At 41.1% G+C, this 269,244-nt stretch overlaps 11 protein-coding genes across 30 annotated transcripts; 5 read left to right on the top strand and 6 right to left on the bottom strand.

Annotated features, from left to right (window-relative positions):
* Window positions 1-37,609: 37,609 nt before the first annotated feature.
* LOC112557201 (DNA ligase 3-like) lies at window positions 37,610-57,581 on the bottom strand. Of its 4 annotated transcripts, XR_003097917.1 has the most exons (23): window positions 56,759-57,221; window positions 55,418-56,075; window positions 54,955-55,038; window positions 53,897-54,073; window positions 53,091-53,197; window positions 52,549-52,593; window positions 51,947-52,033; window positions 51,525-51,604; window positions 50,189-50,266; window positions 49,657-49,828; window positions 49,234-49,389; window positions 48,687-48,818; window positions 48,513-48,592; window positions 47,887-47,974; window positions 45,485-45,562; window positions 44,989-45,112; window positions 44,573-44,757; window positions 43,880-44,059; window positions 43,429-43,659; window positions 41,900-42,064; window positions 41,274-41,432; window positions 40,911-41,074; window positions 37,610-39,479 (listed from the first exon to the last, which is right to left on the bottom strand). XR_003097917.1 is itself a non-coding variant. In XM_025226913.1 (22 exons), the coding sequence occupies exons 2-22, from the start codon at window positions 56,007-56,009 to the stop codon at window positions 40,970-40,972; spliced, it is 3,105 nt and encodes a 1,034-aa protein (XP_025082698.1). In that variant the 5' UTR covers window positions 56,010-56,075; window positions 57,565-57,581; the 3' UTR covers window positions 37,610-40,969. The 4 variants fall into 4 exon arrangements, 3 of the variants coding, with proteins under 3 accessions (XP_025082698.1, XP_025082695.1, XP_025082694.1); XM_025226913.1 differs by lacking the exon at window positions 56,759-57,221 and adding an exon at window positions 57,565-57,581 and having other exon boundaries at window positions 37,610-41,074; XM_025226910.1 differs by having other exon boundaries at window positions 37,610-41,074; window positions 55,418-56,141.
* Window positions 57,582-63,074: 5,493 nt separating this feature from the next.
* On the bottom strand, window positions 63,075-97,811 carry LOC112556540 (5'-3' exoribonuclease 1-like). Of its 2 annotated transcripts, none has more exons than XM_025225637.1 (39): window positions 97,590-97,811; window positions 97,167-97,298; window positions 96,192-96,390; window positions 95,465-95,574; window positions 94,984-95,094; window positions 94,726-94,814; window positions 94,501-94,588; window positions 93,971-94,139; window positions 93,081-93,148; window positions 92,339-92,476; window positions 91,574-91,673; window positions 90,970-91,090; window positions 87,786-87,875; window positions 86,826-86,982; window positions 85,882-86,001; window positions 85,440-85,609; window positions 84,358-84,484; window positions 83,698-83,787; window positions 82,850-82,953; window positions 82,438-82,557; window positions 80,739-80,813; window positions 80,299-80,386; window positions 79,818-79,931; window positions 77,802-77,894; window positions 77,196-77,446; window positions 76,721-76,807; window positions 76,438-76,573; window positions 75,831-75,887; window positions 74,835-75,037; window positions 73,614-73,839; window positions 72,152-72,280; window positions 71,268-71,864; window positions 70,741-70,879; window positions 67,296-67,458; window positions 66,451-66,535; window positions 66,198-66,311; window positions 65,862-65,991; window positions 65,272-65,666; window positions 63,075-64,750 (listed from the first exon to the last, which is right to left on the bottom strand). In XM_025225637.1, exons 1-39 carry the CDS (start codon window positions 97,662-97,664, stop codon window positions 64,430-64,432), a joined length of 5,781 nt encoding a protein of 1,926 aa, XP_025081422.1. In that variant the 5' UTR covers window positions 97,665-97,811; the 3' UTR covers window positions 63,075-64,429. The 2 variants fall into 2 exon arrangements, with proteins under 2 accessions (XP_025081422.1, XP_025081423.1); XM_025225638.1 differs by having other exon boundaries at window positions 71,268-71,861.
* A 6-nt stretch (window positions 97,812-97,817) lies between these two features.
* LOC112556542 (signal peptidase complex subunit 1-like) lies at window positions 97,818-101,059 on the top strand. Its single transcript, XM_025225640.1, has 4 exons — window positions 97,818-97,976; window positions 99,327-99,386; window positions 99,806-99,892; window positions 100,669-101,059. Exons 1-4 carry the CDS (start codon window positions 97,920-97,922, stop codon window positions 100,807-100,809), a joined length of 345 nt encoding a protein of 114 aa, XP_025081425.1. The 5' UTR covers window positions 97,818-97,919; the 3' UTR covers window positions 100,810-101,059.
* A 931-nt stretch (window positions 101,060-101,990) lies between these two features.
* LOC112556541 (leucine-rich repeat-containing protein 23-like) lies at window positions 101,991-108,549 on the bottom strand. The gene is made up of 8 exons (XM_025225639.1): window positions 108,372-108,549; window positions 107,615-107,727; window positions 106,374-106,627; window positions 105,486-105,616; window positions 104,629-104,765; window positions 103,961-104,037; window positions 102,865-103,160; window positions 101,991-102,119 (listed from the first exon to the last, which is right to left on the bottom strand). Exons 1-8 carry the CDS (start codon window positions 108,474-108,476, stop codon window positions 102,069-102,071), a joined length of 1,164 nt encoding a protein of 387 aa, XP_025081424.1. The 5' UTR covers window positions 108,477-108,549; the 3' UTR covers window positions 101,991-102,068.
* A 683-nt stretch (window positions 108,550-109,232) lies between these two features.
* LOC112557197 (zinc finger protein castor homolog 1-like) lies at window positions 109,233-148,674 on the top strand. Of its 4 annotated transcripts, none has more exons than XM_025226901.1 (11): window positions 109,233-109,431; window positions 119,022-120,133; window positions 133,085-133,238; window positions 134,065-134,152; window positions 135,088-135,252; window positions 136,124-136,340; window positions 136,714-136,851; window positions 137,008-137,857; window positions 138,918-139,040; window positions 139,266-139,383; window positions 140,049-148,674. In XM_025226901.1, exons 1-11 carry the CDS (start codon window positions 109,394-109,396, stop codon window positions 142,434-142,436), a joined length of 5,391 nt encoding a protein of 1,796 aa, XP_025082686.1. In that variant the 5' UTR covers window positions 109,233-109,393; the 3' UTR covers window positions 142,437-148,674. The 4 variants fall into 4 exon arrangements, with proteins under 4 accessions (XP_025082686.1, XP_025082688.1, XP_025082687.1 ...); XM_025226903.1 differs by having other exon boundaries at window positions 109,412-109,436; XM_025226902.1 differs by lacking the exon at window positions 109,233-109,431 and adding an exon at window positions 112,208-112,314.
* Window positions 142,938-155,180, bottom strand: LOC112557198 (MKRN2 opposite strand protein-like). 3 transcript variants are annotated; one of them, XM_025226907.1, is made up of 5 exons: window positions 155,153-155,180; window positions 154,250-154,560; window positions 152,693-152,742; window positions 151,568-151,736; window positions 142,938-150,785 (listed from the first exon to the last, which is right to left on the bottom strand). In XM_025226907.1, exons 2-5 carry the CDS (start codon window positions 154,459-154,461, stop codon window positions 150,560-150,562), a joined length of 657 nt encoding a protein of 218 aa, XP_025082692.1. In that variant the 5' UTR covers window positions 154,462-154,560; window positions 155,153-155,180; the 3' UTR covers window positions 142,938-150,559. The 3 variants fall into 3 exon arrangements, with proteins under 3 accessions (XP_025082692.1, XP_025082691.1, XP_025082690.1); XM_025226906.1 differs by having other exon boundaries at window positions 155,144-155,179; XM_025226905.1 differs by having other exon boundaries at window positions 155,010-155,168.
* A 13-nt stretch (window positions 155,181-155,193) lies between these two features.
* LOC112557196 (proteasome subunit beta type-6-like) lies at window positions 155,194-159,643 on the top strand. The gene is made up of 5 exons (XM_025226900.1): window positions 155,194-155,311; window positions 155,792-155,991; window positions 157,742-157,871; window positions 158,145-158,289; window positions 159,130-159,643. The coding sequence occupies exons 1-5, from the start codon at window positions 155,225-155,227 to the stop codon at window positions 159,258-159,260; spliced, it is 693 nt and encodes a 230-aa protein (XP_025082685.1). The 5' UTR covers window positions 155,194-155,224; the 3' UTR covers window positions 159,261-159,643.
* A 1,853-nt stretch (window positions 159,644-161,496) lies between these two features.
* LOC112557195 (NAD kinase-like) lies at window positions 161,497-192,533 on the top strand. 4 transcript variants are annotated; one of them, XM_025226895.1, is made up of 12 exons: window positions 161,497-162,359; window positions 162,595-162,681; window positions 178,758-178,887; window positions 179,424-179,532; window positions 180,221-180,306; window positions 180,923-181,025; window positions 181,718-181,854; window positions 182,304-182,427; window positions 182,928-183,085; window positions 183,407-183,489; window positions 184,062-184,230; window positions 187,674-192,533. In XM_025226895.1, exons 1-12 carry the CDS (start codon window positions 162,136-162,138, stop codon window positions 187,707-187,709), a joined length of 1,446 nt encoding a protein of 481 aa, XP_025082680.1. In that variant the 5' UTR covers window positions 161,497-162,135; the 3' UTR covers window positions 187,710-192,533. The 4 variants fall into 4 exon arrangements, with proteins under 4 accessions (XP_025082680.1, XP_025082681.1, XP_025082682.1 ...); XM_025226896.1 differs by having other exon boundaries at window positions 161,505-162,359; window positions 182,328-182,427; XM_025226897.1 differs by lacking the exons at window positions 161,497-162,359; window positions 162,595-162,681 and adding an exon at window positions 166,914-166,998.
* A 621-nt stretch (window positions 192,534-193,154) lies between these two features.
* LOC112557194 (mediator of RNA polymerase II transcription subunit 15-like) lies at window positions 193,155-210,704 on the bottom strand. Of its 3 annotated transcripts, none has more exons than XM_025226892.1 (8): window positions 210,620-210,704; window positions 198,483-198,746; window positions 197,961-198,175; window positions 196,999-197,032; window positions 196,241-196,458; window positions 195,380-195,658; window positions 194,496-194,942; window positions 193,155-193,948 (listed from the first exon to the last, which is right to left on the bottom strand). In XM_025226892.1, exons 1-8 carry the CDS (start codon window positions 210,687-210,689, stop codon window positions 193,361-193,363), a joined length of 2,115 nt encoding a protein of 704 aa, XP_025082677.1. In that variant the 5' UTR covers window positions 210,690-210,704; the 3' UTR covers window positions 193,155-193,360. The 3 variants fall into 3 exon arrangements, with proteins under 3 accessions (XP_025082677.1, XP_025082678.1, XP_025082679.1); XM_025226893.1 differs by lacking the exon at window positions 210,620-210,704 and adding an exon at window positions 199,082-201,933; XM_025226894.1 differs by lacking the exons at window positions 196,241-196,458; window positions 196,999-197,032.
* A 13,353-nt stretch (window positions 210,705-224,057) lies between these two features.
* Window positions 224,058-254,466, bottom strand: LOC112556631 (chromodomain-helicase-DNA-binding protein 5-like). 5 transcript variants are annotated; one of them, XM_025225803.1, is made up of 37 exons: window positions 254,237-254,466; window positions 245,630-245,748; window positions 244,647-245,037; window positions 244,257-244,405; window positions 243,834-244,043; window positions 243,470-243,613; window positions 242,858-243,034; window positions 242,425-242,535; window positions 242,076-242,153; window positions 241,602-241,795; window positions 240,620-240,751; window positions 240,140-240,284; window positions 239,717-239,908; window positions 239,112-239,450; window positions 238,640-238,761; window positions 238,325-238,498; window positions 238,048-238,186; window positions 237,751-237,882; window positions 237,494-237,611; window positions 237,251-237,375; window positions 236,843-237,074; window positions 236,262-236,419; window positions 235,039-235,270; window positions 234,692-234,748; window positions 234,365-234,441; window positions 233,350-233,441; window positions 232,870-233,056; window positions 232,144-232,269; window positions 231,883-232,089; window positions 229,851-229,989; window positions 229,197-229,575; window positions 228,239-228,371; window positions 227,962-228,062; window positions 227,374-227,468; window positions 226,003-226,239; window positions 225,503-225,592; window positions 224,058-225,080 (listed from the first exon to the last, which is right to left on the bottom strand). In XM_025225803.1, exons 1-37 carry the CDS (start codon window positions 254,298-254,300, stop codon window positions 225,022-225,024), a joined length of 5,856 nt encoding a protein of 1,951 aa, XP_025081588.1. In that variant the 5' UTR covers window positions 254,301-254,466; the 3' UTR covers window positions 224,058-225,021. The 5 variants fall into 5 exon arrangements, with proteins under 5 accessions (XP_025081588.1, XP_025081584.1, XP_025081586.1 ...); XM_025225799.1 differs by having other exon boundaries at window positions 231,883-232,269; XM_025225801.1 differs by having other exon boundaries at window positions 229,197-229,572; window positions 231,883-232,269.
* Window positions 254,467-256,099: 1,633 nt separating this feature from the next.
* Window positions 256,100-265,133, top strand: LOC112557738. 2 transcript variants are annotated; one of them, XM_025227746.1, is made up of 9 exons: window positions 256,100-256,244; window positions 256,666-256,816; window positions 257,050-257,988; window positions 258,402-258,610; window positions 259,941-260,002; window positions 260,329-260,458; window positions 263,515-263,611; window positions 263,834-263,938; window positions 264,248-265,133. In XM_025227746.1, exons 2-9 carry the CDS (start codon window positions 256,802-256,804, stop codon window positions 264,539-264,541), a joined length of 1,851 nt encoding a protein of 616 aa, XP_025083531.1. In that variant the 5' UTR covers window positions 256,100-256,244; window positions 256,666-256,801; the 3' UTR covers window positions 264,542-265,133. The 2 variants fall into 2 exon arrangements, with proteins under 2 accessions (XP_025083531.1, XP_025083532.1); XM_025227747.1 differs by having other exon boundaries at window positions 256,101-256,144.
* The last annotated feature ends 4,111 nt before the right edge of the window (window positions 265,134-269,244 follow it).

Raw genomic sequence — 269,244 nt, 5'->3', positions numbered from 1 at the left:
TTGGTGATTTTTCTGGAGATTTGTTTTCCGGTGGAGACGTTTGTGAAGGCCTTTGATGACTTTGTTGACCAGTCGCCAAGACCCCAGCATCTACCCGTGTGGCTGCTACCCGCTCACATCTGTAGGCGCTCGTCACGCGCCTCTTAGCAACACGTCCGTGTCATCGTCATTGTCCTCACAGTCGGGTGGCTGTCTCAAGATGGTTCGTCCTGCAGTCTGTGTACACCTCATCCGCCGTTGTTGTCAAGCAGGGAGTGATGTCCTTATAGACATGACTGTAACTATCACTCAGGGGAGGTTACCGCATTGAGCATTAGAGGGCGCCACCGCCGATATTACTGTGATGAGCATTCAAGACTGGAATGACTGAGTACTTGGCGACATCACAGCGGAATGACTATCATGACCAGTGAAGAGTCCTAGTGGAGGCTGCACAACATTCAGGGTGGAGGGGTCACAACATTATTGTAATCTTAGGGTCACAACACTATTGTAATCTCAGGAGTGTGACTGTCACAAGCAAGTTTTACTGAAGTCCAGCCTTTCAACCAAGCGCTATAGCTCTATACTACAGTTGTCATCACTGTAATGATCATCCGGGCATGGTTTAGATGGATTATTTCAATGACTGTCAACTCAGAATTAATGTATACAGCTACTCCCTCCCCCCCCAAGCTTTTTTCTCTAAACCCCCCCCCCCCCAACGGACTCCCTCGTGTTCAAAGCCCCTAGGCTAGAGTCACGTGACAGCCATCGTTTTCCTTTCGTAAATACATTGTTTATTGAGACTTCAGTCTCTGTGGGTAAGCAATCAAATTAACAACTTGCCAGGCACACCCACTGGCCTCACCTCCAAAGCAACTAATGACTCTTGTCTCCTTCCTCCCAGGTTAATGGTACCCCGGGGACCCACCCGAGGTGGCTTCCAGAGCTTGAAGCGAGAGCAGCTCAAGAAGGTTTGGTCAACACGGGTTTGTCGTCAGCCATGCGTACACTTCACTTGAGTTGAAAGTCTTCCAGCACATCCATCACAACATGGATACCCGAGATGTCGTGTCTGGCTCTGCACTCCTGGGAGACCCGCCATCTTTACTGACACCCGAAACTGTGCGGAGTCGAACTGCAACACGAGGAGACAGTGAAATATTGTTAGTGACCTACGCCATTAGTGAGTTCAGGACACGCACGCACACAGCCACGCACTCACGCACGTTGTGATATGCAAGATTTCTTTGCCGCACGCGCGCGCGTTGGTCTGTCGTGCGATGCGTTCAGTGCCTGCCAGTCTCACACGCGTCTCCTCCACCTTCTGTAGACTTCTATGGGTCAATGACCCTCGTGTCTAGACTACGACATTCATGAATGGACGACTGCTTCTAATCAGACCGCCATAGTAGTCACGTGATTAGTGAGTCACGTGTTGGTGTGTATGCGCGCGCGCGTGTGTTCGTGTGTGTGATAGCGAGTTCGTTTAATATACATCGAGCTGCGCAATTATTTCTGTACACAAAATCCTGGAGCAGAATTTGATAAAATAATGTGAGCTGTAAGTCAAGGAGTGTATTCACAGCTACAGCTCCATCAGAAGATGAGACATGGCGCACACACAACCATTCACAGACATCACAGCTGCCGCTGGCTGGATCACGTGACGTCAGCTGCCAGTCTCTGTCGGTGGTGAGGATGACCCCCATGCCCCTGTGACCCACTGTAGCAGATACCAAGTGTGTGGTTCATCACTAGTCAACCAGACGGCTGCAGCTGCTGTGTCCAGCTGCAGGAAATATTTATTAATGATTCGCAGCTGACGAGGGTAGATACCCGTGATTTACAACTGACGGTGTGTTGGGAATCAACCTCCCAAACCTCATTTAGCCTCCCAACCTATCGATGCTGGATGCTCCTGCAGCCCCAACAATCAGCGCCTCTGGCGGCGCTTAATCTGTTTGACCTTCGACACCCGCGGCGACGGGTTGGTGTGAGGCCGACATAAATATCCTTCCGCCGCAACCACCCAAAGTCCGTTATTGCCTCCATTGTGAGGACTTGATGAGTCCTACTCCTCCTCACAGGTGACAGCCGTTCTGCATGACTTGTTTCTCACTTTGCTGTCACAATTAACATTAAAGCTAAATGACTGATGGAGCTAATTGCTATGACAGTCAGCATCACAGTGACCCTACTCGGGGTCACAGACCACGTGATGCTGTCATCGCCCGGCTATTGAACCTCAGGAGAACTGTGAGAAGACTTCTCTCTCCTGTCTACTTCCATCGCCAATCCAATTTTTCTTTGTAGTTGCTTCGCCCTTCCCAGCGCCCGGCGAACACCCGCGTGAGCTCAACGGGAAAGCGCGAGGTGTGACTTCACTTCCGTCACACGGCTGTTGTGATCGTCTGACCTCATTACCTCTGACCTCATTACCACTAACCCAGTGCTACAGCCTGTGTGTTTTTGTGTGTGTGTGAGCGCGTGAGAAGAGGAATCCTATTTCCTGTCTCCCTGTCCTTTGCCCTTTGTCCTTTGTCCTACACGTTGCACAGTTCAGACACCAACACCCGCCATGTCTTGTCATCAGGGCTTCCACGAATGACACTGGATTAACGGTTGTATCAACCTTAAATACGATGCTCCATGAAGTAGATGTACAATCTGTAGCCGCGGACAAGACGTCACGTGACTCCTGCAGACAGCTGCTGCCTCCACAGGATGTCACTTTGCACAGGAAAGTCTCGCTGACATTATCCAGGTCCATCATCTCTGATGACAGGATCAGATTTGCCAAAGAAAAAAAAAATCAACGATTGATTACAGGGGTCGGGCATTCCGGGGACGTAACTAGGACTGTGGGGCGGGGAAGGGGGACCTGGGTATGAACGCTTGTTATCTCCCCGTGAAAAGATGATGTGACGAGGATTTTACAAGTTTTTAGTTATGAAACCAACACAGACAATTCGGACAATGAGAATGGCTCGCCTCCAGTGCCTGTCCCCACTCGGTTAAAGACTTCAGTGAAAAGTCGTTTTCCTCCGTTGCCACAAACCGTTGACTACAAACAAACATCAAATATTTGAAACACGGACAACGTATACTAACATAAAGTTGTTACTATTTATAGTAACGCCATTTCCACTTTTTGGTGCTTTTAATAAAGAGAGAATCGTGCTGGTGTCATGAAATTCCTGGTACATGCCCTTGGACACGTGTACTAACAAGGACAGGTATACTAACAAAGACACGTGTACTAACAAGGACAGGTATACTAACAAGGACACGTGTACTAACAAGGACAGGTGTACTAACAAGGACACGTGTACTAACAAGATCATTTGTAGAGACTCCTGAGCACGTGTACACGCTGACATGCACGGGACAGTGCCGCGAACACACTGGCAGCTGAGAGAGAGAGGCGACAAAAAGGAAACGAGCCAATGAGTTGCATAATACAAGATAACAATGTGGAGGGAAAAAAGAGAGAATTCTCACTCACTGATTTGTTGGAGAGAAAGTGATTAAAGCATAAGGCAGTCGTCGCTCAGAAATCAGAAACTAAAAAGTCAGCTTTGTTCAGACATTACACATAATGGTATTCCTCGTCCACCTCCCAAAAAGGTCATGACCTAATCCCGTAGGTTTTTGTGGCCGTTGCATTAGCATTCAGTAGAATGGAAAATTACGAAGATTATTAAAAAAAAATTCCTCCGCCCCGAAATGTTGAACTCCGAAATTTTAAAAATGTAGTTATCTATAATTTAAGTTTGTGCTAATGGTCTTGCAGGACGATCGCAAAATCACTCCCAAACCGACAATTTCAAGAAAAGATAAGCGAGGAATCCGCCAGAAGCTGAGACAGGAAGTGGCAGGAAGGGAGGCAACGCGTACACAGTTTTCATAGACATGTAGTCTGCCGTGCACACGAGGCACTGGGGTGACGTGCTGGTGGCGTCACTGTGATGCACGGCAAAGACTGTTGGTCGAAAGGCATTGTTGGTAACGTAGGACAAAGTGATCGTTGTTGTGTACAAGAATGTTTACCCACGGTTTACAACAAACAATGCATGTCTGTGACGTCCGGCACAGAGCACCACACGTGACGTAGACAAATATGGTGTCCACGTGACGAACAATACTACGTGACACAACAAAGAACAGCTTGTGACCTTTGACAGAGTATTGCGACCAATGTTATTGCCCGTGACGCACCACAAACACTGTTTGCATGTGACGCACGACACATAATGTTAGTGTGTGACGTTCTATCAACATCGCCTTGCAATCTACTTTGAAGCGAGAGGACGAGCTCGGGGAAGTCTCGGTTCATATCAGCTGTAAATTATGGATTTTCTGGTGAGAGGACCTCTGGCATATCTCAGTGGACGTGTGTGGAGGTGGTGACATCTTGGACCAGGGCGGGGGGACAAATTGAGTGCATTAATATCTGGACATCGTCACCCAAGGATGATTGACATCTTCATCTTTACAAGCCACGCATGCTTAACACAGTTTATTGGCGCTCCATTCCAAAAATTGCCATCTCCTCCTACCGGAAACGGATCACAACCAATGTTTCCGTGTCATGTGACCCAAGATGAAGATGGGTGGCTGGCAGAATATCGCGATTACCTGCCCCTGGACGCGCGGAGCTGAGCTGAGTTGTGCGCCCTGGCCGCTAGAGGCCGCTACAGGCTCCACGTCCTCGCTGAGTTGCGCTCATTTCTGTCTGACGTCCCGACAATGAGGAGGAGAAGGGGGAGCCCGGCAGTGCCAGATGGCCCGTAATGCATCAGGACAGGAACCCTGTCAGCCCCTGTCGCATATTTCACTTTTTTACGTTTAGAAAATCTTTCCGTCTGAGAACTCCATCCGGGCTCCTACACGGTGGTAGTGATATCAATCTGTTTTTGTAACATGGTTATGTCTCAATGTTTCTTTTTCTTTTAATGGCACGTGACCTATGGCCACAAACAAATTGGAAAAGTTGACATGGCTGACAGGAAGTGGATGGAGAGCTTCAGCTGCATTTCAACAAAATCTCATTTTCCGCTTTGTGTGTTACAGACAGCGACTACCGCCAGTCGCAACTCGTAATTATCATGTTAAAGTTAGAAGATGTGTATTTATGAACCTGTCTGGGCGGGTGCTTTGATGAGCAGAGCTGTTTGTTTGTGTGTTCCACCTTGTGAGTGTGTGTATACGTGTCTGTCTGTGCGGGCATTCACACACAGAGTAGGGCACGAGGCTGACTTCCGGTCTGTCCCACCAATCAGACGAGCCTCCTTCTCGTCCTTTAGCCCTGTCATTATAAATTATCTGCCCCTTTACCTGGCACAATGTTTGAAGCCTTCAAGTCCAGAATAAAACCTCAGGTGTGTCCGACATACCTCGTGTGTCAACAAACTCTTCTGTTCCTTGCGATGTGCAGCTTCGTCCTTCCACTGCAGTGACGAGCCTGAGTGCTGTTGTGTTTGTGTTCTTTCTTGGATATTAATTTGTTTGTTTGTTTGTTTGTTTGTTTGTTTGTTTGTTTGTTTGTTTGTTTGTAAGTTCAGTGCACTCACTAATTGCAGACATTGAAGTTTTATAAACTCTGTTGCTGTTATTAACAACACCATGGCTTAGCAACCAAGAAGGATGCACGTCATCTGAGCCCGCCACCCACAGTCCTCCGCGCGGTGACTCCAGCGACGTGAGAACACGGAGAAACCACGGCAGGTGGCGCTGGGCCAGATGACAGTCAAGTCTACAAAGGAACATGACAGTGATGTCGGCAAGGGACTGATGACAGTGATGACAGTGATGTCGACAAGGGACTGATGACAGTGATGACAGAAATGTCGGCAAGCGACTGATGACAGTGGTGACAGTGATGTCTGCACGCTGTACCAAGTGTGGTCACAAGGTCCGCCACCTGGTGGCTGTGGTTGTCACAGTTCATCGCCAGAGCCAGACTCCCAAGGAACGTTTTTCTTGCCATTATCTCCCATCTTTTATTATTATTCTCTCCCCTGTACAGGCCACGTCAGCAGACGTCAGTTCATCCTCCCAGTCGCCGGTTAGAAAATATCGTCGCAAACCACAAACACAACTTTGTTCTCTTTGTGTTAATCTCTCTCGCAAGCACACACACACACAATTACAATTTATCAAACTTACTAGTGGACCTAGAAAGTTCCTGTACACGTGTCTACATCACCATCTGTAACGTGTCGGAGGAGTGCCAGGAAACATCCCCCAGCCCTGTAATACCAATAACAAAAGCCACTGGTAGCGTGCAGCCACAGCACCGCCGCTTCTTTATCTGCCGCCGCCATTTTGTATTTATTCTTTTTAGTCAAGAATTTCTCAGGGTTGTGGAAACATTGATTGGCAATTTAGGGTGGCCCTGGCAGGGGGAGAGAATCTGCCATCACACGCTGCCTTCCGGTGGCCTCGCTGTCTCCTCCGCACTTTGCATACGTCAGCCATTGGGCGGGGGGGACCGCTACATCCTCCCACAGTAACCGGCGTGTAGTGTCGTCCTCGTCGTCATGCAAATGACCGTTCACAGATAATAGGACAGAGGTGTAGGCAAGCAGTCATCACGGTCTGTTGATGGATAATGTAATGGGGTAATGTGATGGTGTAATGTCATGATGTAATGTAATGGTGTGATGTGATGGTGTCTGTTGGTAATGGTGTCAGCAGCTTTTCTTAAACCTTGAAACCGTTAAAAAAAATCTTAGTGGATATCGTCATGTCTCTCGTTACCTGGTTGATTGTTTGATCGGTGTTTGTGTGATACTGTGTTTGTGTGTCATGTATGTGGAATGATCCTGTGTGCTGTGTATTTGTAGGATTCTGTCATCACAGTCTCACAGACATCACAGTCTCACAGACACATTCCCTGTGTGTAGAGGGCGCTACAAGTCTTGTGCACTTGGACACTGGTCACGTGCTCGTCGTTATGAGCCACTTTGTGCGGACAAAGAAGTGAGGGAGAGGCAATATGTGAATGTTCACATGCAGACCTGACACAGGGTGGGATGTCATTACGGGTGCACTTCACCAGTTCATGATAGCGAGCAGGGACGAGGATGGCAAAGTGCAAATGACGAAAGGACAAACAAGAAAAGAGAGGAAAGAGGAAAGAGAAAGGAGAGAAGGGAGGACAAGAAGTGCTGTCCACACCAGTCCTGCATCCTGCAAACACCAGGCTGAGCCACACCGAGGCTGATGACAGGAAGCAAAGACCGAGTTATGGTCACGTGACAATGTAGGGACCGTCACACGAATATTGCGAGGATAAAGGTTCTTCTGAGCTCCTACAAACCATGTCGTCCATAGAAGAACTCATTGATGTTGGTGAAGTTTGTTGACGGTTTGCTGTCTCCTCCAGTAGTCTCCCCTATTCCCACCGAATTTCTGTTTTTAAAAACTAAAGGCCTGAGTATGAACTAAATGTGTGGAATTGTTTTATTTTTGTGATTGATTTGTCTTGATGGAAGTGGAAGGGGTCAGGTCTCGCAACTCAATAGCCCTGTCCTGGCAGAAGGGGTCACAGGGTAAACTACAGGCTGAGTGGCGTCCCTTGACATGATCACTTGGCAACTGAAGGAGAAAATGAACACAGACTTGCCTGCCCTTGTCCACCAGTCTGCTTAATAAGGTCTTTAGTGCAGTTACTCTGATCTCTGGCTGTGATAGTATTGTGTGTATTCACTGTGCACACAGACTACACGAGTTGTGTAACATGAACACGAAACTAATTATACAATATTGAAACAATAGCGCTACCTTGTGGCTTCACGGGGCTCTTATTTCTCCTTTTCTTTACATGTCCTTCTTCCAAGCCCAAACCCATCGTACTACTTCTGGAAGCTAGTGAGATGATATTTTATTTATTTATTTATTTTTTTTTTTTTTTCAAGCAGGTGATGAAAACGGAAGAATATGATTCTTGAAGATTTGACTCTCGCAACAAAAATCTGATACTTAGGTTGATTTGAGAAATGCTTGAGCATGGTCTTGCCCCCCTGTTGTGTATAAACACCAACTGTCCGCCTGGCTTTGAACTCGACTCCAAACTTGGAGAAGTCCAAGAACCGAGACAGAAACTTTTCCCGCAACTGGAGGATCAATAGTTTGTCTCAGAACCTGTCAAACCTCTATTTTCAGCCCTGGCTCTTCAACTTCAGGCAGGTTTCATGATGACAGATCTCCTGGGCACCGTTAGAGGTGACAACGTCTGTCAGCCATCAAAGTGATGACGTCAACAGGTAGGAGTGGACAGTCCTTTGAGTCGAGAGACATGCCGCTCAGGTGTTATGAGTCGACAGACAGGAAAGTGTCCCCAGCAATTTCAAGACAGATTATCCGAGAGATGTTTCACGATCACGAACTTTGTGTAGGATAAGGCAAATGTTCAGCAGCGCGATGGTCAGGATTAGTTAGCAAATATTTTATATTCACCACGCGGCTACCTGAGCGCAAACATCTATATTAATCCCCTTGCTGACGTCACGCACGTGCGGGGGTGTTCAGGGAGACGGGAGGGTGGCGGTCGATGTAGTAGTGTACACAGACAACTCAAGCCTGGCACTCGGCACACCCCCTGCCCTACCCCCTCTCCTCCTGTGACCCCCCTCATACCAACACCCAGTGGACAAAGTTTTATTGAATTAGCAAACACGACACGCACACACACACACACAGAGACATGCACATAGCCGCATGCCTCACACACATACACACACACAAACACACACACAGACATCCACGCACGCGCTCTCACACATATACACACGTGCACGCATGCGCTCTCACCCACTCACAGAGAAGCCCAGGCAGTGACGCCAGCGTTCGTATCCCGCCTCAGCTATTTTCGGACGTTTTACAACTTTCTGACACTCGGTAAAGCAGCAGCTCTGGAACTGTACACATGCAACTCGCGATTTTAATTAACAGCAAATGCTATTGGTTGTTTTCTGATCAAACAGCAAATATTATTGGTGGGTTGTGTTTTGATCTGCCGGCTCTCTTGCTCTTCTTTTTTTATTTCTCCTGTGTCCTCATCTTCTCCTTGGTTCTGTGGAGCTTGAGATCCTGGAGCTGTCTGGCTCTCTGTCACTGAACTGTTATATTCTGGTGTAATGAACTTGTGGGCGTGAAGGTTGTGTCCTGTTGTCATGGAGATTAGTTCACTGATGATGCATGAAGATGGCTGCAGGTGCGGTGTTGTCATCAAGATTATTTCTCGTGTTCTCCAGACTCAAAGCCGTTTGTAGACATATTGAAATAACGAAGACTGATATAACGAAGACTAAAATAACAAAGACTGATGTAACAAAGATTGATATAACGAAGACTGATATAACAAAGACTGATATAACAAAGACTGATATAACGAAGACTAGTGTCGCCATCTGACGACGACTACCTCGTGTAGTCTGTCCACGCCAACTCATACATGCTGTTTGATATATCTGCGCACATGAAGACTATTTTATTTAATCCATACAAATGTATCCTGAAGGTATCCTTACTGAATCCTGCAGGGGGCGCTGTCAAGTCCTCACATCACAGGAAGTTCAAAGACAGGTACCTTGCGTGGACAGGTGATGTTCTGACTGAGTGAGAACAACCGTCCATTGCAAGCTGCCAACACCACTCTCCACAGGAGGACAAGCACGGAGCTCAGCACTGTTTCTACCTTCCCCTGTAGGAGAAGTCCTCACAGCCTCCTGCACTTCCTGTGCGCGATGATGGCCGCCAGCAAAACGAATTTCCAGCAATCAAGCAAACCAATTGCATTTGTCCCAAGCGGCGCAGCGGCGTCTCCACGAGGACTGCACGTGTTGCACACGCTTTAAAGGGTCACGTGACAGGGGCCAATGAAATTAGACCTTCAAAAAAGAGAAAGAAAATAAAGTGTGAGATAAAGTTCAGATGGGGACAAAAATAAGGGCGTAACCTCAGGAAACAGTCGCAGACTGCCAGCTGATGAGAGTCAGACCAGAGACAAGGAGGGATTTTAAGGGACATGGACAGAAACGCGGACAAATCTCAGGATTATGAAAAATAAAAATAAAAGGTTGATGAAAGGGGACATTTATTAAGTCCCTTGACGTGAATGGTGTAGGAGGGACGTGGCTGCCTGCTGCCCTCTGTTGTCAGCTGGTGGACTGCACTAGGATACCCAGATAATCTACCCTTTGATGTTTTCGCGCCGGTTTTTGTGCTGCCAGCCCCTCTTCCTGCCCTCCTCTAGCATCCCGTGGAGGATGACACGTGGCCCAACCACGACAGCTTCTTCCTTTGATTGTGACAAGGAGGGGATCCTTGGGGGATTGTCGGGTGTCTGCACTGCTGCTGCCGTGAGCTGGAGCCCGGGTGGAGGGTGGGCTGTCTCCAGAAAGCTTCCGTCTCCTTGAGGTCAGCTGTAGGGGGAGAGGGGTCCAGGTCTCAGTGCCAGACAGAAGAAGGGTAGAGACAGGAAGAGGACGCTGCTGCTACTCCATGTCACGTGACCCTGGTTGTTGTTGTTGACATCTGGTGTTTACTACTGTTGTTGATATGACATCCTTTGTGCTGGTTGATTGATACCGTTTACAAATCGTAGCTTCCATAGCTTGTGTTTCTATTGATGATGATGTGTTACTCAGCTGTGAGTTATATAGCTCAGACTCAAGCTCAGGAAGGAGCATACTCTCAGGTAGGAGACATGGACAGACACTACGGACGGAAGCAGAAACAACTATGCAGACAAGACAGGATTCGATGACGGTAGATGGGTAGATGGTTAGGTGGGTAGATGGGTAGATGGGTATTTATCTACAAAACCTCAAGGATGAAGCTTGGAGATGACAGGACCTGCTTCTGAGCTCACAGACAAACAAGTCTTGCCACAGGGCGGTGACAGCCGTGGGTAACGGTCTGCCTACCTGGTGCACGTCGATCGGCAAGAAAAGCTCACCTGTGGTCCAGGTGCAGGCGACATCAATAAACTCCGTTGGAAGATCAGTGAAGCTGTCAACGTCATCAGCTCCAGAAAAGTGACAAAGTTTTGCTTTGTGGAAATGAAGTGAGTGGATGTACAGCTGGAATTCAATGATGTTCACAGGAACAATTGGCTGAGCGTGCACTGCCCGGGTGTGGTGACCTTTCTCCCTCCCTCACTGCAAAGGTTGGCGGCGCTGTGCAATACCTACCTCCGCGAGAAGACAGATTACTTTTGATTATTGATGCCATCAAGGACCTGGCGAAGGAAAAAATAGGGCAACATTTCCTGAAACCCTTAGTGATATTTGCAAAAAGGTCTTTTATTTTCTTATTTTTGTATTTCCTTTGTGGAAAATACTTTCAACTCTTGTACTTTAACGACCTCGTTCCTAGTTCCGTTTCCTCACCTCGTGTCGCTAGTTGTTAGGTGGTGGGGAGATGGGGAAGGGAGCTGGCGACTTGTTTTTCTTCTTAATTTTTTTTAAACCTTCTTGAGCCTTTCCGATGATTTGGTCTTCGTGGATTTCTGTCCTTTGTATTCTGTTTTTCTCTGTACTGCTCTTTCAATTTTCTGTGTACCATGGCGCACGAACGTAGGCCTTGCTTCTAGCACGAGTAGGTGTTTGTTCTTAACCTGACATCAGTGAGTACAACTGTCAGACTCCTGACATCAGTGAGTACAACTGTCAAACTCCTGACATCAGTGAGTACAACATCGTGTATTCATTACAAAACACAGAACACAGCGGAAATCTCTGATGGCGAGCGGAGGAAGACAGCACCAGACGAGTCCTAGTCATTGCCATGACGACGATGCTCCTTGATGACAGCTCCAGTGGCCAGTGACCGTCTGCGGCCTCTCACCGGAAACGATGGCCCTTCACTTTCGTGTACTTATCCTCTGAAAACCCTTGTTATCTTGAAAATACATGTTTTATAGACCATGCGGAGTGTGGAAAGAATTATTTCAAATTTTCTGCATCATCGTGAAACTCCCGGCATAGTAAGTCGGACTTCAGTCCTAGCGAATTCGTCGACAGGACTTGTAGATGTTGGGGCAGACCACAATGCCACCGACCAGAATGTAGCGGATTTGAAAGACAAAACAAGAAACAAAGACATCAGAAAAAGTTTGACAGAACTGATAAAAACTAACAAAAACCAAATCTCATTACACCAGGGTCAGGGCAGGGCTGATAACATATGAGAGGAGAACTACGATATCGTATCTCTGGCCGCCATTTCTGTGAGCAGTAAACAATGTTTGCCAGGCTGTTTCTGTGAGTTGCTATCAGAGTTTTTATTTTCTTCAGGTCACCATAACCATTCCTGTCCACAGAAAGTGCATTGTCTACAAGATTCAGACCTATTCCTTCTTCTGTGAATACCGATGGATCCTGGACGCTTAGCCACAATAAAAGACAGAACTACAAGGCAAAGACTTTGAGGCTAGACTGCCCCACAAAGGTCAACCTGGGGTCAATCCATTTCTTTATTGTTTTCTAGGGCACGCACACAGAAGTCAACACTGGTAAAGTGTTTCACACTTACACAATCGCTGTTATTCACTTTTAATTACATCAGTGCAAGAATTAGTTCATGACATCATAAAGACTTATTTGATATAGATGTGAAACCACTCATATGACCTATGACCTAGCACCTAAGAAATGCCCGGCCAATGGAATGAGAAGCGAAGGTTCACAGTCACGTCAGTGAGGGTCAGCGAAACGTGCGCGTGCAATCGAGGTGGTGACCGCGACAGTCCGTGACCAGGACGGGCCACCATGGCGGGAGGAGCTTGGATCCATGGCTGCTGTACACCCGTTCCCCTAGCTCCCCTAGCTCCCCCTGGCACCTCGCCATCATCTGGAGAAGCGAGACGGCTGATGAAAGTCACTCCGCGCGTGCCGATGACCGGAAATGAGATTGGAGCGACGAGGCTGTCCGGCCGAGTGTAGTCGCCAGTCAGCCGTGGCGCCGCAGACGACTGGAGGAGGGAGCAGCTCTGACCCCGCATCAGGGTGTCACGCGAGGCGAGGATGTCTTCTGGAGTTTATTCCCGCATCCACACCTTCAGTCTTGCAGGACAAACACAAAACATCCGCTCAGTCTCAACACCGGAAGTAGCGGACAAGCCACCTTGCGATGTGATGGACACACGGCGAACACCTGGAAACACAGTTTGGTCCTTGTGAGAACATTCCATAAACAAACACCTGTAGAGGAAAGTACCGGACCATTCAGAAACATTTTGCTAAGCATCCTTGATGAATGAAGATGGTTGGATGCCACGCCCAGCTTGGGGGTCAAAGGTTCGAGGACGTCGAGAGGCGATGGACATCCACCCCGTGAGGTGAGGTAGGTCTGCGATATTTGAGATATATACAGACTGGAAAACATGACCAACCGCCATGTCTGAGGGTCCATTGTCTCTGTCTGATGGACCATCAAGAACTCCAACCGGAAACAGTAAAATAGCGCAGTTGGTCATGTGAGCCACTCACCACTGACTGTCATTCAGCACTTCCTGGAGAGAAGCCGACACCGAGATGGAAAGAGAAAGACCTGACAGGCGAACATACAGGGATGGACTGACCTTTGCTTTCTGTCGCTCAGTGACCTGTATGTCAGCACCTGCACTCGTCCAGTTCCCCGACAGCCACCAGTACAAGACACTGAACTGAACATAAATATACAACTACATATATATATGTTGTCACGGTAAAAAGTAACGGTACAGGTGATCCCCTAACATGTTTGATGTTTCGAGAGGGAGGTGTGAGGCCTCACTAACCTCCTCCCCTCGCTGCCCTACCCCCAGCTCTGCAATGAGACAGGGACTCAGCCCCGACAGCGGCGTCACCCGGGCATCGAACCCACTCCTTCGGGTTTGAACTCTAATCTCTCTGCGGGGACAGTTCATCCAATCTGTTCACGACCAAACAGTGGCCGATGGTCTTTTCAGAATAAGTGAAAGGCAGACTACTCGCACCCAGTGGACGACTATCCAAGACCGTTGGTAAGAGACGAGGGAGGGGGTGTGGCAGCCAGAATGCATCTCACTTCTGGTTTTGGCGATGACCAGGATGGCGGCAGATAACCTGTAAACATAAACACCCACATTCAGCTGTCAGCATTTTCTTCCTCAGAAAAAGTTCGGACCTTCAGCGACAGGTGAAGTTGTTGCCCTGAACCTTCAGCACCGTGCATTACACAATCTTCTGCGTAGTTCTCTTCGTTGTAATGCACTTTTACGACATCCTGAAATGGCCATTGTTGGCAACATCCGGGCAGTTTTAGTACGTAAGCGTACTCGGGAACCCCGGCTTCAGTTTCCCTCCTCCTTCCTGGCCGAGGCCGAAGATGAAATAAATAATTCACAAGGGAGACAAATTGTTCGGCAGCGGTAGGCCGAGGGTGACGGCACGTGGGGAGGGTCTGAGTGATGGAACCATTGGAGGGTCCTTTACGTCTTCTTGTGAATTCACACATTGTAAATATGGTACAGGGGCCCGAAACTAGCCTCATATTCATGAGCACGTGCAGAATAAGCTGAAGTCGGTATTTTATTCTTTCTTTCTCCACACGCCATTGTTTTCCCTGTCTTTCTGTTTTCTTTTTGTAAGTTTGTGTGTCTGTCTTTCCTCTCCCTCCCACTACATCCATTTCCTCTCACTCTGCTAGGTTTCGTGCAGCTTGTTCTTTCTCCACTATAATTAATAGTCTCAATACCTTTTAGTTTAAAAAAATCACTTTATACTGGAATACTGTTACTACACTATGAACACTGAACGTCACCCACATATACACACACCAACACACACACACCAACACACACACCAACACACCAACACACACACACACCAACACACACACCAACACACACAGCAACACACACACACACCAACACACACACACCAACACACCAACACACACACCAACACACACACCAACACACACACCAACACACACACCAACACACACACCAACACACACACCAACACACACACCAACACACACACCAATGCTTGTCCTCTTTAGTCGCAAGTCTTTGTCCGCATTTCTCTTCGTGCGTCTTTTCTACTTTATTTCTCTTTCTTAGTGTCTTTTGTTTATTTATTCTTTTCTTCCGTTATTTTTAGTCTTTTCCTCTCCAAAACAGTTTCTGCTTTTTGTTGGGCTTTTTTGTTTTTTTTTTTTGTTTTTACTCTTACCTGACGTTCTTCCGGCCTAAGAGTTCAGTTCCGGAGAGTGTCTCACCTTGTGTTGCTGGCCGGCCTCCTACTGACTTGATTGCAGGGACCCGAGGGTGACCTCCCCTGGCAGCCTGCTGACCACCAGACGGTCAGTGAGGACAGGGGGGTGTCCCTCCCAACATAAACAAGTGGTGAGGGGGGGGGATGGATGCTGCTGACCGTCGGTGGGCGGTGTTGTGGTGTACATGGCACTTCACACGGTGCACTGGTGTCCACAGGGAGGTCAATGACACGCCAGACGGTGACCACGCTGGTCTTGATTTTCTGAACCCCACCCCACCTCACCCCACCCCACCCCATCCCTCCCTCTCCCTCACCCACACACCTCCCTGCCCCATGTTCACGGGCTGTCGGCTTGTCTGTGCTGTGTGAGTGATCAACAGCCATTAATATAATTAGTTGTGTGCTTTGCTGCACAAAGATGAAATGACCGGAGGGCGGTGGCGACAGAAGATGGCGGCTTTGTACACCACCGACTGCCGCCAGGGCGGAACTCAACTGAGTATTTTATATCTCCGTCGATATTTTCTGTGGACATTTGTGAAAAGACGATAGTTTAAAGTTTTGATAAGAGATAAAAGTCGAGGAATACTTGGAAAGGAAGACCGAAGATCAGGCGCAAGGACGAGCCTCTCCACAGCAACACGAGGAGAGTGTAGAGATGTAGAGGTGTAGAGAGTAGAGGTGTATAGGTGTAGAGTGTAGAGAGTAGAGGTGTAGAGTGTAGAGATGTAGAGTGTAGAGATGTAGAGTGTGGAGATGTAGAGTGTAGAGATGTAGAGTGTAGAGTGTAGAGTGTAGAGATGTAGAGTGTAGAGTGTAGAGATGTAGAGTGTGGAGATGTAGAGTGTAGAGTGTGGAGTGTAGAATGTGGAGATGTAGAGTGTAGAGATGTAGAGAGTAGAGATGTAGAGGTGTAGAGTGTAGAGGTGTAGAGATGTAGAGAGTAGAGGTGTAGAGAGTAGATGTGTAGAGTGTAGAGATGTAGAGTGTAGAGTGTAGATGTGTAGAGTGTAGAGATGTAGAGTGTAGAGTGTAGAGATGTTTCTCTGCCAACAAAAAGCACGTGATCGCTCTGGTCTGATTCGAGAGGTCAAGTCACTCTCTGTCGCAGCAATTTCTTGAGTTATTCCAATATTCTGTTTTATAAATTTTGAGATTACACTTGAGGTATGTGAATGTAGTTCTTGTTGATGATGATGATGATGATCACCGTGAATGATGGTGGGGAAGATTTGTAGTAAGACACCCGGTGCATCGTGTGAAGGAGGCTCATAGTCGGTGTGCATTATCTCCCCTGCAAGACCCTTGACCCTCCCCCATACAAAATATTGACTGGAGACCGGCTGTGGTGGAGCCCATCGAGGACGTGGATCAGCTCTCAAAGCCTCACACGTGACACTGAAGTCTCCCTCCTGTGCCAGTTCCAGTTGCCTGTAGGTGTGATGGCAGAGTATGTGTGAAGATGTGAAACGGTCACGTGGTCTGTAATGTAAAAATATGTAATGGTGTGTAACGTAAAGCTGTGAAGTGGTCTGTAAGGTGAGGATGTCTCATGAAAAGACGAATGGTCATGGCAACATGGTAACGACAACCTGCCAGGGTCACACCCTGTGGGTCAGGTGACCAAACACCATCACCGACCAACTCACTCGATGGCTTCGTCTCACTGACTTTTGTCAAGGAAACTTTAACTAAAAAGATTGCTCGGCTTTCGTCTCTATCCCAAAATATAATGTGTTCACAAGTTTATTTACTGAGATTGAGAGAGAGAGACTGAAGGAAATAAATCGTCGGACGTGTCAGGAGATGTCTCATCATTGCTTCCCTCATTCTGTGTGCAGAAGTCATGTTGGTAACTTGACCGCCAACAGGTTCACCAGTGGACTAGAGTTTCGCCGAGCATCATTGACTCGCCTCGGTGAAAAAAGTGAAACCAGAGAATTCCACAGGAAATCCGTCGTCTTTGAAATGCGAGACTCCATCCTGCAAAAACTGTGGAAGCACGACGAAGGACAAGCAGTCTGATGACGACGACAGCGAGGTGAGTGAGATGAAAGGTCAGAAGAAACACCACGAGGGAGGGTGTGGGTGTGGATGGTGTGTCGATGCCAAGACGAGGCCTGGCGAGGGAGTTGAAAGGATGTAGGAGGTGGGCTGTGTCACGCCTGACGGCCTGTTGTAGGAGTTGCCCGGGGGTCTGTGGGGTCTGAAAGACCTGCACGCAACGCCGTGGTCCTTGATTGGCCCATTGAGCCACTCACCAGACGCTGCGTCAGACGGTGGCGCGACCCCGCGCGCCCTGCCTCCCTTCATAGAAGTAAGCGTGACTCCGCCATGCACAGATGCTTGCAGTCCTCAAAAGATTAATTATCGCAGCAGCGGGTCTCTGTTCTTGTCTCTTCTGAAGGACGGGAAGTGGCTGAGGTTCTGCCTGCTGGTGGGACACCTTCCAGACACATGACACAAACACACGGAGTGAGCACAAACACACTGACTTCACTCCGTGTTGGTGTTGAGTAGGGTTCACTGTGCCAACTGTGAAATGAGCCGACACCAAGTGTGTGTGAACTTACAAGAAAATGTAACTACATTTTAATATATGCAAATCTGTATTTAAAAACTCAGTATAACATGACTGATTCCTTTTTAATGCATTGATAGATGTGAACTCAGTTGCTGTCTGATGACAGGACCGCACTAGACGCCTAGTCACAACACTAGTAATGATGTCTGACTCATGTGAGACCATTGGCAGACTACTTCAGCTTCTACCTTCTATCTTCTACCTTCTACCTTCTGGACATGTCAGGCCTGCTACTGGTTTATCGCCAGTGAAATCGATGTCCAGGCAAAGCGTGAAATGTTTTATCAGTAAATAGGATTGTAAGTAATAAAAACCATATAAAGTAGACATATAATTCGCTGTTGTGGTTTTGCACTGCCAGAAACTAATGCTGTGAAGTCAGTCAGGGCATCTACACGACTCCCACATCCAGAAACATGAGATATGAACCCACGACCCCGATATTCCCTCTTGGAAATAAGTGTTTGTCCGCTCTCACTCTCTGCTCTTATCTACAACATACAACCCTCCTACAGCCACCTACTACAGCAGTTAGGTCTACAGGGTGTGATGTATTGACAGTGTATTGACAATGTATTGACAAAGTATTGACAATGTATTGACAAAGTATTGACAATGTATTGACAGTGTATTGACAATGTATTGACAGTGTATTGACAGTGTATTGACAAAGTATTGACAATGTATTGACAGTGTATTGACAATGTATTGACAGTGTATTGACAATGTATTGACAGTGTATTGACAATGTATTGACAAAGTATTGACAATGTATTGACAGTGTATTGACAATGTATTGACAGTGTATTGACAATGTATTGACTGTATTGACTCGGTCACACCATCATAAACTATGGAGCAGCAGCAGGACTCACACAACGGTAGTCAACAGACCTTAAGCAGCTCGCGGGAAATATTTGGATGTGACAGGACCGCTGGCCTTGATTCTGTCTCACTTTAGACAGGACAGAAGAGTCATCAGCTTTAGGAAGAAAAGTAGGAGCTAGATAGGGTCACTCTCTGGTTCAAAGTTCGTCACACTTGACATCCTCCACCGCCCCAACCCGTGACAGTCGCATGAGTTCTCTATCATCCCTGATGGTGTCCATGATGCATGACAACACCTTGCCAGACACAGACACAAGATGCTTGTCACAGTAAATGGCGAGGGCTAATAAATCACAAGTTTAGTCAGTGTACAGGTTTCATTGACATTTTATTCCCTTCACAGGTTTCCCTCAAATCTCATTTACTTAGAGAACCCAAGCGATTCCTTCCCTCCCCCCATTTCTTTCTCTCTCCCCTTCTCTTTTCTTTCCACCTTTCCCGCTATCTCTCGTGCAGTCTCGAAGAAGACGATATTTACGCCCGTTTGTCAAGGATGGCAGACAAGGTGTCGGCGGCAATGACTTGCTCGATATCACTGCCAGAGTTATTATCTCCCCGCACAACACGATGACAGTCTTTATCGCCCAATCTTTGTTTCGATTATGCCCCTTGTCAAACAAACGACGAGCCAGCAACAGATGAATCATCATCCACTCGTCTCAGCTGGCATCGCACGATAAATACTCAACGACGAGAATCACAACAACACCTTCACCGATATTGTACCAACGTCCGTCGTCTTGTCGAGGGCATTCAAACTCACCCACACACGCACGCACGCACGTCAACAAACCCACACACGGAAACGCATCTTATGCGCACGCGCACTGACGTGTCCGCGCCGGAAGGTGGCGCCACTAATGCGCCGCACGTGTCAGCGCCGTTTAATTTGCGCGGCTCTGTCGTCGGGCCGCCTTCGATTTTGAAAGTAAGCGGCTTTGGCTGCGACTGACCACAAAGACGGCCTTTAATGGCGCCCCGGCTAAAGTGTTCTAAATTCACTTCACGAAATCGCTGGAAACTTCATTTCGAGATCTCTTCTTCAATCGTTTGGCAAACACGCGGGAGGAGGCGACGGTGTGGGGAGGGGGATGGGACTGTCAACACCCGGAGATCGCCATTCGTCAAGCCGAGGGGAGGCCGCTAATGCATATGCAAATGAAGTGACGTCAGAAGAAAAAGATCGGAGGAGGGAGAAGTAAACAAGGCATCGATTGATCTGTTGACCTGATCGATCCCCGAAGCAGGTAATTGAGCAGCCAATGAAAGGTTAAGTGGTCCAGCTGTCTGGCTCGTATGGGACGGACCGGCTGTGCTTGATGTCCGCTCACCCTTCGCTCATTTCATCCCATGCAATCTCCACCGCCCTTCGGGACCAAGCTTTCAGCCTCGCTTTGAAATTTCCATCTGTCCTGCTTGCCGTGAGTGGCGCTCACCGTCTCGGCCACCGGCTGGTCCCAAGCAGTCCATCCTCTCGCACCGCCGCCATTTGCATCTGACTTGAAGTCTGGACCGGAAGTGGAGACAGTGGAGTTGGTGTTTGTCCAGTTCTGACATCGCTAGGCTGTCGTACGACAGGAGGAGCAGGCGACACCATCGCTTGGTTTTAACGAGTCTGGAATGGGAGCGAGAGGGTTAACCATGAAGACCTAATTAATAAACATGGAGGTGTTACCCCTGGTCAACCAAAGTAACGAACATGGTCTGTCTTTCATCACATCCCTCATCTCTTCAACAACAAAAACCCTGCACACTAACATTTATATCTAGAGAGAGAGATAGAGAGAAGGTGAAAGAAAATGAAGAGCTCGACTATAAAAAGTTGTTGATCACAGAAGCCTTTAACCCTAATGCTCTACATGCAGTTTCAAAGCTTCTTCCCTCTCTGCAGACGTGGGGTTAGAATGCAGGTCACAGCTACTAAAGGACGATGAAGCCCTGAAGTCCCTACCACCGACCCCTCGACCCCTTGCTCGCAAAGTCTTTGTTCCGACTGTCAGCAGCTGTACTTTGTCTGTCTTCCGTGTCACAACAGACTTGAGGCGGGGGGACTTGGTGACACACCCTGGGTGCGCCTCACATCAATCAGCTGGTGGGCATGGACATGGACGAACATCTTTCTGTAAGGCAGCTGCTGATTGGCCAGCGTTGCGAGCTTTGTGCGCAGGACGTGTGGGCATGCGCACCTCACCAGGGAGTGTCTGAAGTATGCTAATGGCGCGTTATCAGCTCCCCCACTGCCGCTCACCCGCCTCATCGCCTTAGTTTTTCCTCCATTCCATCAAGCTCGCAAACAGACACGTGCCTCCGTATTTATCTGTGTGTCTGTGTGCGTGCGCGCGTGCTTGCAACACATTTCTGTCCACACAGTGGAGACATAATGAAAGTAATAACATATGTAAATCACATTCCTGTGAGCGGCTACGAGGCCAAAGCGCGGCACATGGAAGACTACAAAGGAACGGACTGCCGACCACACAAACAAAGTCTAACACGACCTCGTGACCTGTGACTATTATGGTCTGGGGAGGGGAGCTGACTGTGTGATAGAAAGTCTGCAAGCCTCCCCACCCTCGCAGACTCAGTGAAACCGTTGAAAAATTGTTTCAGTGGAAAGACAAAACACGGGTGTAGGGTGGTGGGGGTGGTGAGGGATGGATGCTCGACAATGTGATGAAGTTGCCTCCCTTACGTTCATCAAAAAAGCGAGCGGCATGTTAATTGGCTGAAAAAATGAGTGACGACTTAATTGGTTGAAAAACGGAATGACAGCTAAGTTGGATGACATAAGCTTGTGGTGATGACACTGGTCTCTCGGTGGTGCGGGGACTTGTGTGGGGCAACAAGCAATTAGTCCTTGGAAGGAAATATGCCTGCGTGTGTGTGAGTGTGTTACATCGTTATGCATGTATGCATGTAAGTCTGCTGTTTGTTTGTGTGACCGACTGCATGTATACAAAGTTAGTCAAAAATAATGTGAAGACTTCAATGGTCGAAAACATTTCTTGACGAACCATACATCACATGTGTGCAAAATAAATGACATGACTATGTAAACCTGTTCGCCAGCGTGTTCAACACACACACACACAAACACACACAAACCAGTATCATGCAATCTGGGACACATCTCGCGGGCAACAGACGAGACCACAGTTGGTATTCATGTCAACATCATCCTCACAAACCTGTGTACGTGCGCGCGCTCGCGTGCTGCTCTATGCCAGGGTGGAGATGCTGCCTCAACACAAACTTTATCGTCGGCGCAGGTTTCATTGCCTCCATCTTCTAAATCAACTTGTTTTCGCTCAGCTTGTCCTGTACCCTTTCATCCCCTGGCTATTATTCAGAACTTAGCAACTCTTGCAAAAAGCGAGATCTGAGTTAATCCACTTCCGCTCTTTTGCATGCATGAAGCAGAGGACAATTTGGCTGCAGATGGACAGCTCTGCCTCCTCGGTTACCTCAACGACACCATCAACAGGCTGGCGGACCTGCAGTCCATAAACCCTTACAACAACTCTGGCCCCGAGGACTCCTTGCCTGGTGTCAGAGGCCGCCCGGTCTTCATGGCCACCTCCTGAATAATTTGGCGATCTAAAAACATTTAGCGTTTGGTGGGCGATGTGGGCCTCCCTGTAACTGCCAGGCCGAGCTCTGCCCCTCTGCCTCCCGAACAATGGTAATCCGCTTTCTGTTGGTAAGCTGGCGGTGCTGGCAGGCAAGCGAAAATAAACAGACATTTGTTGCTAAGCCCAACATCCAGACGGACAGAAGGAGAAGCTAAACAACTGAGATTTGCATTAGTCCGCTAAATGGACGACATCCAGATAGTCATCCACGACTTCTTGCCCAACTCCAGGCACCGGCTTTTCCCTTTTTTATGATTTCTCTGCGCATTCGGTCGTTTGTAATCGTCTTTCACTCCAGTTGCGAGAAATAAATCTTTTCGAGGGACTAGGAGAGGGATTTCACCGACTTTTTTACTGCGTGTAGTCGGCGATTGCTGCCATCAGCAATGTGAGAACATTTCATGGCAAACATCCTACAGGTGTGGTCCTCGTGATTCAATCGAGTGTTTCTTGTTCTAATGTGATGGAGGCAGTCTTTGGTGGGAGGAGGCGGGAAAGGGGCATGTGGTACTAGTACTTTAAACACTCGCTCGTCACCACTGAGGTGACAGGCTGTGGGTTCGACTGGCTTCTCTTGTAATTCTTTCTGGGAACTTTCTGGACATCAGTCAGCTAACTGCTCCTCAAGCTGAAGTTCTCTGACCATACAGCTAGCACCCAGCCACCCGTCCACCCATTATTACACATCCAGATTCCTGCAGGGTACACACACCCAATGGCTTCCCCTTTCCTTTGCTTCCCAATAATGAACATTTTCTTGTTGACGACTGCGATCTTTAGCAGAATTTGAAACCTTTCAAACTCTAATCAAGACCACCTGCCCACGGGGGAGAACTAAAGCAAAAAGTAAAAGATAAAATATCAAAGGTGAAAGGTTGCTTTAAGGACGCGCGTCACATAACTAGACAACTGTGACAAACACACTCACACACACGCTGGCATGTATTCATACTAAATAAGTTCAAACACACTGACAGAACACAACTGCTCTCGTGTCTGTTGTGAGAAAGAACGACTGACCTGAGAGTGACGAGGGAATTGTGAAGATTGACCTTTACAAACCAGCAATTTCAAACAGTTGCTCATCCTTCCATTTCAATGATCGACGAATAGCATGAACTTCAGGGGCGAATGTATGCTTTCATTTCACACTTCCTTTTCTCAAACTGACATTAATCGTCGGCCGATGAAATGTGTTCCATATCACAGCTGTGCAGGTGACTTTTACAGCGGCCAGTGAGGACTTCCATGGAAATAACTTCTGCCATCTTTTCTCCTTCCGTCATTCCCTCATTCTTGGCCCTGCCGCACTCGTTACATCATTTTTATTTGTCCTTCAGCATTCCGACTGTCTTCTGTCTTGCCTCCCTTCAAACCTCCTGTCGGGGTGAAGCACGCGGCTCGAGTCCTGCCAAGTCACTTTTTGTGAAAGACGACTGAAGTCAGCAGTCCTCAAGTCTCGGTAGACACTAACCTTCCTTGTGTAGACAATAGACAGTTGACTAGGTCTTGTGTCACCACATCACATCACATCACATCACATACAAATACCAGTTCTTGATATTGCTAGAGTTTTATCGATGGATAAACAAACAAACATGGGCAAATTAGAAAATGAAAGTCTGTTCACACAACGTTGTCAAGGTAACTGAATGTGTTTAATGAAAATTGCGGCTGTTGTTGTTTACTTACCCAGTTCAAAGGTCAGTCGCAATAGTCTACTTATCAATAGAAAGTAATTAGCTTACAAATGGAGCTCGGCAGCTGGCATCATGTTTTAATAGAATATTTCTCGGTGTGTTCACACCATTGCTCACTTGTCTGTGGGAGGGTGAGCCGCACGTGAGGGGAGCAGTGAAGAATGTTGCAGTGAGTGATGAGACTTCTTTATCTGGATTAATACACGTGGGTACAATACACCAGACATCTGTCTCCCGTGAATAACAAAAAGCTGGAAGGTGTGAGAGCAAAACGAGCAAAGGAGGAATGAGATTACAGACGATCGGCTCGACACACGTGAAGAAAAACATGGAAGCGATGGGCGAGTGGACAATGAGCCGCCAGGGGCTTTGTGCTGCACCAGGGGGGACCTGGGGACAGGAGGAGGGGCCACATCCTGCACTGACCACCACAACAGCACCATCTTCTCACCGAGCTTCTCCAAATTAATTGACAGCAAAAAGACAATCACTGGGTGTCACTAGAGGAGCTCAGGGACAAGACTGTGGCCAGAAGCTGCCTGGCACTAACTCTTGGGTATTGTATCCTTTGTTAGTACTAAGTCTCTGATATTATATCTTGTCTAGCTACTAACTCTCTGGTATTGTATCTTGTGGTGGCACTAACTCTCTGATATTATATGCACTTTATTTTATTTTATTAGCCAAAGACAAGAGAGAGAGAAAGGTAGAGGTATGTGACAGGAGAGTCGGTGAGATAAGTAAGAGATCAAAACATGTAAACATATCATGCATAACATAAGAAATAACAAAACAGATCATTTATTCGACAAAAAATCACAAAAATCAAAGAAAACTTCACAAGTAGAAGAGGTTCTGGCAAAAAGCTGTGTAAATAAAGCAAACCACAGCTAGTGATTGTCATCCTGAGTGAGTGAGCGAAAAAAAAAGGACAAAACATTGCTGTTGCTCACCAGTCTAGTAAACACACGCACACACAACAGTTCAAACACTGTGAGTTCTATTCCCGTTCTGTCAGACAATTTATTTTGTTTCTTGTGGGAACGAGGTGCACACCACGTCACGTGACCTAACCCCAGATTACGTCTGTAGCAACAAGAACAAGAGAAAATATCGGCAGTTGATTACAGCCACTCGCCCATCACATCAAAGCCAGACTCCAGCCTCACACTCATCTCAAGTTTTGCAGCAAGAAAAAGAAAAAAGTTTTAACTGGGAGTGAACTCAGTGCAGCGACATTTCACAGACAGAACCCAGCGCTGCACCTACATCCGGGTAACTCCTTGTAACACTTGTAACACTTGTAACTCCTTGTAACACTTGACACAAACTGAGCAGACAGCGTGCAGTCCACTGACTTTGCTGTAACTGTATGTAACACTTCACACAATGAATCATTTAAACATTCATCAAGACATCTGACTCCTGACAGTCCACCATGCCAGTCCATCTTCAACCATCCTCCTCGTCTTCACTGTAGGATCACGATGGCCTCACTTCTTGTAACCCAGTTCCTCTTAGTTTTCTGTATTTGTCTTTTATTAGTCATCTTTTATCTGTCATAAGTATTGTTGTTCATCCTTCCTTCTGTCCTTTGTAGTCCATGTCTAGTTCTTGTTCTACGCTCCTTACGGATACGAGTACGTGCTACCTAAGTCACGCGTTGATTATTAATTATTATTAATTGAGCGGACAGCATTCAGATGACGATTGTGTAACTGAATGTGTGTAATGAGAGAGCAAAACAGCAGAAAAGTGAAAGCCAGTGCTTGTATTTCAAGACAGGGTCAGTCTGTGGTTTCTGAAACCACCTTCTCCTCTTCTCCCTTCTCTCTCTCCATTTCTCTTTTTCTCATATCCCTCTCGTTCTTTCTTTAACTCTCTCTTCTGTCTTTGTCTCTACCTCTCTTCTCCCCTTCTCTCTCTCTCTCCGCCCACCATTTAAATTGCTTTAATTCAGGAAATGGAATCATGTCCACAACTTTATAATTTATTTATAAAAGATAAGGAACAGGAAGCTAAATAAGGAAGATTTACTGTTCACACCTTCCTCAATACAAAGACGACCACCGACGAAGACTTTGACTTTACAGTGATTATATGTAAATGACTTATTAAAGGACTTATTACTATTCTCTGCCATCACATATTTGAATTAAGACCGGCGGCCCCTTCTCTCCAGTCCTGAGTCTTGGCCCTCAACGGATGAACTGCTGCGTTCTGTCTGCGTCTGATACAGAGGTCAACACTGTACTTTGTGTGGCGGGGGAAACTTTGCTTCCACCACCAGCCATCTCAACATGTTTAGCATCATTGTGTGCAAAATCATCTAGTAAAAGTTAGTTTGGTCAAGTTTGGTTCAGTGTGATAGCATTTTCACACTTTTCAACGAGTGCAATCACTGCCTGCCTGCCATTCCTGTCCTGAGTCTCCACAGTCTGCCTTCTGGCGATTAGTTGCGTGTACAAAGTCTCCACACACACAGACACACAGACACACAGACAAGCTTGCACGTGCACAAATAAACTCATAAATCCAAACAAATTTTACAACCCAAGCTTTGATTATTTTCTCATCGTATGGAGACACACGAAAGAATGTTGACACGTGTCACCTGAATCTCGACCATCAAGTGGGACTTTGGTTTGTTGACAAACGCTGTACTCATCAACAGCCGACATCAAACCGGAAGTGGTCTGCCTTGGGGTGAAGGTCACACACAGACCGCGTGCAGCCGACGAGCAACATCCGTGTCTGTCCAGTCACGTGATCGTGTGTGTCCTGTCTGTCCCACGATGGCCGTTCCTTGCTTGTCCCTGGAATTTACATTTATGTTGCAATGAAAAAAGCTCCGACATCTGAAATCTGCGGCTGGCCGGACCCTCCCCTCTCCTGTTGTCACACTACCTGTGGACACCGGACAGCTGTCACAGAATAAAGCGAGCACAACACAAAGCTTCCACCAGTTCGTTACAACAGGGAGAGGTCATGAGACACCACTACACTGCCACAAAGGACTGGCAGACACCAACAGTGTTGTGCCCCTGGCTACACGGACAACATTAAAAAGCTTTTACACAACTTCCCTTCATGCTCAACCCTGAGAACACCACGTCAACAGGTGTGAGGTCCACTACAAAGATGTGCAACTGTGACATACTTACATCACACGTGGCTGTTGTGGCGCGTGAATGTGTTGTTGTGTCGCATTCGGTTCTTGAGTAATCTATAAAATTATTCTCCTAATTACATTGGTGTCTTACTTGATGCTGGTCTGCTTGTAACATGTTGACAGGTAATGGAGCCATGACCTCTGACATGTTGACAGGTAATGGAGTCATGACCTCTGACATGTTGACAGGTAATGGAGCCATGACCTCTGACATGTTGACAGGTAATGGAGCCATTACCTCTGTCCCTGACATGTTGACAGGTAATGGAGCCATTACCTCTGTCCCTGACATATGGACAGGTAATGGAGCCATTACCTCTGTCCCTGACACGTTGACAGGTAATGGAGCCATTACCTCTGACCCTGACATATTGACAGGTCTGGTGCCTGGCGCCACACCAACACAGACTTCGCTGTAATGACAGGCATCGTTCAAATAGGATGAAATTAAAAACTTCAGGCTCATACATTTCACGAATATCTGGCGATTTCGCTTTTTAAAAGTTCTTTTTAATGTGCGAGTGCTTTTAAAGCTGAATCTCCTCATGCTCTCCTATAAATTATTTACGAAAGTAAACGGCTTTTGCAAAAGCGAAATAATTCTCTGTTCTCCATTTATTTCAACTGTTCTCGCACAAGGGCCACAACACTAGTCTGTGGATGCTGACTGCAGTGGGTACCCAGCCCCTGACCACGCTTGTCACACTTTGAACTTTGGGCTTCTGCCTTGTGTACCCGCTCCCTACCCTGTCAGTCTTAGTTCTCTACTTCTCTCTTTCTTTTCCTATTATACAAAATAGGCAGAAGGTCGTGAAAACCCATCTTAGATGTGACTGGGGTCAGTGATTTCTCTTACTTTTCTTTATTTATTGCCCTGAAGACCTTAAACAGCGGGAGATAACCAGCCCCTTCTCTTGTTGCTGTTAATAAATGAAGATGCTGCCGACATTGTGACAAGCACAGTCTTCAGTTGTTTGGAGCTTTAGTACAGATGTTCAGTGTGTGCTAGTGATACTGGTCCTTTGTCAGAGAGGGAGGATGCATTTGCCTGCTGGGTGATCCCTCCTCGGCAAGTCTTGTGTTGGTGAACCTCACTGACGGCCAGCCAGCGGTCCGTCCCTAAGACAAGGCCATGAATCAAGCAGTCACGGAGGTCAGCTGATGTCAGGAGGTCAGCTGACGTAACTAATTGCCTCCTAGACCGGCATGCATCATTCACATCCCTCCCACACCCCGTGCGAGCGGTCCGGTGGCGCAACGGTTAGCGCTGTTAGCGCCTGTCACCAATACAGTGAAGGTTGGCTGCCCTGAGTTCATTTCTCGTCTCGGGCACGTTGTTCTTTCTCTGCACGTGGCATCTGTTTACAGGGCTGGCTGCTTGCCGTGATATAGCCTTAGCTGCTGACACGGCGTAAAACACCAATTCCCCCCCCCCCACACCCCGTGCAGGCCACGAGGATAACAGATTGCTCGTAGACTTCTCTCCCCTTAGTCTCACCAGGTGCCGCCACCAGCGCATCCTACATTTTGTTTTTTGTTATCATGACACAGTCGATATTAGTCCTCTGACTAATCCTCAGTATGTGGGGGGAGTGAGGGGCTAGGGGGTGGAGGCAATGATGTCACTGTTTGTTGACAAGTGCAGGTCAGGGTTCAACTCAGTTTCTGTCATTTACTACAGTCTTCACACTTTCCTCCTAACATTGCGACAGCCGTGAACTTTATATTCGTGGAAACCAATCAACCTGGTGTTTTGAAAAATAACGAAGTAAAAGGGAGCAGAAGAAAGAAGGTTGCTACTAACTCAGTGCATGTTATTACTGTTAGCGTGACGGGGGGAGAGCAGATTGGCCGGTTTCACCAGCAAAGCCAATTCTCCTCCGTGGAATTATGGTTAGTTAGAGACTCCACACGCGGCGGCCGTTTTACGAGAAAGAGATTTAGCCGCCAATGAAGTTCAAGAAGAAGGAAATAGCATCATCCAGTGCCACGTCCTGCCCACCCGACTACGTAATGGCGAGAGCAGATAATGCCGAGAAGTCCTTATTTGCACACAGAGAGGAAATGTGGAGGTAAGCTGGGGTGTCCACGTGACTGACACCACCTACGTGGCTGTATGGAGGGCCGATGGTGTTACTGGCACCTGTATACACTTGCTATCAGGGGCCGCAAATGCACTCACGCTCCACTGATGATGGGGGCCGCAGGGCAGCAAGGGGCTGAGTGAACACAAGGGGTCACATCTGTGGAACTGGCCGAGAGTTCGGTGAGACATCTTCACTTCCATTCATCCTACTCCGCTCTCTGTCTCCCATTTGGCAGGCGCCTCAGGTTGTCTGCCCCTGCCCTCCAGACACAGTTGAGGAGAATGGGGATGACGTGATTTGACGATAACGCCTGTCACCAGACGACCCACGTCGATGTGCCGGTCGATCTCCATCTCCAGTCAACTTGCTTCCACACCTACCCCACCCCCGGCCAAGCACCGAGCTGAGAAACTCGCTACGTCACTTCCGTCGCCAGTTGCAACGTGTCGACAACGTCTGTCACAAAGGCAAAGGTAGAACGTGACACTACAGACATTAATTTTTACATACTGTGTACATACACTCTTTGTGTGTTGACTGTACAGGTTATCCGGAACATTCTACACGTTACACGACACAATGTTGTCCTGTACATGTTACACGTCACGTGGAAGGTTATACTGTATATTTTACACGTTAATGGTAATGTTATCCTGTACATTTTACACGTCATACAAGACAGCTTATACTGTACAGTTTGCACGTCACATGAAGCAATATCCTGTACAATTTACACGTCACAGGAAGCAGTGTTGTAATGTACAATTGGTACATCATACGAGGCAGTGTTATACTGCACAGTTGACACGTCACACCAGGCAGTGTTATAATGTGAAGTTGACACGTCACACAAGGTGTTATGACCTTTTCGCGCTACTGTTGAAGTCACGTGACACGTCTCTAGCCACTCAATATGCATCTTGATTTCCCTGGACGTCCATCTTTTTTTAATTTTACCCGACGACGTTGACAAGCGGGTAGCACCACGAGCCAAGGTGACACTCGATGGAGGGAGTGTAAAGACAAGAATTTCAGAAAGGGAGAGAATCGAGCCTCAAGCCAACTGGAAACGGCCGTGGAAAGGGGTGGAGGGGAAGCGGAGGGGTGTATGTGTAGCCCCGCTGTGTTTCAAAGGCGGTTATTATGTTATGCAGCAGGAGGGTGTGCAGGAGGGGTCCCCCACAAGGTCTTGCCGGCCATCTCAGACGTTTTATGGTATGCAGTAGGGGGGGGGGACGACAGGAGGGGTCCATCCGGGTCTTGCCGGCCCTCAGACGGTCGTGCGGGATCTCGTGCAGCGCCGCACACTCCGTGATGTCACGTGATGTCACGAAGGCGCCGTAAAGTAGAGAGCGCGTCAGCCTCACTGACGTCCTATCATTACTCTGTCAATAACTGACGTCCCCCAAAACCTACGCCATGCCTCCGCTTCATTTATTGTCAGGCGGTGAAAGGTCACTGCGTGTGACTTGCAGCGACTCCAGCGGCGCTTGGCTGCGCCTCCATCGGAATCTGTGATCCTGATATCTCACGCCCACGTCAGCAGCCGCAACACGACGTGCTGCAACCTCGCCTCTCTCCTCCCTCCATCGGCCCCTCTGCCTCCTCCTCCATTTCTCCTCTCTCTTTCCTTTCATTTCTCCCTCCTGTCTTCCCACACTCTCTCTCTCCTTCACGTGGACTGCCGACAATGGCTGTTAATTGCCTATCAGGGTTTGGAGTGTGGGGCAACTCACCAGGGTGAGCACCGGTCACTCACATGTGGACTGCTAGAAGAAGACAGGATAGAAACAGTCCACGTGATCTCTTCGTGAAAGTCTCCGCGTGTTTCGTGCTCTCAGACAAAAACAAAGAAGAATTCGCCCAGCAACATTTGGTTGCTGCTTGTGCATGTTGCGCCCTCCCCTTTCCTCCCTCCCCTCCATGTTACACACCTGCAGAGTGGAGTTACATTCATTTGTTGTCCAGTCACGCGAGGAGGTGACCCCAGCGAGACACCAGGGGGCAGCACGCGCACATAAACACCCGCCAGTGTGTCAACAGGCGAATGCAGGCGCCCGAGCCTCACCACGCACTTTCACTTGCCGAAAGGTGAAGAAGACATTAATTTTTCTCGTCCACCAAGGTTTCTTCAACTCTCCTTCCGTCTTTCTCGCTCTCTCTTGTTTTCTGTCACTCCGGCTCTCACTCTCTCACGTCAGCATTGGAACCGAGGTGTGTGACCGCACGTGACATGTGTGGAGGAATCGTCTACTTCTAGGAAGTGTATACTGGTTGTGTTCGTGTCCAGTAGCGACATCTAGATGTACAGATCGTGTACACTGCAGGCCATGTATCAGCTGTTTATGTATGTACTCTACCTGTGTATAGTGTATACCTGTGTATATGTATGTACTCTACCTGTGTATAGTGTATACCTGTGTATATGTATGTACTCTACCTGTGTATAGTGTATACCTGTGTATATGTATGTACTCTACCTGTGTATATGTATGTACTCTACCTGTGTATATGTATGTACTCTACCCGTGTATAGTGTATACCTGTGTATATGTATGTACTCTACCTGTGTATATGTATGTACTCTACCCGTGTATAGTGTATACCTGTGTATATGTATGTACTCTACCTGTGTATATGTATGTACTCTACCTGTGTATATGTATGTACTCTACCCGTGTATAGTGTATACCTGTGTATATGTATGTACTCTACCCGTGTATAGTGTATACCTGTGTTTATATATAACTCTACCTGTGTATATGTATACCTGTGTGTATGTATGTACTCTACCTGTGTATAGTCTATACCTGTGTATATGTATGTACTCTACCTGTGTATAGTGTATACCTGTGTATATCTGTGTATACATATATGTATGTACTCTACCTGTGTATAGTGTATACTTGTGTGTATGTATGTACTCTACCTGTGTATAGTGTATACTTGTGTGTATGTATGTACTCTACCTGTGTATAGTGTATACTTGTGTGTATGTATGTACTATACCTGTGTATATGTATGTACTCTACTCTACCTATCTACACACCGGTGTTTAACCGATGCAAGGTCGACATTAATGTAAACATTATGATAAACATGATGACCGATGCAGGGCCGGCACGTGATCTGTAGATTAGCTATGAGCCATCCACACAACCAGTGAAATTATCGTTGCATGAGAAGCAGACGACTTCCTAATCCTGTGCAGTTTACATAACTTGGTGTAAAGAGCGCATGCGCGTGTGATTAAAAAGCCCCGAACATCCGGTGTCTTCAAGTTTCTTTGCTCCATTGAGCCGATGATGTAAGTCACGCGACAATGCAGACAGAAAAACTGCGCGTGCTGACACAAGTAAAATAAACAATAATTGTGGTTATGAACGACTGAAAGTATCAGAGAGTGAACAGATCACAAAGTCTTTTCTACATTGACAAGAGAAATGGATTAATGGCAGAAATCAGAACTAAAAATACTCTTATCACGTGGTGACGCAGCAGGGGGAGCTGTCACCACAGGGGCAAGCACTCGCTCAGGTCTGGGATGTGACGACAGCTTGAAGCTTGTGAGTGACGTACGCCTAATGTAACATGCGCCAACACATCTCCCGGATGTGACGACAGGCGGCACGTCACAGTAACGTACAGGCGAGGTCAGGACCGAGGGAGTGACGTCAGCAGGTCCATGTAATGACAATGTGCACGCTGTGACGTCAGAAGGTCACGGTGACATGACGATAAGCCGCGCGTTGGGAGGAAGGGAACGTCACGCGCAAGTCGATTGGATTCCATTTGCAAGGGGAGGGAATGCTTGTGACCAACGTAATCAGTCCGTCGGGAGTCCCTCGTGAAGATGTGAGCCCACGATTATCCCCCTTTGCTGTTCGTGTCTTTTGCCAGGTCCGAGATCTCGCGGGAAATGACGGGAGGTTGTGTAAATTTAGCTCACGTGTGTTCGTCTACAGAGGAAAATGTTTCAGTCGAAATCACCTCTGTGCCTTGGAGGAGCGAGCGGAAAGGCTCGTGAGCTGCCTCCACCCTGAGCGCAGACTTACAGCCACCGCTCGCGGCTAGTGATCGACCTGTCTGCTGATCGAACATCCGATCGGTCGTCACTTACCGATCAGTCTGCTACTCCGAGTGTTTTCGATCGGCCCCGACTAACCAGAAGGCTACGTATGTCAAGAGAATGTCCGTAGAACTGTGCGCACTGCCCGCCCCTCTTTACCCTCCCACTTCCCCAAAATGAAAAAAACAGCCCCAACCACCATTTAACAGTGACGTTGTCTGGGATCAGACAAAAGATTGCAGTAAAAAAAAAGGAAAGAAGGAAAGAACAAAAGAAGAGCGAAAAAAAAATTCTGTGGCGAATTTCTCGCTTAGATAAACACTTTAGGCGCAGTTTCTCCGGACTGTCACTTGTGTTAGCTGTCCGCCGGGTGCAGCCACAGACCACAGGCACTTTCTTGCGTTTCTACAGTCAATTCCAAACGGGACCAATACGAACCCCGTACTCCAGACTTTTTTTTCTGAAAACCGAAGAAATTGCCGAATCAATCTCTCCAGACGCACGTGGACAGAAGAGTGAATTGATCTCAGCGGCTTTGTGGAGACCCTGAGAGCGCTCGGTGCCGGCCATGCCAGGGACCTGTGGTCCTTGCTCGGGCCCTCTGCTCAAAGAAACAAGCAACAAATATTGGTAAGCAGCCATTTTGAAGGCCCAGCTGGAGGGCAGCTGAGACACGTATGACGACGACGACCACCCCGACCCTCAGCAGCGGCAGCATCGACGGCCCTCCCCACCCCGCGGTCGTCCCAACAAAGCCGTGTGTACCCAGCATCCCCACCTTGTGCGGTGCACCCCTCGGGCAGGGAAACATCAGGTCACATGATGGGAAGTGAAATGCACATTACAGGATGTGAAGTAGGGAGATGTGAGTTACTGAACGGGTAGATGTGAGTTACTGTCATGTGGGACATTGTGTAATTAAGAAGAGAGGTCACAATGTGTGGCAAAAAGATGATACAAGATGTCGATAACGATAAAAGATTTCAAAACGAGAAGTAACAGGATGTGAAAATGTTTGGTAAATGACAAAGAAGTTACTGTATATCAGTTTAAAGATGTAATTAGGGGATGTCAAGTAATAAAGTTGAAAGGTCACCATGTGAAGATGTGATGTTGGAATGTGTTCAGTAAACAACGTGAGAGGATGTCAACATGTCAAAGTACAGAATGTCAGGCAGTACGATGAGATTAAGTTACAGAATGTGAAGAAAGAAAGAACTTAACCCACACAACCGGGTAGTGTGAAATTTCAGAATGTAAAAGACGATGATCGGGTGGCTGGTGGTTACTTGCAATACTACTTCCACCCAGGACTAATCTGGTGGCCGAGTTGCTCGAGAGTCCACCAGCCTCAATTTGCCATTCACGCCTTTCGTAGACTTTGTCAAAGCTTTGAACACATTTGTTTTCTACAACTGTGCCGCAAACGGCCAGCACCCGAGGTGATTGTCTTCTCCTGCTGACAGGAAAATGGCCGCCTCCACACCCGGCACATCTGGGTACCAATGGAAGGGTGGTTGTGGCCATGTGACTTACATCTCCCCTGTCGTTCTTGCATCCACATCACACATCACATCAATGCTCTGTCGTCTTCGCGACAATAATAATAATAGAAGGGATGGTCTACAGACGCCTTGCAGCCAACATGAGCCTACATACCAGATGAGGTCAAGCCCGGTCAGCAAGTACCCGGACTTTAATTACACTGCTTGTGCTTAGTAACTGATAAATAAGGACAAAGGTTTAACCAAACTTGGCAAAGTTGTTACGGTTATATAAAAACTTTGCCAAACTTGGCCAAACATTCGTCCTTATGTGTCCCGTTAAGAAAAAGATTGAAAGCTTGGGAAGACCAAGTCCCGTTACTATGGCAATAAAAATGAACGGAAAGACCGACTGGACCGTAGGTGCTAAGTAATGCTCTGTGAATGGTATTCCGTTAGTATCCAGGCGTGTGTCTCGGTTTATTGTGCTCGCAGAGGTTTACAGCTGTTGCACCCCCCACCACACACACCCTCAAAAATAAAAGTTGGAGGCTGACCTTTGGCACGCAGACACTACGCTAAAATGTCGGCGCTTTACGTGTTGACGAGGCCACAAGCGGAAAAAGATCCGCTGCCGCCCGGAAGGAGATGTTGGCGGCCTACAGAGAACTACTTCTCGGCGGGCCAGGGCGTGTTGGGGTGATTAAGTTTTCTCCACCTCAAGTACGCCATTCGTCTACACGCCAGCGGAGTGGAAGGAGCAGCCAAGTGAAAATATCAGTCCACCCTCGTCTGTGCGCCACTTTCGCCAACTTTCTCCTGGACTTTGGGTTTGTCTGCCATGTTAGAGCTGGGGTGGCCCAACCTGTGACCAAACTTCCCCCAGCTCTGTATCTGACCTCACGACACTGACCCTGGATGTGGTATTCAACGAGAGAAGTCGAGATGAGGCGAGAGGGACTGCCCAGCAGCTCTTGGCGCAGTTCTCACCGTAGCATTCCTACTTTGACAGACAGCAGTAACGAGAGTTCGAACAAATCACACTTCTAGCTTTATGCAAAGTCTCATATTCTAAAAGTCTTGGACTTCGCCCGTGACTTTCCGATAAAAGAATGTAGACTTTCAAGTAGTTCCTGTGACAATAAACAACCAAAAATATAACTCAGTTGAAAAGCTCATCCTTTTAAACCAAAATTAATAATGAAATTCTCTGGCCACTGCAATGTCAGAAATTATTATCTTCAATAGAAAATACTTTTCTAAATATCATAAAAGGTTCTACGAACTCTGCCGCTTGTATTACAGGAAGTCGATGGGTAGGTTAGCAGACTTATGTATTTATTTGTGATGCAGATATAGTGAAGTGAAGGTCATGTGAAACACGTGAACTCTGTCCGACAAACGGTGTGTGCCCAGCTTGCCTCGTGCTTTCCCGTTGAGCCACTCACTGCTTTGCCCTCGACTGTTGGAGCTGAGCTGCCCTCAGTCAGCAACTCTCCTCACCCCCTGATTCAAGTTAAATGTTGTTTCTTTTCATGTTGACCTCACAATCTGTATTATTTGCGGCACGCGGCGTGTGAAATGTACTTTGTCCTCTGTAAAAATCTGTCCGCCTCTTGTAAGTTGTTGTGTGAAGGTGAGTCTTACCTGTCTATACCGTCTGTGGTGTGGTAAAGCAGCAGTCTGTCAGTCATCTGTCATCGTGTAGCCCATTATAGTTTTTAATATTTATGTCTCACTGAATTCTCCTTAATCGTCTATTCTTACTGTCTAGCTGCAAAGAAAACTATTTTGACAATGTTTGAATGCTTTGTAATAATCATAAAAATTCGCGAGAAGATGAAACCTTGGATTGGGTTTAGCGAGACGAGTACTTGGCAAACAGCAGCCTGCTGCTGATGTAGTCGCCATCCGAGACCTCATCAACCTCCGCCACTCACACGGCCAGCTCTCGTCAAGTGTATCTGAGGAAACGGGGGAGCAGGGGGGTAAGTAATGTGTCATTTCCTAAACACGTGCTACGTGGACCTAATGCAAACAGGTATGGTGGTCTCTGGTGGGAGAAATGATCAAAGACACTCCATGTATATCTTTTATAAAGTTCTAAACTTTCACACCGTGTAAAGACTTGTGCTGCGTGTAGCCCCTCCTCCTGGACTGTCAGCCCCCTTTACGACTGACCCTGGGGTGGGTGTCGGGTATAAAGGTGGCACCACGCGGGCTTATTGCTGAGAAACTCCTGTTGACAAATGGAAGCACTTCTTCCTTCAAAGCCGCACTTTCCACACCCTGCATGTCACACAGTTTCAGTGTTGTAATGGCCATGGAAACACATTTCACAAGATGGATGTCTTGAGACCAACAGCCGCGGGCATAGGTCAACAGAGACCATGTTAGTGGTCTTCCTTCTTTTTTCTTCTTCTGCTCATCAGTTTCCTCCTTTATACACAATCACGCGGAAAGCGGAAACTCCGCCATCTAGGTGGCGGGAGGGAACTGAGCAGTACTTACACAGATTTGTACAGAAAAAAGAGAAATAGCATTTTTTTTGTTTTGTTTTGTTTGAGAAAGTATGGTAACATCAGCCCCAGGCACTAAAAATGTAGGTGTCCTTTGACTCCGAGATTTTTTTTTTTTTGGTGGTCAGCATCACACCATGAACAGTGAACTTGCTCTCGTGCGCACTCACGCACACACACTCGTATTTGTTCGGCTATTTCACATTCAGAAGAAATTCAACTCACAAAGTCAAGATTAGACTCGTTTAAAAAAAGAGAGAAGAAAACATGATGAATGTGGGTTGGGGCAGCTCGCTGGCCTAAAATATGAAGCTCATTTTCAAGACTTTTCTTGGCGCCAGCTGATAACAATTTCATGGTCCGCAGGTTATTAGAAGGAAGATCGATATGGTTTATTCTCTCTCTGTTTACTTGCATATAAAGTTTTAATTCATTTCATCAGGAGGGTTGATCACGCCCCACCACTGGCCCTCCTTACATTTTTGTCTTTTCATGTTCCCACGCTCACGCAGTCTCATATTTTAAAAAATTCAAACTTGGATTTAAATGAGAACAGAAGGAAGGGTGGGTGGATGAGAGACAGAAAAAATGAGAAAGAAGTGCATGCAAAGCACTGAGTGAAGATTGATGCATGAAAAATGGAGTGAAGACTAACATGAAAAACAAAGATAATAAGTAAATCATTCAGTAAAGATTTATGTATCAACTACTGAGTGAAGACTGGTGTAAAACATGGAGAGGACTGGTATATAAAACAGTGACGATGAGTAATTACAACAGCGAAGAGCAAACTATCAAACATGGAGAACTGATCAGTATGTTCATGGAGGTCAATATACATAAACAGGAGAAGTTCATATGCAAAACTACTCACGAGGTGTAACACTAGCAACGATGATAGCCAACAGCTATTACTGACGACACAATGGTGATATATGATAGTTATTACTGACGATACAACGATGATAACCAACAGCTATTACTGACGATACAATGATAATAACCGAGAGTTATTACTGCTAACAATATAATAACTGACAGCTATTACTGACGATGCAATGATACATGACAGTTCTTACTAGCGGTAGAATGACGATAACCGACAACTATTACTGACTATACAATGACGATACATGATAATTATTACTGACGATACAATGATACATGATAGTTCTTACTAAGAGTACAAAGACGATAACCGACAGCAACTGCTGACTATACAATGATGATATTATTACTGATGATACAAGGGTGATACATGGAAGTATCAAACGATACAATGATATCTGAAAGTTATTACTACCGATACGATGATCACACCTGACGGTTATTACTGACTGATGATACCTGACAGCTACCGCTAAAGACACTAAACATTGATATTACAATTACCGGCAGTTATTACTGACAGCACCGACAATAGGAAAACCGACATGGGAAATAATATACATTATATATACATATGTGTGTTATGCATCTTATGGTCTACGGTCCATTCTAGAAGGATGATGTGAGTTTCCACAAGAGACGAAGAGTTGCAGTGACGGGTACGATCACCGTAAAGAGCGCTGTTCTGACCACGTGTCTACACGCTACCATCTCCGAGACGCCACGTCGCCGATAAACCTCGAGACTCCGCGAGACGACACTCGACCCTACCCGTAAGGTCATCGTTTATGCTGATAGAGTTCCTACCGCAAAAGATGGTCGTTTGCCACGCAAAGGCAAAGTGGTCCGGAATTCCATGTTATTTTTCTCCGGAGCTGATCTACGCTCATCGATATCTACTGCAATACTACTTTGGGAGCTGCTGACCGCATCTGATCAGGTTCCGGAAACAATGCAAATGCTGCCTGCCGGCTTGAGGAGAAAGGTTACCATGGTGATCGCGGATACTTGGAGGTTCGTCTGGGCTTCGTTAAGGCAGACGGGCTAACTTGTGGCTTGCACGACACGAGAACACACAGCCAAAGCAGTGTCTGCACTCCCTAGTTCCTTGAAGGTGATGGAAGTGGGGCTGTACATAGATGGCTGGCTCTTCCTGATGGCGGTGCTGGGCGCCAGTAACAGCTACAACTGACGCGTGCGCATGTGCAGTGGCGAATCTGTCTTAACGAAATGTTGACAGAATTTTAAAAGTAGAAGACACACTTCCTTATCAATGGAATATTTATGTAAAACAATTTCTGTCAAAAGAATGTGTGTATTTACACCTCGAACCTTTACTAACCTTTAGCAGATCATCGTGCACGCGCAAAAGGCTTGTTAAGATCGTGCTATTATTACTGGATGACATGAGTCGAGTTAGTCACAGCCGGTGAAGATCCCATCTCTTCTCCAGAAGTTAATCTTCAACACCTTTCCTCGGCGACTGGCTGGAGAAAGTCAAGTCGGGGCTGACGTCATCGGCCTCGTGACTCCTACATAACTGACTCGGCGATGAATCGGCCTCCAGTTGCACGCACCGTGCGACTAACATCTTTTACTATCTGTGGTTCCAACAGTGCCTCCAACTCTCTGACGTGGCAAATTCACAATGCGACATAGTTGTTGCATTAGCAGTTCCAGAATTTTTCCAACAGCCTCGAACATGGGCAATTCTAAACGTGTCCCCTAGAACACCAACCAATCAACTCGCAGACAGCAACGTGGAGGACCCACTTCCAAAGAAAACATCCCCTCACGAAAATTTCTCCGTTTTCCTCTCTTCGCCGCTGCTTTTTAACTCTTTAGGAAGAAGTGGGGCTGTGTGAACTATAACTCCACTCTAAAGACTAAATCTTAGTGAGTGACGAGAGATGTAATCACGCTAATGTATCTATGTAGCTGACTAGTGAGAGACAGAACCTCATCTAGCTAATGCATCCTCGCTAGTGAGTGACAGGAGAATGTCGTTATCACTAATGTATTCGTCTGTACCTGATAGTCATCCATGCCCGGACGTCTCCTCCCCATCTCTCGCTCGCACCAACGCTCATAACACTAACCTCGCTCAACACCCCACGCAGGGGTGTGCACAGCCTCCCCACTACACTCTGCCAGTAATTAAAGTTGACTTTAGCAGATATTCACCCTTTGCGGTTCCCCTAAAAAGATCAGATTAATAATAACTACAGGCAGAGGTTAAAAATGTAACAAGGACCTTGCGTCACTCTCACACAGAGAAGTTGAAAACAAACTTAAAATCCAAGGCTGGTAAGATTTCTGTTCTATTAGCTGACATCGACAGCATCTTCGGTATGCATGCATGAATACAAATAGATTTGTCTACTCATGGTTAAAGCTACCACATAAAACAAGTTTTATACTATTTCATGACATGCTACAAAGACTGAGCCACTTTGAATTTAATCAAAACAAATGAGTATGATGCAATACTTCTTGTAATGAAAACATTTCCTCTACAATAAATCAAATTACTGACCAATGCAGGCAAATGTATCATCCTTGTTCTCTCTCATGCATACACACATGCACACACGTGCAAACACACACACACACACACGTATATCAAATGCAATCAATTTCCTTGAAACCTTTCTCCATCTCGTCCCTTTTGGTTTTCCAGCTCACTTGTAAAAACATTTTCTGATCCTCACGAAGGTTTATATCTGGTTGTGGGCACAAGTTTCCCTTTTCTGATGCATCTCCACAACCAGGCTGGTGTCACAAGTTCTGTGTTCTCTCCCTTGTCGGGCACCTGTGAAAAGGAGCATCCAGGTCAGATAGAAATTGAGTAGAAAACATCTTTAGATCATGAATAATATCAGACAGCCTTCTGTACATCCAACACATCACTAAAAGAGAGATCAGCAGGTCACTGTCACAGTTACTGGTCACTGCTCTGACCAAAACCAACAAACTTTGTCCACATGAGTTGTTGCAGGAGGGGGACCTACTTGTGAACTGTCAGTAGCGACGATATGTGTGGCAACGTGGACATCATATTCTGGAAGCAGATCACCGTCATATGCCAGGATGTAGCGCCTGAGATACCTGAAGTCTGCAGTGCTCTTAGGCAGGATTATCTTGCAACCACGAAATGCTATAGGCAGAGTCTGGAGCATGTAAAGTATAATAGTTCATTACCAAAAATATTTTTTACAAAAGTACATAATGGTCTTCCACAATAAAGAGATAACTTAGTCTTTGTCAATGTTTAGTAAGTAAAATACTACGGTTTCCAACCTTCAGTTCATCCAAAACCGATGCATGAAAAACAAAAAGAAAATGTAAATGTAGTCATGTGACCTTACAGTCATTTGGGAGAGAGGGGTAGGGGAGGTGCCCATCTCCTCTATCTCTATTCCTTACCTCCCTCCTACAACCCCTCACCTACTCAACAGCTGCAGGACGTTGCTTCACCTGGATGCTAAACTGACCAGTTTGGCGCCTTCCAGTTTGGATGATGTACCTCTACCCACTGTACCGTCTGCGTCAAAACAACACAAAAACTCCCACAAAGTAATTACAGGAACCCATGTCTGCAAAAATAAACACCTTGCAACTTTCTTCAAAGCCTCACCTTTACCCCGCCTTTTGCAGGTGAAGATGAAGGGGAGTCTGATGTTTTGGTGAAATAGGTTGTAATCTTGTTGGCTGATTGCTCTGGTGATTGATGGTTAAATAATCTGCGGTGGAATGGATTCAAGCTGTAGCAGTTAGCTCCATACTTACACGTAGGCCTGTTCTGAAAATGTAATGAAAAACTTTCTCACATTGATTCTTCCTGTATTCTTCCATGTCAATAACAATCTTGCAGGTCTTAAGATAGCACTTTAAAGTCTTCTGCTCTGTACAACAGGAAATACATTTGTCTCTGCAAAGGCTCTATCAGTGCAACTTTCAAAAACTTTCGAAGTGGCGTCTGCTTTGGGTGGCCGTGAAGGATATAACAAATCCCTAAAAAACATGCAGTCAAAAAGAGTGAACAGATGACATCACTGTAAACCTTAAAGACCCACAAAAATGACTTTCTAGGCCACTACAGACACAAGCCTTATAATGCATACTCCAAATTTCACCGAAGATGTTTTTGTGCTGTTTACTATCTGGACTACCTATGCACTATCTGCAAGTATGATATTTGGATAATAGCGAGAGTGCCTATTAAAACAGCTGTGATGCCGACAGTACTGTGTCCCTTCATCTCTCACCCCTTCCACCCCTATACCTGTGTTGGTCACGCCAGACAGATGACCACGGAGCGGGCGATGTAGTGCCCGAAACTGAATGTAAATAGCAAATAAAAATCAGTGCTTGACCCTGATTTGCCGTGAGGGGGCAGGTCATGAAAGACAGCAGTACGAATCTGGGTTGGTGCAAGGTAACTGACTACAGATCGTCCAGGTGCTGCAAAGTGCTGGATCTTCGTTTTTAAATTTATGGGAGGATTAGGAGCAAAGGATTAGAATAGAGTTAATACGTGCGATTAAATAACGTAGATAAATTCCTTTCAAATTGTAAATTCATGTGAAATTTACATACCTGTGTGAATGTCAGTCCACATAAATACTTGCTTGTTGCACGTCTGTCTTCGTCGTATGAAAACAACTTATCATTTATCCACTGAGTGAATGAGACCTGTGTCATTTCGTGCACGCAAAGACTTAGAATTCAAGCAGTCGTGCGGAACACAGAGCATACATGAGACTAAAGAAGCCACTGCTAAACGACGAACCGAAGAGAGCACACTTTTTGAAAAAGTAGGATCTTTTGCGAATCCCAAGGTCAGCTAAATGTAGGTGTGTAATAGACTGGGAACAAAAGGACACAACTCAAGGTTTTAGGTTAGACAGCACATCCCACAAGTAAAAGCTAGAATTGCAGTGAGGAATTCTCCTTGGGAGCTTCCATCCTCTTCCCTGAACTACAATGAGGAATGGATTGATTGGCGCCGGGGCTTAAGGAACCGCGACTAACCTATGGTTTGGCAACGGCTAGCCATATAAAAAAGCGAATCGCTTCAGAAACAAAAAAAATATACAATGCAGTTCTGAAATATACAACAGAAAAAGCAAATACAAAACAAAAACATCTGCTGAAAATACCGACCCTTTTTTCTGGTGATTTTTCTGGCGAGTCACTGCTAGAGGCTTTTCTTTTCGCTGCCTTTTTACGGGCTGATGCTTTAGATAATGTCCTCTTCCATTCACCACTGTCTTCATCATTATCCTCATTATTGCCATCGTCACTGCCTTCATTATCACTTCCTTCATCAGACCGCTTGCGAGGCTTAATATGAAACTGCAAGTCTGATTTATTCTTTGATTCTGTATACAGCAGCTGAAATCAGGAATAAAAAAAATATATTTCAATTCCTAGAGCATGTTTCTAAAGCAACTTTTAATAAACTGATTGTTACTGTTTATTACTTTTGACAAACAACTTATCTAGAACTACTTTAAACTATGTTTGCAGAAAGTCCGACTAGTTTTGACCAATAATTCTTGAGGCCAGAATAAAACTCAACATAAGAAAATCAGCTTTGCTCATAACATCCTACCTTCAGGCGGGGCAAGTCAGTTGCCTCTTTCCAAGTTTTGTCATCACGGAACTTCTGAATTCGAGGAAAGCGAATTGAGATTCCATCAGCTGTGTGGACCTCCGCCTTGCTGAATTCTGCCCCAATGATTTCCCAGACCGGAGACGTTTTTGGATTGTTCACCACAAAGTCTGGCAGCACCTACATGGCAAGACTGTACTGTTGTAACTGGAATTACTTAGACCACTTGTACATCATTCAATTAATGATGAATACTTTTTAAAAATAAATTTTTAATAATTCTTTGGACGAAAAGAACAGCAGAGAGCGAGGCAAAGGACGTCGGAACCACATGAGCCAAACTGAGTGGGGGCTGCACAAAACCAGGTCCGCTGGCGAGATGTTGTTACGGCCGTATGCTCCTCAAGGAGCAACAAGGAATAAATTCTTTGGAGAAAAAAGTCAAATTTGTGCTTTGGCCAACAACAGCTATCAGAGGCTTTTCTTCTTGTTATTCCTAGTCGCCCCCTGTGGAGCATAGGGCCGCAACTACACCCCGACATCGGACGCGGTTCTGAGCGTCCCTTCCAGTTGGGACCATGGCTATCAGAGGCTGGTAAATAGTAAATATAAGAGGCTGGTATGTTTATGTCTGCACTGGTTTTCATTTTTCTATTGCTAGCTTTCTTTCTTCTTCCTTCTCTCAGAACTGACCTGCTTTTTGATCTTGAGCCAGGGGGGCACTTTGCTGGGGTCCTTGCTTATCTTGACCATGTCCAGCTGCGTTTGCAACTCGTCCAGTGTCTTGTCATCAAGGCCACTTCCACACTTGGAGACAGTGCAGAAAGTGTCTGTATCTGGGTCATAGCAGCCCATCAGGAAGATGGACATCATGCCTCCTGCAGGCGAGGCCAGGGGTCATCAGCTTACTACAAGATCTCTAAGCAGTGAGTACTAATGTACTAATGACCAGTGTACTTTCCCTAGCCACATCAACTTTGTACAAAATCTCTAAGCAGTTGATATTAGCACCAATGTACTTTCCCTAAGCCAGCAACTAAAACTGACCTCTGCACATCAGTCCCCAGTTCATGGTATATATATATACACACACACTCTTCCTTCCCTACCTTTATTTCCAGTTCCATAATATGCTCCCAGGACAATGAGATCAGCTGAGTCAGCCATTTTGCCCTCATGCAAATAATCCTTCTTCATTTTCAGCCAGTGACGCTTGCCAGGTTCATATAAGCTCTACACATGTACAAAACACACATACAAACAAAATCAATTATCATCCATCTGCTTCAGGTGTTGTGTGGTTGGTATCTGTGCAGAAAACTCTCATGTCTCTATCTTGCACTGTGCTTTTGCCTTTGTTTTCTTTCAGCATTGACTTTAAAGGCTAAAAACAATGCATGTCTGTACAGCTGTATGATTACACATACAGATCAAACAAGGATGTACACATGCATATACATATTTTACACCTGCACCATCTACCATCTCTTGCCCACTCCCTCTACACACAGATGACAAAATACAAATAGTGTCTATAAAAAGTCTGTATGTTAAAAACTTTATGTGTAACTTTGACAGCAAGGCAATTCAAGCGGAATCACTCACATTTGCATCTTTGAGCACAAGCCCTTCCAGACCTTCACTGAAGACTTTCGTCATCAGGTCCTGCAGTTCTTCAGGTTGCTGACAAGAACATTGAAAATGCCAATGAATGCAATCCACTACTCAGTGAAAGCTGACAAGTCTACAATCATGTACAATCATGGTACGGTTAACATGCACGCTGCCACAAAATAACAGCGCAACAACATGTATAAGGGTGCACCAAGACATTTGATGCGGAGACTGAACATAAAGAGAATAACAATAGCGTTAAAGAAGACCAACTACATGATTTGACTTTATATATTTCTTGTAAGGGCCTCATGTGATGTGGAGAAGTGGGCGGACTATCGGCGAGAGAGCTGGCTTTGTTTGTTTGTGTTTAATGCCGTGCCAGCAACTAGGGCTATATCACGGCAACAGAGAGCTGGCATCAAAATCCGGAGGACCACTGGTTTGACACTGTGGTGCAGTGAATTTACCCAGTTGACCCAGCTGTAAGGAATGGGTGCCTGGCTCCATACAATGTTGGTGAAGGTGAAGGAGTGAGGGGCAGACGAGGCACTACCTCAATTATCCCAAGAACATTGAGATTTTTAGCGCCACCCCCTCCGAAAAAACTAAAAGAAATTAGGAGACACCCTCTACTTTACTCACATGAAGTAAAAATATCATTTTTGATGGTTAAATTTCTTTGAGTACTTATCCAGATGACATGACTATGAGGAGATCATCCTCTAGCTACTTAAAATCCAGCTGTCCTAACCTGTCTTAAAGGAGGTGAAGCTGATATAAGGACGTCTTAGTCCAAGATGGTTGGACTTCTCCCTGTTGTACCTGAGAGACTGCAAGCCCAGTCCTGTCGGGGAGTCAGGAAATAGGAACGGGCCCGAACACGAGGCGCTGCCTGGAGACAGGCTCAACTAGTGCATAGTTACCAGGCCGCAATGCGGCGACTATGGGGGAAAGCATCGCTCTGCCTCTGTAGGGAAAATGCCCCTTCTCAGAAATCCGTACAAGGCATCGTCTTGAACGAATGAGGCTGTAGATCCTCTGCCCACACTTTGACTTCTGTCCCGGTTATTATAGGCTCAAATTCTAATTCAAATTCGAGTCCAAACTTTACTGCTAAACGTGAACGTGGAATCCGAATTCAAATTCATAAGTATGCTTAGCTGAACAATGGCAAACATCTTCAAGAGTAGCCCCGTTAAGGGCAGTAACGTTTGTCGCCAGCATTCACTGACTTATAGCCATCAACTAGAAAGAATTAAGGGGAGCGGGCCACAAATGGGCTTTATTCGTACAGCTTAAAACTACATAAACACGCATCCACACGCCGAAGTGTAATCGGAGGTTACACAAGTACAGCAACCTCCACCCCTCTGCTGCCCGCGTGGTCACAAAGCTCCGCGTCGCACATGGGGGTGGAGGTGGGTGAAGGTGCTAGCCGCGGCGATCGACAGCGCAGCCATGAACAATCTTGCACAGAATGAAACAACATATTGTGGAGCAACATACTGTGACCACTTCATATACAGACACCTTCCAAATACTTCATCTAAAACAAAAGTGCATAGACACCACTTGTACCCGTATGGTCGCCGACACAAGAAACACATTCTTGCACAGCTATCCGGTCCTTCTCCTAAAAGAATAGGCATCGGCGTCGTGTAGCCGCTTTGTCCCTCAATGTCTCGAGAGGAGACATAGTAGATATCCAGCCTTACCTTATACCCCTTTAAAGATAAGAGCATTTGACAGACCGATGCGTATACTTTCCCGCCGCGGTTTGTCTCTGACCACTGCACGCAACCTTGTCCCCGGTGGTGGAGTGCCAAACTTCACAAGGAAAAGATGAGCAGGACAAACATAATAGTCAGTCGGGACTGCGAATATGTTAAATAGCAGGTAGCCTTCACCGAACTTCACAGGCCGCACTGCCATATCCAAGAGACCCCAGAAACAAGAGGACACACCTCTTACCAGCGTGCACCCGGGCGAAAAACCAAATTAAGTGTTCACTGGCGTAACAGGTGGGGATGAGAGGGGGCTGAACTGAATCCATGCCTACCGTTCTATTGTTCGACCACAACAGATTTGGACAGCTGGATTTGAGGTAGCTAAGGGTGATCTCTCCACATAGTCATGTCATCTAGTACAGTAGGAAGAAGAAAAAATGTTTCACACTGAATAAATATTTTACGCAGGTCCAAACAAACATTAGTAGCAATTATAACCACCCAATAAACAGCAATGTTAAACATCCAGTATTTGTAGGGGGAATACTTAATGAACAATATTTGAAATGTAAAACTAAAATGGCAGGACTGACTAAACATTCCTAAATGTTGATGGTTATTGTTTCACAAAAGTTTTAAGCTCTTCAAATATGACAAACACACCTGGATACTGTGAACTTCAGACAGCATGACTCGGTGTGGGATCTCTGTCATGTTGTGTTCCAGAATCTCTCTCCTCTTTCTCATGGGTCTGATAGAGACAGACATGAAACAGTAATGACAGATCTGAGTAAGGTCAGGTAGGGAGAATTGAAACATAATGAGACAATTAGGCCAAGTCAGACAGGATGACATGAAACATAAAATTATGTCGAGTCCTGCAGGGAGACAAAAAACAATAATGAAAGACATTTCAGGTCTGCATGCCTGGGTTACTCTCTAAAATAACTGGTGTGGAAACGCTGTACTGTTGTCTTTTTTTAAATTTAACAATGAGTAAGCGATCATCATTTTAATCATAAGGTAACATGGTAGATGGGTTGAGAAGTTCATCAAGTATCTTGAGCACCATGTAAACAAATTAAAAGCGCCATAAGGAGATTATTGTGTAGGTGTTATGTACATCGCAATAAATGCTTTCCACTTCCCATAATTATGCTTGTAGAACAAAATATGCTTAATATATTTAGTAGGTGGTGTAAATGTTCTTATGCCTACTTGACTTGCGCTTTTTTTTGTCTTGCTACAAGCATGAGAAAGAATGTGAAACAACTGCAGTAAATACTTGCTTTTCCATGAGATTGTCATCGTTGATGAGGAGACAGTCAAAGACAAACAGGCACACTTTAGCGTTAGCAAATGCTGCTTTCTGTTGGGAGGAAAAAATACAGGCAAAGGTAATTAAAGTCTGTGTTAATGGAGTCAGTTGGATAGAGGGAATGCATAAAGAAAACTCTACACACCTTGTGCACACCTAGTGTACCAAAAGGCAATGGCTTGCCTGTTGTTGTGTCAATAAGAAGAACCTCAGCATCCAGGATGAGATCGGTGCCATTGGGAAAAGCCTTTGGGATAAACTCTTTGAAATGCGCTACCTACAGAAACAATAAACCTCGGAATATAACAGCTGGGCACCTGCCAAAAATGCTTGAGAGAGCAACAACACTTTACATCAAAATTTGTACATCTAGTTTGGCTAAGACATCTGCAAAAGTTTTTGCATTATGCATTTGTAGTTCAGGAGCAGAACTTCATAAGTCAAGAATGTGTTCAGCATCACTTCAAAACTCAAAATTGTTTATCCTCTCATTCTGAATCCTGATTAATCTTCTTTTTATTTTTACAACACTAACATAGCTTCATGATGAGCAATACCTATTCAAGCTATATATATTTCAGTTGTTAACATGCAGCAAATGCAGAGATAATAAAACAATACATTGCATGCACAGCACATAAGAATATATTACCTTTCATATATACATGCAGGTTCACATGTGTGTAGCTTACCTTGTGAGGAAGGACAGGTTTGAGACTGCGGCTGAAATACCTGAAATCATTTCCTCTCTTGTGCACCTGCACTCGTTCACCATCATATTTGATCTCCGCCATTATCCCATTGGTACATTTCTTGAAAGCATAATCCACAGACTTGCATGCCTCAGCCTATACAACATGTACAAGGGTTTTGTTTTTTTTTTAATTTCTAGGTGCTTGTTAACTTGGATTATGAAGCAGAGAAAAAAAACTACTCTGCCAATATACTGGGATTGAAAACAAAATTAGCCACTTTTTGACCAATTACTATAACAACTGTTATAACATCCTAACAAATTATAACATAGTTCAAAACAGCAAGTTGATTTACTTTGTTTCTGTAATTCTCTCATGCACAAACAGGTGTCATAACACTAACAATATCTAAATCCTCACCAACATTGGCAGCACTGGTGTCATCAGAGATGCTCTCACCGACAGTTTCCTGGATGGCCCCGGCTTTCCCTCATCATCCGACTTCTTGTTGTGCATGACACGCTCCACGACGTCACGAAGATTGCGAGAAGCCTGGAAAGCTGCATATGCATCAGGATTAAGACCATCCAGACTGTAGACAGACACAAGACTTAATCATCTGCTTGCAGAGCCCTCAAGCCTGTGGAAACAGTTGAAATGCTTTACTCCTGAAAGTGTGAAGTTATCTTTGAATCAGTGGCTTAGAGCCTTAGACTGTTTATGTGCTGTTGTATGTCACACACGTGGCTACTTGTCAGGCTGCATCTGACTGCTGCCTTGCTTACTTGATCTTTGATCAGATGCATACCTCACAAAGGTAACTGCTTGTGACTCATCCATTAATAAATATATGTTCCTATACCTACGTATACTTACACATACTCATAGGTGCATATAAATGCTCAAGTGTCTACAATGCTACATATGCTCACAGGTACCAAAGTAAACTCACATGTGCTTTGCACCTGCATTGATCCTCAAGTCATGCTTGATGAGACGGATGAACATCTTCAGATCATTGGCTGTGCACCTGAAGACCAAAGGGAAGAAGCTTGTGTTTGACTCAGCAAAGTTCTCAAAGTGGGTGTCATTTTGCAATATGTGTACAGAAAGTTTTTATAACAGATGGCGCAAAACGCAGTCTCACTAAGTCTTCATAATGCCAGGCTTTGAGTTTCTGGATGATATGGTCCTATCTGATGGAACTCTGGTGATTCTGGTCAAGATCCTCATCAATTTATCACAGGTGGTAACTTTGACTGTGATCTTGATCACATATCTTAAAAATCATCCAATGTAACTAGCATAAAACCACTTGATACTGTAGGTTGCATCAAAATCACTTCACATCAGCCTTTTTGACAAACCTCAAAAATCTTCTGACAATAATCTTAATCACTAGCCTCCAAATGGCCAAGAGTGTTAAAAGAGTGTTCGCTAGAAATCTCTGTCCCCACAGTGACAAACAGGCAATCAGATTGCCCACTTGCTCACACTGCTGAACAGTTAAATTTGTATCTCTGACAATTATTCTCTCTATATACATGTATATAAAACAAACACTATTAAATCTTTCTATATGCTTCATTCCCGCAGAAGCGAATATCTTCACAGCTACAGTATAATGCGAACTGTGTAATAGTTAACCGGCAACTATCTTATTCATAGCTTTAAACCAAACTGACTCATTGCCTACTTTCATGTATATATATAAAAAATATCTGATGTTATTTTTTAGCTACTGAAGGGAAGCAATTCATAGTAAAATGATTGTTAAAGAAGCCTGCAGTTTCTTCCCTTATATATTCATTTATTTATGCACAATGTGATAAAATTAAGTTCACATAATAAAGCTATGAATAAGATGGTTGCCGGTTACTCAATTTGACATGGATGTGTACTCCAACACCTGAAAATGAAAAATAGTAGGTAATATTTGAAGTCTAATGTATATTCAACTAAAACATTTTGGCACCTTTTGTTTGTATATATTGTGTAAATAATTTTGTTTAAATGTCTGCCTCAAAACCTACTTGCATGATAGGAGTTCTCTGCTTCATACAGTCACCATCTTTCATTTCAATTTAGTGCAAGAAAACAAAATCTATCTATCTCACAAATCACATCACATGACTAAAAAATGCTGTTTAAAATGATATGTCCATGATGGTTGTCTTTATTATAGATTAGTAGGTGTAAATATTAAAACACATTGTAGATTGTGCCTCCACTGCTATTCAAAATGTTTAATCACATCCCTTTTCATCCATGAAGGAGTTAATACACACCTGACAGCAATTTTTGTCAGCATCCTCTGTTGGTCCTCTTCTCTTGTGAACTGAGCCAGGGTGGCCAACATAGAGTCCACCTGCAAAGGGTCACATGAACACAATCTGAAGACGGGCTCTTGGCTGCTTTTACTCTGTTGTACCAGTGCTGGACACCCAATCTGTGTGTTACCAATGCTTTACATAGATACAGTGGCAAGGTACAGGTAAATATATGTGAACATGTGTATTAATACATGGTCCACCCTCCCCTACCTATTTAGAGAGGTGCACGCAGACCTACACAGCTCCATCACCTGTTTTGAAAGAACAGCTATTAGCTGCCCTAAAAAGCTATGCCATTGTAAAGCAGTAAAGATGCATAAGCATCACAAAAGTTGAGGTTTCAATGAAATCTATCTTGAGATAATGTGTACTGGTACCTCTTGTAAGCTAAGGGTGCTTTTCTTCTGTGGCATCAATAGCTGACTATGGTCAAAAGCCAATCGTATGGTCTCTGCAACATCTCCCTGCAATATTGAAGGTAAGTTAGGGACATTTCAGTTCTGAAACTTATTTCTGAAATGTAATAATCTTTTACACATTTTCAAACAAATGTCAGAAAAAAAAAATCATGAATATATAAAATTTCTCAAGTAAATTTCCCTTTCTGTGATATGACTATAGACAAATCTACTGTTATCCTTATTTTACACTACAGAACAAAGTAAAAAGGTAAAAAGAGTCCCATAGCAAACAGGAGAAAGCATATGCCATAGCAGCAATGAACATAAGTGATTATCCATGTCTAGGACACAGCATGTGGCCATAAGGATAATAAACATAGTTCATTCATCATGTCTAGGACACAATATGTGAAAAGCAAACCATGGAGCAGAAAGAAGGCATGCACAACCTACTGTCTGGTGAAGAGCGGATGCTACATGTGTAGTTGTGACATACTGGGCAGACTAATGTCTAATCACCACAGATAAGTGCTTTTATACCCGCATTGTCTTCACTGAAACAAGGCAGCCATAATTACCTGTTCCAAGTGCTCAATCATCTCTTGCAGATTAGCCCCAAAAATCTGGAGGAGAAAATTCAGTGGACTTTATGAAAAAGTGAATGCATGGTATGCACAACCTTTAAGATTCTACAGAACAAAAATGTATGCTCCAATCACTATGTAACATGATTCATGGTAAATCTACGTATCTAGGGTGACGACTTATACTTTTTTTTTTCCTGATCCTGCTGAAACTATGTTGCAAATTCTCTATCTCTAAGCATTTTTTCATCCTTCTGCTGCATTCATTTCTGGTGGCACCTTTCTTCTAGTGAAGTGTCCTTTCATCTTACTACTGCATTCAGTTCTGGTGGTACCTTTAAAAATAATTCCCAGTGCCCTGTTCCTTCAGCCTTCATGCACTTTTCACGCTCCCTCCAAGCTGCAAACTTTTCACTCAGTGCTTACTAAACTGGCAAAAATGTTTAACCAGTTGCTTGCTGTTAACTGATTTAGCTGAGGAGTTCGACTATAGTTGATTATTTTTATAGACTGTTACAGAGTTCTGCTTTACTGACCTGATGGAAGAGTTTAACCAGCTGCTTGTTGTTAAGATTATAGACTGTCTTCTCCACCCCAGGAAGCAGTAGTTTCAGCAGAAGGTAAAGATCACCTTGGAAACCAGCTGTACAGAAATTCGCAAAATATGCTGCAACCGTGCTTCAGTTTCATTCACTTACTTTCATTTCAAGCTATTAAGATATTTAGCATTTGAGCATAGGTGTAGCAGGAGACAGCAAACAATGCACTGATCTAGCAAAATCCAACTACCTGGATTACATAACAATTGTATCACACTATTGCAACATTATTAAAGCAATATTGTAACACCTTCACCACTATAACATATAGGTCATTCTGTAATGTCTAATCCACTAATATACTACACAAATCACTCAGTCTGTGAAGGAAAGTGTTTGCTACTGACTGAAACAAACGGCTATGAGCACTTGTCTTCACAAGAGCATGCAGGAAAATAGAACCACTGGTCAGCTTGGATATTTCAACACCCTTAGCTTACCATATCTATTAAAAACTCTTCTCTTATTTCAAGGACTGCCTTATACAACAAGACATCATTAAATACATGTTTTTATTTTAGTCCCATTAGTAGTATTTTAAAAGTATATAGCACTGTTATGGCATTATTAGTAGTGCTAGAACATACTAATGATCTATCTAGGCTGTGCTCAACATAAAACCTGAACAAGCCGATATACTATACTATTCTGTAAAAATGAAGCTAGGGTTTTCAGACAAAAAAGAGTTGCTGACAGAGAAATATGTGTACTACTGAGATCTGTTAAGGAGAAAGAGGTCTTACTGCCACTGTGACCCCAGGCTATGTAGTTGTGGACCAGCTGTGTCTTCCTAGTGTAACTACTCTCCTCTGCAATGTCTGCACACAGCCGACGGAACTCGCGGAAAGAGTTATCCTTCTCTACATTAGGATCCAGGTTACTGGTGCTACCACCAGATGTTGTTCCACTAGTGCTGGGCTCTGGAACATGTATTCTCACAATGCAAACTTTTATAGTAAGATTTTTCATGCAACAGATTTCTCCTTGCATGTTTATTTAAAGATGAGAATTGTACATCTATTCTTCCTGACCAAATCCTTGTTATCATAGCTCTCGAAAAAATTAATTTACATTTTAATATGAATACTGATAGTGGTTAAAAGAAGGTAGAATTAGATTTCTGTAACGGTAAGCTGGCATGTGCTTTGGCCTGATTGAAGCTGAGTTGTATGGATACTCCTAAAGTAACAATTTTATTATAGAGACAGTCTGAATGTGTAATTCATAGAGTAAAAAGGAATTTTACTTTGTGGTAGTGCTGTATTAGTAGTTCTGTACCACTTTTGATCTGCTCAGCTGCATCATGCTTCTATTATTGTCAAGACTGCTACCATATGAACTGTCTTTCTTCACTTCTGGATGCTTCATAATGTGTCAATAGTTCAGGCTAAAAACACTTCCAAACTAAATGTCTTTTGCACAACGCATATTCTACGCCCCTCCCCCATCCCCCAATCCTGCATAGTTTGTACACATGCACTGTTACTGTCACTGCTGCTAATTCAAATAACCCTACTGCACTATTCTTTTCATGTTCTCATGATCTTTATAGTTACACTGTCTTTAAAACTTATATATAATGTCCTAGAAAGAGGTGATTCAAGTCAATTATTACATTTTGGGATTTGTTGGTGATAGTAGGACATCTGTCTATGGGAATAAGAGAGCCAAACCCGCTGACATATAAATCATCAGCCAAATGATTCAAATTTAAATTGCAGAATACCCTTAAGATTCATAAAATCAAAACTGATATTTGGACAAAAATGTTTAAAATTATGCATTTTAATTAAATACAAACCATCATCATTAACCTCTGACTTGTTATCTTGCTGTTTAGAAGGTGAAATTGGCAGTTTCTTTTTGGGAGATGACTGGGCAAAGTCTGAAGCAAATGAATTTTTGACAATAACTTGATAAAACATTATATAGCTGAACAAAGCATAATTTTGCATGTAAAGTATTCCTTTTAGTAAAATATTAACACAGAGATACTCTTAAGTTAGCATCCATACAATCTAATACAATTTACCAATAATCAGTTATTAAGCAAATGCAATAATAAATATTCAAATTAACAGTTGCAAATGTCTGCCTGAAATTTTTTTAAGTATAATCTGAAATGATCTCCTCTTGAATAAATTATTATGTCAAAATCTGAGCTCATATTCTGTTTAAACATTCATGTTCAATCTAAAAGTGACACAAGAAAATATATTCTTTGTTATTAAATCATCATGAGATCACCAAGCCATCACTTTTACCGTTAATTAATTTGATGAGACTGTTTTTGTCTTCCTGTCTGAGGTCCGAAAATCCCTCCATGTCATCAGGCTCCTCTATTTTTTTAGTTGTTGGACGTGCTCGTTGAAATGTATCAAAGATACAATTGGGATGGTGCCACTGTTTCATATCACCACCATCACTGCCAAATGGATTACGAACAAGTTTTCCAATCCTGAGTGCACCTTTGGCTATCTTCTGCTTACATTTTTTGCAGCCTGAGGTTCCCAGTTTAGCATAACCCACAACATATTTGTTGTCTGCCATGTCAGTGCAGTAGTGTTGGATGAAGGAAGTATTTTTACAGGAATCTTTGAAGGAGCCCAAAGACACTGGATTACACTGTGAACTACTGGTAACACATCTGAAGAAAATCTTGTTGGAAGTGTCTGGAATGTATGTCACAGAAAACTTCTTATAGCTGAATTCTACATTCCATCTAGTGAATTTCTGTGATGATGCCAATACTTGGGTAGAAGCCCACAACCCTCTACATACAATTGGAAGTCTGATAATAAAAGAGTTATATAAAGTCACCAATGTCACCAGCTTCAATCTGAGGCTCTGTGACATTCACCTTAGAATGAAAAAGTACAAAGCAGCTCTGTCTGGTTACTGTAGCCAGATTGGTTGTGGCTCCTAAAACAAGACATGAAAAGAAACATGTAGTACAACCTCGTCCTTCTGGCTTTGTGCTTCTTAATCCTGTAAAAACAAATTTATTTATCATGATATGATTACAACGACAGGGACTTATTTTGCTTCACAAATAAACGTGTCTGTTGTCATGTCTTTTATGTCTTTTAGATGCAAATTTTATAAGATCAAGAATCTGATTTTGAAGATGATTTACTGTGACTTCTATTTTAAGTTTTCAGTTTCCCAAATCAGAAACACGTCTCTAGTAGTTGCATAAATGAAATAGCTGCTGATTGTAGTATCGTAGTGAGCAGACGTCATTGTTCGTTCCACATTCATTTACATATCTTAATTAGAATGTCCCTTGCGAGAGTCGTAACTAAAGACGCAGACACCGGATTTTAAAGTCTCTCTTCTTGTGAACTTCGGGTCTGTGTTTCTTTAGTGCTTGGTGCATGTGTAAAAGAATGAGAGAATTGTGCACTAATCATCCGATATTTCTCCATTGCTAGAAGGTAAACAAACAGCAAAATGACTGTAACTGATATAAAAGATGCGCAAAATGCACATGCAGAGTTTTCTATATTATTTTAGATGCTAGTTATATCCTTTACAGTCTTGTCACCGAGTTATTTTATAAAATGCAAATAGCTACACCGATACGTTATTAAACAAAGTATTACCTCTTATCAGCTGACAGATTCGAAAACATAACAACCACGGGAAAAGGAGGATAACCAGCTAATAAGCACAAAACTGTGCATGGAGTAGGCGACCTTGGCACAACTGCATTATGGGTCTTCTGGTGCGTGAATGATTTGTGTCAATATTGTGTAAGATACTTCGTTGTATGTTATCATGCATGTTTGATGCTCTTCTGCAAATTAATGACATTTACAGTCTTTCCTGAATATTTTGTGGCATGGCTTTTTTTTAGGTAGTCGATGACTGTTACGAGTAGGCGGAGCTATTGAGATACATTTTAGCCGACACACACACAAAATAAATATCGCCATCCCCAGGTTCATTAAAGGCAGTTCATTAACGGCACTTAACGCGCGCGAAACCGATGCAAAAGAAAACTAAAGATATACTTATCATCCGGTTTATAAACGGTACACAACTCCACACCATACTCTACACCCCTCCTGTAAATAATGGATCGTACCTTCGCCTCGCTCGACTGTTTAAAAAAAAAAGGATCGATCGTCCTATGACGTACTTCCGTTACTCTCTTTTAAAAAAAGTTCTGCCTTTTGAAGAATTTTTTTTTAACAAAAAAGCTTGATCGCGTCAGGCATTTACAAGCGTGCGCCCACCCCGAACTTACTTTAGAACCGATCAAATTAAGACATAAGATAAAAATCAAGAGCGTTAAACAGATCTCAAGAGTGCAGTAAATATAAGCATATCTTGTTCGTAACAAAATCAAAACAAATAAAACAAACCGGAGCACGCAATAATTTGCATCGTCTGCTTGATCACCTACTAGTGTTGAAGAAATAAACTCCCCAGTTTCGTAAAGACGGAACTTCTGGGTGGTTTTTAAGATGGTTCGCCCGGGGGAAGGAAGATCACGTACCTCACCAACCACGTTTCGCAAAAAACTGAAAGCCCATCTTTCTTTCAAACCAGTCTTAAACTACCGAGAAACACTTCTGTCTATATTTTTTACTTTTCCTGGTGTTTTATATATTTGTTCACTTTATTTTTTCTTCTTTTGTCTTTTTCTGCGCAATGAGCATTCTTCTGAATGGATACCTGCATGCGCATCACAAATCGCCATCATCATCAACTGTGGACTTCTACACGTGGTGCCGATCACGACTATCCTAGCAATCAAACGTCTTTCTCACCTGACAAGTACTTGTAGTTGGGTTTGAGGAAGCTGAGGTGAAACAGTTTGCAACTGAACATATATGTTTGCAACTGAACATACTGTCAGGATATTTCGTCAATTATTCATCACATGTGCAGTACGCGCTAGTTGGTGGTTAAAGCGGAAGTTGCGGTAAAGCAGCTACGTTACCGAGACACGTGAGTGTACAGAGAAAGGTGACAAGGATCACTGCTGTGCTATAAACTGTCACAACAGTGCATTTTACAAAGGCAGGAAAAAAAAAATAATGTTAATTGCTTTCCAGACGGTAAATGTCTACAGACTCGAGAGACGACAATCGTGATGTTGTACGCGATGTGAAGAGAGGACGTCGTGTTGACAGCCAACTCAGCAGTTTATAGGGGGTCGACATTTCGTACTGGGATTTTCACACAAGTCAAGTGACATGTGTGTTTAACTAACTACATCCAACATTACACTCTGGGTATAACAGTGAGACACACAAGTGTCACCGCGACGACCACGACAACTGCCTACAGCACGTGTCAGCTCCAGCGTCTGTGCCAAGCAAAAGCGGATCCACAGTCATTTTTCGCTTTTCTTACTCAATAATTATTCCGGGTGGAAGTCATCCGTGCTTGCAAGGACGCGTATAGTTCGTGGTGCTTGCATCTTCCTGAGTTGACAAGAGGTTGTGGGTCAACTGAGAACAAAACTGGACGGGGAGGATCGAAGCTTGTACGATCAAAAGGTTTAGGACCCTTTTAGCACCCGTGGTTTTGTTTGTGGGTTCTCCATTGTAAAAAAACAAAAAAAAAACACGAGAGAACAAGAAAGGAGACAATTAAAGATGAACAGCCCAATGACACAAACAAAACGGCAATTGAATTTTTAAGCTTTACTTTATTTACTTTATTTCTCTTCTTTATCTTTTTTTTTTCATTTACTCCCACTGGTGATCGACATACGGGACTTCATCTGGGTTTGGGTACAGTGATCTTACCTTCAGTTCACACCTGTGACACAGTACCCATTCGCCATCTGCAAAAGCGGTTTTTCGCTCCAGGTATCTACTATCTCTCCAAAGTTCAACAAAGTCTGACATTTTCCAGTATCGCGTGTATATGCTATTTTGTGTAGTTCGATTTGGGGAACAATTAAGCTGCCTGTCCATTCCCGATGAACTCGAGGTCGCGGCCTCCTGTTGCTATGAGGGTTGCCTGGGTGCGCAGTGTGGACACTCAATTGCCTTGAGCATGAAGAAAACACATTAAATGAAACAGTAATTCTGATGAAAATTTAGAAATGAATAATGTAATTTAAATAACAAAATCACACCATCATTTATAAATGAGGAAATAATTTACCTTCAATGTTCGCATTTTCAAATTAAGTCGACATTGTTCTATCCGACGGTACAGCTCCACAATGACAAATGTATTGTTTCTATAGCTATGGAGATGTCTAGATATGTTCATTCCAGTCTGAAACTGCAAGACCCACTCGTATGCTATAACACATTTTTATTTTATTCACTATTTATGTTTGTTACCTTTTGGCCAAATACCATCACCAACGAAGAACTCCACCGAAGAACCACGCAGGTTCAACGAAGGTGTTGTCGATGGATTGGACATGTGCTCCGCCAGCAGACAGCAGACCTCTCCAGAGTCGCCCCATGATGGACTCCAGACGGCCGAAGAAAACGAGGCCGCCCAAAGGAAACTTGGAGAAGAACAGTGGAAAGGGAGATGAAGGGAAAGGGCTGGACATGGGGTCACCTAGAGACATGGGGTCACCTGGAGCGGGTTTCAGCCGATCGACATCGGTGGCGGACTCTGGTCGAGGCCTTATGTGCAACCTGATGCACGAAGAGGAATAGAGAGATATGCTTGTTATCCTGTGATATCAATTATAGGATCAGTAGCAGTGTTAATTTTTGTGTTTCCATTCTTATATTGGTGATTTTGCTTTGTTATATATCAACCTATATGACAAAGCCTCCAGTCACTGATTTTGATTGCATACCTGTACTTCACCTATGCCAGTAAAACACATTACATTTCTTGTAATTTTACGTAAATCATAAGATGGAGAGGGGAGAACTTTGAAAAATTTTGTTGTTGTTGATGTTTCTGCTCTTTTTGCCCTCTCTTACTCGTTTTCGTACGATTGTCAAAAAGGAAACAAACCACACCGGAGCCAATCTAACAGCGGTGTATAGACAAGCTCTGTCCTCTTGCTTCCAGCCTCAGATTTTACTGTGCATTTACAGATGACTTCCTGTGCATGATGAGTAGTTGCCAAGGAAGTGACAGAGTGTGGTAAGAAAATGGTCTACATGTAGTAGAAAGGACATCGAATTCATTAGATGGACACAGATTGTTAGTCACCCAGATTCAGGGTGTAAGAACCAAAAGTTTACATAACAACTGGATAAAAAAATAATAACACCATAGTGTAGACACTAGCGTACACCGACGTACGTGTGAAACTTGGGTCAGCTATTCGAATACACACATAAATATAAACCTAAGTACGACAAACAAAACCACAGGTGAATTCTGAAGTCCTAACCTGTGTGACCGTAGATGTCATCACGGACTACAAGCCGTTTCTCCAGAACCTTTTTGTGCTCAGTTGACGGTCACCAGGGGAATGAACTGAAAATGTTGAATATTGTTTACCCACTTAAAAGGAAAGAAAGATAAAGATATACAGAAAGATAAAGAAACAAAAGCAACACAAACATAAAGACAACTGAATTTTTATCGATGCCAAAACAAAGATCGAGTACTATATATGTATGTCAGTCACCAGTGGGGATGAACTGAACATGTTGAATATTGACATCCCCGCTTATGAGTAGAGAAAGATAAAGAGATAGAAAGATAATGAGATATAGAGAAAGATAAAGGAAAAAAAGCAATAAAATTTACTTTGTCCCTATGTTTGTCATTTGCGCTGTTCATCCTTCTCTCTTTTATATATATATATGGAGAATACACCCAGTCCTAACCCTGACAGTATGTTTAGATAGACAAAATAAGCGGCCTTTCCGTTCATTAAAATGCTCATGGTGCGAGTGAGACATACATATTCTACTGTTGTTCCTACTACATGACAGTAACAGACAGCTGATGTCCATCACCAATATTCTAACCCAGCAACAAACCAAGGTCTTGCAGGCATCGAGTCTGTATTCTTTGAGTTAGTGTGAATGCTTTACTGTGCTTATCGTTACCTACAAGCAGATAACAGTTATATTGTGACATTATTCTGACTTTCAATAAGTTCCTGAGTCTGGACCATGTATTTTTCGCTGAAATGTCTTGTGAAAACGGTTTTTACTGCTCAAAAGTACGATGCTGTCTCACTGTCAGCACTTGGCCGCTCAGTCTTGCACGTGTTTCTGTACCCCAGGTAGTGGGGAGTCACTCTCACTCACATCAAACCTTTCGTCTTCATAGAGCTACTGGCTTTTTTAAAAATTGTAACATAATTGTAAATTGAGTAAATCCGCAAGTAAAAAAATAGCTTAATTTTAGGCCACGTCTGTTTAAATTTGCTTGTCGTCAATGTAACATTATACACGTGCAAGGTAACAGTCTGGAGATTATGTGAATAGTTACAAAGGTGCAGTTGAGGTCCTCTCAACTGTCGTGCTTGATGCTTCAATTAAGTGAACGTATAGTACTCAAATTCTGGGTACAAATGTATACTACAGGTAAGTGTTGAAATTGGAGGCAGAGAGATGGAGATATGGAGCTAAGGTGCTTGAACAAAGCTGGAGATTGTGATCCCACTGAACAGATGAGTGGAGTGGGGCACGAAGTTGTGCTGTTAATGAACTGCCTTAATAATGCAAGCAAAGCACCACCTCCATTTTCCCCTTTACACACTCCGATTACAAAATGGTTTTCGTAAACCTAAATATAAATAGGTACTATAGCAAGCAATGCAGGGCAAAAAGACCGCTGGTTGGAACACTTTGAAGAAATCCTGAACCAGCCTCATCCACCATCTTCTCCTGACATACCACCAGCAAGTTAACACCAGGCTTCTCATCAAAGGCCATCAAGGACACGTAAAACGTCAAAGCAACAGGGATGGCATGCTCCCAGAGGCACTAAGGCAGACCAAGTAACAACGATATTACAGTCCCTCATGCATCTGGGAACGAGCTAGTCCCAACAGGCTAAAAATTAGGCTACCTCGTCAAGTTACCAAAGAAAGGAAACGTCTCCCAGTGCAACAATTGGCGGGGTATCATGTTGCTGTCCATTCCCAGCAAAGTCCTGACAAGGGTAATACTAAAGAGACTGAAGGAGGCAATAGATAAGACACAGACCAGAACAAGCTGGGTTTCACCAGGATAGGTGAAACCTGAAGTGACAACACTATCTCCAGGCCTTGTCAATGCCTACGCCGTATCCTGGGCATGAAAAGATCTCTAACATCCACTTGTGAGAAAAAAAAAACAACCTGTCCCACTAGCCAAGACACCAAAAAACACAAGTAGGGCTGGCACACCCATCATTGCCAGACAGGCACTTGACTGGAAGAGCAGAGCTAGGAAGCCAAAGCAGACAGAAAAAAGCGGTTGAGAGTGAGGCGAAGGATGTTGGAACAACATGGGCCCAACTGAAGGTGGGGATGGGCCTGCCCAAAACTGAGTCCACTGGAGGTGTTGCTGTGGCCCTATGCTCCTCAACGAGTAGCAAGGAACTACTTAAATATAGATAGGTACAATGAATGACCAGTAAATGTTCCTATGAAGAGGAAGAATTTAATCTGTGATATAGGAGTAAATTTCTTTAAGAGGACCAGTAAACATATTTCAAAAACACAATAAGGATCTAAGCAAAGGTAGATCACAAGGCAAAATGTATTTTTAAAAACGCGTTGCTATCAGTCAATAAATACTGTACATAATATTTGTTTTAAAAATATTTTTCTTTTTGCTAGGCATACCATACCTTAAGCTAAATGACAAGTTTTTCCACCATCACATCAAACCCAAGTAACTGTCATGAAAGCCCACCTTTTTGACAGTTGGTGAGACATAAGATGTTACACAATCCTGGTCAAGGGAACTTGAAGGGTAGGGGGACGTCTTTTTTTTTTTTTTGCACACGTACATCATACAAGGCCAGGAGTAAAGCATGCTATGTCACTGTTTTATCAGTGACAGTTATTTATTGGGTTTATGCCATCTTTATATCTTTTTACACAAAAGCAAGATGAAAAAGTGATCTTAATAATAAAACAGATTAGCCTCTGATAAGGGTGTTAAGCCTTCAACAACAGGAATCCAATAGCTGCATGCAAAAAACTCTGCATGTCATACTTTAAAGCCATTGATGACAATTTTAAAAACAAGTACATACAACAACACATTTGGACAGAAGGAAAACTACATACACTGCTTCAGTAGTTGTTTCATAACTTGACCCTGATGTGAAAACAATGTAATCCAGCTAAAAATTAATCTTACTCAACTAAATGTATCATGGTTACCACCAGCTGCTGCAGGCAGAACTGTGTAATAATCTTTTAAATAAAAGAATGTTGAAATGTTTACTAACTTAGAAGTCGTATCACTGACTGATTTCCTCTTTCACGTTTGCGATAAGGAGACAGGGAAATAGAGTTTTTATAAAAGGCCCAGTCATTTACCTTATTATTTAGCCTTTAAACCAACTACTTAATATTGTAAGATGTGTAACAACCTATCACAAACAGCATCATTTGCTGGTTATTTATGTCCAGCAAATGATTCATCAAAACTATCCACACAGGGCCTTTAAGAATCTGAACAGTCTGTCATAAAGTCCCCTTTGCATAATTTTTTCTGTCACAGAATAACCCTTTTAACATGTTTTTGTCACATTTTGCAAGATATAAATTTCAAATTTTGTGAAACAACTGATATAGTGTACATCCTCCTGACATGTTAAACTCTGTTAAAAGACATACATTAAATGTAAGAACTAAATTTAAACTTGTTTAAGAGACATACACGACACATTGTAAAAACTAAATTTAAAGAGACATACATGACATATTTACATTTTCCATTAATCTTCCATTCATTTAATCTTCAGTTTTGAGACAAAATGCAGTAAAATAGTTAATTCCTCTCTCCTGACTTTCTCCGAGCTTGTTGAAGGCTGATGTATGAATGTGTCCCTCCCATAAGAGGACATCCCAGGCATGAGCACTTCATGCTTAGTGCCCATTATAAAAATATTTGAAAGGTATTTATACACTTTACACTGTTGTCAGTGAGAGGCTATCAGAAGATCTTATTTATTTCTTAATCAGCCAGCTACCCAATGATCAAAAGTCAGGATCTTAATTTAGATTTAAGACCCTCGACATGTGCTTATCACTAGGTTTCCATGTTTACACATCAAATTTGCAGCTAGTAATTCATTCTACTTTGCCCACCGTTTATGTTTAAGAGTAGAATATCAAAACAGCATGTTTGGTCTGCTGTGCTGCTACATGATCAGTTGGAAGAATTGAAATTGGCTGCAATACGAGAACGGCGTTTATTTCCTGACCCAGAGAGTGTCCTGTCTTTAGCCATGGCTGCTTTCCCCCCACTTCCACCTGCACTGTTTTTCTTGTGTCTGCCTGGAGTATTTGGAACTCCTGGTGTTTCACTGCCTAGGCCAGAATCTTGTACTAAGCCATCTGCTTTTTGAGAACGAGAAGCCCCTTCCCTTGGTATGTAGGAAGGGGACAGACCAGTAGCATCTGTTTCACAGTTGTTACTGGAATCTGTTCTCTCCGCTGCATCATCTTTCCGTCTTTGTTTCTTGGTAACCTGAAAAGACAACAACTAAACATGTTCAAAATCTTTTGAATATAATTATGTTCAGGTCTGCCATTTTAGAAAAAGAAGACATTAAATGATGGGGCAAAGTTAACTATGTGACCAGAATAGGAACTTCCATTCTCTTCTATGTATTAGCACCTAAATCATTATTTCTTCCTATTTTTTTAAGCAAAACAATGAGCTCTTAGAAGGAAAAACAGCCCAAACACAGAGCTGAATGTGAAACAAATTTCGCACTATTATTACTTAAGACTTCTGGAATTACAACCCCTCGATTCGCATGCAATCCTCATTTCACCAACTAAATGTTACTACCACCTGACCACCTATCACTTACAACTAGTTCTGCAACATCATAACCTTGTCATCTCTACAAAATTGTGATCTTGCCATTCTCCCATAATTCCCTGGCCTGCCCCCACCCCACACTATTCCCACCAACACACAAATCCTTACATTGCAACCTGGTCCTTTTTCACACACTCCACATTTTTTGTGATGTCACTGACCTGTAGTGGTATGAATGCTTCTGTGGAAGATGTTTTTGATGAGGAGGCTTTCCTGGTTGTAGGTTCTTGACCCTGTTGTTCACATGTCCCCACCTCCTGGCCAGCAGTTTTTCTGTCTGTTTCAACCTGTGCTGTGGATTGTGGCTCTGAAGGAAGACAATGATTTGCTCCTACTGCAGAGTGGGATTGCCCACTAGCCAAGGTGACCTGCAGTTGCTGGCACTGACCTGTTGGCCACTGGGTCCCCTGGTTAAACGGAGACACAGAGTTGGGTTGCTGTGGGTTCATGAATGGCCTTTGAGCTCTGTTGATAGAATGTGGGGGTGGCGGTAGTTGAGACAGGAATGTGCCCCTTGGAAATCCTGGGGGAGGAACCTTGGGAAACATGCCAGGACCTGAGGCACAAGCACATCACTGAATGTATAATAGTTGAAATATAACAGAGATATACAGCAAATCATCATGCTAAGAAAAAGCACATCTGAAGAGCTCCATGTCATCATCATTATCATTGCTCTTGTCATCATTACAAACACACAGTAGTCTTTTCTCACACTCCAATCAAAATAACTGCAACAGATGACACTAACCAAGGTGCATCATGGGAGGCACAGGACTGAACGCAGACTTTGGGGAGAAGAAACGAGGAGCAGCAGATGGGCGCATAATGCGCTGTGGGCTGATCCACTGTTGTCCAAGATGACTGAGCAGGTTGTTTCTCTGCAGATAAACAATACCTTGTGATCTCTATCCTGAATTATTGCAGCTCTTTCATATACAACAAAAAAACTTTGATCATATGCCTCATCATAAGCAATAAATCACCCTGAATGGGACTCAGTTCCTCACAAATTTAACTGAATGCTGACAGGACATTATGAAAGCTAACAGAGACAGCATGTGAAGGTAAGATGAAGATGGCTCACCAAATGCAACATGGCCATGCTGGCGGCACTCTCTGCTGCCTCCTCTTTGCTAGGACAGAGGGACCCTTCAAAACATGCACCACCAAGGAAGCGCACATAGCCAATGTAGCCTTTCTGTTACAAAGAAAACAACATGTACAGTCTCTACTGACATAACTTGAGGAATGATGTTACCTTCAGATAATTATCCCTCATTGCGTTCAAAACTAATTAAAAAAAAAAATAACCTAAAAATTCTTCAGCTGCAGCTTACCTGTTTGGCAATGTAGTTAAAGTTATATGTAGGTGGCACCTGACCAGCAGTAGTCATCAAGGATGCCAGCTCTGTGACATGGGTCCTGGCAGAAGAATAATTTTAATGTAGTCACTTCTTACCAACTTCAATAGAAATTATGTTATTCCAAAGAAATCTGTATCATTGAGGCCTGTTCAACCAATGTGAAGGCAGACTTTTAAGCCTGTGGGAAGTTACAGGCAGATGTGAACTACATGCTAAGCTGCTGCAGACAAAATGGCAAAAGAAACTCTGATATATGGACACCTGAGGTTACCAGGCCATTCAATCAATTTTTTCCTCAGAAAAACTGGGTTGGGCTTCAGATTAAGTATGGTGACGTCACAAAGCCCATGCCTCCTTTTAACTGATGCAAAAAGCTAAAATAGCCATGTCACACTGTTCATCAAAGGCAGTTCATTACCAGAACTACTTCACACCTCATTCCCCTCTTTTCAATTTGATCAGCTTGACTCCCCTAAGTTCAACAGGATTATAATGTGTGTTCCCTGGTCATTGGTCAATGCTTGTCCAATCAGGAGCACACAGCTGGAATTTAGGTGGCTAAAAATCATATAATCTGATGCAGTAGGAAAAAGAAATAAATGAGAAAGGGGTTACACTATCAACTAAGCATGACACCTTATAATTTACATAACTCCCCCATCTTCCCTATTTGTTCAAGCCTGATAAAGGCTCTCTGCTGCTGGCCTGGGTAAGGCAAATTTGTTCCAATTCTTTAAATGAGCGGTGCATTAAATTACAGATTCCCTGCAGTACAGATCAATCTACATTGTGCTTAATCATGCAAGAAGGCAAATCACCTTGGTCTGTTCTGGCTTGAAGGAGTAGCAAGAAGTGGTGGAGTTGCTAATAATGGCTGCAGAGATGGGGCATGCTGTTGATGTGGATGTTGAGGAATCTCCTGGTGGAGAGGTTTTGCAGGTAGAGCTGCTTCTGATGATTGTGTTGAGGCTTGCTTTGCACCTTAAACAATGGCACAAGGCAACACACAGTTATAATCACTGGTGTGGTGGCATACAAAACACACACACACAGTCACTCACATGGTCTTTCCATGTAGCACAAAACAAAGGATGTCCAGATGTATATTGTTGCTATGCCTTAGACATATAACAAACACTACACTTGTACAGCACAAAGCACTCTGGTTCATGGCTGCCTCCAAAGCACAAAACACTGGCAGTTGAACACATTGGCTGTCATACATACAAAAGGTACAATAATTTATGAAAATAATTACACACACAGAATGCCACATCTATGATGAGATCCCTTTGATGGACTCACTTAAATGTCTGAATCAACATAAAGTTCTTGGGAAAGAATTCAGTGGGTCAGGGCTAGGCCTAATAGTCCATACATCAATTGCATTTTTGATGTTCAGGACTGAACCTCAGCATTTTTCATAAAAAACCCCAATCACTAATATACTCACAAGTATCCACTAAGCTCATTTGACATTCAGGTCAGGGCAGAAGAGAGTGAAATCTGCTCACCACAGTGGTTTGACTGAAGACAGGAACTACAGTCACCTCAGCTGTGATAATGAGAGAGTGAGAGCACCACACAGAAGACCGATGGTTGGCAGGAACCACACAGACACCTCAGCTGTGACAATGAGAGTGAGAGCTCCACACAGTCACCTCAGCTGTGATAGAGAGAGAGAGCCGCACACAGCAGATCAGGAAAAGGAGAGAACCACAGAGGTGCCTCAACTTTGGTGATGAAGACAGAAAGAACTCCACACAGCCATTTGACTAAAGGTAAGAGCCACACAGATGCCTTAATTATGATGAAGGGGAAAGTGAAACTGCACACATCAGCTTGGTTGAAGGGTAAAACCACAGGTGCCTCAACTTTTTTTTTTCTTACTTTATCTGTTCTTGCAAAATCTCTCTTTTTCATTTTTACCTTCTTATTCTGTTTTTTAAATGCCTCTCTCCTTACTTAAAATATGCTTTACATCATTTGTGATGACACTCACACAACTCACTACTATCAGTCTTGCAATCGTAGTTTCATTCCCACATTACATCCCTTGTCTGACAAAGGTGCTCTTTCATAGTTTGATCTTAAGACTATAAATTAAGATCAATTGCTACAGTTGTTCAGATTAGGAAGAACTCACGGAAACTGTGACTGCCTACATCCACTTCTGTATTGTAGAATAAAAACAATGAACAAGCTGTTTGCCAACAATAAACCATGGATTAGCAAAGACCTTCAAACTTGTCACTGCCATTTATCTGGGATGATAGCTTGCCTTGCCGCCAAGTAGCATGCGCTAATTTGAGGTGACATGGGACAGGTAACACATCCGAACAAAGAACTTCAACAGAAAACCTAGCTGGTGAATATTAAATATAAAAAGATGGAGATGAACTTAAAGGGAGTGAATGCATGTAAGGCATAGGTGGAACTAAATGTGATGGATAATGTGACAAGAGATAGGGTGTGCTGGTGGGATCTTTGCTATAGACTTAGATTATTGACAGGAGGCCAGACTAGTATGTCCAGGTCATTCAGCATCTGTTAAAACCAGGCTACCAACTCTTGTCTTATCTAATAATTTTTACAACAAAACAATGTAGGATGAAATCCTATCATTGGCTAGGTAAATCTCATTCAAAAAGAGTAATATCCCTTAACATAGGACTAGAGAGATGTTAGTTTGAAGATTTGAATTTTCCAGATGCACCTTTCTTTTAAAAAATGATGGTTATATGAGTGCATATGCAAAATCAGCTCGTAATTTTTCATCATTTTCATCAAGACTAAAGTTGTTCTTTGTCATCATAAGTAATGTTTATTCATTTCTACATAGTGTGTGACCATTAAAATTCACTGAATATTGGCTAAATATCAAAGTAACAATCGATTGTGCATAAGCCTCTATCAAAATTTTCTTTTTGGAAATATGACCTTATATAATTAATTTCCTTTGGATTAACAAGCAAGTGGAATTTTACAATGGAATAGGGTAGGAACAATTTCAACTTTAAACTTTAATTATTATATTTTTAATTTATATGATTTAAAAAAAATTCAAATTCAGGTGTATCTGGGTATCAGAATCAAAGGTCAAGACCCAGACTCAATGTGCAAAACAAGGTTTATGCCAGATTCGATGTACAGAGAAACCTAGGTTTTCATTGACTTCATTGATTTCGGTTGTAAATTTTTTTTTCTGTGCAAAGTTTGTCTCAGTTTTCATCTGTTGCCTTGGATTTTGTCAGCATGCCCATGTGACCTTGCTGATAATTTTGTGAAAACAAAGGACCACCCGCACCTTCTCCTGCTCTGTGTGGTGTTGTTTCTTTGTGTATCACACTGTGCATCTAGCCAAACAATTCCATCACTTTCCAGTGTTTTTGTGCTTTTTTTTAATGATTGCGGATGTTAATACTATAATTACATGTAAGTGATTACTGCATATACAGTATTTGGCGTAAAATGTACGCAACGCATGTAAGATAAAATCACGTGCAAAAATTTCATCATCCCTGTTAAGTGTTTCCCTTGCTAATAAGTTAATCCTTTCCAATTAGCTTCATCAGGAAACCAAAGAAAATTTCAGCAGCTCTTTACATTTTATTATATTCAATTTTATATTAATTTCTTATTGTTTTTAGTGTCAAACACTATATTTATTCTCTGTAAAGTGTGTTATTGGTATGTATTTTGGAGTTTCTAGAACAAATTAATTGGATTTACATTGATTCAAATGGAAATAATTGCCTCAGTTTTCGTTGGTTTTGGATTTTGCCGATTGTCTTGGAACAGATTATCGACAAAAACCAAGGTTAGTACACGACTGTTCTAGGAAATGTGAATTGCTTTGTTCCTCCCTGTCACCCTATGACATTTTGGTAAACAAAAATGATGCTAGGGAGACAATTTTTGATGGTTAAAGAACAATTATAACCCTTTATCTCCCATGGTCATGTAATTTGGAATAGTCAAAGAAGAAATAAAAACATGATAAATTATGCAGTATTTAAAACTCAACACTATAAAGAAGGAAAAACAATATAAATTTCTTATTTGTTGTATAAGCAGGATGCAAATGGAAATATTAAATAATATACATGGTTTTATGTTTTTGTTATGTCATATAATCAAACCTGCCAGGGAACCTTAAAATAAAAAAAAAGGACTCCAAATATTTTAAATGTTAAAAGAGTAAACAAAAAAAATCCTTAAGAGATAAAAATGTCAAGAAAATGATACAACAACAATTTATACCATCAAAAAGTTCCTGAACTGAGAGCTGTTTTCCATAGGACTTTTTGTTGTTGTCTTCTGCGTGTGAGGACATAGGCACTTCTGTTGTTGTCTCCTTTATGCCAATCTTCAACATTTGTTTCAGTGCAGCACTCTGATCCTATTTAGAAATGCAACACAGAACACACCCATTCACTTAATAAGGCCATTTTTTTTCAAAGACAACATCTGAAGGCATTACCTTTCTGTAAATATACACTATAAACACTCTCCATTGCTTTAAAACATGGGGCTGGAGGGAGAGGGTACCCTAGTTTGGAGAACATAAATACAGTTTGAGGCTTTGTTTAGCACTGAAAAGCTTCCCTGCCCACCCAGCAGATGTCTGCCTGATTTATTAGGAAATCCCAAGATTGTAAAAGGAGGGTTTAGTTTGGTCCTTTGCATGCCACACTCTATGCACAATGAACCACAGTTTACTGAACCTACAGCCATGGGATACAAGGATCAATGTGCTATTACAAGCCGCATTAAATTGACTCTCTCACCACAGCAGCAGGCAGTTCCTGCACTTGGTGTGGCGCAAATTCCCATGGCAATGGTGGTAATGCTGATGATGACTTCTGCACTTGTTGAAATAAAGCTGCCACAGAAGGAGTCTGTCCCTGCATCACATTGACACCACCACTACCAACTGCAGACACAAGGCCTTTCAGCTCAATACAATGGGAATCTGCAGGAACAATGCTGCAGGCACTAGTCTGATCAACCACAGTACAAACTTGTGATTTACTTTCTGTGCCATCAGACAGATCCACCAGGAGGTCTGTTGTGGGATCTGCTGTGGTATTCTTAACAGCGCTAGTTTCTGCCTCTTCCAGCGAGTCTAAAGTTGGCAAAGGGATCTTTCCCAAAGCTTGAGCTGCTGACTGGAGCGACACATTTGAAAGTCCTGTGTTTGGCATTTCCGATTTTGCATTATCTGTCTCTGAATGAGGCTTTGACGACCTTGGGCTTGTGTTTGACATCACTGATTCAGACGAAGAAAACTTGCCTCCAACAGTCTGGGTTTCTCCAGAAGTTCTTGCATTTTGGAGAACCTTCCACATGTTGGCAAACTCATTGTCTTCAACACTGCTCTGCTGCTGAAAAGCAGTGAGAATTTGAAATCTCTGAAAACTTCTGAACAGGTCAAAGTTACCTCAGCACTAATAAGTTTATCAGTTACCTCAAAAACCTGTTAAGTACCACAAGTTTTCTGACAATGAGCAACTTTATTTGTCCCAGTGGGCAATTCGAAAATGGGAAAGTGCTCTAGTCACAAAAGTAAAAGCTGGAAATAAAAATGAGACACAAAAAGGACGCAAACTACACTACCCTTTTTTTAAATAATAACTTCTTAGTTCCTAGTTCCCTAAACTATTCATCCTACCTTGACCACAGGAGGTTTTCCTGTGAGTATCTGAGGAGACTTTACCAGAAGACCTGGTTTCTGTCCACTGACTTTGGGCATGACAAACTGTGGCTGGTTCTGGGATGGGTATCCATTGAATGCTGATCTCTAATAGATGAATTAAGCATTGAGGTCTTTAGCATTCATTCTCCATTGCTACATTTTTCTGGTAAAATATACTTGTTGATGCCATAAATATTAAGTAAATAGCAATTGATCAATACACTTACACCCTGGTAGACAAAAATACTCTTATATTTTTTAAACCAAATTTCTGCAAAAAGTTGCAACAGAGAACAAACAAGAATCTTCTTATGATAAGCATGTGACTTCTGCAAAAGGTCATTAATGAAACAATTGACTGATGTCCCTAGGTAAACTAAGAGACAAGAAGCCCCAGTATTGACTTCCCACCTGACTGACCCCATAATGACCATAATTATTGTCCCAACACCAAAAGTCGGTGTTGCTTGATGTTAACTATCGGCACATATCTCCAAGGAATAAATGAGAAAAAAAAAGGCTTTAAATAATTGATGTAAGAGAAAAAGTTATTTGTGTGTCATTGTGAGATTTTGTTCTCTGAATGCCAAGAAGATTTTGTTTAGTAAGATGGTGGCTGAAAATGTTTGAACAACACATAGCTTAGTTAGTAATATCTGAAGTACACAGCTACTGTCATAGGTAATCAATTTATCTTTTGAGCATGGATTGATTTGATTTTCAGTACTGAGACGATATATACTTACATGGGACAAGACAATCATGGTGAGGTCGATTTGACTTTCAGTGCTGGGACAATGTATACTAACATGGGACAATACAGTCATGATGAGGTCAAGGGGGTGGTAGATACCGTTAGAGCAACATGGTGTCGGACTGAAATTACTAACGACCCAATGAACAAGCAGTTTCTTTCAAAATATACATATTTTACATTATTTCTGCAGAAAGTATAATAAGGGTAAACAGTGGTCCAGAAGCAATCTATTTAAGGTATTTAATACTTTTTCAACATGTAACTTTCGGACTGGGAAAGTAGTCATAATATAGATAGCGTTTATATAATGAAATGCATCTGTGAAAAAAAATTGTGGATCATATCTTGGAGGGGCTTGCAATACAGAAAGTTTTAATAAGAAGGCTTTATTGTACTACACAAGATCTCAAGATTAACATATCATGTCTTACAGAAGACATTAAAAACATATTTTTCAGTAACAAACATTAATACGTGAAATTTAAATAGGTGAAGACTTTAGTTTTGAAAAGCCAATAGCCAAGACAGGATTCCTGGCCAACCACACCTGCATGGACACACCCACACACCTGTATGGGCATACACAGGAGCATTACTGACCCAATCAAAAGGCAGAGATATGAAAGTTAAAGACCACAACTAAACTAAGGACACAAAACCATGCTGTTAACTTCTGTTTACCTGAAGTGAGCTTGCTCTTGCCTGACTCTGTAGCTGCTGCAACCCAGAATAACTTCCTATCTGCTGCTGCTGCTTGTTACCATGGCTACTGAAGAATGCAGGTTTCTGCTGCCAAGCCTGTTGTGCAGGATTCTGTTGGCTGGAGTGTTTATACTTACGATGCTCTCCATAGGTAAGATTTAGCATTGCAATACCTGGGACACGGTAGCCACGATTTTTGGAACATCTGTTAACAAATGCCATAATACATATTTCAATACAAGACCGTGTTAACAGCAATGTTGAAATCAGTATAAAGCAGGCATGTCAGACATGCGGACCAAATACGGCCCTTTGCAAGCACACCTGCGAACTGCACAAAGGACACTGTAGTGATTTGCAAAATCCGTTATATAGGACTTTTCATACCTTCCTGAAAAGTTAAAAAAAATTCAGGAAGTTTGCCACAAGGATTATGGCAATGTTAGGTTCTTTATTAAGTGTGAACAGTTCATGAAATCAACAAACACTTCTCAGAGAACAAGACTGATCAACACCTCTTATCTCTGATGCAAGTCAGAACTGCTAAGACATTTCAGCCAGACATTGTAAAAATTGTCATTAAAACGAGGTGTCAAGCCTCAGGACAAAACACTAAAAATAGTTGTAAATAGTATTCAGTTTGAAATGTGGTAACTTTTGTACAATATATTTGTTGCTATTACATACAAGTCTATGTCGCCGTTTAAACTATTTTGTTACTCTGCATTCATGAATGTGGCTAGCTGCTAAACTATTTGTGTGCACATTGTATGCTTTTTAAGTAATAAGAATATTCTACAATAAATTTTATTAAATGACTTCAATTAGTTGTTGGGTGCAGCCTCATGACAATACAAATGTGACCCACATGACCCTTGGCAGACCTTAAGTTTGACATGCCTGGTATAAAGTATTAGTATAAGGTCCTGAAGGCGATGCTGCACCTATGTTTAGATCTGTGCATGTGCACAACGTAACCTGCACTCCCAATGAGAAGCTTATTTATTCTGTTTGTATTTAATCATATTCTCACTTCCAGAAACAAAGACCTTGTACCCCTAGCAGATAGTGTTATCTTTTTGTAAAATGCTTTGAGCCAGCATTGATGCTGAAGAAAGGTCCTATACAAATCAACAATATTATTATTTTTATTTGCTAAGTACATTAGTGTCTTCCAAGTTTATGCGGATGTCTACAGACCTCAAGGGAAATCCTCCAGCAAACTCCTCATCAAAGACAACGTCACAGCTGATGTCAGACTGTTTGTCTCCCTGATGAATGCCAATGACGGTTCCCCGCAATCCAAATGGCACAGAATATCCCACCTTCACTACCACCACTCGGTCATACAGCTGGTAATTTGTGCCAGGGTCTGGCTCCAAGGAGCCTTGGTTGGGCAAGGGCTGTAGAGAAAAAAATTCTCTTAATAAGCATCAACCGTGCAGATGGATCAAGAAAAATCCTTGTTTTATTTGGAAAATAAATTCTCTCTTATCTTATGAATGTGTCTAGGGACTAAACCAGAAACTGTACATACTCTTGAAGACTTTTGACTTAGGAAAGCATGCATAAATAATAATAATACACTCCTCATTTTGTGAGCTTCTTGTTTTGTACTACTAGGAATTATGACCAGTTCTATGACAAGCGTTTACTGTACAGGAACCTAGGTGCTTTACATACACACAGGTGCATGACCACACAATTTGTTTAGAGTAGGCATCAAATGTACCTTCATACACAAACATGCATGTACACAACACACACATACAGGGGAGGATAGTCAGCCCTATCACATCTAGAGAGAGGGATTTCGGAGTTGACATACAAACCAATAGCAGCTGATTCTCACTGTCATTGTGAGCTGACGTACAATCACCCCTAATGTCAAGAGCTTTAACTACTGTGTCACCAAATGCCCCTAATAACTAAAGCTTTGAAGGGTAGGAAAAGCATTCATCAATGTCGTGCTTTGTTTAATGGAAGGAAAAACAGGCAAAATGATATCAAGAGCCAAAAGATGGGAAGATATGTTAAAAACGTTTAACAAAAATTGTATGTTCTTTTTGTGTGCTGGAAGGAGTATGGTGTTTGTTAGAAGAAGAAAGTGGGGAATGAAGACCAGGTGTGTGGCATGGCATGGATTGGGGCATGGTGCGGTGTAGAGGCACGGTGTGGGGGCCCAATTTTACTCACTCGAAACAATAGGTGTGGCTTCACCAGCATCTTCACTTTCTTCTGCTTTTGCTTCTGCTGTAAATTAAGAAAGTTTAAATAAAAACATACATCAGTTTGAATTCACTCTGGTACTCTGATATACCTGATATATCTCTATATCTTTATATTTGATTGTGTGTGGTGAGCAGAGAGTGAAACAGCTCACATAGCACAGACTTGAACTGGTTTTATACAAAGTCTAAGTACTCTGTCAAATGATATCAGAAAAAGAAACATTACCCATTTCAAAACTGAAGAGAAAATATTAATAATCAGATACAGACTTAATATTTAAGCTTCTTAAAATGGATTTTTTTTTTCATTTTCCAATTTTTGTTGGAAGACTGCACAATCAACAGTTTACACCCACATGTCTCTTGTTTCCTTTTGGGATCATGCTATCAGCAGTTCCATCAGCCCCAAGTGGCAATCAGTCAATGGCCCTCAGATATGGATTTTAGCAGCAGAATAAACCAAACTTGCATGGACAGATAAAGGGAGTATAGTAATCCCTAAATAGGGCTTCAGAGTGTACCATCTGGTGGTGCTCATCCCCCAGAAATGGCTGCATTCTCACTTCCCCTACCTTCAAGCTATCCACAGTTTTCTCAATGATCTGTACTGTTGCTTCCTCCAGAATCTGGGCTCCTGACTTTATCGGCTGCACAGATCGGCAGGGCAATTGCTCAAGGTATTTCAGAACATCCTTCAGACTCTTCTTGCTGCAAGAAAGTACCAAAACATTATCATTATCACCTTGGTATTTCTTAAAAAAAAAAAAAAAAAAAAAGGTAATAGGCAACTTTTTTCATTCCCAGAGAGTGGTGACAATTATTGGAAAAAAGTAGTTGCAAACTTGTATAGCTTACCTTCCTTCTGGGAAGAGCTCTACTTCAGTATACAAATCACTGCTGCCTGTCTGGGATTGGGCAATGTAGTCCCATAACTCAGAAAACCTGATGAAATGAAAGTACCAGATGAAATAAAAGTAAATAAATAGGAGTGCATAAAAAAAAAAAAAAAATCGTTAAATACTGCAGGTCCCACTCTCCAACACACAGAAGTCCCCTATCTACCTATTGTCAATGCATCATACTCAGCCAGGCAACTTTTCAGGCCCGTATCTCATGACATACTGACGGCCATGAGTTGGACTGGTCTTTCTGTGTATGCCACATCTCTACAAAGGATCTTACTGGTGCCAGACAATGTAAGGACTGTTTTAAGACAATGCCCCCTTCTGTCAAAATGTGCATGTATGGTATTTTGAGATGATGTGTCAAGAGCAACAGCTGTTCTCTGTAGTTTTTTTTTTTAAATTGAAGAACTAGTCTGCAAACTTACTCTTCCAAGTATGCACCAACTGTCTCCACAGCCTTCTCAGAATACATCCATCTATCTTCTGTTTTCTTTGTGTACCCTGGAAGTTCTTCACCTCGCTTTGAGAATTTCAGATTGAGACCAATGTTAGCACGTGAGTCCGGGTTGCCACCATCCCCACGTACAGTAAGGATCGTTCCCGTAATGCGAGACAGAAGGTGTGTATTCAGGCCAGATCGCTGGGCTGCAATGTAAGCTGGCATGTACTGTCCTTCCTGGTGGCCAAAAAGAGAGGTGGAAAGACGATGTCAAAGGCAGCATGACAAAGCCTACAAGTGTTTTATGATGCACAATGAACTGCTAAAGAACACAGTGCTGTACAACACCACCAGACCAAGTCTAAAATACTGCAGTGGATGAAAAATGTTTCTATTCTGTTAGAAAATCTAATTTCTTGTAATCAATCAAGGCACTAAGATATACAACAGGCATGTTCACAACAGTAAAAAAATGAAAATGTCACATTTGCACAGAGGTAATACTATGGCCAGGAAACAAACATCCACATCATTTATACTTCCTGATGCTGGTTTTCTGAAATTTCAGATAAGAAAAGATAGCAGTTTGCACCTGGCTTGAATATGCCACTTCACTCATGTCAGGCTCCAGAAACAGTGTGAACAGTACTCGCACTCGACCCTCCTTCATGTCTGTTTCCTGGACCTGAACATTACACCACCAAAAAAAAAAAGATGATCATCACAAAAGAACCTTTATAACTCTGACAGAAAACAGCTGTCTCACCACCAGACATGAAGTAACTGACATGTAATATTAATTCTTTACCTGGTTTCAACTACATATCTGTTCAACACATGCAAACCAATGAAATCATTTCAAAAATATGCTACTAACTGTGCATTTTCATGTTATTTCACATTTTATTTTATCATCATTAAGCACACATGCCAAACTTTTTCTGGCAAACTCAGTAGGAGGGATGATGCTGAGTGCTTTTATTCAGGGGTCTTATAATTCACACATTCACAAAGTTCAAAAGCTATAAATTGTATTGAAACTGATTAAAAAAAATCTTAAAGGACAACATAAGAGCAACATATTTGTCTTTATGATTGGGTTAAGTTCATTTCCAAATAATACTTCCCAAAAAAATGAGTTCATAATTATGTTTAATTTTCAAGATATAAGCCTTCAAACATTGGCATTCTCGCCCGTCACTAAGACAGCAAAAGAAAATTATTTTCCTATACGAGAGCTCGGTTGTAAGTAAGCAGTATTTCTAACAGTGAGCATGGCTCAGTTCAGCAAATCTATGTATGTCTCAATGATTTTTTGCCCCAGAAAATGAAATGGCTGATTTTGGAATACAGCCCTACAGATTTGAACTTTATTTCAAAGCTTTGACTGTAGTTAAAAAAATATAAAGGTCCAAACTAAATTTACTCAGCTAATAAGTTAATCTCCAGATCAAAATCAACAATCATGGTCATTGCAGTCTACGCTGCATTACACTGGTCAACACTGAAATTATTATTGATTTGAAAAGGTCCTAATCTGTAGTATCTCAGTATGCTGAACACGAATATGACCATGAAAAATTTTATTGGCTCTTGCTTAGAAGATATTTGATTTAGGAAGGTAAGCTGGTATTCTGATTTATATATACAGGTCTCTGAACAATGTTAATCCACTGATGTTTGTAGCTATTATCTTTAGGAATTAAAATGAATACCAACTCCACGTGAGTGCCTAAGAGAACATTCAGCAACAGCACATCTTGTTCTGATTTGTTTTCTTTTCTCAGAATGCAATTTTTCCTATTCAAATTCAGCTCATGCAGACGATGCCTTCCTGTTTTCTTGACAAATCCAGGTGTGATTAAAAGAAAAACATTAACATTTCTCATGCCTCTTCATCATAAACTACCACCAAAATATGTTTTTGTGATACTTCATGCTCTATACGCTGGAGCCCCGTGTTTCTAAATACAGCATATTAGCATCACCTAGGTTCCCAAGTATCAGGGTGATGCCAAAAAAGGATCTTTTACATAAACGTAATACAAACTGATTCAAAATTTGCACTGTTACAAATAAATGCCTGAATATGAAACATTGCTGATTGTGAAAAAATATCTTTGATAGTATTTAGTTGACATAAAGACTGCAAGGCACATACAAGGACTTGTAAAACCTGAAAACCCCCAATAAATTTTGCCCATTTTTAGTTCTTCTATATTGTATTGTTTTATTTGGTTTTCATTTGTTTATTTGAAAGATCAGTTTTCATATTACTTTTTAAGATTATCAATAAACAATGGAAAAGAACATTTGCATGTGTTTCAAATGCTTACAATGACTTCCCACTTAAATTGATAGGGCCTTATTGCATGGTGATTTTCAATTTGATACGACAGGACCATAGTAATTTAAAGAAGAATAAAAAGATGATGCACGCAACACTGCAGTTTGTTATGCCCAAAAACACATCCATCAAATGACAAAGTTATTTGCTAAATCCTTGTTCTCAAGATCAACTTTAAATATAGACTACAAAAAAGATCTGTGTTGCCCTCAAAAGCTAACACTTCCATTTTTTTTTGGGGGGGGGGGGAACAGCACTTACCTCTCCCTGAGAACCATAGTTAGGATTACCAAGCATAAAGACTTGTGCACCGGCTGGGAAAAGCTCATCAAGGGTACGGAAATGCATGTCGTCTGGAGCATGGACCAGCACATCCTTAACACATTTTTAAGTGCCATATGTTAGATCTTATAAGTATATAAAATTCTGTAGCAGGCATTGTGCCAAGAAATGACAAAACTAGTTAAATGACAAACTTTATCACCAATTAGTGCTGTTGAGAACATTTCCTATTAAACACTGATGGTTTGTCAAATTTCCCAACCGTTCTTATGATAAGGACAGCTTAGTTCCAACCATTAGTCTATGATTCACAATTAATCAGGCACATTCTCGCCAGTTCTACTCATTTGGAAAAATAATAAATGATAAAAATGATAAATATCCCTCTGACAACAGTACTCCTATGCTGCTCTTAAAATAAAACTGAAAATGCTCTAAGCAGCATTTCCTCTTGACTGACCTTGCAGGTTGCTTGTAGAGCATAAGGCTGTTGATGTGTGCTGAACTGTTTTTCTGCTGTGATTTGTCCATGTGAGGTGTGCACATACCTGACATCAAGAGCAGTTTTATATAGACTGTGCAGAAGGTAATATACTTGGGTCTGATATAGACTGGGCAGGAGGTAACTCTATCCTTGAGACTGATACATCAAGCATCAGGTCATCAGCAGACCAAGAAAGCCTGAGTTACAGGGTCAGGGTTATTCTTCCTGGGGCTGGTAGTGTCCTTGGCTACCGTTACAATCAAACTATGCTGACAGGACCAAGCAGGATAAAAGACAGCATACATTTATAACCTTACAAAAACTAATTTTACATTAGACAAAATTTCCTTTGTAAGAAAATCACCAGGGTAAAGTATGTTACACAAGAATGACAGTAACGCTCATCAACTTCATACCTTCTTCCTGTCATAGTGGATGCAAAGACAAGAACTGTTGTGTTGCCAATCACCACACCAAATCGATCTCGATATCTGTAGACAACAAACAGAGAAAAGACCTTCATTTTACTCTGTGCTCACTTTAACCAGCTTTTGTTAACAAATTACTCCATACTCAAGCTCATAAAGAAAAATTCAAAAGGATGAGGTGACAACAAAATCTTTTCAACAAAATTTAAAAAATAGTCGACCTGCAAAGCCAAAAAAAAATATCAGGAAAGGAGCAACATATTTTTCAGGTTATTTCACCACTTCTTCCAGTCCTCGCTCATATGTCTCAAGCTTCACGTGACTAGTTTTCCATGACCTGGCTATACAAACTCATCATTGTCTTCATCATACGTACATACAGGGTTCCCAGGCAAGGACATTGCAAGGACCTTTTACACAATTGTAAAGATATAGGCGATAGTATCAATGCCTAACTGGTCAACACAAGACCTCGGTCATCAAAGACAGCAATGGCCACCTTCTTACAAAAAGCACTGTTGTACTCAACTGATAGACTGGATATTGCAAAGTCCTGTAGAATTTTCAGATGAAGATGGATGCAAACATGCTCCAAAACAGCCAGGCTAAAACCAGTGACTCTGCAGACCTACTAGTCCTATGGGAAGAGGTCAAAAGAGTAGTAGGGAGTCTGAGCCGAGGAAAGTTGCCTGGCACTGACTACATACCAGTTAAGCTGCTCAACTGTAATGAGGAAGAAGCTATAAAAGCCCCCACTTCCCTCAATGAGTCTAGGAACCCAAAGAGTGGCCCAAATAATTGACACAGTCACTAGTCTAGTCATAACCTTCCCCCCAAAAATAAAAAACAGTAAAAAGCGCAAGATTGACAGTTCAAATGCATATGAAATGGAGACCAGTGCTGAAAAGAGTAAAGTCATGGCCACTGGCGACAGTAAAGAAGATATCTACTTGAACAGTTTGAAGAAGTAAGCAGCTTCAAGTACTTTGGAGCTACACTCTCCAAAGACATCTACATCAAGATTGCAACTGCAACAAAGACGATGATTAGGTTGGATATGGTCTAACGTAGCCATATTATAAGGTTGACTACAAAGTACAATCTGTACAAATCCCTTGTAGTACTGATCCTGCTTTACAAATGTGAAGCATGGACAATGCTTGCCAATAGAGAAGAACCCGGGCATTTGAAAATAAGTATTTGAGGATGCTGCTCTGTACAGAGAACACAAAAGCAATGACTTTGTCCACAGTTGCCACACCCATAGGACACCAGGAATCTCTACTTGCAAGTCAAGCAACGTAAGCTTCTCTGCTTTGGCCATGTAACTCAGCATGATACTTTGCTGAAGACTGTACTTCACAGCACCTTGGAGTGTGGTCAATGCCACAGTGGTCAGAGAAAGACCTGGCTTATAAACATCAAAGACTGGACCTGCTCACTATCATCCTAAATGCGTGTAAGTGGCAGGTCTGGTCAGCTGCCATATCTATTCATGTACACCCCCCAATGACAGGTGCCAGTGAAGGAAAGAATGACTGATTTAATGCTTTATTGTTTCAGATGTACAGATCATAACCGGTTGGTTAGCTGATTGTTGGTACTTAATGCAGTGTCAGCTGCAAATGTCTTATCACAGCCAAAAATACTATTTTGGGCGGTAAAATTTCTTTCTTCGAATACTTGCCTGTCTTTAATGCTGCTTGCCTGCTTGTACAGAATCTCCCTCTCTGACTGGCTAACAATATGGCGCTTCCATTGAACTTCCATCGGACTTCCTTTCTTATGGTGTTCAACTATTTCTATCCTGTTGGTGAAGATATCACACAATTATTCTTATTTTTCTGGAATGGTATGTATGCTTATGTGGTATTCTTGTACAAGCATCACTAAAATTTCCATCTCTATGTCCAAATAGAGAATCACACAAACTAAAATAAATGCCACTAGTGAAACTAGTTGTACACTGAAATTCCAGTCCACTGAAATACATTACTTTTAGGAATTTTATACTAATAATACATGGCTACTAAGGAATACTTTGTTTTCATTTTTTTATCACTGCTAACTTCAAATTAAAGTGTTGACTTATTACACACTTGTATTGCTCGTCTGCCACAGCATGAACTTTAGCTTCATGAAGATGTGGCCATCCTACAAAAGTTGACTTGCCCAGCAGTTCCTCAGCTACATCTTCAAGTTTCTGTAGGAACACACAAAGATGCACACAAATTATGCCCCTTAGAAAACGTGTGTGCACACACTCTGAGATTACAGTAACAGATATAAAAAGACCTGGCTAACAAGGTTGGAAACTCACTTCACATTTTGGGAATATTCTAACTTATTCCTCTCTTCACCAACACAACCCTTGTTGCTGTGTTCTGGCCTAAAACACATCTCCACTTGGTTGGTAGAAGTTCAAAGTGATAACAGCTGATGTTATGGCAGCCTATTCTCTTTATTTTTTAGCAAAGTAAAAAAAGTTAATTTAATCTGCCATGATTAAACATTTTGCCATGGACTTCATCTCAAACTTCTTATCAAAATATAAAAGCAATGTTCTTTCCATTTTTTATTTTGTAAAACAATGATTTGTGGCAGGAGATAAGTTTTCTAAGGCAGGAATCTTCAAAACTATAGAAAATTATCAACTTTTAAACAAGGTTATGAAATAAAACTAAAGTCAGAAACGAAATAGGGTATGGGGCAAAAGAGGAAAACCCTCACAAAATTAACTTTTGTTTCAAGAAGAAAATCTGGAGTTTCAAAAATGGATAGCATTTTGTGGCCTTTTATCTATGGTTGTGCATTTATTTTTATTATTTCTTTTAATTTGAAATTTGTGTCATGGACATAAAACTAATTTAACCAACTCCATAACCACCTTACAGTCTCCAAGACTGAGAATCATGAGGGTGAGACTATGAGCAGTGAACCAACTTACCCTCTCAGGTATGTCTTTGATCTGCAGCATCATGCTGAAGCCGCGACTGTTATGCTGAAAGACCTTTACTGAAGCCTTCTCCAGATATGCCTACACATTTGCACACCATCATAAGAATCACCATAATACAAAGTTTTATGTACAAAAATATCTTTATCTATATGTTTATCCTTTTTCACAACCAGAAGTATCATGTCTGCAAGGACTGCACTTGCCAATCCACAAGGCATGCAACACACATCCTGCATCCTCTCACTCATCCAACACTAACTTCACAAACAGAAGTCAGATGAAAGAAAAATGACATCATAAGTATGAAAATGAAAAGTTCAAAATTTAGCTTTCAACTAATTGATCAATAACTACCCCTCTTTTCTCAACTTCTTTCTGGTGTACTTTTTTGCAGGCAAAACTGTTTCCGATGACCACCAATTTCTCTGAAACATCCTGATCTAATCAAGTTTTCATTTCCACCCCTCAGTTCTCTAAACCTCTCTACATCTCTTAACAAATTAACCTTTTTCTGTTTGCACAACATTTTTATTTGTCAAATCCAACTTGGCAATGATTCAGTCATAAATCTTTTCATCTTCAGCATAAGCAATATGTAATATTCTCTTACTAATTTCAAAGTAAGTATGCACATAAATAAGAACTTACTTCATGGGGTATATTTTTCAGGGTGGGAAAGCCTGGAAAATAGACATCCATCAGAACATTAGGCAGGAGACCTTTCTTGATCTTATTTGGCTCCAGACAGAAGTGAAACTTGGAAAAGTGACACACCCTGAAAGACAAATATACGGAACCTTTTTAGTCTTCACAAACAATCCGATACACTGAACATAACAATATCTGAAAAAACAAAAGAAGATCAACGTTTAGTTATATTTACAGATAATGACAGGACAAATAATAAAATATAGACTTTTTGTGATCTCACCAGGTGATATGATAATATGCTATATTGATCTTACCAGAAAACAGGACAATATGCTATACTTGATCGTACAAGGTGACCTGATAATAGGCTATATTTTATCTTACAAATGAAATAATAATAGGCTGTATTTGATCTATACCCATCAAAAGTTAGCTCCTTGACAGAGAGTTAGCACATCCCAATACAGTGGTCAGGTGAGCAAAAGCGCTCAGACAGCCATAAAGGTGATAAGCAAAGGGCTGTGCTAAGTACGAGAAATCAACTCTGGGCAGCCAACCTTCACTGTATTGGTGACAGGCGCTAACCGTTGCTCCACCGGACTGCTCAGGTGATAAGCAAAGCCAATACAGGAAGTTTGTAGATGGTTTCAGTGGTGTTCGTCATGCTCTGCACATGATCTACAGCGGTGTCCTAGCTCTACCTGTCACTACTTAGCACAGGCTTTGCTTTGTATACGCAGAAACTTTTGTTGTATTTGCTGACTAAACAAAACTTTTACTAGAAATACCAAGTCATTGGCTGCCATCTGAAGTCAGAGAACGCAAAAGTTACATTCCCTTGCCATCTCTTCTAACATCATCTTGGAAGCCTTGATGAGAGACAATTTACAATAAAAAAAACAAAAAAAAAAAACAATTCCCTTTTTAACCCCCAACAAGACCTAACAAATCTATAACATCAGGTCATATACATTCAACACACTTCGGCCTCAAGTGTATTGGTGACTAGCAGCATATGTAACATTTGTCAACTGGCAGAACTGAATAGATAATGAAATTGAGGTGGTGATGATTCTTACTTGGCATGACTGACTGCCACATCAGGAAACGAAGATGGCATGGAAGAGGGATACAAGCCCTGTGGCTCTGAAATGTACTGGTATAGATAGCATGGTCCATGCGTGTTTCGCCGCTGCTCTTCGGATGTTAAAAGATGTTCCCTTGTACGCATGGCTGAAAGAAGTTTCTCCTACCAACATAAATGTAAGAACTTTTTTTTTTTGTTCTTTTGAGGAAAGGCTACATAGAAAGGTGAACAGAAAACGTTTAAGGTAAACTGTACATCATTTTATCGTTCATTCATAATGTATGAACACAGTGGTATACAAAACATGCCTCAACTTGAACATATGACTGCAAGCATGCATGCATACACACATGCACACAACAGCAAGAAGATGATCTGCATATCATCTATCAGTACTATCATCAAGTAGCTACTGATCACAACAGGTCACATACCTCATCAATAAATGGAATGAGGACAACAGCCTCCCAATCCTGCTGCTTGCCATTTAAGTCAGTCTTAAATTTGTCTGGATAATAGTCTACCACAGGGGAGTTCTCTGCAGTCATTAGCTCCTGACAAGACAAAGAAAACAAATTCAAACTTAAAAAAAACAGCTTTGGCCATGCACAAAGGACACACGCCTTATGATAAAGCTGTCCAAGGTATTTTATCTCCAGTTACAACTCACTTTTCTAACCAACTTTGAAAGAGAGAAATGATCATTTTCCAAAAGAGAAAAATCTGTTTAATTTGGAGTGAACAGACATGAGTAGGTCATGTATATATGGTTCTCCATATTTTTTTTGCTTTCCTTTTAAGTGGCAAAGTGTTTTTCCAGACTCTAGTGAATGAGACACTTTTAGTATTTTGACAATAATTTTTTTTAGTAAAACTGATTAATATTTTTTATGTATTTGTAGGAAATACATAAAAGGTCTGTGTGTGTGTGTGTGTGGTTTTATTCACTGTAATTGTTATGTACAAGAAAGTATTTTCATGTGGTGCAATATGAAATAAACTATATATAAATGAAAAGTGTTTTCCCACAGTCAAAGTGCAAAATACCCCCCAAAAAAAAGATGCCGACTGAGGTGTAGAGTACGACAGATTTAAAACGAAAGGTCACTGAGGACCTATTCAAACCAGGATTTATCCCCAGCCAGTGAAGCAGTGCAGTGGATAGACAAGCAATGAGCAAGTTCCTGTTCTTATCTATTATCTACACATATTGACAAAATTATTACCCACTGACTAGGCAATGAGCTGTTTATAAAGTGTTAAAAACATATGGCTTTATTTAGTCCCTAATCTTGTTGTCAACAGACTAGATGACACTGACAAGTTGCTGTTTGTTGTCATCAGACTAGATGACACTGACAAGGCACTATATACCCACTTGCAATGGTTCAGGCAAGAGATCTTTGCTAGCAGCAGGCAGGACAGCCATCAGCTGTTCAAATGGCTTGAAGGGCTCAGACATATCAAAAGAAATTTGCAAATTGCTGAAGTTATGCAAGTCACTGATGTAAGGTGCATAGTGATGGGGGTAGAACCTGCAAATCCAAGTTACATATAAAAATAAACAAGGCATACCAAATATCTTTAAACATGGATACGTATTATAGAATGTTGGCACCAGTTTGTTTCTCTGTCAAACATATTTTTCATGCAACAAATCATTGAAAGATTCTGGATGGCCAAGCCCCTGCTGATGTATTAGAAAAGGAAATTCTTCTCCCTTGATTGACACTGTTGAGGTGTTGGGTTTAGAGAGTGTCAGGAGAAACTGGAGCCACCAAAGAGACAGCCAAAGACATCTAAACCTATATATTCTCTGAAAAAAGTGATGTTTTATTATTGTGCATAATGACACAAATTTATAAGCACTATTATCATGAACATGGAATTGTAATCAGTGTAGTAGCGCTATATGACAGATTTATAATAATAAAAATGTGAATTTATTGTTTATTACCACCTCAACCCTCTGTCCCATGTAGATTTTGATAATTTTGATAATAAGACATCAGTTACATTATAAGAAGAATAGTGACTGAGTTAACTCAATCATGATGTCACATAAAAAACAGATTTCAAGATATGTAGCTGTAATGAGAATTTATTGCACTTTTGAATGCAGCAGTTCCTCCCTAAGAACAGTTGACAGTTCATTAATGGCTGTAAGCCCTGCCCTTTGTCACCACCAAATGCTTGTACCCTTTAAATTGGCAAGTCAGTATATCAGGATCAGCTAAAAGCATAAAAAGGGTATACATTTCCTAAAAATTACTCATTTTTGATGTGTATGTGTGAATTCTTTCTTCCTCCTCTAGTAGTATGAATAAACTGTACTTACCAGTTCCAGGATTGAACCCCTTCATAATAGTACAGGAGGATCCACTGGATTGCTTGCACATAACCAGCAGCTTGTTCTTTCAACACCTCCCTAACAATGTGTTGCATTAAGTTAATCTATTATTCTGGTCAATATTAGATTGGAATGAACTTTGGGCAAATCTAGCTACTTTAGTCTTGAAGATTTTTTAAGCCTTACAAGATGACATAACATTCACTCATCTTAGAGATGACTATGACAATCAGCAGTTTAAAGGCCAACATGAGTGCAACATATTTTCTTTATGATGGGGTTAAGTTCATTTTAAAACAATAATCCCCAATATATGAGCACATAGTTATGCTTAATTTCCAAGATAAAAAGCCTTCAAACATCAGCATTCTCACCTGCCACTAGGAAAGCAAAAAAATCTACTCTCCAACACTGGAGAGGTCCATTGCATGCGAGTAGTATTTGTAACAGGAAATGTAGCTCAGTTCTACATGTCTTCGAGTCAAACGAAGAAACATCGTTCAGGTTGTTGTGTTCAAGAAATGATTTTTTGTCCAGAAAATGAAACAGCTGATTTTGGAATAAAGCCCTACAGACTAGAACTTTATTTAGAAGCTTCAATTGGAGCTAAAAAATATAAAAAGGTCATATCAATCACTCGACTGACTAGTAAATAAATCTTTTCCAGATAAAAATTTAACAGGCAAACAATCACGGTCATTGCAGTCTACATTGTATTATTATTGATTCTGTTATTGAGTGGATGCATTTGAGTTAATTTGTCCATGTGTATTATTATTGTTAATAAAATTTAAACACATTTAAGCTTGATACATATTTATCAATGTAAAAACTTCATTTAGCTCATGCAAAATTTATTATTTACTTGCATATGTTCCGGTTTAAGCTCCCCAAATGCTTGTCCCCCTAAATTCTATTTTAGCTAATTTGAGCATGCACATCATTAGTGCCCTTACACTGTTAGTTGATTTTAGCAAGGATATGAATGATGTTGTATTTGTGCTGCATCTCGACATTACTATAGGTGTAGAAAGCATCGATGTTGCATATCTGGGCTTGACCTTTGTTTAAGCTTTTTACCAGCAATCGTATCTGGTTTTAACAGCTCATGCTTTTGTAGCTCTCTTCATTTTACTGAAAGTCCAAGACTGGCCTGTAGCGTATAAGTGATTGGATAACAATTGCTCTTGAAATGTTTTGAGCAAATTCTTGCACGTTTCAACAAAGCAAAGATCTGTATATACAGATATCTGAATAGTGTTAATGTTAATCTACTGGTATTGCAACCAGTATCTTTAAGAAATGACAATGAACACAGAGTTCATCTGAGTGTCAAAGAGAACATTCAGCAACAGCACATTATTCCCTGGTCTGTTATCAAGAATTGCATCTTTTCTCTTTGAATTCAGCAGCTGATGTTTTCAAAAGTACAACCCTGTTATCACTTCCTGTTTTCTTGACAAATCCAGGTGTGATTAAGAGAAAAACATTAATATAACATAATCCTCTGCCTCTTCATCATTAAATACCACTGGAATATGTTTTTTGTGATACTTCGTTCTCTTTGTGGCAATTTTCACTAAGCGCTCATGTTGACCTTTAAAGACCAATCTGAATGCTTTGCGTTTTTAGCAGATATAGGTAGATATAGGCGATATAACCTAACCTGTAAATATCAGCTTCCAAAATCCATCCGTTAATTATCAACGAGCCAAGTACATGATTAGCACCTGTGATAAATGAGTGCCGCTTAAAGTGTACTACATCACATTGATACACCATTTACAATACTGCCTGCAGTCAACAACAAACAGAGTGACAGTTTGGACTATTCAGACGTTGAACATCTGTATTTCTCATGCTAAAGTAGCAGTTTTTCAGAACCATGAGAAATACGGTTCCCAGTCACTTAATCCCCAGACACTTCATCCCCGACACTTAATCCCCTAGACTTTTAATCCCTAAGCACTTCATCCCCAGACACTTAATCCCTAAACTAAATCCTTAACTATAAAAATTATGAAGTCAGCGAAAAATTTAATTGAAGTTCAAATAATTCAAATTCAAACCATGCTATTAACTTCAATGTCATTTGAACATCTACAACATTAGTTAAAGTTCATATAAGTTAGTACATTTAATGTTCTTCAACAATATGATATGAAAATTGTTCTTGAGTGTTTGCGAGGTAATTGCTGTTAATCAATATGAAAGGTAAGCTAATGATCGGAGGTACAGAAGACGATCCATTGACTCATATCTCTCTACAATGTTGCCAATTCTCCTGGCTAACTCAGCGTATTTCCTCTTTTAAAGTTTCTCTGTGCCGGCGCATGATTGTAGAACAGACGCTTGTGTAGCTGACAATCCTTACGTAGACCATCAAGGAATGTTCACATTGTAGGGTGATGACAGGAGAAGAGAGATTGAAGGGCGTGATGCCAACCCTCCACAGAGTTGTTTGTTCGTGTTATACAGGCATTAAACAATGCTTTATAAAAGAATCAGTGATTAGAAATCACACATCACACATTGCTCTGTACAGGAATAAGTGTGTGGAGATGACGTATTCTAATTCAATGCTTTGACAGAAGCATTACATAATGTATAAAGGATTAAGTGCCTGGGGATTAAGTGTCAGGGATGAAGTGTCGGGGATGAAGTGTCTGGGGATTAAAAGTCTAGGGGATTAAGTGTCGGGGATGAAGTGTCGGGGATGAAGTGTCTGGGGATTAAGTGACCGGACACCGAGAAATACAGACTGACAGCATCTGCATATATCGAACTGTTGCCCATTCTCTCTCTCTCTGATTGGTGTTGACTGGTGGCAATGTTGTGAACAGTGCACTAGCATGACATAGTACACTGTTATGGTACTTCTTCATCCCATCCCAGGTGCGAATCGTAATTAATGGATGGGTTTTGGAGACTGAAATTTTAAGGTTAGTTTTATATCGCCTTTATCTACTGATATATGGAAACTGTTAAAGTTGGTCTTTAAAGTTTAGAACTTTCAGCCAAGAAACAGTAAAATAAAGATTGGATGGTTTAGCTTTCACTCCCTAGTTTTGGACATGATATCCTTTAAGCTTGGATGGTTACAGTCTTAGGAAATGCAAAGATGATCCTTAACATCATCTGGTAAAGTATGGAAAATGATCTTGACACTTACGGTGTAACATCTTCATACTCTAATTTTGTTATGTAGTAATCTCTTTTATGGGCACGAAACTCAGCATCGAAGGTGTCAAAATCATCATCTGAGCTGTCAATGTCAACAGCCAGAAGGTCAGCTGCCAGCAAACAATTTCAAAACATCAGCACAGATCAAGTACAACAATACAACTTATCCTCCAGATATAGAAGCCCAATCGGACTTTCAGAGCTTTCTGCCTAGATTAATGTTGTGACCTATGTCTTCATTCCAAAGACTTCATTAAACTTACAACAGCTCTAAGAATGAATTAACAGAAAAGATGGTATAAACAACCATATTAAAGTTGTATGAACAGACTCAGAACTTAAAACATTTCTAGTCATATGTGGATGAAGGTCCGACCTATGGTGATTACCAGAAATTTATTGACTCCTTGACAATGTTCTACAGGACACAAAGGTAAGTACTATGCTTCAAATAAAATATTGGTTTATTCTGTATATTCTACTTGGACTAATAGCACCTGACCAATGTACTTATTGGTTTCAAAGCCCCATTAACATGACTTACAAAATTAAAATAAACAAGCAAAGCTGAAGCACAGAGGATTATCATTCACCTGACAACTGTTCAGTGGCACTGTCAGTATCACAGCTCCCATCAGCTTCCAACTGATCCTCCAACAATGACAAAGCCTCTGCACCTTCACCAGATTTTTTCTGAAAACACAAACACAAATGTGCACAAAGCATAAAAAAGTGCAGATCACCCAATAAAATATCATCTGCTCTCAACAACTCACAAAAAGCAAAAATGGTCAAACCGTGAAAATCATTAAAGACATCCCTGCGACTAGCTTGGATTTGATTCCTATATTCACACTGCATGTGCTCACAGAATTGGGTCATGTAAACAAAATTATCACTTCTTATTATATGTGTGAAACAACCTTTTAAAGAAGTGTTTGTTAAATCATACACAATTTTCAATGCACTGCAAGTTTAAGAACTGAAGGTTATATCAACAGTATATATATATATTTATCTGAGATAAAAGCTAAAGTTTGGAAAGTAAGAGATTAACTGGGGTGATGTCAGATAATCATTACATTTTCAGCTTCTTCCTTTTGAACTTTGATGCAGCTGATGCAGAAATTTCAAAATAATATTTATTATCGCTAAATTCAATCAGGTCATTGCATAAATCCATGAACCCCTTTCCTATAAAATCAGCCTCAAGGTTACACTTGGTTTATGGACAAAAAGCCCCTGTTTACTGGGTATAACCTATTGAACACATTTGTAAAAACTGAATGACTTGATGACATGCAGTTGCAGAATTTTTCATAAAAAAGCTAATAAGAATGGGGAGGAGATTTGTGTACCTTGCATGTGATGCTACTCTGCTTTATCTTCTTGCTACTGTGTGCATCACCTTCTGCTGCCGCACCACCACCACTACCTCTTTTTCCCTCCAGGTATTTCATGTCTACAAACTGCTCACTGAAGTGTTCCCTGTCAAACTGTTCATGAACACGTGCATGTGTACGCACACACACACACAAAGCATAATTATAAATATTGTAAGACACTAAATAATATAAAGAAGCAAAAACAAGCAGGGGAATATTTAACAATACTTATTCCTGAACAACAAAGAAAGGGCATAAATGCAACAAATGAAAAAAAACATTGAAAACATTCAGATTATGATCAAGTCACTGAGGTTTCAATAACATCAGGAATTGGGTCAAGGTCTGTTCCTTAAGAAAAGCCTGGTTTGAAATTTTAAATGACAAACAAAAACAGAATCATATTCTTTGGACGTTTGGATGTCAGTAAGAAGTCTTTCTTTCCTTCCTCTATAATAAACATTCTCAAACTTAAGTGTTCAGTGCAGTTTTAAACAATACTTTAAAAAAGTAAATGCTTGAATGTGTATATGTACTAAGGGAGAGATTTCCAAGCTATAAATGATTTATAAAGTCCTTTTACCATCTTACCACAGATGAGATGTGTGAATAGAAAATTTTGAGAAAATGATTTGTGAAAAAAACATATCTTACAAAGTTAAAACTCATACTGATAAAGCAAAAGGTAGACTAGAAACAGTCCATAAATGCTTACTTTTGCAAGAGCTGTTACGTATACTTGGAAGCGCTTCAAATTTAGGTGGCCACCCTCATTCAAGTAGCCTGAACACAGATGTTTGTAACACTTTGATATGAATTGTGCAATGGCAAATGTAAAATACATTATTAAATAATAATAAAATAATCATTGCTGTTCTACATTCAGCTGGACTGCAGTTGTTACTATTGCAAGATATCTGTGGTATAAGAGTTTCTTAAACTTTTTTGGAAACACTATTCAAATAAAGAAATCAGTGAATTTTACAGTTTATGGCCATTGCATGAAAACGATAGCTCACTAAATTGTTTAGTGTGAATCTTCTCAGATAGTGTAATCTAGATATTAAGAAAGCCCTAATCTATTATTTACCTAGCTCTGTAAATGTTTTCAGTGAGTCAAAATTATACTCAGCTGGAAGTTGTATTAGAGATCACTATAGTTTTGACATACTGAACATACATACAGAGTAAATAAACAAACTTTACTATCATAAGTTTACAGTTTTTAACTACAGGTTTGCAAGACTTGATTGTCTGAATAAGTACTCCGTTACAGCAACAAAGCTGACATAATATTATACTGTTCCATCATCAATATCCATAACAGAAACTCATCTTTATTTCTAAAGAATACTGAAACTATAAAATGATTTTTTTAGCATAAAGATGAAAAGTGAGTAGATCTGTTTTTGTGGTTATGAAATTTTGTGAACAGGATCATAAGATATGAATTTTATAAAATGCTATGTAAACCAACATGCAAAATACTTCAATGTTATAGGTATTAAACAAACATTTTAACTTATTTGCATGCTTTTTTCATTGTTTTGAAATGTCTATATCACAAGTAAAAAAAAGTCAGCACTTTTACCAAATTTAACATACCGTCTAGGGTAATCAGAACGTCTTTATATTTGTCCCAGAGCATGGGTAAAGCATCATGGTGAATATGTAAGTGTGGCAAGTGAGGAATAAAATCATTGCCCACCAAAAACCCCATCATGATCCAATCATCAATGATGTTCTCAACGTTGTATTCAAATGGCAGTTTGGTCTGATAAAGTGTTAGAACACAGTATTAATATAAAGATAACAGAACTATATCCATCGGTACAGTGATAGACCATTCCTTCAATACATACATATAATGCACACATAAAATGGTTTTAAAATGCTGTAATTACATAAACTAAACAAAAGCTCTTTTAATCTTTTCCAAAATCTACTTTTTTGTTTAATCCCTTTAAATTTACTTACTTTCTGCAAACAAAACCTAACAAAAAAAATCAGAAAACACATCTCATAATTTGAAGATTGACTCATACTATGGACCTTCAGAGCGTCTTCAAAAGAAAGACTAAATAGTCTTAAGACAAAAATAATTGCATAAAAATTAACATAGACAAGACATTTACCCGAAGGGAGGAAAATTCATAGTCAATGTACTCTCTCAACAAAGACAAATGCAGCAGATGAAATGTTGTTTCCTCAGGAGTGACCGGTCTTTGAAAAAGAAAAATAATTTTAAGAAGCAAATTTTTGACAGATCAAAGCCAAGGTTTCTTCCTACTTCAAAGGAATTATAGGTCAATGAAAAAACATTTACACTAATGATTAAAATAAAAGAAATAATCAAGTACCTTTTGTTTTTGTCTTTTCTTCCCCCAAATTTCACTTCCTCTCGCAAAAGTGCAAAGTGTGGCTCATGTGATGTCAAACCCAGCATGATCTGTTTGCAGCAAAGTAAAATTTATAAGATGTCAAACCCAGCATGGTGTGCTGGCAGCCTCTAACCCATCTCAGAACAATACAAAACACACAAAGTCAAGCTACGTGACACACACACAAAGAATATATAAAAGACACAAATACACACAAAGACTGGTGCATGCACTCACCAAGTCTGCATCCAAGCCATAAAGACAGTGTCGTGTGTTGGGGTCATAGCCCGGTTGAGATCGTGAATAACGAATAAAGTCCATAACCTTATGCTCCCCTTCCCCTGGAGTCTGTAAGAACATATGGACCACAATCATGATTTAAGCCAATAATATTACTTGCTGATCAGACTGCAACCAAGTAATCACCCATCTAAAGGTGCCTTGTTCTGTTATTTTGTATGATGGATACCGTGAAAGAGAGTAGATAACACAGGTGTACAGTAACTGCTAGAGTTTCAGCACTATAAATTTATATGCTGTGTGTAATGTCTTTAAAACTTTTAAAGAAACATCTCCAATCATGTTCAGTGTTTTCATATTGTTTTCCATTCATGCAACAGAATGTTTCTAAATTTTATTTTGGAATAATAATACCTAAGCTGATACAAAACTTTTTAAAACATGAATTTTACAGTTGCTTCCAGTCACAACCACTGACCTCATGGCCTGAAAGATAGACTTGTGGACCTTGCCAAAGTGGATCATTTGAGATTTTGTCAATCACAAAGTACTTCAGGTGTTCTTGCAAGCGCACCATGAAAGGAGTACCTGGTAAAGACAATGTGCATGATTTAGAGACATTTTCTAAGTAGTTCTACATATAAATATTACTTTATGCATGAGTATCTTAGCCATATATTTAGCCACGCATTTTCTCTCCTCTCTCTCTCTCTTTCTCTCTCTCACGTGCACGCAGTGTGTGTGCATGTGAAGTTGATTTCCTTTGACTGTAAATTCTAGACAAAAATGGATATAAAAACACCATAAAATTTTAGCAGTTGAAAACTACTATAGGCCCACGGAAAAATTCCCTATCAAAATCCTGTCACTTAGTGTGTTTAAATTTTAGTATTCACTCTGCTGGCAATTTGGAAAAGAACAGCAAGGCAAAGGAAATCAGAACTACATGGGCCCAACTGAAGGGGCTGCCCAAAACTGGGTCCGCTGGCAAGGTGTTGTTGTGGATCTATGCTAAACTAAACTCTGTTGGCAATCAAGAGCAAGCATTTGTGGCACCTTTATTTTTTATCTGATTCACTTCATGTTCTCGTTAAGCAAATGCTTCTCTAGTTTATGAGAACATGAACACAAAATACGCACTTTTGATCAATCAACACTGAGTTAACAACATAGTCAACGCTTAACAGTAAGAGGCATTTCTGTACCTGGTGTGATGCAGTTGGAATCAAATCTTTTCTCTGCTGGCAAAGTTTCTCCCCTTTCTTGTGCCTTCTTGATCAACTCCTCAGCTTCACGAGCTGACCTGAAGCGTCGGCCTCTTTGTTGGTTCATCTTGGCCCTTGGAGCCACTCCATCAACAGCCATAAAAAAGACTTTTCTAGGCTTGATCATGCGAAAGAGGAACTGCCACAAACAATATCCTGAACTTATCAACTAGCTGTAGCATCTGACAGAACTTTTAAAAAAGAAAATGTAAATGGGTTAAAGGCCAGCCTCTGTTTGCACATACCAGTCCCTGATTTTCTTCCAATAAGTAGTAGTAGTAGGGACTAGTAATAACTTACAAGTACTATACAAGTGTGGTAAATCATTTATAAACAAAGTAAACAATACAGGTCCCAAAATACTTCCCTAAGGAATTCCACTCGAAACTTTGGCTTTATCTGATTTTAAGATCCTACCCTAACATGTTGTGTTCTACCTAGTAAAAGCTCCTAATCCATCTTAGCCAATTACTACAAATTCCATATGCAGCTAACTTGACTAGTAATCTCTCATGTGGGACAGATTAAAAACTCCTTTAAAATCAAAACAGAATATACCTACAGCATGCCTCTCATCTAATTGCTTCCATGACTTCAAGCAATAGACTCACACATGATCTATTTCTCCTAAAACTATGTTGACATTCTATATACATTCTATTATCAACAAAATAGAGCACCATTGCAAAGTAACTAGACCTCCATTACAAATCTAGTGCATTTGATAAATAGAACAATATAAGGACAACAAACAAAGAAATGTTTATTTCCCTGATCTTCTTGATACCAAGCTCACATTTACAAAACTATGGCCATAACAAACCTAAATGTCTAGGAAGCTTATGAAAAATTTCCTTATCAAAATTGTTTTATCATTTTTTTAACAGCTGAAATAAAATGTAACATTTTATTTACCTCAATGTAATGACAGATATCCTTGAAAATTTGTTCTTCTGTGATTCTGAAATGTGGGTTATCATCTTCTGGGTGAGAACACGTATGGATGATGCCATTCATGTCCAAATACAGGTTGTCAAATTCTGGAAGCTAAAAAAAACGATGAAAAAAACGAAGCAAACAGTTAAATCTTTCATTGCTCACAGCTGATTACTAATAAGGATGTGTGTGTGTCATCGTCAATGTTTAATTCGCAAAGTTACAATCATAATACGAAATATCCTAAATGGCGTAGCAACTTATAATTACCAAGACAGTTTTAATTTGATTATTAAGATTGCAACAATAACATAACAAATTACTGACAATGGCGTAACGTATTGTGCACAGCATCTTATCATCATAACAATGTTATCAACCTCAGTACTAGGCGACACTCACTTCAAATTCTTTCACAACTTCACTGAGACAGGGATACCGTTCACTGATCCACCTGTAAAATTTAGGTACTCCCATTTTTCTGAACAATTACTTGAAGCGTTACACCGTATATATAAATTTTGAGTCTTCAGACTTTCCTGTTAATTCCACTTTGTTGCGCACAGTTACAGCATACTGTTCGAGTGTTTCTATTCTCCTGCGCTTACTACTACCATTGACCTCTGGGAAGTGACACCATCTGTATTTCCGTTCTAGAGATCGTCGCACGTCCGGTGTCTGCTTGCAGCAAATTTTCTCTTCTGTTTTGTGTGCGCGCTTCATAATCCAAGGATGGACTACATTTGGCCTTATATTCCAGAGAGCATAAAAGCGCTTCCAGTTCACATGGTAATAGTGTTTTCAGCACGAAAAGTAACTTCTTCCCATTACTACTTAGTATAAATTTCCTTGATAAGTGCGTCAAAAGCTAACAGCTGCGAACTGACACGTCTTCATCCAGCTTTCTTCAAGTTACCATTATCCATGTTTACTCTCTTGAAAAGTTGTTTCCTGTACCATACAAGATAGCAAAAATAATGCTTTAAAAAGCAACATCTTGTTCTGTATGGCCTTCTTTGGTGAAGGATGTGTCAGTTGACTGTTGGAACGGGAAGGGGTAACGATCACATTCCATTTTTAGTTACATTTCTGATGCCTAGATGCGGTAACTGAATGAAAGAGATGTATTAGTGAAAACTTTAACTTGCCTCTATGAATTTAATTGATCTACACAGTGCAATAGATGTTATTAACAAATGAGCATTTTAAATTTTTATTCATCATTAAATTAATGATTAATACCATGCTTAGGGCCTCTTGTAGACAGCTAATTCCCAACTAACAGTATTACAGTGTAGGGTCATTAAGCCGCTGTCCAGTAATCGGCGCAAAATGCTTGGATCCCTATTTTTTGACACTATGGATCGTACAAACCTGGACATGGCCCCTTAAACACTCAACAGGTGCTGACAGCTGTCATTTTGGCATTTGATTGACATGCTATGCATTATTGCGGATGAAATATTTAAAAACTGGCTTATAACTTCAAAGAGGGATTTATAAAGGATTAGTCTTTAATTTATCAATAAATAATAAAATAACTTACGATGAAATTCAAATATTAATTTTTTTTCCACTCTCAGTGTCAGCGTTATGGAGGCCACCATTGTAACTGATTCACACCTTATAATGCTACAAAGTTAAGAGAAAGGATTGTGATAAAAAAACTTTTTTTATTATTTATTGTAATTTATGCATTGTCAGAAAATATTTAAGATGTGGACCACCTAAACCGCAGTTAAGCAGTTTGGACCCCAATCACTGCGGCTTAAGGGCCCTACACTGTATAATGCTGAGCGAATGATGTTTCTGTTATAAACTTTAATGTTATTGTTACCATTATGAGCTTCTCCACCCTCTAAACTATTGATGAGCAGGTCACATTTGTGTATATTATGCAACCATACTTGCCAGTTTGGGATATCTCTACTTAATACTTCATTTTAGGATAGGTAATTTCCCCAAGCCTTTTATTAAATAGAGAGCCAAAAGAAAGTTTAATTTAGATTATACTCACACTGTTTGCTAAAACCTTTTAAGCTTCACGTATCATTGCTCCATTATTTGCAATTGTTGTTTTATCAGAAGCTTCTTTCATAATGAATAATAATGATAATCATTATTATCTTTCTTTTTCAGGACTTTGTTGGCCAGAAGAAAGCAGAAAAAACATTCCAGACCATTATTTTGCTATTTGGAGTAAGATTTACAGTGGTGGTCTTTTTCTGAAAATTTTTATTATTCACATGGGATATTGCACTCTAAAAATTCTAACATTATTACTTTTAAATGATGCTTATTTTTATTACTATTTTGTTACAATATTTTGATAAGATTAATTCATAACTACATTTTTACTTAATACAAGTGCTTGTAAGAGTACTGAATAGTGTATAAAGTTTGCACTTGTTAGGTTTCACTATGATGAAAATAATACTCATGGCTTCAAATAAATTGCTATTCAAAGGAATCATAAGATATATTCAGATACAGTGAATGAGAAATAAATTGATTCTGTCAACTGTGTTCTGTAAAGATACTTCAGGTAGAGTCAAATATAGGGTCAAAATTTACTTTTTACGTAGCAAAGATATAAAATAAATTGTATATTTTTCCAGGTTGTGGGTTTTGTTTGGGGCTATGTATGCCAGCAGTTCTCACAAACAATGTACATTTTGCTGTCTGGATTTGCTCTCTCTTGTATTGTAAGTATCATTCAGTTCTTATATCCCACATTCTTAGTGAACTTTTTAATCCAATAATTTCTGTTAACAGTTCTGTTGCATGTAGAGGAAATGGTTAAAAGACTAATGAATACTTGAGTGCAGTCGACTCTGTAATTTGTTGGTGTTTTATTGCAACATGCTTATGATGCATGGAGAGCAAGACATGCTGTAAAGGGAGATAATTCAATGTGAACAGTTCATTGAACCCAATTTAAGGATTCCTTCCCATTCCTTTGGAGGAAGGGGGGGGGGGGCAAGGTTTGCAGAAGCGGTCACCAAGAGGCACGTGAAAATATAGAATGTTCTGGAAATTTAAACACGCTTTATTGTATTTTAAAAATACACTTGTTATTAGAAAACATAAATCTGCACAGTAAATGATTTTGAACTTATTAAAAGATATCCTGACAGATGCTTGATAAGTCCTTTTTCTGTTTAATGATGATTCAGGCCCAAAATATGCATCAGAACATTTATAAACAAAGGAAACTGTGCTGTTCGTTATGTGGTGCACAGTCCTGGTTCAGCAGCTCCAAGACAGGGTGTAATGAACTGTTCAGAAAATTCCTTTTTTAATATATGCTGATTATTTCAAATGTATATGCACATATATGCTCAACTCAACTTTGCACACTCATACTAGCATAAATCCGACTCCATGCTTATTTCATTTTTATTTAGTCTTTGATTGTTCATGTTTCTTTTGATAAAAGGGTAAATGGTTTACAACATTGTTTCATGGTATTTATTTCTAGCTGACGCTTCCACCATGGGCCATGTACAGACGGAATCCACTACCTTGGCTTAAGCCAAGATCTGAAGCTGGTGGCGATCGAGCTGTAGCATCTTCTCCTCCAGCATCTTCAAATCCACAAAAATCAAAGAAAAAGAAGTAGTTGTGAACAGTTGTTCCTTGACTATTTCAATATTTTGTGTTATGTGACTTCATATTTTAATTGATGACTGTTTCATCAACTTTAGTATAATAAGTAAGAAACAGTATAAATTACTTTATGAAAGTGTTTTAAAGCAGTTTGCTTTAAAGGTGTTAAGTGTTCAGAAAGATGTTTCATACACAGCCAACCTCACTGTATTGTAAGAAAACCAAAATTTATCATTTTGTTCCATAATAAAGTTTGAAATTAGTATTTTTGCATATCTTATTTTTTCTGAGGTTGATGCTAGAAAGTAATCTCTAGTTAACTGATTTAGATTAACAATTTTATCCATTTTACAAAATAGTTAAGAAACAGGATTATACCCTCTTAGTCTAACACATGCTTGGTATTTTTATCCTACATTTAGTACATTCACCCACCCTCCACCCATTTCAAGCATCTGAATACTCATGGCTTCAACAAGCATACTAATTTTATCTTTTTTTTAAAACTATTTTCATTCCATGATGGAATATTTATTTATTAAGTGACTACAGGTGCAAAATATAATACTAGCAGCTCCTCACTAGCACAGACCCATTTTCAGTTACCTGAGAGAAGGTAGAAAAAGATGAACTAGTTGTCATTATTTTGTTAAATCACGTACAACAAACCCACAACATTTACATCTGATCCGAGAGACATTCAAATGCTGAAACAACATTCCAGGGAATAAATGTGTGATTATTTATTTACATCTACAGAGTGGAATACAAACAGATTTTATGTATATATATTTACAAATACTGACAGAATTTTTACACATATATAATTACATCTTATTTACTCAAAGTGATTATTACTTGAAATAGTAATCACTTTCATGTAAACAGTAATTTTATGAGATGCTTGGTTTGCACGCTCAGATGTTAAAAAGCAGAAATATTTTTCATAATGTTTTATTAATCACAGGATCCACCTTGTGTCATTTCTGTCGTGAAAATCTAGAGAATCTTGTACTGCTCTGTTATCCTCTCTCATGCATAAGCGTTCTAACTTTAGCAAGGCATCCTGTAAGCTGTCCCAAGCATCTTGTGGATTGTACAGAAGACCTGCTTGTGCCTTCCTTTTGATGATCACCAGACAATTATAGCCTAAACTTTTTCCAGGATTTTTTTTCTTATTTTTTTTTTTTTTTTTATCCCAGATTCACCAAGTAATCAGCTAGTTGATCTCAATTACCCATCAACAATGTCTGCTTAATTGAGATAAATGCCTCAGTTGTCTTCGTCTACTGGAGGTTCTTCTGCAGGGATGACTTGTGGCTGCTACACAAAAGTCAAAAAAGAGAGTCATCCCTTTCTTCTCTGCTTGATATATAACAGTAAATATGAGCAAGTAGGCATTAAGGCAACTAGTATGTCAGATTAAAGGAAATAAAAAAAAAATCTGCTGCCACAAGAAATATAAATAATCCATGGGTTTTTTTTGTTTTTTTTGATAAAAAAAAATCATTTAAGCATGTCTGCCTTTTTAAAATAAATGTGCACACAAATTAATAAGAAACTATTTTTATATAATAGAGCTGTCACTGAAGATTATGCATCCTTTAATTATAATTAATAACACATAAGAAAGCACCTGACAAGTATTGATAATTATCTCATAAAAATAGATTGGTCTGTAAAGTGTTTTTTTTTCTTAAAAGATAACACACTTCTGTAACATTTTCCCACATCAAGACAACCCCCCACCCCATACAAAAAAAAATGTATGATAATAATTGGGGCACAAAGTTGTCGGTTCTGGAACTAAAGCAGTTTAAGTTATAACTGTAATTTTAAATGAATGAAGACATATCTATCTATATATTAGAAAGGTAAAGAAAGAGATTTTTTAAATGTCTGCAATGAAATTTTGTTACTATTCAAAGGGAATTTGTACAGAGCTCTTTATCAGTGCTGGCAGAGTAAAGGCACCCGATATTTATGTTTGACTTTTCTGTGTATTTTTCTTTTCTTTTTTTTTTTTGCACCTCAAAATTTAAAAGCTAGAAGTATATGGTACACCAACCTCCTCTGTTTCAGTTCTTGCTCTCTCTGCTTCTGCTTCAGCCTCTTCTGCGGCAATTCTTGCTGCCTCTGCCTCTTCTGCAGCAATTCTTGCTGCCTCTTCTGCGGCAATTCTTGCTGCCTCTGCCTCTTCTGCTGCAATTTTTGCTGCCTCTTCCTCTTGTCTCCGCTGTTCATAGATACTTTCTGCTTCACTCCTCTCTTCCTCTGTATACTCGTCCTTGTCGAGTCGCTCCAGAGTCCGCAAGGCAATTAAAACTTCTAATCTGTAGTCATCCTCTTCTGCTGCTGGGTTTTCTGAAAAATAATGCCATTTTCAAGAGCAAGAGCCTAAAGTCAAATGGCAACTTGCCAATAATGTATGTCACTCTTGATCTTTTTTCTCTCACTATCACCCTCATCAGACCATAAAAAAAGGATACATCAGTTATACTGTCTGCTTCTTGTGGCTATTTAGGGCTTTTCCACCATAATTTAATTTGTGTCATGTGTCAATGGTGTGTATGATGTATGAGATTGTCATTTTCCATCAGGACCTCTATTTGTTATATGATCATGTCTACAGATACTTCTATTTTTGTGAACTCTTTGTGGCTTAGTATATTTGAGTAGCTGGTGTAGGAAAAGATGTACAAAAGCAGAAAGCTAAGTTAAAAAATACAATGAAGATTGTACATACTAATTCTCATAAAGCTGTTGCACTTATTTATACTGTGAGTTTTTTGTGATGTCTTCAAAGCTCCATTAATATTTCACCAAATCAACCTACCTCTAGGGTACAATCTACAAGTCTGTAAATATTTTGACATTATGCCTCCTTAGAAAAGGCTTTAAAGAGACTGTTTGAAAGCCAACAAAAACTACCATTGACATCATCTTTGCACTGAAAACAAGTATCCATCATATGACACGCTTAAAGCCACCTTATACTGCCAATTGTTTTCCAGTGCATGTGAAAATATCATGCCTGTTGATTATCTGTTAAACTTATGCACTAATATTTGGCTTGTGCAAAAGAGTTTGCTTACTAGCAGTTTTCCACAAAATGTGGCTATTTAAAACCTTGAAAGTTTTCATTGAACACTTTTTTGTAGTACCTGCAAGAGCCAGAGCTCTGAGAAGAGGAAGACACTTGAATTTGGCCACCTCCTTCACAGATGCTATCATATTGCCCCTGTCAAAATCCATTACACAAATATAGCAGAGTAAACTATGCATAAGTTCATCTATGTACACATTGATGCAAGAGCCCATAAAAACATTTTTAATTTCCTATAATTTTAATTAAGCATTTTTATATTCATAGCAATTCTTGTGATGATAAAAATCATTGAAAAGATCAAGAACATCAAAAATACATATATTAAATTTAAAACATTTGCTTTAACAGTTTGTAAACACCAACTTTGACTAACATTTGCTTAGCATATCTCATGAGTTTATGTTTAACATTTACAGAGCCCTTTTTGCAATGTTAGCAATGTCATCATTGACCTGTGACTGAAGATGTTGATAAAAAGGATCATATTATTCAAGCACTCGACTTTCATCGTATTGGAGCTTAAGTGGTTTATATTTTTCCATTCAAATGTTTACACTGAATCTGTTCATAACTGTTATGCCTCCTCACAGGGGTGAAGCTGCTGTTATCTGACGATCAAAATGATGTAAAAATGCACCGCACCATACTTACTACATCAAATGAATGATGCTCTGACTAGAAGCATTAAACATTGACTGTACCAGTCAAAGCTTCATTTTATACCTAAGATTAATATACTGAAGCTCCTTCTGTTCTTCTGAAAAGCCATCAAGGTTTTCCAGCTGGTTGTCACGCAGATGTAATGTGGTGAGTCCTGGACAACGACTCATGCCTTCAATGTGCTTTATAACATTTGCAGCCTGAAAATAGTCATGTATGTCTTTTCAAACTGACGCATTTTTAAAAGATGATTTCTGTTTCACAGAATTTTGTAAATCCTTTTAAAAGTATAATTTTCAGCAATTTCTCTGTGGAATTTATTCCCTAAAAAGTGGTCTAAGTGGAAAATGATTGCCTAGTGGTTAGAGCAATTATGTCCAAAGATGGAGGTGGGTACACTAGTCAGTTCCATACCTGCATGATAAAGCATACTTCCCCCATTTGACCCAGGAGTGGAACAGGCATTTGACTCCTTGGAGGATCAGGGAAGATAAGGCAGAGTGGGAAAGGTGGGCACTCCTCACATAAATGTTGACTAAAATACTGTAAAGTCATGGGACTACCATTACTTGAGCTAAGAATTCATGATGCTGGTGACCTGTTGAGGGATGGCATGATTAACTACCAGATGTGAATGATAGATCTTTTGGTTGTTTTTCATTTTTCTTTGCATAAATTTGCACTTACTGCCATTTCAGCAGCATGCATGAGCAGTATAAATATTGAAAACATCCCTCGACTATAACTAAAGCCTGTGTTGATAATTGCCATTATATTCATCATAGGCCTCAACATAAAGTCACTATAATGTATATACCCAGTAAAGATCTCATCTAGCAAGAGGATTACTTATTATTTTAAGGCTTATGACAGTAGAAGCAAAAGCAGAGCAGCAGCAAAGTGATAGTGATATGACACACCAAAAACAAGTTTTTGAGACTAGGCAAGTAAATTCCATCGGTAGTCTGAAGCTTGTTCCCCCGAAGTTCTAGGGTATGTAGCCTTGAAAGTTTTGTTGCATCTAGCCCAGTCACCTGAGTTATGTTGTTGTCTGCAATGAAAGTCAGTAGGAGACATTTTTGTAATCATCTCATTCAACTTTGCAATAATAATTCTTATCAATACAAACTTTCTAGTTAAACTAAAAATCTGCCACTTGCAGACATGATGGGATAAAATCATTAAATGTGGGTAGTTTTTCCTCCTTAATGCATGAGGCTAAATTGTTTGTAGCTCCTTTTCACCTGGAAGAGATTGCTTAATATGTGTGTTTTGAACACCAGCGTGACTGAGCATTAATTGTTGATGGCTTTATCTCAGTTGTTCCTTCATTTATTTTGATTACCATAAGTTTTCTCCTTAATAATCACACCCTCTGTGGCTGGATAACCAGCTAAATCTTTTTACCTTATTCAATACCTTCTTTGGTGAAATTGTTTTTTCTATTCCACATCATACAGTTCTTACAATTTTTTTTTATAAAATCATCAACTGGGGAGCTTTCAAAGCTTGAAACTCCACTGTGCTATACTTAAGAACAAGTCATGGTCTGAGGTTCATTTAGGACTGTAACTAGAATACTTCCCTAATATGGACTGTTTTTTTAAAAATTTATTATTATCCCTCATGCATCAAATAGCTTTATACTTTTAGTAGTGTTTATAAAGACTGACATACATATGCATACACTTATACATGTGTCATGAGCTTGACAAATTTTGTCAGCATCATCAGACTCCAATGCGAATGTTTCTTTCAGTGGCATATAGTCAAAAATATAAATTTTTTTAAAGGTGGGGTGTGCTTACGATTGAGATTCAGATGTTCCAGCATTGGGTGGTTTATACCCTCTGTTGTGGATATCTTGTTGTGGCTAAAGCTGGCAATCTGCAAGAAAGGCATTTCCTCTAAGTAAGCAGTTGTCAGCAGATTTTCATCTGCCTTCAGCGTCAGCATATGTGTCAGTGAACTGAGAGGAGAAATGTCCTTCACAAAATTCTTACTGATGTCTATATAGCGTAGATGGATGAATGATTTCAGCATGCTGATGTCTGTAATTTCTCTGCAAAATACACAGATTTCAAGCAATTTTAAACAGCTGATTTCACTTCTTGATACAGCAGTTCCCTCACTTGAACAATCATTCGTCCTGATTTTTTTATTGTCAATAAATGTGTTGTATGGTTATGATAACTTACAGTAACTGACATACAGAAGCTTCAACACATAAATCATCCAATTAAATAATAGGGACTGGTCATTTCACCCCAAGACCATATTGCCTGAGTCAAATCGTCCTAGCCATGACCATATGGTCCCAATTCTGAAAGCCAAATTGTCCCAGTCCCAAAAAGATTGAACTGGGCCAAGTGACAAATATCCTCTGACAACTTAAAGCTAGTTATCAATTTCATAAAGACTTTAAATGACAGTCTCCATTTATTTTTTAGCTGGAAGTTTTTATTAAATAAGCAGAGATGTCCCTGTTTGGGTATTCTTGATCTCGTCTACTCACACTGACGCACACACACAGAAACATACACAGAAGAGAAATCTGTATGCAGGTCAATTCACTATGTTCTGGATACTAAACATCAAGATACCTTAGAAGTGGGGTTCACACTCAATGACTGATGTCAGTGCACTGTTGTAGTAAGATGTGCAACAAGCAAAATGAATACCTGAACCACCAAACTAAATAATATATGACAAAAAACTTCATTTTTGGAAAAGAAATTAAAGATATCTCTGGATGTGTCAAGAGCGCATTTTTGTTTAGTAAAATAGTATCTGAACTTGTTCACATGGCTCTGTTTAAAATATATTACTGAGTTCGCATACATTTAGTCTTCTAACAATGTATGGCTCTAGTGGTAATATTTGACATTAATAGCTACTTAAATTGTGTCATCAGTGATCGATTCATCTTTTGGACCTGGGACAATTTGGTTTTCGGTGCTGTCGAGATGATGTGGTCCTACTTGGTCCTAGCTTATGAAAACCACAAACATTACAAAAAGTTTAATGAAATTGATATATTATTTTTCACCTTTCATGAATGTCAAGTCTGACATATGCATGTGCTAATCCATCACCAGTTTTGCAAAGTAGGGATAAACATTCAGCTATGATGTCCTCAGTAATTGGCTTAGATGGAATTTGCTGTAACAACACATACAGAAATGTTATGTAACTTTTCTTTTAGATTTGTTTTCTCAGTGAATCGTACAAACAAATCTGAAATTTAAAAATAACTGAACAAAATGGTAAACTTAGAAATAAAAGATGAAATAATGATGGGCAAAATGGATTCAAGAGAGAAAATAAATAAACATAAAACTATTCTACAACTACAGATTATAAACAAATGCTGACACAAAACGATACATTTAGATGCATTAATGTAAAAATACAATTGAAGTTTATCAAAGGTAAAACCAAAGTAAGATGATCAATAGCAAGGATATATTGAAAAAATGGTGATGGAAGAGGGTACCTGTCATAATTAAAAGAGCTAACTAGACTCAGAATGTGTACTTGTGATTTATCATGTTTGTATGGATTGATGACATATAGCTGTGAATTGGATGTTTTTTGTTTTTGTTTTTGCTTTGGTTTTTTTTTTTAACTTCTTCTAAATGCCATTTGGATACTTAGCTCACAATGTGTGCAAGGATTAATGATCTGAATTTTGTTAGTGTTTTTAACTGTGATCCAACTCAACTCTATTATACATCATTCACTGCATGTTGATTGATGTTATTATAACGTACAAAATAAACTTTAATTCACAAAATAAAACACACCTCTTCTTGTTCAGCATGTTCTTCTTCTACATTTTCGAACTCTTTGTCGCTCTCTTGTTCTGATTCTTGTTTAGCAAACTGCGTTTCTTCGTCGCTTTCTTCCATTCTTCTTACTAAAACGTCTTCTTCAACTGTAAACACGCTGACGCTCGCACCTGTTTAAAGACAAAATGGCGTCCTGTTGCTGGGGCAACCGATTAAAGAACACCTCTCATTTTTCATAAGCGTTAAAAATAGGTGATAACAATATAAGCTGGACCTCTCATCTATATTGTTGTTTCATAATATTATCTACACTTAATTATATATAACGTTATATATTTTCTCGTGTATTCTCAAACAAGTGCGAGACTAGGAAAGAAGCAGAAGACATCCATCGATCGACAAACGAGGTAAAGTAAAATGTTGAAACTTTGAATTGGACAAAAAGTTGCTTAATCACCTTGAATTAACCTCAAAGTTTCAAAAACTGAATTAATGGTTTATTAAAAATGTCTTTATATGAGATTTACACTTGATTTTTTAAATAATAACTTTGTTTGAAAGACAAAAGCATAGGCACGTTTTGGGACATTTTTGCGCTTTTCACCCCAAAATGGAATCACAAGCGCGAGCGATGCGGCTCTGAGATTGTCGAGGGTGTAGATATATTGTATGAATTATTTCACATAATGAAGTTTTCAGAATCTCAATAAATAGATGGATTATTAACGTGGGCGCACCTTATTGAAATCAACTAATCTACCGTATATGAATAATAAGTAAGAAAAGGGCGTTTTTTTATTTTTGGTTGTGGCCTACTCGTACGAGTCTCAAGTTCATGTTCCTATAAACGTGCCAGGCCTTTGAGCCGACATAACTCCCTGATGAAATTTGATTGATGAGGCAAATTTTCGCGTCACTTTATGTCGCAAGCTCATTTGAGAACATTTTTAATGGAATCTAAATGTAATTTTATCAGATTACATAGGTTTGGGGAAAGCACTTATGTGTTGACGATCGACAGGTTGACATGATTGTCTATGCCTCTATGGGTGTCACACTCACGACGTAATATCAGGTCAGGTAGGAAATAAACTTTTTTAGTGGTTGTTTATTTACTTGAAGCGTATATCTGTTATTCCTGCAGCTATTATCGGATTTTACTCGACTTCGCTGTTTGCTGATTGGTTGAGAACTTTCTGAGAAAGAACAGCGAACGATCTTTTACCATTTACCGTTGAGCTGCATATTTCGTGTGCGGTGTAGAAAGCAGTCCCATGGCAAGTTAAGGCACGAAAAATATGTCAGAAAGTGGCAACATTACAAAGCCACCTTATACTGGCAGCTTGAAAGCAAATGATAATGAAAGTTTTATTCAACTTTTATTGATTTAGAGGGCATAACAGGCCAGTTATTTCTGTTGTCATAGTAACATGGCATGCAGCCCCTGAATACTTGTCCTGGACAAGTTGAAGCAGCCTTTGTTTGCCTGGCAACTAAAGAGAGTTTCTTTCACTGGAATTCAGGCTTGATCATTGTTTTGCAGCCAGCCCATATATATTGTCATGGAAACTGTTCATTGTTTTGTTACTTGTTTTGGGGAAGCATTAACTTGGCTTACTCTCTGAGAAGTGTTGAAAAGGGAGTAATGGAAAGGCAGTTTGTTTCTGTGTTTGCTGGAAGGCTTATTCAGAAGAGTTTTTGTATTTATTTTTGGTTTCATGTAATTAAGAACACATTCATTTTTTACAAAGTAAAAATTGATTTGAGCAACTAGCATGAGATAGTGGTGAATTTACTCAAGCATTTTGTGATAAGCATTTCTTATAAACTCTGTTAGCTTAGCCTTGATTAAATTATAAAAAAATATTATCATACTGTCTGTTAATTACTGTCATCAACTGTTTTTACGATAAAGGCTATAGACTGAACCTACTAAACACTGAAGGAAATCTTACGAAGTTCAGTAATTAGTAACATGCAAGATCAATTTTTAAAGATGGAGTGTCATTTTTATACAGTGCTTACAGCCCAGTAAATAAATGTTTGCTAGTCAAAATACTAGTAGCGCCTCAATAGCCACTAACACTAGTTGTGCTGGGTACTATCTCAAATCGCTTTCTTCCATCTTTGTGTTTGTCCTCTTCCTAATTTTGTTCTCATTATTAACGTCCTTAGTTTTTCCAGTCTCTAATTGCAAAGTTTGAGGGCATCAATCATGATTTTGAACATTAAGTTTTTCCAAATATCTGCTGCCTCCATGACAAAGGTCAGACCTATCACTTGATGAACGTGGTCATCCAATCTCCACTTAACTGGCTAACAGCATTATGTAAAATATCAGAACCAGCAAGCAGGAGGCACCACTAATCGCAGAATAGTATTTTTACAAAACTTTAAGAAAAATTATGTGAAAGGATTTTTTTTTTTTTTACAAAATTATGGAATGATGCATAAATGTTCATGTAGTAAAATATTATCAGGGCAAATTATTACCAGTTACAAAGTGTTAACATAACTGATGTGCAGTAAATGTAAGAAGATAAATTTTTGTGTAGGAAAATATTTGAGATTTGTATCCTTCTAACAGTCAAAGTAAACTTTGTAGACAAACTAAGCAAAATAAGTAGACAAAACTTCTTATCAGACTACCAGTGGTAGTAAACAAAGTGGGACAAATCTAAGTACTAAACCTCATAAGCAATAAACAAACACAATAATCTGAAAGTAATATTCCAATCTTAGTAGAGGATAGTAATCAGAAATGGATTTTCCATATGTTACTTGGAGAAAAGCTTATGCTTGACACTTCTATTACTGACAAATAGAACAGCCAAGTAAATAAAGATGAATATTGAAAAAAGTTATAAAAATTTGTACATTGGACAATATTTGACTAAATTTCTCTCGGATGGACTAGGTGTATTTTTAAGAAGTGAAAACAGACTAACCAAAACAAATTTTATATCTGTCTAGTTGTTGAATTTTTTTTTCAATCATGGGCTATTAATGCTGTTACTTGAATGATTCAATGGGCATATCCAATTACATCACTGATATTGACCTTTGAGCATTTTCAAAGATTTTGAATTGCTGTACTTAGCAGGTGGTTTGTCTGATAAAGGGTTAAATGATGCTGGGAATGATTGTGATTTAGCAAATTTTTATCTTTTGTGGTATGTCAGGGTCATAAATACTCAGATGTCAGTGAGGCCAGAATACAACTTAAGTGGGGTCAGTTACTGTCTATGAAAGCTAATGGTGGAAATTAGGAAGGAGTTACTCAGTACTGGTCTCAGTTTTTAGTGGGGGAAATTACTAAGACATAATTTTTCATTTTTGGACAGTTATTAAGAGTTAGTCTCATGTTATAAATAGGTCATTAAAGCATTTTTATTTTCCTAGTTTGTGAGGTAGTGAAACATGGGCATGAACTTTTCCCAAATCTTCGTCAAAATTGTCATGTTTTGTTTAAATTTTTAATTGGTTTCTGAGTTAGATGTTAAATACTCTCATTTCTAGTTTGCATGTAAGTGGGATACAAGTACATAAGAGTATGTGAATGTATGTGAGAGAAAAAGAAAGAACAATCCTTCCCACCGCCATTTTTTCCTCAGGTCCATATAAAGAGCGTCCCAGTCAATCTTGCAGCAACACACAATCAGAAAAGAAGAGAAAAAGAAGAAAACTGAAGTTCGATTTGCTACTATCTCTACATTTTATTTACATATCCCAAACAGCCGACTGGGGCTGGAAACGAGTTCTGTTACCGCCCTCCTCTATGGTAACTAAGTATTATTTATGCATGGCCTGCCTGCCACATTGTCGCTGTTGCTATGGCAACCAACGAATTTCCAGGTTGGGTCAGGTGGGCTTGAGCAGGAGTTAGAGACAGGCCGGTGAAGGGGGAGAGGGCTGAAGGACAGATACCGGTGGCGAGGGCCGCAAGCAGCGTGCACAGGTGAGCCTTTCCGTCTTTTTTCTCTAATCTTCAAACAGCACCCAGCCTGGACGGTGTACGCGTCCTTTTACAAGCAGCTACTCTTTGTCGCAGTTGCCTGCATTTACTTTTTAAAAAAAAAAATCTTTTCCTTTGGTTATGATTATCGAGCTTTAGAAAGCGCCTGAGCCACCTAGTGGCCTCCCCCTTCTGTCAGGGCCTGTTCCAGTGCCGGTTCCCGCGCAGCGTCTTGGGGCGGGCAGCACGCCCGGGTCGGGACCAGCGCAGTTTGGCAGCAACGCCCGCTCAATAATCACCCCTTCCGATCAGCGCACAATGTCACGCATTGGTCTGGCCGCTGGTGTCTGGATCGCCGTGTTCTGGTGAAACTGGAGCCTCTTGACAAGTTGAACTGTGCACGGGCTCTTTGATACAGCCGGTCTGATCGACACAGATAGCGCATTTGGTCCTACACAAAATAAGGCACAAATCCCCAAGCATCATTTTATTTCCAAAAGTGTATTTTATCAGCTCTTTAACAGTTTAACAGCTCGGGTGATGAGCGTTCGCAGCATCGCACAAGGTATCTACAAAAAAATGGCCGAGTCATATGAAATGTTAACGGATCTGTATTTAATAAGACGAGACGGACCGGGGGGGGGGGGGGGGGGAAGTTGACGAAATTGATGCGATACAGTACTTGACACTTTGTCAGAATACTTGTCAATGATTATTTTATGCGTTCTTCGACCTGGGACTTTGACGATCATCTCTCAATGAAAGTTAATGATCTCCGCTTGAAAACGTGTCCGACGTCAAATCCTCCGCTCAAAGCTCAGAAACGCGTACTTGCTTTAAGATTTTTGATAGCTTCAGGTGGGAAAGGACATTTGTATCTTTAAAACAGGTCATTAGAACTAATTTGTGAAAAGTTTATTGGTATTCAGGCAGATAATGATAAAGGTAAACGATAGTGTGAATTAGTAAATCGCGTTGATTACAATTTTAATGCTTGTGAACGTTTTCCCATGTGCTTGACGAGTTGCGTATCACGTTTGAGATAAAACTGACAGTTCAAAGTTTTCCCATGGGGAAAAAAGAGGTTCATTTTGGGTGCCAACAGTTCTCCAGTCACGGTCTTTAGTGTGTGCATGCCGGTGGCTCAACTTTTCATGACAAGAAATTTAGTCATATTGCTTGTGAAATTTTAGTACTTTCACTTGTAGTGGCCATTGTTTGGTAAAACTCACAGTTTTTAGGTTTGGAAAGAAACAAAACCTTCGTACTTGTGCTTTAAAAAAAAAAAAACTCTCGGCGAATGTAGCGCTGATGGTATCTTTCCATTCAGCCTCTTTGCTGCAGGAAAAGCCAGGTCAAGCAATAAAGTGGTTCGCTGTCGACTCTTGACTGGGCAAACAACATTGATTATGCATGTTGTTAGAAACTTGGATTCAGCTGAAATTTATGCTGTCCAGCGGCAGCACGAATGATTAAAATAGATTGGAGGCATTAATAGTTTTAGATGTCACACTAGCGTCTCCTAAAAAAACTACCGAGAATATATGCTGTGTCGACTTAGGATGCCAATGCAAAATAGCGTGTTTTTATGCAAATAGGGAATGCTGGCTCATGTCCTCACCGCATTATCTCAAACTAGCACATCCTACCGCTTGCATTGTCGATTATACGTAGATAACGTCTGAAGATACGTGGTATTTCCTTAGGACTGTATGCGACACGTTCTTGAAATACTATAGCTGTCTCTCATCTGTCAGGAATATTTTAAAGTTTAAACTAAAAATGGTCAACTGGCGAAAACAATATTACGCACACCAGTTTTTTTCCCCCATTCCGTTCTTCTCCTCACTTACAAAGTGTAACTCCTTAGCATCTACGATAGTTCAGACTTGTTAACACGTCTGTGGATGGAACTCTTTACACAACAGTACTTCCCAAAATCTGAGTGAATACACCAAACCCATTTTTCTTGAGATAAAGCCTTGTCACATCACGAAGTATCACAAACCCTTGAAACTTACATCACGAATATCCATGGACATGACTGATCAACATGCTGTCGATCTCAGCTCACCCATTGGCAAGCGCCCTCACTAAAATAAGAGTATCCTTGTACGTTCGTGGTGTTTTGGTCATTACTGTGCACAGTAAAACTGTCGGTTGTAGATTTTTTTAGAACGTAGGAATATGTTATTTCGTGAACAGAACGACGACGGATATTACAGTTTACTATAGGCAGGAAAGGAGAGAAAATAGAGAATGCTTGTTGAACCAAAGATTACTCGTGACTGTGAAATCTTTGCGGCAGAGATTAATTGGCACATGTATCTACATGTCCTCGCCCACTCCCCGTCATTGACACATATATCTTCATATGTTCACTCACTCCATGTCAGTGACACATCTGCATATCCTCACTCCCCATAATTGACACAGGTATCTACATGTTCTGTTCACTCCCTGTCAGTCACAAATGTACATATCCTCACTCACCCTCTACGACATATGCATCTACATGTCCTCACTCCCTGTCATTGAGAAAAGTATCTGTATATACTCACTCCCTGTCATTGACATATGTTTCTACATGTCCTCACTCATTCCATCATTGACACATTACATGCCCTCACTCACACCCTGTCATTGATATGTATCTATATGTCCTCGCTCTCTGTCATTAAGACGTGTAGCTATATATCCTCATTCTGTCATTGACATGTGTATCTACATGTCCTCACACCATGTCATTGACACGTACACGTCGATGTCTGTCATGTAGGAGAGAAACACCTATCACTCACTGATACATTAAATTATTCAGTCCTTTGTCTGGGAATTTTAACAATTATTTTCATAATCATCAAAGCAAACCCAGTATTCTTAATTGGTTATAGGTTTTGAAAATCGATCTTAATGCCGAGGGTCATGGATTGCAGAAAATATTGCAGTGTGGATGTTCAGACTTTTTATGCTCATTAGCCCTGCGCACTGTGTTGTGGGTTCTTGTCACATGACGAAAGACTAGACAAAGAGCGCCATTAACGTCGGTCGTCTTCATCGGCGATAAGCATCGACATTGGGAAAATCCCTTCTTATTACCATCGTTTTTATTTGTCAGAGAATCTCGTATATACACGATCGATCAAGTGCGAAAGGAGAGCATGTTTATATGTGGGTTTATTTTTTTTAAATATTCATTCATTCGCAGCCTCAGCATTGCGCGCACGTTAGTGTACACCTTTGTATGCGAGTCTGCGTGTATGCGCATATAAATTTTTCACCTCAAGCCTCGCCTGTTCCTTTAAAGCAATTAAAAAAAATACATTTAACACCGATCAAACAGTAAATGTCTAAGGACAGGGCAGCATGTTTGGTCTTTTACGTACGATAGAAGCGCCGCCTTCCCTCTTACATCGGCTTTCTTGCTAAAGCAGTGAGAGTGTGAGTCAACTCATCCCAAATACCACAGTTTCCATGACATTGTACCGTGCCCAGGGGCATTGAATGAACTATGCTGGCAGTTATTCTTTCGGCCTGACTGTTTGAATGGGAAGGGTTTGATAAAGAGGGGGGGGGGGGCATCAGAAAAGCGGAAGATAGGAAGGAGAGAGAGGAGGATGAGGGGAAAGGGTCTGAAATATTTCCAAATCGCTGAAATTAGTGTTTTCATATTTTGGTGCCCGGCAGAACCATTTACAGATCTTGAGAAATTTAATCAGCCCTCTCCCCATATAGATAGAAAGAGAGACTTTACAATAAGTTGTTTCAACTAAGTGTTTTCAACTAAACAGTATTTACAACACACAAATGCTCCTTCTACTGGCAGTTTATGCTGTGCACTAAATTTTGTGTGCCGACACTGGCTGTCACAGATGAAGTGGCTTGGCTTTCACTAGGGTAGTAGCCTGTTGCTATGGATAAACTGCCACTTCTGTTTGCAAAGTGTACCTCCATTTGAAACAGAGTTTGTGGCATAATTGCTTATTGCTATGGTTATGGCATTTTTCGAGGAGCCAGGCAGGCGGTTCTTTACCTTTCTCATATGTGAATTTTGGGAGTATGTCAGCTTAAATGAGCCAGCACTTTGACATTTCCATTCAGCAAAAACAACAAATATGAAGAATTCACACCAAGTGGGCGAAAGAGGATAATGCAGGGATAGGACAGATGGTTTCACCAGACGAAAATTTCCCATATAGGGTGAGAGTGCATGTTACTGTGTAAACATTAAAAAAAAACTTGCAGTTTTAGTCACGCACTGCTGCTTCTGTTGGCGGTGGGATTTGATTGAGATACGTTTCGCACAAGTATGAAGGAGCAGCCTGCAGACGTTGAAAATGTAAATGGCAGGATATCCATCTGATGGCACGACAGGTATTCGGGAAGTTGACCTCAAAAATAGAACTTTGTAATTATATGTATAATCTGTAATTTGTAGCTGCAGACACATTGGGGGATCTGGTGAGATAATGCGTTGAAAATGCTTGTACAAGTGTAATGGATTTTGAATGAGCGGAAGTCACAACTTCTAGAGAAGTGTAATTGAAACAAAACCCGTCACTTTTGTTCAACTGTGTGATGATATACAAAAGGCTGTGTATGCGGGAGAGAGAGAAAGGTTGAAGCGACTGTATTTTTGTATGTGAGAGATCGCGTGCATGATAGATTTTCTTGCAGCAGGTCATGGGAAGAAGTCGAAACGCGTGGTGCTTACGACGGCGTTTCTTATTGTTATAGATATTGAGCGATCGCAGTTGTCAGTCACAACTAGTTTTGATCTTCACACCCTGCAAGCGTGAGCGGAAGTCCGCCAAACAATGGGTTTGTCGATAGTTACTGAAGACACGACGTCGGCCTCTTGTGAAGCCTGATCTCCCCCCTACCTTTGATGTTCCCCCAACCCCAAGGTCCGTGAAATGAACTTACTTTTACTCAAATCAAACTTTATTGTCCGAGGAAGTCGCACACACATACACCACCCACCACAGCCGGGAAAGAGCAAAGTTGCCGTGAAATAATACTTTAGTGGCAAGGTGACATACAAATGTAGTTTTCTAGGAAATGCAAACGTTTGAGTTACTGAGAGAAAATAAAAAATGTATGAAGTCTGTTGTACCTGTAAACGTATAACAAGGATGTATTACTTTATTACAAACGGCATAATAAGAAGTGATGACTGCATTACAAAATGGACTGTAAACAGACGTTATTTCACAATTCACATAAGAGCCGACTGAATGCCGCAGGCTTAAGATATCAACTGCGTAACCATTCTCAGCGACGAAAGCTAGGGCGCCTGGTAGGTTTCAATTCTATCCCCCACCCCTTCTGATTGTTTATTTTGATGTTTAACAAAGCATGGAATGTTTTTATTTTTTTCCTTTTTTTTTTGATTTGTTGAAGATTTGAAATGTTGTGAGAATGCAAATTATGCTTTTGCTGCAGACGGATTATTAGAAGTTCACAAGCACGTAGGTCAGGCGTATCAGTTCGGTATATCGGATATCAGTTTTCGACCAAAATATTCACCGTTGCGTAGCATGGGCAATAAGTTGGTCACCCGTAACATTTCTGCTTCATAAAGAGCGGCCCAGTGGCGCAACGGTTAGCGCCTGTCACCAATACAGTGAAGGTTGGCTGCCCAGAGTTCATTTCTCGTCTCGGGCACGCTGTTCTTTCTCTGCACGTGACATCTGTTTACAGGGCTGGCTGCTTGCCGTAATATAGCCTTAGTTGCTGACACGGCGTAAAACACCAATGCCCCCCCCCCCTCTGCTTCATAACTTAATTGCTTAATTGTCAAAGAAAACATACAGGGTGCCCCTTTGTCATAGAATCAAATTGTATAAAGTACATTCATAGCCAGACCAGCAAATGCTTACTTATGAGGGTTGTCTAAAAATATGCCAAGCATAATGACATTCTCTATGTGTCCAGCTAAGAGACTAAGACTTAATAGACAGGGAAGGTAAGTGGTTTTGCATGGTAGTTTATGACAATGCATCATCATAGGATTAAGGGGAAATATTAGTTTTGCAAGGGCCTTTTTAACAGGACACATTTTGTAACTGTTTTTTGAAGGTTTGTACAACCACTGTGCAAAAATTAGCTAGACATAGTCACATAAGTTAACAATAAGTCTGTGTACGTTTGTTTTCTTTTGAAAGGTGTAGTTTTTGTTGATTCTTTTCTTTACAATTGTATGCCCAAATACGTATTATATGTATAGGCATATGATCCTTTTAAATAGGGAAACAGTTTACACCTGATCATTTTGTTATCAGATAATCTTTTACTGGGTTCTCCCTATCACTGTTGCTGTCACTGAAATTCAGATTTTTTTTTAAGATAAAAGATCAGGGACTTATTGAAAACCTTGACAAGCTGAACTTGTAAGCAGACCAAGAGTAAAAACAACATAGTAAAAATATACTTTCAATTTTTTTTAAACTTTCATCAAATAATATTTTGTCGTTGCGGCCCTATGCTACTCTACGAGTGACAAGGAATAAACTAAAACTAAAATATTTATATTTTACTGTGCAGATACTTTAAAATACTTATAGACCACACCATATTTTTGCTCTGGAAGTAATAGAACTATATTTTAAGTAACAGTTGAAAATTTTTTGAAGATTCATTTATGGTTGCATTTTCTAACTGTAAATACTTTGCTATCATTCATGACTGAATATTCTTCTTTTTAACAGAAGGCCACCAGTGGGATGGATGAGAATGGCACTCAAGCCTGGCAAACTGGATGCAATCTGCGCTCGCCTCAAGAAAACCAGTGCAGTTGATGTTGAAGCAACCACACAGAATGGCGTCATCAGCAAACATGGCAATGAGGCTAATGTCCAGACAGAAGCCACCATCAACAACAACAATGAGGATACAGTCACAGACCTCAATGAGAGCCCCTTATTGGGTCCCATTGCTGGGCAGGAGACAAAGACTGCAGAAACACTGGAAACAAAACCTGTTCCAGTATTACCCCTTCCTTTATTTAAACCTTGCTCCACAAGCTCTGCAGGGAGACGAAAAAGGCGCAAAAATTCTCAGCCAAGAAGTGTTCTCAAACTTGAGGAAGATTTTGACAATGACGTTGAAGAGGCCAGAGAATCGTTTGCAAAGCGGTTTAAAACTGAGAGCACTGAATCTTCATATGTTTCACCGCCAACAGAGGGGAAAAGCATTGAAACAAACAGTCTAAATGATGCACAACCAAGGTGCATGGGGCAGGGCAGGCCCATTCCCCAGAGTGGCAACCATCAGTATTTTCTTCAGCAACAAAACGAATGTGTTGGAGACATTTTATGCATCTCTGATGATCAAAATAAACTAGAAAAGAACTTTCCATTAGATTTATCCACTTGCAAGTCCTCTGTTAACTCCTTCAGTAAAAGCACTAAACAAAAATTCACAGGGTCTATTGCCAGCACCTTTTTCCAAGAAGTTGATTCCACACATAGCACCACTGTCCTCACTGCAAAAAGCCCTAGCCCTACACCTCATTCTGGTGATGGCCACCATACCCAGGCCAGGGTTCTTGCAGACTATGCAGAAAACACTATGAATGAACTACTGAGCATCTATGGTTTTGAGGGTGCTGGCATAGACAAGATTGATAAAGGTAAACCTTTTAAACAGAAACAACTCCATAGCATCTCTGCTCAAAAATCTTTACCATCAAGAGCAGAGTCCAGTTTGCCAGCATCTTCTGTGCCAAGGAAAACCCCTTCACCATCACCATCATCAGAAGACATTTCGAACCCACAAGCACTGCTGAAAGATGCTGCCAACAGCCTTTCCTCCAATGAAGGTTAATATTGTAGATTCTTTTCATGCTCACTATTTTGCTCTTGGTTGTTGGCTAAAGCTTCATTTCCAGCTAGCATAATGCTAACAGATTTAAGGACTTTTATTGTTCAGAGAGCACTATTTATAGTCAATGTTAACAGATTAGTATGATTCTGATTAATTATCAGCATTTATGTTCCTTTTAAAACTTTAAATGCTTTAAATATGTGTATTTTTCTTAAGGTGTGTCATTTTCATTAGTACTTAAAGCATGTTGCAAGGTGGAGACTTTGTAGATCATATCAATGGAGACATAAAAAGTGGTAACAAAACCAGAGAAATAGAGACAAGTCATAGACATACATAGACCTTTTGCTTGTTCGACCGTACGTTTGAAGGTCAAAGAAGGATTGCAGTATTCTGTTACTAAATCTTAACCCAAATGCGCATTCGGAAAGTTAGTCGTGCGCGTGCACGTATGTTCTGTGACCTTTTGATGATCGTGGTGAGGCCATCCTTCAAGACTGGCGGCTTGTCAAACAACACCCCCACCCCGCGTCATTTGTCCATTGTCTATCAGTCATGAAAACAATGCATAGAGCCTAGTTGGCCACTAAGCAACCACAGCCTATGTTTCCAGCCCCATGTTGCAGATTTCAGATAATCGGCAAAGATTTTTTCACCTCTTAGTTTCACCTCTGATTAACCCAGGTATACGTATTTCTTATCCCTCAGCTTTGCGCTAGAATTGGCGGCTATTCACCGACACGCACAAAGGTTCAGGCTGTTGCTATGGCAGTACAAGTGCTGGAGGTGAACGCTGTGTTAAACAGAGCGTAGATTATGAACGCCGAAAATACTGGAATTTCAGGTTCTCGGCTATAAGCCAATAACTGTTAAACGAATATAATCAGAAAAACCCAAGCTTGTTGACGCGTTTGATGTGGCCTAGAAACCTGACACGGTCCTGTTTACTCTGGAACAGAAGTGGGGCTCTTACTGACTTGGGTGAAAAATCATCGTCTTCCCTTAAATAGAAAAAACTTACAAACAATTTGTGCGATCGAGTACCTTCTCCGGGAAGACTTTATTTTCCCGCTGTTTCGTCACGACCCATTTTTTTTCTTTAAAGAATTTTTATAGGTTGTATACTTTCGCCTTTGTGTGATAAGGAACAGAACCAGTAGGTGTGTTTGTGCTTGGCTGCTTTCGAGCAAGACTATGCGTGTGTGAGAGACAGAGAGAGAGAAGGAGGGGAAAAGACCATTACAATGGTTTTGAGTCGATGAACTTTCTGTTTCTTCTATTGCAAAGCGCAGCAAGGAGTGAGTTGATGTAGATTTCAATACAGTGGAAAATTGATGTGCACATAGTAGCACACTGTGAATGCGGCCTTATACGCTGGCGTCATGGTGACCGGCTCATAATCCTATGTAGTTTCTGTGTATTACGAGCGCCTGCAGTGGGTGGGGGAGCTGTGTGCGTGTTGAGTGTAATCACGCTGGTTTTGTGGCTAGCACGAAACGCCTATCACCGATTAAACTTGAACGTCTCCCCTGTCGCAGTGAAAGCATGTCTTTGTTACCTGGGGGATGGGGGAAGCTAGAGAGGTTTCGACTTTGTCTAACGTGATTTATGACATGAATCACTGTGAACGACAAGTGCGAAGATGGTGACAGTTACCAAAAAGACAGCATGCCGTCAAACAACGCAAAATTTACAAAAAATTAAAACTCGAGAAAACAGTTTGAGAAACACCTGTGCAAAACCCAGTGGATATCGGACTGAAAAAAACGGGAAACAGAAACACTGTGTGAAACAGCATTAAATGATGGACATAAAAAGCTGATAAATGCAATTTTGTGACATGATACTATTAAAAACAAGAGTCGGTCGGATGCATTGTTTACGACGAAATGTCGACTTCTTGTCAGCGCCTTACCGCAATCCCTACATGCACATATCCTCGTCCTTAACAGCAGTTAAAAATGGTAATTATCATTTGAAGAAGGAAAACTTAAGTTGACAGGAGAGCAAAGTTTGAATCATTTGATTTATAAGATCTTCCCCTCTGGGTAACAAAAAGGAATGTGTATTGAAATGCACAAGTATGTGCATTTATTAAGCTTTACTAAAACGTCTAAGGTATATCATTTTATTACTAATAATGCGCTGAGTTTTAAACCTGTTTAGTTTGGCATTAAAATAGAAAGTTGGCTCTGAAAAGGAAGTGAAGACCTGTACTTTGCTAAAGCACGATGATTTAAAAATCTTCTTAAGGTGGTGTATTATCAGTCACTTAACTCATTTCGAGACATACCGGATGAAAAAAATGTTTGTTTGATGATCAGTATTTTTTAATGACATAAAATAAGCTGTGCTTCTTTTCATAGCACGCGGAAGTGTACATGTGCCGAGTTACTTCACGTGTGCAGAGTTATTTGAAAGAGGTTTGACGAACACGAATCTCATAACACTTGGCAAACTATCAAATACAACGGTTGTTTCTGTAGCAAGCAAGAAAGGTATATAGGTATGAAGCGGTTAACGGTATCTCTCCAGTGGTGAAATAGTGTTTCACTGACTGTCGGCGAGACAGGGTAGGGGATGTAAGGGATCAAATGACTTGTGGTATAAGTGATATGTAATACATAAACATTCGCATTAGCTTTTTTTTTTTTCTCAATTCAAGATAATATCCGGGAAAAGAAACAAATCTTAATCTTAAAGAGCAAACCCCTAAACAAATAAATCATGTATTGTCGCTATTGATTTTCGTTCAGTCTTGGTGAAGTAGCCTCAGATTACTGGCTAATGCAGCAAGGTGTGGGTGTTGCCGGGCGTACCGTACATACAAAGTTGGGCCATTTCGGCAGGCTTTCTTGAGATGCTTGCTGCACGGCACAAGGAGAAGCCAGACATTGAAGTAGGATTGCTAGCTGCTGTCAACAGCATCAGAAGCAAACATGTCATGCGTTGACAAATCGGATCACAACCCATATCACGCCTGTGGGGCCACCCTCGGTCGTTTTCTCCACTTCGACGCCAGAACGAAATAACAGAATAAGAACACTGGCCACCCTTTCAGTCTTCAAACTGTTCATAACTGCTGATGGTGCTCACTACCAACATATAGTACCTCTGATATTCAGAATCTGTGTTACGTATCATACTTCAATGCATGCACATTATTAGAGAAATCTTAAACAATTCTAACATTTGATGAACATGGAAATAAATACAATGTTATCTGTTCTCACGACAAGATAAAGCTTACTGTAACTTTTATGTTTACGGCATCGTGAAATGAAAATGGGCCTTAATACACGAGTCCATGATTATTGTAAAAGACTTGGTTTTTCATATTTAGCAGTTACCAGCAGGGTTATTGTCCGTTTGTCCTCTTAAGTTCACCGACAACATTAACTTCATATATTCTACAGACCCTGCCGACATGTTTTACAATGAAAACGCGTTAAAAAGTTTTATAAAATCACTATTTCTTTTCCTCGTCTAAAGGCTCACTTCAGGATGCTCCAGATAACCCGTGAATGCCTCGGCATTCGGGACTTTGCTTGCGGTAAGCTCATATACAATAAGTCTTCATCGTTGCCATATTCTTTTTTTTTATACAAAAACAGACACAGACATGAAAAGACGGGAAATGCGTGTGCATGGCATGAAAAGGCAGAAGAGGTTACTACAGGTTGAAATGCGTCCAGTGATGTGATCCCAGCACCGTCAGTGATTGGTGCTCGTGTTGGTAATCGTTGAAAGACAGCATCTTTACTGAACCTGTATTCCGTGCGGTTGCTAGAGAATTTTTAGAGAAGAGGCGCGCGCGCGCGCGTGTGTTTGTGTGCTGTGCATGATGTTCACAGAGTTTACAGTCTACGTATTCAAAGCACACGCAAAGCAGTCGTAACTACCCCCTCCCTCCATACAGTCACCACCATCATGCTCACTGACCATCCTCACCAAGGCAACACGGGCTGTACCCATTTCTTATCTGCTTCTTGTCATTTTCTTCCGTAGTTTTACAGATATCGAGTGCACAAATCTGTTCTCTATGGGAGGAAGAAAGGGCAAGAGAACAAGAAAGATGGAAGACTGTCTTTTATATGGAACTCAGATCATGTCAGGGAGCCGTAGACTCTGTGGAATTAAAACAAGTTCTGTGGCAACCACATCGTGTGCTCATTGTGGAATGAAAGTGTGGAACCGAGAAAGCAATAGACAAGGGTCGAATAAACGAGATTGTGAACATACCATGTTACTGTAGCACATTTGCAAAATCTGTGGCTTGGGTTCCACCCTCACTTCTCTTCCCTTTAAACAATACTCTCGAAGTTTGTATTTTTTTCATGCCTGACTTTATAGTTTATGAGTTTTATGGAGAAAATGTAAATGTACGGCGTTAGTGTCTGTTGACGTAAACGATCGCACCAGTTCCCGACATGCTCTTCGCTGTCTTTATTTCACCCGTCCTTATTTCGATTATTTACAATGAAAATGTGTTCCTCACCTCAGATTCCTTGTTTTTTTCCTCCTTCGACATTCTTCTAAAGTGTCAATTGAGTCTATTGTGTCGTTTCGCATGGATTTTGGAATGCCATGGGTACTGTTTATACAATATAGTAATTGCTTATGAACAGTCTGCGAGTGAAGAGATGAAGTTCATTTTAAAAAAGGCTTAGAAGGGATGCCGGCTGGTGAATTACATTATTAACACCGCTATTATTCTTTGCAAGATTAACTTTTCGCTGAAACACAGATTGCAGTAAATTCTCTTCGCGAAATTAGTTTTGAGAAACGCCGCCTTCTCACAAAAGGAGTTAAAATCGACTAGATGCAAAAGTGTGGTACAAATATATGTATGGACTCTTCTTTCGGACGTCCTATCGCGCTAGTCTCGAGACAGAGTAGGGAGATAAGTTAACAGGCAAAAAGAGTGCCTTTGTGCTGCTTTCAAGCATAACAGACCATGTAATTTTGTACATTTCAAATTCTCTGGTTCATTGTTATAACTATAAACGTTGGTTGTTTATTTATGGGAACGGCTTTCGAGAACCACCATGTGAAAACAATGCCCTGATTCGACATGTAAACAATGTCACGTGATGCTGGAAAGCTGCGCTATTGAACAGATGTGCACAATTGCTGCTTAGGTTTGGTAGAGACCCTGTATTGACTAAGCACAAACGACCAGTCAACATATGTGAAAGATTTTACACAGACAGCTTGTTGTCTAGTTGTGGTAGCACAAATGACCATTCAACACAAGTGCCCTGTTACTGCCACTTGCCTCCATTTCACCAGTCGTTGAGATGGTAATATTCAGCTGAAACGCGCCAAAACCGCAAAAGCCTTTACTGACGACCCTCAAGTAAAGGCCGCATCACAAAATTGTGAATGTCCCCATTTCTTTGGCTTGAGTCATTGGCATAATGCGCCGGCTGAGGATGGCAGTGGGCAGACCTCTGGCACTGCCTCTAGGCTCTAGACCAATAGTAGCTGGACGGGCCTCGCCGCACACAGTGCCTGGCTACCTTTACTTTGTGTCTTTCTGGATGGTCATTACTTTGAAATAATATTTGGAACTCATCATATTTCATAGACGTGTGTTTCACTGTAGTAAAATACTAGCACACATAGCAACTATCTGTACAATCGTGATGTCATATAGAATGAGGATATTCATATTCCTACATTGTGCCGACTTGTTAATATCGGGAGCTTTGTGACGTTGAGAGGACTTTATTATTGATTCATAGGTAGCTTGTGTGCACATGCCATGCCTGCTCCTGAATATCGGGAGCATAATGTACACCTCCACTTCAGAGGTAGCGAGCGTGCGTTCTCGCCCATTAAGAGTCCAATCAATCTGAACAAACAAGACTTGGTATGAGGACAGACCAACGCTGTAGTTATGGCAACTAAAAATCAGGATATTGTGTGCCGGGTAGTTTTGAAAAACATGCAGCTAATGTGCTCCTGCACAATGAGGGGCGGGCTGCTATCGTGATGATGCAGAATGTAAATCAAGTCGCCAATCCGTGCTTTTTCATGATATCTATGGTGCCGTTTCCGTCAGCTCTGGAAGCCAAGCTTTTTCAAAGAAAGCTTATCGTCGTTAGAGTGTGCATTCGGAGTGGCCCTTCCTCTTTGCTGCATGGCCCTGGTTTTCAGCAGAGTCCCCTGCCTTATCCTTTCTCCCATTGGACTGCGTTAGTCAGCACCCCTCTCACCTCGTTAGCGCCTCTTTCGCTGTCTGCATCCCTCTCACTGCATTAGTCAGCGCCCGCCCCCCCCCCCACCCCCATACAGTCAGCACCCATCTGCTTTTTTTTCAATTTTTTGCTTTAATAAGCAGACTTGGACTTGCATTCGTGCTTAGTGCAGACATGGACATCTTCCCCTCCCCAGCTTGCCTACCTTTACCATCCTGTGAGTAGTTTCAGAAATAAAGAAATAACCGACTCGATTTGACGAAATTGTAGAAAATGACACTGACAGCTACCCAACGATTTATTTAGCGAGAAAACATCCGCACATAACAGTGGGTAAGACATTCCTTATTCTTCGGCTGCAGCAGATCGGCGTATAGGCAGCTGGTATGAGATTCCTTATTTCTGGGCTACAGCAGGTCCGCTGCCGATGGTGAAGAAGTGACAATGGTAAGCTTCCCTTACCTTCCGGCTTTGAAAGTAAGCCAGGCAACAAGACGCGTGTAGTGTAGTAAGGTGAGGTGTAGGGGGGAACATCGCGTCTTGATGTTATTTCAACACCCACCACCACCACCACCACCACCAACACGACTTACGGTTATCGTTATCATGTACCACTCCTACTTATGTAGCACTATCACCAAGGAGCTATGGACTGGGCAGAGTCCGACTTTGTGAAGAGACTGCGAAATGTAGTGAAACAGTACAGAATCACGTTTTAATTTTCTCTTTGGCTCGGATTTCGAAATTCCAACCTTTGTCCGAGCCAAGAACTACAGTATTTGTTCCTCTTCATTCCTCATTAAATGGAGGTCCCTCTGTCACCAACGTGACCGACTTTGGAAAGAGAGCGGAAAGCGTGCTTGGGCGAAGGTATCGATGTTGAGTGAACTTGAGTGAATAACTGCCGTACGATTGAACAGTACTACATGAAGAGGATGGAGGAAGAATTGTGTGTGTATTGGGGTGAGGGCATGTGTCCTGTAAAGTGACTGTGCCGTGCTGTGCAATCATGTTGCGATCAGCTTCAAACCAGAGATACGACTGTACTGAAAGTTGCGAGAGACATGGCTCAGTTCTCCACACCATACAATAGTTTTATAACAGCTTGTGATCGGGGCTGCTCAGCAGCGCGCGGAAAGCTGAATACCGAGTGGCCTTGTCATTATTGAATTTTGGTTCGACTGTAGCGCGTGGCCGAAAAATCACACGAAAAATTGATCGTGCTGGATTTCACGATCCCGACAAAGGGGCAGTGGAGATAGTAGGAAGTACTTGTGGTTTCACATTTTTTTATATTTATTTAAAGGCAGACTTGTAGACTTCGAGGTTTTCAGTGTGTCGGGAACTTGTGGTACCAACATATTTTATGTGGGTTACCACCATCCCAGCATAGGATGAGTAGATATCTACATAGTAATTGCGGGTTCGCCATTTTCTGTATTTTTTTGAAGTTACAAGCGTAAGTGCAGTACACACAGTATTTATAAGTTGTTTATTTCATGGTATTTCCAGATGAGCGTAGTCATCTGTTTGAGGTGTGAAATGAGCATACTGAAAAGGTTACAGTGGTTGACAGGTGATGAGCTGTCAGTAAGCAGGATTGCCTGTCATCCTCCCCGCCTCCACACCACCCACCCTCCATCCAATGTTCGACTTCAGCTTGACGAGGACAGCACCTGACTTCTTAGATTATTCGCTTAAGCAGAGTGTGCGCAGACCGAACAACACGTATGCGCCTCCCGTGATGCTTTTGTTGCCTGCTAGCGGAAACGAACATTATCAAATGCAATTAATGCTACGTCTCTCGGCTGCACCGAGTAATAAATGAATACATTAATATTTCCCCTCATGGCATTTTATCTTCGCGTATATTTTTACATGGTTCCTTTATCGCAGGAGGATTGGACAGAGATTAGTCAGGATAGGAAGCTTTGCTTATTAATCACTGAGTAATTGGTATCTTGGCCTCGAGAACTGGCCCTAGAGCAATGGTGTTTGGGATTTAAAAGAATACTCTTTGATACGTCAGTCGGCAGTCACCTCCTGTTTTGCTGCTGTTTTATAGCATCGTACCTCGTACTGAGGAAGGCGTGTCCCCATGTTTCGTTGTAAACATTTACAGTTGTCAGCCTGACGCCGTTGCATTTCGTGTGCAGAAATGCCCTCCTCGTGATCATTTAATGAATCTCCCTATGCCGTACGACAACAGTCTTACCGGTCACTTGGGTCAACCTATCATTACTACCTGGACACAGCCCATAAACAGGAGGGAGTTTTAAACCTGGCTCAGTCCGGGACACAATGCCTGCTGTGTTGTGTGTTCTTAGGCTTTGTCTATAAATTATCGGTCAAAGTTGTTATTGCGAACAGTTTTTCCCATTTACAGTAATGCTCTCCCCCCCCCCTTTTTTTTTGTCTGCTACAAGATATGTACTGCTTAGCATTTGTTATGCATGTCTTAACAAAGGCTGACAAATAAAACTTACTACGCATACACCCGACATGTTAAGCGCCTTTCTGATCCCTTCAAGGTTTGCCTTACTTTTGAAATTCCTTTGAGCCTCAGAATGAAAGGAATTGCTGTTAAAAGCAATGAATAATGTTAGACTGTTTGGTATCGGGTTTAACTATGGAAAATTTCGCTACTGGTGGCCAGAGAGAAGACAGAATGTTGGATGCTTGCCAAGAGCATTTATGGTGGAGAAATGTAGTTTCTTTTTTAAACCAAGAACAAATAGAGGACAGATTCAACTGCGGGGTATACGATTGCGGAACCCAATACTGTTAGGCTTGTGAATTTATCTCAAAACAGCGTCGTATATCTCACCGCCAGAGCTACTCAACAGTGCCCCTGAATTTGTATGGTTTCCTTGGTTCCCTTAACGAGCACGGACCTGCTTCAAACACGAGAGACACGCCACTAAGATTTGCTTAAAAAAAAAAAAACAGGAAAAAAGAAAGAGAAGAAAAAAGGACGAACTAATATGGGCAGCGTCGGCACTCGTATTGTTCTCGCGGCAAGCCTCGCTCAGAGCGAATCTTGAAATAAAATCTGCCAGTCCTCGATAAGGCGCTCGAGCCAAGGTTTCTTGCTTTTATGTCTACTTCGCTTAGATCCACACATCAACTTCCTTGTATTTCGCGTGTTTATGCGAGAGGAGATAAATTATTGACCAGGGCTCTAGCGGTCTAAGAGAAGAAGCTTTATCTTCCGTTTTACTAGCACTTTTAAGGACTGGTTGATTTATTCAGACTGTCCTAGATAAATACACATTGTACTGTTTTTGTCAGGAATTTAGTAATCATAGTGCGCAGATGATTGTTAGCTGCACTGTAGTTATGTATTAGCTGTTGGAGAAGAGAATAGGTACAGAGGTGGAAACACCCGCAAATGCTCCGGTATCCACCGAGGGTCGATCGAATACGAGCCTGGCGGTCAAAAGTATTGTCTTTAATTTTAGGACATATTGGCTGCCTGGCGTGTACATTATTTCTTTGGCTGGTTCTTTCGTGAAAAATATTGGGTGGCTCTCGGCGCAGATATTTGTTTTTAAGACGTGTATTTGGTTTCCTTTATAAACTGTTATTTTTATTAGTTTTTTTCATTCTTTTTGGGCTTGCGATTTTCTCAACCCCCCTCTCTATTGCCTCTATTGTTTCCTTCCCCCCCCCTCCTTTCTTGTTTTATTTCCCCTTACTGTCTTCACATTTCCTCCATTTTTTTCTTAGGTTAGTAACGCTAAAGACGGCCTTCAGAGTATGCAAACAGGTCACATGCCCTTAAGGCCAGAGATAGAGAATTAGGGAGGAAGCTAGGAGATCAGCAACTCCAGAAACATGATGCAGCATACGTACCTTTACAAGGAGTGACAGGAACCGATAGTCGCCAGCCCCAAAGTCTAATCTTGTTTATTATTTTCAAATAATTTATTTATGTGCAATGCTTAGAGACCAGTGCAAAAACTGTAGCAGACTTTTTAGCTTCTGCTTTACTTTTACCTTCAGTGTATGTGAGCAGGACTTCTACTACTTTTTGGGGTATATGGGTTCTTTGTTAAGGGTTAAAAAAAACGTGCGCTTAAGTACAAATTTCACAAAAGATGAGTGAAAATTTTGTACACCTCTATGCCTTGGTTAGATACTGCGCAGGTGTATAACATTCCTAGTCGTCAAACACAACTCTATGAAACAAGTGTTTATCTTAATTTGTCTTAGAGATAACATCTTTCAAGTCTGAATATTTATGATAAAGGTGTATCAGTTTTGTTGTATTGTGCTATTAATATGCCATAAAAAGTTTTATTCGGGAATAGTGGTATTAACTTATGTTCAACTTAGATAATGCAGGTTCTGTGGCACTGGCTGCTCATCACAGATGTATTGCTTGGCAAGGAAGGCTTATGACGATAGCAGCGATGAGGGTGATGTTGAGCAACATGGGGCCGCTGGGTGCGTCATCTGCTCTCGCTACAGCACAGGATGAATTAAGGTGCCATCAAATCTTGATGCGTGCATGACGACAAGAATCGAGGTGTCGGGGGCTGAGCGCAGGTGTCAGGGCGTGTCCGGGGACTTTACAGTCGTGATGAGAACATTTGCCACAAAGTCTTTTAGACGCGAACTTAGTAATCGAGATCGTATATTTCAGGAAGGCGGGGAGGCGATAACAAGCGGTGGTAGAGGATGGAGCTTGTTTTAGCTCCAGCAGTTTTTACAGAATTGTCACCAAACACACGACACAGAAGCTTATGCCAGACAGACCTTCACCATGTCGTGCACGTCGTCTTGGGAACAAAAGCTTGCTCGGTATCTCTCTGCTCCCTGTATTTCCTGGAGATTAGTGAAAGTTGTATTAAGTGTTTGCAGAGAGTAATGACTGTCTATGACAATGCGCTCACCACTGCTGGGTTGTAATGATGGCTGCAGTGTGCCTGTTTAGTGAACGTCATAAAGTGGTGTGTGTTAGTCCCAGCGCGACAATCAATCGACCGTTGTTGCACAGGTTCTATGAGCGCAGGGCGCCATCTCGCCGGGCGACTCCGTTGATTTGCCCCGCCACTTGGTGAGTGCCGGCACATCATCAGCTGTACCGACACAATGGTAGTCGTGGAGATTTACACCACCACTCGGGTACCTGTACTTTACCCGTCAAGATAGGCTGCGGCGCAGTCGGGTCACCTTGTCATATTGTATGTTCTGCCCTTGGCAGGGTTGCCTTGGTAATGAAATAATATCTGCGTGAGTCGAGGCGGAACAGCTAAGGCGTTTGTTCCTGCGGGCGAATGGTTACAAAACATGATAAATTTCTAGTGTCTCATGGCCTCCTGGTCCTTCCCTTGCATCTTTCATCGATATATCACAACCAGCTTCGGCATATATCAAAACATCGTGCAATTATTCCAGTGGTATATAGTGTAGTACCTCTCCTCATCCATCTCTTTTTAATAGTCTTGCTTGGGCATGCTCGCAAGACAGCTGAAGTGGAGAGTCAAGTACCTGTAAATTCTTATCTGAACTTTCGGGTTTACTGTTTTTTTCAATTTCTTCTAGTGGGTCAGCTGAAAGCATGAAAAATGACAACCTTTTCTGATGTTACATGCAAGTGGTCTATAAAAGAGAAAGTCGGTTAGTTTCAGAATTATGGAACAGGAGTGCATGTGCTCTTGGCAGTAAACTGGGTATGGTGGTGGGCGGGCAGGGGGATTGACCACACACAGTACATTGACAGTTATTGAGCAAGTACTCTAATACTTGGACCTGCTTGGTTTATTCCATATAGCCACCCCTGTTGCCATGGTACTGAAGCCAGCAGGGGAACTTCCATGTTTGTTTCTTACTACCCTCTTTAGCTCTTTAGACTCTGGCATGAACCCAGCCTAATATGCTGATTGAGGCTTTTCACCTATTATGGTAGATGCTTGCAACATATATTCACTATTCTTCAACAAGTTTATCACAGCCACATAGACGATTTGAGGAATGGAAGATAAAAGCTTTAAAGATTTTTTTTAAGTGCACAAGCAGGCTTTGCAATCATTTTGATAGATAACACATACTTACATGGTAGAACACATTTTATGGGCATGACTTCCTTGTTGGCAGGGCCCAGTCATCATAAAACGAGGCATTAATTTTTAACAAAGACTTATTCTTTTTTTTGATTTTTGATTTTTGTCTTCAAAGCAAATCAGAACAGTATTTTTGTATTATTTCATTTATTTATTGTCAAACTTGAATTATTGTAAGTGCTTTGAGTAGTCTGAGTAAATTTGAGGGGAAAGTTCAATGTACTGTTTTTTGGTAAAGTCTGTGAGTCTCTATGAACATATCATTTTTATTTTTCTTGACTCAGCTGAGAAATGTTGTGATCTGCAAGTTCATTTATCTGAGATCTGTCCTAATTACCACATACTGTGATTATTAGTTTACATCATTTGTATTTTTTGTTTGTCTTTGTTGATCATGTTTTCATATCCTTCATAAGTTAATACTTTATAAAGACTTTTCCTTTGTAAAAAAATTATGAGTGTAATACAAAATGAGTGTGACACGATGAGTGTTTCCTTAAACTATATGAATACTTTATCATTTTTAGTTACAAATTCCCGAGGTAAAACAGTCAACAGTCTCCCTCACCTCTTTATACATTTTATATTTATATATTCGATTTTATATTATTGGCTTTTAAATTTTGTCAGATTGAACTCTCAGGAATAAGGGTTAAAGGTTGTTTATTTCTGCAGAAACACCTACTACATCTGATGATAAACCAAGCAATAAGCTTAACAAAAAAGATGGTTTGCTTAAACTCAAACTGCACAGCTTGAAGACATCTGTAAAACAGGGAGGAACTTTGCAGAAGCACCTCGCATCAGATTATGCAAAATACATCAAAAAGTGAGTTGTATCTTCATTCTCCCCTCTTGTATTCTTGTGTGTGTGTGTACACAGAAACATCTCATATGCAAAATGTATTTAAAAAAATGAGTTGTAATTTTTTCACATCCCCCCCCCCCACTCATGTGTGTATGCACATGCATACATCGAGGCATAATTTACATGTGGGTGTGCCTGTTTGTGCATGTGTTCTAAAGCCTACAGCCATGGCAACATTTCTGGGAAGTTGCCATTATTCATTCAGAGTGCTTAAAGTTTTTTTTTGAAATAATTCTTTTTGGCATAAGGACAAGATGTGGAAGACTAACTTGAGTGCATTGTTTTGTGAATCACATGAAGTGTTTCAGTGTGCATGTTTTTATGATTATGGGATAGCCTTTGACGTTTATTTTACATTTTCTCTAAAATAAGGTAAAATGTTTTGAAGCTGTGAAACCCCAGACTTACAAGATATGTGACATAAACTTGGCATCTAGCCAAGATTTACTGCTAGTGCTAGTAACTTTATGATAAAATATGAATGTGTTAGTTGTGTGGGTTTCTCAGTCTTCATTTTTGTCAGGATTACACGAGTTGTACCACATTGTTTATTGCATGCTAACACAATCCATACACATATAGAAAAGACTATTACTACATAATGACATCACTTTAACTGCATTGCACCATTACACTAGTTAAGAATATTTTTTGCAAGGTGTGAGGGACTGGGCATCAGTGCTTAATAAGGCCAGTGACAGCTAGGGATTTCAAATTATCTAGAATTGAGGTGGGACATAAAATGTTTGTATTCACATGCTATAGGTAAGAAAGGCCTTGGTTTCAGGTTTCACAATGGCAATGAGTGTGAAGGCAGCCATTGCAAGGACCTTGGATATCGTGATCACTATCATTGCCTCGACTGCAATTTCAAGGTAGATACACTCCATATCACATGTCAGGATATCTGCTAGCTTTGCATTCACTTATTTTAAAGTCGACATGCATGATGGTACATCTAGGGCCACGGGAGATTTTTGTAGCTTAGAAACTTTTCACATAGCCCAAAGCTAATATAAGAGTATATATAGTGAGAGAGAGAATGTAATTAGTTAAAATGCCTCCAATATGAGCAAGTCTTAGGTTTAGTAGTTGATGTCCATGCCAAGGGAAATAACTAGCTAACCATTTAGTCTTTGCTGTAGAACACACACATCAAAATATTAATGTTAGCTTGTCCTTCTTTAAGTATGAATGTTTATCTGCATAATTATATATCATGCAGATAACAACAGAATTATTTTGTAATTTTAAACATTTTAGCAATAGCAGTCATGCATTCTAAGACTGGGATTATAATATGTTGGTTAAAGGCATTGTATATGATATTTCCTGGTGATTTCGAAAATACTTAGTGATAAAGACCTCCAGCAGCAAAGAAGATAGAGTATTCCATGAATAGATGGCCCCAAAACATGGCAATAATTTTATGTATCATATATTCTCTATCCAAAAGTATATAAGCAGGACATTCTGATACCCAAGAGAATGGCAGAAAACCAGAATGGATAGAAAGAATTGATCCTGTTGTTGAGCTGACACCCTCCCTTTCTCTCTTCCCAGCCAGTAAAATTAAGAAAGTGATGAAGATGATTTTCCTTACATAGCAGCTTATGTACTGATATGCATCTAGTGTGCTACATTTTGTGAAGTATTATGCAGGTGCCTGGGTGAGATATAGTCCCTGTATAAGAATATTGATATATATGCACAAAGAAAATATCTTCACAGACACAGAATGTCTTGTGATGGTATTTTTCCAGAGAAAGAAGATGGTTTAGCACTTCTGATAGATATACCTATTTTTCAGGTATTTATCAAAAAGGAGGAAATGGTACGACACTATAAGTGGCATAAGAAACGTGATGAATCGTTGCAGCATGGTTTTATGCGTTATAGCCCTCTGGATGATTGCAGCACAAAGTTTGGCTCTTGCACACACAATCGACGACAAACACATTATCATTGTGTTCAGGTAATAAACTGAGGCAATTTTTTTTCCATAAGTGTGTTGTTTACCTTTAAATAGTTATTTCACTTATTGAGATTTTAAGAAATTTTGCTGCAAGAATCTTGATACATCTGTGTTATCATATCTAGATTTTAAAGGGATACTCAAGGCTTGTGATAAGGCTGTGGCACAGTCAAACGTTTCAAAACTATATTTAGTTACAATTACAGAGCACGAGAGCAACACAGGAGAAATAAAGGATTCGTTTCTCACTTAATTACCACTTATTAGCACTATGTCGGTTGCTGATGTTTATAAAAATCGAAAAAATCCAGTGAAATCGATCCTTATGTCCTTCCACCGAGTAACCACGATAGCTTCCCAAGATGGTCAAGCAGACGAGTCTCCTTGTGACGTCACACGCACAGGAAGTGTCTGTGGTCATTGCGAAGATTTGACGTCATCTTTTTATTTGTAAGACCCACTCTGTTTGTAAGGCTCTGTCTTTCAGAAACCGATGAAAAGAAAATTTTGAATCTTTTCCCATCTTTTCGTGGCAATCGGGTGCAGCACATTCTCGAGGCATGGTTCTCACTATGGAAACAATCTCTACCACAAGTCATAGGGTCACATGACGGAGAACGAGACTTCGTGGAAGCAAAAAAAGTCCCGTGTAATTTCTCTTATTAAACACAACATTCTACTAAAATCCTTCAACATTTTCCACTTGAACACACATATAAGTAGATGAGATTCAAATTGATCCTACTCTTTACATGATTATAAGCATTTTTATTTTGCCTTTAGAATCCCTTTAAGGCTCTGGTGCAGCGTTTTAGGTATTTGCCTCTAGCATCAATGCAGCAAAAGCCTTAATCCATCATTTCATATTTAGGCTGGCTGTGACAAGGTCTACATCAGTACATCAGATGTTCAGATGCATGCCAACTACCATCGAAAAGACTCTGCCATCATCCAGGAAGGATTCCAACGTTTTCGAGCCACAGAAGATTGCGGCACTACAAAATGCAATTTCTATGGACAACGCACAACACATTTTCATTGTCGTCGACCAAACTGCAATTTCACGTTTAAGAACAAAGCAGACATGGGTAAGGACAGCAGAAGAAATATAGCTGCTTTAAGAATTCTGGTATCTGAATGAAGCTTTATCAAACTCAGACAAGGAAAATTTCATAAGCATGTTTATAGTGGTTTAAACTTAATAAATGTTAATAAATATTTTTCTGGGCCGTTCAGACAGAAAAAATTGACTAGTTTTTGTATACTTGATGCATTTGCAAGTTAAAGAAAATGGAGACTAGAATTAGAAGGGACTTTGTGTGAATGAGACAAGTGCATGACCATGCTTTTGAATAATTGCCAAACAGTGAGAGAGAAGTGTGTGCTTGTGAGTGTGCATGTGTATTTGAGTGGGATAGAAAAGAACAGAGGTAACATTATTTGGCTATATGTGTGCATCAGAGAAACACAAAAGCTATCATCAAAAAGATGAAATTCTGAGTAAGGATGGCTTCAAGAAGTTCATGAAGTATGAACACTGTTCATATAATGGCTGCCGTTTCTCCAAGATCAGCAACCACATCCACTGCATCCGACCAGGTCAGTGTGTAGCTGGCAAAATTCTTACATATAGAGAATGTAGCTATGACTGCAAAGTAAAGTGAGAGTAGAGCAAAAACAAGAAAGAGTATATTCATAAGGTTACGTAGAAAAGATGGATGCTGCAATTAGCTAATTGCATTATTTTATTTTCAGGTTGCACGTATGTGCTTCATTCCACAGCACAGTTGTACTCTCACAAACGCAAGCATGAGCGCCGAGAGTTTGAGAACATTTATCGCACTTTTAAACAAGCTCAGCGTAACCCAGGCCTTCAGAACCAGCCATGTGGAACACAACTGGTCTCAACAGTGACCAGCCTACCCTTGAATATGCAGTTGGCTTCCCAGTCAGTTCTTACCTCCATCCCCATCCAGGCCATTGGAGAAGCTGTGATAGCACCGGGTTTAGTGTCTAAGCAGGTGGTACAGTCTGTGGCTCTGCCACTGAAAGTTGCTGCAACCTCTACTTCAGTTTTACCACGCCCTGTCTTGAGTTCCCAGTCTGCTGCTGTCCTTTCTACTGCACCTCCACCAGCTGCATACTCTGCAGCGGCCATCAGTACACCCATGATTGTCAAGACAGATAATGAAGTCTCAAAAAGCAAATATGATGCCTGTGGAACAAACACCTTTACGGCTGTCAATGTCAAGCTGGAACCCAAATCAGACAGTGAAAGTGATGTAGAAGATGGTGTCTCAACCATTAAATTTGAAGACTCATCTCCAGAAAGTCTTTTGGAAAGATCAGCACTAGACCTAAAGCAAACAAGACTACAAGATTCAGCGAATTTATCTATCTCTGAAAAGACCAGCAGTAGTGAACTAGACCAGGAGCAGGAAAAAGGAAACCAGATTATTGGAAAGGCATCATCAGATTCTAGCTGTGGTGTGGAAGTGAATGACACTAAGACTCCAAACTTACAGATGGTATTGCCTAAAGTGAAAAAAGTTGGTGCTCCAGAAAAACGAGACAGAGATGAAAGCTGGAAAAATTATCTCATTAGGTATGGTTCATGTCTTGCGAGTGACATTGCAGTATGAGCATTTTATCAGTAGCTTATTGGTTAATTGATTTCTTTATGTTGTAGCCAGACTGATCAGCTTTTCTTCCCAAGCCACAAGCAGATCAAGGTCGTGGCACCATAAATTCTGTATCTGGACTGATCCGTTTTTCTTTCTTCTGCAGCCACTGCAGTTCTAGCTCTTACTTGTCAGGTGTGCTGTCTAGTTTAATATACCTTGTGCTGTGTTCATTTTTCCTTTCATTTACTACACACCCACACTTAGCCAACAAAACCCTTGCTTTTCCCCCACAAAAAAAAAAAAAAAAGGTATGTTCTCTTTGGTTCTCTCTGTTCAGCTTCGGATCAGTTAGCTTCTCTGTCACTCATCAGGTGTGCTCACCACAAGTACTAACATTCTCTATTTCAACATGCATAACACAACACAACTTTTATTTACTCAAGGAATATATAGTTATGTTTTTTGTACAACGAGGAAAAAATACAAGTGCCAATTCAAGTAAACAAAAAGGTAGGTAGATTTAAAATGGATTTATTTACATTTTTTATACACAAAAACCAATTACATTCAACTGTACACATACCTAAATCTTACACCGCTAATACCCATCGCCTACTTTTTATAAGGCCTAATTCTACTTATGTTACTGATAACTAAGGGGAGGGAAAAAAAAGGATTTTGAGGTACATGAGCCACTTATCAGCAGACCAAACACCTACACAGTTCAGTGGTTCTTTCTCCTGCACTCAAAATAAGGGAAATTTTAGTGAGCTTCATAAGCTGCCCCTTGTAAAATTCATCTCTACTTTTTAGGAATACAGAAATTATATATCTGGTTCTCTTTTTGTGTGACGGACATTAAATTATTTAGATCAGAGCAGTCTTAAATAATACCTTTTCAAAGAAAGGGGGATGTCTGCGTGCATGCGTGTGTCTGTGTGTTGGTTTCTTTGGATGTGTGCATGTGCACATAAATATGTTTGTACATATACATTTATTTTAATCTATAAATATTTAAATGAATCATCTATCATAATGCAGATACACTGCTAATGACCCTTGCAACTCCAGATGTGCACTGTTATATAAGGACCACTATCACTGCAAAATAGCTGGCTGCCAAGTTCTCTTCAAATCCAAGGATGGAGTACGTGAACATGCCAAGTAAGATGTTTTTTTGTTGTTTTTAATTTATTGAATTTTACACCATAGTCTGTTTGCTAAACCTTTGTACCAATATTTTTTAAACATTATAAGGAAGCAGAATTCGTTTTGTATAGTTTTTTATTTTACAGTATTTACATCTGCAAGTATTATAATAGTAGTTAAATAGACACATGAGCCATTCATGATTTGCATCTGCATATATTTTTGTGTGTGTGTTTGTAGGTTCCATGATTTGCAGGACAGAGTAACTCCACTGATGTATGGCAAATATGATAGTCAGGAGCCTTGCCCAGAAACATGTCAGTACAATCTCAAAGAAACACATTACCACTGCAAATGGGTATGTTGCACTCTTGTCCTGTTTTCAGTAAATGGTCTTTTCTGTGGTTTCTGGGTTTTTCATAGGCCTTCTTTACATTGTCACCTAAAAGCACTATCACTGTGGGATTCCAGTTAATGTAGTAGTTAAAACACTCCCTTGTCACCACTGCGGTGAGTGACTGAGGGTTCAGATCTTGTCTCAGGACACTGTATGTGACACATGTTCGCAGGGCTGGGCATTGGAGGTTTTCTCCAGATACTCTGGTTCCCCCACCCCCACCCCACCTTCTCCTTCTCCCACTATAGTGCGGAAGCACTTTCCTACTAAATAAACCAACCAGCCTCTATCACTGTCATCATCTTCATCAGTGTTATTAAGATAATCCTTATGGGTATTCTTCATAATCAGAAAGTTTCGTGTATGAAATGTCACCCACAGCTGCCATTTCGGTACTTTATCCAAATGTTTTTCTGCAGTTCATGACCGTGCTGAAATTTGTGTACCTGGATGTTTTGAGGAGTTTTAATATTTAGGAAAACTGGGACTTTGAGATTGCAAAAAATACTTTAAATAGTAAAACTGAAAGCTTTTGATATCTGGAAATTCAGCATCTATTTTAAGGAATATGTTTTCAGATACAGACTGGGAATATATCTTTATCATCATTATTATAACTATTACAGAATGGCTGTACACATGCAATACCAGAGGCAGGACCAACATTTGGGCGCTTAGAGCATTATCGCATTCATGAATATGCCAAGGCAGCAGCAGGCAAAACCTATCGAATGCCAAGTAGCCTTAATAATAGCACCGCAGATGATATTCTTGCTCAGCGACGTCGAGGCCGACCTCCAAAGTATCCCCGTGTGGATGTCCCATTGGTTCCAAAGGTTGAACTCTCTGAGACTGAGATAAAAGAATCTTCCATTTCCACTGCTGTCAGTGAAGCAATAGATGAAAAGTCCAAAGTGATCAATGGGTTCAGGCGATTTGAAGCCAGTGAGCCTTGCCCAGACGACCAGTGCATGTACTATATGCAAGTCCATTATCATTGTGGGCGCCCCCGCTGTCACACAGCAACTGACAGGATTGATGTGCTCAATTTACATGCCAAGGACTTTCACAGTTTTGTCAGTATCCTTGAGAATTTTGAGTTCTTTGATCGCAATGTCAACTGCCGTCGTGTCCACTGCCACAATAATGGTGCCAACCGGCATTATCATTGCACACGACCTCGCTGTGATTACTCCTTTGTTCGGCACAGCACGATGTCACAGCATGACAGAAAACACACTTCAGGCTCCTCCTTTTCAGGATCTAAAACAGTTGTTCCTACACTTTCAACTCCGCGTCTCACGCCCATCCAGCTGGTTCGCCATCCAGATGGCCAAACGTACATTCCTATCGTTTCACCCTTGGATCCTCAAAACAAGAATGTAGTCAAGGCCTCGGGTACCTTCTATCCTTTGTCTACTGTGGCAGGACTTCCAGCAACAGCTGTGACTTTGACACCAGCTCCTTTAGCGGTGGCCACCTCAGGAGTCCAGCAGCTAGGAACTTCCAGCCTTACCTTTACAATTCCAGCCAGTCTGATGACAGCTACCATTCCCGTCATGGCACAGACCCATTCAACAGCCTCAGCTTCTTCAAGCATTGTCCCAGTCATATCTGCAGGCAGTGTTGTCACACAAGCTGGCAGTGTTGCTTCCATAACCAACCCACCTCTAACTGTACTTCTGCAGCAAAAGTCTGGAAAGGAAATATCTCAGCCTTCATGGTCCTCCATGAGAAATAGCATGCACTACTCTTTGCAGGCTAGCTGTGGGCGTCCTTTCTGTAAGCTCAAAAAGAAAGATCACTTCCACTGCTTGGAATGTAACCAAGCTTTTTCAGATCCAGCCAGGCTTCGTGGTCATGTTAGCAAGCATGGAGTCCGTTTCAAAAAGATCATTCAGGATCCAAGGGCTATAAGACCCCTACCAGTCGCCATGGTGAAGACAGCTCAGTTTACTAATGAGATGGGTCTAGACCTGTCTACAGGGAAAAGCAAACAAGACCTGCCTGCAGAGCCATGCACTTCAGCTCTTGTTGAAGAAGAAACTGCAATTAAAAAGAAGGAAGAAGAAGAGATTGACCAGAAGGAAGATTCAGCAAGGCCTGCACAATTGGACAAGCCTCCTTTAAGCTTGGTTTCAGCAAGAGCTACCTCCAGTCCCAATGCTACTACCTTTGATGCCAGCGAAGAAAGACCTTTGGTTATAGAGGAAGAGCTTGACGATTGTGATGATGAAACCAGCTGGTTAGATAACGAGAGTCTAGATGGCAAAGAACAGGAGACTGCATCAGAAACATTGTCCTCTGTAGATACCAGTTTTGATGGTACTGATCAGTCAGCCACCACCAGCCCATGCAGTTCACGACAATCTGTTCGCCAAAAAATGTTGACCAAGCATGAGGATTACATGGACAGTGATGATTCAGCTTTGGCTAGACAGATGAAACTAAAACTGAATGCTCCGATTCCTTCCACAGCTCCCCGTGTTAACAAGCAAATCCCAGATGGTTTTATTCGCTTCCACTGTAGCAGTGATTGTGGCCACCAGCGATGTGCATACCGCCAGACAGTGACCCATTATCACTGCCTGCGGTCTGAATGTGGCTATGGCTTCAGTGACAAGTCGCGTATCATTCAGCATCGAGTGAGACATGAGCGCATTGACCAGCTGATGGGCGAGGACTTCCAGCAGTTTCGTGCCACTGTGTCCTGCAGCCATCCTAATTGTGTGTTTGCTGAAAAGTCCTCGCACTTCCATTGCCGCAAGTGTCCTTTCATGTGTGCTGACTCCAGTAAAGTGCTAGCACACCGGAAGTACCATGCCAAGCTGGATAACATCAGTAACAATGGCTTCCAAAAGTTCACTGGTTCTGAAGACTGCCACATTCCTACCTGTACTTATTACTGTAAGCAGACGCACTACCACTGCACATACAAAGGGTGCAATCATGCTGTTCTAGGGCCATCTCAGATGGCACCTCACAAACTGAAACATGCCTGCAGAGATGTGTAAACACCCATGATCCCAGGCTAAAAGTATTCATCATCAGTGTATTTAGCATAATTTTATTTCCCACATATGAAGGGATGTTAATGTGGCACTGATTTCTTTACTGAAAATCTATAGTGTATAGCTACAATATATAACATTCTTCACCTATGCCACATCGGAAAATGTGTGTGCTTTTAGAAATTTGAAGACAGCACATTTTTTTCTTTTAATAAACAGGGCTTATTTGACTTATCTTTTTGAAATTGCATCATATATATATTATCTTTGATTTGTACATCAAACTTTTATAAATACTTTAAAATTTGAACAGTTATTTTCCATAACAGTATTGGATATCTGTGTATATGTGCAAAGATACACCTACATTCTGCACATTTGGAACACGAAAAAGTGTAATCAGTAGACTTGCACTTTTACTAATCATCTTTGTATGAGATCTTAAATAGGCATGGTTAAAAACCAGATTGTGGCTTCCATGCATTGTTATGAATTCCATGCTTGTTTTTTTTTTTTTTTTTTTTTTTTTAAAGTAATAGTTGAACTGCTTTCTTTTATGTTGACTCATCGGTACTGATTTTCTGTGTAGTACCTGTTTCTTCAATTTTCATATGAATTACAGTGGAAGTACCTCTTGTTTGGCACAAAACAGTATCTTTCTGTCTTCAGATTCTCATTTGTGTGATTTACACTTTTTTTGTTGTTGCTTTCTTTGATGACTCAGTAATCAACTTGAGTTACTGTTTCAAGTACTTGTCACCTACAACCAGTTTCACCTCATTCTGCTATATAACTTCAGTTAATTCACTTGGCTTCCAAAACATTGTTTGAATAGAATTGCAGATATAGAATTATTTTAATATTTTTAATTGACACGACCAATCTTTTATTCTGCTGTTTATTATGTGGCTGTCAGCAAGTAATATGCTTGTATAAACTTGATGGGTCAAAGATTTTGAACTATCAATAATAAAAAATGGTGGCAATTGCAGTTATTCATGATTCTTTTTAAGACATACATTTTTGTAGCACCTGTGAAAAGGATTTTTAGCAACTCAAACACTATTTTTTCACAATAAATGTTTTTGAGTACATTTTTATGAATCTGTGTCAAAGGTAACATGGCAATACTTCTATTTTTAATCACTTTAAAATGAACTAATCACTGCTGATTTTACAAACTGGTTACATTTATATGCACAGATACATTGTTTTCATGATGTCACTGCTGGTGTGTGTTTGTTAGTACATGGACAGATGTGTTCTAATTTAATGTGGCTGCTTTACAGACTGGATTTTACTGATTGAGTGAAAAGAACAGTAATTATTATTGTATTTTGTGAAAGATTTTTTTTCAAAGCAATTTGCTTCACATTTGTTGTGTTATCCCAGTGCTCATGGGATTTTTTAAAGACTTGTAAATATTTTAGAATCATTCTTATGAATGGGTGACTTTTTTATTCCAACGTACAACTTCCAGCAAACTGTCAGACTTTCAGTAAAAGAGTAATAATGTTATTATGCTGATAGGTTGTGACTTAACAGAGCATTCCAAGAACATTTGAGTAAACATTCCAAGCAAGAGAGATCTATTTAGTCCATGAAAATATATATAAAGCAGCAGTTTATGGTGTAAGCCCTGGGTATTTTCTGTCAAAAGTAGAACTTGATACTTGCACTGTATTCACAGAACAAAAAACACAGTACAATGAGATATGACACCTTGGTACCGTCTCTACTTTGCATTCAACATAACAGCGACAAGTTATAGACATGATTTGTCTGGTAGTTTTCCCAGGAGAATGCACAGAAAGTTCATTTGGTTGCACTTTATGAACTCTTGTCCAAATAATTATCTTAAGATAAATAATAATAGTGTTGATTATTTTTGAAGCAGTTGTTTTAATAAAATGTACCTCTATGGTGTCTGTTTGTATTTGTCTTTTGCAGAGACGTTTAAAATTATAAGAGTTTTTCGAACTGCTGATGTATAAACACTTGTTTAGAGATTCAATTTTAGTTGTTGTCTCTTGGAGATGAAGCAAAGAGCATGGATGTTCCATTCATTTCACATGAAACTGCTGTTTCTTGAATATTAATAATGACTGCTGAATTTCTGAAAAGAAACTGCTGACTGATATCTCCAGATATTCTTAATTTGCATTCCCTCCAGCTGTTTCAAATGAAACCGTTTTGCATGCTGACCTTGTTAAAAAGATAATAAGTTGTTGATTTAGCTGCCACTTTTATTCACAGTTTTTTCAATACTCTGTGTACTTAAGGTCCTCATTGCCGCCAGACCTTTCTTTTTAACAAGGGATAGTATATTTTGTCAGACATAGATTTACTTCTACCTATCTGCACCACTTGAACATTGATTCTTATGTAAATGAGCAGACTGTCAAGTGCTTACTTAACTGATTATGCATTTTTTAAATAATATAGTGATATATTGAGGTTAACGAAAGTAAGGCCTTTAGAGACATTTTTTTCTTGACCTCCAAAAAAAAAAAGAGTTCTGTTCCATTGAATGCAGAATGAAGAGTCTGGGAGAACATGTAACATCAAAAATATAAAATGTAAAATTTTGTGAATAAATTTTTTAATTAGATGTGAGTTTGTGTGCTGTTATTCATCGGCTTTTATAATGCACAATGGGTCACTCTATTTTAAACATGAAGTGTATAAATATATATTGTATTGTGCTTCATAGGGGATTAAAAGTAATAGTTCATATACTATATACACCAGTATACTATGTTAGGATAAACGTTTAAGTCATGTATATTCTGTGCATGTGATCATAATTTATTTGGAGGCTGTATGTAGGTTTTTTTGTTTTTTTTAAAAGTTGCTTGTTAAAGTATGAAAGCAATACACCAACATTTGTTGTAGGAAATGTGCCATTTTCGTAGAGTGTATTACAAAGGTCTTACAGATCATGTGTATAATGCATTTTCATATAAAATAATTTGCTGTTCTGAATGTGTTGACTGGTAATAGAACTTTTGTTTGTAAAATATTGGTTTTTCAAAATGTGATTGAAGACAGATGTGTTTGGCTAGCCAGCTTTGCCTCTTAAAATCTCTACATCTAAAATTATAATGTTTTGGGCAGCAAGAGGCTGTTGAGAGAGAAGGCTAGCACTGGTATTAGCATTCCTATCCATCCACCACCCAGCTAGCACTTATTATTTGTGTGATGTAGAGCAGAAATATAATTTTCTGCTAGGTATAAGCCTAATCTTTATCCACCCACTTTCCATTGCACTCTTGTTAGTGTGTATTTAAAATTTGTTGATATTTTGTGGACAAATATTTGTAAGATTTTTTTTAAAGATTTACTATTTAATATTTGCATGTAGTTTCTCATACATTGATAGGCTCATAAAATGGACTAGAATAAACAAATGAGAGACTGGGAAATCATTTTATATTAATCTTCAAAACTAATTTTAAATGGATTAAGTAGGTCATTCCTTCACCTTTTGCCACATGACCAAAACCAGAGATACTCCTATGGTCATGTTAAATAACATTTCTGCCTTGTCTAAAGGTATACTGTTGAGTGTGATTGATATCTCGTTAAATATTTTAAATGAACAACATATTATATATTTTGTTTATGTTCTTGAATAAAATGAAAGACTGAAGGACTTGAGAAATGGGTTTTCCCTTGCTTGATGGAAACATTTATTTTGAGTTGAAGATTTTTCAAAACTAGATAAAACATTATGTACTAAGTGTTTAGGAGGTATGTTGTATTGGCATTAAGATCAGGGGCTATCCTGGGCTATAGGCATATAGGAAATATGCTGCAGACGTGAAAAAATGTTATTCCAATTACCATAATTATTTAGGGCATATATTCATGGTTGATACATGACCAAGAAAAATATGGTTGTGACAGGAATAAAATGTGCAAGTATCACAGCCATGACTGGTGAAAGATGTTCTCTAGTGAAATGTTTGGGGTTGGGTAGCGATGAACCAGAGAAGTGTGTAGCAGGTTCAACTTGTAGTAAATGGGAAAATCATTGAAATAATGTAGTTGCAGTAATTAGATTGTGGTGTTGTGGCACATGCAGAAAATGGACAAGTTTGTGACTGCAATTTTAAATGTTCATTGTGTCAACTAGAAGTGTGTAGATGTCTTTGAAGGTATGTGGATACAATAGTTAATCTATGTTTTCATGACTTGAATTTACTATTTATGTGTTCAGAAATATTAATTATAAGGTAGATATGAATGAAATAGATTGCTTTTACACTTGTTGTAACATTGAAGAAGTGTTTTTAAGTATAATGTATGGAAGTCTCTGGAAATTATGCTATCTCTTAACGTGAACCGTTTATAAATTAATGCCTATGTCCTGTTAATATGTATCAAAATGTGTAATTGGTGAAGCAAACAGTTTCAGCAGTATCAAGATTGGTTTTATTTATATTTGATTGGAAAGTGCCTCCATCTCGTGGTGGAAGTTTCAAGATAGTCTTCTCGGTAATCATAACAGGCCAGGCTTGAAAGTTTAATGATGAAGGTGGGGAAATTAATGCATGGTCATGCATGCATAGCAAAATGAACAGTAGAATGATTATTTATTGACAGACAAGGCATGGAGAGTATTGTGCTAGCTGCAAGCCTCTTCCTGTTATTTTCACTAGACACATGCTCTAAGTTGAAGCATTCAAATTTATGTAAAAAAAAAAAGGATTAGCATCTGGACTTAATGTATGTGGATTTGAAGGGTGAAAGCGAAAAAATTGATCAAATAATTTTTTTTATATGCTACTTTTCTTGGACATAGTTGAAGATGTGGCTTTTCCAGTCCTCGCAGTTTTGGCTTGTTCTTTCTCAAAATTGCTAAATTAATTATAAAAAGTGTTGGTCATCCGAGGTCTTTGTTGATGTGCCTTACAAATTTAAAAAAAATAACACTATCAACATAAAGTGCAAGGAATAGAGATTATTGCTGCATATTAAAGCCCATCTTTTTAATACATCTTAATACTGTCTTTTTACAATGATAAGCCTCATTACTGAGGATAAAATTCAATAAATTTTCTAAGACTTTCTTGTTGAAGTACAATTGGATTTTGCAAGGTTCTCTGTACCACTTGCTTTTTTACCTCCACTTATACCAGGAGACAACTTTGTTGTAGAGTCATTACTTTAAACTGCATGTATTCTTTCCCCAGTCTTGCCAGTTCAGTCTTGGTCTTGACAATTTGCTTCTTGTGCATGTGAACAAGTATGGGTTTATTTACTCTATGCACATATTATGCATATAAATGTCCACATTCCTGCTGACAAAATCTTCTATTTTTACTACCAATCATATACTGATTTTGTTGACCAGATGTTGAATCACTGTCCTTGCCCTATTTTATGAAGTAATTGAAAGCCAATGCAACATAGGAGATTGTTGAAAAAATGTTTTAAAACGAAGCACTCCGTCCACAGCAAGCTATTTAACATATATTTTGGTCATACTGTTACATTTCCAAACAGCATCCATTAAGCCAGAGAAGAAGCTGCTCACAAGAACTGCATATTTGATGTACAATTTAAACCTATAAATTTGTTTTTAGGACGCGTGTTTGCCTGCTTGTTGGTTTACTTTATCCAGTTTTGATAATATGCATGTACATAGTGAGAGCTGTGCATGCTTGAAATATAAAGCCTGACTTTGCAGCATTTTATAGAGTTAGTCATTTCATAAATGTGTTTCTGCAGAACAAAAAGGTTCATAGGCAGAAGCATTTCTTGCATACTGTTTTCAGACAGCTGCAATTGCCTACTTCTACATTAAAAGTTACAAGGGTTTGTCACAGGCTTTTTTCCCAAAATCTGTTGTTTTTTTTAATGAATATTTTATCTGTGCAGGTACAGATTCAAATACTAACTGCTAATTATACTACTGCTGAATTGTAACAAGCATTTCTATATAGTGAGCTTTTCCATCCATCTTATACAGTCTTTTTTTGTGCACGGCTGCTTGTAACAAGACCTGTGCTGCTCATAATAATAATAATGCAATTGTTGAAAAGTATTAACTAAGATTCCATTCCAGAGACTGACCAGTTATTCCTCTTCTTAAGGTGTTTTCTCTTGGTTGAATATTTAAAGTAGTTTTGATACTTGTCATGAGTGTTGTATTCACAGTTGCATTCCTGTTTTGTCCAACAAAAAATGCCATAATGTATGTATGTGTGAACACAAGTAAACAGATTTGACTTCACAAGTGTTGTGTGTGTGTGTGCATGCATGCACATAAAATATTGAATGCATGTGTGTGTTCCTGTAAGTATGCATAATATGTCTAAGAAGCAGATACAAACATTTGTTTTATTTGCAGTATATAGTCTCAAAATTGTACATATATTAAGGCCATCAAGGAAGCATAGTAACGAAATTTCAACATTAGTCATGATATGCACATCACATTTATGCATTTTTAAAGCATTTTATAATGTGAATGTCTGATAAAAATGACTCAAGATTGGTGAGCTGATTGAAAAACTATTCAGTTTGCAAAGAGTGTACACCCTTTGCTGATCACATCTGGCAATATGATCACATCCCCAGGGCCACAGAGCCAGCACAGGTCGCAGGACAAATGACCTCTCTGGGCCCCTTATAATTGTAAATTATTTTCCTATTATATAATATGTTTACAATATGATTGTCAAAATCTGCATTTCATTCAGTAACGTAATACAGACTGCAAGCATTAGGACAAGTACACTGTGATCTGCATCACTACTTCAACATGTTTACATGCAAGTGGTTAGTTAATGAGGAAACACGACATTAAAAGGATCAAAGTTGTAGTGTCCCGCTCCACAGAAAAAATCCCCAGAGTGAGGAATGTTAGGTCAACCTTTCCTTAAAAGAAAAGGAAGAAAATCCGCTGATGAAGGCCAGACCCCCTTTACAGTCACAGCCCGGGGTACACCAGACTCCCCCAGTCCCTCCCTCTTACCTTACCTGCACATCCCACTTAAGCTGGCAATCAAAAACTGCCTAGTACCTAAATGAGTCAATAATCTCAGCAGGTTTATCATGCTGGGAACACCACCATCTTAAAATTTTCATGCAGTTTATACCCTTTCATATTGTCTTATTTTCATTTAATTCCACAAAATTATCATACCAAGGTACAAAATTTGATAAGACATTGCCATGATCTTGTTTATGCCCCTGTAACAGTAATGTGGTAGCGGAGAAACTAGCTATTCTCATTTAATGTAATGTACTGTTCTTTTTGGTGGTTTGTACAGCCAGTAATCAAGTATTCTATATCATCAGACTTGCATCACAATATGCCAGCACCCAGATTTACATCCCAAAATATAAATAAGGGTGTCTTTCGCCAACTCACATGAAATAAATTTTCTTCCTAGGAGTTTATAGTAGAATTACACATTATACTACATACACTATATTCATGCAAACAATAAATATAAATGAAGAGCACAGAGTGAGAAAAGGGGTAATGATTTAAGGTGAGGATGGGGAACCTTTTTCCTTCCAAGAGCCATTTTCATATTTATAACATCATTCATGGGACATACAAAATTATCTGGTTAAAAATTGGCCAGCTCTATTTGGTCACGCTGTAGTTTCGACAGTGTGTTAACACTTCTGCAACATGTATAATCCCAGCCTGCCTGGCACTACCATTATCACAATCTGCCTTTTCATAATTAGGTGCTCGTATGTGACCTGTCTATCCTGTAAAGAACGCTCACTGCTTGTCTCTCAAAATTTACATCATTAATTTGGTCCTGTTAATTATATTAATTAAATATATTGTTTATATTGCTATGAACAAATATTTTTAAAAAAATAGATTTACTGAAATCTGCAGTTGCCTACCCTATATGACCTGAAGGGACATTCCCCACCTCTTATTTAACAAAAAAAATATAGGTGATTTACCAATGCTCAATATTTTTATATGGAGCCCATTGCAGATTAAGAGGGTCCATTTTTCCTACCATGGTCCCTAGATATTTTGTCATAAAGACTGCCCTGAAATAAAAAAAAAAATTTCTAACAATCAAATGTCTTGGGTTCTTAATCTGCCTAATTCATGCACAAGTGCTTAGGAATGACAGTTGTTAAATGTTCCCAGCTGGAACCAAAACAAACCCCTCCTGCAAAATGCGTCGATATGCACTGATATACTGAGCAGCCTTGGCAGTTTGCTGAGTAAGAAAAATATCACAGAAAACTTTCTTATCTGACAACACATCGGTGCCATCTATGTTTTGAAACCTATGACACTGAAGGAAACGTAAAAATTGTAAAACAAAATCAAAACAGTTGCAGTCAGCATCATGGTATCTGCAAAAAGAATTGAAAAAAGAAATGTTACTGTGTTGCTTATGCTTTCAACAAGCATAAAAAATTTAAAGAAAACTTCTAAATAGTTTTGACCAGAGAACAATGCATGGCAACTGATGACTCAACAACTTTCACCAAGTTATAAAACTACTGCCAACCCATTGTCCCACATATAATTATCTGACTCCAACTAAAGAGAAATTTTAAAGATTAACCTGAAAGCTAAAATTTTTATGGTGCTGTGCCAGGACAACATGGAGACAAAGTTTAGTGACATTCATAGATGCATACAAGGTGCAAACAAAGGTACAAATCAACTTCTTTCATACAAAGGGATAAGACTAGCCTGTATATCTACTTTCTTTTGTAGATACTGACAGTCCTTCACTCTGTAAAATATTCAATCTTTTAGTATTACATGCGACCAACCAACCTTTTTGAATTTGTCTTTAATCTTTGTCAATCACTAGAGTTCTTGTTTCAAGTTTTACTTGTAAAAAAAATAAGCATTAAAAAAATTTTAATTTATGTTAATGGTATCTTGCAGCATCATGACTGCGAACAGTAAGTGGTTCACCATATCCTACCTTCTTAAATCACCCTTTACCTCTTACTGGAAATCTCAAGCTGACAAATTTTTTCTCTGAAATTAAACTAACTACAAAGCTATGCATCCTAAGAAAAACAACTTGATCAATCCAAAGATATATTTGTTTAGTACATTAGCAATCAACACTTAGACAAAAGTTAAAAAATAAATGCATAGATTCACAAGATTCTACCTTTGACGATGCCATTGAAGTGGACTAGCAAATATATGGAGTCTATCATCCCAGTCTGAAGATGAGATGTGGCCTGACACTGCTGGCATAGACAACAAAGGAATGGATATACATTGCTGCCAAGTTTCTCCCATGTGAAGGCCATCCTCATCAAAGTTATAACAAACACCTGCAACAGTAAAGGTATAAGTCAATTTCCAAAATCTGTGTATGTGCCATTTTTCTCTAAATTAATAGGAAACTTTCCCCCATAAATAATTTGTCTCTTGTCATGCACAGGGCAAACAGCTATGTGGGGAGCTCACATATAATAAAATAAACAACACTAAAACAAAAGTCATCTATCACATTAATGCTATACATTTTTAATAAATATTATCACTAACTGTTAAACAAAAAACATAATGCTATCGTTGTGTAAACACTAAAGCTACCAGTAAGATCAGTAAAATTTAGTACCATGGGGAACCAAGAAGCATACATTTAGAATATAACCAAAAAATCTGCTCTCGTCCTCCCATTTTCATTTACCCCTTACATACAACTGTTTTCAGGGTTGCAAACATACATTTAGAAGACAAGAGACAAGAGTACATTTCTTTTAAACAAATAGAATATATTATTTCTTTGTGGGTTTTTTTAATATAAAGAAAACAAATGCCACTTTTGATTTTACAGAGAAACATTTATACAGATGCCAAATGGTGAACATTGTCTATTGTCTGAAAAAGCAAAACTGCCCAGATGCATCAAACAATACCATTCCAATTTAGCTACTAAAGTTTCAGGTATCTGAGGGCTCTAAGAAACAAAATCTTGTTTCAAATAAATGCAAAACTTCTTATAATGTACATGTTGCTGAAAGCTGTAATCTACCCAATTTTAAATGCTCTCTACTGTCTCAACTAAGTACAGCTTTAAAAAAGAAAAATAAAGTTAAAACATTCAATACTGGGACAAAATATGGAGGATGCTACATATTTCCAATCACTCACTTTCCTTTAGCAGAGCGTATGTAAAATATGCATGGTGGAGTTTGATGCACTCTCTCACACACCCACATACGTGTAGAAAGGCACAAATACACACTCGCACATACTCTTTGTCACACATATATAGTTTTACCTCTAGTATCAGTAACTCCAATGTGCAGATTTACAGCACTTGAATAGTCTCTGGAAGACCAAAATAATGTTAGAGTGAAAGAAAGTTGGTAACCATTAATCTTAATCAACAGTACTCTTCTATCTTGATTATACTCTCATTTTATATATTTATTTTGTTATCCTGTAATGTGACAAAAATATGTTATGAGTTATAATAAACAAGAGCAAAGATGTAAGTCCTTCGCAAATAGTGGAAATTACTTTTCTCTATAAATTAATTTCTTTCTTGTCGTGCAAAGGCCAAACAGCTATCTGAGGAACTCTAATGTATAATGAAAGGAAGAGAATAAAACTCCTATGTGTCACACTAACACAATACAATTTAAATAACAGTATTAGTAATTATAATATTTGGCAGTACTAATTACTAATTATAATACTTATATTTTAGTTTAGTCCTTGTTACTCCTCAAGGAACATAGGGCTGCAACAACAACTCGCCAGCGGACCCGTTTTGGGCAGCCCCCTTCAGTATACTTATAACAACTACAATACTTTGCAGTCAAAAAATACCTGTTCCATAAAATCATGCCTCTGCTGAAGGATCTGTCTGCAAATATTTCTGAAGGTTTCATACTTTCCAGTTTGTTAGCAATTAAGATAAACATTGCTATATTAGATTATTACTTTAAGCACAGTTTACACTAATAAGAGATTAATCATTCTTTACAACCTTCTAGCACAACACATTGGGTCTTATAGGCAACTATAAGACTTTATCTCAAAGACAATTAGTAGCTCTATATGGAAGCAAGGGTTAAAACCACACACCAATACAATAACAATCAACAATGCCATAACACAGTCATACCCGCTCCATCAGACAGACCTTCATACAATTATGATGCAGATTCGTATGTGATCTACATTCATTCACACACAGCAGTGTTCAGAAGTAGCATGGCCAAAACAACAAAGGACAGCCTCAATCTGTTGGTCCTGCATGTAGGTAAGAATTGGTGGCTAAATGAAAGCAGATAGAACTCTGTTGACAAGATATGCCTACCATCATGTGGCATTGCAGAATATATTTGTTAAATGATCTTTGGTCATTGTACCTCAATGCAACAGCAGTCAGAAAGACATAGGAAACTGGCTTTGTACAGTGTTAATATTTCTCTTTAACGAAAAGTGCTTTAAACTGAAGTACAGGTATTGCAATCAGACAGCTCCTTGACTTTTCATCGATAGCATAACTTTACACTTGTCTGTATTCAGTATAACTGTGACTTTATGAACGATGATCCCGTTCTAGTTCTTATGCAGCAATCGACATACTCAAGAGAGTATATGAGTGTCATAGGGAGTATCTTAGATCAATATGAGTGTGAAATCTGTTGGATTCATTACTTCCCTTCATCCATTTAAGATGTTAACTATGAAGACAACAGAAAGTGTTACTGCCTTGTTACAATCTCAAGAACGGAAAAACGAAGGTGCTAGGAAAAATTATTTGATGACACAAATATAAATGTATATTGTTGTTGGCAGGAGTTCTCAGAATTTAGCCACTTACTTAATGAAATCTCCTACTGTCTGCTTGAGTACCAGGCTGCATGGTGCATCTGTGGAAGAAATGAAAGGTGCCGGCAGCAAGTATGGTGGCACTCTCATTTGTGTTGCTGCCGTGTTTTGCTGGCAGATGGGACAGCATACTGGCACAACCAAGCACACAATATTTGTGTTGCGATCACAGTGTTGACAACACTTCAACTGTGGCCAAGACATAATCTTCAAGATCTGATATCCTGAATGGTCACTTTAAGTATAATCTATAAATTGAGAGATGATTAACTCAGGGTCTTGGTGCTGTTGGCTGGTGTGTACCTGTGGAAGTGATATAAGAAAACTCTCAAAAACCTAGTAGCAATTAACCAAGTAGTGTATCACATCAAAGGAATTGCTGGTGGAAGTCAGAGTCTAACCATGTTCTTATGCTACCTCACCTTCCCTAATAAATCTGCTGGGTGTCAAGGGAAATTTTTCCAGCAATGTAAACTGAAAAATATCTATACTACCCATTTCCCTCTCCAAAAATTGCAGAAATTGGCCTAATTGACTAGTTAACCAAAATTAAATTATGAAAATCCTGGTAAATCATACACAAAAAAACTCATAGCCAGATATGAACCCGAATCCTCAAGGCAGTTGTCATTGCTAAGATGTGCTGGCATTGGTATTAACAACAAAAAACCGGATAATTCTAATGTCAGAACAATATATACCGACTATGCACAATAGCAACAATAAATCGACTATCGTGAAAGTATACGAACCTGAAAAGCGCTTAGTATATCAATATCAGAAACATCAAAATATTTTCAAGTTATTTATAAAATTCTATTCATGCTTATCGTAATAAGTGTTGATTTAAATCAAAACATTTATTTCACACACTAGAAGCACGAACTTTTATTACTGTAGTATGTTAGGCGTCGGCGGAGAGTACTCTCCCCTGGCTATAAAGGGACTTAACTGCACTGGTATCAAAATGGCTGCGCTTGCAACGATGACCAATGTGTTTTCTGATGAGCTTGCTGTGGCATCAGGACTGAGACCGAATGAAGTTACCACGGGTGTAAGTTAATATGTGGATGACTAGGGAGGACACCAGCATTTATTACGGATTATTTTAGCCGTTTTTATAAACGTTTCAAGCGTATCTTAACTGAACATTAAAACTGTTAACAATGGTTTGGTGTGCAAGAGGTAGTTAAGTGATTCACTAATTTTTGTCATGTAATTTTTCAATGTAATTAACATTTTTCAAATTAATTGTTAATTTTCAGAAATGTTCTCTACAGCATTCTTATTTTTCCCCTCTCATGTTTTTAAGATTTCAGAGTTGGCATAGTTGAAAAATATCTTCGTCATTGGGTACAATATTTTTAACTATCAAGCTCGTAATTGTATATATGGACGAATGTCCTTAACATCTTTTCTAAGATTTGATGGTTTTCTGGAGTTTGTACTGTTTATTGGAATTATTGTTAGATAGTTCATGTTTTTCTGTTGAATGAAACTAGTCATTTACAAGGCATGATGAATGATATTGCAGACGACCATCATGGCTGTTCAGTATGAAGATGGTGTGATCATGGGAGCAGATTCACGTACTACCACAGGAGCATATATTGCTAATCGAGTTACTGACAAGCTGACCAAAGTAACAGACTATATCTACTGCTGTCGGTCTGGCTCAGCTGCTGACACACAGGCTATTGCAGATATTGTCAAATATCATCTGGATTTCTACAAGTATGATTACCTTCTCATTTTCCTGTCTTTTGGATAAGTACTAAGATTTCACATTTAAAACATCACGTTGAAGTCGATACATTTCAGTTACTTATTACTTTTATAGTATTAAAATCTTCTATCACTTAATAATATTAATAATGTTGATTTATATAGCACTTTACTCCACTATCAAAGGCATATTCAAAGCTCTATACAAAAAAAAGAAAGCATAGCTGATCTCAAAACCAAAGAGTTGATTGTGAGCCTTGTTAATATAACATAATTTTGTTGAAAATAGGATGAAGGCCATAATTGTATATGTGATCTACAGTCTTAAGTTTTCTAACCAATAGGACAGTCACAGGTAAAGAGGCCAAAGGTGACACTTCTCTGAGGATGAAGGCATTTCTTGGAAGTTTGCTCCAGCTGTCAAAAGTCCATAGCCCTAAAGTCATAAGCAACATTATCTAAATAATCTTTGTCAATATATTTACACTTACTTTCTTCCTTTCAGCACTGGACTTTCCTGTTTAGTTGACCCTCGCGAAGTGAGGATCAGTATAAACGATGTCTTGAATTTTAAATTCAGCCCAGTAAAAAAGAAAGATTCACCAGAATACTGCATTTGAAAGTTTTAAAGCAACATTTGAGAACAGAGCACAGTCCATGCACTAAGGAAGAAATTGTGACAGCAGTCCAGAAGCACGCATGGAGCAAGATGCAGGATGACACAAAGCATTTCTCAAATCTGAGTGGACAGATTGTCCCTGCTTTGCACCTCATTCTCATCTTGAGATATAGACCCAATTAACCACCACAATTTTTGGAGAATGGACCAATCCCCTTCATGTTGACATCTTTTCTTTTAACGCTGCCCCTTGCAACAAACTTTATTCTTACTTTTATTTCTAACTTCTACTTTGTAACCCAACACCAGCTGGTGCAACTTACCTTGTAGGGGTGTGGTGGCTTGCACACCTTGTCAGTGGGAGCTTTGTAGTTCTGGCAGGTCTAACCAAACCAAACAGGTCTGTCGGGAGAGAGGCCAGACTGAAATGTTGCACCCTGGCCCTACAGGTTGTGGATTTTGCTTTGGGCCAACAAACCACTCAATGTATTAAAAAAAAAAAGAAAAAAAGTGTTGCAGAAACTGCAACTTTGCAGCCCTTTGCTCCTCAAGGGAGCAACAAGGAATAAACTAAACTTACTTTGTAACTAGAGCTCCTTCCCATGTTCAAATGGCCCACTGGGACAAATAAAGTTGATCATTGTCATTGTCAATCACCACAGCACTTACTTCAATTCTGTCTGCTCTACCAACAAGAGAAATAAATCTGACATGTTAACATCGCTATAAGGTTAATTTCTTGGGAGTGACACTTGAGCTACATCAAAAAGCAGCCTGAGGCCCTCAGAAGGCAAAAGATTAAAGGATACAACCCCTTATTGAATATGAAAGAAGAAAACCAACATATATAGAAAGAGGCACAGAGACTCTAATTTCAGAAATAAACATGTATATGTGGATACTTGTTGTTGCTTATGCTGTTGTCTGTAGCCAGAGGGAGACCTGGAAAAATAAATTCATTTTCTTGGACGGTCATAGAATTATAGGTTTGACATTTTTCTGTTCATGGTGGCGGTTGTATATCTCAAAAAGGGAGGGGTATTCACTCATGTTCATTCAGCTTAATCATTTGAAAAAAAATGTTTGCACTTTGATTGAATTTTAATGTATTAAAAATGGATATATTTTGCTTTATATCAGAATGGAAATGGGCAAAGAACCTGACGTGAAGACTGCTGCCAATGTTTTCCGAGAGTTGTGCTATAACTATCGAGACAGTCTAACTGCTGGCATCATTGTAGCCGGATGGGATAGTTCCAGTGGTGGACAGGTCTGGTCTCTTCTCTTTTTAAAACTGTTCCTTGTTGATGTTGGCAAATGTGTTGCTTTTAGCCCTACTGGTTTGCTCAGTTTCTTATCAACTAAGCATGAATTTTGTGATTGCCCGAAATGATGTTTGTCGACATGCCTTTACTGATGTGCACAAGCTCCGTCATCAGTTTTTGTTTTTAATCTGTTCCAAAAATAGGAACCTAGAGAAACTGCACCCTCTTTTTAATTTAATTATAGACATATGAAGAAGAATAAATGTCTGTTTTTACAGGTGTATTCTGTGCCTATTGGAGGCATGCTTCAACGACAGCCTTTTGCTATCAGTGGCTCTGGTAGTACCTATTTGTATGGCTATGTTGATGCTCAGTTCCGCCTTGGTTTCAGCAAAGAAGAATGTCTACAATTTGTGGCAAATGGTGAGAGTTAGTAGTAGGTTGCTATATTTGTAAATGCCTTTCTTTGGAAGTCTTTTACGAGTATCCTTCTCAATATGTTATGCACTTTTTGAAATGTTAGTCTTAACCCTTTCATAAGTGATCTGGAGACCTTCACAGCTCCTTTAGGCTGTTACAATCCCGAGACTCTTCATATCAGGCCAGGGTTCAGTTTTCTTGTGCAAGCTGTCCCCAACATAGCCAGATGGTATGACCCCCACCTGGCTTGTTTGATATATTGCAGCATAGTCCTTTCAGTTGACAGCTTTTGAAAGAGACCTTAAAGTAATGGGCGAAGAGATAGGCCTCCTGCACACACACACAATTGGCATTGAGTACATTCTCTCTCTTAATATCTCATTAATAAATAATAATAATAAATGCAAAATTTGTAAAATGCATACTCACACTTCTAAGGGGTATGCTCTTAGCACTTAAGAACAAGAGTGAAACGTGGACAGTATATGAGGGACAGTAAAATGAATTTCTTTTCCGACTGCCCTTTAAGTCACTGGACACTAGTAATATACTTCACAGTTCTGTCCATTTTTGCATTGACAAGGAGTAACCAATGATCTCATGACAGCATGAGTGGCAGACCAGGCCCATTGTATTCAAAAGAACAGATTAAACACCTTTACCTTTGTTATATTTTGTTGTCTTCAAACTCTTATATAAATAACTGAGCAAGTGAAGCAAAATTCATATTTGTTTTGAAAGAGTATTTTTCAAGGTTTCTGTTTTAATGGTTTTATAAATCTTATTTTTTTTTTAACCTGAATTACATATCATTCATAACATCCATTTCTTCTTTTGTTTCAGCTGTTTCTTTGGCGATAAATCGTGATGGTTCTAGTGGAGGAATCATCCGTCTAGCTGCTATTTCCAAAGGCGGCGTGGAACGCTTCACTTTGACAGGGGACAAAATTCCCAAATTCTATGAAGATAACTGACATTTATATCTTCTCTTCCATTTGTTCACTTTCTTTCTCTCTCTGTATCTTTCTCCCATGATGAAGATATCTTTCTATCAAGAGAAAAGCAAGTCTTGCTTTGTTTGCTTATTTTTTTTTTGAATGTACTTAAGACTGTTTATTTCAGTTTTGGAGACTGCAGTTCATTATTATAGTTCAGACAAAAATCTAAAGTCATTTGTAGTTACAGCAAAGGATCATTAATGCTTTCAAACTTTTCACCCATGAGAACAGATGAGCTCCAAGTGTTTAATGCATTTGTGAACAGTGTTGCTGGTGTTTCTATTTCAAACATCTGTCTTTTAGGAGTTGGGAAGAGATTTTTCTACTATTGTGCAACAATAAACATATGTATCATTGTTTCTGACCTTGATTTAATTTTGTTCATTATGTTAAGCACCTTTTGATGATGTCTTGACATCAAGATAATGCATTTTCATAAGATGTATTGTTAAAACACACACACACACACACAAATTTATGGTTTAGTCAGGAGCTGTTGTGCTTTGAAGTGAAAAGTGCTTTCATCTAAAGGCAATCGAACAGGGTGCAGGCACTACATTTCACCAGCTATTTCTACACAAAGACTCAGGTGCACAAACAAATAGATCCAAACTGTGCAAAATTATATAAAGGCTATACAAAAGGCATGCAAGATTTCAGGGTAGTATAGTTACTGATTATGATGTTGGAATATGACTCTGAGGGAGTAAATTTTAAACTGGGAAAGAAAAAATGCTATTGTATTCCCACTTGTTTGCTGAGTTTATTGATTAAAAGAAGTCCTTTAAACATTGTAGAGCTTTTAAAATTGTATGCCTAAACGCAAATATCTTACATTGTCATGAAAATAATCTGTTCATGTCATGATTTTAGAAACTTTATGCTAGTTAGATAGCATCTCTTGTGATGTTCTCCTGGGATGCTCTTTGACCAGTCCCTGAGGCCAGTGTAAAGGCAATTATTCTGAAAGCTAAGCCTACAACTTGACAATTGCCCACAAGCCTTCCTCTTGAGTGCTTAGATATTTTACTTCCTGCTATCACATTGTAAATGTCAGCTTGTCATCAGATATTTTCCCATCTTTGTTTAAAAATGCCCTGGGGAGGCCACTCCTTAAGAAGTCCATGCTTGACATCAATGTGTTGAATAACTACTGCCCAGTTTCTAACTGGTCTTTTCTTTTTATGATCGTAGAGAAAGTAGTTTTGATACAGCTCTGGGCCTGTTTACAAGAGCACCACCTCAACCCCCAAGCTCAGTAGCATAAAGACCTTTTCACAGTACTGAAACTATTCTAATTAAAGTGACCACAGATATATTATCTGCCTTTGACAGTGGTGTGCCTTAACTCTACTAGACCTATCTGTTCTCAACCACTCTCTGCTCCTTCATGGACTTCACACCCTCTACGGATTTCTGTACCCGCACTAGCATGGTTCAACTCCTATCTCACTGTTAGGATGCAGACTGTGTTCGTCAAGCATCTCGCCCTGCTTTACTTTCTTGTGTTGTCCCCCAAGGCTCAGCTGAAATCGTGAATCTTGTAGAAGACACCCTCAGTTAAAGAATGCTATAAGCCAAGCCATGAACGCACACCTGCCCCCCTTTTCTGGTTTGTGCATGGAACTAAGAAAACTGCTAAATTCTGAATGGACATTGCCAAAGGACACCGATGTAAACGAAAGAGCCTCATTGATGTGCTCTGTTGTACATATATAAATATTGTAATAGGGGTTGGGGCTTGTAATGGTGTTAAGCTGAAATGTAATGGTGTGTCTTTAAGGTGAATGTCAGAATACACTTACAACATTCGTTTAGGCTAAAGAGTTTCGTTTCATCTGCAGCCTGTACGAAACAGGCGGATAATAATAATAACAACAACAACAGTGTAAGAACTTAAAAAGCGCATTTTCCTGCTTGACGGTGAGTTCACTGGGCTTAAGCTAAAGCACTAAAATACAGTGACATGGCTGCAAAATGATTTTATATCCTTTTTGCTTACTGACTGACCATGCACCTACCTATATTAAATGTGACTGAAAATGCACCTTTTCAGTAGACATTACTCCTAACACCCTTTCCCACCATACTATAGTCCTTCACACCCTTCCTTTTGCAATATCATATTACTCTCAGCTCTTGTTCTTGTTATTTGGTTCCTCATTATGTTTTCTGCATTTGATTTAATTTTTCTTTGTTAGTACTGTTGTTTATTATTTTATAGCTTGCATGTCATTGTTTGTTTTCCTGTCCCTTATATGCTGTACATGTTTCGTTCTTGTTCTTAAGGGTTAAGAGCCTGCTTTTTAGGAGTATACACTTTACAAATTTTCCATTTATTATTATTATTGCCTTACACAGCTGTAAAATGCTCATATCGTGCTCATATCGCCGGTCGAATTATAGTTTGTAAGCATACTACTATACATTGGGAAAATTACCGATTACAGTTAATGATTAATGCCAAGTCCTGTGCCCCGGGGTCCGAGCTGGGTCTCGGCCCCCGGGGAGACAAGTTTTGTGTCTTGTAGCAGACGACAGATGAGTGACGTCAGACTATCTACATAGTTCCGCCTCCTGGTACGTCATTTTTGTAATTGTCGACGACCGTTAGCTTTCTGTAAATCTCTACCCGAATTTAAATTGTTTCTGTGTGGATTTGTGCTTGTTACAAAATATCTCAGCCTTTGTCACGCTGACCTTTAGACATGTTCTGCAGATTACGACAAAATCAAACCGGAAGTTGAAGAGCCTCTGAGGTCTGGAAGCAGACGGCGACAGGCATGTGGCGAGTCGTGACGCACTAAAACAGTTGTTTACGCACCTATCGTGGAGAGTCCAACTCTTGTTCATGATGTCGGTTTATCCCATAGAAGAAAGTTGTGAAACATCTCGAGATAGCAAAGGAACTCAGAATGGTACAGTTGTGATGAGGTCTGTAGGGAGGGGGCTATCAATGCCTGCCGATCACAGTGATTTAGCAAGTCAGCTGGAACATGTTATGTTTACCCCCGACTCGGCCGATGAGGTTGATACTGTGAAAAAGCAGGTGACAAGAAAAACACAGCGAAACAGGTGAACTCATTTCGATGTTGGTGCAAATCTTGCTTATTTATAATTCTTATTTATGGTCGTGATAAAGAGCTGCAAGATTTGCTTGGCACAGTTTACGTAATTAATCCAAGAAATATTTTGCTTAGTTTCAGTGCATATTTGCATTAAGATCAAGCGGAAAATAGTGATCCTTTTGAAAGATGAGAACTGGACATTTTATGTTTATTGTATCATAACCATTTTTAATATGTCTTAGGAAAGCGACCAGGTCCCTGTATGGCGTGAGCCCTAACTGCAAGTTTGGGCCCAAAGGCTATCTTCTAGATTGCACCAGCGCATTTCTGTAAGTAAACTATTAAAAACTCAAGTCATTAATAGGTGACATGTATATATATGTGTTCGTGTGAAGTTTTATGTTTTCAGATATTTGCATACCAGCTTACTGATGCAGAAAAAATTCATTTGACTTACATTATGAGAAAAAAAAAGAGGTTGGGGCTACACAGTACTTGATTGTAGAAGGAAGTAAAACATCCCTCTTAACATTTTAACATTTGAATTACAATACACTAATTCTCAAATTATAAAACAGCCTAAAATAATGACAATTTTGTACAGGATAAATTTTGCTGCTGGTATAAATTATTTATCATAATAAAGACATAAGACTCATTTAACTATGGTAGCATGCAGCTTACCCATTTCCTGCTTTGGGAGGTAGTTATGAAAAATAAAAATCAGAACTCTTTAGGCTCCATAATATGAATGAATACTTTAATGAGGATCTATTACATCAATGTCATATATTAAAGTTGTTGTGATTAAAAAGTTTGCAGCTGGCGCTCAAAGCATAGGCTACCATTTGAGTTATGTTACTCACTTGTTGAGGGCACTATGAGTACAAGGCTACCTTCTGAACATGTTAATCACACATAGCTGGACCACAGGAGACTTGTGACCACAAGGCACAAATCTTTGATAGAACCAGTATTTCGTAACCCTATGGGGTCTAGGCACGTGGGATGGGCGGAGCCTCGTAGTTAACTAGCAAACATTTCGGATGACGAACACAAATTTTGTTAACAATTTTCACCTGATAGCAAACAAAACTTCAGATAACGAACAGCCATGTCGTGACCCACCAGCATGTCAGACCAAGCATCATTCGCGCTCAAAACACAGTTACGATCAGTCGTTCATTATCTTTATCTGTGCACATTCTTCTTATGTAGTGATTTTTGTGATTAAAGAAATGTGTGCGAAATGGGGGTAATTTCAATTGTTTGTAGAAAAGTCTTTCTCTAACAGTGCGATAGGCAATAGGAGCCTAAACATGTTCAATGATAATGTGATGTCATGTTACCAAAAAGTAAGCAACAAACACTGGACAAGTTTTTTCCTTCAACCTCAAAGCAACAGAAAAGGGAAGTCAAGTCCGATTTTACAATGTCACATGGGCTCATGGAGGGGGAATCCAAGCAGTAATTCCACCTCTTCCTCCCTACACCTCCATCCACCATTGCTGTCAAAACAGCAGGTTTTCTTATGCTTAAATGCTTTCATTAATGTTTTTATGTTTATTTAACTCCATTTATATTGTATTATAACCGTTCTCATTAAAAAAAACTACCTATATAGCCTGTAACTTTCAAATATTAGCGAGTCAACAGGGGCTGGGAACCAATTAAATCTATTTCCTTTATTTCTTATGGGGAAAATTGTTTCAAATAACGAACGTAATTAAGTAGTGGATAATTAACAGATGGAGTTTGGAAACTGAAGTTTACAGGTTAGCTTTATATTGCCTGTATCTACCAATATCTGAACCAAAAAAAAAAAAAATGCAAACCATTCAGGTTGCTCTTTAAGGGATGTTTTATAGAAAAGAGAGCTGTATGTTGCACTTAGCTGTCTAGTCCAGCAGCAAAGACAAATATTATGTCTGTGACACCTGGAAACCACAAGTTAAGACACCAGTGAACACATTTATCTGAGATGCCAGAGAAATACAGATATGTGAGTTGAGGTTACTGGAACTGGAGAGAACCACAGCCCAGTTTTAGGTTTCAGGTCAGAATATGATGTAATCTGATAAATTAGGTGTTGATACAGTATTTATTAAGCACATTGCTGATGCTTTTGCACATATTTTTTCAGCTTTCAACTGCACCAGAACTGAAAATTAATAGTTTTTCTTTCTTATTGTAGACTGTAACTTAAATATTCTAAAGAAATTTTCAAATGATTATTTGGAAGAAGGTTGTGCTTTGTGAGACTGTATCCATGAAAACTGTCAAGTCAGCTTATAAATTACAGCACATAAATTAAGAACCTTGACAGGTGAGAAAAAAAAACCTCTCGAATGACAGCTTAGCAGTCTGGGATTTTTTGCCTCAGAGTAAGATTAGTTATAACAATATTCTTTCTCAGGCAGGAGGTGATGCAAAAGATAACACAAGCCACATAAAAATATGACCATTTGTAAGAATTGCAGTTTACATGATAAAAATAGGCTTTTTTATTTGTTTTCTTCATTCTTCCACCTATCTTTCCTGTTGATCAGTTGAGATATAGGGGGTCACTAATTACTTGGAGATATGTTAGTGGTAATTGTTCAGCCTGTTCTTCTGTTCATTTGTGTGCATAGTTCTGGATGTATCTGCACTTAAATGAATAATTTGATCTTATTTATAAGCATGCTTTTGGCTAATTTTTTCCCCAGGATGGGTATTAGCCTTAAGTTATTTTAGTATTAGGCTGATGGCTGATGAAATTTTCTATAAATAGCACACAAAATAGATGTAGAATTTGTAGTGTTGGTTTGTTCACTTTCATGTTTGCTTACCCTAATGGATTATGTTAGTACCCACCCAGATAAATCACTATTACTGCAAAAAAACATGACTGACTGTGTAAGGCCATTAGTTACAAATCGCTGCTGGATGACCAAGTCTTGTGCACTCCTCATACATTTTTCTTTTTTATAAACTGCACCAACATTTAAAAAACAATAGATGTTCTTTGCTACTCTAGACTGGCATGAGATGGTTAAAATTCAGGAAGGCTAGTATGATTTTATGTTCTCATTGTTGGGCTGCTGGGCTTTGCCATCTTTGGCAGACATGCATATTAGAGATAACAATTTGCCTAAACAAGATAGTCTGCATAAAGAATGCAGTCTGTTGTAGCATAAACAGTACAACAGACTGACATGTGTGTACTCAAAACTTTGAATCCTGGAAGTAGCTAAGTTTCATTATCCTTCAGTAAATGTCATAAAATCCAGCATTTTCATTTCAGTTATCTAAATCCTGATTTAAAGGTATATGTTCATATACTGAATTATCATGTACTGACTGGTTGCATGCCCCACCTGCCCCGACTCCTGATTCTACCTGCCACACCCTATACGAGCACACACTTATTATGTGTGTCTTCACACACACATATCAAGCAATGGGTCAATGCTGTGCATTAATATGTGGTATAAATGATAAGTTATGGTGCTTACTCAGCTCAATTCATGAAGCCAGCAGTCATTTTGCATGCTTCTTCTGAAGCCCCATATTGGATCTATGTTGTACAATAAAAAGTATTTATTGGGTTTGTTGAACAGCAGTTATTACTGCCCTAGTGTGGCAGTCCACAAATTACTGAGAAAAATAAGATGATAATGACGATGAGGCAAAGAGTGATGAGTCATTTATGTTAGAAGGCTTTCTTTCTTTCCACTGCTTATAGTGGAAATGGAGAGATCACTCAGGAAATATTTTTAAACACTTATTGAACAAATAAATGACAGTGCAAATTTTATTTCAAACACTTTTTAAGTGCACAAGCTCCCAGCGCCGCTCAGCGTGCAGACGGTGGTGAGCGGTGCATGAGTCACTGTGACTTGGGGGGGTGGAGATGTCCCGTGATCCTGTATCCTCCATTCCACTTGTCCTCAGGGCAGTGACAGCGCACTTTTCTCTCTGATACCGTCGGGGTACGTCGGTGAACATGTGAACATGGAAATGAGAGAAGTTTTTAGCGGGACTGTGAGGGGAGAAGAGTGCTAAGGAGACAGGGAGAGGACTCTTTAGTAAGTGTTTAATGGGATAGTGAGGGTGGAGCGGTGCTCAGGGGATGTGAGCGGAAAGGGAGGTTAATTGGATAGTGTGAAATGTTTAAAAGAACAGAATTTTTAATGGGACAGTAAGGAGACACGGGTGTTCAGGGGGACAGTGAGGGGAAAGGGGTGTTACTGTTCTGTGAGGAGAGAGGGCTATTTAACGGGACAATGAGGTGAAGGGTATTTAATGGGACAATGAAGAGTGCCTAGCGACACAGTGAGGGTGAAGTGTTTAATGGGACAGTGAGAGGAATTCACTTTCACATCCCAGCATTCCATTGTGTGCAATTCACCTTTGGTGTACATTTGGTGTACTGTTTACAAGTGCCTATAAATGCTGTAACAAATGTGGCGTGCGCACACGCCGGCTCTGTGTGTGTGTGTTGCCATACGGACACGACAGAGTGAGAATGTTGCCGATAAGGTCCGTTCTGTAAGCGTCAGACGGCAGAAGGAGAAAATGCCGTTGTAATAGGAAGCACATGATGCGAGCATGTGCACGGGGTATGTGGAGACGATTTGGGAGACAGGGTTGACAGGCGGAAGGTAGGAGTGGAACATACGCTTGTATTGCATCTTGGCTGCTAACAATTTGTCTTAACGCTGATTAGTGAGACACACTTGTTAATATCTGGCTATCACTTAAGACTTTGGTCACTTCACCGACTTCACAGTCACATGTCGCTATTGTCCCCAAAGGTCAGACAAAAACCTTGCCGGCCCTATCTGGACATTTGTTTCCTACCCAGCATACTGTGTATGTGCTCGTCAGGACACATCATCGAGCCAACCATTGGGTAACACTCTGGACTGTTCACTTCCTGAATGTAACGGCCCCACCCTTTCCCCAGAAAAACAGGGCCCTTAATACTGATTGATTCTTTTGGTTTTACAAGTCAGCATGATCTTACGGGGGTTTGTCGGTGCGTTATTAAGAATGTGCAAGTAAAAAATGAACTCGTCAGCGGTTCAGGGGAGTGACGGGAAGGGAAAGCAGGGTCGACAGGTGTAGTGGCCTCGCCAGTCTCACTCCGCAGGGTCCACTGTCGCGACCCCCAACATTCTCCTTCTCTCTCCAGTCGTTGCCCAGACGGCTTCTGACCTTCGGCAGCTGGACGGCCAGGGTGACCTCAGGCCAGGGTTCCTCTTGGAAGTCTAGGGCGCCGGCCTGGGAAGAATGCCCTCATTCATCAGGCTGGGTATCAGGTAAGACACAGGTAGAGGTGGCGGTCTGTAGCATTTGTCCTCACTCTTGAGTGTCTTTGATGGTCTTAGGTAAGTTATCGGTGTTCATGTGCTGATACCTAATGGCACCATCGTCAGGCTTCAGGTTAAAGACTAGTCTGAGTGCAAACTGGCGTCAAGTAAGTGAGTATAATTCATGAGTAGATTTTAATTCTCAAAATTTGAGGGAAAATGTGCTGTTCACAAGGGCATTCATTCATCTCTTGACTGGTACTAGTTGAAGAACCTAAGCGCGTGGACTGGTCGTTCCATGCAGAACCTGACTGCCACCGCCCAAAACATGCCTAACTGGCGAGTCTTGTCTTTTTTCCGACATTAGTTTATTTCATTTTGACCCTTGAAGGGTATGGAGAATTTAACATTTTACACACAAAAAAACAGTTCATCCCATACAGTTTCTTTACATAGAATTTGGAGTGAATATACAGAAAGTAAAAATAAGAGCGTTTTACAGCAGAGAAACATAATAATGATGCTAAAAATAAGAATAGTTTAGTCCTTGTTATTCCTCGAGGAGCATAGGGGCGCAACGACATCTCGCCAGCGGACCCGGTTTTAGGCAGCCCCCTTCAATTGGGCCCGTGTGGTTCCGATGTAAAAATAAGAATGCAATTATGTTAATATTGATACACCATTGAACCAGTGACATTTGTAAACTATCACAAATAATTTTTATAAATTGGTTAAGTTTTCTCAGTACGCACTTTTTTGTGGAGCTAAAAATACTGTTAATGGGGTTGGGTGTATTCAAACACTGTTTTTTCCACTGCAGTGATAATTAAAAGGTCGTGGGTTCAGCTTTCGTTTCGGGGCACTCTTTGTATGGCAGGCACACCAGATGTTTTCTCTGGGTACTCCGGTTTCCCCCCTTCCATCACCCCTCCCTATTAACAGTGTGAAATCATCGTTGAGTAAGCAAACCCTTAATATATTGTGGAGGTTCTCCCGTTGTCTTCGGCCATCATTGACATCAGTTTCTGTGCTTTTCTCAACAACAACAAAATTTACAGCGTATTTTTTCCTACAAAAATCCTCCTGACAGCAGCATAAGCTAATTACACGTTTGCCTGGTTTAGCCGGTAAAGAAATCAAAATATATGCACTTTAAAATGTGTCTTTGTGGTCCTCGTGTGACCCTCAGATGGTCCGTGGGGTGAGCGACTGCGTTGTGTTGGTCCTCGAGGTCAGCGACCTCAGCCCACCTGAAGATTGTGATTACGTACATTTATGGATAATAGGGGAGGTGGCGAGGATCGTACGAAGGTACCTAACACAAAGAAAGGTCAGAAATGTTGCTAAGGGGCAAATGTCAGTATACATGTTCCTGCATGTTTCTGGTGCTTCAGTTTCACAGACCACAAAAATCAGTCTCCCCCTCAGCCTGTACACCTGTACTCGTTTAGGTCGTTTCTTCTTGTTGGTGTTGTTGCTGCTGTTGCTTTTGTTAGAGACAGCGAGAGAGAGAAAGGTAAGGGAGAAATGTCGACCCTGGGTTGGTGTGGGGGTGACGATGACACGTGCTATCAAGCAGTGCTGTCTTTTTATGTGTCTGACATCAGTTTATAAATATTCTGAAATATATGCTCTGTCTAGCTCTCTCTCTCGCCGTCGTGCCCACAGGTCTCCACTACCTGTTTATCCTGCTGTGAACATCTACGTGGTGTTTGTGATGTGGTCTTGATCATTTGAAAACACCCGCGTTTCACGTCACTTTTCCCCAGAGCATAAACAAAGGCGGGTATGTTTGCATCTGGACTTCCTGGTGCTTTGATTGACAACACTAAGATATATAGATATAGGCATCACTCTGGCTAAAATCCGGTAGCAGAGAAGTGAAGTTTACACAGTGTGTGTGTGTGCATGTGTTACGAGAGAAGTTCATTTTTTATTTAACTTGACTTCGTTCATCCTGTTCGTTGATCTGCTTGTCCATCCTGTTTTCAGGTCAGAATAGCCCAATCCTTTAAATGGCGTTTTCCTTTAGCGTGTGTACTTGCTGGTCTGGCAATGCCGAGTGGCCAATTAGTTTCACTAAATACTTGTCGGTGCTGTCAAGCGGGTGAAGAAAGTAACCCAAGCAAGTCGGCCGCCGCTAGAGCAGAACCAAACAGCACCGCGATTTATCGGGTGGCTGTCAGGTGTGAAGCAAAGTGAGTGAATATTGCCGTTGATACCTGTGAATTCAGTGTTCCGCCAAACGGTGGTGGTGGTGGGGAGTTGACTGGCAGCAGACGTCCTTGTCTGTTTGGTGTGTTAGCATGTTGGGTGTGCTAATATCAACGCTTCCCCACCCTCTTCTCATTCGTTGGCTGGCTTACCTCCCTTTTGCACGCGCATGAGCATCATCCCGCCTCCCTCATGTCCTGCGCTCTTCATGATTTATCTCCCCATGGTCCTCTTTGTCTCGTTGGATGCCTCTTTATACATTTGTACGCACTTTTCGTTGTGTACCTCTCAATGTGTGCCGGTCTATCCATTCATCTCAAGGTACATCAGTTATGAACATCTCAATGTAAATTGTCAAGCGGCTAGCCTGTTTAGAGTTAAAACCGGCGGCGCTCGCTAGCTAGAGAAAGGAATGTGGTGAAATCTATTGACTTGCTAGCTGGTTGTGTGGATACGCATGTGGTGAAGCGTACTGTCTCCTACTGACCCACATGTTTAATAGCCACCTGACACCATAGAGAGGTGTGGAAAGTAGAAGGGAAAGGACATACGTACTGGCCTCACAGCAAAAGCTGACTGTGATAGAAAGGTTACGGGACCTTTTGCTTTAAAATGTGTGACCCTCTCTACGTGCTTCTTTCTTTACGTATCTCTCGGTTGTGAATATTTGTCCGTTTTCAGTTTGTGTCTTTGCAGATCTCGTCAGGAGTGGTTTGCTTCGATAACATAGGTAGTGACCTAATCAGGTAGACAGCAACCTCATCCATATCTCCTTTAACAAAAAACAAAACGAAACCAAAAAGTAACGCCTTATTTCTAGCACATACCTAACCATTCCAAAGACAAAGATACAGCTATAGAAAACGACAACTGTGAAGAAGACATTTTACAGTTTTTATTTCTTGCGTAACTGAGTACATTCTGTGGAGTTTATGACTCGCTTTAATTCACTGTTTTAATTAACTACCTTCTCGAAAAGTTGAAACATCCTCCTGGGATTGAATATATTAGTAATTGGAATTGGTAAGCACTGCTTGCAGAAGGGAACTTGGCTTGTGCAAGTGACTTACCAGACTCGTCATCTTCTGCACCATTAGGATGATTAGCGCGTGCTTCTTTGCTTACAGTTCCCTCGCATGACAGGTCTTTGAGCAGCGAAGCACTCGAGGCAGCAACAGGAGAGTTCTGCTTCCGGGGGCCGTAATTATAAAGCAGGGGTGGGGAGTAAGGGGTAAGCAAGAAAGGTCCATAACGAGACAAGACATACAAGTACATGAAGGGACAGAGACGTATTCTTCTCGTCTGCTACATGCGGTCTGTATGGCGAGTTTGGAGAATTATTGTTGCGTATGTCCATCACCCTAAGCCTAAGGTAGACCACTTCCCGTTTGATGTCGGCTGTTGGTACACATAGGGTTCTTCGTCAATGAATAATAATACAAATTGATCGTGGAAATTGCTGTGTACCATTCAGGCTTACATGTGTCCAACATTCTTTTAATGTTAACAACAGACAATTCAGGATTGAGAAAAAGATGAGCAAATGAAAAAAGCTTTGGTTGGTAAAAATTCGCTTGGATTTATAAGTTTATTTGTGCACGTGCAAGTATGTCTGTGTGTAAATACTTTGTAAACGCACTTAATTTTGAAAAAGCGGGAGAACAACAGTGCCAGGCAGGTTGGGATTGCACACGAAATTATGAGAAATTACAGCTTAACCAAGCGGCCCTATGCTCAAGGAATAAACTACTAAACTACTACAGCTTAGCCAAATAGACCAGGCTCATTTTTAAGTAGATAATTTTGTGTGTCCATCGAATGATGTTATAAATATCAAAAAAAGGTTCCCCACAGGAGAGTAAGTCGTTTTCCCAGGGCAGAATGGGGAGCTCAACGAGAATCGTCGTGTTTCTGAAGTTATAAAGCGATGACCGACCCCCACAGACACTAAATGTTTCTTTCTCTAGGACACTAGCCAGTTCTGTATCAATATAGTTCCAGGGGTAAAACAACATCTACGGGGGTCTGGACACCGCTTTATAACTTCACAAACAAGACGTGTGTTGTTGGAAACGTTGGTGGGAGTAATTCTGAGACAAAGAATTGTTACAGTAACTTGTCTGAGTAGTGTCTGGTACTCTGCTAACGTGCACACACACACACAGAGTAAGAACGCATCGAGTTTAGCAAAGTGACTTCTGTAGACTAAAAAAAGAAAAAGTTGTGTCAAAATTTGGTGGTAAACTGACATTGTCTGGGAAGAGAAGTGGACAAAAGACTGCATTTGCGGCTGATTTGCTGACGGAGTTTGAAGTCTGTGCCCGGCCAGATCTTTCTGTGCAATCAGTTCCTTTTATTTCATTTCGCTGTGAGTAGAAACAACTACTGTATAGAACATAGCTTCAGGTGATGTGAGCATTATTCCGGAGGGCTGGTTCTTCGTCTGAAGTGTCATCAAAGGCAGACGTTTGACTAGGCGACTTCACGGTGCCATTTACCAGTATATGTTTTGCCAGGTGAGAGATCCCCCGCCTGGCTATTCTTGCACGTACCGAGAATTCCAGTGGCAAGCTGCTGTGACCTTTTTTTTAATAATTTCTCTTTCGAGGTTAGTACGCATCGCCGCTTCCGAGTCATTAACTGGGGGAATCTACGGTCGGTGTCTGTGTGGGTTTGGCACTATACAGGTCCTTAGAGCTGCGATCCAAGCACATGGAGTCGTCACACTGTGCACAGAGAGCTCAACGGACGTCAGGACAAGGCTGTGTCCGGATCTTGGGGTCAACTTGGCATCCCGGACACCGCCGGTAAGTGGCCTTTGCACTGCGTGGCATCCCGGCACAGTGATAGTCCAGACGCCAGGTAAGTGATGTGCTGCAAGTGTCGCAGTCACTGAGGTCACAGCGGCCTGCACGGGTGGCCTTGTCGGTCGTTGCAACCATTACGAAATAATGTTTTCAGAGGTATGCAGATTTCCAAACCCATCAGTTCTCTATATTTGTTTCTCACATTTTGCTGTATAGTTTTGATGCCTCTTGTACGCACATGGCTTCACCCTCACGGGGAAAGTTATGCGTGTACACCCACCCACTCCAGAAAAAAGTAGTACACTCATCCAGGCGTACACTTCACTGATTTGCAGTGCAACTGACAAAAAAAAGTGGGGAGAGCAGTGTGGACTCTACTATTGAGGTATAACGACATCTGCGAATTGTCTGTTGTTAACACTAGAGGTTAGTTGACACCGTGACATATTCACTGTTCACTGCTTGGTATTCTGTCACTGAGGCTCTTTCTCTCTCTCACATACATACACGTGCGCGCGCACTGACTGAACGAAGGTCCGAGTTGACAGTCCTTTGACAAACTCCAGGGACATTCATTGTCGTCTGCTATTGAGTGCAATGTTCTCTTAAAGTATAACGAGCATGCTGAGTCACAGACTTCACTCCCCTCCTCTGCCCTCTCATGTCACCTCTTGCCCTTACCTCCCATCCTCGCCGCTGACTCAGTGATTTTGTGTACGGATGCCTCGTGTGGCCTGTGCTTTCACCCGAGACGCAGAATTATTTTCCTCAAGACGGGGGTGAGTGGATTAATATTTCCTCCTCCCCCAGATTGGCGCTGGTACTTTGATGAGCCAGATCGTCATTCGCCGATGGGCTTCACAAACATATTTTGTGTACAACTTTCGAAAAACCGCTTTGAAACCTGTTTCACCAACTGGTTTTGACTTTGCGCACAAGAGTTGCGAAGGTAAAGGCCGCCTTCTACTCTTTGGGTCGTTGGAGAGAGAGGTGTTATACACTCTACTTTTTTGTTGGGACCAGCTTTTTATATATATATAAGGGCCGTGCCCATACATTCTTCCTCTCTGCCTTACCTTAACTCTCAATGGTTGTCACATATTCATTCCCGAAAGATGGAGAAGTTTGGTGCGCAATGCTCGAACTACTCAGCCATCCGCTTTCCTATTTGTTTAAAAAAGAAAAAAACACGAGAAAAAAACTTTGCGGACTCTGTCCTCCAAACTTTTTGTGATCTGCGTCGGATGACCAACAACTAAAACTCTGCTGTTTTGGAAATGTTTTGATGAAGAACCATTTTGGGGAACACCCATGTGAAAAAGCTCTTCAGTGTACGTGGATCGTGGTGTTAATCCAACTAGTTCATGAAAAGATTTACCCGACAACTGTCGAGGATTTCATTGCTAAACATTTTCAGCCAGATTTAATGTTACATTTTGAATTTTAAAAAATTGGATAGAAAAGTTGTAGCTATTGGCCATATCTTCACACCATATGCAATGGTGCAGAAGCAGCTCATGAGCGATCAGAAACTAGGTGCAGAATTAATTATTAAAACATTGCAGGACTGTTACCAGCGAGGAAGACACTTTCATATTTCCTCGGAAGGAAAATAGAATGTTTATTTTACAGTTAGGTCTAATTTTACAGTGTAGTGGGACTGATCCGCTTTTGACAGTGCTTGGGCCGTCGGTCAGTGGCGGCTCCTTAATGGCCACAGCGCCAATCCGTTCTTCATTGTTGCTTCAAGGAAGAGGACGGAAGTTGCCATCAAGGATTTTCCACTGCAGTTGTAGCTGTTAGTCGTCACATGTGCTGTCTAGTCGAATACTACAGTGGTTGTTTTTCCTTTCATCTACTACACACCCGCACTTAGCTGACTTCAGAATCCACAAACTACTCTTTCCAGAAGTGTCTTCTCTTAGATAGGTCGTTGAGCTCCGCATCGAATGGCTTCTCGGTTTCTTCCATTGTGTTCTGTGTTCCAGAACTGTTTACATTTGTGATTTTACCATCACGACACAAGTTTCTTTTTAATTTCGAGGAATGGATGTTAATTACGTTCGTTCGAGGAGGACAAACATACAGACTGACTGACACACATAGAGTTATGTACATTTACATCATGTACGCATGCATACCAGTGTCATCCTATTCTACACATACCGGACTCCTGCACTCTCAGTCCAACATCTTCTAATGTCTAATGAGGGAATTTCATCAAGTATTCAGCGCATGCGCCGTACACACGTCGGTGGTTAAGACGGAAGTTTGTAAGCCACTGAACCACTCAGCTGCATTTACCGAGACATACCACTAACTGTCACAACCTTAATATTAAAAAAAGGCAGGGAAATGTTAGTATTATCTGCTTTCCCGATAATAAATGTCTAAAAACTCGGAAGACGAAAATTGTGGTTGTAAGCGATTTGAAGAGAGAACTTCGTGCTGACAGCAACAGTGGCATGCGGTCGACATTTTGTATCAGGATTTAAGATAAATTAACCGTATTTAATCAGCTGGACCCTAACATTGCACTGTGGGTATAAAAGTCAGGAAAAACTTGCAAGCCTCACCTCGACGAGCAGAGCAACCGCTTACAGTGTAAACTCGATCGAACAATTTACAATGTCAGCTCCAACATATTATACAGTGGGAAGGTGGAACATCTTAGTATCAGCTCCAACATATTATGATACAGTATGAAGGTGGAACATGTAAGTGTCAGCTCCAACATCTTATTATGCAGTGGAAAGTCGGAACATCTTAGTGTCAGTTCCAACATCTTATGATACAGTGTGAAGGTGGAACATCTTAGTGTCAGCTACAACTTCATACAGTTTAAGCTCTAACATCTGCAGTGTAAGAATGAACATCTTAACAGTCTCAGCTCCAACATCTATGCCAGGCTTGGTGAAAAGTAGCATAAAAGAGGCCTGCTGCAGTATCAGACATTAAATTCCAAAATAACAGTTGGCGGAAAGAAAATTACTAGTGTTGCAATATATGCGTTACTAAATATCTACAAAGCTGTCACAAAATATTTTTTTTAATCACAGGAACTAACCCTTGCTTATAGAAATGTACAGAGGGGTGTTTTGATTACTGCCTTTAAACTACACCGTTGGTGATTGCAAAATCATCACAAAGTATATAAAGTAGCAAATAAGAAATTCTACTTTCCATTTCATCTTTTACGACCAGAGCTGTCACCCCCACCACATACACACAAAGAGGGAAAACAATTTTCTTACCATTAAGAGGTTTGTCCGTATATCATGTAAGTATACTTTGAAATACATAAAATATATTGACAATGATGATGACAATATTGACAGTGATGATGACAGTGACAACTTTATTAATCCCCATTGGTGCTTTGAACATGGAAAATGTGTTCAGTTTCGATGCATAAAAAGTTTTAGTCACTAGGCAAGAGATATGAGCAAAAAAGAACAACAAACAAAAACAAAAAACCCACATTCTGACATCTAGACCATTCATCTGCACACCTACACACACACCACTGACAGTTCATCTTTGTGCAAAAAGAAGAAAAGTCAGTTAATTATTGTTATTTTAAACATCAGCTTTATTGTCTCAAGCTGTTACACCCCTCCTGTCCAGTCAGTCGGGAAGAAATGTGTTGACGGTAGCAGCAGCCGGTAAATCTTCTCTCGGCCAGTGTTGAGCCGAAAAAGACCTCGCTGGACTGTCACACCTTCAGCCAGCTTTGTTTCTGCTACCCACTATGTAAAACTATTACTTGGGTGAGAACAGGCAACTGTCACAGCAACTTGTCAGGAACATAACTTATCTTTTGATTTCAATCGCACTTTATCCATGTCAAGGAAGCTGCAAATGGTGGAGCTTGTAGAGGGCGGTCACGGTGAGAGGATATCAGCTATTACACGCACGTGTGTTGCACCCGCCCCCCACTTTCCCATTTACGCACGGCATTAAGAGAACTGCTACGTGCTGAGTACATGTTGCCACAGGACACCCGTCTCAACGAAAGACCCAAGTTGCTGATGACTAAGGGGAAAGAAGATGGATTTTGAGGTCACTTGACAGCGGATGAGACGTTTCGGGAGCGAAAGTGGGACGGGTGCCGATCACGGTGTAGTGACGCTTCTCTCGCACTTGAAGGAAAAAGGAAGAATCGAAGGACATCCCCCACCTTTTTTTCCCGCTTCGGCGAACATGGTGCTGGAATTGCTTTATTTTCACTGTTGATACACAGAAACTTGGATGCTGCGCCACCCGCTCCAGGCTCACTCTCGTGGCTGACGGGGTGACCGCGCACCTGGCCAAGTCAAGGGAAGGGAGGGGGTGAAGTGTGGAGGGAACAGTTCACTGTCAGCGGTACATGCTGCCCTAAACAAATGTTCCCGATAAAACAGCAAGCCCTCGTTTATAACGCAAAACAAACTCTAACCTTTCAAATGTATTAGTTAAATAGACTATACGTTTCCTCGATTAAAAAATGTTCACACCCTAATATGCACACGCACACAATGCTAACACTTGATATGACTTATTAACTTTTTACAAATATAGAGGACACAGATTTCTATTTTATTTTCATCACTCTACATGAAAAATGTATAGCCATAAAATTTTGTAGACACCCTCAATCTTTAATTACATTACCAGCATGAACACGAAATGTATATTTAACACCACAATATTTTTCAGGCCTTATAAACATGTAACAAAGTTTGTAAAACGTGAACGTAAGATGGTGATTTTATGTCATTATGTAATCACCACCCTTTAAATGTAAATTATATACCCTTTTGTGACTAAACAATAAAGCCATTCATTCTTTCACCGCCCCCTTTCTCTCTCACACACACAAACACACTGCATTTTCACACATGGACTGCTTTCACACGCTTGACCTATTTGCTTACTCATAACCTACTTGCATACTCCTGACCTACTCACATGCTCATAACCTATATGCAACTTGAAGCAAAATAAAATAGGTGGTTGAAAGAATGTGCAGCATCGATAGATGAAAAAAGCAGAATGACTAGGTTATTGGTGCAGGGATGTTATTTTAAAGCCAGGAAGAATAAAGCATTCTATTCATGATGGAACATGTGGAGTGGGTAAAAAATATATAAATAAAAGTAGGGCATGAAAATAAGCGAGATGTGTGTGAGAGAGAGAGAAGATATAGAATGAAATGGAGGGTTACCATAACTTGTTCAAATTGTTGAAAAGTTTCTCTAAAATTAAAACATTTCTTTTACTGTTTTGTATTATCGATTTATGTAATTATTTTGTCATAAGAATTTGATGAGTTGTTTGTATTGTCAGTATATAAGTATTTTCCCCAATCAAGCTCAATGTTAGCTTGGTTATAATATAGAAGTATTTGAATTTCAGACCATTTCATAAAGGCTTAATAACCATTAAAGGAGCAAACTCATGAATGTCCAATATAAGCAGACAGTAGCCATATTGAAATAATTTTGGGCTACAGCTGCTGTTTCATCAAAATAATTCTGGGCTACAATTGCATTGTAAGTGCATTGGCAGTATCAAGTGTCACATCAAAATAATGGTGGGCTTCAGCTGCCAATCTTGTTGACAAGTATATTGGCAGTGTTAAGTGTATCGGCATTGTTATAAACATCATTGTGCTCCAGTTTTGTTATATTTTCATATAACTATAATAAATGACAGGTTTTAGATAAATTTTTTACATTTTGTAAATTAGTGTTTATTAGAGCAGCTCAACCACCTGTGACATCACAAGGGAATAGAATGACAGGTGGCTTTCCACTGAAGGTAAATTAAGCTCCAGATGGTAGAAGAACAGTGCACAGCATGGAAAGAAGCAGGTTAAGGTTGGACTTTAGGTGATGACACCTTGGATTAAATTAAATTAGTGGGAATTTTAGTGGTCTTTAGTGTGCTGACTGGCCTTTAGTGGACTGGGTTGGGTAAAGCAGTAAGGGTCTCAGGTTATGTTTATCATATGCATTGCAAAAGAAGTATATCTAAACACTCCAGGATGTCGACAGTTACAAGAAGATATAAGGAGATTAAATGTCTTCATCTGTGCAATTGCAGGAAGATCCCAGATCCAAGCAGTCAAAAGCTGAACTGGCTAAAAGCACCTTTATCAGTGTTGGTTATCAAAAAACCGCTGGACCATTCTGTGACAGTGGCATTCCGTGATCTGGTGATTTGGCTGATAGAGGTAGGTTTTTATGGCTGTCAGTTCAGGATAGTTTCAAATATTCCATGTAAGATCTTGGCAGTAAAGAGTGTAGTTAGTGCTTGCTTGGAAAGCTTGGTTGTTTGCACAAAATCATCAAAATTTGTTTATGGTTTAGCAAGCAAGAGTCCGATATCAGCAGAGTTGTTAAAAATTTAAAAAAAAAAAGACCAGAAAGTCTTTTAAAACTCTCTCTTTCAATCTACTTATTAGCCTTGACATTGACTCCCCCACTTCATTTTTAATCCAATTTCTATGTATAAATGGGTGAACAACTTCTTGGATATTTAGGTGTAAGGAATTTGTGTGTATCCATGCATGCATGTGTTTGCATGTTCGAATGTATGGAACTTACGACTCACAGAAGTGTTTGGGCATTTTTTTTGGGGGGTGGGGGGGTAATATTATTGTAGTAGGAGTAAAGGGAGTAAAGCTTACCAGGGTGTTTGGATTTTGGTCTCATGAACAATTCCCACATTCATCAGTGCTTGTTTGATGTGTTTGAATTATGTTCACAGGAGAAGAATCTGCTGGTGTTTGTTGAGGCAAGTGTAGTAACAGACCACTATCTTACTGATGATGAAAATTTTCAGCTCGTGCAGGATAAGCTCATGCGCTTTCGAGAAGGTTAGTAAAATGTTAACTCAACTACTGTTCTAGTCTGGTTGTTTGATTGTAGGTATTTATTTGGGAGTGGGGCAGATGTGGTTTTTTTATTTGTTTTTAGCATGTGTTCAAGTAGGTTTGTGTGAATATGAGGTGAACGTTTGTCAAATACTACAGAAGTTTTATGAACATAATCATGTTGCTACATAATAGTGGCTGAGTAAATTACATAAGTGAGTATTGAGATTGTATAGAGTTAATATGTTCAGCTATATTGAATGTGGAGGATAAAAAGCTGCCAGCAGTAAAGGGTCTCATAGCCTACTAGGGGTAGGAGCAGCTCACCATGTTTGTGGCACAGGATAGACACAGCTCATCCATCCCCTGCTGCTAGTCTTATTGCCTGGGATAAATCAGGTATTGAGCATCACCTCATGTCTGTGGTGGGGGACAGGCAGAGCCTGTCCATCTCCTTCCAGTGCTTTTATGGAATCAGGAACTGAGCAGCTGCTGGTGGGAGAGTTTCCCAACCACAGCCCCTTGCAAGCCTCAGACCAGTTGAGTGCACTAACCACAAAGACTACAGTCACAGAGTCTCCCTGCCAGGCACCTTAAAATTGTTGTTAAGATATGTTTCTGTTGTGTAAAGATGTCATTAATTTAAAATTCAAGGACATTAACAGTAGAGTGATGTTTTGTTTTGTGTCAGGTGAGGATGACCTGGAAGACAAAGTGGATCTTATTATCTGTCTAGGGGGAGACGGTACACTCCTTCATGCCTCCTCTCTTTTCCAGGTAAATTGAACTATACAGGTTGTACCATTGTGGCTAAATCTTAGGAGGGAATGTTCTTCAATGCAAGATTAAGTTGTTTTCCAAAAGTAAATTTACTACTTTGAGTCAGCATTGTTTGCTGCTTATGACATTTTTTTCCTTTTTATTACATTATGGTTGAGCAAGAAAAAGACTCAACATTTTTGGTAGACTAGCTAGAGGGGCTTCAGGCTTTTAATTTTGTTTTCATTAAAGGTATACTTTTACATTATTTTAAAATGTGAAATAAGTGGTTCACATATAAGGTCAAGGAAAAACCGATGTGGATCCTTAACAGAAGCTAATAACAGAAGATGAACTAAACTAAAACATCAAACTAAATGAACAGACTTTAGGACTAGTCACTGTCATAGAAAGTTTGTTTTGCTTGTATGTGCAAATCAAGGTCTACATAGATTTAGACTTGATAGAAAATAAAGAGGGTGTTAGGGTGGATTGAGCAAAACATCAGCTGTGGATGTTGGGGATGGGGGGAGGGCTATTGTGTGTGTTTTACTGAGAGGGAGAAAGAGAGAGGAGGGTTTGTTAGTTTTGTCAGCATGTGACGCTCAAGTAAAACTTTGTATTTAATCTGCAGCAAAGTGTTCCACCTGTTATAGCCTTTAACATGGGCTCCTTAGGATTCCTGACACCATTTCAATTCTGCACTTACAAAGAAAAGATCACCAACATCCTAAATGGTACATCATTTTACTTTCTTTTAGATCATATATTTAAATATAAACATCATTTGTGTGTCAGGTGTGGGGGGCAGAGTGTGTGTTGGAGTGGGGAATCTGTTCCTGCATTCACATACTTGTGTGTACCTGGTACATATGTTCACCTATATACAATAAATGTGTATATAGATTTGCTGGGACATGCATGAGAATTTTGTAGTTTCCAACATATTTTCATGTTCTCCTTTATCCATTATTAGGATATATTAGATTCTCAAATTACGTGGAGCAGTCCGGTGGCGCAACGGTTAGCGCTGTTAGCGCCTGTCACCAATACAGTGAAGGTTGGCTGCCCAGAGTTTATTTCTCGTCTCGGGCACGCTGATCTTTCTCTGCACGTGGCATCTGTTTACAGGGCTGGCTGCTTGCCGTAATATAGCCTTAGTTGCTGGCACGGCGTAAAATACCAATGCCCCCCCCCCCCTCAAATTACGTATTAACTCATATACAGTTAAAAATGAAGATGTCATTTGGTAGTTGAAACCTGTTTAGTCACTTCACTGTAGCCTGCTTTTGCCCCAGAGTAAACATTATTTCTGATTTTTTTATGGTGGCACTAATTCTATGGCATCTTCCTTATTTGTGCAAGTGTTTTTACTCTTTGTTAATAATCTCCCCAACACCCAGCCTAATCACTTCAGGACCATTTTCAGGTCAGGCTTCTCTGCTGCTGAGATACCGCTTGAAGTGTGTGGTCATCAACCATGTGCAGAAGGAAAACAGCCACACCCCAATCCCCCATGTCAAAAACCTGGATAAAAATAGTCAGCATATTACTTCACACATACTGGTCAGTTGTAGATGCTACCCATCAATTTAATGCTGTTGCTGGAAAATAATCTTCCTATTTCTCTCTCTCCCTCACATCTGGAGTCTGGACACAGTAACTAGATTATACTCACTGTCTCTTTCTCTTTTTTTGTATTTTTGAGGGGTCAGATTTTGATTAACTTTAACTGAATATTGTACATATATTTAAATATCATGGTGCCAGTACTTTGGTGAGCTTGCACATCATCTAATTCTCCATCCTCCATAGCTTAATGAGTTTTGTTTATTGTATTACTAGCCATGGAGGGACAGTTCATAGCTTAGCAAGTTATGTTAATTGTAATACATGTATTAGCCAGGGAAGGAGGGTGTTCATAGTAATGTTATGCAGAGAGGGAGGGGACATAGCCTTATGTATTGTTGTTATGTCTCACCTGTGCCCAGGGGTCCTGTGTCTCTTTCCTTTAGTGCTGTGGTATGATTACCTGGCAGGTATTGAATGAAGTTGTCATTGACCGAGGCCCTTCCTCTAACCTTTGTCACCTTGATCTTTACATTGAAGGACGTCTTGTCACAACTGTGCTTGGGGATGGTAAGAGGAGATTTTACTGTGGTTGTAGATGAGGTGGTACACAAAGCTGGTTGCACCTACAGTGTCTTTTGGTGTTGGTAAACAAAAGAGACTTGATTATAGACAGCATGCTTGATGTCAGATTTTTTTTTAATCAAGTTTTTAAAAAAATCCCCTTATCAAACGTTCAGGGATTATGTAACTGATGGGGAAGTCATGTCTGATAACAGATATAATCTGCTTACTGCTTACATTGAGCTGACTACAAATTGTCAACAGTAAAAAGCACTTTATAGAGAATCGGGAAATTACTATATTTAAATCTGGTTTAAAACATTTCAAATTGCTAGAAAGCTGTTATATTATCTCAGCGTTTGTATGTGGTGGAAGGGAGGAGAGGTTGATCATGTCATATGTCATAGTCTGTTTTGTGTCAAAGATGCCTTTGAAAATATATGAACATTCAGTATAGACAACATTCTGATTAAGTAAAATGACTTTGTTTGACTTATCTTTGACAGGGCTCATCATCTCCACCCCCACTGGCAGCACTGCTTACTCTGTGGCAGCAGGTGCCTCCATGATTCACCCCAACGTACCTTGCATCCTCATCACACCCATCTGTCCTCACTCTCTCTCTTTCAGACCTATTGTGGTGCCTGCTGGTGTTGAAATCAAGGTAAAGACTCGTGCCCATAACCTTTTACACCAGTTATTCTTTGGCTAACCTTTTTAAGTGGTAGAAATAGTGTTGTTATCCTTGTCCTTGATGGTGAACTCTTTTCTGCTCGCATTTTGCGATCCTGTTATTGGACCAAAGCCAAGTTTTTTGCCATACCTAAACAAAAATGCGTTCTAGTAGTAACTTTTATCGACTTGGGTTTTTAAAAATGTTGCATCAGGTTTCAGATTCTATTTAAATCTTGGAGCTTAAATGTAACGTTAAAGTGTTGCATAAAACTCATGTGTTAAGAAATCTTTGCCATCATTACTTTTTAAGGTAACCTTGACCCCAGAAGCAAGAGGCACTGCCATGGTATCCTTTGATGGTCGAAACCGACAGGAGATTCAACACGGTGTCAGGTTAGCTGTTTTTCTTCCATCTTTATAAGAGAACTTCCTGAGAGTTCTGGATCAGAATGGGCATTAAGAGTGATATTGAAAGTAAACTTTGGCTTATTGCAAAGTTTTAGATAAGTTGTTTACTTTCAGTAGAGATGATCTTGAGAACATGCAGCTCTGACAGGAAATGTAGTAAATGCATATTGACTTGTAAAGGTCATGATCACTTCAGTCACTACATGACTGACAGCATAAATGACATGCAATGCTCTGCATCACTAAAGATTAAAAATTCACAAAGATTTAAGGAAATGCAGCTAAATCATTGCACAAAAGCAAAGAAAAAGTGATTAATCTTAAAAAGTGAGAACACCTAATATCAAAGAGTCAAATCTGAGTCACATGTCAGCCAGAAGTGGAGAACTTTTTAATGCTAATAGCAGGTAGAATCTGTATAGCTGTAAGCTTGTAGAATCTATATATAACTTTAACAGTGTGTAGTATCTATGTGACTGTTTAGCAGTTTGTAGACACTTAATAACTGTATAACAGCTTTTAGAATCTAACTGTTTGAATTTTTTTTCCCAACACAGCTTACGAATCACAACAGCTTCCTACCCTGTTCCATCAGTTTGTGCACGAGATCAGATCGAGGACTGGTTTGATGGTCTGGCTGACTGTCTGCACTGGAATGTGCGGCGCCCACAGAAGGCCTTGTCAACCAGTGCCAGCCTCACCAGCTTGGATTCTGTGGATCTGGAGGTCAGCAAATAGAGTCAGGCGTGGCCTTGCAAACCCTGAAAATAGAAGATCTCACTTGTAGCTGACCCTGCATGGCTGACCATAACAAAAGGCATGCTCCTGATCACCTAGGCTTGCACCCAGCTTACTGAAGACTTAGTGGTCAGTGACAATGCAGCCAAGAAAGATGACTGCATGTTCAGAAAGCATGGCAGTCCTTCGCCAAGCAGTCCACATGCTGTAACTGTTTCAAGCTCACATTTGCAGGATTCACTGTAGCATTCTGTAAGGCACAGTGGATGAAATTGTCTATATATCTTCCTCAGGTGGCATGAGGAATGAAAGAACATTTTTGTTTGTTTCTTTGTTTCTTTGTTTGTTGTGTTAACTTTGGTTGGGCTATGGACTTTACCTTCGATACGTGTCTATATTGTGGTGGTTGAAAATGTAGGAAACATCACACATTTGGAACTAACTCTGATAGTGTTTTTTTTTATCTTTGCTCAAATCTGAATTAAAACTCCTCATGATAATGCTTTCCAGCAAACACCGCATTTATTTGTCTGACATTTATGGTGCTGTGTAATATAAAATTTTATCTTAAAAGCACAGTGTATCCTATGACGCAAAATAATGTTTATCATTTGACATTTGCCCTCTTGTGAGAGTTTTGATTTGTATGTTAACAGCTTAGAAACCTCAATTTTTTTGGTTCCAATTCTGTCCTTTGTCCTTGCAGTATGATGACATCAGTAACTGTGTTTTAGACATCTTCATTCTTAAGCTGTCTTAGATTTACAATTCATTTATTTTTATTGTAATTATATGCCTGTTAGAGGTGGTGGATGTGATTCTCAAACGTGCAGATATTTCTTCCAAAGAGCTATGTGTGACTGTGTAGATTGCTTGTAATGTGATCCTTCCTGTAAGGCATGAGGCAGAGTAAAAAAAAGATGACACTAACATCATACAGGAACAGCGTTCACTCTTTTCTACATCAGCTTTACACTGTTCTTAGCTTTGGCTCACTACATCTTGGGAAAATGCAATGTCTGGAATTTTATTGCAGATAAATATTAAAGAAGTGCTTTTAGTGGCCAGCTTCATCAATGGGCTTACAAGATCTCTAAGACCTATTCAGTCGTGTTTTTAAAAAAAATACTTGAGTTAAATCTCTGTAGCCTTGTTAGTGGGATCATTTCAAAGTTAACTCTCAATAGCCTTATGGTTATCAGTCTTATTTCAAAGCAGAAGGTTGCTGGTTTGAGTCTTGCTCAGACCTATTAATGGAAGACTTCCCCTGAGCCCCAACAGGCATGGAATTAGAGGGTCGGTCTCCACCTGTATGATGGCTGAGCCCTAGATATGGTGAATCCATTCTTTCATTTCTCTCACCCGACAGCCACTTGGCAATGGGGCTTTGATTGTTGCGAAGCTGAGTGCGACATTTTTCACCACTAGTGACATAGTACTCTTTGACATTTGTGTCACCTGGTCTTGCTGCATGTCTCCAGAAAAGTGCTGTGGCTTATGGCTAGAATTTACACCTGTAAAACCAGTGCCTTTAGGGGTACTTTGTGAGCTGCTTCATTCATCAAGTCTCCTACAAGAACCACTAGGAGTCAAAGGACTGAAATGAACACAACATTTGATGACTTAAAGAAAAAAAACCATTAGAAAGTTACAAAGTACTCAGCTACTTCTAAAAAAGTCTTGTATTTTGAAAATAATGATCTAACAGAGTTAACTGTTGGCAATGTGCAATGTGGTGACTTTTAACAGAAAACATACTTTTATGATAGATTGATGACTTCAAGACAAAGTGATACATGTTGTCACAGGAAAAGGCTAATGGGCAGTGTAGTGACTACTACAATTACCTGCACATGTACAGGCATTAATTGGAGACTGTCTTGCATTGCAGCGACTTTCACCATTATTATCACAAGTACAGGCATTATTAGACCCGTCATGAACATACTGCAGATAGCTTTCCTTCCTTTAATGGTCCTCTTGGAAGTTAATAGTAATTAAAATTGCCTTAGTACCCTACTTTTTCACACTAAAACAGAACAGTTCTTCTCTGATACCTAGGGAGAATTAGTTTAATCATAAACAAATGCAAAGTCAATATGAAGGGAGAAAAAAAAATCTGCACATTGTAATTGAATTTTGTCCTACGTGACAAATGTCCATGTGGTATATAACTTCAATTTTTTCCTTTTAATCTCTTAGCTATTACTGTCAACTAGCAGCTCAGACAGGATTTGAAATGGAAATCTAATATGACCTTTTCTATAAGCACGCTATTTGCTAACACTGAAAATTAAAGCTGCAGATTATGAGAAAATGTGGAATTTTATCTCTAAATGAAAATCTGAAAAAAGTGTTAGGGTGTCACATCTCATTATCTGTTCTTCTGTCACTTTTAGATGTTATTTCATACAAATGGCATTGAATTCTAAGGCAGCTTTCTACAATAGCAAATAATTCATGTAATGAGCTCTGCAGCTGAACCTGTCATATTGGTATGAAGAGACATCAGATTAAAGTTCATTGCAGATCACCTTACTGCATTCCATTCTCTGGTGAATAGAATCTCTTATAGCCATATTTTTATCTATTTTAATTACAAGTTACATGTCCATCAGCTGAAAGGTTCACCCCCTCCCTCTTGAATTTGGCTGTAGCTTGTCTGTCTTCTCACTAACCCATTCATGACATGTTTAAGGACATGACAACCGCCATAATCTAACACCAATGTATATGTCCACGAATATATATAACAATTTACACTTTGTGCATTTTATAAAAAGTTTTAATAATCTCTAACCATTTCTTCCACACGTTTGACCAGAAGAATAATAATTTAAAGTATTTTAATGACTCTTGGTTAACATATGGCATGGCCTTCGTATTTCTGAAAAATTGTGATTTGTGGTAAATTAGAAAAATCATGAGAGAAAGACCATTCCTAGCTGTTGTAACTGCATGCTCGATTTGTCCTTTATACATTTTGTTTTGGAAAACGCAGCTTGCTTTTTCTGTGCAGGATGACATAGTTTTCAACGGTTGTACCTTCTCTCGTGACAATTGAAAGGTGGCTTGTTGAAGTACAAAGAGAATCTTGTTAACATTACTCCTTTTATATTATTTTAGTTTGAGATAAAACACACAGAATAAATTAATGTAAGGGGCTTAGTGGTTTGTTTTCGGGTTTTTTCCATCTTAGTAGCTAAATGGTAATTCCATTCTGTTTTCTTTTTTGTAATAAATAATCACTGAAGTCAGGATGGCCTTGACAAAGCTCTTTCCTTGTGGTTGCACCCCTAATCATATCTCATGACATAAAAAATATGTTACTTGTTAGTTACTGCTTTGCAGCCTGTTCCATGCCACTTTGTAAGCCCCTATAATCATTATGATCCATTAAATCTGATGGTTACTGAAAAATCATGTTTCAGCCATTGCAAACCCCCGGTGAGACCTCAGAGGATTGATGGCCACCAGCAGGTCTTTCATTTGTTTTACATTTTTTTTTTATGCACACCATTGGCTCAAGTAGTTTGTAGCATGAGTGGGGTCTCCCATTCTATGATTCTTTTATGTACTTGTGTGTGCGCATGTGTGGGTGTGTGTTTAAGGGAGGTTGATTTTTGTTAGACATGACAATCTGTGGAACAGGTAAAATGTTGAATCATGTTCCACTTCTAGAATCGCAGTTTTATTTCTTTTCACTTTAAAGAGAGAAACTGTATTGAACTCTAAAATGAAGAGGTTGGGAGTTGATTAGGAAAAAAATTCAGTAGTTAATAATATAAGAATATTGATTAGTTTTTGTGAACCACAGAAAAAGTGCTTGTTGATTGACTTATTGGCTTGTTAGTTTAAGACTTTTTAAAAGGAATGCTGAGCGACTTATCAGGGTTTAAGGGTCAAGTGCTTTAGAACATTAGAAGACAATTTAGGGATTTGCCTGCCAAGAGAAAATATGTATTATCATTATAATTCTTTCACATACCAAGGGAAAGAGTGATGCACAATGACAAATGTAATATTTGTATATGCATATAGAAGCATGTACTGATTATCTGATTGTCTTTCCATTTCTGATTTTCATGAACTTAACTTTTCTACTAAACTGTGCTTTTCATGTTTAATTTATGTATTATTCTTAAGTAATTTATTTATTACTAAGTGGTTTGTTATGTACATTAGCATGTATCAATTCATATTTTTTGAGAAATGGCAGTTCAGATCCATTTTAATGAGTTTTTGAAATCAACATGTGGTCATATTATTTTTACCACCATAATATCAAAGTAAATGAAAGCAATTAATGAGTAAACATCAAACTAAAGTTTATTTGAAACCCATTGGTGGTTCTAATTTTTTAATATGGTTTTCACAGCATGTGTCTTTTTGTCCTGTTTTGTCTTATCAAGTAACCAATACACAGAGCACTTTTCAGCTTGCTTTGTGTGCCTTGCATGTGATGCTAATATACTACACCATGCCTTTCTTTTCCCTGGATGTTGAAAACTGAGCCTCTGTCTTATTATTTTTTGTTGCTGCCATATGTACATCGGTCAGAAAAAAGACTCGAAAAGACCTTTTTCTTTCCTTTAAAGTCATCAACACGGTGGGAATTTATTCAAAGTATTGAGTTTTGTCTGAGGGAATAAAAAAATTTTTATTAATGCACTGATTTACCATAGACACTTTTTATGGGTTTTTATCTGTTAGGGCAAGTTTGAATAGAGGTTTAACCAGTTTCAGAGCTAAGGTTCAAAGACTTGGTAAGTCAAAGCAAGCTGCACATGCATGGTGTTGCTGAATTGTTTCAGCACAAACATTTTGGTTGCAGAAGAATCATTTTCTTGGAACACCATTTCAAGATCACAAAAGATTACGTTCTATCTTCGCCAGGCAATGTGATAGATGCTAAGACAGGATAGTAGGTTTGTAACCTCCTCAATACAGTTATTGAAATGCAGTGTGTTGCTCGCTGATCTCAAGGTGTACTACACATTATTATTGATAAAGAGCTGGAAAAAATGAAATGGACTGATAGTGTCGGTGTGGTAGCTGCATGTTCAGCATGACTTGTGTTATCTATGAAAAAAGTTTGTTACACCTATGTTGTGTATGTGCCCAAACTGAAAAAAGAACATCTTTTGTTTGCAAATTATTGTGACGCATATACTGAAAGTAGAGCTTCTGCAGATTCCCTGTGCTTTATCAAAGGCATGACTTTCTTTTTTGCTTGTACGATAAGTGCTGTAGTCTGTTGATTACTTACAGCTGTAGAATGCATCAACACGTCTGAGATGTGTTATTGTCATCAACGGTTGATTGTAGCATTCTCCCAAACTGCACCACTGCTCTGCTTTCATTATGACAAACCATGTAAAAAGCATCACTTGCTGTAGTTAGAATTGTCATATTTGCTAAAGAGTATGTGATCTAGGCTGGTATTTTAGGCACAGTTGTAAATAAGTGATTTCTTTGCAACCAGAAATGTTCAGGAAAAAAAAAAATTGTGATGTTAGTATCCATAGTTTAAGTGCTTCTTGCTTCTCTGGCATCTCTATCTTGTGCCTGTTTGATCAGCTTTGTGTTCAGATGTTTTTGGTTATGCTGTGTGCATTCTTGGATCTGTTGAAAATAAGAGTTCAGGTTTCAGTAAAACCAAAGTATTCATTTACACACTATTATTGTGTAAAAACCATGTGGTTTTAGCAGACTAATCAAAAACTCTAAGAGATTTGCTCTGATAGACATGACAGATCTGAAGAATCGCTCCTTGCAGGTCTGTAGCAACTAACTGCAGTTTGTGAAGTATATTATTAAGCCAAGTATAATAATAAAATGTGTACAATAATAATATGATATTGATGGAAATGATAGATGATAATGACAAAATTGTCATTTCCAGAAATAGGTCTAGCAATACTAATTGCTTCCTGAATGCCATTAAAACATTGGTGCCACAAAACACAGTGTGATCAACAAGTTTAATGTACAATTTGGATATTGAACATTTGTGCTGTTCTTCCCTTTCTTATTCATAAATGACCATTTCTTCATAAAATGTGTGCATCTGGTCGTTTTCCAGCTATTTAAGCTATTTGATGTTGCTGTTGTTGGACATTTTGAGAAACATGTTTAATGAAGATGTAAATGTTGATAGTATAATGCACCCTATGTATTTCACATGAACAGTGGTGTATCCACTTGCATTCTATTTCTTATCACAAGTGGTGTGAACTGGTGCTAATATTATGTGCACTTCCACCGCTATTTCCTGTCATTGTTGATTTTCTCTGTCTCACATTTCTTAAGTGTACCATCACAAATGATGCTTCCTTTGGTGTATATTTCACATGCCAAAGCTTTGCGGTATTCCACAACACACCTTACATTTCACTTACTCTTTTTTGATTGTTAGTCTTGTTCCATTTTTTCATAATTGCAATGTGCTGCATGGTGCTTGTTTCAGTTGTTTGTACTAGTAAAGCATCCTGCTATTTCTAGTATATATTTTAAAGCTAATTATCTTTTAATTTTCTACATGTCATTTCCATTTGTGCATCTTTCTATTTATGTTCTGCCCCATTGGCAGATGTGGTTTAACTAATCACTTCTTTTCTGTCTAATGTGAATGTTTCATATCTATACCTCCTGTCAGATATCTATGCATGTGTTGTGAAGCAGGTTTAAGTATGTCATGTGTATTGTTCATCCTTAGACCTTTCACTGCTCACATTTGATGGCTGGGTGTTATTTGTGAGACATTTCACCTTTCATACCTGATCGCTGTTGTTTGTGAGACGTTTGACTTCTGGAGGCTGTCTACTATTTACTGTTAGAATTGCTTCCTTTCTCTCTGGTCATAATGGGATTTGGCTTGCCACTAGTATCTAGCATCACGTAACTGTTTCTCTAGTGATTATTTATGTCTCTCAACTGATTTACCCAGTCCTAATGCAATGACTGTTGCTTTTGTGGTCTTCCTGTTAATGTATGCTATTTTGTCCACCAGGTATATTGTTGCAGGTAAGTTATCTCTCCACAGGTTTTGGGTGTCTTCACAACATCGGTTACTGTTATTGAAAGCATTTAGCATTTGAAGTTTACTTTAGGAACCAATTTGCCTTACCAGGGCTAGCAGTGAAGGGTTCATTCAACTATGTCATACCACAAACATTGAAGTTACTGTTTGCATCACCAGGTCTGCCTTCATGTTGGTGAAATGGATCTACTCCTGCTGGCCCTGATAAGGCAAATTTGCTTTTCTTTCTTTCTTGAAGATTTTGTAAAACACATTGGATGTTATACTTAACACTGAATACCACTCATGATGTCATGTAGCTGTCACTGGTGGTGGAGCAAGCTGTATGTGGAGGTGTGGACAACCCTATGTACCTCTCTCACCTCGCTTGTCTTATGCTTTGCTGTCAGTGTAGGTGTGAACTGTCCATTGTTTCTCTCATTTAGTGTCGTCTTCTACGCTTTGGAGGTGTGGACTGGCTGTTGTTTTTTTTATCGAGTGTATCTTCTACTTAATGAGTGGCTGTATGCCTCACAAATTGTTTATCGTATATAGTATGTCTTCTGCCATGACGAGTGTTAGTGTAACATCACCTATCTTTCTCATCAGACATATCTTGTGGGTTTTCTTCCTGGGATACAATAGATCAGTTTAAAGCACCTATCTGTGGCAGTCTTTCTGTAAAGGGGAACCAGTAGTGTTAAATATTACTCTAGCATCTGAAATAGTATCAGGGCATTGATAAGTGTTACTTAAGGAGTTAGCTTTGGGATAAAAATACCATTTTAACTAGACATATTTTGGAACATGTGACAATCCTTGGCAAATTTTTGTGTTGTGATAAATTTGCCAAACATAGGCACCTGTTTGACAGTATGTTTGGTTGAGAATGCCTTTTGCAGGCATATTTATGCAGTCTTGCAATTTAAAATCAAATGGCAATATTTTTGTAACTTTTAAGTTTCTCAAACGACTGTTTTTCCTGGATGTTTAACTGTTATTCACTTTGACCTCAGGAACACTGGGAAGCAAAGTATGAACTTTATCACCACTTGCTGGACTGCACAATACCAGTATGTTTAATGTTTGTAGAAGAGCAATTACATGGGCGGTGACTCTTATTTCCTGTCAGTGTGAGTGTCTTGTGTACATTATGCTCTGTGATTGATTATATTTTACTGTCTATTTTAATACTGACAAATACAAAGTGCATATAAAATGTACACAGGGTCTTTGTTTATCATTATTTGGTTAATAAAGTGCATGTGTATTACTGTCTCTTTGTTCCCTCCACCCTGCCTGCCATCTCTCACCCCCACTCCCCCCACACTCACGTATGGGCACACAAAACATGCATGCAGTTAGCCTGAACATATTGATAGAAGGAAAATTTGGTAAAAGGTTATCTATCCCTTCCTGGTATTTATTTTTTTAAATTAAAAAACCTTGGTATTAAAAAAATAAAAAATCAAACTTCTAGAAAACAACAGAAATCATTAATGAGTATAATTTGGAAAGTGCCAAAATCATGTTCATTTTGAGCTTATAAACAATTTGATGTATGCTTGATCTCACCCTTCCTCTCTCTTGCTCACTTTCTCAAATGTATCCCTTTTGTCAATTCCCAGGTGAAGCCCAGAAAGTAATACATAAAACATTTGATTTTCACTTGAGACAACCATACAAGATGTTTGATAAAAATGTATGAGTTTAGAATTGGAGCTAGAAGTTACTTCAGATCTGGACCATTCCGAGATATTTTGTTAGTTCCTTAGCGACAGCTCACAGACAAAAGCCATCGCACGTCAGATGTGTGTGGGACTGAGGAGACCTCACAGAAAAATGAGGTGGTTCAACAGAATTCTGGAGAATAAATTAATGAACGCTTAAATTATCACCTGATTATATGTTTATTAATTTCAATAAACCACAACACCAGTCTCGAATATTATTATGTCCAAATACTTATAAATGATTAAATAGGCCAAGTTTCATTCGTTGCACAGAGGGTCCATCCCTTGATCAATCCAAGTCTTTGCTGCTTGTCTGCACGATGAAACATACGAATAGGTCAGACGCTGGCATAACAGGCACATTTTAATTGGTCTGGGAGTTCGGTAGCTCCACTGGCACCCATGGGAGGGAATCGTCAGGAACGAACCATGGGCTGTCGGCACTATTCAAGGGAGGCAACGTCGCATGGCCGCCTTCAAGCCACCAGAACGGAGTAGTCACCCTTTGGACCACAGGCCTTACAAGTTGGGGAGGTAGCGTGACATCTTGCGAACGGGTAGGGTCAGCGGTGATGAGTGGGGTTCCTCCTGCCACCACCTCAGTACCAGCTAAGGCTCGAGCCTGTCCTGAGACTGTAGCCCCAGCCTGGGCGTCACCTTGAGCCTGAACCTGTCCGATTTCTGGTGCCTGAGCTCTACCAGAGGCTTCTACCCTAGTCGGCTGTGTGAGGACTAAACCAGAGGCTGTTGCCGGTCGGGTAGCCAGTACCTGCACTGCTGGAAAACTAGGGATGAGGAATGGACCGCCTACAGGAGCCGACTGATTGTCTGTTCCCGTCAGCTGGTTGTTTGCCCCTGCTGGCTGGTTGTCTACCCCAGATGCTAGGCGGGGCTGGACTGCGGGTGGTCCGCTGGCTGGTGGGACGTCGTTTTCTTGGTTAATGACGATCTTCTGCATGTGCATGAGAATAGATGAGAAGGTCTGTGTGTGTATGTGAGCAAGAGAGAAATGCACGTTCCGAACAGGTACATTCTGATTTCTTTTAAAATAAATAACGGTGACAGTAATTAATAACTGGTTATCAAATTTCATCTCACATTTGCATCCAAAACAACTAAACTCTAAAGTCCCATTGCTAAACGCTTTTTTGCTACCTTAACGAGTCATTCTTGACTAAAACGTTCGAGAGTACTGACATTTTCTAATTAAGTCCTAAGAAAGTACAAATTTAATCACATTCACATATATTGGAATGTAGACAACTATTTTTCCTTTATGCGGACATATCTTCAGAAGTCTAAAATACACTCAGGCATGTAAAAGGTTGCTCGCTTTGATAACAGAAAAGTGTGCAGGAATGGGAGAGTTCTGGTTTAGAGCTTGGCCACTTCTCCGCTATGAGACGTTCTACAAGAGACTTGCGAGGAGAGGGAGGGGTCGGAAGGAAGAATGGTTGGCTGGCAGGGGGAAGCGAGGTCAGAGGTCACACTGCTCTCACCTGGCCTTGGTCCACTGCGGTCTGTCCTGCAGGTGCGCCGCCCTTAGAGTTGAGGCCACTACTGTCCAGCTGCACACTCTGGTCCTGGTTGGCCGCCAGTCCTTTGGCTCGTCCTGCAGCGCCCGCCACCTGGATCTGGTTGACGTTGGCACCGCCCAGGTTAAATGGGTTCGCTGCCAGACCCAGTCCCGGCAACACCTGGCCCAGGCCTCCCAACTGGTTAGGCTGGACACCGAACTGGTTTGGCAAATTTCCAGCCTGGTTTGGCAGAAATCCAAACTGATTTGGCTGTATACCAAACTGGTTTGGCAAATTTCCAGCCTGGTTCGGCAAAAATCCAAACTGATTTGGCAAATTAGCAACCTGATTTGGCGGAAACCCAACCTGGTTTGGCAAATTGGCAACCTGATTTGGCGGAAACCCAACCTGGTTTGGAAGAGGAGCGCCCTGCAAAGAAACCAATTAATTTACGTGTGGTGTCGACCTTGTAGAAGATTCTACAAAATGTAAAGAGATAACAAACAATGATTGTCATGGTGTGGTGCACCGGGAAACAGGCGAGGGCGTGAATAACGTCAGCAGAAAAGGGACAAAACCTTGCTGCAAGCTCTCACACCTCGTGGGTGTGACGTCTGCACATCAAGATACTCGGGCTGAACGTGCACCAGGGAAGTCTCTGTGTGTGTGTGAGGGGGGGGGGACTGTTCAGACTGGAGTCTTTAATAGGACCTGCCAGGTGAGTTTACATCTGACATCACATATTAGGCCAGATGAACCAAGCAACCAATATCAAACCGTTCTAAAGAACTTTTGAAAAACATAAGAATATCCTCGCATTGTGATAGCAAATTTTATATTTCAGACCTCAGGCTAACAGGGTTTACCTGCAGGGCATTTCCCTGGATTGGCAGTACCCCAGCATTGCCCTGGATGTTCAGTGCCGCTGCATTGGCCGGGATGTTCAGTGCCCTGGCGTTCAGTAAAGCTGCTGCTGCTGCCGGCCCCCCCAGGCCGCCCAGCAAGCCGCCCACACCGTTCTGCCCGCCATTCCCACCGTTGGCACCCCCCTCCAAGCCGCCCAGACCATTCATGGCCATCATGTAGTACAGACTGTCGTCGAATCCGCTGCTACTGCCGCTGCTGCTGTGGTGGTGACTGTCATCCTGTAGAGAGAATTAGTCTTCATTAAAGTCGTCCATGAAATGTATGCCTAACCTCTGAAAGGAGAACAGCAGAAGGAAAAAAATCATGGAAATTACACGAGAAAATAATTCATGCAATTTTCAACTCGTACATTACAGTCATTTTATATTTAAATATGCAGCAAAATAATTCGGTAAATACATTATGGAGGCGATTTCACATAATTCAAAAATAACAGCAAATGCAAGTCCAAAACTTCAGGAGGCCAGTTTTCTTTGAAATGTGTTATTTTATGTTATCTTTCCAAATCCAATGCTTTTAATAAACATTATCTTCCTTTTATATTTTTTTGTAAATTTAAAAATACAACAGTTGTCTTAACAAATGTTAACAGTGTGTTAATCTTCTTAATAAGACATCAACATTTGATCCAACGAAATTTTTTTTTCATCTTTTGCTGAAACAATTAATTTAGTTTGCATTTTTTAAATTCAACTCAGGCAATGATCTTAGTATATAATTTATTTTCAAAACCGCTGGACAACGCGAGGTGTTAGTGTGACTACAGGTGTGACGTGTCAGTCGAGGAGTTGGTGACGTACGTGACTGTCATGGCCGCTGTAGGACTTGCGCTGCTCCTGGCAGTAGACGTACTTGTCCTCGTGACACTCCTTGTCGTGGAAGTCGAACTGGTGGCCATGGGGACAGTGTTCCAGGGACCCGTGGTGGTCGTGACACGAGTAGTAGGTCTCGCAGTGCTCGGCCTCATAGTCGGGCTCCTTGCCGTGTTCCTCGTGACATTCATAACTCGACATGGCGCCTGGAGCAGATGACAGAGCTACTAGTGCCTGCAACCCTCTCTTCCCCGCAAACAACTACTTCCTGTCATGCCAGTCTCCATCTTTCTCCTCTCTCGGTGTCACTACTCACACTGCCTTTCTACATCTGTCCCCACTCACTTTCTGTATTTGCCCCCATCCATGTATTTTTCTGGATATTTTTGTGCGCGCTCTCACGTTGTCTTATTGTGTCTCTATCTCTAACAAAGTAGCCAATGTGGAATTCATGAAACCCAACTTTTGGAGATTTTTTTAATGAATAATTGTATCTCTATCTTCCTTAATCTATAATTCTTTGTCGCTCTCCTCTTTTTCTCACTCAACATTCTGACTGTATTCTCACTCAGACGATGCTCACCCTCTGTATTGTCATTCAAACTGCGTGCTCACCCCTGCCTGTATTCATTCCAGCTGTGTACTCACCCTCTGAATACATTCTTATTTAAACTGTCTGCTCACCCTCTGTATTTGTACTCAGTGTTCACCCTCTGACTGTATTTTTACTCAAACTGTGTACTCACTGCTGTGTCCGCTGTCGTGATGTCCGTGCTCGCTCTGCAAGAACAAGTCACACACTACACGTAGTCCCACAACACTACAGGACAGTGACGTGTGACAGCTACTTACACTACAGGACAGTGACGTGTGACAGCTACCTACACCACAGGACAGTGACGTGTGACAGCTACCTACACCACAGGACAGTGACGTGTGACAGCTACCTACACCACAGGACAGTGACGTGTGACAGCTACCTACACCACAGGACAGTGACGTGTGACAGCTACTTACACTACAGGACAGTGACGTGTGACAGCTACCTACACCACAGGACAGTGACGTGTGACAGCTACTTACACTACAGGGCAGTGACGTGTGACAGCTACCTACACCACAAGACAGTGACGTGTGACAGCTACCTATACTACAGGACAGTGACGTGTGACAGCTACCTACACTACAGGACAGTCTAACAGTCGCGCTACAGAACAATCTGACGTGACAGTCTCTGACACTTCATGACAGTCTGATACTTCATGACAGTGTAACGTGATACAGCCACGCGCTAGAAGTCAGAGACGTCAGTCACAGTGACGTTACGCCGTTGTGAGATGTCTGACGCTTGTCTGAGGCTGAGTAATGACGTGTTGCCCCGAGTATTTAATGCTCTCGTCAGTTCTGGAAACATCGCCATGAAAACAAAGACATGGAGCTAAGCCCTAAGACGTCTTGCTAATGTTCAAGAAACACCATCACAGGCAGACAGACGGACAAGCAGAACCGTAAGGTCAGCCTCATTTTAAAAAGCACAGGTCAACTTTTGATTGTACATACTAAAATGGTTTCACTCAGCATTTCTGATTTGTTTGATTGGTTAGTTTAAATACAGCAAATGCCATCCTAAAAGGTAACTATGTTCTGGGTAGCGAGGTGTTGGTGTGACTACAGGTGTGACGTGTCAGTAGAGGAGTTGGTGACGTACGTGACTGTCATGGCCGCTGTAGGACTTGCGCTGCTCCTGACAGTAGACGTACTTGTCCTCGTAACACTCCTTGTCGTGGAAGTCGAACTGGTGGCCATGGGGACAGTGTTCCAGGGACCCGTGGTGGTCGTGACACGAGTAGTAGGTCTCGCAGTGCTCGGCCTCATAGTCGGGCTCCTTGCCGTGTTCCTCGTGACATTCCTTGCTCCACGAACCTGCTGACAAGCGGCCTTCACTGATTATCAAGAGTCAAGTGAACTTTTGGGTTTAGCCATCGTGTCAGAAACTCAGACAGTCGTACATTTCAAACCCACGAACGGACAAAGATCGAGAGGAACATGTGGACAAACAGGCAAAGAGCTAAGAACTGAAGACATGCTATCTACTTGTCACTTGTTCTTGAAGTGTACATGGAATTTATCTGACAATGTGGTCAAACTGGTGCCTTAAATAAGGCAGAGAAATTTAGAAATGAATATAAAGTGTTTAGGTGACAAACAGCAGTAAGAGGAGGTAACTTGCCGTGACTAGAGCCCCAGCTGCTGTCACTGCCACTGCTGCTGTAGGACGAATGGTAGGAGCTGAGCTGCCACTTGCACAAAACATCTTCATCCTTTAGGCAGTCCTTGTACTCGTAGTGAAACTGGTAGCCATGGGGACAGTGCTCCACGCGACCATAATAGTCTTCGCAGTACCAGTAACTCTTGCAAGAAGAGTCGTCGTACTTGGGTTCTTTGCCCCAACCGGAAGAGCATTCTCCCGACACACGGACGAGGCCCAAACTCGCTGCAAGGACAGAAATGGCAGCAAGTTTGTTCACTCAGGTTTGATCAAGCTTCTGTCGAAAGATAATTCCCCATCTACACACGATGTTAAGAAATAGTCCAACGACAACTTTACCCACTTTCCACCGAAATTAAAGCAACACGTACGGAGGTTGGTCGGACTAGTTTTCCACCACAAGTTTCATTGGACTTTGTAGTGTCATGGAGGGCTTATTGGGCAGCTTACTGGGAGTTGTTTTAAAGCCTCTTTAAAGGTAAGTGGGGAGTGGGCTGGCTGGGGCCGACTTCAGAAACATCAATCACCCGACACACGTGAGAGCCTTGACTGACACTTACCCAGGGTGGCGCTGAGAAGAAGCGCTAACAGTCGACACGTGCTCATGGCAAGATGATGGCTGGACGCTTTGCAGACCTCGTTGCCGCAAATCTTTCGTCTGCTAATTTATATTACTCACACAATAGGCTGCCACGTGACCTGCACAATAGGTCGTCATGTGACTGCATCATTTACTCGGTCTCAGCCAGAAATCCGGGCCACCCCAGGTGACAGGCATGCAAATAAACACTCGCTCTGGCTGCCCAGCGCGGGCCCAGTGGACCACACCCTCTGTCGCAGCACCCAGTGGTCTGCATGACGAAGGACTCCTCTAATCCCCACGAACTCTCTCATTCAGTCTCCCCTCCCCAACCCATTCCCCCATTCCCCGTGGCCGGCGGACCGCACCCTTCGCCACAAAGTCTCATCTTGTTCGCTCCAAGGGGTGACTGGGTCGCGTAGGTCTTAATGCGATTAGTCTGCTCAGTGTGCCATCAATTTCTTTACATCGCCTGCTGAGGATGGGGATGCAACTGTGGAACACTTCCGCGCGCGTGTGAGTGTGTGTTGTTTCTTCTTGTTGTCGTTCTTTTCTTTAAGCGGCCCTCACACTCGCCATCGTTTCATCCTCATCACGAAAGCAAGAAAGGGAGATTAACTGAGAGAGAGAAAATATAAAAAAAAAAGAGGACACGGTAAATAAAAAGCAACTGCAAAGAGGAAGTGAAATATTAGGGCAGGTGACACTGGAGAGTTTCTACACCTACAGAAAGTCTTTGTCTGTCATTGTACAACCTCCTACATCACAGGATGAGCGGCAGACCGCCCCTGACCAACCCTCAGCTGAGCCACAAGCACTCTTTACAGACTGAACAGTTACAAGCTTGATGAGAAGCTTATGAGAACAGAAGTGATGTAGACAGCAGAGAGATGAAGAGAGGTCAAAGAGAAATCTCAAGACAGGAGTAACCCAGCCTGGGATGAATTCTATGCCATGGACCAGAGACCCACACCACTGGGTGACACAAGGCTTGAGGACCAACTCGGGTGGCCGGCTGTTGGTGATTAAGTCGTTAGGTACTCAGGATGCATAGTACAAGACATTCGCCATTCAGTTGTCTCGTGTGTGGATTTCCCCTCGGTCTACAGAATACTGACTTTGCACAGAGCGCGGTGACACTCGCTGGACACCAGGAACCGCTACTCGCAACAGTCACACGGTGGAAGCTGCTCGGGTGTGACCGGACACGATTCTCTCTTCTAGACTGTTCTTCAAGATGCCTTGCAGGGAGGCAGACACCTTGTAGCCAAGAGAAGAAGTGGGTGACGAACGTGAAGGAGTAGACAGGTCGTAGACCATCGCCCGACAAACATGAGTGGTACAACGTGTCTATCCGTGTCTGCTACCAGCGACTGGTGAAGTGAATGAATGAACTCTGAATGTAAGTCAGTCAGTCGCTCAGTTTCTTAAGCTCGAATAGCTGAGTAGTGTTGTTTAGCTGTTTCCGACCTCCGCTGATATTCGACATGGCAAGTACTGGCTGACCAGATGAAGGATGATAGATAATAGATGAAACAGAAAACTAAGATGCGATGATGTTTCATTGTTTTAGAATGGTTTGTTGTTGCTGTTAATGACATAAACAATGAATGCACCACCACGAAGCCTAAGAAAATCGTCTGGAGCTTACAAAGCCTCTAACCGCTCGGACCTGCAAAGTCTGAAGACAAACATTGACGGACTCTTGTTTGGAGAGGCATGTTTAGCAGCAAGTCTGTGAACTCTGATGCCAATATTGTATCGTGTGCGAGTGTTTATGACAGTCCTAGGAGTTTCCATTCAAGGTTAGACTAGTAATTAGTCATTGACCGTTAGTTCAGGTGCTGCTCGCTCGGAAACAAGATGGCGTTGACAGGAGGCGATAAAGAAGACCACCTCACCAATCCTGATGTCGACAATCAATTCTTTGCACTTTTTTTTTTTAGGAAAATGTTTTGGGTGTGGAGGTGGGCGTGGCGAGGGAAAAGTTAATGTCACTGTGTGTACATGAAAAATAGGAAACATTGGCGTGTGTGAGAGAGAAGGAAGGAGGTACAAAGGAGTTTTGCGAAGAATAAGAATCTACGGAGCATCAGGGAGTGGGAGTAAAATGGAAACTGGAATGTGGGTGGTTGAGGGAGAAAGACAAGGGGTCTGACTTCCAAATTATTTGTGTGTGATAGAGAGAAGCGAGCACTAGCGAATGTGAGTGACTCACCCAGTTTATTTTGTGTACACCGTGTGTACGCATGTGGTCCGCTGACACGTGTGACTGGCAATAAATGTTTTGAGTCTACAGCAGCAATAAACTCTTTGTGGTATCGACGGGAGGGTTCAATCCCACCTGTGCCAGTGACAAATGAACCTGCGGATTCTATCAGATCTTTGCCGCCTTTACACCTGAAACATCAGTTGTGTGAGTGTCGGATGGTGACAGTCCACGGCCGTCACCTGGCGTCACCATGACACGGAGTGTGTGTATGTGTGTGTATGTGTGTGTGAGAGTGAGAAAGAGAATAATAAAAGGTGTTAGAAGCCTTTTAGCTCATATCAACATTACATACTGCTGCTTACACGCATATCAACATCAGGCGATTGTGCATAAGCATAATTTCTGTTCTCAGGGTCTACAGCATAATAATCAAGATTTTTTTCCCTCTACTCTGTGTGTGTGAGTGTGTTCTCCACGAATAGAGACCAGGGGAGTACATAGAGTAAGGGGAGTAATGGACACCCACCTGAATGTGAAGACAACTTTGCTTGATTTGACCTACAATAATGACATTGTATCTCATCTAAATTAAATACAGTGATACCTCGGTTCTCGAACATAATTCGTTCCTGGAGGACGGTCGAGAACCAAATTGTTCGAGAACCGAAGCAATGAAACCCATAGGAAATAATGGAAACTGGATTAATTCGTTCCAAGCCCCAGAAAATGCCTATTTACTGGCCTAATTTGTATATAATATGTAGAAAAACATGAGTCTCAGCAAGAAATAAGAAATAAAAGTGTATTTATTAAAACAAAACAATAAAATGTACTGTACAGTACAGTAAATTGTGTTTCATTTACTGTACCTGTACCAAACTTTATGGCAGGAGGGAATAAATGTGGAGGGAGGAGGGAAGGGGGATGGTTATTGTTTTGAAGGGGAGTCCTCTTCAATAAAAACAGAGGGTAACTGCTCTTCGGGTGTTTCTGTTCTCTGTATCTTTTGCTGAGGAGAATCAGAATCTTGCTCTGCAGTTGCTTGTCTGATTTCTTTAAGGAAGAATTTGTCAATTGTTTGCTGTTTTTTTCTCCTTTGCAAAATTTTGCGGAAAGTGGACATAACATTGTCATTAAAAATGTTAACTGCTCTATTTGCTACCACTTTATACAGTAATTTGCAATACAGTACAGTACACACATTTCGTGACTCTCTCCACAAAACGTGACTCCCTCTCTCTCTGCACTCACACTGATGACGCAAGCAAGGCGCGCTGGGCCGAGTGAACGCCATTCGGCTCAACTCGGCTCATCTCGGACTTTCGGATGTTCGAGTTCCAAATATTTGTTCGGATTCCAAGACAAAATTTTCTCGAATTTCCTGGTCGAATACCGATTTGGTCGAAAGTCAAGGCGTTCGAGAACCGAGGTATCACTGTACATTAAAAAACACTTAGCTGTAGGACTGGTCCTTCAGGTACAAAGCATGTAAGTGTCTGTATACTTTTCTCCAATGCATCTTTCATTTTGGAAGGGAAAGTGCTTCAACCTCGCAGTGATTTCGCATCGTTCATAAACTGAAAAGGATTTTAATACGTGGAAGTGAACAGTCCAGTCCAGAGGACTCTAGGACTTGAGTACACCGCTCACCCACTGACACCCAGCTAAAAATACTCGTGGCATACGTCACAGACCCCTTGGCATACATGACGTCATTAGCGGTGTCTGACTCAGAGGGAGGACACACTGTCTCATGACGTCATCACACACGCAGACAGCGAGTTTCCCCTTAGAACAGCCGCCAGTTATGACCACAGTGGCGTCACGAGCTTGATGGACACCGTTACTGTGACGTTACCAGTGACAGTGACGCACCTTTGCAGGCCCCTGCGACATAAGCCCATCCCTCAAGGGAGGACACACTGTCTCATGCTGGTGCGAGCACATGGAGATCAGAGTGACCGCCCCTGAGAAATAGCTTTTGAAAGTTTAAAGGATGAGGATGACAATGTGTCGCCAATGTTGTTGATGTTGAATAAAAGTGGACAGGACAACTCAGGTAAATCAGCTGTGCTTGGCAGACGTTAGGTTAAAGGCGCACACTGGGCAGACGTCAGGTTAAAGGCGCACACTGGGCAGACGTTAGGTTAAAGACGCATACTGGGCAGACGTCAGGTTAAAGGCTCACACTGGCAGACGAACAGTTAGGGGAGGGAGGGGTGTGGTCAGTAGAAGCTCAGGTTATCGCATCGCATCAGTAGAATTCCTCCATCCTCCCGTGGAAACCTGTATTCGCCTGACTGCGATGTTACAGAATGCTGGACAGCACGGTGTGGACACGTTACAGGTGTGCACACATACACACAGATACACACACACACAGATATATTGCGACATGGAATATTCTGCAGTCGCGGCAAACACAAACACTGTGGGTCACATGACAAGTCACGGCGAGAGTCAGGGTTCACCACTGGAACGCGGAGCTCGTGGAAACCACGCGTTCAGGTGTCGGGGAGTGTCACGTGTTCATTATTCACTGGCTTGACTCAGCCCCTCCCCCCCCCCCTCTTCACTTCCTGGCTACTCGCGAATTCTACCCCCCCCCACACACACACCCCTCTCTCCCCCTCACCCCCACCTTCCCCATGCCCACCTGCTGGACTCGCGGTCCAACTGATCAACGATCCCGAGTTAATGTCACCTCGTTAACCTTTGAACCCAGTGTCCGCCGCTCCCTCTCTTGTTCTTTGTGAGTGCACATCAAGGGGAGGGGGGTGGTGGTAGGTGGGTGAAGGGTGTGTGACAATGGCGGTGAACTGTGTTGTCCTTGCACTTTGTAAATGTGCGCTCGCTTGTTGCCCGTGTGTACACCTCACCGTGGTGCATTACTGATTTTGTTGTTTGTAAATGTTTGGCACGCCAAGGACCTTACAGGCTGTGGTCACCACCCGGGGTACATGTACATGGACAGTACTGCTGTACTGTGTGCTGGCTCTGGCTACCCCCTCACATCCTACCGACTCCAGTAGTCACGAAGTTAACAAGAAAAAGTCTCTCTCATTGTGAGCCACTCTTGTGCTTGACACTGCCTGTATAACCCTTACATACTATAAATAATATTAACATGTGTTTAGATGTTTTCTTATTGTCTACTGCTCTGTCAAGTGGCGTTAAAGAAAATAAAGATGTTTCCGCGTATTTGTAAACAATGTTTGAATAATTGTTTTAGACAAGACTGGACGGTAGATGCAAACAGAAATAAACTTGATGCCACTCCGTCAAGACTACAGTCCAAACGGAGGATTATCAGTGATAACTGTCGTCAAGTTATTGTTTTCATCAACATTAATAAGAGACATCGTCCATTGAGTCCAGTCATTAAAAAACGAATCTTGTTCCACTGGGTGTACGACAAAAAAAAAGAAATATATATACTGAACTATTGTATCATCATTACATTTACTCCTGCAAAATAACATGTTTATGACAGTATCAATGTTATTACACTGTCGCAATGTTTATCTTATTATTACAAAGATTAAGTATGCTGTGAATGGGCTGTACATATATATCATCTTACATATTGTAAATATTTAGCACGGTTGATTTTTGTTCTGCTTCAGTGTATATTATAGCCTGTGAGTATAAGCTGATAGCCTGGGAATCCAGACTGAATCGAATCCAACCTTCCCCTTGTGTGTGTGTGAAGGAATAAGAGGAAGGAGGGTACAGCGTGTATCTACATTACATTTGTCTTGTGTGCCGACTGTGATAGTGGGGGCCGGTAATTCTAGCTTCTCTCATAACAGTTTCAGCCGCCATGGAATGTTGGCTAAGCAGCCGCCAGCCCTGAACAATGGAACCGGCCTGCAGACACTGTCCTGTGTGGAGATTACCCCGGAGTGTAGTTTACTGTCTCACACTCACACAGTCACACTCACACACACATACACACTCACACACACACACTCGCACACACACCCGTCTCACCCAACCCTCACCTGCCAGCCCACAGGTAGACTGGTGTCCTGTCGCTGGGAGGGCGCCGGTGTAAGGTGCGAGTGGTTGGAGCTGTGTGTAACACCACACCACATGCCTACACACCTGACACCGCCAGATGACACACCTGACACCGCCAGGATGCTGAGATAGGATGACGCTGTGTCATTCGTAGAGGTCAGGCAACACCTGGAACTTACAGGTAGGTAACTACGCCGCGTGTGTACAAGTGTGCACGAGTGTTGAGACCTGAATGAGAGAAACACTTGCTGCTCTCCATCACACACTCTCGTGACCACAGTCACTCATTCTCTCACCGTCCCTGTGTGTGTGTGTTCGTGTAAATACCCAGGACACTAGTCACTGTGCCACCAAGCCCCCCTCACACACACCCTCTCACCTGTCCACTCTTGCACGTTCAGGTGTGACGTACAGTTCCAAGAAAGCAATCATCGCCGGCCTCCGTGACACAACACTTCGGTGGGTACACACATCCACATTTGAGATGCTGAAAAAATAATAAATAAATCAGTCAGAGGTTCGTTTTTTTTTGTTTTTTTTTAACCACGGGGTGTCTCAGCCATTGTGCGTAGCTGTGATGTGACACACGTGCTGGCCATTGTATGGAAACTGAAGACAGAGGTCACACAGGTACATGACCTTGAAATCAGCTTGGCCAGGTGTGGCTTACAATACAAGACTGGCACAGGAGCAGCAGACAGCTTACCATTTCTGCTTCTGTTTGTATTTTAATTTAAAACAATAATAAACCACACATTTATAAGTGGCTGCATCAAAGCTACCACAATGCTCTCAGCGTTGACCCATTAAAATACATGTTTGCCTCTTCTTCACCTAAATTCCCAACGCTTAAAAAAATCCCTGTGGAGTCATGAATGAGCAGACATAAAAATAAAAATGTACAATGTACTCACGTAAAAGCCATCAACACCCAAAGTGTGGACCACCGTCCTGATGGTCATCTGAGCGGCTCACTCACCCGACCTTTGAGACTTGCAGGCGCCGACTCGTGTCGCGATGTTGGGACCCAGACGACGATTGTTCCACAGAAATATTAATTACCTTTTATTCTCACCTGTCGCCATGTGAAAGTGGGGCGGGAAGGTGCGGGGTGGGAGTGGGGACGGTTGCAGGTCTGACAGCAGTGACGAAGGTACGGCAACAAAGCAGAATTAGTCCTGCTGCATTGTTTCCCGTCTGCTGGAGCACACATGCACGCACACGAACGCCGTCAACACAAGGCTACAACGACTACCACCATGCTCACCCTCTGGCAGCGAGTTACACCGCATACACAGCAACAAGATGACTGGTGTGGCTGCTACTGGTGTCTAGTGGTATGACCAGCGACTGACTGACTGGGTGTCGGGCTCGCCGTGTGCCACATTTTGTGATCAGTGGCACGAAAACAGCAAGTAGTGGAGAAATTCTAGTCTCTCTGATGCCTCGCATGTTCGGTAAGAGACTCAGCCTAATGGGTTGGTATATAAAGGCAAGGTAAAAATCTACAAAAAATAAATAAAATCAAAGTTTAAAATAAAAGTGGTTTGTTCACACCTGGCTACAGAGACACAAAGGTAGACAATGAAATGGATGCCTGCATACCTAAGAGGTTCGTGCGAGAAAGAAGTGGACAGTGAAGAAATACCACACACCACTGGACACTTCAATAAAATCAGTGACAGGTACAACTCGTAGTCAGTTGTTGCAATTCACCTGCACACCTGAGTGATCAGGGAGAAACGGAAGCGGGCAGTGAAGAAGCTAGAAAAACCTTTTACACTAAAGTGATCGAGACGTGGACAACGAACATCTACAGCGACCTCTCGTACCTGAGTGATCAGTGAAGCGGAAGTGAGCAGTGATGAGCACACCTGGGTGATTAGTAGAAACAAAGGTGGACAGTGATGGTGAAGATTGGGTTACAGAGCGCATACAAGCATGACAGCTTAGCAGGGTGGATAATGCCACCCGGAGAACGAATAATGTTGAGTCACAAAACTACAAAAATAAGAGGATCGTGAGGAGCGAAGAAAGTTGTCCAACACACCTGTCGGTCCGAGGTGTAGTCAGGTAAATGAAGAAAGCCGTGCGGCAGCAGACCTCAATTGTCTTTCCTTTCCTTCGCAGTCTAGGACGAGCTGCAGGCTGTGGGGTTTTTTACCTTCTCTGTTTCTTCATTTGCTCTTTTTCTCGCAAAATTTCATGATGAACGTCTGTGAGGTGCGTGCTGCACAGCGGAGTGAGAGACAGCAGCAGGTGAGCAGGGGGAGGGGACATGGCGACTGCGGTCCCGGCTGCAGCGGCGGAGGTTTGACTGCGGACTGCGGTCGTGCGGCGGGTGGCAAACCACGGCGTGCAGGGAGCCCGCCAAGAGCACCTTCCCACCGACGGGTGCCAGGCGATAGGTGTGCCTCAGGTAACCGGACACGGGGCGACAGACAGGCCGACAAGCCTCACCTACAGGCTCCTGTGGTCTCACGTCACGGACAGGCTCAACCCAGCAGCACAATGTACGTCACGTGACGCCGCATAGTGTCACATACAGGCTCAACCCAGCAGCGTAATGTGCGTCACGAACTGCTCCACTAAAGCTGACTGCCGTTCACCTGTTCTATTCTACTTGTAAAGACAACTCGACACAAGAAAACCAAGTGGTCAGACGTGACCGTGACGGGAGTGGGGTGGGTGTGGGTGTCAGTGCAGTGACCGGTGACAGGTGAGGTCGACCAGGCGGAGTGACGTTGCTACAAATGGTGTCGCCCTCAGTGACGCGCCTGACTGACGGACCCCCAACCGACTGACCCAGCAGCGCATGTCGCCGAGCTATAAAGAGGTTAGCTTCTCCCTCTCCCACCCCGGGTGCTCGGGTCTTCGCTGTGATCACTAGAGCTGAAGACTCGGGGCTCTGGGCTCACGTTTCAAGCGGCGGTTGTGTCTGTTTCAAAACTTGCCGGGTGGTGAACGGGTGGTGAACAAGGGCTCAACACACGCGGGGGCTCATCGGGTAGCTGACTGTTCTTCAGCACAATATAACAGTCACCTGAAAGAAACGGGTGCCCTAACCTTGTTGGCATCTGAGGCCGCTGTTACAAACATCTGTGATCCTGGTGTGTACAGTTATACCTGTTGTATGTCTCTATAAATAGACATTTGCATACAAAATGTAGTCTACATCAGAGACAATAACATAATATGTATGTAATCAAAGATATCGGACAGCAAAGACAATTACAGTTGTACCCCTCCAAAAACATTTTACTGATAAATACTAGAGGATTGCAACTGAAGACTGTGCCGGGCTCTTGAAATACCGATCCTAATATTAACCTTGAATCTTAATTAAGATTTAAATAGGTCTGTTAGCAAAGGTGGGATGGGTGGTGTGAGAACCATGGCATGATTTGGAGGTTAACATGGACTAAACAATTAGCTGCAGCTCACCAAGTCAACAACAACCTCAACTATATCATAGCACAGTCACAACTAGTACACAACAGTCAACAACAACCTCAATTACATCATAGCACGTCCGGTCACAACTAGTACACAACACAACAACAAGATGACACGTGGCATCTGCCTCATCGCTAAACGGCCCATGAGATATCATAACACTCATTTCGAAATGGTTCAGAGCTAAATTCTAAAAAGGAACAGAGAATTGTTACTGAAACCTTTACTGCTTGCCCTGTGTGAGAGAGAGGAGAGTGAGACAGGGAGGGGAAAGGAGGGAACAGTTAGACTTACCCATGTTATTGCCCAGTGTCAAGTTGTAAATATTGTAGAAGGCGTCGAATTCCCAGCGTGAACTTCATAGACGCCATAGAGGATAAGCAGGACGATCAGAGGACAGTTAAAGAAAGGGCAGACAACTACACAGGACAGCGAGGTTATCCTCCCAACGTCCTCTGTCTTCCCCCAAAACACTCGGGGGGAGGATAGAAGGTGGGGGGTAGGGGGCAAAGCTCATCCAACAGTCGGAAAGCACAGAAACCAGACCCCTTCTTTATCGCCGTCAGCCGTCACACCAACCATTCACCTCCACATCGAGACAGACGACTTCCACCTTTTCATACTACCCTTCGCAAGGTCACCCGGGGAGAGTTAATTAGCCACGCTCATGATTGAATCTCAAATGTGGTATAAACTTCAGTCTGCCAACCCACAACAACTCGCGGAAAGTGGCGGGTCGGGAGGATTAGGGGTAGGGGTGGGCTGTGGGGCACGAGCAGGTCAGCATTAGTCGTGACGGCGATGGTCGTGAGGGGACTGCTAATCATGGCGACCTGTCGCGTGCTTGATGGCCACTCACACCTACCTGATGATGCAGCAGCCCTGGGATGCGACAGCCTGATCGTTGCAAGCCTCTGCTAGTCATGGATGTTAAATGGTGGAACTGGATGGGTGGCATTCTTGTGTCCGACTCTGTGGTTTGATTCCATGTTTGTGTTGTTACTGAAGATAGTCACAGTTTGTCTTGATGCAGACGGTGACTGCGGTGGGTTATTTACGCCCGTGACGACCATCCCACATCACTGACAGTTGCCCCGATCCACATGGGAATTAAAAGGAGACTTATAAGGTCCGTTTCTTTGCCTACTTTTGGTAGCTGATTGGTGCTCATGTTAGTTCTACAACATTTTGAGCCCAGGGTTCAGAGGGCAACTAAAATTACTTGCACACACACAGGGAGAAAGAGACTCTAACCTTGTTTATTCTTCATCTTGATCTCTAATATCTTCCCCTCTTCCCTGTCGTCTTGCCTCAAGAGGATGTAACCTGGTAGACGAAGGGGCGCAGGGAATACAACAGACAAGGGAGATAAATATAGATGTTAATGACCCAAGACAAACACGAGTCGTCTACCTTGACAGGACCTCAGTCGACTTTCCTACCTGTGACCGCCAGTGTGAAAAAAACCACCTGTTCCAATAAACCATGCGAGTGAACAAGGGCAAAGCTTAACTCAAGGAACAGTTTTTTTTTAAGTTAATGTTCTCACGCTGCTGTCAATGGCTTCATTTTCAGGCCTTTCGTCTTTCCGACATCTTGGCCGCATGTACTTTTGTATGAGAAGGTAGAATGCTTTCGAAGTTTGGTGCTGTTAGATTCTCTCTCTCTCTCTCCATTTACATCATGTACAGTCTTCTGTATACCGAACACAAAGGTTCAGAGGGCAACTAACATCCCCCCACCTCTCTCTCACACACACCTGTCGTACCCTTGCTTCAGATAATCTTAATCTGGGATCTCCAAAGCATCTCCTTAGTTCACACTCACCTCGCCTTGTGATACCCTTCCTGCGGGAAACTGTGGGAGTAACTGTCGCTGGCCAGCTGACCAGTACCATGCCATCAACAAACGAGCTGTCATAGGATGTCATAGGATCAAGTCCGGGTCGATCTCAATGGCAGACGTGTCCTCACGACGCCCACAGCTGAGATGTCTCGTGGAAATGAAATGTTGCGTGTTGACAAACATCACAAAAGGACACTGTGCAATTATGTGTGTTGACTGTCACAAAAGGACACCAGCTTAAAGAGATGTCATCGTAAACAAGCACAAGAGGCAGCAAAGGTCAAAGATCATCAACGTATCTCCCGACCACAGACGGCGGCTGATGCTGGTCCACTGATCGCACTGACCATCACAGTGAGGTTTGTGGTCGTGATGCTGGTGATGGTCGCCCGGACTGTGCGGTCATGCATCGGCCTTGGTGTGTGTATGGGACAGCAGTATGTTACGGCACAACGACGTGCACAACACGACCATCACGTGACTGTTGACCAGCGGCACAACCAGGCGTGACCCTGACCTTCATGCGAGCTGCACCGACAACTCGACCACGAAGGGTGGAGGCGATCGTCTCGCTTTTTGCTTGGAGTGTCTCAGTGTTGCATCGACTGCAGGACGAGACTGTGCGAGTGCCTGGCCTCTCCCGTCACTTGTTGCTTTTCATACCACGTCAACATCGACAACAGTGCGTTTGTTGGTCCGGCACGTGATGTCCAGCCGCATGTCGCCTGGCGAGAGCTGTGCGCTAGTGGATACGGTGTCTCGAATTTTGCTCACCTCGCTACACAGCAGAAAACATTTTGTCAGGATGCCACCGTCACGAGACAGCATTCCGAGCACGACAACACACAGGTGGTCACAGGTGTGCGCACAAGTGTGTCGCGAGCCGTCACAGTTCCGGGCCCGAGCGGCAGTGGACAAAGAACATGCTCGGTCCCTCTTAACACGACACCCGGGGCTGGTGGGAGGGGTCAAGATGTGTCACAGTAATGGGAGGAGTCAGACGGGAGGGAGAGGTATGGAAGGTATCACTAGGTCATGTGGGCTTGTCACGTGCACTTGCCGTGTGCTCAGGTATCACACGCGCGAAAACACACTCTCTCTCAAGGGCAGGATCAAACATTACACAGGAGATATAAACACAGGAAGACAGACATTAATGTGAGCGCAGAAACGCACACACGTATACACACATGCACACGTATACACACATGCATGCTCTCACTCACACGCGCATAAACAATGTCAAGTGGCTGCTCGCCTACTTCTCTGCAGGATAGGTGGAGGGTGGGAGGATACATGACCTTTGACCCCGCTCGGTATTCTCGGTCGCAGTCGCGTATTTGTGACTGGCATGGGTACGGGGCATCAGACACCCGTAAGAAGACCCCGACACAAGCCGCTACAGTTCCTGGCAACTGCTTAGACCTTGAAGGGCAAGAGAACAAACGGAGAACTCGCGCAGTGATAGCAAGACGGGGTTACCTACCTTCGCTGTACCTGGCTGCGTGCTGAGGGCTGCAGGTGTGGAATTGTCCATAAAGATGCAGGATAATTAACTGTCAATTAGAAAGTCGCGCGCGCTGGCTCTCGGGTGGCATGTTTGGATGGCGAGAGCAGCTTTGAGAGGAAAGCACGTGTGTGCGAGTGCAGGAGGGGAGACTACACAGCGCCAGATTTGTCTTGGGCGATGGATGGCCCGGACAGGACGTTGACAGAAGGGCCAACGGACCGTGGGCGTGGTCACACCACTCCGCCTGGCGGTACGAGAGGTTTGGGAAGGTGTACGGGGGAGATAGGAGGGGACAGAGACACGTGGAAATAGAATCTTGTGCAGGTTACACACACGCACAGAGGAGACAGGTATGGGACAGAGAAACAGGAGGAATAATTGCGAATATTAAGGTCAGAGGTCGTGAACTTTATTTGCTACGCAAGGGTACGCGTGTTTGTGAATGTGTATACATCACACACACAGACGGACGCATTATATAGAAACAAATGCAAAGGTGTCAGCAATCATACAATAATAAATCAGCGCTCACACACACACTCTCTCTCTCTCTCCCGGTTCGAATTCCATAAAAATGAACATTCGTCTACAGATTGCTGTTGAACATGTTGTTTTATATTGTAGATATGCTTATATCTCCCCCATGTCATAATGACCATGAGTTCTTAGCACTAAAAATGTCATGTCTCTCTCCCACCCCGTCCCCTCCCCCCGTCACAACTGCAGAGGTCGTGTGATGGATGCTGGGTGTCCCCACACTCGCACAAGACGAAACAAGAGGAGACGACCGTCCGCCTGTATTAGAGATGATTTAAATGTAGGCTTCCTTCTCACCTTTATACCCGACCCTTGACCCTTGAGAGACTGCTTGCTAGCACACTTGTATTCACAACGGATTACACCGCAACCTCTTCATCTTCTTGATAAAAATGTCAGCGCGTGAGGCAGAGCACCGAAACACATTTAGTTTTGCTAATCTTTCAAAACCGGATTCTTTTACATCTAGGCCCTGGGGACATTCGACTCAGCAGCCTAATGAGACCTCGGAATGTCCGACTGGAATGAATGCCAAAGGATGGAGCTGCCATCAGTCACACTATTCCTGGCATCTTCACAACAGACCAGCGTCCAGAACCACTCCACATTCTCGCGCTAGCCATCACTTGCATCGTCGTGTCTACACAGATGAACCAGCAGATAAAGCCACCTGTAAGGCCACCCATGAACCATCTGTTTACCTGGAAGATTCACAAATGGAGAAGCTGTATCTGCCTAAAGGAAGCCTGAAGGTAGAAGTCGTAGCAATTTCAAAGTCAGTTGAATTCCTTTTCACCTGCGGAGGAATCTTAGACCAAACACATTGTGTCGATTGTAGGAGTATATATAATATCTTGACCAAGGCTGTAACTCGACAGCCAGCATTCCTTGACGGATCCTGACACACTCAAAATTTCCTGTCCTCGTCATCTGCAACAGCACCACCTACTATCCAGTGAGCTCCCTTGCATGCCGGCCTCACCTGGCCAGAGAAATCAATTTCCTCAACAAGTAAACCTTGCGAGGACAAGTCGGCACCGAACAGAAAAGCTTGTGTCAGACATCAAACTCAGCAGGACCCAGTCCAGAAGTTTGACAAAGACCAACACACCCTCATCTACCGCCTTCACATGAAGCTGGGGTCAGGGGGCGGGGGTCATCTAAAGAAGACAGACGTCACCGACAGTTCAGTGTGAGTGCAGCCTCTCTGTCTCTGTCTCTGATCCTCACATCCACCAAGCAAAGGCGCCAAGAGGTGTCGCCAGAAGGGGTGGACGACCTCAACACCCACAGAAGGGGATAACACGACCTCCGCCGCATCATCCCTTAGAGAAGCCGCTACAAGATGGCCGTAAACTGTTATGCTCACCGAGGATGCGCACCTGTCGTGTGCACTGATGCGTGCTCATGCACTTTGCACGTCCACCTCAGGGGAGGCCAGCAGCTGCCCTCAGAGGTTTGGAACTGACTAGCCTTATCATCACTAGACGTGTCGCTCGCAGTTCTCTTCACATAATTAATCTCGTGTTGTAGTCAGTGTTTTAACCTGCTATCTGTTATGATCGTGTGATACATGTGTAGGTCTGTATTTTAACCTGTTCATCTGTGACTCACTTGTCCAGCTGCATATCGTTCGGCTGTGACTGGGGTAGGGGTGAGGTGGGTCAGCTGTGAGGTCGGCCGGCTGTCAGACTGTCAGACTGCTGGGAAGATCGCCATTAGGACAGAGCGACGAGAAGAAAGACAAGCGCTGCTCGCTGCTGTCGAAGGTGTGTTGTTATATCAATGTGTCGACATGCACACCACCTGAAGCTACAACAACGACATCTGCAGGTGTCAGAGCGAGTCCACACAATCTCAGAGACTATCAGACAAGTAGTGAAGGATGGGTATACGATGACAGTATCGCTTTCCTCCTCTTAATACCTCCGGCAGGCGAGGCATGGAGGGCTGGGTGAGCAGCTCAAGTCGACTGGGGTAGGGTGTTGTGACACCACTCTCCTCTCTGGAATAGCCAGGTATATACTTGTCTTAACTATAGTGTGCTGAAAGTAGGCTAAGAGGCCGAGGAAGTAGCTTGCTGTTATAAATCTGGGGTCTTTGGTCGTCGAAATGTCGCAGGAGAAAATAAGGGGTCAGAGCTTGATTGTGCAGAACCGGTGACATTAGTATGCTGATGTCAAACAAAGATAATGTCTCTTGGAAAGCTCTTCACAGGTAACATTCCTCTATTTCAGCCACCATTGTCTTTCAAAAACAGTGCATACAGTCTCTTGTAGGGCTCGATGTGATGATCCATCCAGGAAAACAGGAAGATGTTCCCCTCCTACGTGAGGAAGACGACAGCACTATTCGACCTCCCATGATGACCGATTTAAATAATTAAAAAAAAAAAAAAAAAGCAGCAGCGAAGTGGTGAGGTGTGCCAAGCTGTGTGTATAGGACAGATCCCTTGCCCTCCCCAGTCCCCGGGTCTTTATAACCGGGTGTAAAGTGTTGGTTATGATGTCGAGGCTTTGACAGCCAGTAAACACTCCGTCTCACGAGGGGCAGTCGCTTTACGAGGTCCTCATTCCCCTCCTTGTGAAGGCGGAGGGCAAACAATGTCAAAGACTCCTTGGGGTTGACTGGCAGATGACTTGCAGGCTGCTGCTACATTTGTGTTGGCGCCCACATCGATGTACGGCAGGGGGCGCTGTGCCAGATGTCGTCGCCGCAGTCTTCACGTCAACATCGCGGCAGCCACCGTCTGTAGCTTCGCCGCGTATGTGCGCGTGCGTGCGTGCATGTGTGTGTGTGTAAACCAAACAAAGAATACGTCTAAACAATACAAACTATAAGCAAGCTGTGTTTAGCCTAGCGTTTACACTCAGCACTGTCGTGTCAAAGGTCGACTCAAGAGGTCAAATGTCAACGCATGCTAAGGGAATGTACAACTCGTATTTTGTTTGTCGTATTGTCTGGGTGTCCTTTCCTTCATCGTCTGAAGTGGCCGCGACCAGTGGCGTAGGAACCAGGGGGGCAACGGGGGCAGCCGCCCCCCCAAGGAAAATACAGGGGGGGGGGCAGGAATATCCTTTTGCCCCCCCAATATTTGAGACGTAATTCCTCACAAAGAGCAAAGAACTGAAGAAAGGTAGGGGAACATAGAGAGGAGACGGTCATCACCATCACAAAAGCGGGCCCTGAGGCAAGTGGAGGCCCTAACACCTCTGACGATCAGATCGGGGACAGTCCGTTGGTCTTGTTTGCCATGCTAATTGCAGGCTGTGTTGAAGCCTGAGTGAAGAAAGCAGCCGGACAGTACATCGGTACATCGAGTGTCGTCTCCCTCCCCCCTCCCCCATAATGCGATGCCTTTTCTTTGGCGGTTTTCGTTTGACCAACATCAAACATCCCCCACCAACTCGCTGTCACCCACGGTGTGTGACCGAGTGTGACTGCGTGGCCTGTGCATGCGCGCATGTGTGCATAGGTGTGTGCGCGCTGGTGTATATGTGCAGAGCTGGAATGTTGATCGTTGCTGTCACGGGGGTTTGGTGTTTTCTTCTTTAGGTATACTGTTTGGTAGTGTATTTTGTAATAGAGGTACTGGAAGAGCTGACCAGTAGGTAACATGGGAGAGGGGGGGATTGCTCTTGGCCGGAAGGGTTAGTGAGAAAGATGTTAAGCGAGATCGATAAGCTTTTGAAACTGTATCTTACTATCCCAGTTACCACGGCAACTGCAGAACGCAGTTTTTCTGCCTTAAAACGAACAAAAACATACCTGAAAAGTTCCATGACACAAACGCGCTTGAATAACTGTCTCATTATGCATGTATTTAAAGAGAGGGTTGATCTGCTTAATCTGGACGAGATTGCAATTGAGTTCATTAATAGAAATCACCGAAGACACAGTTTTTTGGAACACTGACTTGCCAACCTTGATTAATATGATTTATATGATTATAACGTTTATCACATTTCTTGTGAATGCGTTAGCCGGGAAGTCATTCTTTAATTTGTTTTTTCTTATTTAATGCTGCTTTGCCTTTTAACAATAAAGCAGCGTGTTGTGATGCTACCACTGTGTACGTGCGTGCATGCAGTACCCCCCCCCCCATCCTTTTTTACGTAATGTGCGAGTGCGAACGCCGTTCACTGTCAGCAGGGAGTTTGCCCCCCCAAAGCCGAACATCTTCCTACGCCACTGGCGACAGACTACAGGCCCGAGTGGTCGGATGATTGAAGTCACTTGGTGGCCACGCGCCGCTTGTGCCACCTGTGTGACGTCACTCTCGCGACACGTGTGTCCTCGCGCGAGGAACTGGACTGCTGACGTGACCGCTGGTCTCTGGGCTCGCTGCCAGGTCTGGCACCACCTCAGAACACGTGACCTGGTAAGAAAAGTAAGGCGATTAACCAGGATTTACCTGCGAAAAAGGCATACCTTTGACACAGGTGAGGCTGGCCACCACAGGCACGCAAGACAAGGTAGATGGATGTTCGACAGGTGATACCTCGCCACTCTATGGGGGGTGGGGGATAATGTAGCCTGAGAACTATTGGCTGTGTGTGTGTGTGTGCCTGTGTGTGTGTGTGCCCGTGTGTGTGTGTGTGCCTGTGTGTGTGGGAGGAGACAGAGAGTTTCAATTCTTTGCTTGCAGTATAACAGAGAAAGAAAGTCAATTTTTTCGTTCAGCCATCATCTGGTGTAGGGGGGACCCACTATAAGCTCTAACACAGAGAAAGGAAGAAGTAGTGGTGGGTGGGTGAGGGTGAGTGAGTGGGTGGGTGAGGGGGAACCCTCTGGGCTCTGGCCCACACTCTGATGATGTCATGAAGGTGGACCTGCTCGCTGCCATCATCGTGCCTGACCTTTGGCCTTATCTCAACAAGGGAAGGTAAAAAACACCAACCCTTCGCCCTGGCGAGGTGGGGTGGGGTAGGGGTGGTGCGGGGGGAGTTACGGTCTACGGACGTAGAGTTGTTGTCACGGTGGTTGGCCAGTCACGCTACAGCCAAGCTAACCTTGAACTCTCGGGGTTTCTAACTGGACAGAGAGCGAAATGTGGACAAGGATGATCACGAGTCTCTCGCCACACGACATTCCGCTCTTCATGCATGGCTGAACGAGATTTTAGATGTTCTGACAAATCTTAAAATATACTTTACCTCTCTTCCCACCCTCCTCTCTCTCTCAGGGTGTGGGTGTGCAGATGGTAGAAAGTCTTGTAAACACTGCAGACTGTCTAACCGCCACAGTCATGGCCGGGAATCGTGTGTATGTAACCTGTGTCTGGCCCTGCTGTTGAGAGTACAAATATCACTGGAATGTTGATTTTGACAGTTTCCTTGTTTATTGTCTTCATCACCGTATTGTTGTTAATAATTTCTCATTGTTGCAGTCTTGTTCTGTTGCTGTCTCGCTCACTCACAGTGTATACAGCGAGCTGCTGACATATCCACACACCTGCATATTTCAGGTGAGCACAGCTTAAGGTGAAATGTGAAGAATGTCAGGAATGCGGCCAGAAGTCGGTCACCAGGTATGTGACGACGCCACGTGGGCTGCAGTGAGTGACGTCGTCACAACGGTCTTGTTACGTCCAGCCTCACGTGTCACACCTGTTTTCATCTATTCCTCCGTCTGTCTTCTGTGTTCTCTCTGTTGTTGGCATTTCTTTTCTGTCTGTTCAGTTCCCTGCCTCGAGTGTTACTTGCTGACCGCATCTCGTGTTTGGCATTGTACTTACCTACAGTCAGGACCAGAACTTACCCAGTGGCGTAGGAACCAGGGGGGCAGCGGGGGCAGCCCCCCCCAAGGAAAATACAGGGGGGGGGGCAGGAATATCCTTCCCCCCCCCCAATATTTGAGACGTAATTCCTCACAAAGAGCAAAGAACAGAAGAAAGGTAGGGGAACGTAGAGAGGAGACGGTCATCACCGTGCGAGTGCGAACGCCGTTCACTGTCAGCAGGGAGTTTGCCCCCCCAACGCCGAACATCTTCCTACGCCACTGCATTACTGATCATTGCCCATAATTTGTCACCAAGAGGCTAGCCGGGTGGGAGTACGTAAAAGAAGGTAATAATAATAAAAAAAAAAGGTGTGTTGGGGACGGGATCTGATCTCACGGCTACCGACAACTTATAACTTCAAAGAAAGTCCTTTCCTTGTTGTCCTAACGATGGCGCCGTCAAATATACTTGGTTTAGAAAAAATCCCGAGACTAAGCTAAACATTTGTGTTTGTCTCACCTACTGGTTGCTAAATAAAGGAAAGGGTGCTGTACTTTGAAACATTGTCTGACGGGAAAACAGTTCCAGTCTTGACCCTGGCAGTTCCCCTTCTTCTCAGATTTTATCTCATCGAATGTCTCGCTTCAACAAAGGCTTCATGACCAGCCGGCCAATTTCCGGTAAGTGGATTATGAAACTGCTATCTTAGGAAATAACGATGATGATACATTGAGTGGGCTCAATACACTGCAGTCTATGCAAAAACTTATTAAATACATTTTTTACTAAAACAAGGATATCGGCCGGCAGCTCTTCCTTGCGATGTAAGTGTAGAAGCAGGACTGAAGTATCGTTGGAAGTCAGAGAAACATTGCAGTGTACTGCTGACGTCAAGCAATGTCTGTAAGACACAATAACAAACACGTTAATGCTTTGTACAAAGCCAGGATCGTGTGTTTTCACGAGCAAACCTTCGATGTCGCAGTTGAAGATGTGAAATATTTTCACGGGTGAGTCCCGTGCTGTGTCCTGGTGACCGTTAGCACGGACACCTCGTGTCGCGTAGTCACTGGGTCAGTGGAACTTATTCTCTCCCTTGTCTTGCTTGTGTCTTGCCGTCCACACAAAGTCCTCGACATTATGGGATAGCAATTGTCATGAACTGTGGAGGGCCGGGCCATCTTGTCACTTATTTCTTGTTGGTGTTCTTTGTAGGTACTGTTGTCCGTTTTCGATGTCCTCCATTGACTGGGCAGGCAACTCTGACCACGCGTACAATGATGTCTGGAGGGGAGAGGATCGGGTAGGTTGTTGCCGTCTGTCACTCCGATCTTGTTCACTCCATTGAGTATGACGTGTGTGTTCCTGGCAGTTGGAGGGACCTAGGGGGACAGTAGCAGGGTGTTCGTGGTCCGTCGTGCACTAGTCATCTTCGTTAACAGCAGCCTCGTTGTCGATGACGTCACCGGTTCTGGGGCGTGTGCGTCTCGGTTCAGCGGATTTGTTCATTGTTGTAAACGGCGAACTTGACTTTTTCACGAACTTTAGACACGTTAGTTGGTAACGGCTGAATAGCCTGGTGGCTAGAGACGAGGTCTGAAGACTGAAAGGTGGTGTGTTCAAATCTGACAGTGACAAATCAAGAGTGAGTGAGTGAGTGAGTGAGTGAGTGAGTGAGTGAGTGAGTGAGTGAGTGAGTGAGTGAGTGAGTGAGTGAGTGAGTGAGTGAGAAGTATTTATCCCCACGTAGGGGTGTTTCCCAATCTTTTTTTCGATGGACGAACATTTCGATTCAATGCTCCGACTTGGTGTCTACGATGAGGCCGGACATTCAGAAGTTGGTTTCGGGAAAACAACTTCAAATATCCCACTAATTACTACATAATTAATGTAAGTACAACTTGTTTCTAATAAAAATGGTATCTGCTCTATTTTTTTTTTTCTTTTTTGCATTTTTGCGGTGAAGTGGCCCGCGACACGGCTGTCCGAAATGGATATGGCCCGCAGGCCGAAAAAGGTTGGGCATCACTGGTCTAGTGCTAACAGTAACAGCAGGTGAAGGCGTCTCGTCACAGACTGTACCTGTCTGTCACACGGAGGATGTAACGGTCATAACTGGCCGAAGACTTGACTGCCCAGGACAGCCTCCTGCCCCCCTACACCAAAGCGAGGACGAATCAAGGGAAATCACTCCAGGCAGCGGAGATTCAAGAAGACAGGCTTGAGTGCTGGCGCTTGTCTGTGAGCCCCGTGGTGACAAGATGATGGAGCAGGTCAGAGGCGAACTTTGTCAGGTGCACTTCATTCTCTACACACAGTGTCTTCTGTGTGGTCTCTCTCTCTCCACCTCTCTCTGACAACTCGGCCACTTCACCGTCCTCCTCTTGATGACACGGCAAATAAATATTAGACAATCCAATGTGTACATTACTGTTCATTATTTACCTGCTTGAGTTACTGTACTGGCGAGGACACAGACGAGTTAGACAGTGTAGGTACTTGACGAGCCTTGTCTCCAGACAGGGCCGCCGAGAGCCAGCCCGGGCCCCGGGACAGACGACCTCTCCGGGCCCCTTGTACTTGTAATCGTAAATTATTTTCCCAGTATATAATGTATGTTTACAATTCTAATCTCAATATCTACACTCAAACTCAACTTCTGCATGTGTAATGCTTGGGTGTTCTGTCCTTAGACCTTTCTTTAAAAGAAAAAGAAAAGAAGAAGAAGAAAAAAATCCACTGACCAAGGCCGGGCCCCCTTGACAGCCGCGGGCCCGGGTACACTAGACCCCCCTGTCCCCCCCTCTCGTCAGGCCTGTCTCCAGACGCTGTCACTGTCACATCCTCACGGACTGCAATATCAACCTCTGAGCCTCGACAGTCGGTCGGTGGTAACCACGCGATTATTGCAAAAGGTCAACTATAAATAAGGAGGAGTTTAAATCACTAATCTGTCGCCGTAAACGTCTACCGACCTACCAAAGCAAGCAAGAGATAACTGGGCTGAGGATGTCGTCAAGGAAGACACTTACCTGCAAGTTCTTTCATGGATAAGAGATCCTTCGTGAACATGTAGCACAACACATCTTTACTTTCCACAGTTCCTTCCTTGCTTCAGGCTCGTTTCTTTTCCTCCCACCCACCAGCACCCTCCCCCACTCGTCACGCATACCTTGAGGGCAGGGGCCAGGGGACGTCGTGTACATGAACATTGAATGGAAGGTGGAAAAAGGTAAATTCCGTTTATATACTCAGCATTACGCGTGTCGGTGTTGTCTGAAGGTTTACGAGGATACGATTTGCGGAGATCATTGTAGTTAGCCTGATCCTCCACCTGCCTCATGGGATGCTGCACTACACACAGACCTCCAGACTGCTGGCGCCCACATTTCTCAGCATCGTTGTCAAAGCCGGCGAGACGGGGCAGCCACGAGGCTCAGTGCCAGCGCATGGTGCACCACCAAAGGGAGGCAACAGCGGCTCAATCATATTTGAGGCAAGGAGATTTGTGAAGCTGGGGGAGATAATCCATGTATGCAGGCCTGAAGGAAGCGCCACCTGTAGGATGTGCGGCGATGGCGGAAGTGCTGTGAGCTACGTGACCCCCGCAGCAGCCCGCGACTGACGTCGACGACGAGCAGGAAGCGCCACCTGCATCAAAGGCCAGCTCCACAATGCGCATGCTCGGGTTCCGCCCCAGCACGTGCTGTCCGGCCTCGCGAGACCCGAGCTTGGCAAAGGTGGGCAACACGTACTCGTACTTCAGGAAACTCTCCTCCTCCTCTCTTTTTGTCTCGCAACGTGCACACGACGACGTTTCTTCCTCAAATGACGTTTTCTGTCTTGATCATCACTACTTGCCCTCGTGTTCTACTTCGAGACTACCCCCGGGGTATAAATCACGTGAAAAAATAAAATTATGCGTTCAGTGATTATAAATAAAAGTTCACATCTCGCAGGAAGTGTGTATCTGTGTACGCGCATGTAGAATATCGTGTCAGATATCTGAGCGGACCCAAAGACCAAATAAACAAAAATGAGCTGTATACCTGTACAGGTGTGTCTCTCTCTCTACCCTCAAGTCGCGACTGTTGTTCCGCCCAAGCGAGAGGGTTGAGGGAATGTGACAAAGGTGAGAGTGTAAAGTGCAGCTCGGACACCCAGTGACATTGATGAGGGAGAGCACACAGGGACTTGCAGCAGACTGTCGAGCTTTAAACAGTCGTGTCGTACTTGTTGTCCTCCTGTTCAAGGGCAGTAAACAGCCTTTATGGCTGCCTTCCGTGGTAGCATGATAGACTAGGCTCACACCCTTTGTGTCCACGATTTTAATGATAAGCGACACTTTAAGTGCCACCTGATACTTGTGATGCTGCCAGGTGGCGTGCTGGGGAGGAGAGTAGTGGACTATTGCCGATTCCTGTTTGTACTTTGTGTTCCTCCTCAGCGACACGGAAAGTGATCCGCACTAGGGCTGATGAACCACTCTCTCTGACACTGTTTTCCGATGAAGTCCATTTGTGAATGGGCAGAGCTGCACACAAATGGCAATTAAAAAAGGTGACGTGTGTATCACAGTTTCACCTGTTTGTTTGTTTGACGAGATTTGTTGACCAAAAAAACAAAAACATCATCAATGCAGGTGGAGCTGCATGTCATGTTGCCAACGAACCAGGGGTGTGATGGTGGGGGGAGGGGTAAGGGGAAACCACCCCTTTGAAAAGATACTGAGGGGTAAAAAAATCTTTATTGCTCCCTCCCTCCCATGCTTGAGAGATGAGGAGCAGAGGGAGAGAAAAAAGACAAATCTCTATTGACGAGGATAACAGAATAGGCAAAAGTTGTGCCAGCCCTCAGTCTAAAGAAAGGAAAAACGCTACAACAACAAAACAAAGACATTCATCAAAGACGACGCAGGTTTATTTGGGTTTATTTATTTTTTGTGGGTCACACTGAGTCAAACCGTGAATGTGATTAATATGATAAGAAAGTTTATCTTAGTCTGAGTATTACATAAGTTCTTGTGATTGCGATAAGCAGGTGAGTCATTTTTCAATGAATGTTGTCGTTTAACACTGACAGCAGCATATACATAATTATATAAGTTGTGATGCTACCTCCGTGTATGCATGTACTCATGGCTGCACTCACACACGACACCCTCTCCTTTTGTTTCATAATGTGCGAGTGTGAGCATCGTTCACTGTCAACATGAAGTTTGCCCCCCTAAAGCACATCTTCCTGCGCCACTGTGTAGTCTCTAAAACATGCCATTAAAGAAACATCTGGAGCTTTAGGCAGGGAGTGTGGCTTCTCTTCTCCATGATCTGTAGCCTTCACTGTTCACTTGTAGTTCTATGTTCATGCAACTGGTTAGCGCTGAGTATAACATTGTGATACAGCACTATACAAACATACATCTAACATTAATATTGCCTGCCAATCCTACTCCTACACTGCATACACCATTCCACAAATCCTACTCCTACACTGCATACACCATACCACAAATCCTACTCCTACACTGCATACACCATACCACAAATCCTACTCCTATACACGTCCGTGATCTTACTCCTACATTGTACCTGTACACACCATGCCACACAATCCTGCACTGCACCTGTACACAGGGAACAAACACGACACAGTTGAAAGAACTCATCAAAGCATCAATATTTATTTCTTTAATAAAAACATTATGGATTCTATGGTTTGGTCACCAAACATCATTTACAACTGTACAAAAATGTTGGAATACTCCGATGGTCACTTCCCCTGGCATTTCTGATGTTACACATTGGGTAACAAAGTTCAGGTAACGATGGCTTCATAAAAGAGGGTGGTCTGAATGAAGATTTGCACACAAAATGGACTGAGAACAATGCTGCACTAGGACACAACCTCCAGCATTGTGTGTTGGGCAATGTGACTCTTCAAGTGGATATGGAAATTAACAAGGGTAAGTGTCTGGAGTGTTTCTACAGACTTATCATGCAAGCACGAAATAAGTAGCCTGTACAACCGCTAAAGCAGCTGCCAATAAGTTAACAGAGCAAATATTTTTCTGACGTCAGCAGGCACTAGATCTGTACATTTTGATGCATGCCTGTCCCTTCTTCCCCATGCCTATCTCCTGAGGCAAATGCAAACCACAAGCAACTGTAACCTGCAGGAGGACCAATGCATTCAAGACTCTTGTAAACAAGGAAACAAAAACAATAGATATATCACATGGAAATAAAACAGAAAAGTAACACTTAACAGGAAGTACAATAAGAATAAAGAATGTATTGTTGAATGTTTTTTGGGAATTGTGAATCTGCAGTAAGGCATTGGCTGACCCAACAGTGAAACGGATCTGAGGCATGACGGACAATCTCATCGTCTAGAAGGCTGGCACCAAATGTAACTTTGGAGACACAGAAGAAGCTCCAAATGTAAACTTGGATCTTCTGGGAACAACTCTGCAGATCCCAGACTGTGGCTGAGCCGGTCAGACTTCCAACGGTAATGACACAGAGTGATGTCCTCCCTGACTCAAAGACGATGATTTGGGTACATACACCAGATCATGACCTGAACTGCTCTGTCACAAGTTCATGGAGATTGTATCTAGTCCAGAATGATGGTCTCCTTTTTAGAATCCCCTTTGTCTATTAGCTGTCCAATCCCTGTGAACAGAAATCACCATTTAATCTTTGTTCTTTAAGAAGATATGAAGAAGCTGATAAAAAAAGCAAAGGATCCTCATTTACAGGTTTAAAAGATTCATGTAAGTGGCTGTTCACCTAAGGCACAAAGCAGTATTTAAAAGAAATTTATCATAATAGAAAATTCAAATAAATTTTATTGGTATTTTGAGAACAAAAGATGAAGAAATCACCAAAATATACTGATAAGCCTTTATTTACACAGTGACATGAATGCAAGTTTACAAAAATATCAAGCTGCTTCAAGCAAGGTGACATACACCTCTTTCTACCTTGTCTACACAAATGTGTCAGAGGCATGCACACCCCCTGAACCACCCCTGAAACAGTTGAATACTATAACTAGCAGACTGGGCAGGAAGGGAAACACAATCTGCACTCACCAGCTAGCGGAATCGGTGAGTTACGATGAGAACCAGAAGGACTAGGCTGTGAGTGTATGGTGATCCCACCCTTTACAGGCAGTTGCGGACCTGCAGCATCAATATGTGAAATGTGAAAAGAACACATCAATGACAATAAATGCATGTAAAGATATTTAGCAAAGATATGAAATGTGAAAATAAGGACCAATGAGTAATGACCACAGCGATTTAAAATGTGAACAAGACCAGCTTACAATTTGCAATGATGCAGTGTACTAGGTACACCATTTTGATGAAAAGAAAGTGCTCATGGGGCACAAAAATTCACCAGAAAACAGAACATTCTACTTTGAAAATCCCATCTTTAACACCCTTTGTGACTATCATGATCATGAAACCTTTGTTCACTCCACAAATGCTACAGAAATTGGAATTATGCAATAGGATAGCTCAAGTTAAACATCATATCTAAAAACAAAACAGGTTGCTTAGAACTGAATGGCTGTCACATCACCCACCTGGCACAGGAGAAGTTGCTGAAGAAGCGTAGGTGGCGGAAGAAAGAGCAGCAAGACTGGGGTTGGATGCTGCACCAGTCAAGCCTGGCAATTGGCTGGGGTTGACAAGGCGGTTCAGAATGCTGCGCTCAGACATCTGCAAACGCTGTGTGACTGGGGGCACCCGAGCCAGCGTGGCAGGCAACCGTGCCACATCTTGCTTCATGTCGCTAAGAAGCTCTTCAAGCTGATTAAGCACTAAAAAATCAAACGACATTTATTTTCCTAGGATCAAATCAGCACATCACTCTCATTAACACATATTTTACCTCATGGTCACATACTATTTTTATCTGAGCTTAATGAATAACTGCTGTCTCTAACTGCATCTACTGATATTTACTGACAACAACTTTACTACAGTCTTCAGATGAACAAAGTGATGTCCAACAAGCTGCTTTTTGCTTTAAAAGGTTATTCAAAGGTTATTTTTTCCAACTTTTAAGATAAAATAGGACTTCATCATGGAGGGCAATACTATAACTATAAGCTGCAAGGGTTACAACCACAAGGGTTCAAATAATTTTATTTTGAAATCAACAAATAAATATTTCTTATTCTTTTGTTCCCAAAATATTTAGTGCCAGTTGCAGTTTTATGGTCAAAAAAAAACAAAAAAAAAACAAACAACAAAAAACAGGTAGGCAACCACTGTGAAATGGACCTGAAAACTGACTGAAGACCACGAACTGTGCACACTGTAAACTGTGACTGTAATTAAATGACCTTACTTTGCGCTTACTGCATGTTTGATAGTGTCCCATAATGCCTTAAAAACACATAAAATAATGGAAAATGTAGCAGTACTGGCAAATCAAGCCTTCTAAAAGCCCCAGTGTGCACTACGCATATACGAGCCATGGATGATGTCAACAATCTGTTCACCAGTTGTTTAGCAGGAAGGGCTATTAAATGGGATGCAAAACATGACACTAAGATGATGTTTGATGCCAGGCTGTGGACTGATACCTGTAGCGGACCCCTGGAATGGCGCCATGACACAAATCTGGCATACAGTTCCAACAGCGGGTAATAAACCATTCTGTCATTCAGTGACTGAACAATTTCAGATGGCACACCAAGGGAGTACTTTAAGGAAAGTAACTGACAAGGTGAACTATGCCTTCTAGCTCAAATTTTCATCATTCTACAGCTGTAAAACAGTAGCGAAACTCCTATCTATGGTCACATTATCTGGTTAAAATCAGAGAGTGCGATCTATCTTGGTCATGATGCTGCACAATATAAGTTCCCATTAATATTATAATACCGGGATTAAAACAAGACTAGATGACCCCATAGGGTCAAGGTCCCAGTGTTTCAATGTCCCACCTTTGTGTAAAACAGCATTAGCAGGTTTGTTGCCGCCAAGAGACTCCTTGGACAGGTGTTGGTGGCTCTCTGCCAAACATTCCAACTCTGCAAACCTGTCAGCAAACAGAACAACCAGCATGGCCTAACAAAACAAGTGTAACAATAATTATTGGATTTTTACAGTGCATTTCTACTTTAAAATAGGCTTAATAAGCTGTACAGAAATAGAAACAAGCTAAAACACACAAGTATACAAATATAGACTCAAAATAAACATGGCATACATACACAGATTAAAACATAACAAATATACAGCATCAAAAGCTAGTACTGTAGTCAAGGTGTAGAAAATTTAGTCTTAACATACTATGTTTGCATCTGTTTAAATAAACCTTCGGGGCAAGACAGTTGAGAGTAAAGCACAATGACGGGAAGGAAGAAGCACAAGTGAACATAACAGAAGTCTATAAATATTCAAAGGGCAAGCTACAGGGTGGTGCAAAAAAACATTTATCATCAGAAAATCAGCCGAGTTCATTCTCAATTTTAGGATGACAGCAGAATCTGCTGTGGAGAAACTCTGAGCTAAGTGCATTTAAAACTCACCTGGCATTCAAAGCCATAGCTGGGTGGGCTGGGTCCTGAGTTAAATTCAGGTAGGCAGCACGTCGTAACTGCTCTTCAATCACCAGGGCTTGTTCCAAGAGCTGCAATGACAGCAAGTGATATCTAGCTCAAGCCTCAACAGTTTTACTTCAGGCCAGTGCATGCCAGTTCCATTCTCAACTCCCAGTTAAAAAACTTTAAAAAAAACTTTTTCTGCTTTTAAAGTTTATTTTCTCTGGTTCAATACTGAGCCTACTGTTTTATGAAGGTGCTTTACCTTAAAACGTCGAGCAAGAAACTTGTTCTTTATCTCCAGGAAGTTGCCCTTGCCTTGTTCACTGATAAAGGGTTCATTGATGATCTGGAAACGTGGGTCATTCTGAATGTCCTGCCAGCGCCCATAGCCATGGCTACATCATAGTTAAAGATAACAGATTTTCTAGTCAACACTTTACTAAAATGACAAAGCTTGAACAAAAAATCTTGCACTTGCTGCTCAGACTGGAATATCAAGCAAACAGGACAGGACATGAACAGCTTTGTCTTGTGACATATTACGACAATCAGTAGCTGGCACCTACTGTTATGTAACAATCTAAAACCACGTCACAGCGAATACCAAGAAAGATAAAAGCTGGCAGCTAGATCATCTTCCTTCATTTCCCAGCGTGTACTTTGCTAGGGGTGCCAACCAATTGAATCATACAATTTCAAAATTTTCACTAGAAATTAAGCCAATAGTTATTGACAATTTGAAGGGTGACAGAAAAGTTGGAAATAGTTTTGGAGCTATTCATACCTTATTTTATCAATAAAGGAGATTAGGGGAAATAATGCTGATTCCTCTGATATACAACACTGGGTTTAAAGCAATAAATGTGTATGTAACCAGGGCTCAAACATGAGCAATTTTTACTATCAGTGCAAGAAATTTGGTAACCGAAGATGTTAAAAAATGAATTTAACATCAAAACATACATTTTTCAACAAAAATGAATGCACACCCTATGTATCATATGCCTATGTATCATATGCCAAACCCCAACACCTCAAATCTGCTATTTTCTGGAACCTGACCTTTGACCATCAGATCAAATGATTTCAATGGGAAAACTAATAAACAGCATTCAGCCCAAAAAAGATCCTCTTTAAAAGTAACCCTGATGATAAAGAAAAAATACATTTCTTTACTCCCAAGACAATCAACCAATATTTTGCAATAAGCTCAAGGATACGTGACAATGCCTGTGAGAAGCCAGAAGTCATGTCTCCGGTGCCAGACCTCATGTTCTCGGCCAGCCTGCAGTGCTCGCTGTTCATTGGCCCACAGCGTGTGCAGCTCCGTGAAACCACCATCAGCAATGTTAAACATAAACTTCTGGTAAGAGTCATCCTGCTGCTTAGTGTCTTCGCTCTTCTCTTCCTTCACCTCCGCTTTCTTCTCCTTCTCGTCTTGCTTCTCTTCTTCCTTCGCTTGAGACTTGCCATCAGCGTCCTGCTTGCCTTCATCCTTTACATCATCTTCCTGCTTTTCTTTCTCTCCATCGCCCTTGTCCTTTTCATCTTTCTCTTCCTTAACCTCGGCATCTTGGCTTTCTTCTTTTTTCCCATCTTCTGACAGAGAAATGATAATCACTGTCATGAACACAATCACCAGAGAAGAGTGAACAATAAACACCAAAGCAATAACATCAACTTCATCATCTCAGTCTCTCTCAGGTTCAACCATGCCTCCAGCATGCAGAGAAAAAAAAACTACAGAGCCAAAAAAAAGCTGTCATATGGAGATTTACTTCACAGAAAAGAAAATAAGTTGGCAGATTGTCAAGACACAAACACGTGCATGCACACACACAGAGGTGTCATATTATAGCAATCTTGAGGCTCACCTGCAGTCTTGACCTTGATATCCTCACCCTCCTTTTCCCCCTCAACTTCCATAGGCTCCTCCTTCACTGTGACTTTCTCCTCCTCCTCTGCCTTAGCATCCTTCTTGTCTTCTGACATATTATCCCCTTTCTCTGAGGACTGTGAAACATCCAAATGAAGTCAAGTCTTGCTTCAGTTAAATGCAACAGCCAAATTTAAAAAAAAGTAAACTCCCTACAGATTAACCCTGGCAGACTTCTTTTTATTAAAATGCTTGTTCATACACCTGTCACTTTTAGCTCTTTAGGATCTTGTTATCTGTTTAAAGTGTAGCAGAAGAGCTTGTTTGTGTACTAACAGAACTGCTTGCTTGTAACAGTGTGTACTGCTGACAGAACTTCCCCCCCCCCCCAAATTTCCCTTAGCTTGGACATCTGCGAGATCACCACGTAGGCAAGGCAGGTAACCTTGGAGTGTGTGATATAGCACACACGTTTTCTAGCATAGTGGGCAAAATCATTCTCTGTACCTCATCCCTGCAGTGTGAGGGATCATTTCTTCCTTTCCCTTATTAGGAGTGCAGGAGAAGTACCACTGTATTGTGCAGGTGTTCTGGTTCACTGTCAAGTGGCTCATGTACCTCAATATCCCACCTATTTAGTTTCCCTTATTTCCAGCATTGAAAAAGTACCACTGAACAGCGTAGGTGTTCTGATCTACTGTAAAGTGGCTCAAGTACTTTGAAATACTGCCCTTTTAGTTTCTCCTATTTTGAGTGTGGGAGAAGTATCATTGCACCACGTAGGTGTTCTGGTCTTCTGTCAAGGACCCCTCCAAATCCCCTTTCTCTTTCCTTAGTTGTCAGTAACATAGGAAGAATGGGGCATTAGAAGAGGTAGGTAGATTTAGCAGTACAGGAGTTAGGTAGGTGTAGAATAGGATGGAACTGGTATGCATGTGTAAATAAATCCCTTTTAAATTTTTATACCTCTTTGTATGTGTGCGTCTCAGCTGTGTATATAGTCCTTGGGCAAATGAAACTTGCATTATGATAAAATTGCGAATGAAAGCAGTTGTGGAACATCAGCCCACATAATAATCATCATAAATGCATGATTTGCATAGCATGCTTGTAAGGAGAGTGCTCCTATCACTTGAGACAAGAACAAGACATGGACAACACACAAAGGAAGAGATGAAAAACAAATAAAAAAAATAAAGAAAATGCAAAGAGTAATCAGGTAAGAAGAACGAAGAGTGTTGTGATTTAACAGAGGAAGATGAGTAGGATTTAATCAACAATAAACAGGAAAGGAGGTTGAAAAAAGGAGTAGCATTCTGTGGACTGTTGTAAAGAGTAAAGCTCAAGGAAGAGGTGTGTCTTCAGTGCACATCAAAACAATTCTGTGGTGGATAGGTGGCCAACACTGGCTGGGCAGGGGAAAAAGGATGTAAGTATATGACTTGAGTAAGAACCAATCTTATCCAAAGCTGAAGGACGCATTGAAGAGAAACTTTTGGAAAAGGCAGGATCTCTTCTGAATTCCAAGGTCAGCTAAATGTGGGTGTGTTATAGATGGCAGGAAAAAAAGAACATGAGGTAATACACTAGATAGCACACCTCATGAGTAAGAGCTAGAATTTTAGTGGAAATTTTTTTTGGCAATGTACATCCTCTACCCTGGACTGATTGGTGCTAAGGCTTTAGGAGCCCAGACTAACCGATGGTCCAGCCATAGTGTTTAGTTAGCCATGAAAAAATAGCAGCCAGGTTACAATATCAGATTGATGGCTATATATAAAAGCACAACTGAACAGATCTAAACAAATGCTCTAGGCATGGTCAGTATATATTTGAATTAGCTAATCAAAGCAGACTTACCACACAAGAGAATGCTGTATCTGTGTTATTTAAAGGAGCTGTAATGACTGAGGAAAATACATTCAGCATGTTTGCACAACTATTTGTGTAGTCTCCACAAAGAGAATGTTGTATCTGTGCTACTTATTACTATTGGTGTAGTCCTCACAAAGCAGTCAATGAATAATTACCTCCCTGTCTTCCTTGTTCTCTCCTTTATCCTCGGAGGCTTTCTCACATTCAACTTTGTTTTCTTCATCTTTCTTTTCCTCTTCTTCCTTCTTTTCAGCGTCATCCTTAGCCTCTGCTGTCTTCTCCTCCTGTGCATCATCCTTCTTGTCTCCCTTGTCACTTCCATCCTTCTTGTCTCCCTTGTCAGCTCCCTCTTTAGGTTTGGCCTCTTCCCCCTCCTTCTCCTCCCCTTCTTTCCCCACCTCCCCCTCTCTGCTGACCTCTCCCTTGCCTCCCTTGGTTGACTCAGCTTTGGCAGCACTGTCCTTCTTCAATCTGTCCACTGCTTCGGATGCTCTCAGGTATGGCATGCTGTGTGTGCCATTAATGGCTTCAAACTCCTGCACCTGCATTTACATCATATTCTATGTCATGTGCCTGAAGAGGATGTGGGGAGGAACTGATCATTATATGTCTCAAAAAAATGATACTGATCTCATCTTCTCATTCCTCTTTTTCCTACCAAATACATCAAACACAGGTGACACAAGACCTGCACGTCTAAAGTAAGCGGAACCGCAGTGACTTCTGTAAGCCAACTGCTCAGTGTCTGCGTCTTTCAGAAGTCATTTGTCATTCGGTGACATCATAGTAAGATCTGAATTAAAGGCAGGCTGGACAATAGGAAAGAAGATTTAAGAGAGAAAATATGGACTGTTTCTTGAAACTCCACTCATGTTATGATACATTCATGTGCAGAAGTAAAAATCACTCTCTTATTTTATTCCCGAATCTGTTAAACTCTTGTAAATGCATATGTTTAGCTGTCTGTCTGCCTGACAATTTTTTGGGATTTGTGGCATTTACACCCTGTAATTACTGACATATGCTTACATACATTATTTTAATATTTTACTCTGGTTTTTCCATCCACTTCTGTCATTTGTAGGTCTTAAATTAAAAAAGACAGTCCAAATGATTAATAAGAAGAGCCAAACATGTTTCACCTTTTTCCTTACAAGCGACATAATGCCAATTCTGGTCAGGACGTGCTGGCGTGACAAACCCTCTCGTGGAACTCCATCAGCAAATGTTTCTGCATTGTCTGCTCCTGGCTCACACAGATGTCGCATGAAAAGCGAGACGTAGGCCTTGAACACTTTTTCTGTCTTGCCACGGAGATCACGCACCAACCTAAATCCAGACACACCACTAGTGACCACAAATGACAGGCCTTGACAAATAATGCAACAAGGAACACACATCTGTCAATCAGATAGGTGGAACTGTTATCAGTAGGTGACACTAACGAAGACAGCCCACAAGTCCCGTGATAAACGAACCACAATTCTCTGCAAAACGTGGTGGCTGCGACATCTTAAAACTACTTCAGCCAGATGATATTTTCACATAGTATAAGTAAACAAAATAGATGTTTCTGTCAATCAAAATCAGGTCCTACAAAGCAAGCCACAAAATGTGCATACCATTGTGAGTTGAATGCATCTTGAGGTGGCATTCCCCAGCGCATCACAGCATTCAGGAAAGCCTTCCTCTGTCTAGCATTGAATCCAAGAACCTGAAGCAAATTGTATTCTATGATATGTTTATAAATCTAAAGCAAGTTTCATTCTATGACAAGCAAAAACTTCAGTCCACCCAAAACATGTAATATGGAAGCAAAATACTTTTGTCAAATCATCTGTGAATCTATGTATTCTATCCTCCACTAATATATGGGGCTTTTGACCAAATAAGATAATGTCACAAATTCTACAGCAATAGCAGATAATGTAAGACCGTGCCTTTGAACAGTCCACAACGCTCTTCTGACCATTCCATTCACAGTCTGTTACTGTTGTCTGCCTGCTTATGACCACAACTCACTGCAAATGTGGTTCATGAGCAAGGACAGACCACTTTTATAGTTTTTATGTCCTCTCATTAGGAGCATCCAGTTTGAAACAGCATTTTACTTTTTGACTTGCTGTGATGGGGCCACCATTAGCATGAAAACTCTTTAACGCAATCCTGACACAAACCCTGGATTGAGATGTACCTCTCAAAAGGTATTAATTTCTGCTTGTCAAAAAATGCCACTTAAGAACTATAAAAGATAGTAAGACCCAGCATTAGCAGATCTTATTTCTAGCTGAGCACAATTTAATTTTTTATTACTGCTTTCAATGAAAATAATTACCATAATCTTTATATGAATTTGTAACATAATTTTCATAATTGAATTATAGCTCATAGAATCATTTGAATATCATATCAGTTCTGAATTAAAAATGTTAGCAACAACAGGATGTCAAGAAAAACTACTAACAAAAGGCGGATTAAGCCTTTGAGTGCAGCAGTTTCTTGCCTGTTAGTATGGGTAAACTCTGCTTAAAACACATCAAAACTAAAAGGCGAGCTCTCTTCTGAACTGACATCATACAAGTGTTAACAGAATTGAAAGCAGGCATTTTTATTCCCAAAGGTTTTGCAAATTCTTACCTCAATTTGTCCATTGACTCTGGCCAGCAAAGGCGGAAGGGGTCGGTCTTTCTCATTTCCACGCCGACGACTGCGGCCTGATCGAACAAAATCTGTTTTTTAGGGCCACTATTACAATGCAAACACGGAAAAACTATTTGAATAATAACTCATGGTATAAGATCTGAAGAGAGTGAAAAGAAAGAATAAAAATAGTTGTCACTTGAGAGTTTATTTAGCATGGAATTTGTCACAAACAGCAGCATCTTCCACTACTGATAAATTTACCACAAGCTAAATGTTCAAAACTATCTGAAAAATTTTATAATCTTGCAAAAGTTGTTTTACTTCGTGTCTGATCTCCATCTTTGTTCTCCTCAAAATCATCATCATCTTCTTCGTGGCCTGCAATTAAAGGATAATCATGAAGATATCTGACAAAGAAGTGTATGCTTCATTTGAAGACATACACACACTGTATCTAAAATCTAAAAAGCAAGCAGTGTTGTGAAGCAGAGTGGAACACAAAAAGATTAATGTTGTATATACACCAATTATCAGCTGAAAAAATAAATAGCATAAACAAAACCAGACATTCTTTACAAGTTACAATAATTCGTAAAGAAAAGTGATGCATATATCTGGCAATGGATGTACACACCACGTCTACAAGAACACCAATGCACTTGACTCACCAGAATTACTGAAATCCGAGTCAAAGTCCGAGAGGTTCTCCTTCCATGTGTCATCGTCATGTCCATTCATAGCATCATTGTAATTAACCTGTTTGCGGATACGTTTCCCCTTGCCCAGCGTACGTGCCAAGTCCTCCTGCTGCTGTTCGTAGTGATGTCGCAGCAGCTTCTCCCAATATGCGGGGTCTGCATGTTCTGCCTCTTGTTTCAGGATCTCAGTTTCTGGCTCTTCCTGCAGTATGCAAGAGATGCTTAACATCTGAGATCTCACAGAAATCAGTCTATCATACCTAATCAGTGCTTGCCACAAGAGTTCTGTTTTAATAATAATAGACCCAAGATTTGTATAGCGCATATTCACACTCCTAAGGAGCATGCTTAAGAAGAACAAATAACTTATGAACTATAGAAAGATAAACAACAGTAGCAATGATGAATATAATCCAACAAACAAAAAACAGAAATGCAAAGAGAAACCAATAAGGACTGAGAGTATTGTGATTTTGTGAAAGGAGATGAGCAAGGAAGAAGCAATATGTGGAAAAGTGGGGAAGGGTGTGACAAAGGATTAACACTGTCCATTGTTTCGCTGCACAGTAACTAAAAGCCCTATGTTGTTTTGGTGACAGGAATAGCTAGGAGATGGTTGTCAAATGAAGAGCGGAGTAATCTGGGATGTAAGGTAAGTTCAGAGAAATAATCAGGGCAGGAGCCAGCAAAGAAATTAAAACACAGCAGGGACAGTTGATACTGGATACAAGAATGGATAGGTAGCCAGTGCAGAAAACAAAAGAGAGAGGTGACATGGTCCTGTTTCCTGGCTTTAAGAACCAGATGTGCAGTTCTGTACTTTCTGGAGTTTGTGAATGAGGTATGAGGGGCAGCCAGAAAAGCAAGGAGTTGCAGTAATCAAGAGAGAAAAACGCACAGACAAGAGTGTTGGTAGCATGTGTAGTGAGAATGTGACAGATGGCACTGATCTCATGTAGCTCATAATACGCAGACAGACAGCATCTATTGCTGGCCACTACTGTTAGCCATGCTATTAACTGCACTCATAATGCTGCTTGATGTCATTCACTAGTATCCATAGCAGTATCATCAATCCCTGGCAGCACATCACACCTCTTTTCACTCTGTTCTGTCCCTTCTCTCTCATTATAACTGCAGGAGGGTAGGGACTACAAGAATGGGTGGGGTGGAGGAAAGAGAATATTTCTCACCTCATCTTCGCCCTCCTTCATCTGATAGGAGGCCACTTTAAAGGAGTCGAGGTACTCATTCATGGCCATCTCCTTCTCCTCTTGTCCCACCTGACTGCGGTCCAGCAGTTGGGACACAGACTTGTCATCATACACAATACGATCTTCAGATGCTAACCCTGAACACAGAAAGTTATTGCCTATTAGTCTAAAAATAGGATTAAGCACCAAGGGTTTGCACAAAAACGTGGTTATTAAATCACTAACATGTTAGCATTTTTTAACTTGTAGTTCATTAACAATATTAAAAAGCGCTCATTTCAACATTTTTACCTGGACTAGATTTAAATTTTGGGATCCATCAAACCCACTTTTTTGCACCTCACTTCTCCACTACTACAATAAGAGGTTCGGTGTCCCATCAACCTCTGCATCAATAGGCAATGGCATATGGGTATTATTTTAACTTGTGATTCAGATTGTGTCAAAATGAGTCCTCTTGTGAAATAACTTTGAGCAAAAAGGTTCATTTACCACCTCTACACTTGACAAAACTGCTCCTTTATTTCTCATCATATTCATAATATCTGTCCCTATCTTACCTTCACCCTCCTCTTTGAAGAGCTCTTCTGTTCCAAACTTGAGAATGTCATCCATCTCCTTCTTGGACATCTGGCCTCCTTTGTTGCCCAGGCCAGGACGCACTACCAGGTGGGTTAACATCATCTTCTTCTTGGCCACCTGTGTGATTCGCTCTTCCACAGATGCACGAGTGACAAAGCGATAAATCATCACCTTGTTGGCCTGTCCGATTCGGTGGGCTCGGCTAAAGGCCTGGAAACACCAGCAGGGTATGTCCCATAGAAAATCCAGATAACAAGAAGTGGGGGTTTAACTTCATAGTAAATCATACAGTGAGAATAGCTCCAAGCATGAATAGACAACAGCTTTACTAAATTTACTGTAGCATGGACAAAACAGCTCAAATTGGATGATGGAAGCATTAATACCTGAATGTCATTGTGGGGGTTCCAGTCTGAGTCATAGATGATGACAGTGTCAGCGGTGGCCAAATTGATGCCAAGGCCACCAGCTCTTGTTGACAGCAGAAAGCAAAATGCCTGAGAGTCCTTTGCTGTCAGAAAAGTCACAGCAGCTCAGCATCACCACCAAAACTCATAAATTAAAATTATACCATTCAAAGTTTTCACCCACGTGTTACAGGTACAAATATGTAAATAAGAAAAACTTACAATTAAACCTGTCTATAGCTTCCTGCCTCTGAGATCCAGTCACGCCACCATCAATACGCTCATATTTGTAGCCCTCTGCTTCCATGAAATCCTCTAAGATGTCCAACATTCTTGTCATCTGTCAAGAACAATATACTGTTTAGAATATCTCCACACACACACACACGCCTGTCATGAGAAATGCACGTCTTTGCTTTGATACATGACATCACAGAAAGTAGTCATAGTGGTGATGAAAATTCTGCACAAGAGATTACCTGTGAAAAGATGAGAACTCGGTGATCAGACTGTCGCAGCTGTCTCAACATCTTGCACAATAGCTCCAGCTTGCCACAAGCCTTGATGAGGGCCGAGCCTTCAAAGGCATTATTAGCTGTGCGTGGGGCCTCCTGTCATGAGGACAAATTAAAGGAGAAAGATAAAAATAAAGTGACTAAATATATTGTTCAATATAAATCTGAAATCTAAAGTTAAAGAAGAGATATGCAATGTACTTGTGGTCTGATCAGTAATGGTAATAGTTAAAATGCTTGCGTAAAACTAATCATGCTCACATTGGCAGCCACTGGGAACAAATATGGATGGTTGCAGCACTTCTTAAGATCCATCATAATATTCAGCAAAGACACCTGGTTACCACCTTTGGCATTTAGGGCATCAAAGTTCCTTGTCAAGATGTACTTGTAGTATTTCCTGCAAGACAAATTATAGACCTTTGAGATGCATTCCTTTTTCTCTCAAGTCTTTGTGATTCAAGCCAGACAAGAAACAAGTTGTTCCGTATGCAGTATTTTCATAAATGTCAGTCAACAACTGGCAACTACCACTCACTTTTGCATGCTGCTGAGTTCTACTCGGACAATAAATTCAGACTTGGAGGGCATGTTCTTCAGTACGTCTGACTTGAGACGTCTCAGTAGATGAGGGCCTAACAGGTCATGGAGTTTCTTAACCTGTTCTTCTTTAGAGATGTCTGCAAATTCATCCAGGAATCCTTGTAGGTCACTGCACAAAAGAATAAGAAGTGGGTACATCAGATGAAGTGACCAGACAGTAAGCCAATATGCTGTGTGATGGTACTGACAATGAAATTTTGCTGGTTCAAAAAAGAAGTCAGGCTACGTACAGACAAACAACTGCACTAACTTGAAATTATCTGGTGCCAGGAAGTTAAGAAGATGGAAAAGTTCCTCCAGGTTGTTCTGCAAGGGGGTTCCAGTCAGGAGAACTTTATACCCAATCTTGTAGTTTTGCAGGATACGGAAAAACTGCCAAAATAACAAACAAACATAAAAGCCACCAATATTCAGATGCAACAACTTTTGTGTCTCTGACATAGCTGAGTATATGGTTCTAGCTATCAATTAGGGTTGTTGTAAAAGCTTACTCGCTGTCTAAATTCCTGAGGTCACTGTGTTAATCCAGGGGCCAAAGACACACCATAAAATGCCTACTTTGCTAAGTATGTAGAATCTACAACGCATTACTAACTTGAACAATAGTATTTAAATATTTACTTTTTTGGCATCTTCCACAAGCTGGAAAGGAAAACAAGTGAGTTTTGCAAAGTCCTTAAGAGATAGAATGAGACTGCCATGAAAGGCCCACAGCCACACACCTTTGACTGGTTGTTCTTCAGCCTGTGAGCCTCGTCAACCACCAGCACAGCCCAGTCCAAGGAGCCCAGGCAGGCTGCATCAATGCTGATAAGTTCATATGATGTTAGCAGCACATGGAACTTTACATTACTACCCTGCTTCATCCGCGTGGCCCTAGGACCTCCTCGCACTGCACCCTCATCAAACGAGAATTCATGCTCTCTGATGACAGTGCGACTGTCCTTGTCTCCCACGTAGGTTACAACATAAAGCTCCGGGGCCCACAGCTCAAATTCTCGCTCCCAGTTAATGATTGTGGATAAGGGGGCACTCACTAAAAATGGGCCTTTGCAGTGACCCTGTAAAAAGAACAAACAGGAAATGACTCAAAATCATGCACCTGGCCCATGCAAAATAGCAATTTACAAAAGTTCTTATATGTAGAACTTGAAAAGATTTTTTTCCCCTTGTAGACAGATATGTGAATGTATTCTTCACAAAAGAATAAAAAGTTACACCCCATAATAAAAGATAAGCTGCAAAGTAAATACAATTTATCATGTGTTTATTATCTGCACTTGGAAAAGTTTTCCACCCTGCTAACCCACCAAGCTGCAGAGCTCACCTCTTTGTACAAGGAGTACAGGAATGTGATGGTCTGGATTGTTTTACCCAGGCCCATCTCATCTGCCAAAATGATGTCTGTCCCATTAGCCCAGGAATAACGCATCCAGTTCAGACCCTCCAGCTGGTAAGGATGTAATGTACAGCCAGTGTCATCCAGGTAATTTGGCTGGCGCTCCAATTGTTTGCGTAGCTGCAAAGAAAATAGGAAATCAATATGGTAATAATCATTCCACATATGTTGCATTCAAGATAGTGGATTTAAAAAAATGTTCTCCTGGACCATAACCCTTAAAACAGAATTTGTATGTCAGATCCCCAGAGTACATTAATTTGACAGGCTTTTTACCAAGACTGGGCTATGTTATGGCACACCGTGATTACAGCTAGATAAGCCAACAGATGTCCCCAAATGATGACTCACGTCTGTTGTTGGGAAAGCTGGCGGCAGCTTGTTGACAACCTCCTCCTCTCTCTCCTTGCTCTTCTTCTCCTTCTTGCTGCTCTTGTTCTTCTTCCCCTTGGAAGCTGGCTTGTCAGCATCGGTGGTTGAGCCGTACATGATTAGCCTGCAATACACACCAGCATTATTTCACTGCTTTTCTCCGTTCACTTATTTTCAGACAATGTGTCATATATGACACTTAAAAAGGTAAAAGTATCACAGCCTAGGAGTTATAGATTCACTGTATCTAGAAAACTGTATATGGATGGTACAGCTTTCTTTTCTACTTCTTTACTCCTCTCATCTGGTGACTGTCAGGTGTTGTGAGTGAAAGTTTTTAAATTACTGGCACGTGAGCCTCAAACCCTCTGCCTTGCCATGAAATGCACTAGCAGCATGGCAACTACACCTTCCTTCTACTATGTAACATATCTTCATTTAATGAAAATAAAGACTAACCTGAGATTCTCGTAGTTCTCAACATGCTGCTTCATACTAGCAATATCAGCATCATCATGTTCCCATGTGGCTTGGTCATAGGGTAAGTCGCGCCATTTACAAAGATACCACAAAGAACCATCCTTCTGTCTCCTGAAACACAAGCATGGAATTGAAATAAGGATAACTAAGCTGTTTGTTGTTCTACAGGTACAAGTAATACATGCTAACAGTATTCCTATGTAGAGAGTAATGTTCCTTTGCCTGATTGGCTAGAGGAGGGCTGCACTCTTTTTTTGTCTTATTCCTGGATCTTCACTGACTTTGGTGTCTCCTGTTGCTCTGAGCTTTTTGTTACACTGGATTTTCCAGTAAGTTTCCTCCTGTAAACCACTTCTTCTGCTAATAGTCTCTGCAAACCATCTTGTCTGCTATTTTTTTCTTGATGGGATTACTTGTCTCCATTTCTCCCAATGATAACTTTCTGTTTCTGATTATGGACCATGCAATTTTCCCATTTTCTTGTCTTCTATGTGCTTTGTCACTATCTTTACTGTCGATAAGATTTTGGATCTGCACATGTACATGACGTCGACTGCTTCCCTGATGATGAATGTTTATTCTGCCTCATTCGCCATGGATTTTACTACTACATCCTTGGTTCCAGAACAGATGACCAAGTGTCATTGTGAAGCATTTTGAGACTGCCTTAATGGATGGGAAAGGCCCTATGAAATTAATGTTATTTTTTAATGTGACATGACAATGACATCATTCAGATTCAGGAAACATTCACGACAGCATAAAGACTAGGCAAGGTTTACACAGCTTATCACTGACAGGAGGAACAGTAAGCCTACCCCAGCGATATCAATAAGTAATATATCTTCGTGGCTAGAAACTTCACAACATCAAAAAACAGGTCAAAAACTAAAAAAGTGCAAATGACAAGCTCAGCAGTAAAAGCAAAGGGCAAAGCTCACAGTTGCTCTGCAAAACGTACGTATGGTTGATAATGCGATGGATTTCCAGCCACTCCGGACGAACACCATAGCGGTAGAAGCGTTCCTCTAGGTTATGAGGGTCTTCATCTTTCAGCTTGTCTTTGTAGCTGCTGCCGTCCTCCAGTGGTGGTGGTTCATCCATGTCCACTCGCCGGATGTAGTTGCGGTACATGGCTGGGTGATACACATCCAGCTGCAAAATGTAACAATCACTCCACATCTCATTTCTCATGGTCACCATAAACAGAACATCAGGACACTAGAACTAATGTAACAATCAAACAAGATATAACGATCTTTCTAAATTTCACTCCTCATGGTCATCACAAATAGAATATCAAAACACTAGCATATTGAGATTTTTAGCTGTAGAATGTATGCATACACCCTCACAAATATACACACTTTTTAAAAATATAACACAAAAGGTAAAGGGTAAAACCTATAGAAAGAAAAAAGTGCTAACTACTGACCGCAAGTTCTGAGATCCAGTCACAGTGCCAATAGGACATATCCTGCCACTTGACAAAAAATTCTCGTTGTTGCTTATTCTGCACAAAACATGCAAATTCCACCTTCAGCACTCCAGTTGCCACTGGCATTGTTTCTGTTTCGGCACAATCTTTACACATCATCACAACAACAGATTTTAATCAATGATTAACACATTGTAACTTTTACAATCTTATTTATTCTCTTTATTTGCTGTTTGAATTTTGCCCGGCTAGCAAGGAGTACCTGAACTCCTGCTACCCAAAAGTCTCTTATTAATGAAATGATTCAGTCCTAACTTAACGAAAGAAGGTCCTGAGTCCTACTCACTGTCTTCTTGATGCTTTCATGGTGTGTGTGGTCCAGCTCATCTGCATTTTCTGGTGGTTTAGCCCACCGCCAGGTGAGGATTTTGGCCACTTTGCCTTTTAGTGGTGGACACTGTAAAATGTTTAAAGCTTTTCATGCAGCTGGGCAGCACCTCTGTGTGCTGAAAGTGACTTCAGGGACTAATCTTCATTCACCACTTATAAAAATCCAGGTTACCTACCCCTTCCATCCCTTCATTTCTAAAAAAATCCCATTCTGATATAAATGACTTCCAAAAGAGACTGGGATCGTTCTGCATTGATCGTAAAAAAAAAAACAGTATCGCGCTCTCCTTGTTTTTTCCAGAAGTTTTGCTTGAAACATAGTTCTAAGAGATGTTTAGTCCTCTCCCCCCACCAACTCAAAGAGCCGATATAGTAAGTCATTATCATACATCACATCTTGGGCAGTGCCACTCGCCATCTGGAATGGTCTTAAGCGGTGGATTGAGACAATGTGTGTGATAGGCTGACGGACATGAATCGCAGCATAGCAGTTCCCCTCCATCCTTGCACACACGACAGAACTCCATGTGATCATCTTCCTCTTGTTCTTGAATGCCCTCCCCTTCCTGCATTGAGGTAATGGCCACATAATTAAAAACTGTTATTTTATCAGAACGCAGCAAATACTGTGTATAAAACTGACAGTGACTATGACATACTATTCTAAACTATATGGTAATGTAAGGACAACCAAAGTTTGCTTTTTGAAAATAAATTTGGATATTTTTGAGTTTATTAACACTATACTTAAAAAAAAAAAACCTGAATGCTACTTACATCTATGGACTAACAGCACACAGCAGCAGTCACTTCTACATAGTAATAATTTAAAAATATGTTTATTGCAAGTTTCAAGGTGTTAAGAATGCTGCAAAACACAACAAGCCCACTATGAAACAGCAGGCTTGTGCAGCTAACAGTGATATTTGCATTTCTATACATGTCACACACCAAAACATGACACATATTAATGATAATGACACACAACACATAACACTCACACAATGGGGACAGCTCCATTTGCCTTCCGGAGCCTCTTCTAGCTCTGGTTCCAGACAAACCAGGTGGTAAGCCCGAGGACATGTGTCACAGAGAATTATTTCACCACCCTGCTGGCACACTTCGCAGTAGTCCTGGTGCTCTGTCTGTCATAACACACAAGGCGTGTTTCGTGACACATTTTCGTGACTTTAGCATTTTGTGAAAAACAGACACACAGCATATTCAAGAAGGTAAACCAGATTGTAAACATTTCACCTTATTTTTTAAACAGTTACTATCTACAACACCTAACGCACCAAATAACATATGAATAAATAGAAACAGAACCAAAAAACCAAAAAGGAAATGAAACACAAGTCTTACTTCATAGCCTTCAGCATCAGGGTCATTGGGAAACTTGTTGGTCATCTTTGTCTTCTTCTTACGGTGACCCTGACCCTTCCCTCTCTTGGTGCGCTTTCGTGGTGGAGCACTGGCAGCCTCTGCCTTCTCAGCCTCCTTCAGAATAGAAGCTTCTTCCAACTGTCGCTCAAACTCCTCATCACTGGTGTTATAGCCCCCCTCATCTTCATCCTGCAACAAGCCAACCACATTATTTGTATCTTGTACATGCACCTACTGTAGCCTAAAACATAGAATCTATCAATTATTGAAGCAATTCCCACAAACAGGATATGTTTCAAACCATGTACATAACCAACTTCTAGGTCTACTAAACCTCCAGTAAGAGAACAAGCAGCAAAGTTTCAAATTTTGTGGATATCTGCTGATGAAAGCAGCACTCACAGAGCTTGCCTTCTTCTTCTTGCGTTTTTTGGTGATCTTTATTTTCAAGGGTGCAACTGCTTTCTTGCCTTTTCCTTTCTTGGCTTTAGTTGATTTGCTGCCCTCATCAGCTTCTGTGTCAGCATCTGCATCATCATCATCTTCTCCTCCTGAAGAAGGAAGGTGAAATTATGAGCCACACAACACCTTTCACTCTTCCTCATACTGTCAACATAAAGGCTACCAAACGCTGCATGTAAAACTGATAATGGCATTACTGATCTAATTTCAACAGGTTTACAGAAAGTTTGTACATGCACACACACAAACACAAATGCAATGGAAGTCAAAATCATTGTTGTATACATCATACACATAAGGACAAACTGGATGTCAAGACAAAGTATCTACCTCTCACAGATGTGGCCGGGGAGTCAGCAGCTGTGCTGGAAACAAAAAGAGGTGCTACAGTTTCTGTTCTCTCTGAGCTCCCTTTAAAGGGGTTGTTGGCAACAAACTCCCGCCATTTAGCACCAAGCAAGACCACAAGCTTGGACTGGGCAATCTTAGGATTGTCTTTAGAAATAAGTGGTCGCACATGCTGGGAGAAAAGTTTGTAGTTTGTGATGTTGCGATAGTCTTCCTCTGTGAACTTAATGTCTGTGTTTTTTAGGTTAAATTCTTGGCAAATGTCACCGGAACTCTTTTGCTCTGGGCCTTTCATCGGCCGCTTCTTTTTTTCTTTAAGGGTGATCTCAAAAGATCTATCATCATCATCTGTGCCGCCTCCAAAATCACTCTCCTGAAAAATGAATAAAACTTATAGGTATAAATTGCTCCAGCACTCACTGCAAGAAAAATATGTCCACAAAAAAGGCTAAAAAAAGACCATCTACTTTCATCATACTTTACATGATAACAATATGCTTATTCAGCACATCATATTCCAAAACACTTATCATGCTTGACAAAATATACTGAAACTCTTCCCTAGCTCTATGGTCTCCTTCCATGTGGAGTGCTAACAGCAGCCATCATCATCACTAACCTTTGAGCTGTGGGCTAAAGCTTACACACATGGACATGAAAGAAATGACTGTCAAATGTGGAAAACAAAAATTTCTTATCTTGTACAAAACATATCACCCTGTAGACAATAGGCATTGTGCTGTAAAGACAGTGCACACTTGTTCACGTTGAACATTTCTGTATGTCCACAACCTCATACAGACATCAAGTGTCTAGCATCACACCAAAGTATCCCCCATCTTCACAGATTTGTACCAGTACATTCCTCATCTCCACAGATCAGAGCTAACCCAGTGTGTACCTCCTCTTCCCATATTAATGTTAACTCAGTACATACCTCTTCACAGATTAATGCTAGTACATACCTCCTCTTCACTGTGACGTCTTTTCTTTTTCTTAGACTTTTTCTTTTTTTCACTTCCATCCTTTGTTTTCCTTTTCCTTCCCCTCTTCTCTGTTTGTTGCTCCTCCACCATCTCTTCATCTGAGGCATCATCATCATCATCATCATCATCATCATCCCAACATACAAAATATAACTGCCACATCCCCCCCCCCACCCTATGAAAAGAACAAAATATTCAAACATAACTCAAAGGTTTACTAGAATGTAAGAGAAAACAGCTTTAAGTTTTAACACTTTAAAAATACGAAGAAATGCTTAAATACTGTCATTAGTTCAATAGCTTAATTTTTTTTTAAAAAAGAGAACATCATCTTTGACACTGCACTTGCCTTAGCAGCATTCAAATGCAGTGATGCAAAAGCCATTATGAGAAATAGGGATATGTGTTAATTAGTCAGGTTTAAAGTAGCTCTTGATTTTGACAGCAGCATCACAAGTGAGAATCTCCATGTGTTAAGATTCATGTTTTCGTGAAGGCAATGAATCTGCTCACATTTGAGGAATCAGTAACTTGAACCAAATAAACCTTTTTGAAAATATCTGCACCTGGAAAACTTGCATACCAAAAAAACCTCCCACAGTAAATAATATGAAAAAAACACAAAGGAAATAAGATATGGCAATAGCCAACCAAACTAACCAAACAGGCATACATTATGATGAGACTGATGTGAGCACCCAATGGAGCCAAATAATGGTACGACCAGGGCTTCTGCTTACGCAAAAAATTGCGTACAGAACACATTAAAAGTTCGGAGGACCCCTTCAATTTTCGTCAATGGGGTCCTAGGGGACCCCTTCAAATTTGGGCGAACAACAGATACAAAATGGGTAACTGTAGTGTCTGACATCGTAGCCCAATCTATTGTTGTCGTCTGCTACAAGGTGAGAGTAACTTCCCTTGCTCTGAGTTTTTTCCCTTACCGGGAAGAGTTCCATCATGGACATGTATAGGGGAGCTACGTTCATGGTTCCATTAAATCATTGTCTCAGAAACGGAAAGAAAGTGAGCACTTCAAGTACAGTGAGCATAAGCTCATCACAGATGCTTGCACAGGCTTCATGGCACAGAAATCTCTCCGTTTCTAACTAGACATTACAGTGCTTTGTGTGCCTGTTGATTTGTTGGTGTTGTGGTTTTTTTCACAGTGTAAAGGGACCCCTAAGAGTTAGCCTGGGACCCCTTAGAAATCTGAAGAAGGGGTCCAAAGAATTTAGACTTAGCAGAAGCCCTGGGTACGACCAACAAGGAAGACAAGAAGTCATGATGTGCTCCCCACATTTCACTTACTCAACCATGTCTTGCTATAACAGCAGGTATTTGAAAGAAATTGGCACATACTCCCAAATGTTCATCAGAGAAGCAGGGCTGACAATGTGGCCACTGGTTGTCATACAGTTAACATATACCAATAGACTTGCAAGATAGTATCTAGAGTAGCAACAGGTTTGCAAGAGCAATCATAAAGCCCCATCCACACACAAAAAACCCAACTCAGCTTTCAATTTAGCTTCATCACAAAAACTGATCATAGACTTGCCACCTTCAGTAGATGATTACACCAATAAACACTGCTGCCATACATGACAAAGCTGTGCTTCCTGTAGGTGAGCTGGTGAATATACATACAAGACTACTTTTTCTGCCCCACTTCTTTTATTCCTTTTTCTGTGCTTTTTTTAAAAAAGAATATTTATGCATGATGATATTAATATGCAGTTAACTGCCTTGAAATTTGTTAGGAAAAAACAGCACCAACTTGACAAACTAGAAATAAACATGCCAAATAGTGTACACACACAGTGTATATATGCATATGTATACATTCACAATTCTCACAGTGTGAACATTTTCACAACATAATTTAAAGCTTCATTCTAATACTGCAATAGTCCAATAACCCAAACTCTTCAAATATATTATTAAATAATCTACATGCTGGTGACTGAGTTTTGACTATGTACTGCACTTGCAGTTCAAGCTGCTGCTAGTCAAAATATGATTTGACATTTATGGCAAACCAAGACATCTTACACTAACAGCTTTAAAAGTGCTTATAGTTGATTTACTTTAGCAAATGACAATCACATGCCACTGATACGATCTTTTGCAATGTGTAATCTCCATGACATTTGAAGGTATGGAAACAACTTTATTTTGTTAATCAGTCATGTGTATTTACACAATTTTATTTGATTGGAAGATTCTTGCAAAGACTTTGGTCGGAATGAGCATTTATTCTTCTGGTCCAACATAGGCTCCTTTTTAACTGTGAGACATGAACCAGTAGGGTCGATCGCCAGCCCTCGAAAGTTTGTGCTAATTCAAATATTCTTTTTTTTCAAATCTCTCAAACATTTAAGGCTGTGATGTGACAGGGTGTTGCACTTGTGTGTTTTAAGATTGTTATATGTAGAATGATTGTAGATTTTCTGTATGAGGAGATGGAATATTCTTCTCACGTAGCATATTTGTAGGGCAAAAATTGTCGGGAAAATAGAAAGTCTGAATGAGAGACTGTAAGGGATTACCAGCATTCATTTTGTCAGTGTGATACCTGTGGCCGAAAAAGTATTAGGAATTATATTCAGTGTCGATGTGTATCACATTTTCTTGTAGCATCTGACAACTACTCATACAGCATTTTGTGGCAGGATCATTAGGGGAGATGCCGATGCTAAGAGTGAATAGAATTCATGTTGCTTCACAAAAGGAAAAATGCATTTAAGTCTATGAGATTTCCCCATTTTTTGAACAGAGATTAGGCGTTTTATATAACAAGATTGATATATTGCGTTTTTGGAGATGCCCATATATGGAAGGAATTGCCGTTTAAGTTTAAGACAGCTGTGTTCAGGAAAAGCTGACAATTTACTGAGTTTAATTCTTAGGGATCCCTACTGGATGTCCTAAGATTATGAGGGGAGACCCTGTTATTTGACTGTATCATGTACTACATGTCCACTATTTTGGGGTACTGAAATGTTTTTATATTGCTCTAATTGCAAGGCAAACAACTGTTGTTTTTTCATCTTTTAGTTCTTCTTTTTATTCCTTTGTGCCCCCAGTGGAGCATAGGGCTGCAGCTACATCATGCCATTGGATCCGGTTCTGAGCGTCCCTTTCCAGTTCAATGTCGCCAGCTGCCTCAGCCTCGCTGTGGACTCATGTCTGTCTAGGTCTCCCAACCCTGCACCGTACCTGTGAGTTTCAGCCCAGAGCTTGTCTCGCTAAATTGTCAGCCAGCTTTCGCAGGGTGTGAATGGTCCAGCCCCACTTATGCTTCCTGATGTCTTGGCTGGCTGGTTTTCGATTGGTTCTCTCCCACAGGTCTGTATTGGAGATCTTCTTGGGCCATCTGATGTTGAGGATGTGGCGCAGACATCTGTTGACAAATGTCTGAATCTTCTTGGTGATAGTGTTTGTCACATGCCATGTCTCAGATCCATACAGAAGAACTGACTTTACGTTTGCGTTGAAGATGCGGATCTTGGTGTGTATAAAGCCTTGGAATTCCAGACAGGCAGGATATGGAAGTCTGGCTTTATTTGGCTTCTTACATCTTCATCTGCACCTCCATCTTTGCTAACTATGCTGCCAAGGTAGGTGAAGCCGTCAGTCTCTGTAATACATTCCCCATGTAGTTGGAGTGGGGTTTCTTGTTTGTCATTGATCTGCATTACCTTCGTCTTCTTGATGTTGATAGTCAGGCCAGTCATCGATGCTTCTTCTGAGAGATGAGTGAGCTTTGTCTGTGCATGTTGCTGCTTGTGGGACAAAAGGTTGATGTCATCCGCAGCAAAGTCAATATCCTCAAGTTGAATGGTGAAGGTCCACTGTACGCCCGTGCTGCTGTTAGAGGTTGTTCTTCTCATGATCCAATCTATGACGATCGTCTTTGAGTTCATACTCCAGTTTTATCTTTAGTTCTGGTTTTTCAATTAACATTGTAAGAAAATACTTTGATTTCAGGAAATAAAAACCCTGCAAAGGTAAACCTATGACTCTTGTGCTGCCACTCCAACAAACCTTGCACTCAAGTTAGGGCCCGCTACAAGTGAAAACAACTGTGCAACATATTAAGACTCAGTGCTCAATGCACTAAGTACAAAATATACCTGTTAGTCTTAAAGATGTAGGCTTTATAAAAGGTGGTTTTATATAAATTGTAATGCTAGTGGGCTACCGACTTGTGTATACAGTACACTCCATGTCAGATGCTGACAGCTTTAAAGTAAGAGGGCAAAAAATGGTAAATTGCAAGCACTCACCTATCAATGATGATCTAGTAGACCCCCAATCAACGATTCAAACAAGTAAAAAAAAAAATGCTTATTTTTATTTCCCCTGAGGTCACAACTAATGGTGTCGTATATCAGTGTGCATGTGTGCAATACAGAATGTAATTCTAATGTTTTTAAGATCAGACTAAATACTAAATCATATCCAACCTGTCAAATTTGCAAATTAATATGTTGAATGTATACAATTCACCTTATAAAACAGTATTCATACACTATGTTTATCACACCAGACTGCCTGCAAGCAAGCAGTCAAACCAAGGATAAGTACAAAGACTGTGATCTCTATTAAAGTAAATTAAGGGAGCATTCCTATACTCCAGCCATACTTCACACAGTCCATTGTCGGCAACATTTACGAGAGGCATGGATCACTTACCTTTGCCCGCCCCTGCTGCTAAAAAAGAAAGCAGTATGTAATACCAAAGCTATACATGTTTTTTTGATGAATACACATAGAAACTAACATGCATTTTTTGACTTGGTTACATTTTGATCACTGATATAAAATTTCTTCCTAATTTCTGACTCACTTATATGATGACATCAGGAAAATGCAGGCTTTCGCTATGACTGATCTATCTTGCATAATGGGTGGTGCATCTCCAAGAAGAAGAATAAGTATGCAGGATTTTAAACTTCGCCCTATTTTAACACAGCAAGACCAGTAAGTTCATAAAGTTTGAATCAGACCATCTCTAAATGGATGAAAAGCACCAGACACTTTAAGAACATTTCTGACTGACTGCAGTTCAATAACTGAGAAAAACAAATGTCCCAAAAATAAAGAAGAACAAGCAGAAAAGTAACTGAGCGAACTTCAGCTTTACTGTGGGAACTAAATTTTTTTCCTCACTATGAAAAAGTTGCAACAATAAGACCCAAACATACTTTGTGGAATTTTCTTTTCTTTTTTATTTTGAGGTCTAAGTTGGGGAGAGGTGAACAAAATAGTAGAATTTTATGACAAAACAAAATTCAGTCTCAATGCAAAATCATTCCTACTCTCATAAGAAAACTGACACTGATGACCTTCTCTTTCTTCATCCTGTTTCTATTGTTCTGTGGTCATTATCTTAATAATAAGAAGCATTCATCTCTACCAACCGCTTTCCTGGAAAAGGTATACCTTATTTTTAATATCAATTGAAATTATCAGGGCTTCTTGTACTTTGTATGCCTCAGATTAACCATTAAATGTTTAACAACAAATGTGAAAAGAGCAATAGCTTCCATGGTATGCAGTGAAAGGACATACAACGAATGAGAGCTGATCAACAATCATGACCAAGAAACAACTCTGTGACATTCAAATTGAGCAATGCTGTGGCCAAAGCACACACAAAGCATGCAGCAATTCTACTAAAAGCTCTACAAGGACAGAGGCATCACACAGATTACTCTAGTCCTTATCTACAGACTCTTTCAGCACCACAAGGCTCCGTTAGTTTTAAACGGCTCCATCTTCCAACACTCGTGAGCACCAAAATAAAAAAATGGGTTGGCAGTGAGTACCTATCACACTCGAAATGATGGGGGTTTTTTTTTTCTGTCTCAGTCTTAACGATGTACTATAATCACATTCTTAAGTTCATACATGATCCTGTCCACTCACAAAGCTGAAGAAGCAAACACTTAATGATTTAAAGCTGAGAACAAAGATCCTGCAAAGAAACACTCCTGATCCGCAAATACAGCAAAACAAAACAAATTATGATAATACTTTATACAATATAAAAAACATAAATAAAACTATTTCAATTCAGGCTTCAGTCGACCTTTGCAATTAGTGGCACTGAAAGAGTACAGTAGACACACACCGCTGCAGACGGCAATGATGATCAAGAAATATCATCATTAACTTACGCTGTGAAGCCGAGGCTAGCACAGCCACACGCATTGAAGGTGTCATCTCCTGAGTGCGATGACAGTCATCAGAGAGGGTGTCTGAAAGACCCGGTGGGTTTTTTTTTCAATGTTTCAGGTTGCACTTTAATGTATGCTTTTTCATTTGTAAAAAAGAAATAAATGCAAGAAAAACTAAAAAGGGTTTACATTACAAAATATTAAACCATTAGAATAAGAAGCGGAATATTTTTTTTCAAAAGATATCAGAAAATGTATAAGGTTACAATCGAACCTCGATAAGTCGAACTCGAAGGGACCCGAAAAAAAATTTGACTTACGGAGTTTTCGAGTTAGGGACAATGGCGTAATAGGTGCAGGTATTTGGCTGGGAACTAACAATTAATTTGATATAGGGAGGTTTTCGACTTAGGGAAGGTCGATTTATCAAGGTCCGACTGTATTATGAAATGTTGATCTAAACAACACTCAAAATTGTTGTATACTGTCAACCTGTGACTGTGACAATGACCTTTCTTATGCTGTCACTAACCAACATCAACTGGTAGTCAGACTGTATTTGTATACACTTCAGTGTCCTTAAAACCAACAGACCCACAGCCATTATTTACAAACACAAAACATGAGCACTAATAATGTGCATCCCGCATCATGCCCTATAGCTTTTCAATACCCTTCCAATTTTCAAATAAATATATTTAGTAAACCTTTCTCTGCAACTGTAATCAAATATTCTAGACTAATAAGAAATATCCCAAATGAAAATTTTATCACTGATCTAATTACTGCAGAGGTCAACATCAAAGGTTTAGGACTGGAGGAGGGCAGACAGTTAATGATCATAGTACAAGTTTAACATAAATATTGCTCAAATGAAAGTACAACTTTGCTTTCTGCGCTAGTCAAAAAATTCTAAGAAGGGACATTTTGGCCCAGTTTAGTGATGATTGAGAATATCAGCATGGCAGCACCACCCAGTCCTAAGTCCAACACACAAATTCCAACTTGACCGGATGGTGCAGGACTACTGGCTGTGACCTGCCCCCTGTATAAGGCACTATCTATGCCCAGTGCAGTCTGGGCAAAGCATGCAATACTGTGACTGCTGCATCCCATCCGGCCAACGGCCTATTCTGTCTCATGCCCTCTGGGGTCAGCTATAGAAGTGTCCAGGCTACAATTTTGTGGCTGAGGAAGTTTCTTTGCCGAAGCAGTGACCTACCTGAACTCTGCCATGGCTCATGTTAGGACTAACAGTTAAATGTGTCTCCTTGTACTACAAGTTGTAGTCTGCAGGGTTCATGTGTAGTGCAAGTGTGTGGATATATATATATGCCTGCTTGCATGTGTGATTTGGTATCTATGATGAATCTGTAATGTGTTGGTAATCTATAGAATATGAGAAGGAAGAAAGTTTATGTGGAAAGAATGAATTTTTGGGGGCATATAAAATAATAGTGTGAATAGTGACATGTGATTCATATTTATTGAGAAAGTGGCGGACATCAGCAAGTAAAATTCCTACTGTCATGACATTTGGCAAATCAACAAATTCATTTTTTCTTGTGAGAAGTCAGTATATAGTGTGCCAACTATGAAAACTGAACGAGCTTTTCCTTTTCATGTACATGTTTGGTATTCACTTAGTATTAACAATCATCTAACGGGAACACGATCTGCTAAAGATTAAAATCATCTTTTTATGTCGCTTTCCTATCCACTGCCTGTATTTAAGTGCAACTAGGGCAATACTGAAATCTCTGAGCCTGCTTCAGTCTGTGAACTATGGCAACAGGTTTGCATGTGCTGATAAATTTGCAAAAATGAAAAGATAAATCAAAGTTATGTATGAAACGTAAGAAAATTGTGTACGAAATCATTATTTAATTGCCAGCGAGTATCAATCACAGTAAATAGAAAGTAGGTCACATATGGATAGCTGTGACCCAGCAAACACTTCCTGCCATGCGCACACACTTGTCGATAACTATCCCGATATTTATCTACACTGCCACCGTCTGTCAAAATAGTGAAAATTTCGGCCGAAAAAGACAGTATATGCTCTGTATATCTTTTACGACGTCAGAAAAATCAAAATATGTTACAACTGTAAGGATTCCGATGGGAAAATCCCCCGCTTTCCTGGGATATGTTGCTATTTACGACTACAACATGCAAATGAACAAAGACGTAAAGCCGGGGATTCCGAGGAGAAGGTCGGCGCGTGTATTTGACGAAAAATTTCTATTCACACAGGCCTTCTCGCTAACAGCGAAAACAAAGAAATATTTAAAGTATTAAACAATCACCCTGTACACATGAAGTTTGAAAAGAGAACAAGATAACTTGGTCAAAGTGTATGAATAATTAGAAATTAGCACTGTCTCACTAATTTTACCTTCGTCGGCTTCCTCGAGATCTATGCTTTCATCCTCGTCTTCTTCGCCTCTTCTGCTTGACATTTTGGTCAATTCAGAAGATAACAATGGCGACCGACTGCAAAATATCAACCAGTGTCACCCAGCAAGTACAAAAGACTATGAAAAAGATAAGATTCTTGTAGACAGCTCAATAGACAAAACTACACGACTTCCACCTAATCATGCGCAGTGACGTCAGACGCAAAATCCTATATCCCATAATAGTCCGTGGAAACATCCCATAATAGTCAGTAATACATCCCATAATAGTAACATTGAGACAGGGGGCGGGGAGCGCATTCCGCATGCGTCTACCTGAGACCCAAACAATTCTCTTTTGAAAGCCACGAGGACTTTAATGAACTTTTTCTGCCTGACGATTGCAGCCATGCAATGACAGCAAATTAGCCGCGCGTGCGGTGCACGTACCGTTAGTACGGGTCTGAACATAAACTGATCTCACAATATCAAATTGTCCCTGGTCGTGAGTGTCCTGATGGCGTTATGGTGTCGAAGACCTTTTGCTTTAATTAGTGCTCTTATATAGTTCGTGATTATATAGTTCCATAGTTTCCAAAAGCATCCATTTTCAGCTCATTATACAATGCATATTGATCTCCCTTTCATATAAATACAGATGGTAGATGACGTTAAAAGGGTATCATCTTTGATACTGCATGGCTATTTTGGGGTCTGTGCACCCCATCCAACAGTAGTAGTAATTAATGCTGACTGTTGACAGCATATTTAATTATGATCGAGCGAGGTGAAAAGTTTTGTTAATTATACACATATGCAAAAGAAGAGTATATATATTTATAGTAGATGCAGATATATATATATCACCACAACGCGTCTCTTTTGTACTTCATACCGTTATTCGGGTATAGGTGACGAGGAAAAAAAAAGCAAATTATAATAACCAGTTGGCTATAGTGGCTATATATACACACACACGGACATATATATATCCGTCAAGGGCTGCATATACACATTTGATTTATTAACATAACAATGGAGGAGAAATAGTCGAGCTCCTGTCGATCTGTCATGCCAATAATTGTACAAGCAAGTTTTCAGACCCCTCAAAAACCTTGACCACACGTTTGAGAATTGGTGTTTATATAGTTAATAGCAATATAGTTAATCACAAACTACATGAGTTTACTTATTTTATAATTATACTGAGTCTAGATGAAACTATAAAATCTGTTTATTCTTGAACATGTTTCTTATTACGTAATTACAATTACCCCTGATTAAGATACCCATGTGATAAAAACAGGCTGCCTTCACCGAGGAAAGAGGCCACAGCGCATTCCCATCTTCCCCTGACTATAGGCATGGATGTGTATTTAATATAAGTTCGTGCTATAGGTTCTGCACGGTTATAAAGAACACTTTTCACTTCAATTAAGTTCGTGTTCGGACCACGTCCCCATCGTGAAATAGTTACGGACTCGTAGACTTGTTTACAATTGGGACCTTTCAGAGTGTGGTTAACTTAATTGTTGCTTCAGGAAATGCATATAACTGAAAGATGGAGATGACGATCAAAGGAAGCGCAATCGTCATTATCAAGAGGCATCAAGGACAGCAAACCTATATGCAGCTGCAAACCTTGAGTGCTGTCACGTACTCGCATATATAAATCTTTACAGTGCAGTATGTACTTTATAATCAAAATACCACGCAAACAACGCAACTCTAAAAACCAGCGATTACATTGCTTCTGGCGCATACAAAAGAATTTTAAGACGAACTGAAAATAAAGAACTGTGATAACTATGGTCGGGTGGGCAGGGGAAATAACAATCGTTCAAGGAAGAGAACTCACTACAGATCACGTGATGACAACACGCTCACAACATGGCGGTTGAAACAAGGTGGAATCGCCAATTCTTACATGCGAATTCCTAAGTGCTTTTGTCTTCATCTGTTCACATAAATTGAATCTGCTGGTGTTTCAAAAACTTTACACTTTAGGTATTGTAGACCGAATTGATGTGGCCAAAAATGTCTTATCATAGATTTTAATTTTGGAAAAGTGAAGGCGTTCGCTTGAACATGTTTAAACAGAACCCACGATATTTGAGGAAGCAGTAAGCGAACGTCCTAGATTAGTGATACCTCAAATTTTGTGTGCGTGGGGTGTGGGTCATTTTTCTTTTTTAAGAGATGAAATAAATGTGTTGCATGAGTGTCGAAAGATCATTCAGGTTTTCTGTAGTTTTTAGCTGACGAGCTAGGGAAAGTATCCTTCCCCGCCACAGCAGCACTTTTGGTTATACTGATCGTAAGACATTAGTTAATTCTGTCTTGTTATCATACAAAGCTAAAGCTTTGGCAATTTAAGGCCCTTTTCATGTTCATTAGTTTGGTAATACTCTTGGTGTTTTTTTAACAGCCCAGTATCTTCTTTCTGCGGGATTTCTCGTACCTCTGTTTAATTCTTGAGCCTTGGAAGTCCAGTATCATCACCTACATTTTGTGTATGGTGTGTAATTGTTCACATCATAAGATCTGTGTATTTGATTGGCAACATGCTCAACAAAGAGGTATGAAAACTATGCTTTAATATTAGATACTTGAGAATCCTTCCATTATAATTGTTAGACATTGCTTAATATGTTTATCATTGTTTATAATGGCATCTGTCTGACTTCAAGCAGAATTAGAGCTCTTTTCAGACTTTTGCTTCTTTTATTTGCCTTTAAGAACTATATTACTGATATTAAATCTCTATTTTAAACCTTTAGGAATACCACAAGATTTCTTCTTTTATTTGCAGAGTTACAGTATGTCTTCGCCAGATCTACAGAGAAAGTGTCAGGAATTGCTTGAGAAGCTATGGATAAATCAGAAAACAATTTTGCAGAACCTGAGAAGTGATGGATGCCCTGAAAATCTTAACAATAATAACCTGCAGTCTGTTCAAACTGATCCAAAGCCTGCATATGCCCGGAGGAAACTGAAGAGCATAATGAAACAGGCTACTGAGAACAGCATGACCCAAATGACGACTGTCAAAATGCCTATGTCTGAGCAGTGGCAGCTTGACGAGATACAGGGAGGAGACTCAGGGTGTAAAGAGAGACAAGAGAAAAAATCCAGGCTGGTACAAGGAGCGCTGGATGTATGCAGTGTCAGCACAAAGAAAACGAGGCAAGCTAATGAGGCTCAAGCTCCTTGCTTTCAGCCTGATGAAGCTGACAATTTTCCAGGGAAGAGCACAGAAGACATGGGAAGCTCCCACATAAAAAGTCAACAGAGACCTTTTACTAATATTGCATCAACAATAAGACAAGCCGAGTGTCTTGAGGGCAATAATACCAAGGTGGGAAGTAATTCTGAAAAAAGTACACTGGTGCCTACCCCTGGCACTATACCAGCAACACCTACAACTATATGTCGTCGCCATATCATTGATAAGAATATTCAGGTAGACTCACAATTGTATGATTCAGAATGGCAGGATACAGAGAAAAAACCTCGAGGACTTAACTTCAGCTACTCAAATGATGTAGAGAAGGATGAAACCATGGTCAAGGCTGTCTTGGAAAAGGAACATACAGAAACACTGCACTCAGAAGACTCTAGTAAATGGTACAGGAAACATCTGGGCAGCGATGGAAATAATCGCCAAATGAACAATTTTATCAGAGAGACAACTGTAAAGCCCAAATCTTTACTGAACTCAACACAACCTTACAGTAGCCTTAATAAAAGAGTATGTATACATTTTTTTAAAAATCTGTTAGACTGCTGTGAATTTTTTTTTTAATTTTTAGATCACTTATGGAACTTAATGAGCTGTTATAAATTTAAGTATTAAATGTGTGCATGCTGTCATGAGCAGGTGCATTGCACTTATGCAAGTGTGTCTGCATCCTCCATCCTGCATGTGCACGTGTGATGTGTACATCAGAGAGGGAGGAGGGAGAGGCAGAGAAGTTTGTGTATGAGAGAAAGATTGTGTGCATTGTTTTACATGTGTTTGTAAATTTATCAGAAGAACAATCCCACATTCTCATAAAAATGGTAAAGGCACATTTACCATGGTTATAGCCTGTTTAAGTAATTTGTACTTTTATTATTTTGTGGTTGTATTATTCCATGTAACCATAGTTTGTAATATTTCAGCTTCAAGGAGCCAATTTTTCGTCAAGTGCCTCTGGTGATAGTTTATTCCATGGCCAAAGTCATGAAAGACGGTTGTTAGGCTATGACTGGATTGCAGCATTGATTGATAATGACCAGGGACTTGTAGACCAGTCTGAATCCTACTTTCAGGAGCTTCGAGAGTTTCGTCGATGTAATCGTGATGAATGTTGCAATGATTTTTACATGGAGTGAGTAGCATCTCATTTATTTCAGTTGTGTAGCATACACCTATTAATGAAGATCTTATCTAATAAGTATGCTTTAGAGCAGTGATGCCCAACCTTTTTCGGCCTGGGGGCCATATACATTTCCGACATGCGAGTCACGGGCCGCTTCACCGCAAAAATACAAAAAAGAAAAAAATAGAGCATTTTTATAAGAAAAAAGTTGTACTTACCATTAATTATGTAGTAATTAGTGGGGTATCAAAATCAAATCAAATCAAAATCAAAACAGACTTTATTGTCTGCCCAGGAGGACAGAAATTTGTCTTTGCTCACATACCCATACAGACATTTAACAAACAGTTAGGAGTAAAAGTGAGGAGTAAAATAGTGTTGATTGCACCAGTCCATCAAGGCAGTGTATGTTTATCCTAACAACAAACCTTGGGTGACCAAGGGCCTAAAAGCACTGCTGAACAAAAAGAAACATTTGTTCATCACGGGCAGAAGCCCACGACAGAAGATTAGTACATAGAGAGGACCATGATGCTATCCGTTGGGTGGGCAGAGGCTCTACGAGCATACTAGTTAGTCCGCTTTCAGTAGTTTGCCGGTGGACCAACGAGTGTCGACGAGATTGAAACAGAGGTCGAGTTAGCTCTCGCCATAAACCCGATGTGTCAGAATGCGTCTCGTGGTTACATCTTGAGCTCGCTGGAGGGACCTGCCAGACGTCGAGTGTTGATGCTTCCGCATGACGCAAGAGATACGCCGAGAAAGATCTTGGTATTTGAAGTTGTTTTCCCGAAACCAACTTCAGAATGTCTGGTTGCATCGTAGAGCATTTGGCAAGTCGGAGCACTGAATCGAAATGTTCGTCTATCGAAAAACAGATTGAGAGGCCCCACTACGTAGGGATAAATACTTCTTCTTCCTTTTTTTTCGGTTTATTTTTTGTTTTGTTTTGTTTTTTTTAGATTTTTTTTTTATTACTAACATGCCGATTTCCTGTACTGTGGGCAGAAGTTTCGCGGGCCGGATAGGACCGCATCGCGGGCCGGATATGGCCCGCGGGCCATAGGTTGGGCATCCCTGCTTTAGATAATACTTCTCAGTAAATGTTTGTTTCTCTTTGAGCTAGAGTGTTTGGAGAGATATTCATTGTTACTTTCTGAGGAATTTTAAGAACAAACATATTAGATGTGGCCAAAAGAAATGACATTTTGTGTTTTGTTTGCAGGCAGGATTGTAGAGGGTCTGGGAATTGCACATTTATTTAAGAGCAGAATCTGCAAATTGGTGAGGAACTGGTTACTCTGATTTTAAAATGTGTCAGCTTTGTGTGTGTGTGCAGGGGTCCATTTACTTTGAAAGAGACAGAGTCACCAGAAGTGGGCAAAGTTTTGAACGAACACAGTAAGCAAGCTTGTATTATTTTTCTACCCAAATATATGATCATTTCTGAAATTTTTAATATTTAAAAATGTACATAAATCTGACATTTTTTTGATTGATCAGTTGCATTCTGGTACAGGTAAAGATGAGCAGGACAGTCTAATGACACTGAGATTAAATGTGTCATTTGGGATAAACATTTGTTAGAAAATGTTCTATAGGTAAAATACTCATACTCTTATTTGGTCAAGCTGAACCTGGAGCCTTTTGGTGTGGTTCTTATTCCAGTGTGAAAAATAAGCTGAGATCTATGGTTATCAGGCCTAAATGAGATCTTATTGTTCCAGAAGTGCTGCCTTATTCCGTGAATGAGCGTCTCTTCACAGTGTCAGCCAGTGAAAACCTAGAGGAACCTTTTTCTGAAGCGAAATTACACACAGAAGATGAGCCAACCCAAGAGCATCCCAGATTTGTCAGGTAGTTTCAAGACTTTAAGGGTAGAAATTACCAAGTTTTCTTAAGACAGAATTTAGCTTGTCAAGTGGGTGTGTTCGCAGAGAAGATTTAAGACAGATCAGTTATGTGACCAGTCATAATTTTTTTTAAATTCAGCAGTATTTGCAATTAGATATATGGACGTGGTGTTTGAGACTTTGGAAAAGTATATGAAAACAAGCAGCCAAGATTCTTAAGACATGCACTCAACATTAATTAGGTAACACATCCCTTCCAAATTGATTAGTAGATTAGCAGGGATGGGAGTTCTCCGTCCGGGGGACGGATTTCCGTCCTGAGAAAAAATCTCAGGACGGAACTGGGACGGAAAGTAAAATTCAAAATTTTCACTGATTACGAAGGACAAGGGACTATGAATAAAAAAGCGAAAATTTCTCGTATCGTGAACGATACCATACGCTAGTGGTAATAGGCAGAGGCGGCGTTAGGAACACGCGGGGCCTGGGGCCGACCATGCGCGCGGGCCTGGGTAATGGAGTACATGTATCAACATCCCTATTGATGTGATACCGGAAGCACTGATTTATATACAGTTAGATAGGCTGGATTAATTTCGCCAAATAACGCACGAATTTAGTGTTTTAATTGTTTGTAACCTTTCCCACCGTCTGTGACAGTACCGGCTTTTTCTTAAAGCAAAATAATATGGTGACGATAACTTAATAAACTGCTTGTTATTATTGTCGGGCTTAACGTGAAGACATGGGTTCAATAATTTGCTTAATTAGAACTTAAAATTGTTTTCTGAACGTCAGTTTTTTTTGTCACAACTTGTTTACCACAGCTAGCAATAAGTCATAAAGATGACCTCGGGTAAGGTGACCAGACGTTTCGGGAGCGAAAGCGGGACACGTGCCGATGAAGGTGTCGTCACCGACAAAGATCGCCGATAAATAGTGTTGGGGGGGGGGGGACTTTCCTCTGACTTTGCCGAGTAGTGATGCTTTCAACGGCAGATCTGTCCACGCCACTACAGGATTCCATTTTAAATAGAAAACCGGTATTTAAAATTTAAATTAAAATATTCCTACCTTATCTATAAATTATCGTGCTAATAATGGTCAGGCACCTTCGTCATCTTGCGAGGCTGTTGCTCCCAAACCGTACTTCATGGACCGTGAATCGCCTTGTAAAGTTTCAGTCATTGCAAGATTGTGTCATACATTTTTTCACAAGGATTTCGTGAATTTTCGCTGTCAAAGTTGCACTTCACAATTAAAAGTCCTTTCAGTGTTTCCACCTTTATCTGTCTTTTCACTGGCGATGTTCGTATCGTCCCCGACATAAGTTTAGTCACTGATCCGTACTCAAAGAAAACGATTACTGGAAGCGAATAAAATGCCGGGCAGCGGGAACCTTTAATATTATGGATGACATTGTTGAAAAAGACAGAACCAACCTTACACCTAAAAATGTTGAAGCCATTGGGTTTATTAAGTATGATTTAAGGGCCAGAGGACTGAGAGCCATACAGATGGTTCCCAGTGACCAAATGATAAAAAATGTGATTTCTGCACATGCATCATATACAGTGCATTTGGAAAGAGAGGCTCATCTGGCTAAAAAAAAAACAAAAAAACAGGACACTGTTTGCCAGAATGCTGTCCAAAAAAAGGAAGTTGGAGGACTGCATCAGCTTCCAGCCGACTAAGAAGCAGCAGTTACCTCATCCAGCAACTGAGCCATCAACACAGACAGCTAAGAGACCAACAGAAACCACACAGCCTGCCAACATAGTAACTGGACAAATTGACATTTTGACAAATACCCCTGAAAAGTCTGCTCCCAGAATGTCAGGGAGACCAATGCAAACATCAATCACTGCATTTAAAAAAAAAAAAAGTGTTAGGTTTTGGTGGGTATTGGATTTTGTACTTGTTTTTATTTGCCTTATCAAAATTAAATGTAGATAAGACAGAAGAGATAGGCATAGACTTTAGGAAAATAAAATTTTGTTTTATTGTGTACCTGTTGAGACAGTTAACTCCTTCAGGTACGTAGGCTCTGTTTTTGATTGCAGGCTAAAATGGGATGTAAACATGATCAGCATGTGTACCTTCAATAGCTGAATAGTTTTTCAGTCAGCACAGCAACATTGAGCTGTTTTTATCAGTCATTCATTGAAAGTCTTTCACTTTTTTCCTTCATATGCTGGTTTTACAGTTTTCTGTCCATGATATGAACAGTTTGAACCATACTGTCCATATTTTTCTAAGGTAATTGGTGTTAAGCACAGAAATTTGGATTCCTTTTTATGATCAGCAAATTGTCAGAAAAGTTTACAGCATTTTGTCCATACCAGAACATGTCCTAGCAGGAGAATTTGTTATATTGAGTTCAGGCAGGCAAACATACTATGCCTATATGCAAAAACAATAGGGACTTGAAATGGTTTACAACCTCTGCAGCCCACATGCTCAACCATAGATTATAGATTAATTGTCAGTTGTATGTTCATGGGTGTGTGATATAGGTGTACCTTAAGAATGTTTTATATGTAAGAATGCACGTTCTTATAATGCACCACTCACCTAATATTGTAACTAGCAGTTTTTTTAAACTTTTGTAACAGAACACACTTCCCAAGTTATAATTGCCCATTAGGGTTAATAAAGTTGGACATTTGTCATTGTTAACAACTAAAGACATTGTATGACTTATGTGTGTTATGTATGTGAAAAACGTGAAACGCGTATGCAACCATGTGTCATATAACGTTATATGCATATGCTCTAGTACTACATGGCTCTTGAAAAATCTTCAGTCCCAGGAAAATTTCTGGCTCCCACCCATGGATTAGGTAAAATAGATTAGGTAAACCTATAGGAGAAGCTGGAAGTAAGGATTTCATGATCCTGAATTAAAGCAAGCTAGACAGGGGCTTTGATTCAGAATGGACACCCTAAAATTATTAGGATAGATACTGATTTTTAAGTAGTTGTTGCCTGCTGACAAATGTGTGTCCAGGAATATCAAGTTGTTTACTGAGTTTTAGGTCTCTGAATTTTGTGATCTAGGGTGAGCATACCACGCTCAACATTGCAGTCTCCTTATAAAGTACGTCCACATCGACGGCGCAGTTTTGATTCAAGTGACACTTGCTCTTTGCTAGATGTGAGTATATTTGCCAAAAGGCTGATGATATTAAGGTCTTTGAATATATTTTTATATGGCTGATTGTATGAGGGCTGCCATATATTCTTATCAGATGATTAACTATTGAAACAGTTTTGTTTTGCTCCTGGTTTTCAACTTCAAGATGTGATTTTTAGAAACATTTTCTGCTGCTACTTATGTATCATAAAGCTGGTATAAAATGTTGGCCTTGTTGCACAGCACTGTCTGCTGGGTTGGAGTGCAGTCAGACCATCAACATTGCCCACAGCCTCAAGTGTGGCCCTCACTGACTCAGCCCCTGGGGCTAATAGCCAACACAGCTTGGTTAGTTTCTTTCGACTTCTTTCTATCGTGGTAGTGTGCTTTCATGAGTAAAGTTAAAAAAATCGCTCTTATAAATGCTGCATTACGTATTCATGAGTTAGCGAGACATTACAGGTAAATGCAGCCAAAATAAAGAAAATTTGTTTTTTATCTCTGTTCAAGATCCTATAGGACACTAGGACATTCCTTTTGTTTTACCATTCTATGCTTACACCAGGATAACATATTATCTCACTACTTCATTCTAATATCAAATCCATGATGTCTGTTCTCCATCAATGTAATTGGTCAAGTGTTCTTTCTTTTTAGACGTTAGCAGAAGCAGAGCAAGCAGCAGCCTCATTTCATTGGCCTCTCTTACCAGACCCACAGCCTCAAGTCGATCCTCTGCCTACTTGGCGCAAACATTACATGGATACCACCCTGGGCTTTCCAAATCCGCATATCTCCCTTTCCTCATCTGTGGTTGATGGAGCCAGCCTGCGGCGCAGGACAGATGACCTTCTTAGCAGCACCTACTCCATGATGTATGAAATGCAGCATGCTCGTGAGCAGAGGGAGCAGAACAGTGTGCAGGCTATGGGCATACCTTCCTCCTCCTGAGTGCAGACCATTGGGAGCAAAGTCCAGATGCACCTAGTAATTTTTGGCCTTTGCTGCTTTAGGGAGCAACAACTCAGATGGCCATATAGCTTCTTCATAAGTTCACTAACTTAGCATGCAGGGTAATTTTAGAGGGAAAACCATGTTCTTCCAGCCTGTGTATGCCTTTTTGTATACTGTGCAAAGAGTTGATGTTTGAAGGTACATATGTACTTAGGGATGAGGAGGATAACGGTTTGTTTTTTTTATTCAGCAAGAGTCACATGGCATGCATGTTCATTTTATTCATATACAATTTATATACACAGTGAGAACTAAAAACCTTGAAGGTTTTTATAAATCAGTTTGTAAATTGATTTATTAGATGACTTGTGAAAGATCATAATTTTATGCTTTTGGGAAATGCTGCCTTCAGGTTTTTCTCCACAGTTTTGGTAGGATTCATTTTGATGGTTCTGATGGGGTTAGTAAAACCGAACTGTATTATGATCTGTTTTTAAATGTTTTTAAATGTTTTTAAAGTGTATTTTGTGCATTTTATGCTGACAATTGCTTGAAACTGATTTATCCAAATAAAATCTTATTAGTTTGGCTTTTTGAACTGTATTGGGACTGGAGAAGATTAGATTTTTTTACCTTTTCCATACCATGACAATCATCTCCCTTTTTTAGCTGTTTTGGCAGTAGCTTACCTTGGTGCTTCATTCATCAGGGGATGACAGGAAACATTTTTACACCATTTCCATCAGTCATTACAAAATTATGCAGATATAGACGTCAAGAGGATTTATTCTGAACAGTTTTATTAATGATGCATATCCCTGGCATAGTCATTTCATTATATATATATAAACTGACAGTGCTGCATCTCTTGCAAGAAGATATCTCACCCTAAAAAAAATAAAGGGTCTTCTTTAAACTAGCACTAGGAGATGGGTATAGCATGCTGGTCCCACACAGTTCAAGACACTGTTGAGGTGAGTTGTTTGCAAATACTGAAGTCTTTTAGAGATGAGCTTTAAGCTGCTGCTTGAAATGACAAAAGGCAGCCTGGTGGAGAGGCAAGGGAAGTGTCCCAAGCAGATAGATCAGTGTAGGTGAAGGCGAGCTGGCCAGCAGAGCAGAGTTAAGTGCAAGGAATAAAGAGCCGGAGGGTACGAGGTGCTAAATGAAGTCGGGATGGTGAGTAAGGAAGAAGGGTAATCGGTAGTACAGTGATTGAAGCATACAAAGGCAGTTCAGTTTATAAAACAGAAGCCAGGGTAAAACTTTTATTGTTTTATTGTTAAACAGAGCACCCTTTTTTAAAAAAAATACTGCTGGACATAATTTTGTCTTGAAATTTGAGACTTCTTAAAATCCCAAGAGAGTTGGATTGATAATTCTTTTTCAAAGTGACGCATCAGGTGAGCAGGAAGAACACAGAGGACAGACCGAATGTCCCCAGCACACGGTTACAGGAAACGCTGGGCAGTAAAGAGAAGGCATGCACCCATTACCTGGGCCATAACTCCAGATTACTGTGTCTTGATGTGTTAGAATTGTCCACCGCCGGGGGAAGGACGAGCAAGCTTGTAGGCGCTGTGAAAAATGGCAATCCGCCAGGAAAAAGCCTCCGAGATTAGCTCATTAAAAGACATCTTCCTAGTTTTTTTGAAGCTTTATCCCTTCCAACGGCTAATCTTCCTTGGGATTTGTTGCAGCGAGGAGGGTTTTTTTTTTTTTTTACCTAATACCCCCTCCCTCTCCCACACCTTTGTGTCGCCGTACAGGTCTTCGCTGTGTTATGTATGGCACATATACACGTTGGTTTTGAGAGCAAGCTTTTAGCTTTTGTGTGTATGGTCCTAAACTCCCTCCCTGCAGTGAGTATGTGAGAGACTAAATCAGTTCACTTGGAAGAACGGTCTCGGTCTGTTGACCACGTGACCGGAAGTGAGTTCACGGCTTGCCGTCGGTTGATGGTGACGTGGCTGAAGCAAGTTGTTGCTGATGAACAAACAGAAAAAAATAGCCGTGACTGTGTAGTAGGCTAAATAAAGCAAACAACAGCATGCAACTACACCTGGCTGAGGCTACTCAACACTAGACAAAGCGAGGAAGAAGATCCCGGCTTCAGGCAGAACTTAAATGACACGTACAGTATGACAGGTAAGGCAGCTTGGACTGCGGACTTGGTCGCACGCTGGTGAAAATTCAGGACCGCGAGAATGAACAGGACATGAAGCAGACGGTATTAATCCAGCCTGGTACAGGAGGAATTCCTAAACTGTCAAAGTCGTCACACGTGGTAGTGGCCAACAAGTCTGGAGAGTGTGAAAACTACTTCCCTCGGTAATCCTTTGGCATCTGCGGTCTCGTGGTCTGAAACTATTAAGATGACTAAGATTAGTGGTTGTGACTTTCATCTTAGCCATAAAGCCGAGAAGTGATGGGAGGCAGAGAGAGAGAGAGGCTGATATACAATCGAGTTCATGTCCTTGCTATATGCAGCTGGAGACCACGGTGCTTAAATTATCACTGCTCCTCACAGACTTCGAAAGTACCGATCTGTATCCCGGATTTATTCAAATGTGTGGATTTATTCACGATCTGGAGTAACGTATATCTCAACTTTCAGAAGATATTTGACAAAGTCTGGTACTAAGGGTTGTGGCATGTTATTTCAAAATTCAACACCAAAAGGCTCTTTACCTCATCAGAAGGTTATACAAAAACTGAGTGAGCACAGAGTTATCAATGAACAATTAGGAGACTTGAATTTCTGACAAAAGTTTGTAAAGTGCGCCTTCTATTCCCTCTACTGCTTGACATAATGTTAGAGAACATCATGGGGGGAAACCCTTTGTGATCCCCACACCTAGCTGTCTGGGATGCCAACATCCAGTCTACACTTTGCAGGCAGTATTGATACGGTGGACAGCAACAGTGAACTTCAGTTTATTAAATCCATCAACATCCTTTCCGCTGGACACACTTTGCGTCAACCACAGCTTGACAGAGGAAACACAGCACGTTCACCCTCTCGAGTAGCTATACCAACCGTGAACACAATGAACACAATTGGTTTTGATGATGATGATGATGATTTGTTTACGTTTTTTGTAAATTACTCTGAGCTAACCTTTGATGGCGGGGTAAAGAGCTACATATTGCAGTAATTAACTTAATTACACTTGCCCAAAAATGTTTAGTTCTTTGGCCCCTGAAAACATACTTGGCCACCCCCTAGTAAAAGCCACTTTTTTTTAAAAATTGTATGCTGCGTGACCTCTGAAAGGTCCTTCGTAACTGCACATGATCGAATGTTTGATCAAGTTGGGAAAAATAATTTACATGCCGGTGGTTTATACATATCCGAGTTCCTCATAGTAACACCGTCAACTGGGACATTGACCTGTGCAAGCAGCACCTGGCTGGAGGGTTTTTCCCTCTGAAGTCAAACGGTCCACGTGCACAGGCACGACACGCACTACCGCCCACACCAGCAGCTGCCGCACGCGCACACACCGACACACGTGATGTTTGCAAACAGAGATCACAAGAGATCACACCGCCCACCACTCACACCCATTACTGAAGTCTCGCGCCTGAAATACCTGAGCTTAACACCTGCTAGGAAAGGCGGTTAAGTTGCAAGGTATGTAAGGAACGCATACCAACAAAGTGATGTTTGTTACCAACAGAAGTGCTTTAGTACCTGAGGAAGGGAGGCAATGATGCTTGCAGAGAGATGAAGCATACTTCTTGCAGTTCTTCAGCTCTGCTAGCAGATTAACGGTCGGCTCGGCTGCTCTGTATCGTTCTGTTGGGAATGTAGAGTTACACGTGGACCTCAACATTCATCGTGGTGGCCGCTCCTAGTACAGCCACTTGTCTGTTGTCAGAGTAAACATCGCTAGCCACTTGTTTTGCAAGTAACTTAATCAGTGACAATGATTTCCACAAAGACAAATGTACTTTAAGTATACATTGAGACCTTCTTACAAACAATGCCTGTGCAAAAACAGTAAACATGTAAACAGCAGTTTCAAAATTTTGGTTTTCCTCGTGGGGCGCAGGTGTCGATTGTTTTCTTTTAAAACCAACTGTAGACGTATATATTTCAAAACAACCAGTTGTAGGCATGTAGGTCTCAAAACAACTTGGCCACGATACAGTCTGATTTGCTTATGCTGGAGGCAAGCTTGACCAACTTTATTTCTTTTGAGAATTTTTTTTTTCCCAGACCTTTTTTTTTCCTCGGGAGAATTGACGAAAGGGGAGCCGAGGGGGAGACTTCGCATCTTTCCTTGTGTTCATAATGTCTTGCGTTGTCAGACACAAGCGATGCTTTGTTTACTGAGTTCTTTGCTGTAAGTGACCTACTTCACAGTTACTTATGACCTGTTGAGTCTAGGCAGAAATGCTCCTTGTCTTTCGGAAAGAAAACAATTGAAATATTTGTGTTGGAGGGCTGTGACAATTCAGTGGATAGCAGCACCGTCAAACATCGCATCACATTCTCGTGCAAAGAATGTTAGAGAGAGAGAGTGACAATTAAAAGGCTGGAATGCGCGTGCAGCCTGACCACACTAGCACCTGTCTACTCCTGGGCACAAGCAAAAGTACACCCTTTTATTTCTGGGATCATTCGTCATAACTGTGTAATAACTGTCTAATAACTGAATAATAATTGTATAATAACTGTAAAAAACACTTCC

This window comes from Pomacea canaliculata, linkage group LG2, assembly GCF_003073045.1.
Source record: "Pomacea canaliculata isolate SZHN2017 linkage group LG2, ASM307304v1, whole genome shotgun sequence".
Lineage (NCBI taxonomy): Eukaryota > Metazoa > Mollusca > Gastropoda > Architaenioglossa > Ampullariidae > Pomacea > Pomacea canaliculata.
Note: the sequence above shows the minus strand (reverse complement) of the source record. Positions and strands in the feature narration are given on the sequence as shown.

What these genes read in the sequence shown, in the direction of transcription:
- LOC112557201 (XM_025226913.1), bottom strand. Translation starts at nt 56,009, where the DNA reads ATGTCACAGAGCCTCAGATTGAAGCTGGTGACATTGGTGACTTTATAT. An exon ending in TGATTGAGCACTTGGAACAG is followed by an intron (nt 52,034 to 52,548) that starts GTAATTATGGCT and finishes TCAATATTGCAG; the next exon opens with GGAGATGTTGCAGAGACCAT. An exon ending in TCGCTACTGACAGTTCACAA is followed by an intron (nt 41,075 to 41,273) that starts GTAGGTCCCCCT and finishes TCCTTTTCACAG; the next exon opens with GTGCCCGACAAGGGAGAGAA.
- LOC112556540 (XM_025225637.1), bottom strand. Translation starts at nt 97,664, where the DNA reads ATGGGAGTACCTAAATTTTACAGGTGGATCAGTGAACGGTATCCCTGT. An exon ending in ATGGCTTGGATGCAGACTTG is followed by an intron (nt 94,815 to 94,983) that starts GTGAGTGCATGC and finishes TGCTGCAAACAG; the next exon opens with ATCATGCTGGGTTTGACATC. An exon ending in CAAGAGCAAGCTCACTTCAG is followed by an intron (nt 72,281 to 73,613) that starts GTAAACAGAAGT and finishes TTCATCTATTAG; the next exon opens with AGATCAGCATTCAATGGATA.
- LOC112556542 (XM_025225640.1), top strand. Translation starts at nt 97,920, where the DNA reads ATGGACTACATTTGGCCTTATATTCCAGAGAGCATAAAAGCGCTTCCA. An exon ending in AAGCGCTTCCAGTTCACATG is followed by an intron (nt 97,977 to 99,326) that starts GTAATAGTGTTT and finishes TTTCTTTTTCAG; the next exon opens with GACTTTGTTGGCCAGAAGAA. An exon ending in CCATTATTTTGCTATTTGGA is followed by an intron (nt 99,387 to 99,805) that starts GTAAGATTTACA and finishes ATATTTTTCCAG; the next exon opens with GTTGTGGGTTTTGTTTGGGG.
- LOC112556541 (XM_025225639.1), bottom strand. Translation starts at nt 108,476, where the DNA reads ATGGAAGAAAGCGACGAAGAAACGCAGTTTGCTAAACAAGAATCAGAA. An exon ending in GGAACATCTGAATCTCAATC is followed by an intron (nt 105,617 to 106,373) that starts GTAAGCACACCC and finishes CTTTCATTGCAG; the next exon opens with ACAACAACATAACTCAGGTG. An exon ending in GTCTCAAAAACTTGTTTTTG is followed by an intron (nt 104,766 to 105,485) that starts GTGTGTCATATC and finishes GACTATTTTCAG; the next exon opens with GCTGCAAATGTTATAAAGCA.
- LOC112557197 (XM_025226901.1), top strand. Translation starts at nt 109,394, where the DNA reads ATGCCTCTATGGGTGTCACACTCACGACGTAATATCAG. An exon ending in CAGCCTTTCCTCCAATGAAG is followed by an intron (nt 120,134 to 133,084) that starts GTTAATATTGTA and finishes TTATTTCTGCAG; the next exon opens with AAACACCTACTACATCTGAT. An exon ending in GCCTCGACTGCAATTTCAAG is followed by an intron (nt 134,153 to 135,087) that starts GTAGATACACTC and finishes CCTATTTTTCAG; the next exon opens with GTATTTATCAAAAAGGAGGA.
- LOC112557198 (XM_025226907.1), bottom strand. Translation starts at nt 154,461, where the DNA reads ATGTCTTGGCCACAGTTGAAGTGTTGTCAACACTGTGATCGCAACACA. An exon ending in ACAGTAGGAGATTTCATTAA is followed by an intron (nt 152,743 to 154,249) that starts GTAAGTGGCTAA and finishes TTGGTCTTCCAG; the next exon opens with AGACTATTCAAGTGCTGTAA. An exon ending in TGGAGTTACTGATACTAGAG is followed by an intron (nt 151,737 to 152,692) that starts GTAAAACTATAT and finishes TTACTGTTGCAG; the next exon opens with GTGTTTGTTATAACTTTGAT.
- LOC112557196 (XM_025226900.1), top strand. Translation starts at nt 155,225, where the DNA reads ATGGCTGCGCTTGCAACGATGACCAATGTGTTTTCTGATGAGCTTGCT. An exon ending in CGAATGAAGTTACCACGGGT is followed by an intron (nt 155,312 to 155,791) that starts GTAAGTTAATAT and finishes ATGATATTGCAG; the next exon opens with ACGACCATCATGGCTGTTCA. An exon ending in TATCATCTGGATTTCTACAA is followed by an intron (nt 155,992 to 157,741) that starts GTATGATTACCT and finishes GCTTTATATCAG; the next exon opens with AATGGAAATGGGCAAAGAAC.
- LOC112557195 (XM_025226895.1), top strand. Translation starts at nt 162,136, where the DNA reads ATGATGTCGGTTTATCCCATAGAAGAAAGTTGTGAAACATCTCGAGAT. An exon ending in AGAAAAACACAGCGAAACAG is followed by an intron (nt 162,360 to 162,594) that starts GTGAACTCATTT and finishes AATATGTCTTAG; the next exon opens with GAAAGCGACCAGGTCCCTGT. An exon ending in CACAACTGTGCTTGGGGATG is followed by an intron (nt 182,428 to 182,927) that starts GTAAGAGGAGAT and finishes TATCTTTGACAG; the next exon opens with GGCTCATCATCTCCACCCCC.
- LOC112557194 (XM_025226892.1), bottom strand. Translation starts at nt 210,689, where the DNA reads ATGGTACTGGTCAGCTGGCCAGCGACAGTTACTCCCACAGTTTCCCGC. An exon ending in TCACGACAGCGGACACAGCA is followed by an intron (nt 196,459 to 196,998) that starts GTGAGTACACAG and finishes CATCTGCTCCAG; the next exon opens with GCGCCATGTCGAGTTATGAA. An exon ending in ACAGCGGCCATGACAGTCAC is followed by an intron (nt 195,659 to 196,240) that starts GTACGTCACCAA and finishes TTCTCTCTACAG; the next exon opens with GATGACAGTCACCACCACAG.
- LOC112556631 (XM_025225799.1), bottom strand. Translation starts at nt 254,300, where the DNA reads ATGTCAAGCAGAAGAGGCGAAGAAGACGAGGATGAAAGCATAGATCTC. An exon ending in GACGTCACAGTGAAGAGGAG is followed by an intron (nt 245,038 to 245,629) that starts GTATGTACTAGC and finishes TTCATTTTTCAG; the next exon opens with GAGAGTGATTTTGGAGGCGG. An exon ending in AGCTATAGACAGGTTTAATT is followed by an intron (nt 237,376 to 237,493) that starts GTAAGTTTTTCT and finishes CTTTTCTGACAG; the next exon opens with CAAAGGACTCTCAGGCATTT.
- LOC112557738 (XM_025227746.1), top strand. An exon ending in CAAAGTTTTGAACGAACACA is followed by an intron (nt 260,003 to 260,328) that starts GTAAGCAAGCTT and finishes TTATTGTTCCAG; the next exon opens with AAGTGCTGCCTTATTCCGTG. An exon ending in CTAATAGCCAACACAGCTTG is followed by an intron (nt 263,939 to 264,247) that starts GTTAGTTTCTTT and finishes CTTTCTTTTTAG; the next exon opens with ACGTTAGCAGAAGCAGAGCA.